Source organism: Nycticebus coucang, chromosome 10 (assembly GCF_027406575.1).
Source record: "Nycticebus coucang isolate mNycCou1 chromosome 10, mNycCou1.pri, whole genome shotgun sequence".
NCBI lineage: Eukaryota > Metazoa > Chordata > Mammalia > Primates > Lorisidae > Nycticebus > Nycticebus coucang.
The window spans coordinates 69,041,640-69,292,506 of NC_069789.1; the positions used below are offsets into that span (position 1 = coordinate 69,041,640).

The window sequence follows — 250,867 nt, forward strand, 5'->3', positions numbered from 1 at the left end:
AAAAGCCCTAACTTCACCACTATACACTTCATCCATGGAACAAACACATCTGTGCCCCCACATCTGTTGAAATGAATTTTAAAAAATGTCTAAGCACTCTCCCTTGATTCCCATCCTCTATAAGTCACTAACCACATTTTCTTTTCCATCAGAATTAAGTAAAAAACATTCTCCTCATTGATGCTGTGCAATTTGAATGGGAAAACTGCCATCTTATTACATACAGGAATAAATTGTATTCGTCTTGAAAGCTTAACGTGCACTAAGACTATTCTTATGATGACTACATTAATGTTTGTGGTAGATTCTTACGGTGGTTGTCACAGATGTGCTTGAGCACAAGAACATGGATGCATGTTGTTGGCAACCGTTTTGATTTCCACCTGACCTACATTAAAGTCTAACAATGATCATCTACTGAGTGAGCACCTTGGCGTTAGGTCTAATATAAATATTAGCAGTCTAGTCCTGTAGATTATAAGGCTGAGGAGTTATAAATATGAATGGAGAATCTACTGTATGCACAGCACTGTAGTAGTTACCATGAAAATACAGAAAAAAATACATATTCAAAGAGCAAAATGTACATTAGAGGATACAAATGACATTTCAGCTAAATAAAGCTGTGAGACCAGTGGCATCTTCTATTGTTAAAGTCTAGTCTGATACCACAATCTCGGGCAATGTGTACAAAGAAAAAGAGAGTAACAAATGGTGAGGTTTATAGCTATGAATGTAAAAAACTGTCAGGGAAAATCTACACAATTCAACCCCAAACACAGATCTCCTTGTTTTATTATCCTATAAGGAAAGGAAAACATACAAGGCCGTTTCTTCATAAACTGTGTTATAATTATTGCAGACTGAGGGATTAACTGATAATAGAATCACAGTCGGGAATGAGATAACACTGGCCTAAGAGAGACATTTGTGTTTATCTGTGCCATCCACCCCTCTCATCTCTTTAATGTGAGTATCTCTTGGTAGACGGCTTATCCTACCACTCAACATGTTGAGCATGCCTGTGGGAATTTCTCAAGTTCAAGAAGTCAGAGATGCCAGACCAGGCTGATCTGGGGGCTCTAAGTATCATCCCTCCTCACCTAGCCTGGCAGCAATATACTTCCATTCTTAGGATTCAGATTAACCCAAATACAACTAGAAATCCAGTAGACACCTAAAAAGTAATTGCCCTTAAAATGGTTCCTGAGGGAAAAAAATCCTAAAAGCCTACTATAGACATTAAAACTTATATAATATTTTATACAGATACACAACTTTTTACTATAGAATGATTCACAGACTATTATATTTTAGGTGGGGATAGGAGGGGCTGCTTACTATTATGTCATGAGTAATTTTTTCTGTATATTATTTCTTTGAGGTATTTAAGTAAATCATCTGTAAGGGAGATTGTGACAAACATTTTCAAAACAATAAAAGTCCTATGTTTCAAATGCTACATAAAAATGTAAGCAACTACATCTATAAAATAAAATCATTCAGCGATAGTCATTATGAAGTAAGTAAATGACAAACTAGAAAAAAAAAGTGTTAAGAAAGTTTGAAACAGCCATTATCTGGAATAGGGGGTAGACAAAATATAACCCACTGGCCAAATACGGCCTATCATCTGTTTTTATAAATGACGTCTTATTCGAACGCAGCCATCTCCTTCCTGTATTATCACTCGATGCTCTCCTGCTACAAGGCAGGGTTGAGTAGATGTAACAGAGACTGGCCATTAAAGCTTTAAAATATTATCTATCTCTTTAAGAAAAAGTATGTCAACCTCTGCTCTAGAATATATAGCTAATTCTCTGGCCTCCCAAGAAACAATCTCTTTAGTAGGTAAAATAATATTTAGTAATTTCCAAAACCAAATCAAATTGAAGGACTTTAGAGTGTAAGCATAATTTTGAGGCTTTTGTAAAAAGACTTCAATAAACTCACCAGTTAGTAATTATAATTGTTATTTGTTGTGTTTCTATGATGTTTTAATTACTCAGGTAGCTGCTATACGGATATATCATTTCTAGTTTTTAAAACAGCCCTTCCACTACCTAATGGACATATTGATTTTACAGCTGAGGAAGTTGAAATCAAGAAAACTAAAAAAGAAAGAAAACTTACTGAATGCTACTATTATGAGTATCCAACCTATGGCCCATGGGCCACATGTGGATTATGTGAGGACTTTTTGCTTATCTGTGGTGGGAGATATCACAAAAATCATATACGGAAATTTATTTTCCTCATAAGCTTTCATTAGTGTTTGCATATTTAATGTAAAACCCAAGACAACTCTTCTTCTGGCCAATGTGGCCCAGAGAAGCCAAAAGGTTGGACACCCCTAGTAGATGTTTGCATCCCCCTGAGATTTATACGTTGAAGTGTCAACCTCCAGTGTGACGGTATTTGGAGACTGGTGATCTGGAAGGTAAACAGGTTTGAATGAAGTCACGAGGGTAGGGTCCCCATGATGAGATGAGTGCCCTTATAAAAGACACCAAGAAAGCTTATTCTGTCTCCCTTTTTTCTCTCTGTCATGTGAGCATATAGCAGAAGACGGCCCTCTGTAAGTCAGGGAGAGAATATACCCTAATCACAGATTTCTAGTTTCCAGAACTATGAGAAATAAAGGTTTGTTGTTCAAGCCAATTCTGCATGGTCTAATCCATACTTAAAACTTTCCAGTGGGTTTTGTATTTTCCTAAATAAAATTTCCATCTTCAAAAGTTCATTCATTTTTTTTAACATATCCATCTCCTTAGTAAATTTTTCATTTATTCCCTGAATTATGTTTTTGGTTACTTTGAGTTGGTTTTCCATTTTCTCTTGGAGCTCATTGAGCTTTCTTACAATCCATATTTGGAATACTTTATCTGTCATTTTAGTATTTTCATTTTAGTTGGGATCCACTGCTAGAAAGCTGGTGTGATCCTTTGATCTGATTTTTCATACTGGCAGAGTTCTTGTACTGATTCCTTCTCATGTAGAGCACGGTTGTTTCTGGATTGGGGATTGTCTTTTGTCTAGATAGTACTCTTTTATCCCTTCCATTGCATCTTTAGCATATGTTGGGGAAGGACTTTCAGCTTTACTTATGGATATTTTGATGAGAATCTAGATTCTGGGTGGATACTGTGGTTACAGATACCTTTAGCATGGTGGTTTATTAGAAACTAGCAAAATAAGTTTCCAAAGTAGTTATACTATAACTGCTGTTCTTTAAATAGTCTACATACAACTTGCTCAATTCTGCCTTCTCGTTCATTCTCCCCTCACCTCCAGGAACACCCTTCCAATGCTTACATGTTTCATTCTACCATCCCTTTGAGCCCGTTTTATTGGCCTTATTGTCCATTGAGGTTTTTTTTTTGTTTGTTTTTTGTAGAGACAGAGTCTCACTGTACCGCCCTGGGGTAGAGTGCCGTGGCGTCACACGGCTCACAGCAACCTCTAACTCTTGGGCTTACGCGATTCTCTTGCCTCAGCCTCCCGAGCAGCTGGGACTACAGGCGCTCGCCACAACGCCCGGCTATTTTTCTGTTGCACTTTGGCCGGGGCTGGGTCCGAACCCGCCACCCTCGGCATATGGGGCCGGCGCCCTACTCACTGAGCCACAGGCGCCGCCCCTGTCCATTGAGTTTTTGTACTCTTAATTCCTGTACTATCAGCCAAAATTCATTTTTTCTACTTTGTTGCATTTTCCTAGGGCCTTTTTCACTTAGCTTTTTTTTTGTTTGTTTGAGACAGAGTCTCACTTATTAACCCTCGGTAGAGTGCCATGGTATGACAGCTCACAGCAACCTCCAAATCCTTGGGCTTAGGCAATTCTCTTGCCTCAGCCTCCCAAGTAGCTGGGATTACAGGCGCCCGCCACAACGTCACTTAGCTTTTTCTATACTGCAAACCATGACATTAAGATTATGCTGTATGGGGTGGCGCCTGTGGCTCAGTGAGTAGGGCGCCAGCCTCATATACCAAGGGTGGCGGGTTCAAACCCAGCCCCGGCCAAACTGCAACCAAAAAATAGCCGGGTGTTGTGGCGGGCGCCTGTAGTCCCAGCTGCTCGGGAGGCTGAGGCAGGAGAATCGCGGAAGCCCAAGAGCTAGAGGTTGCTGTGAGTCCTGTGACATCATGGCATTCTACTGAAGGCGGTAAAGTGAGACTCTGTCTCTACCAAAAAAAAAAAAAGTAAACAAAAAAAGATTATGCTGTAAGCTGTTGCATTTCTCAGACCTAGCTCACAGACAGTGCCAAATATATAGTAAGTAAAATACAGGGAACTGCACACAAACTAAATACAGGGAATTGCACACCCTGTATATAATGTGAAAGTATGGGCAGATCAATGCCCTTCTCCAAATCTTTATTTCAAATCAGAGCTGATTTCTAGTAACATTTTTATAATGTACATATAGGCAAATGTAGTCACAGAAATTCTTAAATATTAATCAAGAGCACTTAAGCATTTGGTTGTTCCAAATGAGAACTTGATATAAAACTTAACTTTTTGAAAAGGCTGTTATATTACAACTCAATTATTTCTTAAAATACAGTTGTATTAACATTCCTAATTTTAAATTGCCAGGCATTGTATTAATGACAGCAATAAAATTAATGTACAATTAAGGGAAATATTCTAGCTTTTCAAAATAAATATTCTTTTCAAGCTAATCTTAGGATCATTTAAACTCATGAAGTGAGTATTTATTTCAAAAATATATTTATTTCAAAAGGAAGAATGAGAACAGGTGCAGTGGCTCACACCTATAATCCTAGCACTTTGGGAGGTCTAGGAGGGTGGATTGCCGAGCTCACAGGTTCGAGATCAGCCTGAGCAAGAGCGAGACCCTGGCTCTAAAAAAAAAAAAAATAAATAACCAGGCATTGTGTCGGGTGCCTGTAATCCCAGCTACTTGGGAGGCTGAAGCAAGAAAATTGTTTGAACCTAAGAGTTTGAAGTTGCTGTGAACTATGACGCCATGGTACTCTACTGAGGGCGACAAAATGAGACTCTGTCTAGAAAAAAAAAAAAAAAGGAAGAAGGAAAAAATGTTCTGAAATGTTGCTTCATCATCTAGGTCAGTGGTTCTCAACCTTCCTAATGCTGTGACCCTTTAATACAGTTCCTCATGTTGTGGTGACCCCCAACCATAAAATTATTTTTGTTGCTGTTGTTTCACAGCATTTGGAAGGTTGAGAACCACTGATCTACAGTATCCACTCACCTTCTGAATTCCAGGGAACACTTCAGAATTCTGCTACACATAAAGCTGTTTATGAGATTTCTTCTGATAGTTTATCTGCTATTCTAATACTTCACTATTATGAGGAATGTCAAAATAAAATGCACTTTATTGTTACTGGTAATTTAAGACAAACTGTGAACATGACATTAAAGCCCAATATTTTATTTACCTAGTCTAGGAGATGAGATTTTTAAGTAGAAAGGCTAGACAGAGAGAAAAATTAAATTTAAAAAAGCAATATATAGCAATTTCTCTTGGTATGAGAAAATATAAAACATAGGTAACTAAACATTTTGGCAATTTTTATAACAAAAATAAAGTCAACAAAATCTGAAAAGAATTTCTCAAAGAAGATTGCAAGGGACAAGTTGTATGCTTAAGCTAATACTTTAAAAAGTATATTTTTATCATTTAAACCAGAGTTCTGAAACTTTTTCTGTAAATGGCTAGTCAAGTATTTTTGCTTTGAAAACCATATGATTTCTGTTATAACTGTTCAACTCTGCCTTCACCACTCAAAGTAGTCACAGACAATAAGCAAACAAGTAGTCATAGCTGGCTTCAGCTTTATTTGTACTTTAAGTGGACTCTTTAACTAAACCAAAAAGTAACATTTTCTCAAGATTGCTTTACCCCATTCAGCCTTTTAAAATTTCCCATTACTGTGCTATTTAACTAAAATGGTTTTACAAGGAAAAAAGTCTTTACATAGTAAATTTTAAAATGTAACAGAGGACTTCCGATCTCAGCCCCAACATTAAAAGAGCCTACAAAGCATCACTTCTGTCATTATAAGAAAAAAAGCTGAATAAACTAAAAATCAATGACTTTTCTTAAATCAATTAAAGAAATGAGGTCACAGGAAAATGCCACACTGAAATCTGAAGTCAGTAAAACAGAGAGAATAACAGACATCGGTTTACCTGGAGCTGAAGCTCTAGCTTACTGGAGCCATAAACTGGTAGGAATACTTGAGTGGTAATTTTGACAAATTGCTGGCAGTGGAGTATGGATTTGCTTTAAGAGTAGCCGGGCGTTGTGGCGGGCGCCTGTAATCCCAGCTGCTCAGGAGGCTGAGGCAAGAGAATCGCTTAAGCCCAAGAGTTAAGAGGTTGCTGTGAGCCGTGTGACGCCACGGCACTCTACCCGAGGGCGGTACAGTGAGACTCTGTCTCTACAAAAAAAAAAAAAAAAAAAAGAGTAGGTTACTGGGCACCCTCCCCCATTCACAGGCAAGGGTCTCAGTATTTTGAATCTGTTTTAACCAGGACTTTTAGAGAAAACTGCAGACTTTTAGATGAGTTTGTGGGCAGGCCTGAAACTATAGCTAGGCCAGTTCAGCAAGCCACAGTCTTCCCACTCCCAATGGCAGGGCCTTGATGTTTCAAATCTGCTCCCCACAAGCCTTCAGGATAAACCACAGCTTTTTGAATGTGCCTGAGGGTGGGGCAAGTACTTGGCCTGGAACAATATGGTCCACTAACCAGGAGGTGCCCTCAGCCTAGGAGCATTTCCTGGAGGTCCTGCCCATATCCCCATCCCACCCAGTTTGGAGAAAGTAAGGCCAGTCCTCAGGGGCCCTCTCAGGCTGCAGCCCCAAGAAAGGGAGCTTTGGGAAGCTGTATGCAGGAAAGACCACAGGTATAAGCCACTGGTCATTTAAACAGACAATGATGAATGGGAGGGACAAGCTCCATATCCTGTGGCATCTGGATCTGATTTCAGCCCGCCAGTTTTGCTTTCCAAATAGGTCTCTTGGGTGTTGCCTATGGGTCCCCAATTAGATTCTCTCTCAATTAAAAATTTAGGGATAATTTAACATTCTACCCTAAAAATACATAAGTATATAAATAAACTGTAAATATACATGGGGAGGAATCAGCAGAAGAAACCTGGCAACATGAAAAATCAGGGTAGTTGCCCCCAAGGGATTACAAGGGAGATGCAGCTGAAAATACCATTCTTGGAGAAATTATTGAAATGACAGAAACAGAAGTCAGAATATGAATGGCAAATAAAATGAATGGAATTGAAGAGAAGATCGGAAAAGAAATCCAGAAAGAAGTCCAAAAGCTGTCTCAAGAAATCAGTGAAATTAAAGACAAAGTCACCAAGGATCTGGACATTGTTAGGAAGGATGTAGCAGAACTTAAATAATTAAAGGAGGCATTCAAGGATATTCAAAACACAGTAGAGAGTGTCAGCAATAGAGTAGAAAATGGAGAATGAAGGATCTCAGAAATTGAAGCAAGACTTTTGAAATAACCCAATCATTCAAAGATGCAAGAAAGGATAATAAAAGCAGACCTTTCTCTGAGAGAGTTATGGAACTACTCCAAAAAATCAAAATTTGAATCATAGGGATTCCTGAAGAAGAAGGAGGAGGCTCTAAAGCACAAAACTCTACTTCAAGGTGTCCTAATGGAAAATTTCCCAAGCATTGTGAGAGACCCAGAAATCCAGATACCAGATAGTTTCAGAACCCCAGCCAACTCACTTCAAACAAAGCACCTCCAAGACACATTTTAATGGACTTAGCCAAAGTCAAAATGAAAGAGAAAATTTTGCAAGCAGTCAGGAGTAAGCAATATCTTACCTGCAAGGGGGAAAGTATCAGGGTGACAGCAGACTTTTAAGTGGAAACTTTTCAGGCAAGAAGAGCATGGTCACCTGTCTTTAACCTTTTTAAACAAAATTATTTTCAGCCCAGGATTCTGAATCCTGCTAAGTAAGTTTCATATGCTATGGTGAAATCAAATATTTTACCAAAATGCAAACACTGAGAAATTTGCACAACAAGACCAGCTCTGTAGGAAGTACTCAGACCCATTCTTCACACTGTCCACCAGGAACAACCAGCAAAGTAAAGACAGTCAAAATTAAAACACAAAGCCTAGCTTCCACAATGGCACAAGGGATAAAAATAAGCAATAGACTTCCACAAACAAGATAAACAGACTCCATCATACTTATAAATTCCCTCATAAACATGAATAGCTTGAATTCCCCACTGAAGGAGCACAGGCTGGTTGACTGGATAAAAAAGCACAAGCTAAATATATACGGTCTTCAGGAACCATATCTAACTTCTAAGGACAAAACAAGACTCAGGGTGAAGGTATGGAAAACAATATTTCAGACAAATGGAGAAATCAGAAGAGAGCAGGGGTTGCAATCTTATTTGAAACTAGATTTAAACCAACAAAAATAAAGACAAAGATGGACATTAATACTGGTCAAGGGAAAAATACAATAAGAAGACATTTAAATCCTAAAACTCTATGTACCAAACTTAAATGTACCCAAATACTTGAAACAAATTCTAACTGATCTGAACAGTATGATATTCTGCAACACTATAATAACTAGGGACTTTAACACTCCTCTAACATAGATGGGCAGATCCTCTAAATGGAAACTCAACAAAGATAAAAGAGACTTAAACGTGACTCTAGAACATCTATGCTTAACAGACATATACAGAACATACCATCTCAAAGCTAAGAAATATATGTTCTTCTCATTGGTCCATGGAACATTCTCCAAAATAGATCATATCCCAGGACACAAATCAAACCTCAACAAAATTGAAATTATACCTCGTATCTTCTCAGACTATAAGGGAATAAAGATAGAACTCAGCCAATATCACAGAAGACTGAAATTGCACCTACAATTCTCACCAGTTACAAAAACCTTCATCCCCGCACAAAGTCATGGAAACTAAACAACATTATGTTGAATGACAGCTAGGTAAGGAGGAGATAAAGAAGGAAATCATTAGATTTCTCAAATAAAATTACAATGAAGCAACAAGCTATTAAAACCTGTGGGAAACTGCAAAGACAATTCAAAGAGGGAAATTCATCACATTTAATGCCCACATTCAAAAAACAGAAAGAGCACAAATCAACAACTTAATGAATCATCTAAAGGAAATGGAAAAGGAAGAGCAATCCAACCCCAAACCTAGCAAAAGAAAAGAAATAAATTGGATCAGAATTAAATGAAACTGAAAATATAAGAACTATTTAGCAAAAGAAAAAGTTAGTTCTTTGAAAAGATTAATAAAATCAATACATCTTTGACCAGATTAACCAGAAACATAAAATAAGATCTCTAATAACCTCAAACAAAAACAAAAAAGGGAAAATAATTATAGATACCACAGAGATACATGAGATCATCAATGACTACTACAAAAAACTCTGGAAATTTGAAAACATGGAGGAAATGGGCCAATATCTGAAATCACATTATCTCCCTAAGCCCAACCAGAAAGAATTAGAAATTTTGAACATTTCAGTATCAAGCACCAAAATTGCAACAACAATAAATCTTTTGGAAAGGAAAACACCTGGACCAGACAGTTTTTGTTGTTGTTATTGTTGTTGCATTTGGCTGGGGCCAGGCTCGAACCCCTCACCCTCAGTATATGGGGCCGGCACCCTACTCACTGAGCCATAGGCACCACCCAAGGACGAGAGAGTTTTACAACAGAATTCTACCAACCTTCAAAGAGGAGCTCATACCTATATTGAAGAACCTATTCCAAAACATAGAGGAAGAAGGAATCCTCCCCAACATGTTTTATGAAGCAAACATCAACCAAATACCAAAACCAGGAAAGGACCTAAGGAAAAAGGAAAATTAAAGACAAATATCATTAGTGAATGTTGATGTAAAAATATTCAATAAAGCTGGGTGCAGTGGCTCATGCCTGTAATCTCAGCACTGTGGGAGGCTGAGGAGGGAGAATTGCTTGAGTTCAGGAGTTCATGACTTGGCTGAGCGAGAGTGAGACCCCGACTCACGAAAAAAAAACATGGAAAATCCTAGCTGAGTGCTGCAGTGAGTGCCCATAATCCCAGCGGCTTCCAGAGGCTGAGGCAGTGGGATGCCCACAGCCTGAGTCTGAGGTTGCAGTGAGCTACCTTGCCACTGCACTCTGCTCAGGGGCATAGGATGGGACTCTGTCTCAACAACAACAACAACAACAAAAGCAAAGAAATAAAAAATAAGCAACAAAATAAAATTTAAAAAACCAAAATAATTCAATAAAAATCCTAGCAAACAGAACACAGCTACATATTTAAAAAATTATACATCATGATCAGGTGGGCCTCATCCCAACTACGTAAAGTTGGTACAACATATGTAAATCTATAAATCTAATTTACCATTTAAATAAAATCAAAAACAAAGACCATATAATCCTCTCAATAGACTTAGAAAAAGCATTTGATAAAATTCAGCACCCCTTTCTGAGAAGAACCTATTTTAAGAAAATAGGCATAGGCTCAATGCCCTTAGCTCAGCAGCTAGGGTGCCAACCACATACACCAGGGCTGGTGGGTTCAAACCTGGCCCAGGCCTGCCAAACAACAATAACAACTACAACTACAAAAAAAAAAAAAAATAGCCAGGCATTGTGGCGGGCACCTGTAGTCCCAGTTGCTTGGGAAGCTGAGGCAAGAGAATCACGTAAGCCCAAGAGTTTGAGGTTGCTGTGAGCTGTGATGCCACAGCACTCTACCGAGGGCGACATACTGAAACTCTGTCCCAAGGGGGAAAAAAAGACATAGATGGGACATTTCTTAAATGACAGAGGCCATTTACAGCAAATCCACAGTATCATACTGACTGGAGTAAAATTGAAAGAATTTCCATTTTGTCCACTATCACTACTGCTATTCAACATAGTTTTAGAAATTCTGGATATTATGACTATTCAGATGGGGACAGAGGAGGTCAACTCTTGCTCTTTTTATACTTAGAAAACCCCAGAAGACTCCTGGAAGTGATTAAAAAATACACAAAAGTATCAGGATACAAAATCAATGTTCACAAATCAGTAACCTTTATGTATACCAATAACGGACAAACTGAGAATCAAATCAAAAACATAATATTCTTCACAATAGCTTAAAGAAAATGAAATACCTGGGAAATATGTAAAAAAGGACATGAAGGATCTCTACAGAGAGAACTATGTAACCCTAAGAAAAGAAATACAGAAGATGTTAACAAATGGAAGACATACTGTGCTTGTGGCTGGGAAAATCAACATTGTTAAAATGGCCATACTACTCAAAGCAATCTACAGATTTAATGCAATTCCTGTCAAAGCACCAATGTCATACTTTGAAGAACTTGAAAAAAATAGTACTTCATTTATATGGAACCAGAAAATACCCTGAATAGCCAATGCAATTCTGTGAAATAAAAACAGATCTGAAGGCATCACATTAGAAGACTGAAACTGGACACACACCTCTCACCACTTCACTGGATAAAAGATTTAAATTTAAGACAGGAAACAAAAATTCTAGAAGATAGTATGGGAAAAACTCTTGACAAACTCAGCCTGGGGAGAGATTTTATGAAAAAGACCCCCTTGGCAAACTGCAGCAACACAAAAATAAATAAATAAATAGAATGTGTTCAAGCTAAAAATCTTCTGCACAGCTAAGGATAACAGAAACTTAAGCAAACAGTGAGCCTTCAGAATGGGAGAAGATATTTCATGCTATGAATCTGACAAAGAACTGATGACTAGAATCTACAGAGAATTCAAACTAATTAACAAGGAAAAAGCAAACAATCCATTTTATAAGTGGACTAGAGACTTAAACAGAACTTCCCTGAATAAGACAGACTAATGGCCAACATATATATGAAAAAAAATGCTCATTGTTTCTAATCATCAGGGAAACCACACTGAGATATCACCTAACTCCAGTGAGAATAGCCCACATTACAAAACCCATCTACAAAAAGCTGCAGATGCTGGCGTGGATGTGGAGAAAAGGGAAAAATTTTATATTGCTAATGGGATTAAAAACAAATACAGTCTCTATGGAAAGAAGTATGGAAAATCCTCAGAGTTGAACCTATAGTCCTATTACTAGGTATCTACCCAGAAAAAAAAAAAAAATCACTTGACCATAAGGAAATCTGCACTAAATATGTATTGCAGCTCAATTTGCAATCATCAAGATGTGGAATCAACCCAAGTATCCATCAATGCATGAATGGATTAATAAAATGTGGTACATGTATACCATGGAATAGTATTCAGCCATAAAAAAGATGAGGACTTCACATGTTTTGTATTTACCCGGATGGAGTTGAAGCACATTCTTTGTAGTAAAGTATCACAAGAATAGAAAAGCAAGTATCCAATGCACTCAATAGTAATATAAACCCAATAGATAAACAACTATATGCCTACAGGAAAGAAAAACACAATTAAAATCAAATGAGGGGAGAGGGAGGAGGGAAAAGAGAGAGGGGAGGGAGAGTAATTGGTAATCTCTCACCTAAGGTGTACAATATAAGGGTATACAACGGAGGAGGAGAAGAAGAAAAGAGGGGGAGGGGGAGGAGGGGAAGGAGGAAGAGGAGAAGGAGAAGAGGAAGAAGAAAGCAGAGGGAGGGGAAAGGTCATAAACCCCAAGCCGTCTCTAATAACAAAATCTTGCTGTTCAAAAGAAATTGCTTTACCAGAGCCTTATCTACCTGGAGCCTACTTTTCCTTCTTCACCTAAGGGAAGAAATAAAAAGGCTGAGAAACACTTCTGGAGGTCACATCCCAGAGACTCAGGCCCACTAAAAGATAATTTAATCATAACATCATAGAACATTCTTTCTCACTCACACTTTCTGACCACATCAATAAGGCACCAGTACAAGAGTGAACTACAACTGACAGAGCTGCAATGCAGTCTCTAGCTGAAGAGGAATTCTTAGGTAAACCCAAGGATAACATGTGAGAAAAAAAAACAAAACAAAACACAAGGGCACTACAGCAAACTGAGTTCTTTAACACCTTATCCACAGCAAACATTAAACACACAACCCAGCTCCTAGCCAGAGTAAAATAAAATCTGTATCATATGTATGTATCATATGTATCATATGTCAGTCTTACTTTTTTAGCATGCCTTGTAATCTTCTGGTGAAGACAGAGGATATATTGGGTGATAGAAATTGAGGTAAATAGCCTTTAAGACCTATTAGAAATAACTTTTTACAGCTGATCATATGATAAGAGAATATTTAGTTTTGTAAGAAACTGCCAAATTGCCTTCCAAAGTGTCTGTATTGTTTCGCATTCCCACCAGCAATGAATGACAGTTCTGTTATTCCACATCCTCACAAACACTGGGTGTTGTCCATGTGCTGATTTCTGGCTGTCCTACCTAGAGTAAGTATGTAGTGGTACCTCATTGCTGATTTCAATTTGTATTTCTCTGACGACATAAAATGTGGAGCATCTTTTCAATATGCTTATTTGCCATCTGTGGATCTTCCTCAGTGAAGAGTTTGTACTATTTTGAATTGGGTTGTTTTCTTGTTGTTTAGTTCCTTGAATATTTTGTATAACAGTCTTTTATATGTCTTCTGCAAATATTTTCTCTGGGTCTTTGGCTTGTCTTCTCCTTCTGTTTACAATGTTTTTCATGTAACAAAATTTTTTAGTTTTAATAAAGTCCAACTAATCAATTATTTATTTTATGTCTGCCTTTGCTAAGTTTTGAGTTTTTCATTTATCTCTAAGATCTATTTCAAGTTAATTTTTGTAAAGGGTATAAGGTCAATAATTAGAACTTTTTTTTTTTTTTGTAGAGACAGTCTCACTTTATCACCCTTGGTACAGTCTGTGGTGTCACACAGCTCACAGCAACCTCCAACTCCCAGGCTCAGGTGATTCTCTTGCCTCAGCCTCCTGAGTAGCTGGGACTACAGGCACCCGCCACAAGGCCCAGCTATCTTTTTGCTGCAGTTTGACCGGGGCCGGGCTTGAACCCACCACCCTTGGTATATGGGGCCAGCATCCTACACACTGAGCCACAGGCACCACCCAAGATTCATTTTTTGTGGGTGGATGTCCAATTGTTCCTGCACCACTTGTTGGAAAGACTGCATTTTTTCATTGACTTGCCTTTGCCCTTTTGTCAGAGATTGCTTTACTAATGAACTCAAAGGCTTTCTTCATTTCCGTTATAGTGCTTTTGATTTCTAGCATTTCCTTTTGATTCTTTCTCAGAATTTTCATCTCATGGCTTATATTACCCATCTGTTCTTGCATGCTTTCTACTTTTTCTATTGGAGCTCTTAGCATATTAATCACAATTGTTTTAAATTCCCAGTCTGATAATTTCCACATCCCCATCATATGAGTCTCATTCTGAACTTTGCTCTGTCTCTTTAAACTGTGCTTTTTGCGTTACACCTATTTGTTGTAAGTGAGACAACACACCAGGTAGCAGGCACAGGGGTAAACAGGACTTTAGTGATGTGGTGGTAAGGAACAGGGAGAAAGAGGTAATATTCTATTGTCCCATGAGTAGGTTTCAGCCATTTCATGTGCCTGTGCCTCTGGACTGTGAACTTCGTAAGTGCTTCTCAGTTTTCCAAGCACTCTTAGGTGGGACTAGAAAGATAGAAGGGGCTAGAGCCTTTCCCTAGATGGTACGCTAGAGCAGACCAGAATTGGGTATTTCCTATTCCCCAGGCTGATTGGGCTCTAATAAAACCCCAATAGATTAGCCTATGGGAAAACATTTTCTCTTGCAGGCAGATTGTTTCATGAAGAACAGAGTGCTCCGGGCATATATTAAATAGGCTACTTTTCTTCTCCATTTAGAGAAAAAGGGGATTTTTCTTTCATCTTTACCTGGTAGAGCTTCTGGAGTTAAAACTCACAAATGTGTACGAGCTCTCCATGACTAGGTTCCCATGACGTTTTTAACATTCAGACTTGTCCACACTGAGCCTCCAGCAATTCATCAATTAGAGTTGGGGTTTCCCTACCCTGGTTTTTGTTCACATGAATGTTTGTGCTACAGTTGAGTTGTGATTCTCAGTATCCACCTGTCTGTCTCTGCAATTTTTGGATCGATGGTTTACCTTGTGACCTCCATTCTCTGACAGATCTAAGAATACTTGTTGAGTTCCAGTTTTCTTGACCTTTTACTTGTGAGGACAGAGTGATGACTTCCAGGTTTCTTACATGCTGGACCAGAAACCAATGTCACAGAAAAACAGTGCTATAAATTTATTAAAGACAGCAGGACAAATTTGATGAAGACAACTGCAGAAGAGAAGAGAGACTCCAGTAAAAACTAAGTTCAATTCCAACTAAGACAAAGGTGACTGAGATTTTTAAAGGGAGAGAAAATAAAAAAGCAGCTAGAGGAAAGCAAAAAGTGGAGAACAGAAAAGGGATTGGAGGGCTAAGGAGAAATGAAAATTACAGAAGGGTAAGTGGAGAATTACTGAAAATGGTTTGTCAAAGTAAGTTGGAGAAATGGACACTTTTGGCAGTATTGTATTTTCTTCAGCAAAACCTCACCGTGGAAACTAGAATCCCCTTTTAGGAACACAAACTAGTACAAATGGACACCAAGCTGATGTTGGGTCAAGTCTCTCAGCACAGTGTGGGGAAAAGTCTCTTGTGCCATAAGGGAATTCATGGTCCACAAAGAAATTCTCTTTATTTGTATGTTTGATCAGCAATTTAAAACTTGTAAGTGTAGGGCAGCAACCATGGCTGAAAGGAGTAGGGCACCAACCCCATATACCAGAGTTAGCAGTAGTGGTAGTGGGTGCAAACCCAGCCCTGGCCAAAACCTGCAAAAAAAAAAAAAAAACTTGTAAGGTGTACAAAGATGTTATACAATCTCAAAGTCCATGATTACTTAGCTTGAACAAACATTTAATCAAATTTTATAGTCCTAAAGACACTTTTAAAGTGTTAAAATGTTGTTTCTGTTGAAAGTAATAATCTTATATGAAATTTAACAACTTCAATTAAGCTATCCTTTCCCAGATAATCATATTTGTATATGCCCATTGCACTTTTTTTTTTTCATTGTTGGGGATTCATTGAGGGTACAATAAGCCAGGTTACACTGATTGCAATTGTTAGTTAAAGTCCCTCTTGCAATCATGTCTTGCCCTCATAAAATGTGACACACACCAAGGCCCCACCCCCCTCCCTCCTTCCCTCTTTCTGTTTGTTATGTTGTGGTTTTTGTCTTTCTGTTGGATTCCTATTTGAGAGTTAAATTAAATGTTGGCATGTAGTAACAAATCTGTAAGTTTCATAAATTTATTTTAATGGGCATCTACATCTTGTGATACCTAGTAAACCAAAGATTTGAAGACCTGTCTCAGCTTCAATTCAACTTTCTTCTTCAGAACAGCTTCACACAATGAAAAAAAGAAAAGTCACTTTTCTTTGAAACAATATTTCAAAACATTTTTAGCACTATTTATCATGACTTTGTTAATATGAATGATTCAAAAAGATTGCATTTTAGCTGCTCCATATAGTTTTAACTCTTGAGAAATAATGTTTCTTCCAAAAGCAACTAGGAATACAAGATGGAAATCATCTGAATTAAAAAGTCTAGGAAAGGGAGACAAGATGGCTGACTGAAGCCAGCTTTCCACAGAGGCTCCCATCCAGAAGGAGAGTTAAAGGACAAATTTAGCAAGTAACCTGGTGGATTAGAGCTGCACCAAGAGAGAAGATTGAAGAACACACATCAATGACCCTGAGGTGAGCTGCGACCCCAAGGATACAAACAAAAGGTACAAAATCCAGCACCAAGCAGATGGGAGTCCCCTACCCCATGAAAATGTGCCCCACAAACAAACGAGCAGAGTGCCCCACAAACAAACGAGCAGAGTTCAAAGGTCCTCCCACTACACTCCACGGGAGAGAACCTCTAAAAACTGGACCTACCTTCCCTACTAGGGTGCCACAGCATTCTCCTGCCAGGAATAAAACTGTATAAAACTGTATATATTCTCTACCTGCAATTCTGAGTTCCCAACACTCCTCTCCACTCTCACTCTGAGGTCTGGAGGCCTGTCCCCCAGGAGTCTAGATTCTTGGGTGATTTCTCAAGGGGTGTGGACAGGGCCTAGACTGCAGCTGGTCAGTGCTGATTCTGGGGCACAGGAGTGAGGAAAGGGCAGTCGGTTGAGAGGGAACTACACCAGAGCAGCAATGCCCAAGGCACAAAGCACCAGCCATTTTTGGCAACAATAGGGCTCACTCCCGGATATTCCGAAGCCACACCCCCTTCTCCCTGGGCAACCAGAGGAGGTCAGGCATCTTCTCAGGTGGCAACCACTGTGGAACAGATCTGGGAAAGAAATGCAGGCCCCATGAGTAAAGCATTTGCCTGAGTGGTACCGGCCTGGGTGGAGAGCAGGGACTAGAAAATGCACGCACAAAGCCGGGAAATTCTCAGGGCAGGGCTGACCCAAAGGACCACTTTACTGAGCCTAAGATGCACCCGGCCCTCAGAGGATCATCAGCCTATAGACAAAGAAAGGTAGGAGGCAAGAACTCACAGCTAACCGAATACAAACCTGCAGGAGCCAAGACAGGGCATGAGGTGCAGGCTCTGGGAACTCAAAACAACTTCTCTTCTGCAGGGGAATTTAGCAGGGACAGAAACAAATTCCCGCAAAGTTGTTCTGTTCTGTTCTCTCAGTAACATCAATCAGGGGCGGGGTTGGAACTGAGTGGACACCACCCAGCCTCCATCAACACCAAAGATTGTCAGGCCTCACCTCCCCCTACTGGATAGAGGCAGAGTGCAGTGGCCTGGCTGAGCAAATATAGATTTCCTTGTGATTCAGGCAGGTACAAAACCGCTGGAGTATCTGTTCACTAGAGACAACTGAGTCACAGACCTACGGGGCCACCAGTAACTGGGTTTGACAGAGGTGCAGGGTGGGGAACGAGGCATCAACCTTCCCAGAAATATCTATTTGTTCAGTGGGTCCTCCTGACTTCACGGAGCACCAGAGCAAGTCATGTCTGAGTTATCACCAGACCCCTGCGATCCAGTTGCCAGAGACCTTTTAAACTCTCCCACCTGAGACAAGTGCTGACTGAGACAATTGATTTCGACCTTTTGAAATAAGCCAATCGCCCGAGGAATATTCAAGTGGTGCCTGGGTGTGTGGTTGTAGGAAGGTTTGATTTTCCTTTTCCAATTATTGCCTGTGAGGGGTGGGGTGACTTAAGTGCTGGTATTTCTCCAAAGCTGAGACTTAAACCCAGAGTAACTGTTACACTAAAGTTGGACAGAGACCAGCTAAAAAAAAAGACAGAAAAACTTAGCCCCACCACATCAAAAAGGTCTCCAGTTTCTCAGGCCAAAGCACTGTACGGGTTCTCAACAAAGCTCCAAGGGAAAAATCAAACGGTGTAAAAGAATCATGGGGCGTAATCAGTGGAACAACTCTAGTAACATGAATAACCAGAATAGATCAACCCCTCTAAAGAAAGATATGGCAGATATAACTGAAGATCCCATTCATAAACAGCTGGCCGGGAAGTCAGAAATCAAATTCAGAATTTGGATTGCTAACAAGATTAATAGAATGGAGGAAACTATGAAATTAGAAATTTAAGGCGGCGCCTGTGGCTCAGTCGGTAAGGCGCTGGCCCCATATACTGAGGGTGGCGGGTTCAAACCCGGCCCTGGCCAAACTGCAACCAAAAAATAGTGGGGCATTGTGGCAGGTGCCTGTAGTCCCAGCTACTCGGGAGGCTGAGGCAAGAGAATCGCTTAAGCCCAGGAGTTGGAGGTTGCTGTGAGCTGCGTGAGGCCACGGCACTCTACCGAGGGACATAAAGTGAGACTCTGTCTCTACAAAAAAAAAAAGAAATTTAAGGAGCAATTCAAAAGTCAGAATTAGAAATTGGAGGAGAAATTCAAAAGTTGTCTCAAGAATTTAACAAATTTATAGACAAAACCACCAAAGATTTTGACTCACTGAAGCAAGAATCTGTAGCCCTCGAAGATCTGAAAAATACAGTAGAATCCCTCAGTAACAGAATGGAGCAAGCAGAAGAAAGGATTTCTGACATTGAAGACAAACCCTTTGAACACTCCCAAACTCTCAAATAGGAAGAGAAATGGAGAGCAAAAATGGATCATTCTCTCAGAGAGCTCTGGGATAATTCGAAGAAGGCTAATATCCACCTCATTGGAATCCCTGAAACAAATAAAGTGGCCTCGCAAGGCACAGAGGCCCTTCTCCATGAAATTATGAAAGAGAATTTTTCAGACATGCCAAGAGATTCTGAAATTCAGATAGCAGACAGTTTCAGAACCCCAGCACGATTCAATCCGATAAGACATCCCCCAGGCATATCATAATTAACTTCAAGAAGTTAATATGAAGGAGAAAACTCTGAAAGCAGCCAGATGTAAGAAATCCATTACCTACAAAGAGAAGAGTATTAGAATGACTGCAGATCTCTCTGCTGAAACTTTTCAAGTCAGAAGATGGTGGTCATCGACTTTTAATCACCTAAAGCAAAATAACTTTCAACCCTGGATCTGTATCCAGCTAAAGTGAGTTTCATTTATGATGGAGAAATTAAATACTTTAATGACATTCATATGTTGAAGAAATTTGCCATAACCAAACCAGTTCTTCAGGATATTCTCAGACCTATCCTCCATAATGCCCAGCCCAATCCTCTACCAAAAAGTAAACTCACTCAGAAACTTTTGATCAAACTCCAACTTCCACAGTGGCAAAAGGATTAAAAATGTCCACTGGACTTTCGAAAAACTCAATACCCAAATTTTACCAGACTTATCAATATTCTCCATTAATGTGAACGGCTTAAACTGTCCTCTAAAGAGGCACAGGTTAGCTGACTGGATGCAAAAACTCAGGCCAGTTATTTGCAAAATATAAGAGTCACATCTTACCTTAAAAGATAAATATAGACTCAGGGTGAAAGGATGGTCATCCATATTTCAGGCAAATGGTAATCAGAAAAAACCAGGTGTTGCAATTCTATTTGCAGACACAATAGGCTTTAAACCAACAAAAGTAAGAAAGGATAAGAATGGTCACTTCACATTTGTTAAGGATAATACTCAATATGATGAGATTTCAATTATTAATATTTATTAACCCAACCTGGTTGCACCACAATTTATAAGAGAAACTCTAACAGACATGAGCAACTTGATTTCCTCTAGCTCCATAATAGTCAGAGATTTCAACACTTTGGCAGTGTTGGATAGATCCTCCAATAAGTAGCTGAGCAAAGAAATTTTAGATTTTAAACCTAACCATCCAACATTTGGATTTAGCAGACATCTACAGAACATTTCATCCCAACAAAATTGAATGCACATACTTCTCATCAGCCCATGGAACATACTCCAAATTCGATCACATCTTAGGTCACAAGTCTAATCTCAGTAAATTTAAAGAACTAGAAATTATTCCTTGCATCATCTCAGAACCACCATGGAATAAAAGTTGAACTCAGTAACAACAGAAATCTGCATACTCATACAAAAACATGGAAGTTAAATAACCTTATGCTGAATGATAGCTGGGTCATAGACGAGATTAAGAAGGAAATCGCCAAATTTTTGAAACACGACGACAATGAAGACACGAATTATCAGAACCACTGGGATACCGCAAAGGCAGTCCTAAGAGGAAAATTTATAGCACTGCAAGCCTTCCTCAAGAGAATGGAAAGAGAGGAAGTTAACAACTTAATGGGACATCTCAAGCAATTGGAAAAGGAAGAACATTCCAAACCCAAACCCAGTAGAAGAAAAGACATAAACAAAATTAGAGCAGAATTACAGGAAATTGAAAACAAAAGAAGTATACAACAGATCAATAAATCAAAAAGATGGTTTTTTGAAAAGGTCAGTAAAATAAATAAACCTTTGGCTAACCTAACCAGGAAAAAAAGAATAAAATCTCTAATCTCATCAATCAGAAACAACAGAGACAAAATAACAACAGACTCCTCAGAAATTCAAAAAATCCTTAATGAATATTACAAGAAACTTTATTCTCAGAAATATGAAAATCTGAAGGAAATTGACCAATACCTGGAAGCACGTCACCTTCCAAGACTTAGCCAGAATCAAGTGGAAATGTTGAACAGGCCAATATCAAGTTCTGAAATAGCATCAACCATACAAAATCTCCCTAAAAACAAAAGGTCGGGACCAGATGGCTTCACATCAGAATTCTACGAAACCTTTAAAGAGGAATTAGTACCTATGTTACTCAACCTGTTCCAAAATGTAGAAAAAGAAGGAAGACTACCCAACACGTTCTACAAAGCAAACATCACCCTGATCCCCAAACCAGGAAAAGACCAAACAAGAAAAGAAAATTATAGACCAATATCACTAATGAATATAGAAGCAAAAATATTCAACAAGATCCTAACAAACAGAATCCAGCAACACATCAAACAAATTATACATCATGACGAAGTCGGTTTTATCCCAGGGTCTCAAGGCTGGTTCAATATGCGTAAATCTATAAGTATAATTCTGCACATAAACAAATTAAAAAACAAAGACCATATGATTCTCACAATTGATGCAGAAAAAGCTTTTGATAATATACAGCATCCCTTCATGATCAGAACACTTAAGAAAATTGGTATAGAAAGGACATTTCTTAAACTGATAGAGGCCTTCTACAGCAAACCCACAGCGAATATCGTATTGAATGGAGTTAAATTGTAATCATTTCCAATCAGATCAGGAACCAGACAAGGCTGCCCATTGTCTCCACTGCTCTTTAACATTATAATGGAAGTTTTAGACATTGCAATTAGGGAAGAAAAGGCGATCAAGGGTATCCATAGAGGGTCAGAAGAGATCAAACTTTCGCTCTTCGCAGATGATATGATTGTATATCTGGAAAACACCTAGGGATTCTACTACAAAACTCTTAGAAGTGATCAAGGAATAAAGCGGCATCTCAGGTTACAAAATCAACATTCATAAATCACTAGCCTTTATATATACCAACAATAGTCAAGATGAAAAAACAATTAAGGACTCTATTCCATTCACAGTAGTGCCAAAGAAGATGAAATATTTGGGAGTTCATCTAACAAAGGACATGAAAGATCTCTATAAAGAGAACTATGAAACTCTAAGAAAAGAAATAGCTGAAAATGTTAATAAATAGAAAAACATACCATGCTCATGGCTGGGAAGAATCAACATTGTTAAAATGTCCATACTACCCAAAGCAATATACAATTTTAATCCCTATTAAAGCTCCACTGTCATACTTTAAAGATCTTGAAAAAATAATACTTCGTTTTATCTGGAATCAGAAAAAAACCTCGAATAGCCAAGACATTACTCAGAAATAAAATCAAAGCAGGAGGAATCATGCTACCAGACCTCAGACTATACTATAAATCGATAGTGATCAAAACAGCATGGTATTGCCAAAAAAACGGAGAAGAAGATATCTGGAACAGAATAGAGAACCAAGAGATGAATCCAGCTACTGACTGTTATTTGATCTTTGACAAGCCAATTAAAAACATTCAGTGGAGAAAAGATTCCCTATTTAACAAATGGTGCTGCGTGAACTGTCTGGCAACCTGTAGAAGAATGAAACTGGACCCACAGCTTTCACCGTTAACTAAGATAGACTCTCCCTGGATTAAAGATTTAAACTTAAGACATGAAACTATAAAAATATTAGAAGAGAGTGCAGGGAAAACCCTTGAAGAAATCGGTCTGGGTGAGTATTTTATGAGGAGGACCCCCCAGGCAATTGAAGCAGCTTCAAAAATACACTACTGGGACCTGATCAAACTAAAAAGCTTCTGCACATCCAAGAACACAGTAAGTAAAGCAAGCAAACAGCCCTCAGAATGGGAGAAGATATTTTCAGGTTATGTTTCCCACAAAGGTTTAATAACCAGAATCCACAGAGAACTGAAACATAAGCAAGAAAAGAACAAGTGATCCCATTGCAGGCTGGGCAAGGGACTTAAAGAGAAACTTCTCTGAAGAAGACAGGCGCACGGCCTACAGACATATGAAAAAATGCTCATCATCTTTAATCATCAGAGAAATGCAAATCAAAACTACTTTGAGATATCATCTAACTCCAGTAAGATTAGCCCATATCACAAAATCCTAAGACCAGAGATGTTGGCGTGGATGTGGATAAAAGGGAACACTTCGACAATGCTGGTGGGAATGCAAATTAATACATTCCTTTTGGAAAGATGTTTGGAGAACACTTAGAGATATAAAAATAGATCTGCCATTCAATCCTATAATTCCTCTAATAGGTATATCCCCAGAAGACCAAAAATCACATCATAACAAAGATATTTGTACCAGAATGTTTATTGCAGCCCAATTCATAATTGCTAAGTCATGGAAAAAGCCCAAGTGCCCATCGATCCACGAATGGACTAATAAAGCGTGGTATATGTACACCATGGAATATTATGCAGCCTTAAAGAAAGATGGAGATTTTGTCTCTTTCATGTTTACATGGATGGAGCTGGAACATATTCTTCTTAGTAAAGTTTCTCAAGAATGGAAGAAAAAGTATCCAATGTACTCAGCCCTACTATGAAACTAATTTATGGCTTTCACATGAAAGCTGTAACCCAGTTATAACCTAAGAATAGGGGGAAGGGGAAGAAGGAGCGGAGGGAGAGGGAAGGATGGTTGAAGGGAGGGTGATAGGTGGGATTACACCTGTGGTGCATCTTCCAAGGGTACATGTGAAACTTAGTAAATGTAGAATATAAATGTCTTAACACAATAACTAAGAAAATGCCAGGAAGACTATGTTAACCAGTGTGATGAAAATGTGTCAAACGGTCTATAAAACCAGTGTATGGTGCCCCATTATTGCATTCATGTACACAGCTATGATTTAATAATAATTATAAAAAAAACGGAAGTCTATAATTCACTCACTTTGCCAATATAGATCCACAATCCTTCTTCACTGCAAAGCCTTAGGGTCAGATGCATTTGGAAATTCAGAATATTTTGGGTTTTAAAAAATATAGCACTAACACTATTTATTATGTAATGCCTGTAACACAGCCCAGAATAGTTTCACAAAATGAAACTTATTAAGATTTTTGTAGGAAAATACATGAATATTCCCACTAAGTGTAAGAAATAAAAATATCTATAACCTTGTGTCTGTTAAGGTCATGTTTTTGCATCCAAATGTATTTTGGTGCTAAACTTATGAAACATTTTACCTTGCTGAGAGAATTTTATATTTCAGAATGGCAGGTAAAGGATCGTGAACCTTTATTTCCATGTGCACTTTTCCTTACTAAACTGAGGTCTTTCAAAATGGGGTAAAATCCATGTCAAATTGGTACAGAAAAAAATGGGATTTAGGCTAAATCCCATTATTTAACTATCCCTAACAATTTGTAACAAGACTTAGAACAACTTCTCCCTTCCAAATTCATTTTAATTACACACACTGTTATATTTGTTTCATTTATTTTATTTCTTTTCATTGGGGCTTCCTTCAAATGAAAGAAATACTTTCTTTTAGCCTCTGTTGTAACATGGCATGTTTGGGCAGGACAATGTCTAGTTCCGATGCTCCTCCCCCGGTTTACAATCCATCAAGGCCCTTCTTGCCTTGCTTCCCTCCTGGGCAATACTTTGGCAAACATGAGGTATCAAACTCCATTCTGTATCTGGTAAAGGAGTTAGAATGACTACAGATTTCTAACTCCTCTGCCCTCCCCAACTTGTCCTTTTCAGAGGCTTTCTATGACAGGCACTTTGAAGAGTATTGTGCTAGAGACGGCTCCCCTCTCAGCCTCTCAAATGCTACTTCGAAATTAATTTGAATCTACTTTCTCTTCAATTTTGTTCCACCAAAAGACTTCCTTCCCAATCAAGCTTTATCCATGCATTTATCATTGACAGAAAAGATGATTGGCAAAATTATCACAAAGAGGAAGATTAAAACTCAATGTTTTAATACTTTTAGAATCATGTTCTATTATTCTTCATGGGAGCTTTAATAAAAACTGTCAATGAAAGCCAGCAGTAAAATTCTGCTTTGGTTCACACTCTAGATTTTCTACTGCATGGATGACCTTGAACAAGCTGTATTGCTGGGTCGTGTCCTAGTGTCTCATACATTTCATCATGAGACACTATTAAATTAGTTAGTATTTTTAAAGTATTCAGAACAAAGCCTGCATGTAGTAAGCACTCAGTAAATATTATTATTAAAATATATCTGGAACTGCCTACAAAGCTCTGTTCTGAACATAAAATATAAAAGGAGAAAAGTATGTAAAATATGCTAATGAAAAGCACATCTTAAAACATATATTTTGTGAGCAGTAACTTCCTGACTCCATTTTTCTCTATAGTGTTACATAAACTCTTACCACATATGTGATTTCAATACCGGTGAAAGTCATCAATTACTTCTCTGTGCACATACCTGATGCTCAGCAATTTCTTATTTCCTGAATCTAAAATAGAACGGTTCAAATGATAATTCTTCCTCTCCTTTGCCTGAAATGGCCTTCCCATTTATAATTTCAAGGTTAATTTTGAGTTACCCTTTAGACTAAAGCTTATATTTCCTCTAAGAAGCCTTCACAGATTCTCTATCCCACTTCTAATACCCTTCTATATTGTTTAATAATTCTGTCTATTTCTGTCTCCTCCACCAGCTGCTCAAGGGCAAGGAAAGCTTTATTTGTCTTTGTCTTTCTATTGATTCTCAGAGTGCTTGGCCCAGGCCAGAGTCTGAGGATACAAAGAAAATTAAGTCTAAGCAACTGGCTTCACAGACTTGAGTGAGTCAATGCAAAAAGTAGACCCAGATTATGCTAAAGCAAAATACCAACAATTTCTCACCAAACTGGCCTCATTTTACATGTGCTGTGTATCTCATTTATAAAATACATGGAATCCAAATCTTGAGTTAAAGAGTATTTGGAACTCAAGTAATTTTGCCTCATTATCAATGAGTTAATCCCAGCTATCTTACTTTGCCTATCTTTATCATCCATTGGCATCTTCCTTTTCACAAACAAGAGCACTTCACAAAACAAATCCGAATAATATTTTCCTTGATGCTTCCACAAGTTGGTATTATTGGGAAACATCACAGCAAATAAAAATTGCAGAAAAGACATTTGGAAATTTCATTAAGAAATTCCAGCTCGGTGCCATAGCTCAGCAGTTAGGGCATCAGGCACATACACAGGGGCTGGTGGGTTCAAACCTGGCCCAGGCCTGCTAAACAATAATAACGACTACAACAACAACAACAAAATAACCAAATGTTGTGGCAGACGCCTATAGTCCCAGCTACTTGGGAGGCTGAGGCAAGAGAATTGCTTAAGCCCATAAGATTGAGGTTGCTGTGAGCTGTGACACCACAGCACTCTACCAAGGATGACATAGTGAGACTCTGTCTCAAAAAAAAAAAGAAAGAAAAAGAAATTCCAAGAAGCCAGAATCACAGGGGTATATGACATCCACCTATGTTGGGCTAAAAACAGACTGACCAATGATGTAATATACCCTTAGCTTAATCTGAGCTATGCACTTTTAGTGATATAACAAACACATAACTGTGGCTGACACCCTATATTCCATTTTAGATCTAATGTCATTGGATTCCTGCTCCCTACACCCCTGTGTGAAGTGCTAAATTCTTCTAGAAGAGTTCTTTGTGACCTTTACTCAAACTTGTGTACAAGTACAAAGATTATCCTATTTTTTTTCCATTCTTGAGACACCTTACTAAGAAGCCTTGGGACCTTAAAAACCAATTGTTGTTTGGACTAACTCACCAGAGACTAAATTTTTTGCAGTTTTTGGCCAGGGCTGGGTTTGAACCCGCCACCTCCGGCATATGGGGCCACAATCCTACTCCTTTGAGCCACAGGAGACTAAGATTTTAATCAGTCTATAGTGAGGCTGATACATCAGGAATTTAAAAACCCTTCAGGTGATTCTAATGCATAGTCAGACCTGAGAACCACTGCCCTAGCCCTATACCTGTATGTATTTTCGCTTGTTTACCTTAATTAAATACCTTATAAGAATCTTGGACATCCCCCTAATTGTACCTTGCATCTCGTAGAATTCTGATCCCAGTATCCATTTTGACAGTTTGGGGTAGGAGAACGTTATTAGGACACTGGTTCTTTACATTTTAATAATGCATTAGTGCCATTTGTACTCTGGTATTGTTAGTCTATCGTTATTAGTTATGTTATGTTGAAATTTTGTACAAGAAACAGATCAATAAATCCAAAAGTTGGTTTTTTGAAAGATCAATAAAATAGATAAACCTTTGGCTAACCTAACCAGGAAAAAAAGAGTAAAATCTCTAATTTCATCAATCAGAAATGGTAAAGACGAAATAACAACAGACCCCTCAGAAATTCAAAAAATCCTTAACAAATACTACAAGAAACTCTACTCTCACAAATATGAAAATCTGAAAGAAATCGACCAATACCTGAAAGCACGCCACCTACCAAGACTTAGCCAGAACGAAGTGGAAATGTTGAACAGGCTTATATCAAGTTCTGAAATAGCATCAACTATACAAAATCTCCCTAAAAAGAAAAGCCCAGGACCAGATGGCTTTACATCAGAATTCTACCAAACCTGTAAAGAGGAACTAGTACCTATATTACTAAACCTCTTCCAAAATATAGAAAAAGAAGGAATATTACCAAACACATTCTACAAAGCAAACATCATCTTGATCCCCAAACCAGGGAAAGACCGAACAAGAAAAGAAAATCATAGACCAATATCACTAATGAATATTGATGCTAAAATACTCAATAAGATCCTAACAAACAGAATCCAACAACACATCAAAAAAATTATACACCACGACCAAGTGGGATTTATCACAGGGTCTCAAGGCTGGTTCAATATATGTAAATCTATAAATGTAATTCAGCACATAAACAAACTAAAAAATAAGGACCATATGATTCTTTCAATTCATGCAAAAAAAGCTTTTGATAATATCCAGCATCCCTTCATGATCAGAACACTTAACAAAATTGGTATCCAAGGGACATTTCTTAAACTAATAGAGGCCATCTACAGCAAACCCACAGCCAATATCATATTGAATGGAGTTAAACTGAAATCATTTCCACTCAAATCAGGAACCAGGCAAGGTTGCCCATTGTCTCCATTGCTCTTTAACATTGTAATGGAAGTTTTAGACATCGCAATTAGGGAAGAAAAGGCGATCAAGGGTATCCACATAGGGTCAGAAGAGATCAAACTATCACTTTTCACAGATGATATGATTGTATATTTGGAAAACATTAGGGATTCTACTACAAAACTTTAAGAAGTGATCAAGGAATACAGCAATGTTTCAGGCTACAAAATCAACACCCATAAATATGTAGCCTTTACATACACCAACAATAACCAAGCCAAAAAAAGTCAGACTCTATTCCTTTCACAGTAGTGCCAAAGAAGATGAAATATTTGGGAGTATACCTAACAAAGGACGTGAAAGATCTCTACAAAGAGAACTAAGAAACTTTAAGAAAAGAAATAGCTGAAAATGCTAACAAATGGAAAAACATACCATGCTCATGGCTGGGAAGAATCAACATTGTTAAAATGTCTATACTACCAAAGCAATATATGACTTTAATGCAATTTCTATTAAAGCTCCATTGTTATATTTTAAAGATCTTGAAAAAATAATACTTTGTTTTATATGGAATCAGAAAAAACCTCCAATAGCCAAAACATTACTCAGCAATAAAAACAAAGCAGGAGGAATCACGCTACCAGACCTGAGACTGTACTATAAATTGATAGTGATTAAAACAGCATGGTATTGGCACAAAAACAGAGAAGTAGATGTCTGGAACAGAATAGAGAACCAAGAGGTGAATCCAGCTACTTACTGTTATTTAATCTTTGACAAGCCAATTAAAAACATTCAGTGGGGAAAAGATTCCCTATTTAACAAATGGTGCTGGGTGAACTGGCTGGCAACCTGTAGAAGACTGAAACTGAACCCACACCTTTCACCATTAACTAGACTCTCATTGGATAAAAGATTTAAACTTAAGACCTGAAACTATAAAAATATTTGAAGAAAGTGCAGGGAAAACTCTTGAAGGAATTGGCCTGGGTGAATATTTTATGAGGAGGACTTCCCAGGCAATTGAAGCAGTATCAAAAATACACTACTGGGACCTGATCAAACTAAAAAGCTTCTCCACAGCCAAGAACATAGTAAGTAAAGGAAGCAGACAGCCCTCAGAATGGGAAAAAATATTTGCAGGTTATATCTCCGATAAAGGTCTAATAACCAGAATCCACAGAGAACTCAAATCTATTAGCAAGAAAAGAACATGTGATCCCATCTCAAGGTGGGCAAAGGACTTGAAGAGAAACTTCTCTAAAGAAGATAGATGCATGATCTACAAACACATGAAGAAAAGCTCATCATCCTTAATCATCAGAGAAACGCAAATCAAAACTACTTTGAGGAGAGATTAAAGATGGCGGCCGAGTAACAGCTTCCCTGCAACTGGGAACAGCGAGTCTGGGGAGACAAGGCTCCAGGCATCTCTGGCCGGTGGGATCTGCCCATAATCATCCCTTTGAGGGTACAGGGAGCCAGCAAGGAACTTCTGGACCCCAAGAGGAGGACAAAAACAGTGGAAAACTGGCAAGTGGTTGCGTGTGTTCGATCCACCTAATCATGCCAGCAACTGTAAGTACAAGCAGCACTGAGACTGCAAACCGGAAAGGCCTTACCTGTGAACTGTTTCGGTGTTCTGGGACTTGGCGCTCAGTTGAACTGCCTTGGGGAGAGCTTGAGCAGCAGAGTGGAGAACTTTAGGCATTGTCTGGGGCCCCAGACTGAGCCACTGAGATGGGCGCAGGAAGCCATTGTGAAATAACTGCCCAGGCAAGCTCCGCCTTCAGGGTCTCAGAGCAAGGATTGGGCGGGTCAAAGTAACCTACTGACTAAGCAGCCTAAAGGCGAGGACTGAGCTGCCTTACAGCCTTAATCCTTAGGGGCAGAGTGAGACGGTTTTGGCACACTGGAGCCTTGGGCTGTTGCCCTGGGTAGAGTGCCATGACGTCACAGCTCATAGCAACCTCAAACTCCTGGGCTTGGCGCTGCCCAGACCTCCATAAGAGCTGTGCAGTGACCCCTGACCAGTGACCCGCACCCACAGGGTCTCCACATTCCCTGACCAGGAACTGTGGGAGCCACGCAACCCTGCATCCTCCCTCCTGTGTCCTCCCAGCTTTCACACTAGCCCGTTCATCTGGACAGGGACTCTGGTAGCTGCATGCCCTTTGGAGCCTTCCCTGTCTCTAAGCAGAGCTCTTCTCCTGGCCAGAGACTGCTGGAGCCTTGGGCTCTCTGTGCCAAAGTCACTGGGTGCCTGGCACTCCCAGAACCGTGCACACCACCCCCAGCCCTGTTGCTGGATCCGGGTGTGTCACAAACCGGAGCTGCTTCCACAAACAGAACTCCCTAGCTAGAGCATCCCCAGAGGAACTACACAGGGTCACTCCCTACAAAGATCCAGCAACAATAGAGTGATCCCGCTGGGGTCCAATCTTGGAGAGACACCTCCCCAACTCTGAGGACAGCCAGAGGCAATGGTGAAAAACAATCATGAGGCGAAATCAACAGAAAAACTCTGGCAATATGAATAATCAGAGTAGATCAACTCCCCCAAGGATCAATGGCGCAGAAACAGCACAAGACCCCATGCACAATCAAATAGCTGAGATGTCAGAAATTGAATTCAGGATCTGGATAGCAAATAAGACCGAATTAGAATTCCAAAAGTTATCTCAAGAATTCAACGGATTCAAAGACCAAATGACCAAAGATTTCGACACATTGAGACAAGAAGTTGCATCCCTCAAAGATCTGAGAAACACAGTAGAATCCCTCAGTAACAGAATGGAGCAAGCAGAAGAAAGGATTTCTGACATTGAAGACAAAGCTTTCGAACGCTCCCAAACCCTCAAAGAAGAAGAGAAATAGAGAGCAAAAACAGACCACTCTTTCAGAGAGCTCTCAGATAATTTGAAGAAAACCAATATTCGTCTTATAGGGATCCCCAAAAGTAACGAAGTGGCTTCACAAGGCACAGAGTCTCTTCTCCATGAGATTATGAAGGACAACTTTCCAGACATTCCAAGAGATTCCAAAATTCAGATAGCAGACAGTTTCAGAACTCCAGCACGACTCAACCCAAATAAGACATCCCCCAGACACATCATAATCAATTTCACTAAAGTTAATGTGAAGGAGAAAATTCTGAAAGCTGCCAGACGAAAGAAAACCATTACCTACAAGGGGAAGAATATCAGAATAATGGCAGATCTCTCTGCTGAAACCTTTCAAGCTAGAAGAGGATGGTCATTGAGTTTTATTCTCCTAAAACAAAATAACTTTCAACCCCGGATCCTGTACCCAGCTAAACTGAGCTTCATTTATGATGGAGAAATTAAATACTACAATGACATTCACATGTTGAAGAAATTTGCCACAACTAAACCAGCTCTCCAGGACATTCTTAGACCTATCCTCCATAAAGACCAGTGTAATTCTCCACCACAAAAGTAAACCCACCCAGAAAATTTTTGATCAAATTCCAACTTCCACAGTTGCAAAAGGATTAAAAATGTCCACCCGTCTCTAAAAAGGCTTATCAATACTCTCAATTAATGTGAATGGTTTAAATTGTCCTCTAAAGAGGCATAGGCTGGTGGACTGGATACAAAAACTCAAGCCAGATATCTGCTGCATCCAGGAATCGCATCTTACATTAAAAGACAGATATAGACTCAAGGTGAAGGGATAGTCATCTATATTCCAGGCAAATGGAAAGCAGAAAAAAAGCAGGCGTTGCAATCCTGTTCGCAGATGCAATAGGCTTTAAACCTACCAAAATAATTAAGGATAAGGATGGACACTTGATATCTGTTAAAGGTAATACTCAATATGATGAGATCTCAATTATTAATATTTATGCACCCAACCACAACGTACCTCAATTTATAAGAGAAACTCTAACAGACATGAGCAACTCGATTTCCTCCACTTCCATAGTAGTTGGAGATTTTAACACCCCTTTAGCAGTGCTGGATAGATCCTCCAAAAAGAAGCTAAGCAAAGAAATTTTAGATTTAAACTCAACCATTCAACATCTGGACTTAGCAGACATCTACAGAACATTTCATCCCAACAAAACTGAATACACATTCTTCTCATCAGCCCACGGAACATACTCCAAAATCGACCACATCCTAGGCCACAAATCTAACCTCAGAAAATTTAAAAAAATAGAAATTATTCCTTGCATCTTCTCAGACCATCATGGAATAAAAGTTGAACTAAATAACAACAGGAACCTGCATACCCATACAAAAACATAGAAGCTAAACAACCTTATGCTGAAGGATACTTGGGTTATAGACGAGATTAAGAAGGAAATCACCATATTTTTGGAACAAAACAACAATCAAGACACAAATTACCAGAACCTCTGGGATACTGCAAAGCCAGTCCTAAGAGGGAAATTTATAGCACTACAGACCTTCCTCAAGAAAATGGAAAGAGTGGAAGTCAAAACTTAATGGAACATCTCAAGCAACAGGAGAAAGAAGAACACTTCAACCCCAAATGCAGCAGAAGAAAAGAAATAACCAAAATCAGAGCAGAATTAAATGAAATTGAACACAAAAAAACTATACAACAGATCAATAAATCCAAAAGCTGGTTTTTTGAAAAGACCAATAAAATAGATAAACCTTTGGCTAACCTAACCAGGAAAAAAAGAGTAAAATCTCTAATTTCATCAATCAGAAATGGTAATGATGAAATAACAACAGACCCCTCAGAAATTCAAAAAATCCTTAACGAATACTACAAGAAACTCTACTCTCACAAATATGAAAATCTGAAAGAAATCGACCAATACCTGGAAGTACGCCACCTACCAAGACTTAGCCAAAACAAAGTGGAAATGTTGAACAGGCCTATATCAAGGTCAGAAATAGCATCAACTATACAAAATCTCCCTAAAAAGAAAAGCCCAGGACCAGATGGCTTTACATCAGAATTCTACCAAACATTTAAAGAAGAACTAGTACCTATACTACTAAAACTCTAACAAAATATAGAAAAAGAAGGAATATTACCCAGCACATTCTACGAAGCAAACATCACCTTGATCCTTAAACCAGGGAAAGACCCAACAAGAAAAGAAAATCATAGACCAATATCACTAATGAATATAGATGCTAAAATACTCAATAAGATCCTAACAAACAGAATCCAACAAAACATCAAAAAATTCATACACCATAACCAAGTCAGATTTATCCCAGGGCCTGAAGGCTGGTTCAATATACGTAAATCTATAAATGTAATTCAACACATAAACAAACTTAAAAATAAAGACCATATGATTCTTTCAGTTGACACAGAAAAAGCTTTTGATAATATCCAGCATCGCTTCATGATCAGAGCACTTAAGAAAATTGGTATAGAAGGGACATTTCTTAAACTAATAGAGGCCATCTACAGCAAACCCACAGCCAATATCGTATTGAATGGAGTTAAATTGAAATCATTTCCACTTAGATCAGGAACCAGGCAAGGTTACCCATCGTCTCCATTGCTCTTTAACATTGTAATGGAAGTTTTAGCCATTGCAATTAGGGAAGAAAAGGCGATCAAGGATATCCACATAGGGTCAGAAGAGATCAAACTTCCACTCTTCGCAGATGATATGATCGTATATCTGGAAAACAATAGGGATTCTACTACAAAACTTTTAGAAGTAATCAAGGAATATAGCAACATCTCAACACCCATAAATCTGTAGCCTTTATATATACCAAGGCGAACAAACAGTCAAGGACTCTATTCCTTTCACAGTAGTGCCAAAGAAGATGAAATATTTGGGAGTATACCTAACAAAGGACGTGAAAGATCTCTACAAAGAGAACTATGAAACTCTAAGAAAAGAAATAGCCAAAGATGTTAACAGATGGAAAAACATACCATGCTCATGTCTGGGAAGAATCAACATTGTTAAAATGTCCATACTGCCCAAAGCAATATATAACTTTAATGCAATTCCTATTAAAGCTCCATTGTCATACTTTAAAGATCTTGAAAAAATAATACTTTGTTTTATATGGAATCAGAAAAAACCTCCAATAGCCAAAACATTACTGAGCAATAAAAACAAAGCAGGAGGAATCACGCTACCAGACCTGAGACTGTACTATAAATCCAGAGTGATCAAAACAGCATGGTACTGGCACAAAAGCAGAGAAGTAGATGTCTGGAACAGAATAGAGAACCAAGAGATGAATCCAGCTACTTACCATTATTTGATCTTTGACAAGCCAATTAAAAACATTCAGTGGGGAAAGATTCCCTATTTAACAAATGGTGCTGGGTGAACTGGCTGGCAACCTGTAGAAGACTGAAACTGGACCCACACCTTTCACCATTAACTAAGATAGACTCTCATTGGATAAAAGATTTAAACTTAAGACCTGAAACTATAAAAATATTTGAAGAAAGTGCAGGGAAAACTCTTGAAGGAATCGGCCTGGGTGAATATTTTATGAGGAGGACTCCCCAGGCAATTGAAGCAGTATCAAAAATACACTACTGGGACCTGATCAAACTAAAAAGCTTCTGCACAGCCAAGAACATAGTGAGTAAAGCAAGCAGACAGCCCTCAGAATGGGAGAAAATATTTGCAGGTTATACCTCCGATAAAGGTCTAATAACCAGAATCCACAGAGAACTCAAACGTATTAACAAGAAAAGAACACATGATCCCATCTCTGGGTGGGAAAGGGACTTGAAGAGAAACTTCTCTAAAGAAGACTAATGCAAGATCTACAAACACATGAAAAAAATCTCATCATCCTTAATCATCAGAGAAATGCAAATCAAAACTACTCTTGAGATTATCACCTAACCCCAGTAAGAGTAGCCCACATAACAAAATCCCAGAAGGGGATTTTGGTACAAAATGGCTTTAAACACCTAACAGTGTGTACCAAATATTACAAAATATTTGGTAACCTGCAAATATTTTCTCCCATTCTGAGGGCTGTCTGCTTGCTTTACTCACTATGTTCTTGGCTGTGCAGAAGCTTTTTAGTTTGATCAGGTCCCAGTAGTGTATTTTTGATACTGCTTCAATTGCCTGGGGAGTCCTCCTTCCCAGGAGGACTTCCCAGAAATGTTGGCGTGGATGTGGAGGAAAGGGCACACTTCTGCACTGCTGGTGGGAATGCACACTAATACGTTCCTTTTGGAAGGATATTTGGAGAATACTTAGAGACCTAAAAATAGACCTGCCATTCGATCCTATAATTCCTTTACTAGGTTTATACCCAGAAGACCAAAAGTCACAATATAACAAAGACATCTGTACCAGAATGTTTATTGCAGCCCAATTCATAATTGCTAAGTCATGGAAGAAGCCCAAGTGCCCAGCGACCCACGAATGGACTAGCAAATTGTGGTACATGTATACCATGGAATAATATGCAGCCTTAAAGAAAGATGGAGACTTTACCTCTTTCATGTTTACATGGATGGAGCTGGAACATAATTCTTCTTAGCAAAGTATCTCAGGAATGGAAGAAAAAGTATCCAATGTACTCAGCCCTACTGTGAAGCTAAATTATAGCTTTCACATGAAGGCTATAACCCAACTATAGCACAAGACTATGGGGAAAGGGCCAAGGAAGGGGAAGGGAGGGGGGAGGTGAAGGTGGAGGGAGGGTAATGGGTGGGGCCACATCTACGGTACATCTGAGAATGGGTACAGGCAAAACTTACTAAAGGCAGAATACAAATGTCTACATACAATAACTAAGAAAATGCCATGAAAACTACGTTGAACAGTTTGATGAGAATATTTCAGATTGTATATGAAACCAGCGCATTGTACCCCTTGATTGCACTAATGTACACAGCTATGATTTAACAATAAAAAAAAAAAGAAAGAAAGAAATTTTGTACAAGAATGACAGCTCTTTGCTCTAGTTCACCCTCATATTTGCCGAAGTGGAGCGATTTGCCCCATATCAACAGATTTCAGATCCACTGTAGACAATGATATTAATGCTTAAATATATTACATGACAAGCAGAACTTGTCTTGTGTTGGTCAAGGTCTTGCCATGGTTCTTAGGTTCCTGCAATAAACTATGAGTCTTAAGAACAGGGCTTTATTCCCTTCTGCGTGAAGCTGAGCACAATTAGACCAGTTAGCAACTAAACTTGCTAAGTCTCAGAACCACCACTCTGTAGCTGGATGACAAAAGCCAGAGACCTTTTGATCTGTACCTTTTCTACTACTTGTATGGACAATGCTTGGGACTCTAAGGGACATGCACCCATCCTGCCCCATTTTTTATCTACTTTTGAAAACTTATCTTCATGTTTTTCTTTCTCAAACTATGCTTGGTTTATTCAATTCTATGTGCAAGGACAAAGATTTTCCAAGGCTCTGTGATGTAAATCTACCTGAATTCTCTCATTTCCATTCTTCTCCATATTCTTATAATGACTAAGAGCTACTTCTACTTTAAAGCAGAGTGGCTTTAAACACCTAACAGTGATGTCTCCAGCCCTGATATTCCTAGTATGTTCTCTCCTCTGAGCTCTGCCTCATATATCCAACTGTCTGCCTGACATCTCCACTTCAGTATCTAATACACCTTGACTCGAGCAAGTCCAAAACTGAATTCATCTCTGCCCCGACTGGCCCAGCCACACAAACTTGCCATAAACCTCCTCCCATAATCATCATAATTTCAATAAAATGTTAGTTACATATCTCAAGTTCTCCAAGCAAAAACCCAGAGACATTCTTGACTTTCATTTTTCTTTCACAACCCACATCCAAACCACCAACAAATTCTCTCAACTTTAACATTAAAACACATCCAGAATCCTACCATTTCTCTTCACCCCCACCAACAGGATTACCTCTCAACATTGTTATAATTGCGTCCTTTAAGACCTCCCTGCTACCTCCTTGTGTGGTGTCAGCAGAACAGTCACAGTCATTTTTTAAAACATGCTTCCCTACTCCATCTCTGATTTTGATACAGGACAGGTGACGCCCCAGCCAGCTCCCCGAACTGAGGGGGGGACCTGTTGCCCCCACCCTGGTGGTGTTTGTGCCACTACAGCCGGCAGAGGAACCAGCAGGTTGAGGGGGGGCAGCAGGAGGCTCCAGTAGCCAGAGGGGTGAGAGAACTGCTGGGGAGACACCAGCGCCTCAGTGTCTCCCTCCTCTTACACTTGTGGTTGAACAGGGAACTCCCCCATTTCCTAGGCCTGGTCCATTTCACGTAAGTTTCCTAGGCCTGGGAATAAAGGGACTGTATTCATTCTTTACTGCACTCATTCATCTTGCCCCAGCAGAAAGAACTGTAGCCATTTATTTGTTACCAAGTCCTGGCCTAATGTAACTATAAAGGACTCAGGTGACTATAAAACCCCTGAGACTATGTATACCCCTAGACAAAGAACAGAGACACAGAGAGAGAGCTTTTTACTCCTGACTTGAGTTTTTTCTCTCTGCCAGAAGCTTTGGTGTTTTGTATTCTTTTCTGTAAAATAAATAGGTCTTACCACCGATCAGTGGTCCGAGGATTCATCCTTGGAATCACCCAGACCAAGAACCTACTGAAGACGAAATTCCGGTATCAAATTCATCTCTTGTACTCTCCCTTTTGCTGGCTCTGACCTAGCCATACTAGCCTTCTTGTACACTGTCAGGCTTTTTAAAGGCATCATTGTTAATTTGGTTCTCTGTTACAAGCATTGAAAACAACAATTTAACTAATACAACTAGTCATTATAAAAAATCAATTCATATGGCTCATTTCAGTTCTTCAAACACTTCTCAGAATTTCATTTGATGTTCACAACAACCACATCAAATCAGTAGAACAGGTATTACTACCCTGGCTTGATTGTGTGTGTGTGTGTGTGTGTGTTTTAATCCCAGCTTTGCATGGAACTATCCTGAAACCGGTAAAAGGATCAGATGGCTAGAAAGTGACACCTTGGAATTAATACTTAGGTCTTCTGCCTCACACTCTAATATTCTTTCCTCTTTGCTGTCCAGTAGGACAGAGTGAAACCATATCACATCCATAACAATAGCATGTTGGACATTTTTTTCAGGCATTTCATAGATGAATACAATATAAATCCTTTCAAAAAACTATTCTGATTTTCTACATTAAGTATATTTAAAGCTGGACAACATGAGGACACAGACCATATCTTCTATAACTCATGTCTTTCTTGGCACCAGCTCTTTGCCCAGTGGGTCATGTTAATGGAATGAAACAGATTGGTACAGAGAGTTTTCAGGGGCAAGAAAGGATCAGAAGTGACACGTCAGAGATGAAAAAGCAAATTACTAGAATCACAACAACATGTGACATGAAATTAAGCCACAACCAGAAGCAGGGTTTAATTTCTTTTTTTTTTTTTTTTGTAGAGACAGAGTCTCACTGTACCGCCCTCGGGTAGAGTGCCGTGGCGTCACACGGCTCACAGCAACCTCTAACTCTTGGGCTTACACGATTCTCTTGCCTCAGCCTCCCGAGCAGCTGGGACTACAGGCGCCGGCCACAACGCCCGGCTATTTTTCTGTTGCAGTTTGGCCGGGGCTGGGTCCGAACCCGCCACCCCCGGCATATGGGGTCAGTGCCCTACTCACTGAGCCACAGGCGCCGCCCCAGAAGCAGGGTTTAAAGATGAGAAAAATTCCATCTCATGTCATTGAAGATTTTTCAAGGACAATGTCATAACGAAGGAATAAGAGACATTGATATCCAAGCAACAGGTGACATTTGGATTTAAATCTAGTTATTTCATTTTTCCATAGAAATTTATTATAATTTTGAAAAAGAAAGGAAAAGAAAAAAAATTAACCATAATCAAATGAGACTGTAGGAATCTTTTGTACTCCATTATTTTTCATTCACCTGAGTTTTAATAAAGGACCAAATGTAGTTGGATGCTATGAAAACAAAATCTTGTTTCCACAGCTGAGGTGGTGGAAGCTTTCTACTTAAGCATCTCAACTTGTATCCAAATCCATGCGCTGAGATAAATCAACAGCTGTTTCTGCTCACTCAGCTTCAGCCCCTGCTTGCTAAGACTGTCAATGAGGTAGCTATTGCAATAGCAATTTGGAGGATGAAGGCATTGGTCTATAAGAAATTGAATTGAGAACAATTCATTTTACACAATATCCAGCCATCAAGTGATATAATTCAATCTCTATCAAGCCATGACAAACACAAAAATGCTTGAATTCTCTTTAGGAATAGAAATGTAGTCCCTATCTATCTACATGTTTTTTATTTGAATATGTTTTAATTGGAATATCACTAAAGAGTACATTTAAAATCAGTTTAGGGAGAATACATAAATATCTGTTCTATAAGCTTGAACTTACAGGAATCAAGTTTTTGTAAAAATTGTGTGCAAATAATTATACCTTGTTTTAGTTGACTTTCTAAAATCATTACTTTTTTAAATTGAAAAGCAATGCAAACTCACAGACTTCCACAAATAGCTTTCAAGTCAGTAAAATCAGAATGCCCAAATGATGAATAAAATACCAATTTCAACACTGGACAAGTCAGAAAACTTAGAGGTTTTATTGATGTTTGCATCTTTCATCCCCTAGAGCTAACCAGTAACTAAATCCCGGCAATTGTCCCAGACAGCCATCAAGAACCATCAATTTGCCATTGTACTGCCAAGGTCTTAGTTCAAGGCACCGTCACCTCAGTACCTGGACAACTACAGCAGATGCCCCCGCTTGTCCACATCTGCTCCTGCTTTCTACTCCATTCATTCACAGATGCTACGATGACCTTTTTAAAACATTTACTACATTCATCAGAAATACATACTTACCCTACGTTCACCAAATGATATATACAAGAGAATTCCCTCTCGCACAAATTCTAATCGTATCAAACTGTGCACTCAAATGTCCGTAACAGTAGAAAGGACATACTGGAATTACACACAGCAAGGAAGGTAGGATGAGCTAGATGAGCTACAACTACCTAACAGCAACACAGATGAATCTCACAAACACAATGTTGTATGAAGTAAATTAAACACAAAGAAATGCAAACGTATAAATCCATACAGATAAAGTTCAAAATTAGGCAATGTCAACGTATGTACTGGAAGTCAAAATAAACTGATAATCCTGGGGGGAGATACTGAGTGACACAGGGAATTCTGGGGTTCTGTAGCTTCTGCTCTTGATCTTGGTACTAGTTACCTACGGGTATTCATTTTGTGAAAATTAATCTAACGGCAAAATTGTGATTTGTGTTTTCTCCACACATATGGTATTATACTCCAATGAAGTGATGCAGAACAGGTGGCGCCACGACCTGTAGCCTTGCTGGAAGGGCCGGACACCTGGGAAGTTGGGGAGACACTGGTGCCTTGCTATCTCCTCACCCTGTACTTCTGGCTGGTCGATTTCATGGATGGCCCTTTGCTGTCTCCTGAGATGAGTTTCCAGGGCCTGAGAGTTCCCACACCTTGCTGCTGATTGGACAACTGGCTGTAACTGGCAAAGACCCGTGCCCTAAAAGTCAACATTGAGTTTGGCAAAACAACCCCCTGCAACAACAATATAAACCCCTGAGCAGAGAGCCGGAGAACAGACCTAGAAGAGGGAGCAGGAGAGCTTGCTCCCCTCCTGGGTTCTCTCTGTCAGGACCTTTGGTTTTTTTCTAAGTTGTAATTTTTGTTTCTGTGAATAAACCCTGTCTTACCACGGAGCCTGTGGGCCGTGGATTCATTATTCCAATTCCCGAGACCAAGAACCTGAAACACCGGTATCAGATTTGGCAAGCCAGCCAGGAGAGAAGACGAAGTTCTGGTATCAGAAGGGTCTACTTGAAAAAAAAAACAGTAGTTTGATAGTGCCATACTTGTATTTAACATTGATCTTGGGACTAAAGCTCAACGCCACTAACGTGGCCTTTAAGGTCCTTTGCAACCTTCAGCTTCATAAGAATTGAAGCTTTCCCATCTGCAAGTTGTCAGGTTCCTCAAATGCCGGATGATCCTTCCTACCTCAGGGCCAGCTCTCTTGCCATTTCCTCTACCTGGAGAGACCTCCAGGTCTCTTTTCCTGCCCTTTCCTGATTAACTGCTACTCACCTTCATATCTCAGCTTAAATTTCTTTTCACAGAGAAGCCTGTCTTTCGTGCATACAATTAGTTCCCCATTTGTGAGAGCCCATACATCAAATTCAACCTGCAGATATGTTTTGTTTGATCCTAACGGCATTTTTTGTTTCTCTAAGATTAATCTTTAAACGTCGGGAGATTTCACATGAAAACCTGGAGTTGCAGGTTCTCTTGAAAATCTGGAAGGTCTTCTAACACTGGGCCCACATTCCAAATGGCAAGGATAGGTTGAAAGTGAGCAACTGCTGCTGTCTTGAGCAAGGCCTGCACCCTCCCGTTTGCCACAGTCCTGCTAGCCCCTGTTGCCTCCCTAACTTGAGGCTGAGTAGCACTGTGGAAGTCCTATTATTGTTCTTTTCAAGAGAAAAGTGAACTATTTCTTTACATGTATTTCTCTCAGATAGGAGGAAATGAAAGACAGAACAAGCATCCTGTATTTTAGGAAAAATACATTCATTTCAGGATGTGAAAATATTCCTATTGTATGTATTTACTATACCAGAAAGTGTGCCTCTATGAAAAGAAGACCCTATAATGACACAATCCTAGAAGCTAAGCAAGAACTGTGCCCCATAAACCTAAAGTGATTAACACTCCAAAGAAATTAACACACTAAAGAAAAATAAAAGGCTACAGTTTCACCCAAACACAACACGGAAAATAACCTCACCTACCTGCAGTTGAAAAAGGGCTGTGTAACTGACCCACAGATGGGCCTGAACCTGCTGCTGCTGCTTAAGGAGAAGCAGGAAGGAAAGCCACCCTCCCAGTCCTGGGGTGGAAGCGCCACTGGGGGGATCGTGGACACTGAGGCCTCCAAGGCCCTCCTCAACTACCGGATGCACCCAAAGCTGTCCAAGCAGGAATACAAAGGAGAGGAAATCCTGACCACAGCTCCAGCCTCCCCAGCTGCTCCATCCACCAGTGGGACACTGACTAAACCATCACCAAGAATCTCAAGACAGTGCAGTGCTGCTCCAGCAGAGCCCAGAGCTCTCTATCACTTGCAACAGAGGCTCCTGCTCCCACAGCTTCTTGGTGGACTGCTCCTCCTCCTGGCCCACTGGACCTCCCAGTGGCTGGCACCAGGGACACGGAGACGCTGTGAGGCAAGAGAGTAAAAGCAGAGCTAAAAATCTGTCCTAGTTACTCTGTACAGGCATTGGCCAGACAGTTTGTAACACTCCTACCTCTACTGCAGCAGATGTCTCTGTTATCTGTAAGCCCTGGTATGTGCTGGACCTAGGTAGTAACCTTGTAACTTCCTTAACCTTCCGTGGCCTTTGAGGACAAGTGGCCCCCTGGTACCAAGGGCACAGGCCAACCTGACCTTCCCTGGAGTCCCAAGACTTTTACGTCTGTCACGTTTCTCACATCCTTCATGACTTTCATGTGCACCCAAGAAATGTACAAAAGAAAGGCAAGAGATTGAGTCCGTGGGCTCGGTTTTTAGGACACTAGTCCATCTAGTCTCCCGGCCAGAGAATAAAGCCGCTTCCTCTTCCAACTGGTGCCTGGAGTCTTCTGTCTGCGTCAGTTTCCTGCTACAGCTGGAGGTGTCCATCGTGGAGGACATGCACGGCAACCCGGCCACACGCTCCCACCGTGGGCGCCATGGACCCGTTAGAGCTGAGCGCTGCCCTGTCACCGAGGCCATCAACAGGGGTCTGAGACCGGATCATGGTGGACGGCACAGCCTCGCCCAGAAGGCCTTCAGTGGCTTGGAGAAAGGTTCCAAGACTGAGGCATTGGCCGCGCAGCCCTGCAGAAGGGTCAGCTGTCCGACTGGGCAGCCGCGCTTCCCAGAGGTGCAGATAGACTGGCGGCCGCGCTCTGACCCACCAGGCCCGCCCCTCCGCACCACGGATGCACGCACCGCCCGCAAGCTTCCTGCCGCCGGAACGTACTCCCACTGACGACCTCAGCCGCCCCAAGACCAGCCTTAGGATCTCCTACGAAGACTTCTTGGACCGCAGCCTGGCGAAGGAAGGCAGGGGGCTTGGGGCTGCTGGAGGTTGCCATCCAGTCCAGCAAGGGCCCTTGCTGCATGGCTGAGTCCGATCCACTGCTGCTTACGCACCGCCCGGCTGGCTTCTGTCATGACAGCTTCGATGCCTCTGGTTCCGGCCTCTCCGTGATTGTCTCCTTTTCCCCTCTCCCCTCCTCCCCCTCACCTCTTCCCCTTCCCCATCCTCCTCCACTTTGCTCCTTCTACCTCCCCTTACTTTGGCTACAGCTGCCTTACCTCTCCAGCACTTGCCCTCCCTGCCCTCCACAAGTCTGCCGTGGCCTGAGCCCTCTGGGAACCCATGTGGCCAGCCTCCCTGCTGAGGCACTGGGGTCTTTCTTTAATGTTTACATGTTTTAATGTGTATTCTTCCCAAGCAGTGTTTAAAGTTTAACTAAAAAGTCCAGACTAACATATTGATACGTATCTGCTGTCCAGACAGCTTGTATCTTGAGGGACAGGTCTGGCCCAACCCCATGGGTCACCTCATCCCACTCACCCCATGGGTCTCCACTCCCTTCCACCTGCCACTCACCACACCCCAGTGCCTTGAAGGATCCAGAGCTCCACAGGAAGAGGTCTGTCTGGTCAAGACCTCCAGCCCAGTAAGGTGGCCCTCTGGACACCCACCTTCCAATTCTAGCTGCGAGGGCAGTCTCATCCCCGGAGGGACCTCAGCCAGCATTCTTCTCCCTAGTGCTTCCAGGACTGGCCTGCTCACTCAATGGGCCTTGTGGAGATCAGCCATCTTTTCTTGCCTGCTTAGAGAAGCCCCTTCCCCTGGGAATACAAGAAGCCAGCCAGTCTCTCCTTTCAGTCCCGTCCCAGCTCCTACAGCACCATCTGAGCTCTGCCTTCTAGCTCACCCTTCACCTCCAGACACTCCTGAAACCTCTAGCCTCTGGCTTCAGCCTTCCAGTCTTAGCTCCCCTGTGAGTGCCTTCTGTGTCTGCCCTCACACCCAGGCCTGTGTGGGAGACCAGCATTCCTTGTGTGCCCTGTGGAGCCTCACCCTCAGACTTGCTTGCCCAGAGAGCCCCAGCCCCACATTGTGTGGCTAAGGGATGCTGCTGGGCGTTTGTGCTAACCTTTCACGCCATCCAGCCCCTGGCCCTGGCAGCCCCCTCCACTGCCTCCTCCCTCTGAGATTTGCATGTTCCACTAACCCAAGCAGGCAGCAGGTGGAGGTGCCAGGCTGCCAGCTGCCTCTGGGAGGGCAGAACACTAACCTGACCATGGGCAGGAGCCCTGTGACCCCAGCCTGCAATAAAAGCCATTCCAGCCTTAAAAAGAAAAAGACTGAAATTTCAACTGTTTTTAATGTGAATAAATTAGAAAATGTGAAGCACATCAAATATTAAATAAGTTAATTGCCCAAGCATCAATAGCTTTTATAAATTATTATTTTCAATGTGCCTGCTGACTTACAGCAGAAATTATGTAGCCTAAACAGAAACAAATTTCTGTAATTTAAGTCCTCCCAGAAACACTATCATTCAACATGCACACTGAAGATAAAGCTGAGAACATAAAAATCTAGTTAGATGAGGTGATGTTTGGCTTCTCAGAATTCAAAACATCAAAAAAGAAGCAGTTGGCAAGCAATGCTCCTCCTCCAACAAGAAAGGCTTTATTGCAGTGGTTCTCAACCTTCCTAATGTCACAACCCTTTAATACAGTTCCTGTGGGTCACGACCCACAGTTTGAGAACCACTGCCTTACTGTATTCTAAACCCAAGGTAACTGTTGTCTATTCATTTTACAGTTTCATAACCAGAAGGCCTCTGAAGTTCTGCTCAATGCTAACCTTTTGTCCCTACCTGGGAGGAGAGGGGCTTCTACTTTTCATAGACTTAAAACAAACAAAACTAAAGACCTATAGTCATCATCGCAATTATAATTAAACGATTATGAAATTAATTCTTTAGGGGCGGCGCCTGTGGCTCAACGGATAGGGCGCCGGTCCCATATGCCGGAGGTGGTGGGTTCAAGCCCAGCCCCGGCCAAAAAAAAAAAAAAAAAAGAAATTAATTCTTTAAGGTGTCTCTTGCCTACCATATTGGGAGTTCTATGGGTCAAAATAACTTCTGTTTGTTCACCTCTAAACAAATCACGAGGGTTCAGTAAATATGCTGGGATGGAATAGGTTTATGAAAGGCTATATAGCTAGAAAGAGGCCAGATAAAAACAAAGGCTTAAATCTAATTATTCCCAATGTTTTCCTACTGCAAGCTGTCCATACCTCCTCAAGATTCTCAAAATTAGGGCTGTCTCCACCAGCTGTCTGCCTGGGCCCCGGGCAGATCACTGTAAATGGGCCAGCCACCAATAGATCAGCTCTTTAAGGCTTGCAGGGGATACCCAGGAACGGACTTCCCCAGATGCCTTAAAAGAGCATCAGTGCTTCCTGCATGAAGCTGACTGGCCTCTGTAGGACACTCAGCCTTTCGGATGGTTGCCAATAAATCTCACCTCCTGATTTACACTTGTGTGTAGTCCCCTCCAGTTTCCCGTATTGGTATGTGTGACCTATGGCAATGTTACTTCTTCTATTAAGTTACAAAAGAAGACTGACTCTCTTTTCCTCTTAGCTCATTCTCTCCAGGGGAAGCAAGCTACCCTGTCATGAGAAGCCTTGTGGCGAGGTTCACATGGAGAGGAATTGAAAACTCTAGGCAACAGCAACAAAAGAAGTAAGGCCTACCACAGTGACAGGAGTGAGCTTACAAGCAGGTTCGCTGGCCCCCGGTTAGCCTGGAGAAGGCTGCAACCACACGAGAAACCCTGAGCCAGAACCACACAGCTAAGCCGCTCCTGGATTTCCAACTTTGGTGAACCATGAGGTAAGCATTGTTGGTTATGCTGTTACATTTCAGGACACATTTTTACACAACAATAGATACCTAATACACTCTGAAAATGACTTTAAAGCATGACCTTCCCAAAGAAGTGGCTCTACTTTCATACCCAAGCCAGTGGTTCTCAGTGGTACTGTCTAACGTTGGCTGTGATTGTCTAACATTCCCTTAAAAGACCTAAGCTTTTGATAGGAATGAACACTGTAGAACTTTTTTGATGCCCTAAAAGATGACAGGGCTAGATGCATGTAAGTCTGCTAGAAATACTTGCTGAATTAATTTTTTAAATAACCTTGTAATAGAGTAGACTATTGCATTTTTATATGCCTTCACGCAGTTATAAAATGATTCTAGGTGCCGTGAACTAAGTTAAAAAGAATAAAAACGAAGTTAAAAAGAAGATACATTTTCCTGAAGAACTGACTACAAATACCATGCACATAATTTGGCGCAAGAGATATGTCCATTAAAATAAAACTTCTGACAGGATCTCTGATCTCTATAACTTTGATTTCTCTTTCTTGTAGCCAAGGTTGACAGGTAAACATATTGGGAGAAGAGGCATCAGAGTGAAATAAAAAGACAAAGATGGAAAATTTCACAATTAATGTAAAATATTGATAAGATGTTGAATTATAGAAATGAAAAAAAAGATATATCTAAGGCAAAGTTTTCAAGAAATCTCAAATACCTTGTTTAAAGTATCCTAAGATGACAAAATAATAAAAAACAAAGTGACAACTTTGCTGTGTTGAGGTACACCAGTACTTATTCCTAGAGAGATTCTATAAGCTTTATTTATTTAATGACACTTCTGTGAAGTTTTTAAAAAATAGGCAATAACCCATTTAAGATAGGCCAAACAGAAACTTTCAACATTTACAAAGCAAGGTTTTATTAAAATACATCAAACTGTTCTGTGATTTATCACTGATTTTTCTGTTAATTGACCTAAGTTTAAAGTAGCAACAATAGATTTCTCAGACAATACACTATATTTGGGTGCTATACACAGGCAGATCTTCAAGAAATTTTATCAGTAGATGATGACATTTCGTGAACAAAATTGTTAGATTTTATATTAGACTTATGACATAGCCGAGTTCAGATTATCAAAGCTAAATCTTTTGAGACTTATAGCAGAAAGTATAATAAGAAAGTGCTCAAAAATGTGATGGAGGAATGTCAGGGATTGTCAGTAGCTTGCAGGGATCCTATAGGCCAAATGTGAGAAAATAATGAATTATAAGTCACTGAAAAAAACAGGAATGTATGAGTCCAAATGGGTAATAAATTAATAAATAAATAGATAAATGGAGAAGGAAAGGTTTTTGCTTACAATAGACTGCTGATTGCCAACTGGCAAAGATAGAGAAAGTGTGTAAGAATCAGAAAATCATAGGCCAGGCACAGTGACTCGTGCTTGTAATCCTAACACTCTGAGAGGCCGAGGCAGATGGATCTGGCACAGGAGTTCGAGACCAGCATGAGCAAGAGTGAGACCCTGTCTCTGAAAAATAGCTGGGAGTTGTGGCATGCGCCTATAGTCCTGAGGCAAGAGGATTGCTTGAGACCAAGAGTTTGAGGTTGCTGTGAGCTATGACTCTGTGGCACTCTACCTAGGGAAACAAGTGAGACTCTGTCTCAAAAAAAAAAAAAAAATCATTATTTTCTAAACATCATTGGAAAGCTTAGTTCAGGCAAGAAATGTCAATGGTTGCTAAATCCAGGAGGAAAATCTGGAGGAGAAGCATGATATTTGCACAGTCTTAAAAAGGATCTCTCTACAAATCACTTACTAAACATAAAAGGAAAATATAGTAAATATATAGGAAAGAAGCTGGACAGCAGCTTGACCCAGCGATCAGAAGCATCATCACCAAGGAGGGGCAAACTGTGTCCATCCAGCTGTGATACCTGGAGAAGGACTCACCAGCACCAATGCAGCATTCCCACCAACAATACTGGCCAAGTCCGGTCATGGGAAAATACTGGGCAAACCCAAAATGAGGAACATTTTATTTGAAAGAAGGTGATTTTATTTTTTTTTCCATTTTATTTTTATTTTCTCTATACATAAACATGTGTTTATTTGGTTTCCACTTTTTGCCTTCATAAAATTAAAAAGGCTTAAAATTTAATAACAATAACCATGTCTAAGATAAGGATTAGAAACAAAAACCTCGTAAAGAACGAACAAAGATAAATACATTCAGAAAAGAAATCAGATGATTGCTGCAACGAAATATTGAGCAATAATAATAATAATGATGCAAAAAAGTAACATTCACATTGTCAGCTAAGAGTATGTCTATCATAGAATGCTTTGACTCTGAGGTTCAGTATGGAGTCATCAGTTAACTTCTTATTTTTTTTTCCAAAGTCTCAAAAAAGGTGATTATATTCTTTCAAAATGTTAGTGTCTTAAGAGACTGAGGAATTTTTCAGATTAAGAAGATGAAAGCATGTGACAAATTAATGTATAATTCCATTTGGATTAGAGGCCAACATGCTCTAATATTAATATTAGGGCAACTGACAAAATTGGAAAATGGACAGTAAAGTATTGCTTCAATATTAAATTCATTTACTTTAATAACTTTATTGTGATTATGTAAGAGAATATCCCTATTCTCACCCAATACTCACTGGAGGACTAGGACAATGTTCTCTGCAACTTACTTTCAAATAGCAGGAAAACTTTTTGAGTGTGTGTGTGTGTTAGAGAAAGGGAAGAAAGAATGAAATAGAGAGCAGGAAGCACAAATGTTAAAGCATTCAAATGTTAATATGTAAAAGTTAACAATGTTAAACTAACACCATGTAAATCTAGATAAGGGACATACAGGTTTTCTTTCTTTTTTATTTATTTATTTATTTATTTTTATTAAATCATAGCTGTGTACATTGATATGTTCATGGGGCATCATACACTCGCTTCATAGACCATTTGACACACCTTCATCACAATGGTCAACATAGCCTTCCTGGCATTATCTCAGTTACTGTGCCAAGACATTTACATTCTACATTTACCAAGTTTCCCAAATACTCCTGTAAGATGCACCGCAGGTGTAATCCCACCAATCCCCCTCCCTTTACCCACGACCCCCTCCCTCCCCTCCCTTTCCCACTTCCCCCTATTCTTGGGTTATAACTGGGTTATAGCTTTCATATGAAAGCCCCAAATTAGTTTCATAGTAGGGCTGAGTACATTGGGTACTTTTTCTTCCATTCTTGAGATGCTTTACTAAGAAGAAGATGTTCCAGCTCCATCCATGTAAACATGAAAGAGGTAAAGTCTCCATCTTTCTTTAAGACTGCATAATATTCCATGGTGTACATATACCACAATTTATTAATCCATTCGTGGATCGATGGGCACTTGGGCTTTTTCTATGACTTAGCAATTATGAATTGGGCTGCAATTAACATTCTGGTACAAATATCTTTGTTATGTTGTGATTTTTGGTCTTCTGGGTATATGCCCAGAGAGGAATTACAGGATTGAATGGCAGATCTATTTTTAGATCTCTGAGTGTTCTCCATATATCTTTCCAAAAGGAATGTATTAATTTGCATTCCCACCAGCAGTGCAGAAGTGTTCCCTTTTCTCCACATCCACGCCAACATCTCTGGTCTTGAGATTTTATGATAATAGGCTAGTCTCACTGGAGTTAGATGATATCTCAAAGTAGTTTTGATTTGCATTTCTCTGATGATTAAAGATGATGAGCATTTTTTCATATGTCTGAAGGTCATGCGCCTGTCTTCTTCAGAGAAGTTTCTCTTCAAATCCCTTGCCCAGCCTGCGATGGGATCCCTTGTTCTATTCTTGCTAATGCGTTTGAGTTCTCTGTGGATTCTGGTTACCAAACCTTTGTCGGAGCTATAACCTGCAAACATCTTCTCCCATTTTGAGGGCTGTTTGCTTGCTTTACTTACTGTGTTCTTGGCTGTGCAGAAGCTTTTTAGTTTGATCAAGTCCCAGTAGTGTATTTTTGAAGCTGCTTCAATTGCCTGGGGGGTCCTCCTCATAAAATACTCGCCCAGACAGATTTCTTCAAGGGTTTTCCCTGCACTCTCCTCTAGTATTTTTATAGTTTCATGTCTTAAGTTTAAAGGACTCTATCCCCTTCACAGTAGTGCCAAAGAAGATGAAATATTTGGGAATTGACCTAACAAAAGACGTGAAAGATCTCTATAAAGAGAACTATGAAACTCTAAGAAAAGAAATAGCTGAAAATGTTAATAAATGGAAAAACATACCATGCTCATGTCTGGGAAGAATCAACATTATTAAAATGTCCATACTACCCAAAGCAATATATAATTTCAATGCACTCCCTATTAAAGCTCCGCTGTCATACTTTAAAGATCTTGAAAAAACAATACTTCATTTTATATGGAATCAGAAAAAACATCGAATAGCCAAGACATTACTCAGAAATAAAAACAAAACAGGAGGAATCACGTTACCAGACCTCAGACTTTACTACAAATCGATAGTGATCAAAACAGCCTGGTATTGGCACAAAAACAGAGAAGTAGATATCTGGAACAGAATAGAGAACCAAGAGATGGATCCAGCTACTTACCATTATTTGATCTTTGACAAGCCAATTAAAAACATTCAGTGGGGAAAAGATTCCCTATTTAACAAATGGTGCTGGGTGAACTGGCTGGCAACCTGCAGAAGACTGAAACTGGACCCACACCTTTCACCATTAACTAAGATAGACTCTCACTGGATCAAAGATTTAAACTTAAGATGTACGGATTTTCTTCTTACTCTTCTTGCACCTTTTCTGTAAATTTGAACTTATTTCTAGAAAAAAAGGTTTAAAAACTATACCATCACTTTAAAAATACAAATATATAGACAAATTATAGTAGCAAAAGTTTAAATATTAAAAACCACACATTTTTAGCAATGTAACCACTTTTCTCAGCACTGTATAGAAGCTGAGTCCTGGATCACACCGTGCAGTGTTCATGCATGACGTTAGCAGCAATAATTTTGACGTGTACAGCCTCTGTTTTATGGTCTCCAGGGTTACTCCAGTACTATGTATGCACATATTTGAGGTTCACAAGCTTCGAAGCTAGCCATGAACTTGAGTATCCTTGGCATTACATGCAAACTTTGATCTATCACGATGATACTTAAAACACAAAGTATCTAAAATTTGCTTCATATGGTACAGAAGCCTGCCTTGGCATTTCTTCTCTGAGTGTTCTTTCACGGTGCAAATTCACACATCCACAAATAAATATGGCCACAACTAACCTTCAAATTATCCCATGAGAAGTTTTTTGCCTGCATGTAGATTAATTAGGTCTGTACACTGAAGTATCTGCAGATCCCCTTGTTTCTTTCCAGTGTTTCTCCCTCCCCATTCAGTCAGGTGCAGCCCTTTCTCACAAATCCTTCCCAAGGATGACACAGTCTTCAACACCAAGTGGCTTCATTCATTCCCTCATTCCCTGCTCCCTCACCATACTCAACTGTTCCATTGGAAACACGTTCCATTATATAAGCCTCTTTCAAGTCTGGCTCAGGTTGTCCATCCCCACAGCTACCATTATCTGAATAAAGAACTTAATCTCATTTAGTTGGCCCAGCCGCAGGTGCAAACCCTTCAGTCCATCCTCCAACTGCACAGTTGCCAGAATGCTTTCTCAAAATGACATGCTGATACTTGCACACCCATGTCCATAGCAGCACTATTCATAATAGCCAAGAGGTAGAAGCAGCAGGAATATCCGATGACAGATGAATGGATAAACAAAATGTATATGCACACGAGGGAATATTATTCAACTATAAGAAGACAGGAAATGTGCTACAACATAGATGAACTTTGAGGATGCTATCTTAAGTGAAATAAGCCAGTCACAAAAAGACAAAAAGATTCTACCTATGTGAGGTATCTAAAACAGTCCAGCTCATAGAACTAGAAAATAGAATGGTAGTTACCAGGGTCTGGAGGCTGGAGGGAAAGGCGAGTTGTTTAATGAGTATAGAGTTTCACATTTGCAAGATGAAAAGGTTCTGGAGATCTTTTCACAATGTCAATGTCCTTAACACTATTGAACTGTACACTTAACAATGGTTAAGATGGTGAATTTTATGCTGTTTTTTGCCGCAAAAGAACATACCACTCTTGTAATTAAAATTGCTCAATAATCATCTCTTACCTTCAGACAAAGCTTAAACCCCTTAACATTTCAAGCAAGGTCTTTCATGGTCTGATCACTATCGGCTTTTCATTCTAATCAGTTCCCATGTCTCTTTACATATAAGTAATTCCTTTTATTCACCATTTTCTCTCATTCCTTCCTTTCTCCCCCTGAAGTACACTTTGCCTGAAACCATCTGCTCAGTTCTCATCTGCCTTCAAGATCAATCCAAGCATCAGCCTCTCTTGTATTCTTTGAGGCCCCTGGACTGAGGTAGGGATTATCCCCATCCTCCATTTCACCCTATATGCAGTTCAACTTAGCTCTCTTCTGCAATGTGATTATAAGGTTCATAGCCTATATCTCCAAATGGTGAGGGTTTTGAGGATAGAAACACACACACACACATTTGCAATTTCTGGATCTGTAGCCCAAGCATAGTGCCTTATATATAGTCGCAGGTTAATACATGCTTATTAAATGAATAACTTCTTTCCTGAAGTTCAATATTAATATGCTTACTCTAAATATACACTTATATTATTTTATTTCCTTAGATTTCCAAAAACAGGAGCAAGAAACTACTTTTTTATTTTCAGAGCTGTGTGCCTCTGTTTGTTGGGGCTTGTATAAATTCACTTGTATAAATACAAAATTGATTTTTGCACACTTAGACTTTATATAGAATCAGCAAGCCAATCAGTAAATTTAATGACTGATATACTCAAGTGGCAGTGGTAGAAATAGCTTTGTTTTCTCAGTCATATGTTGATCATTTTTACAAAAAAAAATAAAAATACAAAAATACCTCATTTATTTGTTTAGTTGCTTATTATTTGCTTTTATCTACTATATGTAAGCTTTGTGAAAGCAAGTTCATTGTTCATTTTGTTTGCTATATTCTCAGTATCTAGAACAGTGTATAGCCTACAGAGAGACTCAATAAATGTTTGTTCAGTGTACTTAAACTCAATGGATATAAAAGGCATACAGTTTTTCAAATGGTAGTTTTAAAGGATACTTGCCAACTATTACAATTTTTTAATTTTCATTTTCTAACTCGACTATAAAACAAAATTTTATTCTTGCCATCCTATAGTATATGGAGAAAAAGAAACAGCTTTGTGGTAGTTATCAATTACTACTAATAGATTATGGGCCCTAAACCCTCCAATCAAGGAGATATGCTAATTAAAAATGAATATAAAGGAGAGCACAGAATAAGTAACTAGATTATATGACTTTATTTATTTATTTAAATAAGGTATAGAGGCAAAAGAGGCACTTTTTTTTTTTTTTTTTTTTTTTTTTAGGCAGGTAGTCTCACTATATTGCCCAGGTTGGTCTTAAACTCCTGGCTTCAAGCAATACTCCCTCCTAGGCTTTCAAAAGTGCTAGGATTATAGGTATGAGTCACCATATTTGCCCAAATATGACTTTATTTAAAAGGCCAAAAAAAAAAAAAAAAAGAAAAAACAACAAAATACAAACATTGAAATTGAGTCTCTTTGCTTTACCAAGAGGTTATTTTGTTTGTTTTCAACAGCAGCCCCATGAAAAAATGGAGAAAATGGGACTAAGACATCTGTGGTAGATACAAAAATGGCAACACATTTTTAGCACACCTCTTAGCAATGTGACTTTGCATTTCCTCCCACTAAGAAATAGGGTGTATGTGTCCATTTTGGGGGTTATAGTTTAGCTGTGGGACTTGTTTTGGCCAAAAGGACATTAGCATCTATGATGGAAGCAGAGTGTGAAAAGTGCTTGTAATCAGGGCTATCACTTTCCTCATGTTTGTCTAGAACTCTGAGACCATTATGTGAAGAGGTCTGTGACCACCTACCAGAAGATGAGTCACCACATAAAACAGAGATAAGGGGTCTCAGCCCACCCACATGCCCCCAACCAGACCAAGATTTCCACCAAGGGCAACCAGACAATGGCCAGTGATGTGAGGGATGCCATTGTAGACTATCCAGCCCACGCCAAGTCAGTCCAACCCAGAAAAACTGTCCAGCCAACCCACAGATTCATGAAAAACAATAAGTGTTCATTATGGTAAACCATTAAGATTTGATGTGGTCTATTACATAGTAAAAGCCACTTTTCTAGTCACTGTTGATAATAAGACAACCAAACATATCATCAATATTGACACACTACTACATCTCCTTGGTTGAAATTAGAAATAAAACTAGGAAGTTACAGTAATAAATTGGAGAGGGTGTTTATAGGAAGAAGACTATTTTAAGTTTAATTTTAAATTCAAGGGCTTCAATTTCTTCAAGGGACTAAACAAAAATCCTTAAAAAAAAAGCTAAATATATTTGTATGAAAAGTTTATTACGCATATAAAAATCCAATATCATCAACAACTTTGCTAAACTGAAGTGTTATTCTCCAAATTTCTCAACTGATAAAAGAGAAAATCTGTTTTCTCAAGTGACCAAAATGATCCTCTTCTTCTCTTGGAAATGGTTCTGAAAGTGGTGTTATTAGGCAAAGAACTAAGTTATTTTCATCACCTTACCTGACAGGCCAAATAATAAATGTAAAGTAATTTTCCAACGTTTCAGTACAGAGTATTAGTGTGACCATGTAGAATGTAAGCTGATATAAACCACTAATAATACCTTCTGGGCTTTTCAGTTAAAAAATAATGCATTTTTTTCCCGCATTTATGCCCAAGAAAAGATTGTATCATATGTGCCTCTTATTGTAGCCCAGAAGACTTCAGATAAGCTGCTATTTTCCACACTGATAACTTTAGAAATTCTGATGACTTTCATCTAAGGAAGATAGATAACAAAGAAATGTAACAAGATGTTAAAATTAAAGTTTTGACTGAGACAGACAACGCAATAGATAGGAAATTCCAAAGCCCCATGACCATTTGCATACTTGACAAAGGCAATATCGAGAAATGACTCCTGAGTTTTGAACTGCCTCCTAGAAAAGTACCTGCAGAGGGAAGTAGAAATATTTTTGATAACCACCTTTCGAGAGAGCTCGCTGCCACGTTGCGACTGAGGGATAAGGGAAGTGGGAGGTGTCAGGGAGGCGCTAGCTCCTTCCCTTCAGGCATGGCAAGCAATGTTTCTTGTGTGACAGTTCTTAAGGAGCTTGTGCTGTCTCACACCTGAGTTAGCTGACAGACAAAGGCCTGAGCCACAGCTGGGCAGACCAGACATGGGCTGCAAGGGGGAGGGAGTTGGTCTAAATTACCTCAGATCTCCTGGAGAAGTGCAGTGATCTTGGAAAATGAGAAGCTGGCAGTAAACACTGTATTCTTAGGAATAAAGGAAAGCATTTCAAGAGGCCATCAGTAATAGTGACAGGTTGTTCCCAGGCCACACGTGGATTACAGAAGAGAGACACCCAACAGGAAACCTCTGGGAGTGAAAAATAAAACCCACAAGAAACCAAGTCCCTTAAAGGTGCACTAGGCTTGAAGAGTTCACAGTCAACTCCCAAAATACCAGTTACACAGGAACTTCCTATTTTCTCACTATCCTTCTCTCCTTGCTCCAGCCTTGGTCAGCACTGGGGGATGGGGAGGGAGAAAGGGAGAAAAAAATGAAGAAATAGAGAAACTAAACAACCCCACAATGTGCTTCAACCAGCAGAAAAGAGTTGAAGCTTATTGATACTAAACCAAATTCAAGAGTTCCAATTACCCACACATTTTAATAGCTGAATTAAGACTATATTATACTTAACTACAGTATGGTTACCTAAGAGGGAACAGAAAAGTGAAGGGGGACTGCTGAAATTTTCACCTGAAAAAAATAAAAGCTTACACAAGAGAAACTGCAAGTCAACATCACCAACAGCAGGATTTGCTTAACCTATTAATTATACCAATAATGTGTGGTTGGCAGATTTCAGGGGTCCTTAAACTTTTTAAACAGGGGGCCACTTCACTGTCCCTCAGACCATTGGAGGACCGGACTATAGTTTAAAAAAAAAAAAAAAACCATGAACAAATTCCTATGCACACTGCACATATCTTATTTTGAAGTAAAAAAAACAAAACGGGAACAAATACAATGTGGCCCCCGGGCCGCAGCTTTCACGTGGCCCATGGGCTGCAGTTTGAGGACCCCTGAGAGAAGGTGATTATCTACACGCCAAGTGGAGAGGATTCAGGAAAAATCAACCCCACGATCTCAGACTTCTAACCTCCGGAAGTTAGAGGTTCTAACTAACTAGTTCTAACTAGCCTCTTTGCTCAACTTCAACTAACTTGTTAGTTAGAACCTCTAACTTCTGGAGGTTAGAGTTAGAACTGGGATAAAAGTAATTTCTGTTGTTTAAGGCACCCAGTCTGTGGTAATTTGATATGACAGCCCTAGCAAACAAATACAGCACTCTACACTAATAGGAAGAGAGGAAGAATTTAGCATTTTTCAGGACACGTGTGTAAATTTGAATTTGCATTTTTGCATTTTACCAGTTGTAACCTCTTTCTCTTTTCCTCTCAAATATAAGATATAGGATCAAGCAAAATAATTCTAGGATTCATCACTGTGGCAGCATGCCTTTGTCTGAGAATGTGTTTAATGTTCTTTGGAGCTTTCATAAACCCTTCAGCACCCTTGATTCTATAGGTAGGAACCATTTATGGATATTTATCAGGTGTAGGGTTTCAATACAGTGTGTGTCCGCTACTAGAGCCAAATCAGAAAGCACCTGGTATCAGAGGAATAAGGTTTGATATCATACAGAGTTGGGATTATATTTTAATTCATAATTTACTTTCTACTTTTTTAAAGTGTTTCAGCAAACAACTCAGAACAGTTGGCAACAAGTTGGACTATGGTAGAAAACCTTATTTCTCTTTACTAATCACATGGTTGGTCGGTGGAGGAAGGGTTTTTAACATGCAGTTGGACTTCTTTTTTTTTTTTTTTTTTATTGTTGGGGATTCATTGAGGGTACAATAAGCCAGTTACACTGATTACAATTGTTAGGTAAAGTCCCTCTTGCAATCATGTCTGCAGTTGGACTTCTTGAATAGCTACTGGTAGAATAGCTCACCCAAACTAAAATCGCTGTATTTTGTAGGCAATTAGCCAACGTTTAGTGGACTGTCTTAAAGAAACTCAACTCATTCACCAGGACAATTAACTCGTTAACTTGGGGATACTTTTTTCAGTTTCAGGAAGTTCTACCAGAAGCTTTGCTAATTTCACAGTATACAAATTGAAGTTCTTGTATAGGTAAGGGGGTTGATTCTAAACACCTTTAAAATAGCATAAACTAGTTTAATTCCATATCTATCATGCAGTTTTACCAAGAACTTACACAAATACTTAAGAAGATAGAGTCATAGCTATAATTTTTTTTAATTTTAGAATATTACGGAGGTATGCTTTTGTGCACTTTGAGTCAAAATTATAAGTGTGCTACAGCTATTCTTGGTGATATCTTTGTTGACATTTCCATACAAAAATGCAAAGCTTATGATACTCAAGTTAAGCTCTTGCATTTTCACAATAGAATGGCAGCGTTTCCAGTCAAATTACTTCTATTTGGAAATGGAGATGAAAAATAATTATTGTTAACAATGTTATAATACTCAGTAGATTTGACAGTAATTATGGATAATATGTACAAAATACAGTGATTCCGGGGCCGTGCCTGTGGCTCAGTGGGTAGGGCACCGGCCCCGTATACAGAGGGTAGTGGGTTTGAACCCGGCCCCAGCCAAACTGCAACAAAAAAATAGCCGGGCATCGTGGCGGGTGCCTATAGTACCAGCTACTCGGGAGTCTGAGGCAAGAGAATTGCTTACGCCCAGGAATTGGAGGTTGCTGTGAGCTGTTATGCTACAGCACTCTATTGAGGGTGATAAAGCAAAACTCTGTCTCTAAAAAAAAAAGAGAGAGAGAAAATATAGTGATTCCTAGCCTTGTGGTGATGGCAAGTTTCTTCTCTGTTCTTTGCTTTATTCCAATATGAGAATAGGACTACTAATCTCACAGGCTTATAAAAATTAAAAATAAATGCTTGTGAGAACATATGAGAACATACTACTATGTGCAAGGCCTTTTTCCAGATAAGATAAAAATATAAACAATAATCTCTAACCTTAGGAAACTCTGCATGCTTGCAGTGGGATGATGGATGATCCATATTAATGGCCTCCCTCTATCCATGCTTTTTATGATATGACTTTGAATCTCCTCCAGTCAAGAAGTGAAATCTATTTCCTCACTCTTTCAGTGCAGGTTGGACTTGTGACTTCCTAAAGTAAAGGCAATACAAAATGGGAAAAGTAAAAGTGTAGCAATTTTAAGCCCTGGCCTCTTCTGTCCCTTGGTTACTGACTCTGCCTTTAGAACATGCCTGCATTATTCCACTGGATAATAAGAGATTTGCAGGCTAGTTAATCACTATTGCGCTAGTTGTCAGTGAACTAACTCCAAACACAGGAATGAGTACATTATAGAGTAACCAGACTTCTGATAGTCTGTCAGCTAACTATAGCCAAGAACAAGCCCAGAAGAGATTTATTGACCTACAGACCCCAAAACAATAAGAAATTACCTAGGCGTGGCATGTTATGCATGAATTGCTAACCAATATAATATCCATTGCCAAATTAGTCTTTACCTTTAACTCAAGAACGTGGTTCTGATTGTAATCCTCCCAAAGCAGGGCCCTTACGTGGTATGTGTACAATCTAAACTATTCTCTAACACTTGTGGAATTGGAATTATGTTTTCTCTAAATGTAACTCCATGCAGAGACTAGAGAACAATGGCTAACATAGCCAAATCCTGTTTCAAAATGTATTTTGTTTGTTTAGAAAACAGTACTTATAAAGTTTTTGGATTGATAACCTTTAGGAAGTACACATACTCCCATGTACTACATTCCCGCCAATTCCTACTATTTTAATCATCCCAAATAACCATTTGCCTGGCCCTGTGAGCATTTGAAGTTTCAAACCCTAGTAAAGATTTTTTTTGAGATCTCATTTCACTTTGTCACCCTTGGTAGAGTGTCATGGCATCATAGCTCACAGCAACCTAAGATTCTGGGGCTCAACCCATACTCTTCCCTCAGCCTCTTGAGTAGCTGGGACTACAGATGCCCGCCACACACCTGGTTATTTTTAGAGGTGGGGTCTTGCTCTTGCTCAGACTGATCTTGAACTCCTGAGCTCAAGCAGTCCACTCACCTTTGCCTCCCAGAGTGCTATGCTTAGAGGCGTGAGCCACCATGCCCAGCCCTAGTATAAATTTTGATTATAAGACTTTTCAGTAAAAATCCAGCACATCTATAATTCAACATAGTAATAGAATTTCCAGCCAGCACAATAATGCAAGAAAAATAAATAAAAAGCACATTAATTAAAAAGGAAAGAATAAAACTGGCCCTGTTTGTAGGTGACATAATGATCTGCATCGAAAATAGCAGGAAATCAACAACCAAAACTTCTGGAACTATTAAATGAATTTAGCAAGGCTTAGCACGTTTAGCAAGGGTACAAACTTAACATACAAAAACCAGTTTGTTTCCATATACTAGCAATAAACATGTGGAGACTGAAATTAAAAACACAATGCCATTTACAATTGCTAAAAAAATTAGTAGACATAAATCTAACAGAACTTAAAAAGAACTTCTAAGCAGAAACTATAAAACGCTGAAGGAATATGACACCAAAGGCACAGTCTATTTTAAAAATCAATACATTTGCCTCTGTCATGATTAAAGCTTTGCTCTGTGCCAAGTCCTCTAAAAGGAATGAAAAGACAAGCTACAAAGTAGGAGAAAATATTTGCAAACCATAAATCCAACAAAGCTCTGTATCTTGAATACACAGGCACTCCTTGGGAACAAAAGCATGGGAACATAAAAAATGACCATGCAGGCAAAAACTTAACAAAGCAGTCTTTAATCAGTGGGAAAAGTTACAATTGTTCCATAGTCTTTAGATATTTTTGTCAAAACTTTCTTCTTGTTGGTAATAAATGTATAGAGAAATTTTTTAAGTAGTAAAACTATTTAGTATGTTATAATTTAAAACATTAGAAACTTTGAGAATTAAAGTGCTGTGTGTCTTTGTAGAAAACATACAAGAATAGGTTGAGCAGCGTCTTCTTGTGATATAACTTACAGACAGAGCATCTTGTCTAAGTCTTGGAGAATTCCCATGGTCCTTCCTACGTTAGGATCATCTGATGTACCTTTAACATCACATGTACCTATGACATCACATTACCTTCTGTGTTTTTCAATGTCATGACATTGTCTCTGGAATTTCTTTAATGTGAAGTTTTTTTTCACTGCCTGTGGGACACGCTAATCCTTTATTTATGTCAGGAGTTCTGTTGTCACTCGGTTCCTCTGGCTGCCCTCATAGAGGTCTTGAGTGGTGGTGGTATCAACATTCGCAGAGTCAACCATTTTGTCTAACACTCTACTATGGTTAATTAGAATTTCTCTTCCAGGATGTAATTTTTTATTTCTGTGCTATACTTTTATCTTTGTTGGGCAAGTCTCTCTTTCAATTACTCATTTTTTGTAATATGTCCTATGGGTTTATTACTGGGTGTCAAGAACCAGTGCAGGGAAGGGGAGAGAACCAGAGTGGAATTGGTGGGGAAAGAGGAAAATACAACACAAGAGAAGACACAGAAACGAAAGATGGGATCGGAAGGTCTGACTGAGCTAATGGCTGCAGCTAGCCCCAAAGCACAAAATCAGCTTTATTTTATAGTATCGGTGCAGGGTTATCCAGCAGGAAGTAGCATAGACAATATGGGGAAACAAAAGATATATTTGGGCAGCGCCTGTGGCTCAAGGAGTAGGCGCTGGTCCCATATGCCGGAGGTGGCAGGTTCAAACCCAGCCCCGGCCAAAAACCACAAAAAAAAAAAAAAGACATATTTTTGGTCTTACAGTAAGACAGGAAGATGCAAATGACTTGAATAAAAACAAATCATCTTGTTAATGGTTTCTACTCAACTTCGTTAACATATGATAAGAAGTACGAAGGGAAAGATCACAAGGATCTCTGCATAGTTAACAAAATGAAGAACTATGTGACTTAGTGATTACTACTCAACTTTAATGGGAAGGAAGGGAACGATCACAAGATCTCTTCATAGTTAACTAGACAAAGAAAGCTATGTGATTTCTGGTAGAGGGAGCATGAAGAAAGGAATATGGTTGTTTTGGGAAAGAAGGAGAAGCAATTGGGGGTTCATTCCCTGAATGTGCCCCAGGCTGGGAGACAAGGAGGCAACACACTACACATCTTGCTTTCTGTCATAATAAGAGATGTGCAGTGGTCATTCACCAATGGAGTTTGAAAGAAGTGATTGGTCACTGATTATGATGCACATCTGTTATTTATGGTGTACTTAGTAGAATGAAAAACTAGTGACAGAGTTAGTACTTAATGCAATTGCTCACGGTTAATATACCATGGTAACTGAAATTTGAGTTTCTTTTAACTAAACCATGATGAAAGTCATGTATATTGGAATTACACAAAGTGAGGGATGCCTATATAAAGAACTCTTAAAACTCAACAGTTAAAAAATACAAAATCCAAGTAAAAATGGTCAAAAAACATGACCTGACATTTCACCAAAAGATAGCAAACTGGTGCCCGGAGATATCATTAACTGTTATGGACAAATTAAAATCATGATACTATATCACTGCATACTTATTAGAATGCCTAAAATTAGAAAAAGTCATGACAATATCAAATACTGGTGAGGATTTGTAGAACTGGATCTCTTGCACATAGTTGGTGAGGAAGTGGAGTAGTGCACTTACTCTGGAAAATAGTTTGGCAGGTTTTTAAAAAACCAAGCATACAGTTACAACTCAGCAATTGCATTCTCTGGCATTCCTCCCAGCAAATTGAAAAACTTATGCCCACACATTCATGTGTACATAAATGCTCACAGAAGCTTTATTTATTATAGCCCCCAACTGGAAACAACCCAAATGTCCATCAGCGGGTGAATGGTCAAACTAACTGTGGTACATTCATATCATGAAACCATATTCAGAAATAAAAAAGAACAACTATCAATATATGCAAACCTTGGATGGATCTCAAGGGAATTATGGTGAGTGAAGAAATGCCATTCTGAAAGGTTACATTCTATACAATTCCAGTTACACAATATTCTCAAGATGACAAAATTACAGACAAAAGGAATAGACTAGCTGGTTGCCAGGAGTTAGGAATGGGGTGGTGATGTAAGGAGAAGTGTGGGTGTGATTATTTAAGGGGTAGCACAAGGGACCTTTGTGCTGATGGAACAAAGTATCTTGATTATGGTGCTGATTACACAAATATACTCATGATGAAACTGCACAGAACTATACTTACACCTCCCCCACACACACACTCATAAATGAGAACATATAAAACAAATGAAATTTGAATACTGTTTGCAGATTGTACCCATGTTCTGGTTTTGATTCTGCACTATGTTGTACTGATTATGTACAATGCTACCATGGGAGAAACCTCAGTGAAAAAACAACAGTGATATGCTCATCCTGTTTTTGTAATTTCAAATGAATCTCTATTTTAAAATAAAAAGTTTAAAAAAAAAGAGACCTCCAACTCAGGGGTGTCATTTTTAGGAATTTAATGAGGTTACATGTATAGAAAGAAGTTCACACATAGATGTTCACTGCAACAATGTTTATAATGGCAAAAGATTGTACTCAACCCACTCTCTTCGTAGTGTTAACACAGTCATAGAATGAAAGCATGTGCAGCCAGTAAAAAGGCAGAAGATATTTACTGTAGGATGAATGTTTGACTCAGTTAAAAAAATTTTTTTTTTATCCTGAACATACCAATAATGAAACAGTGATTAAAAGCAAAACAAAAGAAAACTCTGGACTGGGATGGATTCATGGCCAAATTCTACCAGATCTACAAAGAACTGATACCTATCCTACTGAAACTGTTTCAAAAAATCAAGTAAGGGGGAGGGAGACAAGATGGCGAACTGAAGCCAGCTTTCAACAAAGGCTCCCGTCCAGAAGGAGAGTTAAGGGACAGGAATTTAGTAAGTATCCTGGTGGACTTGAGCCTCACCAAGAGAGAAGGCTGAAGAACGCACATCAACACCGCTGAGGCAAGTTGTGATCACAAGGACGCAAACAAAAGGTACAAAATCCACCACCAAGCGGACGGGAGTCCCCCTCCCCCATGAGACCGGCTCTGGAGCCCCACAATTGAACAAGCGGGCAGAAATTAAAGCCCCTCCCACTACACTCCACGGGAGAGACCTTCTGAAAACTGGACCTACCTCCCCTACTGGGGTGCCGTGGCGTTCTCCTGCCGGACATAGGGCTGAATAAAACTTTGGGAATCCTTTGCCGGCAACCCTGAATCCCCGGCGCTCCCCTCCCGCCCACTGAGGTCTGGAGGCCTGTCCCCCAGGACTTCGGATCCTTGGGTGATTTCTCAAGGGGAGTGGACAGTCCCCGAGTTGCGACTGGTCAGCATTGACTCTAAGGCGCACCGAGTGAGGAGAGGGCACCGGGCTGAGGGGGAGTCACGCCTCGCGGCACTTCCCTGCGGTGCAGTGCAGCAACCCTCCCCGGGCATACGGGGCCCAAGACTGAATCAGACTCTGGCCTCCCCGCTGAGAGCTGAGAACCCCTACTCTCACTCTGGGTCTGAGGGCCTATCCCCCAGGAGTTCGGCTCCTTGGGTGATTTCTCGAGGGGAGTGCACAGTGCCTGAGCTGCGTCAGGTCAGCGCTGACTCTGGGACACGTGAGCGAGGAGAGGGCACTCTGCTGAGGGGAAATCAAGCCTTGGCGGCACTTCCCTGCGGTGCAGTGCAGGAGCCCTCCCCGGACCGTAGTATTGCATGAAACTGAATGAAACTCTAGCTTCCCCCCGCCCCACTCCCAATCGGGGTCTGGGGGCCCATCCCCCAAGAGTTCTGATTCTTGGGGGATCTCTTAAGGGGTGTGGACCCAGCACAAACTGCGGCCGCTCAGTGCTGACTCTGGGGCGCGGGACAGAGGAGAAAAGGGTCGCCTGAGTGCCCACACCAGAGCAACAGTTCCCTGGAGGTAGATCAACAGCCGTTTTTTCTTTAACGGCAGAACGCTCACTTCTGGATATTCTGAGGCCACACCCCCTGTCTCCCTGGGCAACCAGAGGAGGCCACCGGTGACACGGCTCACAAACCCGGAAGCCTCCAGGGCGGGGCCGACCCAGAGAGGTGTTCAGACGCAATTCTCCAGCAGCAAAGACGTTTGAACTCAAAACAGCCCGTCTCCTGTAGGCGACGACAGGAACAGAGACAGAACCTCACAAAGTTGTCTGTTCTGTTCTGTTCTGTTAGCAGCATCCATCAGGGACGGGGCTAAGCCTGAGTGAACACCTCCTTCCCATCACCTGCATCAAACACTCAAAGATGTCAGGCCCCATCTCCTCCTGCTAGATAGCGGCAGTCTGCGGGGGCCTGGCAGACTTCCTCGCGATTCAGGCAGGTGCAAACCCCTGGAGTGTCTGTTCACTGCAGGCAACTGGGTTAGCCATCTGCAGAGATACCAGTGACTGGGTCCGACGGAGGGGCAAAGTGGGGAAGGAGACGTCAACCTTCCCAGACTGCTCTGTTTGCAGGGTGGCTCCTCCTGACTCCATGCTGCACTGGGGTGAGCTGTCTCAGAGGAGTCACCAGGCCCCTGTGATCCAGTTCCCAGAGACCTCTTGAACCCTTCCACCCGAGACAAGTGCCGATTGAGACAGTTGATTCGGACCTTTTGAACTGGGCTAATAGACTGAAGACTTTTCAGGTGGTGCCCTGGGTGTGCGATTGTAGGAAGGTTTGATTCTCCTTTTCCAACTGGGGCCAAAGGTGGGCAGGCGGGGTGACTTAATTGCTGATTTTTCCACACAGCTGAGACTTCAAGCCAGAGTAGAAGTTGCAATAGGATCGAACAGAAACCAGCTGAAAACAAGACAGAACCACTTTGCTCCACCACACCAGACAGGGCCCCAGTTTCTCAGGCCACAACACTGTACGGGCCCTCGATAAAACCCCAGGGGAAAAACCAAAGGGAGTAAACCATGGGGCGGAATCAGCGGAAAAACTCTGGTAACATGAATAACCAGAATAGATCAACCCCCCCAAGAAAAGATACGGCAGATGTGATTGAAGATCCCATTCATAAACAACTGGCTGAGATGTCAGAAGTCGAATTCAGAATTTGGTTTGCAGACAAGATTAATAAAATGGAATTAGGAATTCGAGGAGAAATTCAAAAACTGTCTCAAGAATTTAACGAATTTAAAGACAAAACCACCAAAGACTTAGACACACTGAAACAAGAACTTACAGCCCTCAAAGATATGAAAAATACAGTAGAATCCCTCAGTAACAGAATGGAGCAAGCAGAAGAAAGGATTTCTGACATTGAAGATAAAGTCTTCGAACGCTCCCAATCTCTCAAAGAGGAAGAGAAATGGAGAGCAAAAACGGATCACTCACTCAGAGAGCTCTCAGATAATTCGAAAAAAAACAACATAAGGGTTATAGGAATTTCGGAGAATGATGAAGTGGCTGCCAAGGGCACAGAGGCCCTTCTACATGAAATTATGAAAGAAAATTTTCCAGACATGCCTAGAGAATCTGAAATTCAGATAGCAGACAGCTTCAGAACCCCAGCACGATTCAACCCCAATAAGCCATCTCCCAGACATATCATAATTAGCTTCACTAAAGTTAACATGAAAGAGAAGATTCTCAAAGCAGCCCGGCGAAAGAAAACTATAACGTACAAAGGTAAGAATATTAGAATAACTACAGATCTCTCTGCTGAAACTTTTCAAGCAAGAAGAGGCTGGTCATCAACTTTTAATCTCCTAAAGCAAAAAAACTTTCAACCCAGGATCTTGTATCCAGCTAAACTGAGTTTCATCTATGATGGAGAAATTAAATACTTCAATGACATTCATATGTTGAAAAAATTTGCCATAAGTAAACCAGCTCTTCAGGATGTTCTCAGACCTATCCTCCACAATGACCAACCCAATCCTATACCACAAAAGTAAACTCAATCAGAAACTTCGGATCAAACTCCAACTTCCACACTGGCGAAAGGATTAAAAATGTCCACTGGACCTTTGAAAAACTCGATACCCAAAATTCCACCAGACTTATCCTTACTCTCCATCAATGTGAATGGCTTAAACTGTCCTCTAAAGAGGCATAGGTTAGCTGACTGGATACAAAAACTTAAGCCAGATATTTGTTGCATACAAGAGTCACATCTCAACTTAAAAGACAAATACAGACTCAGGGTGAAAGGATGGTCATCCATATTTCAGGCAAATGGTAATCAGAAAAAAGCAGGTGTTGCAATTTTATTTGCAGATACAGTAGGCTTTAAACCATCAAAAGTAAGGAAGGACAAGAATGGTCACTTCATATTTGTTAAGGGTAATACTCAATATGACGAGATCTCAATTATTAATATCTATGCACCCAACCAGAATGCACCTCAATTTATAAGAGAAACTCTAACAGACATGAGTAACTTGATTTCCTCCAGCTCCATAATCGTTGGAGATTTCAACACTCCCTTGGCAGTGTTGGATCGATCCTCCAGAAAGAAGCTGAGCAAAGAAATCTTAGATTTAAACCTAACCATCCAATATTTAGATTTAGCAGACATCTACAGAACATTTCATCCCAACAAAACTGAATACACATACTTCTCATCAGCCCACGGAACTTACTCCAAAATTGATCACATTTTAGGTCACAAGTCTAACCTCAGTAAATTTAAAGGAATAGAAATTATTCCATGCATCTTCTCGGACCATCATGGAATAAAACTTGAATTGAGTAACAACAGGAATCTGCATACCCATACAAAAACATGGAAGTTAAATAACCTTATGCTGAATGATAGCTGGGTCAGAGATGAGATTAAGAAAGAAATCGCCAATTTTTTGGAACAAAATGACAATGAAGACACAAGCTATCAGAACCTCTGGGACACTGCAAAGGCAGTTCTAAGAGGGAAATTTATAGCACTGCAAGCCTTCCTCAAGAGAACGGAAAGAGAGGAAGTTAACAACTTAATGGGACATCTCACGCAACTGGAAAAGGAAGAACATTCCAACCCCAAACGCAGTAGAAGAAAAGAAATAACCAAAATTAGAGCAGAATTAAATGAAATTGAAAACAAAAGAATAATACAACAGATCAATAAATCAAAAAGCTGGTTTTTTGAAAAGGTCAATAAAATAGATAAACCTCTGGCCAAACTAATCAGGAAAAAAAGAGTAAAATCTCTAATATCATCAATCAGAAACAACAAAGACGAAATAACCACAGACTCATCAGAAATCCAAAAAATCCTTAATGAATATTACAAGAAACTTTATTCTCAGAAATATGAAAATCTGAAGGAAATAGACCGATACTTGGAAGCACGCCACCTTCCAAGACTTAACCAGAATCAAGTGGAAATGTTGAACAGACCCATATCAAGTTCAGAAATAGCATCAACTATACAAAACCTCCCTAAAAAGAAAAGCCCGGGACCAGATGGTTTCACGTCAGAATTCTACCAAACCTTTAAAGAGGAATTACTACCTATATTACTCAACCTGTTCCAAAATGTAGAAAAAGAAGGAAGACTACCCAACACGTTCTATGAAGCAAATATCACCCTGATCCCCAAACCAGGAAAAGACCCAACAAGAAAAGAAAATTATAGACCAATATCACTAATGAATATAGATGCAAAAATATTCAACAAGATCCTAACAAACAGAATCCAGCAACACATCAAACAAATTATACATCATGACCAAGTTGGTTTTATCCCAGGGTCTCAAGGCTGGTTCAATATACGTAAATCTATAAATGTAATTCAGCACATAAACAAATTAAAAAACAAAGACCATATGATTCTCTCAATTGATGCAGAAAAAGCTTTTGATAATATCCAGCATCCCTTCATGATCAGAACACTCAAGAAAATTGGTCTAAAAGGGACTTTTCTTAAACTGATAGAGGCTATCTACAGCAAACCCACAGCCAATATCATATTGAATGGAGTTAAATTGGAATCATTTCCACTCAGATCAGGAACCAGACAAGGCTGCCCATTGTCTCCATTGCTTTTCAACATTGTAATGGAAGTTTTAGCCACCGCAATTAGGGAAGAAAAGGCGATCAAGGGTATCCATATAGGGTCAGAAGAGATCAAACTCTCGCTCTTCGCAGATGATATGATTGTGTATCTGGAAAACACTAGGGACTCTACTACAAAACTCCTAGAAGTGATCAAGGAATACAGCAGCGTCTCAGGTTACAAAATCAACATTCATAAATCGGTAGCCTTTATATACACCAACAACAGTCAAATTGAAAAAGCAGTTAAGGACTCTATCCCATTCACAGTAGTGCCTAAGAAGATGAAATATTTGGGAATTTACCTAACAAAAGACGTGAAAGATCTCTATAAAGAGAACTATGAAACTCTAAGAAAAGAAATAGCTGAAAATGTTAACAAATGGAAAAACATACCATGCTCATGGCTAGGAAGAATCAACATTATCAAAATGTCCATACTACCCAAAGCAATATATAATTTCAACGCACTCCCTATTAAAGCTCCACTGTCATATTTTAAAGATCTTGAAAAAACATTACTTCGTTTTATATGGAATCAGAAAAAACCTCGAATAGCCAAGACATTACTCAGAAATAAAAACAAAACAGGAGGAATCACACTACCAGACCTCAGACTTTACTACAAATCGATAGTGATCAAAACAGCATGGTATTGGCACAAAAACAGAGAAGTAGATATCTGGAATAGAATAGAGAACCAAGAGATGAATCCAGCTACTTACCGCTATTTGATTTTTGACAAGCCAATTAAAAACATCCAGTGGGGAAAAGATTCCCTATTTAACAAATGGTGCTGGGTGAACTGGCTGGCAACCTGCAGAAGACTGAAATTGGACCCACACCTTTCACCATTAACTAAGATAGACTCTCATTGGATTAAAGATTTAAACTTAAGACATGAAACTATAAAAATACTAGAGGAGAATGCAGGGAAAACCCTTGAAGAAATTGGTCTGGGTGAGTATTTCATGAGGAGAACCCCCCGGGCAATTGAAGCAGCTTCAAAAATACACTACTGGGACTTGATCAAACTAAAAAGCTTCTGCACAGCTAAGAACACAGTAAGCAGAGCAAGCAGACAGCCCTCAGAATGGGAGAAGATATTTGCAGGGTATAACTCTGACAAAGGTTTAATAACCAGAATCCACAGAGAACTCAAACGCATCAGCAAGAAAAAAACAAGGGATCCCATCGCAGGCTGGGCAAGGGATTTGAAGAGAAACTTCTCTGAAGAAGACAGGCACACGGCCTTCAGACATATGAAAAAATGCTCATCATCTTTAATCATCAGAGAAATGCAAATCAAAACTACTTTGAGATATCATCTAACTCCAATGAGACTAGCCTATATCACAAAATCTCTAGACCAGAGATGTTGGCGTGGATGCGGAGAAAAGGGAACACTTCTGCACTGCTGGTGGGAATGCAAATTAATACATTCCTTTTGGAAAGATATATGGAGAACACTCAGAGATCTAAAAATAGATCTGCCATTCAATCCTGTAATTCCTCTGCTGGGCATATACCCAGAAGACCAAAAATCACAACATAACAAAGATATTTGTACCAGAATGTTTATTGCAGCCCAATTCATAATTGCTAAGTCATGGAAAAAGCCGAAGTGCCCATCGATCCACGAATGGATTAATAAATTGTGGTATATGTATACCATGGAATACTATGCAGCCTTAAAGAAAGATGGAGACTTTACCTCTTTCATGTTTACATGGATGGAGCTGGAACATATTCTTCTTAGTAAAGTATCCCAAGAATGGAAGAAAAAATACCCAATGTACACAGCCCTACTATGAAACTAATTTGGGACTCTCACATGAAAGCTATAACCCAGCTACAACTTAACAACAGGGGGAAGTGGGAAAGGGGGGGGTGGGTAGAGGGAGGGGAATCGGTGGGATCACACCTGTGGTGCATATTACAGGGGTATTTGCGAAACTTGGTAAATGTAGAATATAAATGTTTTGGCACAGTAACTGAGATAACGCCGGAAAGGCTATGTTAACCACTGTGATAAAAATGTGTCAAATGGTTTATGAAGTGAGTGTATGATGCCCCATAATCATATCATTGTATACAGTTATGATTTAATAAACAAATTAAAAAAAAAATCAAGTAAGAGGGAATCCTCCCTAACTCATTCTATAAATGATTCTATAAAGACAGAATCATCCTCATATCAAAGCCAGGAAAGGATACAAGAAAAAAATAAAACTGCAGACTAATATCCCTCACAAACATAGATGCCAAAATCCTCAGCAAAATATTAGCAAAAGCCAACAGCATATCAAAAAGATAATCCATCATAATCAACTGGGTTTCATCCCAGAGATGAAAGGATGGTTCAACATAGGCAAATCAATAAATGCAATTCACCACATACATACAATTAGAAACCAAAACCATATGACCATCTCAAAAGATGCAGAAAAGCATTTTACAAAATCCAGCATACTTCACGATAAAAACCCTCAACAAACTAGCATAAAAGGAACATACCTCAAAATTATGAAAGACATCTATGACAAACCCACAGATGACATACTGAATAAGAAAAAGTTGAAAGCATCCCCCTAAGAACTAAAACAAGGCAAGAATGCCCACCGGCACCACTTCTATTCGCACAGTGCTGGAAGTCTTAGCCAGAGCGACTAGGTAAGAGAAACCTCCCACTCAGGGGTATCACTTTTAGGAATCTAATGAGGAGACATCTGTAGAAAGAAGTTCACAAATGGATGTTCACTACAACAATGTTTATAATGGAAAAAGATTGTACTCAACTTAGACTCTCTCCATAGTGTTGGCACAGTCATAGAGAAAGAAATAAAGGCTATCCAAATTGGGAAAGAGGAGGTCAAACTATCCCTATTAGCCAATGATATGATCTTAAACCTACAAAACCCCAAAGATTCCACAAAAAGATTCCTAGGACTGATAATTAAGTAAAGTCACAGGTTAAAAATTAATATGTACAAATCAATAGCATTTTTATATTCTAATAAAAGTCAAGCTGAGAGTCAAATCAAGAACTTGATATCATTTACAATAACTCCAAAATACATATACACTTAACCAAGGAGGTAAAAGGTTTTATACAAGGAAACCTTTTACAAAACATTGATGGAAGAAACACTGATGGAAGAAATCACAGATGACACAAATGAATGGAAAAGCATTCCATACTCATGGACTGGAAGAAGCAATATTCCAAAAATGTCCATACTTCCCAAAGTGAATTAAAGATTCAACACAAGTGTCATCAAAGTACCAATTTCATTTTTCACATAAAAAAAAAGCCCAAATAGCCAAAGCAAGGATAAACAAAAAGAACAAATCTGGAGCCATTACTGTATCTGACTTCAAATTATACTGTAAGACAAAAGTAACCAAAATAGCATGATACTGGTATAAAGGTAGAGATATAGACTAATGGAACAGAATAAAGAACCCAGATAAAAAACCATACAGTTACAACCAACCTATTTTTGACAAAGTAGATAAAAATGTACAATGGAGATAGGACCCCCTGCATTCAATAAGTGGTGCTAAAAAAACTAAATAGACACATATGCAAGAATGAAACTCGATCCCTATCTCTCACCATCTACAAAAATTGATTAAATTAAATTCTAGATTGATTAAAGCCTTAAATGTAAAACCCGAAACCATAAAAATTCTAGAAGAAAACATAGGAAAAACTCTTCTGGACACTAGGCAAAGAATTTATGACTAAGATAGCAACAACAAAAATAAATGGGATTTAATTCAACTAAAATGTCTCTATACAGAAAAGGAAATAATCAACAGAGTAAATAGATAACCTACATAACATGAGAAAATATTCAAAAATTATACACTCAACAAAAGGCTAACATCTAGAATCTACAAAGAACTCAAATCATCAAGAAAAAAACCAAACAGCTGTATCAAAAGGTGGGTAAAAAATAGGAACAGATTTTTTTCAAGAGAAGGTATACAAATTGCCAAGATGAAAAAAAATGGTCAGGGTGGCACCTGTGGCTCAGTGGGTAGGGCACGGTTCCCATATACCAAAAGTCGAACTCGGCCCCGACCAAACTGCAACAAAAAATAGCTGGGTGTTGTGGTGGGCGCCTGTAGTCCCAGCTACTTGGGAGGCTGAGGCAAGAGAATCGTCTAAGCCCAGGAGTTGGAGGTTCTGTGAGCTGTGACGCCACAGCACTCTACCGAGGGCAATAAAGGAAGACTCTGTCTTCTAAAAAAAAAAAAGTCAGTATCACTAAAAGTCATCATCAGGAAAATGTTAATTAAGACCACAATAAGATAACACCTTACCACTGGCAGAATGGCCATTATTGAGAGGTCAAAAACTAATAAGTATTGGCACAGAAGCAGTGAAAAGAGAACACTTACACACTGTTGGTGGGAATGGGAATATGAACTCAGACAACCTCCTTAGAAAACAGTATGGAGAGTACTCAAACAACCAAATGTACACCTACCATTTGATCCAGCAATTCTGCCAACGGGTATCTACTCAACATTAAAAAAGTCATTTGTAAAAAAGATATCTGCACGTGAATGTTTATCATACAATTCACAATTTCAAAGATACAGAACCAAACAAAATGCTCATCAACTTATGAGTGGATAAAGAAAATGTAGTATATAAATATATATACCATAGAACACTACTCAGCCACAAATAGGAATGAATTCATTCATGTCTTTTGCCATCAACTCAGAAGGAACTAGAGACTATTGTCCTAAGTGAACTATTTCAGGAATGGGAAAACAAATATCACTCATTTTCACTTCTGAGACCTGAACAAGGGAGATGATGTGGATAGTTACAACGCAGTATAATAGAGTGAGGAAGGGATAAAAACCTACCTATACCTACCCACTGGGTATAATGTGCACTATTCTGGTGATAGAAGCCTTCAGCATCATACGATTCATCCATGTAACAAAAGACACTTGCACTCTCTAAATCTACTGAATTAAAAAAAAAAATTGAGTCTTAAAGAGCAAGATATAAAAAAGCTGAAGGAATGCACAGTGATTTCCAAGATATACTATTAAGTGAACAAAGTAAGGTGCAGCAGGATGCTAATATTTGTGTTTGTATGTGTGTGCACGTGTGCACGCTTGTGTGAGAGAGGAGGCTGTGGCAGCAGGATTTATGTATCAGCTCACTTAGCAATAAAATTGCCCCAGCAGGTTCCTAGGAACCTGGACACAGTAATCACCTCCAGAAAGAGAAATCATGTGCCTTTTGAATTTCGGAGCATGTGAATAAATCAATATTTATTAATCTAAAGATCCCATTGCCATCACCATGGGTTCACACACACGCTAGCCACTAAAACTGTCCAATTGACATCTCTGTCTCTCTCTCTCTCACTCTGGTTTCCACACAATGACTTTGCCAACGTTGTTCCCCTCTTCACTTGCTTCTTTGGACACTGTATATATTCACGTAAACCATACTTCTAACACATGCCCCCTCCTTCTAGGACACAGTTTATTCATCACTCTGAAAGAAATCTCTTTTGAGCTGCATATCTGCATGTCAGTCAGAATCCAATCAGAAATCACACTAGTAATTTCAATAGAGAAAATTAAATATAGAAAATGGTTAGTAAAAGATGATTTGCTAAAGCTGATAAAAGAAGTTTCTAAGGGAGAAAGAAGTCACTTACTCTATGGTTGTGGAAGAGTGAAAAAGAAAAAGATTAAGATATTAAAAGAGTCACTCCCCAGCTTTACTCCTGGTCCTGTATTTGCTTTTAAATTTAGCTTTATTAATACTTATTGATGGACATACAGATGCCTCTGCTTGATCTGTATACAACATTAAGTGAGCAAAGAACAGGATGTAATGGTGAAGTCCTTGTTCCCTGGTCTGGCATACTGTGACAGACAATGGCTCAGAAACACTTCACAAAATGGAAAAGTGACAAAAATGATCTCTAAGAAAGGAAAAAAAACAAAACAAAACAGCTGTAAGATAATAGTAATCATGCAAGCCCATGGGAACAAAAAAAAAGAGTGGAATTGAATCTTTTCCTAAACCTAAACTATCTTTTTATGAAATTACAAGTTTAAAATTATTAAAGCAGATAGCCAGAAGTCTGCTTTAATAAATAAATGTAAATACTTTTTGAAAAAAAAAATTTTATGCTATGAAAAGAGCATTGTGCAATTTTGAATATTATACTTATGTTTTGTGCTTTTGTGGCTGAAAACACAACACCTATCAAAATGTTCATATCTTTAAAACTTGGAAATAATTTTCTGACCTATTTAAAACTCTCTAAAACCTCAACAGAAGTTATTTTTTGTACATTCCAAAGTGTTTCAGCAGGTTGTAAAAAGCTATTTAATAAAAGGATATAATTTCTGATTAGTTGTAAGATTTTTTCACTTTCCATGAAGGCAAACAGTTGTTCTCACCATGGATGAGAAATTTAGAATGCTTTTATTAACTTTATTTTCCTGGCTCAGCCATCACTTCTAAGTTTTGCTGAGACAGATTACTTAATACTGATAATATTCTGTGGTGAGATTTTTCCATGAAGCATGTCTTTGTACTTGACGAATACTTAACACTTAATATTCCCAGTCACTTACACATTACAAATTCTGTCACTCTATCATAGAAGACAGGTCTTTGTTCTAATTGTTGTTTAAGTTCTTGGGGCCATTTTCTCTAGGTGAGGTTACATAGGGCATATAGTCTTTGGATCTTTGCCTATCCTCAAGGTGAATGATCTTACGTGAGATTCTTCTAAGTTTGAAGATGTGATTTTCTATTCTTTTATATGTGTAAATTCTTCTCAAACCCAAAATTCAAAGATTTTAATATCTCCTCCTGCATATCTAACAAGCATCTTAAACTCAACATTCCTATAGTAAACAGATTCCCCCAGCTGCTACCATCCCCAAATCTGATCCTTACATAATCTTTCCCATCACATGAGCAAAAACCTCATCCTTTCAGTTAAGCAGGTAAAAAACAAACAAACAAAAACCAAACAAACTGGTGTTGTTGACTATTATCTCACACACCACCACCTCCTATCCACCTACTTACAAAATATTCCCAGAATCTGAACGCTTGCATTCCACCACTCATACCGCATACCACACTGGTCTGAGCCCATATCATTCCTTGTCTCATTTATTGCAAAATCCAATGTTCTTATCTCCTGACTTGGGCCCTTGCTACCTATAATAGTCAACAAGGTTGAGTCAGAGTGACTCTTTAAAGACATGAATGTCACTCTGCTTAAAATCCCTCAGATGGCCTCTGTATGGAGCAATGAAAAAAGCCAAAGGTCATACGGTCGGCTACCATACTTCAATCTTGTTTCTTGCTGCCTCTCTGCACTCATCCCTTACTGTTCTTACTCCATCACTAGCTAAGAGGATTCCTTCTCAGTCCTTGAAAGTACAGGCAGGATTCTGCCTCAGGGTTTCTAAACTTCCTCTTTCCTGTCTTGCTGTGCTTTCTCCAGATATTTACAAGGCTAGATTCCACTTCCTTCAAATTGCTGCTCAAATGTCACCTCATCGGAGATTTCTCTGATCACTCATATAAAATAGTATACCTACCTACCACCTGATCCCAACATAGTCTAGCCACTCTACTCGGCTTCAGTTTTTTTGTCTCTTAGTACCAGCTGAGTCATATTTGTTTACTTATTATCTAGCTTGTCCCACTCAATGAAGGCACAGCCAAGGTTTTATGTGTCCTGGATCCCCAGCAACTAAAACAGTGCTTGTCCTTGGCAGGAAGTAAACAATGAATATTTGAATGAAAAACCTCCCCTCCACCACCAGAGTGCTACTGACAGTGAGAGAGCTTTCAAACTAATGAAAATTTCCTCTAGTATTTTTTAGGTTATTAACTAAGAAATGTCAGATCTCTTTAATTACTAAGTTTGGCATGTGATATCTCTGCCATTTCACTGTGATAATTTTTTTTTATTTTTAATTGTGAAAGTACATCCTCATTCTTTCAAATGCATATTTTGGCTTGTGACTATTTTCAAATTATTTTTTAGAGCAATTTTTGTGAAACCATGGATAATCAAAATTTGAATATGAGTTCCATTGTGGAACCAATGCAGCACAGACAGCTTGAAATACCAACAAAATGTTTGGAAGGATGTGGCTAATAAATGCATAGCACCTTGATGGTTTGAGTTCTGTTCTGGTGATTTTAGTCTTGAACAACCTGAGACCAAAGTGATAATGATGAGCTGAAAGTTATAGTGGATGTGAATCTGTCTCAACCTATGCATGAAGTAGCAGCAAGGTTGATATTACTATTCCAGTACTGGACCATTTGAAACACACTGGCAAGGTAAAGAAGCTAGCTTAGATGTGTTTTGCATGTAAACAAACATCAGAAGAAAAACTGATTCAGACACCTGAAAAAAGATGGAGGCCAAGTACCAGCTTCTGTGCAACCAGGCACAGTTAGAGTGGCAAGAGAAGACTCCAGGCATCTCTGGCTGGTGGGTTTTGCCCAGAGGCTTCCTTTTGGTGATACAGGAAGCCGGTGAGAGACTTCTGGACCCACAAGGAGGACAGAAGCGGTGGAAAACTGGCAAGTGGTAGGGGCGTCTGTTCGGTCAGAGGCTGCCTGCAGCTGTACCCATAGGAATAGTGAAACTGCAAGCAGGAAAAGCCTTACTTGTGGGCTGTTTGGGTTTTCTTGGACTTGGGCACTTGATTGAACTGCCTTGGGAGATCTTGGCTTGGTGTGTGCAGATGATTTTGGGCGTTTTCTGGGGCCCCAGTCTTTGCTGCTGAGCCGGAAAGGAGCTAATATCGTTCAGCTGTGGGTGAGCTGCCCCTGTGTGTTGCAGCATGGAGATCAGCCGGGAGATCTTGGGCGAGCAATCTAGTGACTGAGCTGCCCTAAGGCGGGGACAGAGACACTGGGGAAGTGCGGAGATCTAGATGTGGCAGATTAACAGCCTTGGCCTTCAGGGGCATAATGGGAGTCTGGACTTGGCACACTGGATAAGCAGGCAGCCACACCAAGAGATCCCAGGGTTAAGTGCTCTCCTTGGAAAGCTTCTGCTTGGCCAAGGTTCATAGTTTGGAGTGTCTTTTAAGTGGGCTGAGGAGACTTTTGGGGTCCCAAGCCTGTGGGGTCTGAGAGATCAGCAGAGGCCTCCAGTCTCCATCTCATACAGCTGTATCAACATTGTGATTAACATCTTATACCTCAGAAGATCACCTGTTGCCCAGACAATATTCAGCAAGATATATGTACTGTTTGGTTCTTTGATTTGGGGGTTTTTTGGTTTTTTAATTTTGTTTTCTTAATTTCAACATTTTTCTTTGGCATTTTTTTTTTTTATTCCTTCTTGTATTTTTTTCTTTCACTATTCTAGTTTAAATACAGTCTTCCATTTTTGCCTTCTTTAATAATTAGAATTTCATTCTTGCCAGTATTTCTGCCCCTTATTATATCCTCCCACCCCCCTGCTGTTATCCCATAAGGGTTCTTGCTTGTTTTGGTTTGATTTATAGTATTTTTGGCTTTCCTCTCTACCTGGTGGAGGTGGGGTACTGTGTCTGATCTGGCTGGCAAAGAGCTGTTGAACTCAAGGGAATCACCCAACCCAGCACCCCCAGAGGTTGGAGGTCTTCAAGGTTGGGTCATAGTACCCTACTATACACCTATATTACTCCTGTTTTTTTCTTTTGGTGCCTTTCTTCTTTTTGTCAATATTTCCTTTTACTCACTCACTCTTCTCTTTTTTCTTTCTTTTTAAAATCTTTTTTCCCTTCTTGCTTTTCAATTTTCTCATCCTTCGGGTCCTGTACCAAAAGAACTCATTAAAACTTTAAAGAGCAATAAGTGAAAGGATAATTACGGTAAGAAAACAGATACAAGAAAGCACTCATGAAGAGAAAAATCCTGGTAACACCAAATACCAGTTCAGAGTAACCCCTTCTAGGGATCATGAGGAAGCTACAGCAGAGGACTCCTCCTATAAAGAAATGTTAGAAATGACAGAAGCGGAATTTAAAATACAGATGATGAAAACAATGAAGGAAATTGCTGAGAAAGTGGAAAACAATCAAAAAACAATGAAGGAAATTGCTGAGAAAGTGGAAAATAACCAAAAGGAAATCCAAAAACAGAATCAAATAATAGATGAACAATATGAAGAATACAGAAAGGATATAGCAGAGGTGAAGGAACTGAAGCAGTCAATTAGGAAAATTAAGAATGCATAGAAAGAATCAACAACAGATTAGACTATGCAGAAGAAAGAATCTCAGAGGTAGAGGATAAAGCTCTCGAGATAACTCAGATAGTAAAAGAGGCAGAAAAGAAGAGAGAGAAAGCAGAACGTTCACTGACAGAATGATGGGACTCTATGAAGCATTCAAACATACGAGTTATAGGTATCTCAGAAGGGGAAGAAGAATGCCCCAGAGGAATGGAAGCCATTCTAGAGAATATTATCAATGAAAATTTCCCAAATATCACCAAAGATTCTGACATACTCCTTTCAGAGGGATATCAGTCCCCTGGTTGCCTCAATTCAAATAGAGCTTCTCCAAGGCACATTTTGATGAATCTATCTAAAATCAAGACAAAAGTAAAGACTTTGCAAGCTGCCAAAGGAGTACGCGCCAACTGATCTACAGGGGCAAATCCATGAGGGTGACTTCAGACTTGTCTAATGAAACTTTTCAAGGCAGAAGACAATGTTCATCTGTCTTTAGTCTACTTAAACAGAACAACTTCCAGCCCAGAATTCTATATCCTGCTAAGCTAAGCTTCAAAATTGACGGAGAAATCAAATCTTTTATTGATACACAAACATTGAGGAAATTTGCCACAAGACCAGTTTTACAGGAAATATTTCAACCTGGTCTACATACTGACCATCACAATGGACCTTCAACAAAGTAAACACTCAGAAATTAAAGGACAGAACCTAGTTTCCATAATGATGCAAAAGACAAAACTAAGCAATGGACTTTCACAAAATAAGTTGAATAGAACGCTACCACACTTATCAATTATTTCAATAAATGTCAATGGCTTGAATTCCCCACTGAAGAGGCATAGATTGGCTGATTGGATTAAAAAACATAAGCCATCTATTTGCTGTCTTCAGGAAACACACCTCACATCAAAAGACAAATTAAAACTCAGAGTTAAAGGTTGGAAGGCAATTTTTCAGGCAAACGGAATTCAGAAGATAAGAGGGGTTGCAATCTTGTTTTCAGATACATATGGATTTAAAGCAACTAAAGTCAAAAAAGACAATGATGGTTGCTTCATATTGGTCAAGGGAAAAATACAACAAGAAGACATTTCAATTCTAAATATTTATGCACCCAATTTAAATGCACCCAGATTCTTAAAAAAGACCTTGCTTAGTTTGAGCAATATGATATCCTATAACACCATAACAACACCCCTCTCTCAGAGCTAAACAGATCCTCTAAACAGAAATTAAATAAAGATGTTAGAGATTTAAATGAAACCCTAGAACAACTGTGCTCAATGGATGTATATAGAACACTACATCCCAAAGATTAAAGAATATTCTTCTCATCGTCCCATGGAACTTTCTCCAAAATTGATCATGTCCCAGGACACAAAACAAACCTCAACAGAATCAAAAGAACTGAAATTCTACCTTGCATCTTCTCAGACCACAAGGCACTAAAAGTGGAACTCAACTCCAACAAAAATGCTCAACCTCACACAAAGGCATGGAAGTTAAACAACCTTATGCTGAATGACAGTTGGGTGTGGGAAGAAATTAAAAATCTATGGGATACAGCAAAAGCAGTCCTCAGAGGAAAATTTATTTCTTTAGAAGCCTACATCCAAAAAAACAGAAAGAGAGCCCATCAACAAACTTACAAGTCATCTGATGGAATTGGAAAAAGAAGAACAATCTAAGCCTAAACCCCGCAGAAGAAAAGAAATAACCAAAATTAAATCAAAGATTAATGAAATTGAAAACAAAAGAATCATTCAGAAAATTAGTAAAACAAGGAGTTGGTTTTTTGAAAAAATAAATAAAATAGATAAACCTTTGGCTAGACTAACTAGAAATAAAAAAGTAAAATCTCTAGTCACCTCAATCAGAAATGACTGAGGGATTGATTCCTGTCAATCGAATAGTGACTAATTCTCACATAAACTGGACTTAATTTTGACCAAAGTACATTATTTAAACATTTTTAATTCAACTTATTAATATGTTGTTTAGAATATTGCATCCTTATTTATAAGTGACATATGTTTGTAATTTCCCCTTTATAATATTTTCTTCAATTTTAATATCAGGTGTATCCATATCAAGTAGAATGATTTTGAAGCATTTCTTCTTTTCCTATTGTCTGTAAGATTTGGCATGATCTGTTTTTTGAAATTGTTACTTTTATTTATAAATATTAGTTGTCTATTTTGAGACTTAAAATAAGATGTTAACTGATGACTCCATACTGAACCTTAGAGTCAAAGTATTTTATAATAGACATACTCTTATTTGACAATGTGAATGTTACTTTCTTTGCATTGTTATTATTGCTTAATATTTTGATGTAGCAATTGTCTGATTCATTTTCTGAATGTATTTATGTTCATTCATTCTTTATGAGGTTTTTGTTTCTAGTCCTTATTTTAAACATTGTTATTGTTATTAAAATTTAAGCCTTTTTAATTTTGTGAAGGCAAAAAAATGGAACCCTAATAAACACATGTATATGTTAAAATTAAAAAAAAAAACTGACTCAAAGCTTACCTTTCTTTGCTGTCACAATATAAAGGTGAACTATTTCGATACCACCTTGTCACATGTGATGAAAATTAATTCTTTCTGACAATCATAAGCATTCAGCACATCAGTTAGATAAAGATGAAGTGCTGAAATACAGTCCAAAACCAAATATTCACCAAAAAAGGTGATGGTGTCTGTTTGGTAGACCAGCACTGATATTAGCCACTGTAGCTTCACAAAACCTAGTCAATTACAGAAATGTCTACTGCAACCAAATGGACAACAACTTGTGATGAAGAAGCCAAGATTGGTCCAGGTTCAGGCCAATTCTCTTGCAAGACTATACTGTTGCACAAGCAATGAGGCTCAAACTACAGAAGCTGAACTTGGGAACTCTTGTTATCCACAATATTCATCAGACTTTTGCACAAACTGGCTTCCAGGCTTTGGAAGGTTCAAGGAAAAATACTCGATTTTCAACAAGCTGTGGAAAATGCCCTATGCAATTTCATCGCTACTCTCTCCAGGCTTCTTTACTCATGGCATACACAAGCTACTGTTAGACAGCCAAACTCTGTCAATAGTTCAGGTGCGTATTTTGATAAATTGTACTGCTTCTTGAGATATACTAAGCTATTGATTTGAAATGTTTCATTTTGAATGAAACATTTGAAACATTTCAAATCTAATGACCTAATAGTAATTGTGGCCTCCTAAATCTGTTTCCTTTTTCATTGTGGTCCTTCACTTATTCACATTAAATATCCTACAATTGTCTTCTATGTTTTCATTTTTTTTTTTTTTTGAGACAGTGTCTCTTTATGTCACCCTCGGTAGAGTGCTGTGGTTTCACATCTCACATCAACCTCAAACTCTTGGGCTTAAGTGATTCTCTTGCCTCAGCCTCCCAAGTAGCTGGGACTACAGGCGCCTACCACAATGCCCGGCTATTTTTTGTTGCAGTTGTCATTGTTGTTTAGCTGGCCCAGGCCGAGTTCGGACCTGCCAGCCTCGGTGTTAACTGATGGGGCTGTGCTATGGGGTGTGAGCCTGTTTTCATTTTTGAAATCTCCAGGTCTTTGGGTTTTGCTTTCCTAGAGATAACTATTTCAATATGATATCAGGCCAGGCCACTGATTTGGTCCCCAATAGTGGCCATCCCTCTTTTCTACTTTTTTTTTTGAGAGAGAGCCTCAAGCTGTCACCCTGGGTAGAGTGCCGAGGCATCACAGCTCACAGCAACATCCAACTCCTGGGCTCAAGCAATTCTCCAGCCTCTGTCTCCCAAGTAGCTGGGAGTACAGGTGCCCATCACAACGCCCGGCTATTTATTGGTTGCGGCCGTCATTGTTGCTTGGCGGGCCAGGGCTGGATTTGAATTTGCTGGCTTAGGTGTATGTGGCTGGCACCTTAGCTGCTTGAGCCACAGAGGCAGAGCCATCTTTTTCTGTTTTAATTGCTAGAAAGCTAATTTAAAAGGCGATTGAATTTTCTCCAGTACTTCTTCAAAATTAAAATTGTCATCTGTCTCCATCAGCAATTCTTTTTCATCACTCATACCTGAGTTTTCTTTCTCTCCTGATGCTATTTTTCTTTAGATTTCTTTAGACTATTTCCCTTGGTTCATTCATTCCCCCTTTAGTGCAAGTGAAACTGTATGATAGTTTGAATGGCAATAAACTCATGAGAAACAGACGCCAGTTATCTTTGCTTTCTGTAGGGCGATGATTTGTTAACCAGCAAGTTGCCAGTCAGCATCACAGATGACAAAGGAGAGTATCTTCTGTCTTGTTTCCCCTACTTGCAAGTACTATCCTCCCCAGCATTCTGGGGAGATGTGCAGCTGAGCCAACCATGCAGGAACCAAGCAAGCACTCTGAAGCTTATCTGCCATGCATGCCAATCACACCACCTTGCCTCTACATCATTGGATCTTTCGAAGCAAGGACCTTTCCATTCAGATCCTTGGTGAAGGTTTCACAGCTGTTGGTATATCTGGATTAGATAGGAAAAAAATAAAAAACAAGCTCTTGCCTCCATATTCGGATAGAATCTGAGGAACTGCATGCACTACTTGCCCAAAGGCCCTGACCCCACAGCAATTGCTCTATTCAATAGGTAGTCAGCAGATGGAATTAAAGAGTTTGGGGGGACACAGTTAAAGAAACATAATCAAGCCATTTCCCTAAAACCAGTTTAAGATGAAAAGATGTACCCAAGTTTAAATGTGGGTGGAAAGGGCTAAATAGTGACAGGGATGATGATGGTACAAAGAACTAGAAACAGTAATAGTGCAAAATATGTGACAGAGCGATAAGAGTGATAAGGAGAAATATATGTGAATGAACAAGTTCCTGATGGGTGATGATGGGATATTGGAATAGGAGAAAAGAAAAAAAAGATACTTATACACATGCAGGTTCTATAGGTTTGGTACTGAGAAACCTATGGCCTCTCTTCCCTCTGTCAAGAAAGGTAAGATCATGTACTTCGAGGTGAAGAAAATGGCTCAGAGCAGGATAATAGCTGAAATCACAACTAAAGAATTAGCAAGGAGGTGAAAGAGGGGGAAAACTCACAATCACCGAACAAGAAAAGGTGCACAAGTTCATGCTGCTAACAAGGAAAGAAAGGGATTCAGGTTAAGATTTAGAAGAAGGCTTGGAATAACATCTAATCCACCACACTGTAGGAAAAGAAAGTTGAGACCCTCCTAAGAATTCTCCCCTAAAACCTAGAAGAGAGCAAACTAAGGAAATAGAAGTAGCCCATACAAAAGCCATAGAAAAATCCTCAAGAATAAAAACTCCTTTCCTACCAGTTATCTGCAGGGATTCCTTTTTTTCAACGCTCCACTGGTTTGGGAACCTATTAGGGTGTTCTCTCTTTTTTGTTTTTTTGTAGAGACAGAGTTTCACTTTATGGCCCTTGGTAGAGTGCCGTGGCCTCACACAGCTCACAGCAACCTCCAACTCCTGGGCTCAAGCGATTCTCTTGCCTCAGCCTCCGGAGAAGCTGGGACTACAGGCGCCCGCCACGACACCCGGCTATTTTTTGGTTGCAGTTCGGCCGGGGCCGGGTTTGAACCGCCACCCTCGGTATATGGGGGTGGCCCCACCGACTGAGCGACAGGCACCGCCCAGGGTGTTCTCTCTTAATAATGAGCTGCGCAACTAGAGAAATGACCCTAATATGGGAACTTAATGAAACCTCAAAAAAGAATAGAGCTTGAGGATTTCCAACAAAGGCTATACCTACCCCCAGTATCATTACACAGGCAAAGAATACAAGAACTACCCTCACATGAGAGCAAACAGTATAGCAAAATCTCTCATAATCTTTCTTGGCCAATGTAACAAGTACACAGATTTTTTTCCAATTTGGATGTTGGAAGGTATTGAAATTACCTCTAGCTTTAACATTTTATTCTCTTAAAACATATAAATGTACATTCATTCACTCCTCTCTTCACACATAAAACCAGGTTTTTGTACTAAATATGGATCCTATAAAGCTCATGCTATCCAGTTACCATCTTCTCCTTATAACCCCTATTTCTTGTCATTCTCAGTTATTTTATCACTCACATTAATAACTGTGGCCTCACAGATCTTTGATTCTTCATCTCAAAGATCACCCCTCTCCTTAGTCACTTCTAATGTCTTGACTTTTCTTGTCAATAGTAAATCACTTCTGAAATCTTGATTTTATGCATCTCAATCACTGATCATCCCCTCTTAAACTTAGTAAATGTGGAATGTAAATTTCTTAACACAATAACTAAGGCTCACTTCATTGAAGCTTTTAGTTCACAGACGAGCTCATTGTCTCACCATCCACCATCTCCTTTCAATCATCGATTCCTTGGACTACTTAGTCCATGTGCCAGTACTACAATTATGACCTGACAAATAACATTCAATTTTGTGACCTGCCTCATCTTCCAGTAAAACAGTTAAATCTGGCCAGGCTTGGTGGCTCATTCCTGTAATCCTAGCACTCTGGAAAGCCAAGGTGGGTGGACTGCCTGAGCTCAAGAGTTTGAGACCAGCCTGAGAAAGAGCAAAACTCCTTCTCTACGAAAAATAAAAAAAACTTGCCAGGTGTGGTGGCTGGCGTCTGTAGTTTCAGCTAGTCGGAGTCTGAGGCAAGAAGATCTCTTGAGCCGAAGACTTGGTGGTTGCTGTGAGCTATGATGCCATCGTACTCTTTCCAGAGCAACAGAGTGAGACTGTGTCTCAAAGATAAAAAAAGTTAGAAATCTAACTAATTCTCTACACCTGCAATCAAGCAGCAAAACACTGCTCTAGAAAATAAATCACACCATGGATTTGTCTCGCTTTGCTTAAATCCATGTGCACAACCCCAAAAGCATGTTATAACTGTCTAAATTCTACTATTATTTTCCCATTGAGTTGGATTTCTCACATTTTCCTCCTAAAATTCCCACATCAAACTGCTTTAGCTTTAAACTATGTTAATGCTCTTCAATTAATTTTATTTCATCATCAGTGACCCTTATACTTCCCTTTTGTACTCAATGGTGCACTATGGAATAAAAATACATTATCTAAAATTACAAATATTTTGAAGCTCTTTTATAGTCAAAACCACCATACACATTAGTGACACTCAGTTGTGCTGAAACAATTAAATGACATACAAAGAAGCTCACTTGATCTTCCCCAACCATTATACACACAGGCTTAAAAAACACTTTCAAATTCTTCCATTAGAATTAAAAATTTTTATCATTTATCAATTTTAAAAAGAGATGCCATTATCACATTTACAGTTTTAACACTGTAACGTTTATGAAGGCAGTTCCGTAAGTATACATTATTACATATTATCACAGTGAATGCTGCATAACCCAGTGTTTCCACTTAGAATTTGTTGGCAAATAAAGCACAAATAAAATATCTAACTGTGTAAAAAGAATCCTCTTTTCACTATGGTCTCAGCACTAATTACGTTAGTTATGTAATATAAATCCGTATTTACTCAATAATGGTGAATTGTAACTATAAATAATCCTGTGTTGAAGGAAGTATAAATATTAGATTCAAAAAGACAGCTTTTTCCAGAACTTTGTTGTTTTCTATGGTTAAGAAAATGAAAAGGAAAAACTCTTCTGACTCACCATAAATGCCGATCATTACATGATTAAATATAAAAGAGAACTGGTTTAGAAAATGAAAGGGGAAAAAATTTATTTGGCAATGTGCTGTTATTTATATAACAGCACCTTTGACACTTAAGAACATTCAACAGCATTTACAACTTATGCTATATCTATTTCAGTTATGTGGATGCTCACCCAAGAGCAGATCATCAAAGGAACAGCAGAATAAAATACATATTTAGTGGGCACTTATGAATTGAATGAAAATTAAGTTTGAATACAGCCCATTAAATTCTTCGTTAAAGAAATGTTGCAGCATCAGATTCACAACTTTTGGTACCAATGGTAAGATGCTCCTGCTTAAAGATTTGACTGTTGTGAGTACACTTTGTTTTGAAACTATAAAATGTTTAAACCAGGATGCTCAAACTGTAAGATAATGTAATTTACCATGACACATTCTTAATTCTAATACAGTAATAACATGGAAAATTTGACCATAATCAAACTAAGTTCAGCAAAGCACGCAAAGCTTGCTGCTCTTTAAGAATGATTCTCCACATTATTTAACTCACTAATAGAGACCATAAATGGATTTAATTCATTAGTTTTCAAAGTGAAAACTTAGATTTCATTTATTTCCAAAACTGAGAAATACTATGCCTGATAAATCTCAAGATTCACTTCATATAAAGATGGCATTCCAGTCCACAATACAGCTTCTGCCTTCTTTGTATAAGTAGCTTTTTGGTTGAGGACAAGGAGATGGTAGAAACGTCCCTAAGATTCTTAATATTAAGTACTATAAAATGTTTTATTTACAATTAAACCTAAGATTTAAAAATCCACCAGAATGGAATCAGAATGAGAACATTTTATCAAGTCACACGCTGTCCAAACCTTAAGCTCTATTCAAGAACCACTTTGCTTGAGAAATAGTACCAGTTGGTAGTTAAATAAGCATTTTTAGTGCCTACACATATATGAACTTCATTATTTATTAAGCACTATAATTAAACTTGGAGGTTAAGCAGCTTTTACTAAATTTGAAGTGGATAAAAATAGAATTCGATGGCAAACAAAATCCTTGGAGAGATGGATAATTTGCTTAAATTTGACATAGTATAATCCCACTTTTAAAATTTGGGCAATAAAACTAGTTTTATTTTATTAGCTATACACATAAAAAAGGCTTACTGCTTTTCAATAAATGGTACATATTTATAACTTTCAAGATATTCTTGTAAACACTACCTAAAATAATACACACAAACCCAAACCTGTTATGTATTTACTAAACATAATTCTTTATACATCTATTATACATTTTCAATTTTTCCTTAGTAATTATTCCAACATATATAGAAAAAATGCGGGGGCGAATACACTTCCAAATGAATATGCCAGAATATATAGGACCTCAACATTCCTAATCTAATTCTTAATTTAAGTCAAATTTAATGATTTTCCCCCTTTTATTTCTATCATCATTAGAATAACTAGGTGACTCTCAAACAAAAGTAAATAAATAGTGGAAATTCAGTCAAGTAATATTAAGGCTAATGTAATTAGTTTTCATGTTGTCTTTTTTTATTTTTTTAAAAAACAGCAGCTGCCAACTTTTCAATTGAGAACAAATTTCTATGGTTCTTATTTTATAAATTACTTCTTCTCAGCATTTTATATGAACTTTAACCAAATAGAACAACAATTCCTTTAAGAATCTTAAAAAAAAAAGTATGAAGGCTTTAATAAACTTCTCTGAAAAAATTAAAAATAAGAATTTAAAAAATATCTACTTTAGTTATTATTTTGCATTAAATAAGCAATATCAAAACACAAAGTTTAGAGTTACTTTCCACACCATTAATTTGGACCAGCTTTTGTAATTGCTGTATTTGTAATATTACAAAGTACACTGCTAGTCTCAAAGAATTTAATAGTATACATTACTTTTAAAAAACATTCTCATACCCTCAAAAACAAAACAAAACAAAAAACAATATCATCACTTTAATTTGTTAGGAGTCACGAAGTTTCTACTCAGGAAAAATATTCCCTTCAATGTTTATTAGATAATGAATCTCATTTAAATGAACAGTTTACTTTTAGTTTTCAGTGTAGATCAATTAAAAAGTATGCCTGTTCATTTTCATAAGCAACTTGTGTTTCTCTCATTCTGCATGGCAGATATGAAATTAATACTTTATTTCTTTCTACCTTAAAACTTAATTATGAGATTTTCCTCAATATGAATTAGTTGTTTCCATATGGATTACTACTGTGTTGCTAAAAACAAAAAGTTAGTAAAGGATATGGACACATGGGGAACAAATCACAAACTATAATACTAGTTAATAATGAAATATATTAAACATTGTTTAAATATTAAACAGCAAAATACTCATTCTATATTAAATAAATAATTAAGATTTGAATTTGTTATATGGGAATATAAGCCAATATCACCAATAATGGGGATGTTCTAGTGCAAAGGGTGGCAAAAAAAAAAAAAAAAAAAAAAAAGACAACCAAACACACATATGCATACAGAAAAGAAGAAAGTAGGAGGAAACAACATTTAATACTGGTATCATTTTCAATAACAAACCAGTGATTCTGAATCCTTTCTGCACATTAAAATTTACTCCAAGAACTGTGAAAAATACTGATGACCAGGTCTCATCCCAGACAAATTAAATCGGAAGCAGAATAAGGATTCAGGCATCGGTATCTTTTAAAACTTCCCAAATGATTCTACATGTAGTCTGGGTTGAGACTGTCTTACTGAAACCTACATGACCTGACTCAGATTAAGTGTCCTATGAATAAAGAATTAGTGCTTTCCTTTCCAGGTGGGGCAAAGAACGGTATCTCCAGTTAATATAATGGTAACTTATGGGTAAGTTATTAATGTATTCTTCATTTCCATCAAATTATCTACTATGCCTCTTTACTCTTTGTAATTCTGTATTTTCAAACTCCAAGACAAAGTATAATCAAATTACATTTTGTAATAAATCAGTTATACTGAAAATACATTATTCATTCATGCATATAAGTATTTCTGAATGCCTACTATGTGCAAGGCACTGTGTTAGGTGTTGCTATAGGACTGAGTCATGGAAGAATAGATAGTGACTGGGTGAAAGTTTTGTTTTCCATTTTTGATTTTTAAGAATTAATGGCTATAAAATTAGTTACATGGACCTAAATAAGGGACTAAAAGTGTCCCCCCAAAAAGTATATAATAAGGGTCAAATTTTAAAATACATGGTATATAGCATGTCTGTACTTTTCCTAATGTTCTGTACAGTACCTCCAGAAGCTGTTGAATATACATAAGGCAAATTCAAAATAGAAAAATAAACCCTGTTCAAAGTAGATGTTCCCAATTTTAACCATACTCTGTATCAAGTAAATTTTATATATAAGTACAAATACCAAAAATCTCAATGGAAAGGTAGTTCATGTTCACTTGTAGTTGTCTTAACAAGTATTCTTACATAAAAATATTACAGATTCTAGTCCTGACTATTTCATCATGGATAAAGTTTACATAATACATAATTTATTTTGAAATCAAATTTATATGCTGAGAAAGTCTAATGTGAACAAATCTGAATTTTCTTTTATCATTAAGGAGAGGGAATGCCAGAAGAAAGGAAAAAATGGGAGCAGAACCTGTTCAAACCTTATAAATATTGTAAAATAGAGTAATTTAAAATGCTGTTTTCTTCTGAAGAACCTTGTGAATTCCATGTGAACAAATTTCTTTTGTATTTACTATTGGTATGGACTTTGGTGGTAACTTAAAAAAATAATTGCCTCTCATTTTTATGACAGCATTAAATTTCAAAAAGAGGTTTAGGTAATGTCAGCTTACCACATAAAAAAGAGCTAGATGTTCACCAAAAATGTTAACCTAAGAGAGAATCACTGAAGGAAAAAACTAGAGAAAAAGGTAATACTAAATGAATAACAAAAATTCTAATGGCAAAAACAATTAAGAAAGAGTAAAGGTTCCTAGTTGTTTTCAAGTAGTGAAAGATGAAATCAAGACTCAAAGAAAATGATCGTTCATTGTATATTGCATGCAATATTCTGTCTAAAGTAGAGAAATAGTAAAATATCTTACTAAGTTAAAATATAGGTTTTATATTTTATACCATATTGAATACACACATAAAAATACCAGTGTTTTCTTCTTGTTTCTGTTCAGACACTTAATTGTGTTCTTTGGTGCCTGGGAGTTTATCAATATTTAGGTTATAATGGAAGATAAGAACTCCAAGATCAGCAAGCCTAGAACCAGAAGACTCAAAATCTCATCCCATATAAAATAAGAATCAAACGTGGACTTATGAGAAAAGATAAGTTAAAGTTACACCTCAATAGGGCTGACACATAATTCCTTTCCCCAAATCATACTATGGCTTCCCCAATAGAAAGTACTACGGCCTACTACATTTTTAATCTGTTTTGAGATTTTTCAAGTGGAAAGATATCACAGATAGAAATATATCATTCTAAGTTTAAAAATCATCAAAGTCAGTGAGGAGAATGTACATTCATTACATGTATTCATTTAGAAGTCTTGAAAAGGCTGAACAGTTCAACCAAAATTTGAAGAATTGTTCTTGATTTTTCATTATTCTTTTTTAAATAAAGGGTAAGTGTAGATATAGTATACATAGAGGTTGTTGACATTTGATTCACTCAAAATAGTCACATCCTTTTGCTTGGTTTTGGATGTCCCAGAGACTAAAATTTAATACCATTCATAACACCATATTTTCAGTAAAAAGAATAGAGCAATGAAAAATCAGAAGAAAGATGGCTCAGAGAGCCATGTATCCTCTAAATATACACACATTTATAACCTGCATTTATTCTCTAAGGAAACAAATTTTAAGTAATGCTAATTTAACCAATGGAGAAAAAACTTCTATCAAAATATACAATTTTCATTACAGACTAGAAGGCTAATATTAAAAAAATAGTTGTAAGCAAAAAAGTTTGCTTATATGGATGACAAGCATCACCCCTTCGAAGCACAAAGCATCAAATAAGGTCTTATAAAAGATCCATCTATGACCTTCTTCATTTATAAGTTCCTAATAAATTCATAAAGCTTGAGTCTCAGTCTTTAGATCAAGGTATATCCATGCTTCTTAATCCAGATTTCCAGAAATGGAGGAGGCAAATAACTCAGAATCTCAAGTGGGATTTATGCTTTACCATGTACCTGAAAAATAATATTATAGTTTTTAATAGTTATTAAAAACATTATTAATAGTTATAATGACTATAGGAATTTTAGAATTAGAATATTACATATAAAAATAAGCTAACATTTCTAAAAACTTAAAAATCAACAATACAACAGGATGTTTTGTGTTACAAAAAACTGGAAATTTAAGACTATGACCTTTGAGATTATAAGGACTTCTGAAATAAACTAGAAAAAAACTCCTTGCTAAATTATGATAACTGTTTTTAATATACTATCAGTCATAATTAGATTGGGCTACCTCAACCACTTATGACTTTGAGGAAACCTATAATATCCAGTGAGAAACTTACACCAAAAAAGTATTTTAAGATTTTAAGGAGCACTTTAAAAAGAACAACAGATTTAGTAACATTCATTGCAATATATTGTTCTTAAAAGCTAATTACAAACTGTTATTAAAGTAAGGCTGTTAAGAACTTTATTTATGATAGCAATTAAAATAAATTTTATTTTATTTTTTTTAATTTTTATTTTTTTATTTTTAATTTCAGTGTGCTTGTTCATGTTTGTTTGAAGTACTCCTTTTTTGTTGATTTTCTTTCTCCTGCAGTGCTGTCTGTTTTTGATGTTGTTGGTAGAGACGGGGTCTTACTCTGGCTGACTGCTGCTCATATGGGTTTTGAACCTCTGAGCTCAGGCAATCCACCCGCCTCGGCCTCCCACAGCGCTGGGACTACAGGCGTGAGCCACCACGCCCGGCCTAAAATAAATTTTAAAACTGAATTTCTTTCACTGAACTGTAACTCAAATCCAGTCTTCCAGCACTTGCAAAAAACTTAGAAAATAAGGCCCAAAAGGGTCCACACAGTTTGTTAGAACCAGATCACAAAACCAAGACCTAAAATCTAGGTCTCTGACTCAGTTTTGTGCTCCTTCCACCAGGATATAAATACTTTATTTCTAAAATAAATTTATCAAAGACATTTGCTAACTCATCAGCATCAAATTAGACAATGTTCAAAGAAAGGAACTGGGAAACAAGGTTTATAACTTAAAGAAACTTAAAATTTAATTGAGACAGAAAAATTACTACAATAAAGCAGATAAGCAAACTTTAGACTCAGAATTACCTGTCTAATGTTTCCCAAAACCGTAAGAAAACTGGTCTGTCCAAATGACGTTTGTGATAGCTGAGTTCTAATACTGTTACATCCCACTTCTGAACATTGGGATCTAGACGAACTTCATCATACTTGAGATGGAAGGCTTTAACTATATGGGGGGGGGCAGAGGGAGATAAGTGGTATTTTTTTAGTCAAGCTAAAATCAAAATAATGAAAACACTTTATAGAAAAAAAACTGAAATCCAGATGTTAACCAGAAACCTAAAAAACAATACCAAAACCACTTTGTTCAGTAGATAAAGCTATATTATAACCAAAGTGGATCTTGGTTAAATAGATGCGGAACACTACAGTATCTTAAAAATATTCAATAAACATTCAGTGATAGTTTATATGATGAATAAAAGATACAATGCATATGATCTGGTAAAGGATAGTAAGAAAAAGACTATTCAAATAGTACAGTATGCTAAGGATAGTAGCCTATCCCAGAAAAACAAGAGTGTAAGCGAACCTCAGAGATTATTGCTGGGTCAGTTCCAGACCACTACATTAAAGTCAGTAACACAATAAAGTAAGACACAAATTTTTTTGGTTTCATGATGCATGTAAAAGTTATGTTTACATTACACAATTATCTGAGCCTTCATGCAAGTAGTAATCAGATTGCTGGCAGTTGAGTCATGCCTCAGTATTAATGGGTGCTTAATGGTTAGGGTGATGCTGAAGGTTGGGTTAGTTGTAGCAATGTCTTAATATAAGGAAACAATGAAGTCTGCCACATTGACTTTTCATTACACAAAAGATTTCTCTGCAGCATGTGATGCTATCTGACAACATTTTATCCGCAGGAGAACTTCTTTCAAAATTGAAGTCAATCCTTCAAATCCTGCTGCGGCTTTACCAACTATGTAAATGTAATATCCTAAAAACTCTTGTCATTTCAACAATATTCACAGCATCTTCATCAGGAATAGATTCTATCTCAAGAAACCACATTCTTTGCTCATCCTTATCAGTTCAAGTTTTATTATAAGATTACATCAATTCAGCCCCATCTCCACATCTATTTCCAGTTTTCTTGCTGTTTCCACATCGCCAGTTACTTCCTCCAATGAAGTTTTGAACTCCTCACAGTCATCCATAGTAAGGGCTGGAATTTTCCTCTAAGTTCCTTAATGTTGATATTTTGACAACCTCACATGAATCATGAGTTCATAATGGCATCTAGAATGGTATATCCTTTCCGAAAGGTTTTCACTTTACCAAGATTCATCAGAGGAATCAATATCTACGGCAGCTGTAGTCTAACGGAATATATTTCTTAAATTAGAAGACTCTGAGAATTAAAATTACTCCTTGATGCATAGGTTGTAGAACAGATGTTGTGTAACTAATAGAAGAAATGAAAACTACATTAATTAATCTCTGTGTACATCTCCACCAGCACTCTTGTGTGGCTAAGAGCATTGTTGATGAGCAGTAATATTTTAAAAGGAATCATTTACTCTGAGCAGTAGACCTCAACAGCAAGCTTAAAATATTCAGTAAATCATGCTTTAAACAAATATACTGTCATCTAGGCTTTGGATTCATTTCTAGAGCACAGGCAAGGTAGATTTAGCATAATTCCTTTCTTTTTTTTGGAGACACGGTCTTCTCCCTCACTCAGTAGCCCAATCATGGCTCACTCATTAAGCAATCCTCCTGCCTTACATACCTGAGTGGCTGAGACTACAGACACACACTGCCATGCCTAATTTTCCTTATTTAGAGACAGGGGTCTTACTGTATTGTCCAGGCTGGTCTCAAACTCCCAGCCTTAAGCAATCCCCCCACCTCAGCCTCCCAAAGTGCTGGGATTACAGGTATGAACCACCACATCTAGACTGATTTGGCCTGATTTTCAGAATGGTAACTGAACGCTGGCTTCAATTTAAAGTCACTGGCTGCATTGGTCCCTAACAAAAGAGTCAGCTTGTCCTTTGAGGCTTTGAAGCCAGGCACTGACTTCTCCTTTTTAGCTATGGAAGTTCTAGAAGATATGTTCTTCTAATAGAAGGCTGTATAATCTACACTGAAAATCTATTGTTCAGCACAGCAAACTTTACAAATGATACTGGCTAGATATTCTGGATTACTAGCTGCTGCTTCTACATCAGCACTTGCTGCTTCAACTTACACTTTTATATTATGGAGCTGGCTTCTTTACTTAAACTTCATCAACCAACCTCTGCTTGTTTCCAACTTTTCTTCTGCAGCTTGCCCACCTCTCTCAGCCTCCACAGGATTTATAGAGTTAGAACCTTGTTCTGGACCAGGCATTCATTGGCTTAAGGGAATGTTGAGGTTGGCTGGATCCTTCTATCTAGACAACTCAAATTTTCTCCCTATCAGTAATAAGGCTAGTATGTTTCCTGGAGTAGCACTTGTATTTCTGTCAAGAACTTTTCCTTTACATTCACAACTTGGCTAAGTATTTGGTTCAAAAGGCCTAGCTTTCGGCCTATCTTGGTTTTTGACAGGACTTTTTCACTAAATAATCATTTGTAGCATTTGATTTCACGTGAAGTTGTGTGACTCTTCTTTTCACTTGAACACTTAAGAGGGTATTGTAGGGTTAGTAATTAGTCTAATTTCAACATTGTTGTGCCTCAGGGAATAGCACACCGAAGGAGAGTGAAGGAGACTAGCAGGGTGGTGGAGCAGTCATATACAACACACATCATTTATTAATTAAATGTGCAGTCTTCTATGGGCATGGTTCATAGTGCCTCAAAGCAACTACAAAAGTAACATCAAAGATCACTAGTCACAGATCACCATAACAGATATAATAATGAAAAAGTTTGAAATATAGTGAGAATTAATAGAGTCTTCGGGGAAGGCCTCTTGAGAAAATTACCTAGAAGTAGATAATTTAAAAAGACTAGACAAGATCTGGGAAAAGGATTTCAGGCAGAAGAAAGAGCTGACACAAAGGTCTGAAGATGTGAGCAAGCTTGGAATGACCTATGAATTAAGCATAATTTTTAGAGACAAAGTCTTGCTGCATTGCCCAACAAAAAGCTCAAAACCAGATGGATTCACAGCTGAATTCTACCAAAATTACAAAAAATAACTAATAAAAAGCCTCCTAAAACTGTTCCCAAAAAATCAGGGAGAGAATTCACCCCAACTCCAATTCATCCTACGAGGCTAGTATCACCCTAATAACAAAGTCATACAAGGACAGAAAAAAAGAAAACTAGACTCTATATCCCTGGTGAACACATAGCAAAACTCCTCAACAAAATGCTAGCCAATCAAATTCAAAAACACATCAAAAAGATAATACATCATAATCAAGTGGTTTTATACTAAGGATACAAGGATGATTCAACATATACTCTTAAATATCACATGAACAGAATTAAGAAAAACTATGTGATCATCTCAATAGAAACAGAAAAAATATTTGATCAAATTCAGTATCCCTTCATGATAAATAAAACTCCTCAACAAACTAGGCATTGAAGAAACATACCTCAAAATATTAAAAGCTGTATACATACACAATAAACCCATAGTGAATCATACTGAATAGGGATAAGCTGAAAACATTCCCTCTAAGAACTGAAACAAGAAAGGATGACCACTTCCACTACTCTTACTCATCATAGTACCAGAAGTCCTTGCAAGAACAATTAGACAAGAGAAAAATACAAAAGGCATCCAAACTGAAAAAGAGGAAGTGATGTGGTCTCTATTCTTTGCTGATATCATCTAATACCTACAAAACCCTAAAGTCTCTAGTCTTAGATTTGATCAATGAATTCAGTAAAGTTATAGGATACAAAAATCAACGTATAGTAATCACTAGCATTTCTATACACTAATAACCAACTCAAGAGGGCTATCTCATTTACAAAGATGTCAAAATACCAAACCAAAACAAAACAAACCTAGGAATGTATTTAAACAAGGAGGTAAAAGATCTCTATAAGGAAAACTACAAAATTCATCAATGAAATTTTGGATGATACAAACAAGTGGAAAAACATCCCATGCTAACAGATTGGAAGAATTAAAACTGTTAAAATGACCACACTGCCTAGAGTACTTTACAAGTTCAATACAATCCCTATCAAAATACTAAGAGCATTTTTCATAGAATTAGGGAAAAAATGCTTCTAAAATGCATATGGAACTAAACAGAGCCCAAACAACCAAAGAAATCTTGAGCAAAAAGAACCAAACTGGAGACATCACTTTGCCTTATTTCAAATTATATTATACTACAAGGCTGTAATAACCAAAACTGCATGGTACTGGAATAAAAATAGACACACAGAGATCAATATAATGCAACAGAGAACCCAGGAACAAAGCTATATGCATATAGCCAACTGATCTCTGATAAAGATGACAAAGACAGGGAGAGAGGAGATGGGGGATTGTCACGGTCTGTAATATAACTTTTGGGGGCAGGACACAATTATAAGAGGGACTTTACCTAATAAATGCAATCAATGTTACCTGGTTCTTTGTACTCTCAATGAATCCCCAATAATTAAAAAGAAAAAAAAAAAAAAGATGACAAAGGCATACACTGGGGAAAGGACACCTGCTTCAAAAAACTGTGCTGGGGAAATTAAATTGCCATATATAGAATGACACTGGACCTCTATCTCACTGTATCCAAAAATCAACTCAAGATGGATTAAAGATGTGAAACTATAACAACACTAGAAGAAACCCTATAGGAAACTCTTCTGGACATTGGTTTAGCAAATAATTCATAGCCAAGACCTAAAAAACAAAAACAAACTGGATTTAAACTATATAGCTTCCCTACAGCAAAAGAAACAATCAAAGAGAGTAAACTATCTGTAGAAAGTGAGAAAATATTTGCAAAGTACGCATTCTACAGGGAACTACAGAATTTACAAGGCACTCAAACTCAGTAAAATCCACAATCCCTTCAAAGTGGGATAATGACATGAATGGACATTTTTCAAAAGAAGACAAATAGCCAGCGAGCATACGAAAAATTGTTCAATATCACTAATCATCAGAGAAACGCAAATTAAAACCATGAAATGTCAACTTATACCAATCCAAATGACTATTGTTAAAAAGACAAAAAATAAATGTTGGTGGCAAAGAAGGGGTGGGGTTTGGGGGGGATAATGGGAGGTTACTTGGTAGGTCCAATGTGTGTTACTTCAGTGATGCATGGAAGAACCTGACTTCATCATAATGTAATGTATCAACATAGGAAAACTGCACTTGATCCCATGAATATATACCAATAAAAGATAGGAAAAAAATCACTGTACACTGTAAGTATGTAAGATTTGTACACTGTAAATATGTAAGATTTTTTACTTGTAAATTATATCACAATAAAGCTGGGAAAAAATAAAAAGTAAAAACCGGAAACACAAATAAATAAGAACTAAAAAAACCCAGCAATTTATCTGAAGCCATAAAAGGTTATAGTTTCTTCAAATAATTTCAACATATTTCATTTTTATCAGTATTTATCTACCTGAATACAAAACTTATTAAATTAAATCAGGGATATTAAGATCCAAAATGTTTAAATCACTAATGAAAAACATGACAAAGTTTCTCTCACCAGGCAAAACATTTTATTTGCATAAAGCAATAGTGCCAAGCAAATATACTAACACATTACCATAAAACATCTTTCTTATTCAGAGAAAGACCTTAAAGTTTTTATTCCCCTATAAGTAAAAATAGAAGAAATTTGTTTCTTCTGTAAGAAACCAGTTACATGATGGCACAATGAATACAAAAGAAAAATATTTCATAAACTCAGAATTGCTTGTTTCAGCCAACTGTATAAATCCTATCAACATGTGGGGAGTGAGCAACAAAGCAAAAGAAATAGAAAAAGTGGTGTGTAACTATTTAGATACACTGATGGCACGAAAAATGATCAAGTGATACCATAGGATAGGCACAGTGGCTCTCTTTAGTAAAGAACCTGTCTCTACTAAAAATAGAAAAACTAGCTGGGCACTGTAGTCCCAGCTACTTGGGAGGCTGAGGCAAGAGAAATCGCTTAAGCCCAAGAGTTTGAGGTTGCTGTGAGCTGTGATGCCATGACACTCTACCAAGGGTGACAGAGACGAAAAGAAAAAAAAAATTGAGAGAGACTTTAAAATGGCTGACTACAGGCATCTGGCACCTACCTCCTCCAAAAAGAACCAAAACAGCACTGAATAATATTCTTAATGAAATTAGGAGAGCATCTATATCTTGAAGACATTCTAATCAATTTTTTTTTGTTATAAAACTATTCAATAAGGCAAGCCAGTAGGTAAAACACAGCATTTGCATTCCGTGACATTTTACTTTTATTCTCATTCTCTCCATTTAACTTTCTGTTTACCAACACTTTATGTATTGCTCAAGTTTCAGAAATAATATAAAAAGTTATCACAATGTCAATAACATTCAAATTCTTTTTTTTTAATGAATGAAGGTAGTCAGAATAAATGATTAAAATTTTCCAGCTTAGGCAGTACCTGTGAAGAATGGTATTACCACTAACAAAAAATGGTGTAGGTAAAAATGCAGGATATTTCACAGTAAAGTACAGTTGACATTCCTTAATAACTAAAGCTGTCCTTTATAATAAAAATATTTATTAGAAGTCATAAGAATGACTTTTTAAAATTAATTTTGCCAATGTTACTAATTTAATTGAATACTCCAATTAAATAATTGTTGGGGTAATCTCTTTCTGCAAAAAAAACAGGCTGGATTAAACTACTTTCATTATATCAACTTATGCCAATATGTTTAATAAATACATAAGCTGCATTAAATAATTCACTCAGCAGATATTTACTAGAAACCTCACAAAGGTGAATAAGGTAGAAAAGGTCCCTTCATTCTGGAACTTGCATTATGGCTAGGGAACACTTACAATAAAGATACCAGTATTAGACAATGTCAAGCAACAATAAGTGCTATCAAGAAAATAAAACAGCTTAGAGCAACTGTAAGAAGGTGATGGCTACTTCAAACAGGATGATTACATAAGGAGTCCCCAAAGAAAGAACACTTGAGCTGAGATCTGAATGAAGAGAAAAAGCCATTCATGCTACAATTACTCTTGATGAAGAGAATAACTGATAAATGTCATTATGGCACTTTAACTTACGGCTATACATTTCTGCTCAGCAAAAATCAACCCATTTAAAACAGGTATCAATTTCAATAACAATGTATGGACATGCAATAATATTAAGGATTTTTAAGTGACCTAAAACATAACTATTAATGCTGTGAGATAGGCAATATTCTTCTTTAGATCTAAATAAACAGAAAGTATTAATGTATAAAAAGGCTTGTAAAAGTATTCCACGGATGCTTAAAAACTAACACTGTATGTTACTTAACAGCAGTCCATTGATATACACATCATATATACACGGCCATATGGCTCTTTCTCTCAAAGTGAGAACATTTTTATATTGGATAAGCAGTAAATAAAAAGAGAATCTTACTTTTAGCAAATATGTCAACTGGTGATCCATCAGGCAAAAGCCATGGCCAACCTTTGAACTGCCACGCTGGACCCTGCACAAAAACTGCCACAACCCGGTCCCTGTAAGTAGAAAAGGGGGAGAGGGGAGAATATCTCAAATTTCAGCTTAAGTTACTATAACTCTGTAAAGAAAAAGTCTCATACTTATTCATGTGATATAACTGCCTACTGATCCTTCTGTAAGACAAAAATTGCAAGTATATTACCAATTTTTTAAGATGATGTTGCCATTACTGCACATTAATAACTGCTATACTTCCTATGCACCTACACTTAAGTCTTTTAAACATGATTACAAAGACAACACTTTTGCATAATCTTTTTAAATTATGTAACTTTTCTACTTGGTTTTAAGCTTAATAACTCAAATTCTTATCTTATTCACTTTATACATTACTCAAAGTATTTGTTGGGTTCCAGGAGAGAATTATAAAAACTTTCTATTCCTTAGTAAATATTTAACATATTAATATTCTCAGTGACTTTGCTTCCTAATGTCTGAGGATTAAGGAGTAAGGAGTACTACACAAAGGAAAATTTCATTTAATGTGCCATATGTTACATTCTCTATATCACAGATATATCTCATACTCTGAATTTTTATTCCATCTTCAATTCATGAATAAATATTCATGCATCTGAATTTACAGGCCCTTTATATAATAAAACAGATTAATATTTTATTGATATAACAGATTAACATTCTGATGCAATAAAAGAGCTTGTCAAGTTATTTTTCTTAAATTATCCCCTTACAATAAAATTACACCTTTGCTTATCATTCCTTACTAGAAAATTCGAATTTTCCAAACCAAAAATCTAAAATATAGACCTTAAAACGTTAGTCTAATTTGTTTCGTATGAAAAGCAAATGCAGAACAAATGATCAAGTAGGAAGAATTTTTGCATGTATGTTTTCCAGAAATTAGAGTGTTTCTTCTCAATACATAAAAGTTCAGCTGCCCAACATTATTTAGATATTAACTTTGTCAATAACCAAATTAGATCTATATACATACATTAACATAGTTTTCAAGGAGAATTTCTAGTCAGAATCCATTATAAAAATTAATAAATGTTTTAAAAATATCTACTATCTTACCAGTCTTGAGGCATAAGTTTAAGGGGCTGGTCTACTACTCTATAAGGTACTGTGACACTAATTGCAGTGCCCCCTGGTTGCATCTGGTCTTTTCTTCTCTGTATTAGAGTTTCATTTTCTCGTTGGCAACCTTGTTTCTTCTTTTCATCTGATGGGACAAATCTTTAAAAAAAAGATGAGAAAAAGTCAAATGCATTCAATGTCATGAAAATGGTAAAATAAATATTTTGAAATAATTTTTAAACATTATTAGTTTTAAACTAAGAATTTAATTTTAAAGAAACCTGCTCTTATATAGACCACGGTGCTTAGAGAACATGGGTCTTTCCCCCTGCATGCCAAACAGAACTCAAGCTAACTTAAACTCTGGGGTATGGGGGTTTGTGTGTTGTGTGTAAACATGCAATTTGATACAATTTATACTCAGTCAACTAACACTTAGCATTCTCCACCCTAATCCTTAATTTCTCCAATGCTATTTGAGGGAAACTTTATGACAAAGGGAAACTATTAAAAATCAAAAGGTCACTTGAAATGCAGATGTTGTTTTGGCTAGCTAGACTTCTTCGCTGGATGACTAAGCCTGTTCAGGAGATTCACAAAACACACTTTTTTGCATTTTATGCTTTAGCAAAATTACAAAATGCCATCAAATTTCAGAGTTTGCTTTTAAAATTTTAAAACAGGAAAATTAAATCAGTGTATGCCAATACTCTTTTAGTAAACACCACTAGTGCTATAAACTAGCAGTACTTATCAACTTCTATCAACTCTACAAATTCGCAAAACAGACAGTCTCAAAAGTAATTTAGCGATCTGGAGAATTACTACCAGTTCTAAAATTTGCCAGTGTTCACAAAGCATTTTAAAACAGTCTCATTTTCTAAATACTGCATATATAATCTTAACAGTCTATTAGCATATTTTATTAGCTATGAGCTAGTCCCTCCACTTAAATGGGGCAATACAATTACTGCACTGAGAGTATCATTGTGTGCCTAAGGTTTAGGAGAGACAAAAGGGTGAAAGGGCAAAGAAGATGCATGAGAGCCTAATGGTACAGAGTCCTGAAGAATTTCAATACCACACACTGGATTCATCAGATAGTGATATTAAGTTTACAATTTTTAAAGTTTTAATGAGGGTGCTAATAGCAAACTTTGTTTTTGAGCTGACTGTTCTGATACCCATTTCACATCTGATAAAAAAAGTTAAGATTTTCATACCATTCTAAAATTTCCCCCAGATTATCATTTGCTCCCTATGGCTTTTGGCTGTTTTATTTATTCAGTAAGCACACTTAGAAAATGTCAAAAACAGTGCTACCACTTTGAATGAAGCACATTATTTTTAAAATTTAACATAATACACATACATCATTGGAAACTGAGTTCTAATAAAAAGCCACAACAAAAATGTTTTAAGTGAACAGTATGTGCAAGCCATTGTGCTATAAATTATATAACATATATAGTTGTACAAAACATAGTCCCTGCCCTCTTGAACTTATGTTCTGTGGGATAGAACAAGGAAATTTCACTGCCGAGAGAAATGCTTTGCTTTATTTCAATCTACATCTAAATGTTCAAATTCTTAAGTATAATGTTCCATCTCCTTTACTGGCTTCTAGAGTTATATTGTGAAAGTACAAATTTACTCATATAAAATTACTTATAAAGTACATAATGATGAATTATAAAATATATACCACAAATGAGTGATCTATTACAAGATGCAACTAATAAAAAGTCTATTGTAACTCAACTTCTATTGCCTATGAGTTCTTTACATATTCTACATATAAATCTTTTGTTACAAATATGCAATGAGAATATTTTCTTCCAATATGTGGTTGGCCTTTTCATTTTCTCAGTGGTATCTTTCAATGAACACAAGTTGTAAATTTTACTGTAAGTCTAATTTATCTTTTTTTCTTTTACAGTTCATCCTTTTAAAAAGCTTTGTCTATCATAAGGTCACAAAGATACTCTCCTATGTTTTCTCCAGAAGCTTTATAGCTTAGTTACATAATTTATCCTAAATTTTGTGTATGGTGTTAGGCAATGGTTGGGAATCATGCCCCACAACATGCTAAATTGCAGCTTATCTGTGTATCTACTTGTTCTAATACCATTTGTTGATAAAACTTTCTGTTTCTCAATTGAACTGTCTATCTAACATCTTTGTCAAAAATACTGTAGGTCTTTGGTCCTGCATGGTGGCTCACACCTGTAATACCAGCACTCTGGAAGGCTGAGGTGAATGGATTGCCTGGGCTCACAAGTTCAAGACCAGCCTGAGATAGAGAGAGACCCCACCTCTAAAAACAGCTGGGCGTTGTGGCAGGCGCCTATAGTCCCAGTTACTTGGGAGGCTGAGGCAAGAGAATCGTTTGAGCCCAAAAGTTTGAGGTTGCTGTAAGCTATGACGTCAAAGCACTCTACTGGGGGCAACAAAGTGAGACTCTGTGTCAAAAAAATAAAAAATAAAATAAAATACAATTGTAGCTCCATTTCCACATTCTCCATATTTTCATTTATCTGCTTGTCTATCTGTACATCACTATCACAATCTGTTGATTACTACAACTTGATAGTAAGTCTTAATATCCGGTAATTTAAGTCCTTCATAATAACTATTTGTTTCAAAGCTAAATTGCAGCTTATCTTTCAGAAGACATTTTAGACTTCACTTGAACTCATATACAGTATCACCTATACATACATCTCAGAGGAACTAATGAAACTAAGAACTGCCATCATTGTATGCATGGCAGATAATAAAAACTAGGCCAGGAGTGCCATCTAGCCACCATCAACTCTAAGATACAACAATTACAGGATATTTCCAATTACAAAGATACTAAATCATGAAAAACAACAAGATACCTTAGAACTGATAAGTATACAATGCCCTAGCTAACTAAAGAGTGTGACTGAAGTCTTCTATATTAGAATACTATGAATTCAGCTACTTTAGGTCAACTGTCAATATATCCTATTCCATCACAACTCTGTTCTCAGCTTAGAAGTATCAGCTAACAGCAGTGGATAAATGGAATACCTTAAAGATTCCAAAGACAAGAGCAAGAAAATTAATCTGACCAATTACTACCCAGACTTGGGTCTCAAAATAACACACAATAGTACCTCAGTCTCTTGCCTCCTCTTACAGAAGAAATTTGATCAAATCAGTTCTGGTCTATCAATATAACTACAGTTGTCTAGTTTATAAGGTGGCAACTGAAGAGACAATGCATTTCACATTCAAATGTGATGAATATGGTAATTTTGGTTTCTTAATATCATATTTAAATGTATTTCTATGAATGTACTCATTTATTTAAATCTAAATTAAGCCATATTTGTTTCACTATGAATGTATCTTCATTATTCAAAGTAGAATTTAATTTTATACAATTTTACAGCAATCTTTGTTTTTTATTATGATTATGTACAATATTTGTCATCTTTCTACTTGACTTCAGTTATTTTGAAGGCAGAGCCAATCATTTAGATATTATGACACTCACACCATTTAGCATGCTCAAATACTGGTTGAACTGAAAAATCAGTCTGAAAGACTTACTTAGATAAAACAATGACATTCTGGATTATTACAATTACATTTCTGAAAAGATTTAAGAGTAATGGCATGATCAATACTAATTATAGCCTTTAAAAACAATGTTCATATCCTTTAAAAACAATGTTCTTTATTCTGTTTCTGTTATGATAATATGTCAGACCCCTAAGTAACTGGAACAATACTTCCAAAGAAAACTAAAAATTTAAAAAAATAAATATTAATATTGTTCAAGCAATCTACAGATTTAATGCAATGCCTTATCAAAATACCAATGACACTCTTCACAGAAATAGAACAAAATATCTTAAAATTTATATGGAATTACATAAACCACAAATAAAGCAATCCTGAGCAAAATGAACAACGCTAGAGGTATCACACTATCTGACTTCAAAATATACTACAAAGCTATAGTAACCAAAATAAGATAGTACCATAAGCCAAAGAACAGAGAACCTAGAAATAAATCCACGCATCTACAATAAACTCATTTTGACAAAGACAACAAGAACATTCAGGAAAGGGCAATCTTTAATAAATGGGGTTGGGAAAGCTAAATAACAAATATTCAGTAAGAATAAAACTAGAGCCCTATCTCATCATAAAAAAAAAAATTAAAGTAAAATGGATTAAATAATTAAATCTATGACCTGAAACTAGGAAACTATTGGAAGAAACATTTGGGTAATGCTCTAGGACAGTGATTTTCGATAGGGGTGTTGAGGCAGTCTTGTGTGTTGTAAGAGGATCCTGGGTATGCCACAAAATTTTTTAAAGATCATTGATTAAACATTTTAACAACATTGATTCTTCCCAGCCATGGGCATGGTATGTTCTTCCATTTGTTAATATCTTCAGCTATTTCTTCACCTCTTTTGTTAGGTTTACTTCATTTTATTTCATTTTCTTTAAAGCTACTGTGAAGGGAACTGTGTCCTTAATTAGCTTCTCATCTTGACTATTATTGGCGTATACAAAGGCCACTGATTTGTGGGCAATGATTTTATATCCTGAGACATTACAGTATTTTTTGATGACTTCAAGGAGTCTTGTGGTTGAGTCTTTGGGGGTTCTCTAAGTATAAAATCATATCATCAGCAAAGAGGGAGAGTTTGACCTCTGCTCCCATTTAGATGCCCTTTATTTCCTTCTCTTGCCTGACCATATTGGCTAGAACTTCCAACACTATGTTGAATAGTAGTGGCAACAGAGGACAACCTTGTCTGATTCCAGTTCTAAGTGGAAAAGCTTTCAAAATATTAGCTGTGGGTTTTGTTGTACATGGCTTCGATCAGTTTAACACAAGTGCCATGGTTCGGTGGCAGTAGCACACTGGTTATGGTGCCAGCCATATACACTGAAGCTGGCAGGTGTGAGCCCGGCCTGGGCCAGCTAACCAACAATGACAACTGCAACCAAAAACATGGCTGGGTGTTGTGGCGGGTGCTTGTAGTCCTAGCTAATGGAAGGCTAAGAGAATCGCTTAAGCCCAAGAGTTTAACATTGCTATGAGCTGTGATGCCACAGCATTCTGCCGAGGGTGACGTAGTGAGACTCTGTCTCAAAAAAAAAAAGAAATGTGCCACCTATGCCTATACTCTTCAGTGTTCTAATTAGAAAAGGATGTTGGATTTTATCAAATGCTTTTTCTGTATCTATTAAGAGGATCATATGGTCTTTGTTTTTGCTACTATTGACATGGTGAGTAATGCCTGTGGACTTGTATATGTTAAACCAGCCTTGCATCCCTAGGATGAAACCTACTTGATCACAATGTATAACTTTTTTGATGAGAAGCTGTAGTCTATTGGCTAGAATTTTGTTGAGAATTTTTACATCTACATTCATTAGTGAAATTGGTCTGAAGTACTCCTTTTATAGTTGGGTCTTTTCCTGGTTTTGAAAACCCAAAGCAATCTGCAGATTCAATGCCATCCCTATTAAAGTATCAACATCATACTTTGAAGACTTGGAAAAAAATAATTCTTAATTTTGTATAAAACAAGAAAAATCTCCATATAGCTAAGGCAGTTCTTAGTAATAAAAACAAAGCCAGGGGCATCAGCCTACCATACTTTAGGCTGTACTACAAGGCCATAGTGATCAAAACAGCATGGTATTGGCACAAAAATAGAGACACAGACATCTGGAATCAAATAGAAAACCAGAAAATGAAACTAACATCTTACAACCATCTAATCTTCAATAAACCAAGAACATACACAGGGAGAAAGACTCCCTATTCAATAAATGCTGTTGGGAGAACTGCATATCCACATGTAAAAGACTGAAACTGGACCCACACCTTTCTCCACTCACAAAAATTGATTCAAGATGGATAAAGGACTTAAATTTAAGGCATGAAACAATAAAAATCCTCAAAGAAAGCATGGGAAAAACATTTGAAGATATCGGCCCAGGGCAAGACTCTATGAAGACGACTTCCATGGCAATTACAACAAGAACAAAAATAAACAAATAGGACTCAATTAAACTGAAAAGCTTCTGTACAGCTAAGGAAACAACAACAAAAGCAAACAGACAATCTACACAATGGGAAAGGATACTTCTGTATTTTGAATGGGAACAAAGCTCGATAATTAGGATCTACAGTAACTCATGAAATCTCATTTATCCGAATGAAAAAAGCCAATAATCCCTTATATCAATGGGCAAGAGAGATGAATAGAACCTTCTCTAAAGAAGACAGATGGCTAACAAACATATGAAAAAATGCTTATTGTCCCTAATTATTAGAGAAATGCAAACCAAACCACCCTGAGATACCATCTAACCCCAGTGAGAATGGCCCACATCACAAAATCTCAAAACTGCAGATACTGGCGTGGATGTGGAGAGAAGGGAACATTTTTACACTGCTGGTGAGACTGCAAGCTAATATAACCCTTTTGGAAAGAAGTATGGAGAACCCTCAAAGAACTCAAACTAAACCTCCTATTTGATCCTACAATCCCATTACTGGGCATCTACCCAGAAGAAAAAAAAAATCCTTCTACCATAAGGACACTTGCACTAGACCAGCGGTTCTCAACCTTCCTATTGCCGTGACCCTTTAGTACAAGTTCCTCATGTTGTGGTGACCCCCAACCATAAAATTATTTTCGTTGCTACTTCATAATTGTAATTTTGCTACTATTATGAATTGTAATGTAAACATCTGACATGCAGGATGGTCTTAGGTGATGCCTGTAAAAGGGTTGTTCGATCCCCAAAGGGGTCGCGACCCACAGGTTGAGAACTGCTGCACTAAACTGTTATTACAGCTCAGTTTACAATCGCCAAAATGTGGAAACAGTCTAAATGCCCACCAACCCAGGAATGGATTAACAAACTATGGTATATGTATACCATGGAATACTATTCAGCCATTAAAAAAGATGGAGACTTCACATCTTTTGTATTAACCTGGATGGAAGACATTATTCTTCGTAAAGCATCACAAGCATGGAGAAACAAGAATCCTATGTACTCAATTCTCATATGAGAACAATTAATGATCTAGTACATGGTAGGAGGGTAAGGGAAGGGGAAGGCTGAGAAAGGGAAGGAGGGAGGACACGGATGGGGGGTCACAGTGTGTAACACACATTTTGGGGACAGGACACAATTATAAGAGGGACTTTTCCGAACAAATACTATCAATGTAACCTTGTTCTTTATACCCTCAATGAATCCCCAACGATTAAAAAAAAATTCTAAAAACCATTAATTGAGAGGAGAGGAAGATGGCAGCTGAGTAACAGCTTCCCTGCAACTAGGCACCGTGAGTCTGGGGAGATAAGACTCCAGGAATCTCTGGCTGGTGGGATCTCCCTATAATCATCCCTTTGAGGACACAGGGAGTCAGCGAGAGACTTCTAGACCTCAAGAGGAGGACAAAAACAGTGGAAAACTGGCAAGTGGTTACATGCGTTCGAATGACCTAATCCTGCCGGTAGCTGTAAGTACAGCAGCAGTGAGACTGCAAACTGGAAAGGCTTTACCTGTGAACTGTTTTGGTGTTTTTGGACTTGGCACTCAGTTGAACTGCCTTGGGGAGAGCTTGGGCAGGAGTGGGGAGAACTTTGAGCATTGTCTAGGGCCCCAGACTGAGCGATTGAGCCAGACGGAGCTAATAGTGTTGGGTTGTGGGCCGCAGGGAGCCATTGTGGGAGAACTGCCCTGACAAGCTCCCCCCTCAGGGTCCCAGAGCAAGGATCAGGCAGAAGCTAGTAATCTAGTGACTGAGCAGCCTAAGGAGGGGACTGAGTCACCTTACAGCCTTAACCTTTAGGGGTAGAGTGAGACCGGTTTTGGCACACTGGGTAAGTGGATAGCAACTTCAGCAGTGATCCCAGTGACAAGCACTTTCCTGGGAAAGCTTCTGTTAGCCAAGTTTAGAAGTTTAAAGTGCCTTTTAACGGGGAAGAAGAGAGATTTAGGGTCTCCACCCTGTGGGGTTTGAGAAATCATAGGAGGCCTCCAGTCCTATCAGCATTGCGATTAACATCTCATACCCCAGAAGACCACCTGTTGTCCAGACAATATTCAACAAGATATATATGTTGCTTTGTTGTTTTGGGTATTTTTTTTTTTAATTTTTTTTTGTGTTGTTATTGTTTTGTTTATTAATTTTAACCTTTTCCATATAGATTTTTTCTTTTTTCATTCTTTCTTTTTTCTCTCCATTTTTCTAGTTTAAATACAATTTCCCATTGCTGCCTTTTTCATTAATTAGAACTTCATTTTTGCTAGTGTTTCTACCCCTATTATTTGGTTTTTTCACCCAATTTTATCCCATAAAGTTTTTGGTTTGCTTGTTTTGGTCTGACTTATAGCATTTTTGTCTTTCCGTTCTACATGGTAGAGGTAGGACACTGTGTCCGATCAGGTTAGCAAAGAACTGCTGACCTCAAGGGAACCACCTAACCAGGCACCCACTGAGGTTAGGGTTTTTTTTAAGGTTGTGTCAAAGTACCTTACTGTACACCTACATTGCTCTGTCTCCCTCTTTCTGTGCCTGTCTTCTTTTTGTCAATATTCCCTTTTACCCACGCCCTCTCCTTTCCCTATTTTCTTTTCTTTCTTTCTTTCATTTTCTTTGTTTTATCCCTTCTTGCTCTTCAACCTTCTCATACTTCTGGTCCTGTACCAAAAGGACTCATCAAAACCCTAGTCCACAGGCACGGGAACTTAAAAAGCAAGAGGAAGTGAAAGGAAAATTAGGGCAAGGAAACATAAAAGAAATCACTCATGAGGAAGAATCAGCAGAAAACTCTTGGCAACATGAAGAACCAGTCCAGAGCAACCCATCCAAGGGACCATGAGGTAGCTACTGCAGAGAATTCCACCTATAAAAAAAAGTTAGGAATGACAGAAAGGGAATTTAGAATATACATGATGAAAACAATGAAGGAAATGATGGAAACAATGAAGGAAATTGCTAATAAAGTGGAAAATAAGCAAATGGACATCCAAAAACAGAATCAAATAAGAGATGAACAATATGAAGAATACAGAAAGGATATAGCAGAGCTGAAGGAACTGAAGCAGTCAATTAAGGAACTTAAAGATGCAATACAAAGTATCAGCAACAGGTTAGACCATGCAGAAGAAAGAATTTCGGAGGTAGAGGACAACATTCTTGACATAATTCAGATAGTTAAAGAGGCAGAAAAGAAGAGAGAATGCAGAACGCTCACTGACAGAATTATGGGACTTTATGAAGCATTCCAACATACAAGTTATAGGAATCCCAGAAGGGGAAGAAGAATGCCCCAGAGGAACAGAAGCCATACTAAAGAATATTATAAATGAAAATTTCCCAAATATCACCAAAGATTCTGACACACTCCTTTCAGAGGGATATTGGACCCCAGGTAGCCTCACTCTAACCGAGCTTCTCCAAGACACATTGTGATGAACCTGTCCAAAGTCAAGACATAAGAAAAGATTCTTCAAGCTGCCAGGAGTAAGCGCCAGTTGACCTACAGGGGCAAATCCATCAAAGTGACCACAGACTTCTCTAATGAAACTTTCCAAGCAAGAAGACAATGGTCATCTAACTTTAATCTACTTAAACAGAACAATTTCCAGCCCAGAATTCTATATCTTGCTAAGCTCAGCTTTAAAAATGATGGAAAAATCAAATCATTTACGGATATACAAACATTGAGGAAATTCGCCACAACAAGACCAGCTCTATAGGAAATACTTCAACCTGTTCTGCACACTGACCACCACAATGGATCAGCAGCAAAGTAAGAACTCAGAAATTAAAGGACAGAACCTAACTTCCACAATGATGCAAAAGATGAAACTAAGCAATAGACTCTCACAAAATAAGATGTATAGAATACGACCACACTTACCAATTATCTCAATAAATGTTAATGGCTTGAATTCCCCCCTGAAGAGGCATAGATTGGCTGACTGGATTAAAAAACACAGCCATCCATTTGCTGTCTGCAAGAAACACACCTGGCTTCAAAAGACAAATTAAAACACCAAGTCAAGGGTGGGAAGACAATTTTTCAGGCAAATGGAATTCAGAAGGAAAGAGAAGTTGCAATCTTATTTTCAGATACATGTGGATTTAAAGCAACTAAAGTCTAAAAAGACAAAAATGGTCACTTTATATTGGTCAAGGGAAAAATACAACAAGAAGACATTTCAATTCTAAATATTTATGCACCCAACTGAAATGCTCCCAGATTCTTGAAACAGACCTTACTCAGTCTGAGCAATATGATATCTGATAATACCATCATAACAGGGGACTTTAACACTCCTCTTACAGAGCTGGACAGATCCTCTGAACAGAAATTAAACAGAGATTTAAGAGATTTAAATGAGACCCTAGAACAACTGTGCTTGATAGATGCTTATAGAACACTCCATCCCAAAGATAAAGAATATACACTCTTCTCATCACCCCATGGAACATTCTCCAAAACTGACCATACCTGGGACACAAAATAAATATCAAAAGAATCAAAAGAACTGAAATTTTACCTTGTATCTTCTCAGACCATAAGGCACTAAAGGTGGAACTAAACTCTAACAAAAACGTTCGACCCCACACAAAGGCATGGAAATTAAACAACCGTCTGTTGAATGACAGATGGGTGAAGTAAGAAATAAAACAGGAAATCATTAACTTCCTTGAGCATAACAACAATGAAGACACAAGCTACCAAAACCTGTGGGATACTGCAAAGCAGTTTTGAGAGGAAAATTTATCACTTTAGATGCCTACTTTTGAAAAACAGAAAGAGAGCGTATCAACAAACTCACAAGTCATCTTAAGCAAATGTTTTCCAAAGAAGAACAATCTAAGCCTAAACCCAGTAGAAGAAAAGAAATATCCAAAATCAAACCAGAGATCAACGAAATAGAAAACAAAAGAATCATTCAGAAAATTAATGAAACAAGGAGTTGGTTTGCTGAAAAAATAAATAAAATAGATAAACCATTGGCCAGACTAATGACAAAAAGAAAAGTAAAATCTCTAGTAACCTCAATCAGAAATGATAAAGGGGAAATAACAACTGATCTCACAGAGATACAAGAGATCATCTCTGAAAACTACCAGAAACTCTATGCCCAGAAATTTGACAATGTGAAAGAAATGGATCAATATTTGGAATCACACCCTCTCCCTAGACTCAGCCAGGAAGAAATAGAGCTCCTGAACAGACCAATTTCAAACACTGAGATTAATGAAACAATAAAAAAGCTTCCAACCAAAAAATGCCCTGGTCCAGATGGCTTCACACCAGAATTCTATCAAACCTTCAAGGAAGAGCTTATTCCTCTACTGCAGAAATTATTCCAAAAAATTGAGGAGAAAAGAATCTTCCCCAACACGTTCTATGAAGCAAACATCACCCTGATACCAAAACCAGGAAAAGACCCAAACAAAAAGGAGAATTTCAGACCAATTTCACTCATGAACATAGATGCAAAAATTCTCAACAAAATCCTAGCCAATAGATTACAGCTTATCATCAAAAAAGTCATAAATTATGATCAAGTAGGTTTCATCCCAGGGATGCAAGGCTGGTTTAACATACCAAGTCCATAAACGTTATCCACTGTATTAACAGAGGCAAAAATAAAGATCATATGATCCTCTCAATAGATGCAGAAAAAGCTTGATAAAATCCAGCATCCTTTTCTAATTAGAACACTGAAGAGAATAGGCATAGGTGGCACATTTCTAAAACTGACTGAAGCTATCTATGACAAACCCACAGCTAATATGTTACTGAATGGAGTAAAACTCAAAGCTTTTCCTCTTAGAACTGGAACCAGACAAGGGTGTCCTCTGTCACCTTTACTATTCAACACAGTGTTGGAAGTTCTAGCCAATACAATTAGACAAGACAAGGAAATAAAGGGAATCCAAATGGGAGCAGAGGAGGTCAAACTCTCCCTCTTTGCTGACGACATGATCATATACTTAGAGAATCCCAATGACTCAACCATAAGACTACTGGAAGTCATCAAAAAATACAGTAATGTCCCAGGATATAAAACCAATGTTCACAAGTCAACAGCCTTTGTATACGCCAGTAACAGTCAAAATGAGAAGCTAATTAAGGACACAACTCCCTTCACCATAGTTTCAAAGAAAATGAAATACCTAGGAATATACCTAACGAAGGAGGTGAAGGACCTCTATAAAGAAAATTATGAAATCCTCAGAAAGGAAATAGCAGAGGATATTAACAAATGGAAGAACATACCATGCTCACGGACGGGAAGAATCAACATTGTTAAAATGTCTATACTTCCCAAAGCAATCTACCTATTCAATGCCATTCCTATCAAAGTACCTACATCGTACTTTCAAGATTTGGAAAAAATGATTCTGCATTTTGTATGGAACCAGAAAAAACCCCGTATAGCTAAGGCAGTTCTTAGTAATAAAAATAAAGCTGGGGGCATCAGCATACCAGATTTTAGGCTGTACTACAAAGCCATAGCGGTCAAGACAGCATTGGTTCTGGCACAAAAGTAGAGACATAGACACTTGGAATTGAATAGAAAACCAGGAAATGAAACTAACATCTTACAACCACCTAATTTTTGATAAACCAAACAAGAACAATCCTTGGGGGAAAGACTCCCTATTCAATAAATGGTGTTGGGAGAACTGAATATTGAAACTGGAGCCATACCTTTCCCCCTCACAAAAATTGATTCAAGATGGATAAAGGACTTAAATTTAAGGCAGGAAACAATAAAAATCCTCAAAGAAAGCGTAGGAAAAACACTGGAAGATATTGGCCTGGGGAAAGACTTCATGAAGAAGAATGCCATGGCAATTGCAACAACAACAAAAATAAACAAATGGGACTTCATTAAACTGAAAAGCTTCTGTACAGCTAAGGAGTCAACAACAAAAGCAAATAGACAACCTATATACAATGGGAAAGGATATTTGCATATTTTCAATCAGACAAAAGCTTGATAACTAGGATCTATAGAGAACTCAAATTAATCCACATGAAAAAAGCCAAAAATCCCATATATCAATGGGCAAGAGATATGAATAGAACTTTCTCTAAAGAAGACAGACGAGGACAGCGCCTGTGGCTCAAGTGAGTAGGGCGCCGGCCCCATATGCCGAGGGTGGCGGTTTCAAACCCAGCCTCGGCCAAACTGCAACAAAAAAATAGCTGGGTGTTGTGGCAGGCGCCTGTAGTCCCAGATGCTTGGGAGGCTGAGGCAAGAGAATCACGTAAGCCCAAGAGTTAGAGGTTGCTATGAGCCATGTGACGTTATGGCACTCTACCCGAGGGCGGTACAGTGAGACTCTGTCTCTACAAAAAAAAAAAAAAAGAAGAAGAAGACAGACGAATAGCTAACAAACATACGAAAAAATGTTCATCATCCCTATCTATTAGAGAAATGCAAATCAAAACAACCCTGAGATACCATCTAACCCCAGCGAGAATGGCCCACATCACAAAATCTCAAAACTGTGGATGCTGACATGGATGTGGAGAGAAAGGAGCACTCAAGCTAGACCTCCCATTTGATCCTGCAATCCCATTACTGGGCATCTACCCAGAAGGAAAAAAAATCCTTTTATCATAAGATGGACACTTGCACCAGACTGCTTATTGCAGCTCAATTTACAATCGCCAAAATGTGGAAACAGACTAAATGCCCATCAACCCAGGAATGGATTAACAAACTGTGGTATATGCACACCATGGAATCTATTCAGTCATTTAAAAAATGGAGACTTTACACCCTTTGTATTAACCTGGATGGAAGTGGAAGACATTATTCTTAGTAAAGCATCGCAAGAATGGAGAAGCATGAATCCTATGTACTCAATTTTGATATGAGGATAATTAAGGTCACGGTGGGGTGGGCGTGGGGGAAGGGGAGAGGAGAAAGGGAAGAAGGGAGGGGGGTCGGGCCTTGGTGTGTGCCACACCTTTTGGGGGCAAGACAGGATTGCAAGAGGGACTTTGCCTAACAAATGCAATCAGTATAACCTGGCTTATTGTACCCTCAATGAATCCCCAACAATAAAAATAAAATAAAATAAAAATAAAAAACCATTAATTAAATTATTTTCAAAAAACTTTCAAAGCACAGAAAATATATTCTTTTTTAAAAACTTTTCTTTGATCAACATAATTTAAGTGTGCTACAGAAGTTTAACTATACAGTAAAGTGTGCTGTGGGATAAAAAAGGTTGAAAAACACTGCTCTAGGACATTGATCTGAGCAAAAACTTTTTGAGTAACACAAAAATAGACCCCAAAAGGCAAAAATAAACAACTGGGATTATATCAAGCTGCAAAACTTACGCAAACAAAGGGAATAATCAACAAAACAATCAACAAAATGAAGAAACAACCTACAGAATGGGAGAAAATACCCATTAACTATCCATCAGATATGGTATTAATAACCAGAAAAAAAATATGTGTGTATATATATTTATACACACACACATATATATGGACTCCAGCAACTCAATAGGAAAAAACAATCTGATTAAAAAATGGGCAAAAGATCTTAACAGACATATCTCAGAAGAAAACATACAAATGGCTAACCAGTACATGGAAAAATGTTCTTGATCACTAATTATAACAGAAAAAGAAAAAATAGGGGGAAAATCTTTTACAAGCAATCTCTGAACTAGCTAGGAAGAAGAATAGTTCAAAGATAGAATAAACAAGGGTACTCAAAGACATAAGTAATAATACCACAGACTGCTATCTGTGGAAGCATATGCCAATTAAACTTGAGCTTTGTTTTTTTTCATTTTCACTGGGGTCCTGGAATACAAAATAAAGTCCAAATTCCGGTCAAAGTAGGAAATCTAGTAAAGAGTTCCTTCCCTCGTAAAGTTGAGTCTCAGGGGTTAAATCTGATATAAGGGTAAACTAGAAATAATCTCACAGACCAACCTATTTCCACCCCTATTTTTAATTCCTCCTCTGGCAACCGCAAGTAAAAATCTAATGTCTCAAAACTGTAAACTGAATCTCATTCGAATTTGCAGCAAAGACAATAGTATTTAGATGTTCAATAGAGAATTTAATTTAAAGGATGCTCCCAGGTGCTTAGCAGACACAAATATTGTCTGGTGTTCTCTCATATTCACTTACGAGTTAAAAGAATTTCCACAGTAAAATATTCCAAGAAAAATGAACAGTAAATGAGTAAGTGAACAAAATTAAAAACAGTAAAATAAACAGTAAAAAAGAAACACACAGGGAAACAAAGTAACAGCAATTAAATATTGAAAAGAAGATAACTGAGGACTGCAAATGTTGCAAATATCAAAGATGAAAGCTTAAAAAAAAGAGAAAAGCTTATAAAACAATCTTGCAAATATGTGCAGACAAAAACTAATTACAATAACAGAGAAAGATTTGAAAAAGAACTAAACAAACATCAAAACTGAAATATAAGATCACTGAAGTTTAAGATACAATGGATAGGCTTAAGATCAGATTAAGGTATGACCAAAGAGGTAACTATAAATTAAATCTAAAGAAATGATCAAAAAATGCAGGTAATAGAAAGACAAAGGGACAGAAAATAGAATCCTTTAAGAAATATGGAAGACAGAATGAGAAGGTCTAAGAACATCTAAGCATGTCATTTAAGTTTCAGAAAGATATGAAGAATGGAGAATAGAAGTAATACAACTTAGTAAATGTAGAATATAATTGTCTTAAGACAGTAACTAAGAAAATGCCAGGAAGGCTATGTTAACCAGTGTGACACATTTTCTGTATGGTGCCCCATGATTACATTAATGTACACTGATATGATTTAATATTAATAAAAAAAAAGAAGTAATACAGAAAAGAGGTAAGGGCCAACACTTTCAAAAGTGACGAAAAACACCAATACATAGATTTAATTCTAACAAATCCCAAGTGGAATACATAAAAAAGAAGTCATACATCATTAACCAGATAAACTCAAAATGATTTAAAGTAACCACACAGAGCACATTTCATTCATAGGACTGATTTATAACACTAATAGCTAACTTATTATCAGCAGCAAAGGAAATCAGAAGACAGTACAGCCATCTTCAATGTGTTAAAAAATAGAAGAAGGAAAGAAAAGAGAAACTACCATATTCTTTTCCCAGGTGGCTATATCATTTTGCATTGTCCCTGACAGCTGAGAACAGGAACTATTCTCAATCTAGTGTAATCTCCAGAAATTTTTCTGTCTTCTTTGCCAGTGGTTGTTTCCCAGAGCTTAAGTAGTTTTCTCACATGAATGTGCTCAACAACATTTGGAGGATGGAAAATATGTGTACGGCTTTTGATCACTCTCTATGCACAATCTTTCTCCTTTTTGGAATTCTGCCTGTGAGGCTGCCATCATGACCAAAATCAAGAAGTTACGTTCAGGCTGGGCATGGCGGCTCATGCCTATAATCCTAGCACTCTGGGAGGCTGAAGTGGATGGATAACTTGAGCTCACAAGTTCGAGAGCAGCCTGAGCAAAAGGTGAGACCCTGTCTCAACTAAGGCAAGAGGATCACTTGAGTCTAAGAGTTGGAGGTTGCTGTGAGCTATGACGCCATAGCACTCTATCCAGGGCAACAGCATAAGATTCTGTCTCAAAAAACAAAAAAGTTACATTTAATCAGTTTATTTTAAATAACTTAATAACTTTACATCTGGGTAAAATGCATACTTACAATGTTGACTCAATCTGTAAAAAAACAAACTATGTAAATAAAATGTGTACCCTAATATTTGGAAACAAATTTTAAAAAGTATTAAAAATATTAAAAATAAATAAATAATCTTAATAATCCTGGTAAATCTCTCATAATCATGTTTATAGACATGTGTATTTGATAACACTTCCATAAATAACCTTAGTTACCTTAATTTTGTTAGGATATTAAAGGAAAAGTTAAGCTGGGTTTTATTTTGGTTTGTTTCATTTACTTATTAAAGGGTTAGAAAACCAAAGAATCCTCAATTTTACATAAAATCAAATAGAATCTATGCCAACTTGAGCTATGGGTTATAGCCAGTACTATTATTGTGTGGAGGAGGTTTCAATTATGCATTAATTACATAGCAAAGCCTCCAGATGACAAACTGTAGGGGAGATGTCAGTTGCAACGAGGTGTTAAACAATGAAGGGAGTATTTAAAACTTGGAAGAAAAATTAGGTATGGTCTATCCTAAGAATGCAGTCTGTTTAATTGTTTGGATTCTCTGTAGTAAACACGGTTAAACATAACAACACTGAAATTTACTTTGTAATTTCTTTGCACTATTTATTATCTTCCATTGTAATGTTTCAGTGTTAGATTTGTAATACATTCAGATGATTACTGCAATGGTTCTGGAGAGTGAAGAATTACAGAGAAAAATTCTTAACATTTCACAAAGCTACTGTGAATTTTTGTAACCAGCCAAACATTTATAAGAAATATAGTTATCAATTATTAAAACTTGTGAGAACCAGATCATACCAAATTCACAAATCATAAAAATGAATCGGAAAGAGCCTTAAAGATCACCCTCCTCAAATATTATAAATGCTAAAAAACCCAATACCAAGTGTAATGAAGCTTCATGGGAAGTAAAATCGAGTCCCAGGAGAAAGACAACCAAACATCAAAAAAGGAATTCCAAGTTGGAACAAATGCATGAAATTCACTGGTTACAAAAAACGCTCAAACAAATTATGTACGAATTTCAGGTACACAAGTCTAGTATTATCTAATTTTTTCAATCTGTTTTCCCCCTTTTTTCCCTCAAACATTTACTTTATATTCATTATTACACACTGTTTTAAACAACGTAGTTACAAAAATCAATAGAATAACAAGCACTTATCAATGAGAAAATCATAATAAAAAGACTGGTGATAATTACAAGACATAGAAACTATTACAAAAATAAAAACAAAAATTTGCACATGTCATTTGAATGTAGTAAAAAAAATGTATAAATATACTTGTATGTGCAAGTCTATTTAGATTTTATAAAGAAAGCTATTTCATGGCTTGGCACCTGTAGCTTAGTTGGGTAGGGCACCAGCCACAAACACCAAAGCTGGTGGGTTCGAGCCCGGCCCCAGCCTGCTAAACGACAATGACAACTACAACCAAAAAAATAGTTGGGCACTGTGGTGGGTGCCTATAGTTCCAGCTACTTGGGAGGCTAAGGCAAGAGACTGGCATAAGCCCAAGAGTTTGAGGTTGCTGTGAGCTGTGATGCTACAGCACTCTACCTAGGGTGAGAGAGTGAGACTGCCTCAAAAAGAAAAAAGAAAGCTATTTCAGTTGGAGGCATTTAAAACTTAATTCTATACTTAATAGAACCTGAAACCAGCAGAACTGCAACTTACTTTGTTTCTCATTTTTAATCAGTCAAAAGCTACTTAAAAGAAGTATGATTTTATTTTTTGATGTGAGATTTTAATTTTCTTTTCTACATAACTGTCATTTTCACTTTGAAAAAAAAAACCAAAGCATTCACATTCTTCTTCCAGATATTAGTTATGTTAATAACAAACATGTTTTCCTAGTTACCAATAAAAATATTTAACAAGAAAATTTCAACAGATTATTCAGATTACGAAATAAAGTATTACAATTATTCTAACACTGAATTTAGGCCTTGAATTTTGTAGAAGAGTTTGTTTTGTTCTTGACTGTTATGACACAACTATCAAAGCCAGAATAAAACCCAGTTCTTAATATGAATTATCTGTTAGGTGTCTTTGCTGTCCAAATGATAAGATTATTAAACTGGTCATCAGGAGACCTGGTTTTACTTCCCGCTCTGCAAATAACTGCAAAGTTAAAAGGCTCCAATAGCCATTGAGGTTCTTTTATCTACTGGTATTTTTACTCAGGAAAAAGAGTGGATCAAGCTACATGTATTATATATCCTTTTTGTGTCTCAAATTGTACAAAATAGTAAATTTCAAGGATATCTTTTTATTATGAAAAATCACTATTATGTACTTTCTTACCAATGCCATGTGATTTGTGAGAGGAACTAGGTAAAGCTTTTAATGGCTGATAACTGATTATGAACTTATCTTCAGGTGGTTCAAAGTGATTCAAGTTTATAAAATACCGAAGGACCATCATATTTTTAACTTTTGAGCAATAAGGCATCAAGCTAGTATAAGGGATCCAGAGATCACATCCAATCCTCTTGTAGTTCTTTGTGTGCTCTTCATCTGGATATACAGACCAAATTGATAGGAAATAAAGAAAAGTCTATAAATTTTCTTGGTTTTACATGTGCACGAGGATCTTTACAAAACAGTGAAGTACGAATAAATGAACAAGGCAAGATGTTTTTATATTTTTTAGACAAAAAGCAAGAAATAAAAGAATAAAGAAAATCTGGTCAGGGCAAGAAAAAGTGAGGGGGTGTAAAGCAGGTAGAAGAATAATTTTATTAACATGTTTATTCATGTCCATTGTGCCTTCAATTCCAAGACACTGGTGACAAGGGCTATTTTCTCACCCCCATGTGAAAAGAGTACCTCTTGCCCTGTGGAATCTGTATTACTAGCTGAATGTAGGAAGAAGCAGGTCAGCTCACTCTTTCTTTTTCTCATTTCTTTTTTTATATTCAAAACATTAAGGAGGTACAAATGTTATTACTACACAGATATCTTTTCTAATGCTTAAGCCAGGGCTTTTAGTGTGCCCATCACCCACAGAGTGTTCACTGTATTTGCTATATAGGCTATTAACCCCTTTTTCCTACCCCATCTTTACTTTCTATGACCTTTACATCTCTTTATGCTCATGTGTGCCCACTGATTAGCTCCAAATTATTAAGAGTACATGTGCTGCAAAAGGTATCATTTCATTCCTTTTACAGCTCAGTAGTACTCCATGCTACATATATGTATACCACACATATTAATATGTATACCACATACATTAATATGTATACCACATATATTAATACATGTATACCACCCTTTCTTAATCCACTCATGAACTGAAGGACACTTAGGAAGAGTCCACATCTTTGCCACTGTGATCTGTGCAGCAGGAGACATTTAAGTACAGGTGTCTTTTTGATAAAATGACTTCTTTCCTTTGGGGTATATATCTAGAAGTGGGACTGGCAGGTCAAATGATAGGTCTACATTTATTTCTTTGAGGAATCTCCATAATACTGTTTGCTATAGAGTTTGTACTAATTTACAGTACCACCAACGGTGTATTAGTATGTCTTTCTCTGTGCATCATGCCAGGATCCATTTTATTTAACTTTTTAATAACGGCCATTGTAAGGTGATATCCCACTGTGGTTTTAATTTGCATTTCCCTGATGATTGGTGATGTTGAGCATGTCTTCATGTTAGTCTGGCCAATCTACCTTTTCTTAAGATTTTTCTGTTCATATCTTTTGCCCATTTTTTTAATGGGGTTGCTTGTTTGTTTTTTTTCCCTAATTTGAGTTCTCTGTAGATTATGAGTACTAGCTCTTTGTCAGATATATAGTTTACCAATATTTTCTCCCATTCTGTAGGCTACTAACTCTATCGATTATTTCCTTTGCTGTGCAGAAGTTTAATCAAGTCCTATTTACTTATTTTTGCTGTTGTTGTATTTGTCTTTGGGGTCTTAGCCATAAATACTTTGCTTAGACTGACATCTAGGAGAGTATTTCCTACATTTTCTTCTAGAATTTTTATGGTATTATGCCTTACATTTAAGTCTCTTATATAAAATGAGAGTAAGTTGCACCCTAGGGATGCAAGGGTGGTATGCAAATCAATAAACAGAATTCACCACATAAACAGAAGCAAAAACAAAGACCATATATAGATGCAGAAAAGGCATTCGATAAAATCCAGCACCCTTTCATGATAAAAACCCTCAACAAATTAGGCAGAAGAACATACCACAAAATTATAAAAACTATACATGACAGACCATAGCCAATACCATACTAAATGGGGAAAAGTGGAAATCACTTCCCTTAAGAACTGGAACAAGAATAGGTGTGCCCACTATCATCACTTCTATTCAACACAGTACTGAAGTCCTAGCCAGAGTAATCAGGAAAGAGAATGAAATAAAGGACATCCAAAATGGAAAAGAAAAGGTCAATCACTTTTCACCGATACGAACTTGCATCTAAAAAATCCCAAAGCCTCTACCAAAAGACTCTTAGAATTGATAAATTCAGCAAACTCTCAGGTTACAAAATATATACACAAATAAGTAGCATTTCTTTTTAATTTCCAATTAATATAGGGTATATATGATAAGGTTCATTGTTTGCATTTGTTAGGAAAAGTCCTACTTGAGCCCTTCACCTAGCAAGTGTGCCACATACCTCTACATTGTGCCTATTAGGTGAGAGCTTATCAACCCCCTCCTAATTCTTGAATTCAACTGTTTTTTGCTCTCGTGTGGACATACAATTGTTCATCTACTAGTTTCATATTAGTATTTAGTATATTAAACAATGTACTTTATTCATTGAGAAAGGAAAAGATATTCAAAATTTCAAAAAGTTAAGTGTCTGGAAATGTTAATGCAAGGCATAGGCTTCACTTGCTGCTGTACAGGTTAGATAATTACGTCCCGCCCACCCTCCCACCCCTCCTAGAGGACACCTCAAATACACAGAGAGAACCTGGGTTTGTTTTTGAAACTCCTCAAGCTCTTCAGGAAAAAAGCAAAACAAAAAAGTTCATTTAAAAGTTAATACAACAATATCCTTTTCATTAGGCCATCAGCCAGTAGTTTTCATAATTTTCCCTATAGCATCTAGATATAAAAGAATATACTCTGTTCTGAAAAACTGTACTTCAGATTATCTGCAAAGCTTATAGCACACTATAGAAAACATTAATTGTGTTTTCTCTAAATAAGGAATACTGACTTAGTTACTATTTTTCCTTGCTGGTATCTCAAAATCCTATGAAAATAGTTTAATAAATTACTTACTTCAGGTCCTGTAGAAGGTCTTTTGCATTAAGCATGGTTATTAAGGAGGTGGTAGCTGCAGGAATTATGATAATAGGTGTTCGTGATCCTATAAAGACAAAATTTTATAGGTAGCAAATATATTATTATTAAAAGAAACTACACTTACTTTCCCCATTAAAAGTTGAAAGTTTATAAATAGTAACTTTTAATTCTTTAGAGCTAAAACGTATTTTAAGCTGCAGTGATGTAATATTAAAAATACTTAAAATTAGCAGTGGTATGGCTTAAGCACTGACTGAATGGACACCACACACACACATTTCATACAGCCGTAAAAACATAATAATAGCTTTTGCATTCCAATTTATCCACATTTACTTCATAAAGGAAGTTTAAAATCACCTCACCTTTCTTCTGATTTGGGGGAGGTCTTGCTTGAGAAACTGTAAAGAGGAGGAAAATCACAATTGTATATTATAAAAATCATATTCTTATTATCAAACTTACCAATAAGGACAAAATTTATTTGTATTACATGACTAGTTATAAAATAGATCATAACTTGAATCATCAATGTTATAATCCCTCTGCTTCACAAAAATATTAAAACACCTAATTATTCAACAACCTGCAGCCACAAACAAAGTGGATATACAATATTTCCCCCCAATCTACAGTTTAAGTTACCTACAGTATGAAGTACTGGCAAAAAAATTGGCACTATGAAAATATTTTGTGGAAAATTCCAGAAACAAACAATTCATTAGATTTAAACTGCATGCCTTTCTGAATAACACGATAAAATCTTACACTAGGATGTGAATCTCCCCCTTGTCCAGCTTAGCGCAGCACTATATGCCAAGAGTCCTTAAGTAGCTTAGTAGACATCTTGGTTATTCAGATCCAGTGTTCAGTACTTCAGTATCTGTGTTCAAGCAGCTTTTATTTTACTTAAGAATGGCTCCAAAGTGCAAGTGTAATGATAATGGCAATTTGGATATGCCACTGCCAAAGACAAGCTATAAAACACTTCCTTTAAGTTAAAAGATGAAAGTTCTCAACAAGAAAAAAAATCATATGCTGAGTTTACTAAGATCTGGGATAACACTGAATTTTCTATCCATGAAATTGTGCAGAAAAAGAAAATTCATGCTAGTTTAGCGTGGCACCTCAAACTGCAAAAGTTACGTCCACAGTGTGGTAAGTACTTAGCTGAAATAGAAAAGACACTACATTTGTAAGTGAAAGATTGTACAGACATGTATTCTGATTGACTGAAGTCATGTTTTGATATGATCCCTAGTTTTAAGTATCCACTAAATCTTGGAATTTATCCCCTATAGATAAGGGCAGACTACTCTATTACATTGCCAGATAGTAGAAATCTATGTTAATGGATATCAAAGTCTAACTAGAAAAGAAAACAAATAATTTCATAGCAAACCAATTACTACTGTAATAAAGATAAAAACAGAGTACTGTAAGAGCAGATAACACAGTGAGGGGGAAATGCATTTAACCATTTTGAAGGAAAGAGAAAGGAGTTAGTAGAACCTAAACCCAGAAAAAAATATTTATTTCCTTCTCTTTTAAAAATTGTTTTCTGGTATCTTCTTGGGAATGAAAGAATATAATAAAGATAAGGAGTCAAGTACATATCATCTGGAAATAACTGTATCATTGATCATGATCATGTTATAAAAAAACAAATATTGGGTCAGGTGCAGTGGCTCACACCTATCTATAACTTTAACACTTTGGGAAGCCAATGCAGGATTACTTGAGGCCAGGAATTTCAGAAGAGCCAGAGCAACACAGCAAGACCCTGTCCTCACAAAAAATAAAAATAAAAAATTAACCATATGCGGTGGCATGTGTCACTGATCCCGGTTACTCAGGAGCTGAGGTCAGAAGATCACTTGAGCCCAGAAGTTTATGATGGCAGTGAGCTATAATGACATCACTGCACTCTAACCTGGGCAACAAAGTGAGACTATTAAAAAAAAAAAAAAAAAATCCCTAAACCCCACAAATATTTGTATCTTATTATTTAGATATACAATGAAATATTTGTTGGTATGATAGTAATTAAAAATGAATACATTTTATATTTCAGCATAACAAGTGCTTCATATTCAATTGTCAGGAATTATCCATACAGTAAAATTTATCAATGACTTTAGATGTGCCACATGCTAGCTGGAGTTTGGGATTTTTAAATAAAAATTTAGAGACTTAAATTCTAATTCAACTCAATTCTCAAAAACAAATACCACCTTTAAAGAGACTCACACAATACAAACATTTTTAAAATACCTTCCATTTAGGAAATGCAAAATACTACATTTTAACTAGTTTTTTGTAATCCTCTATAGAGCTACTTATTGCATTATGATAAAATACTATAGTATTTAGTAGTACTGTGATCTTTCCAGCCACATAAATCAGAGAACTACACACACAATCATAAGCCCCAAGACATACATATTTGTTACAGTTTTTTCATCTTCCTTCTTGCTGTGAAGAAAATTACTAAAACTTTCTCAAATCATTTTTAAGAAGAGCTCATGATGGCTGGGCGCAGTGGCTCATGCCTGTAATCCCAGCATTCTGGGAAGCTGAGGCAGGTGGATTGCCTGAGCTCACAGATTTAAGACCAGCCTGAGCTAGAGCAAGACCCCACCTCTAAAAATAGCTGGGCATTGTGGCAGGCACCTGTAGTCCCAGCTACTTGGGAGGCTGAAGCAAGAGAGTTGCTTGAGCCCAGGATTTTGAGGTTGTTGTGAGCTATGATGCCATGGCACTGTTCCGAGGGCAACAAAGTGAGATGCTGTCACAAAAAAAAAATAAAATAAAAAAAAAAAAAGGAAAAGAAAAAGAGAGCTCATGGATAAATGTGATTAGCTAGATAGTGCTATCTAGAACATAATACAGTCTCAGTATATATTTGTCATTTGTTGGCGAGATAAAGAGATGGCAAAATGGATAGATACATGGATAAACAGAAGACAGGAGGAGCTGCTCTGAAAATAACTAAAGGAAAGGACAGAAAGAAGGGGAAGGGGAAGGGAACACATTTGCAACTCAAATAACCACTTATTTGGTAAGAAAAGTCACAAATAGGATCAGGAACTTATGGAAACACTAAACACTTCAAGGCTGAAGACCCAATATAAGAGTAAGGCAAAATATATAATACTATAATAAAGGCTCGTACATATTAACAATAAAGTTTATAGGTTTACAAATAACTATGAAAGACTATAAACAGATTCCCTAGTATGCAAGACACTGTGGCAAACATGCCAATTACGAGCTTGATTTTTAAATAGGGTGAAGGTTAACAGTGAGATGGATAACAACAGGGAGTTTGGATGACATAGTAATCAATAAATAGCAAGGGTCTGTACTCAGATGATATTTACTTCATATCCCTATTTTGCCACTTCCTAAGCAAGTTGATTAACTTTGCTGGGCCTCAGTTTCCTCAACTCTAAAAGAAAGAGAATAGTTTCAGTATCTTGATATTGTTAAGAGAATTTTTAAAACAATAATGCCAATTAAGTCTTGGCACATATTTACCATTTACTGAACCCTAAACTGCTACTGCTTCTATTACCACTACCAGCGCTAATGCAAATACACTGACTGCCAATTTGCAAGCTAAGAATAAACCATAAGAAATATTATTATTGTTGCTTTGCTTGACTTCAAATGTAATTATAAAGAAATATTTATACAAAGCCTATATACAAGGCACTCTGCTAAGTTATTTATAGATGGGAAAACAAAAGTAATCCCTGTTTTCAGACAGCTTTTAGTAGAGGAGGGGAGCCAGACCATAAACAAAAATACAAACAAATATATATATATTAATAAAAGTTATTAAGAAACAAAAATGCATATACACTGGCAGAAATGTCCTTTAGATAGCATGCTTAGAAAAAGCCTCTCAAACAAAGTGGCATTTAAGATGAAATTTGAAGGATGAAAAGCAGCCAATTTGTAAAGAACAAGTGGGTGAACAAACAGTCTAGTTAAGAGGCAGGAATGTGGCAAATACCTAAGGCAGGAAGAAACTACTACTCTTGTGGAAATGAAACAAGGCTAGTGTGTAGATCAGGGGAAAGAAAGGAAGAATGATAGGAGATGAGGTTAAAAATATAAGCAGGAATCAATTCACGTAGGGCCTTTTACATAATGTTAAGTTTGTATTTAGGTGCCAACAGGAAGTCCAGTAACTTTTAAGTCAGAGGGTGACATGATTTGATTTTCATGCCATACCTGTAAGGGAAAAACAATGAATTTAGATAAAGGATCAAAAGGGGCATAAGTGTGAAAGCAGAAAGCACAGTTAGGAATATTACAATAGTAGTACTGAAACTGTATGATTAAAAATGAGTTTTGGTTTTCATTTTAAATTCCAATCCAGGGCCAAACAAAATATAGTAACAATGAATATCTTACCCTCCAATTTCTACATGTATCTTAATAGGAACCAGAAATAAAAAGGTTGCAGATTGACACTCTGCAAACCACACTTTTAGGATGTGTGTACTGGTCTATAGAAATGATGGTTTCAACTGGAATTATGGTAGTAGAGATAAAGAGAAATAGTAAATCTGGAATACAGAAAAGGTAAATCTGACAGAACCCACTGACAGATGAGGAAAGAAGTAAAGAAATGCAATGAATGAAAAATAAGTCCTTAGCCGGGCGTTGTGGCGGGCGCCTGTAGTCCCAGCTACTCGGGAGGCTGAGGCAAGAGAATCGCTTAAGCCCAGGAGTTGGAGGTTGCTGTGAGCTGTGTGAGGCCACGGCACTCCACCGAGGGCCAGAAAGTGCTCTGTCTCTACAAAAAAAAAAATAATAATAAAATAAAAGAAAAGAAAAATAAGTCCTAAGTTTTTTACATAAGAAACAGAGCTGATGGTGATGCCACTTATTTATAAAGAAGCTGAAGAGTATACAATAAGAGATCTTGGGGAAAACATCAAAGAAAAAAATTTTAATTCATTTTAAAATGCTGATGGTATGTCCAGACATTACATAGTTAATGTAACATTCTATAGATAAGAAGAGATGTCTGAATTGGAGATACAAATTTGGAGATCAACAGCACATAGGTTAAAAACTATGAAATGACACTAGATGTACTTCAACCAGTACTTAGGTTATAAGTTAGATGAATGAATAACATTAGAAATCTGCATCAAATATACAGGAGCTAACCCTTTTAATCTCATACGAGTGATATTAAGCAGTTAAACTAGAGCTGTAGGGCAACTATGTCAGAAGATTTATGAATTAGAAGTAAAGAATTAAAGCTGGATAAGTGAAGTATGGACTGTATATTCATTAGAAAGAGGGGAGAAGGATAGGGATATGTGCAAGAGATTTAATCTGGCTACAAAAAGGAAATGACAGACAAATCCAGGGCTATTACTTATCAAATACTTATATTTCTGAATCAACTGGAAAACAAGTGCTTTTTGTTAGTTATATTACCTAAATGAATTTTTAGAGACTGGACATTTTTAGAGGTTTCAAGGTTTAAAGTGTTGAAATGTAAACACTTTGAAACATTAAAATTTTCCAGAGATATGCCTGGCAGAATGGTACCTAGTAAGAAAAGGGAAATGAAAACTTAAAAATGCTCAAAAATAGAACTCTATCCTTGATTCTCAAGGAAAGAATAGGAGGTTCAGTCCCCCATCTCCAAATGATATAAACTCTAACCAACAAATAACAGTTATAATTCTATAATCTCTCCTCTTACACTGCCAGCTATATTCTGGGTACTTGCATATTTTCAGATTTTAAAGAGATAATATAGGTGAACATGTTACTATTAAATAAACTGGGCTGTACACCCTAAGCAGATACATTTAACATTTCTGCAGCAAAATAAAAATATTCATGCTAACCAGGACAAATCAAGATTTCAAACTGCTACCAAAAACCAGACAGTACTGCCAAATGAGAACTAAAAACCTAATTTCTTTTAGAATGGTGGGTAGAACTGTAGACCAATGAGTGTCAAGCAGTTAAGAGGAGAGTTACATGGATGGATATCAGAAGATCTGACATACTAAGGGGCATTAGTTCATATTATATTTCCATCATTTTAATCCCTAGTACACCTTGGGAGAACAACCGAAAAAGGACAATCGAATATCAAGAGTAGAAAAAGACTCAGAATCCCTGTACATATGATCTTCCACTGGATCACATAAGTACCAATTAAAACCCTGCCCCTTTAACTTCTTTTTATCACAAGGCATATGTGAACAAAATCACTTGTTTAGGTATCAGGGCTTCCCCCAACCCCTTTCACTACTATGCTAACTGATTTTGAAAAAAATGTGAAATGAGACAATTGTAATCACAGAACATTAAACTGGGTTAGAATCCTCTGGTGGCTATTTTTCCCCTTTGATCTAATTTCTGAATTTCTCATGAGATCTTCACACTGACAATCCATAACCTCTCATCCCTCCCTTCCAAAGAAAACAAACAATTCTGGATCTGCCTCCACAACATTCCTATACATCATAGGTAGTATTCTTTGCATCCAACTACATCTGTCAATACCTATTTCTTTCACTTTTTCTTCCTTCCTTTCAACAGCTTCTTTAGCTTCTCCTAGTTTCTGGCAAAGAATCTAGCACATGGAAAGCATTGAAATAATATTTGTTGAATTTAACTGTTCTTCCTTACTATCTAATGATGGCTTTAGATGGATATAGTCATCTACTAGTTAAATTAAATAGAGTCTGCACAATATGTACTCCTCTTCTCTACTCTTCCTCAAATCCAGAAACAACAAAGATTTCAAACAAACCCATTGTCACAAAGAAAATACTAACCATGTCTAAGAGGGATCTGGCTGTCTGGATCCGGGCCACAGTGAATTGCCTATAAAATCCTTCTAATATATGCCCCATACATTCTTAATACGATACTTTTAAAGTGTTTCCAGAAATATTTAGTATTTATAAATGACATAATTTTAGAATTAGCCTGTGTGTAAACATACTGTGAATAAAAAGATATCCAAATCTATTTATTACTGATACCATCAAATTTGTGAAGATCACTCATTTGAATCCTTGCTTGTGCCTTTCCTATTTTTCATTTTCTTCATACTCACTTTCAACAACACTGATAACGTTAAAAAAAGGGGGCGGGGGGTGTATTGCATCACTGAAATTGTGCTAAACATAAAAATAAAACAAACACCAGAAGCCAAAATCGAACTCAAAACAAACCTCAAATACCATGCTGGCTGGGATATACATGCATTTAGAAAGGCCCATCTTTTAGGAACTATGAAGAAAGGAAAATTTTTCTATAATAACTTGATACCACCACTATTTAACACATTTTTAAAAGTGGTACAGGATTGTATGTACACAATAGCAGAGATATATGGAATCTATAAGCATCAAAGGAGTATTATCAGTCTATTAAAATTATAATGCTATGCTTCTTCAGGAAAAAAAAAATCACATCTGTACATATTTTCATGGAACTAGGACAGGGAATCGGTAAGAAAATGAATACACATAAACAGCCCTTTAAGCCATTTCTACAGATCTTAAAATAATAACATTTTCTTAAAAAATTTCTTTCATCCTTCAACTACATCTATTTATTTAAGTAAATTTTTTATGACATAACTTAATTACTCAAAAACAGAGTTTTATAACCTATTTCATCAAGGATCTTTGAATCCAATTAGGGAAATTATTACTATAGTAAAGAATATTACAAAATCCAGTTGACAGGAAAATAAATATCTCAACATGATTTTCTTTTTTTTTTTTTTTTTTGCTTTTTTTTTTTGTAGAGACAGAGTCTCACTTTATGGCCCTCGGTAGAGTGCCGTGGCCTCACACAGCTCACAGCAACCTCCAACTCCTGGGCTTAAGCGATTCTCTTGCCTCAGCCTCCCAAGTAGCTGGGACTACAGGCGCCCGCCACAACGCCCGGCTATTTTTTGGTTGCAGTTTGGCCGGGGCCGGGTTTGAACCCGCCACCCTCGGTATATGGGGCCGGCGCCTTACCGACTGAGCCACAGGCGCCGCCCTCAACATGATTTTCATTTTAACTTCTTCATTTCTTTCTGCTAAGATACAAAGTTTTATTAAGGACACTAATTGAAGTTTAAGAAGTATTTTAATGTACATTCTTATAGTTTTGAAATCTAATGCTTCACCAATATTGACATTCTGAAGAAAGATAACCCTTCAATGTATTTTATAAAAAATTTCAATTTCTTCAAAATATTATACATATCCAAAAAAATGTACTGTTATAATCATTAAAAAATAAATTAAAAACAGGTTTTATATTTTTACCTGGTCTTGGTACGGGCTGGGCTGCAGGGGTCTGAGTCTTACGAGCAGACGCACCCTCCTTTAAAAGAATTAGAATTGATATGTGACATCAAAGTTCCTTTACGTAACAGTCAAACACTATAATTACTGCAAAAAAAAAAATCTCTTTTTCTCACTCTGTGCTTCTCTCACACAATTACTCTGTGCAACGTGCTATGACCATAATTTTTAAGGAAAAAAACCCTCTTATCTTTTGTGCTATTAGTCATGAGAGAGGAATAGAGATCTTTAGCAGAAAATAAATTTAAACAGTCAACATATTGTAGTTACTATAAACACATAATTTTTTAATGATTTGCTTAATTACTGACAATTTTAATATTTTCATAAATGTCGTTACCTGTTTTAAAATAAACTTTTTTTCCTTTAAACCAACTTAAAATGAATAAATGATTTATAATCTCTTGTTAGAAAAATCTAAACAATGTTACTTTGGAGTGCATCACAAAACACAAACATTTCAAATAATCCAGTGCCTTTAAAATATTCAGGAAAAATCACATTTATGAATATGAGATTTATTACATTTGAATTGAGTAGATGAGTGTATCTTAAACTACATAATAAATCTCAACTAATTAATGAGCATGTACTATGTACAGGAAATATGCTAGGTGTTGCAAGCATATCGATTATATATTCAGGAACAAAAGCCTCTGCAATGCTTAAGATACACAAAAATTGATCATTCATACTAATTTTTCTTAACACATTTTTCTTTACAGAAAGCTACAAATGAAAATTCTGTAACTATGAATTCATAAAGTTTACTGTAATTGTACTTAATAGAGGGAAATATGATGAATATCAGGGAGTTACATGAATCCATAATAGTGAAAAACTTGCCGCTGTGCCCTTATGTTGGCAGCACTGTTTAAACAATTCAGTAAAGTTTTATATATATATATCAGTGTCTCACAGTTGTACTTGTTTTAAAGTATGCACATCTTGCTGAGAGGCATTCATTATTGTTGGTGCAAGCTTTTGAATGCCACTGCAAGAATATCAGAGCTCAAATTATAGCAACAAATGAACATTCATAAATTTCTTATTAAACTTGGCAAAAGTGGAAATGAAATAAGGGACATGTTAGTCCAAGTTTATGGGGATAAGGCTATGAAGGAAATGGCAGTATACAACTGGATTAAACATTTTTGTGAGGGGAAAGAAAGCGTCACTGATGAAGAAATGTCAGGGTAGCCATAATGAACAAAACTAATAAAAACATTGTAAAACTTTGTTGAATTGTGTGTCAAAATTGTCAGCTGATTGTGAGAAGCATAGCAGACCAAGTAAACATTAATAGAGAAACAGTTAAAAAAAAATTTAACTAGAAATCTTGCCCAACTCATACCTCAACAATGCACCAACTCACGTGACACTATCTCTGAAAGAGGTTTTTAGCCAGTAAACAAATTACAGCATTGGAACACCCTCCTTACTCCTTCTGGTCTGGCCCCCAATGTCTTTTTTCTTTACCCAAAGATAAAGGCAATTTTTTTTTTTTTTTTTTTTTTTTGGAGACAGAGTCTCAAGCTGTCACCCTGGGTAGAGTGCCATTGTGTCACACCTCACAGCAACTTCAAACTATTGGGCTCAAGCGATTCTCTTGCCTCAGCCTCCCAAGTAGCTGGGACTACAGGCGTCCACCACAATACTCGGCTATTTTTTTTGTTGTTGTTGTTGTCACTGTTGTTTAGCTGGCCCAAGCTAGGATCAAACTCACCAGCCCCGGTGTATGTGGCCAGCACCCTACCCACTGAGCTACGAGCGCCGCCCCAGATAAAGGAAATATTAAAAAAAGGACATTTTTATGACATTCAGGACATCAAGAGTAATGTAACAGCTATGATGGCCATTCCAGAAAGAGTTCCAAAACTGCTTTGAAGGGTGAACTAGGCACTGGCATCAGTGCACAGCTTCTCAAGGAGAAGACTTTAAAGGTGACTGAAGAACAATGAAGTACACAGCACTTTTTTCTAGGATGAATTCACAAACTTAGTTGTCAGGCATCATGATATCATTGAAAGAAACATATCCAAAGAAATGTTGCTAAAAATATTTATTTTAAATAAATATATATTCTCTTTAAAAATTTAAGATTTTATATAGTAAAATGATTTAGAAGGGCAGGTTATCCCACAGTATATTTTTTAAATAAATAGTAAAAAAATTAGTACCAACAGAAAAAGAATGGTATCACTTCAATACAATAGTATTCCAGCATTCAGTTAGAACGTCACAGAAATCATTCTTTACAGCAACAACTAGCAAAAACTCCTTAAAGTTAAAAATAAATGAATAAAAATAAACAAAATACACCTGAAGACAATAAAATATCCTTTTCTAATATTCTCACTAAATAGTTATTTAGCATTTATTGGTACATTTAATCTTGAATCATTTTAGGTGCTCATTTAATGGACGTATTGTTTGTAAAAATCCATGAAGCTTAAAATATGGTCATCTTTCTCCAAACTACCTCAAAGTAAAACTTCACTATCAGAAAAGATGAGTCATAAGAAAAGAAGAGCATATCAAATATTTAACACCTTTATAATGGGAGGAAATTTTATGATTATATTTGTTTCTAGGTTCATACTGGGGTGACATGTAATCTCCAGTGCCCAGAGCACAGTAGGTAACTAACACATGTTGGTTGAACTGAACTAATCTACATTTTTTAAAAATCAAAAGCCAAGAAATAACTATTAAATAGGCAATCTAATTTAAAGAAATGTTAGTGAATATAATTTAAAGAAATGTTAGCTTCTTATCCCAAGCTCCTGCATAAAGATAAATCAACAAGACATTATAATAAGCTAACAGGAGTAAACTTTAACCACATCACTTATATATTCTAATATGTAGATACTGCTTTATGGAGTCAGGTCTAATTACATACACAAAGGGAAGAAAAAGACAAGAACATATATGTTAAATTAAACATATATGCAGGCATCTGTCCATATTTGAATATTAGTCTGGCTGGATTGAATTCAAAGCTCTTATTTGGGAATAAGAGTGGACCTAAGTTCAAAATCACCAGAATACAGCATTGCGTGCATATGAAGAGAACTACATGAACCAAAAGTGATACACTTGACTACTGAAATGTATCTATAATGAACAAAGACTATGGCTTCTGTAACATGGGTCAGGCAAAAGGTGAGATTATAAGTAAGTAATGCAAAACAACAACAAACAAACAAAAAACCACCTTTTCCATTACAAATCATAACCCTTAGGAATTTTTGTCTACTTTTGAGTAAGTCCAAAATTTAATCCCTTCAAATACTAATAATAGGTGTTTCCTGTTCACCAAGTAAGCCATCCTTGCTTGATACCATTATCACTTCTTTCTGGCAAGAAATTCTATCCCCCGGCCATTGTAGAAGGCATACGTTATACAGTAGGTCAATCAAGTGCCCCTCCCTGGCTCAGATATACACCTAGAATTACTGATGATCATGTCCCTTCACTCGTGGAGAAAAGAAGAAACGAATGAAGTGAAACACAAGAAAAGGTGGAATACACCTCCTTATGATGTCTATTATGTAGTTCTAGGGATCTGCCTGGCCCACTTTACCCCAAACCTTCTTAATTATATGAGCCACTAAAATTCCCCATCTCACCACTCCACACATCCCACATACACCTTTTTTGGTCTCAAGTGATTGAGACAAATTTCTGTCAGTTGTCACAGAAAGCATTTTATCTAATTTTACCTTCTTAGATTTACTGAAATTTTGAGTTGTCAAAGTCACTATAGTATAACTTTCCTTAATATTTGAGTTTTATACATAAATAAAGAATTACATAGCTATGACACAAGAGCAGACAATTAACTTCTTGGATGAAAATTGGGAAGATCCTTAATCGTACCATTAGTTTATTGCCTTTTCTAGGACTCTCTAGCCAACACTACCCAAGATGTTACAGCACATTCTACTCTGATTTCCATTATTTTGAAACAATATAGTGTAGAGTGTAGACCTCACTGCATAAGGGACCACAGACACCACATACCACAATCCCACCACCCTCCATTCTAAAGATGAAATAAAAGTAATATACTTTTTCAAAGGCTACACAGCAATATATCTGGCATATATTGAGAAATAGAAATAATAACTTGACAGTAATATAGAATAACCTGACAATTATATTTTTAAGATATCTGGATTGGGGAAAATAATACTACCCAGCCAAGAAAAGAAAAGTATCAGCACAAAAACAATCAAAGAGCTGATAATTTGTGCTAACTGGAAAGGGAAAATTGATTTCTCTTGAAAAGTTAGGAGCATTACAATTTCACCAAGACTTGAAACATTCTGGAAAAGAAATAACTGAATTAAAAGGAAAGGGGAAAACAGTGATAGACTCATATTTGCAAAGCATAACAAGACAAAACAAAGTATGCTGTTTACAAGCAATCCTTGCTTGCTTTACTTTAGCAAATGGGATAATCTAAAATCTTCTGGTACTGGGAGACAAAATACTAGTATCTGTAACTTGAACAAGTAGGAAAAAATATATAATACCATAAAAAATGCAGCGTGTCACTATAAAAAAGAATAATATTTACTTAACTCTGAAAAGTCCTATTTAAATGAAACATGAAATACTGAAAACTCTTAATGAAGAAAACATACGGAATATACATATATACAGACTCCAGGAGTTTATCATCTATTTTCCTTGCTGATGTATTAATAATATAGCAAAAGTCATGTTCTAAAACTTATATAAATATGAACTATACCCTAGCATGCTTTTGCCTTCATAAAAAAGTACTTTATTTCTATAAAATAAGAATTTAATAATTAGAATTCACAAATATGAGAATATTTACACAAACATGTGAATTTCTAAGTAAGTACACTGAATAGGTCTTTTTTCTTCCCTCAAAAGAGTGTTTTGGTGGGTGGTTCCTGTGGCTCAAAGGAGTAGGGCATCGGTCCCATATACCGGAGGTGGTGGGTTCAAACCTGGCCTCGGCCAAAAAAAAAAAAACTGCAAAAAAAAAAAAAAAAAGAAAGAAAGAAAGAAAAAAAGAGTGTTTTGGAAAACCTATCCTAGTAAGCAAAAAAGCAACTATGGGGACAAATTACAATGAGGCTAAAAAACACAAAACTTTTCAGTAGTAAAACATTTCAATAGTAACCACAATTTTTTAGACTTGTTATAAACTGGAGGCTCATGCACAACAATATTTGCTAACACAGAAAACAGTTAACATACTTAGAAAGCATAGTACTTCTTTCTCTTTAAACAGAAAGGGCCCTGGAATTTGAAGGTAAATAATCTTCTCTTTCCTTCCCTTTGCTCAGCAACTGTCTGAATTCAGAGGTGCAACTACTTAAAGGCTGAGTTATCACCTAACCTCAAAAGAATCAGATTAAAGTAGATGTTATATTTATTTTATAGATAAGAAAAATTAAGCTGAAAAATCCAAGTGATGTCCCAGGTCACACGGCTAGGAAATAGCAGAACAAATCTGAGCCATTTTAATTCCAAAACTTATGATTCTATTATTCCTAATTACCTCTAGTTTGAAGACTTCCCTCAGCAAACTTTACTTTCTCTCCTTTTTCATTCCCTCTCTTCCTGTAATTCAAATGTTTCTCCTTTGTGATTTTTCAGCATTCTGTATATACTTCTATCATATCCTTCAATCTTAGTTCATTTTTGCTACTACAACAAATCTGGGTAATATGTAAATAATAGAAATGCATTTCTCATAATTCTGAAGCCTGCCAAGTCCCAAGATCAAGGAGCAAGGAGGTTTGGTGTCTGGTATGAGCAACTCTCTCTGATTGAAGGATGATGCCTGTGGTTGCATCTTCTGCAGGGAACAAACATCTTTTCCTCACATGGCAGAAAGTGTAAGGGCAAAAAAGGGCCTAAGCTAGTTTCTTTCTGCCCTTTTGTAAGGCACTGATTCATTTATGAGGGCTCTGTCCTCAGGACTTAATCATGTGCCACCTCTTAATACCACCACAGTGGGGATTAAGTTTCAAAACATGAATTTTGGGGGACATTCAGATTATAACATCTCATAAGGCTGCATAATTCTTAGCTGCTTTCCCCAACCAGATTGCAAGTACTACAGATCAGAGATTGTCTATTATTCCTCCAAAGCCAAATATAGAGTCAGATGTATCACAGGGGTTTAATAAATATACATTAATAAAAATGAATCCATCTGATTAGAATTGCTGCTTTACCACTATAACATTGAGTAAATTGTTTTTTATATGTATCTGTTAAGTGAAGATTATAAAATTACTATCATACAGGATTATCAAGAGAATTAAACAGCACTCCTTCATTCTACATACATTTAGGGAGAGCATATTATGTGCCAAATAATAAAATGGGACTATAGAAGTATAAACAATAATCAAGAGTATGTGCCCTCATGGGGCCTGAAATTTAATGGAGGAGACTATGTATATACACATGTATAAATAAATGTTAAAATTCTAAATACAATTACATACATACTTAGTTATTTGTAACACACATGTGTATTTGTCTATGTGTTTTCAGTTCAGTACCAAAAACAAAATGGGACCACTAACTGTTAAATCTTCTTCTTTCCATTAAGAAACGCTCTTTGTACAAGAATAAGCCAAGAAATAGTAAACCTAATTCAAAGCACATTAGACAAATTATATACCATGACCGAGTGAGATTTATTCCTGGAATGTTAGGATGATTCAACATATCAAAATCAATCAATGTGATATACCATATTAACAGAATCTCTCATGATCCCTTCAATTGATTTAGGAGAAAAAAAGCATTAGGCAAAATCCAATTGCCTTTCATTTAAGAAACCCTCAAATAAGAATTGAAGGAAACTCAATAACGTCACAGGATATATAAGAAAAGCCTATAGCTAACATTATACTCAATGGTGAAAGACTTAAAGCACTTCTCCTAAGATTAGGAATCTGATGAGGACATGTCCTTGTGTCACTTCTACTCAGCACTGCATTAGAAGTTCTAGCCAGAGAAATGAAGCAAAAGGAAGTGGTAAAATTATCTCTTTTAGCCAGGCATAGTATAACACATCTGTAGTACCAGTGACTCAAGAGGATGAAGTAGGAGGATCACTTGAGCCCAGGAGTTCAAGGCTGGAGTTCAGAACTCCACTACAATCCAGACTGGGTGACAGAGTGAGACCTCAGCTCTCTCTTTTTTTTAATTTAAATTTTAATATTTATACAATATTTATATGTAGAAACCCCTAGAGATGGCAAAGTTGCAGAATACAAAATCAACACACAAAAAATCAGTTGTTTCTGCATACAGTGAACTATCTGAAAAGTCAATTAAGGAAACAATTCTATTTACAATAGCATTAAAAAGAATAAAATATCAAAGAAAAAACTTAACCAAGGAAGCAAAAGATTTGTACACTGAAAACTATGAAACACTGCTGAAAGAAATTAAAGACAAAAAAATGAAAATAACCTATGTTTTAGACTAGAATTAAGTTTCAGCACTCCCTGAAATAACCTAGAGATTCAATGTAATCCCTATTAAAATCCTAACATTTTTGTAGAAATAGAAAAACCCATCCTAAAATTCACATGGAATTTCAAGAGATTCCAAATAGCCAAACATCAAAGTTGGAGCTTTCAAACTTCCAGATTTTAAAATTTAACTACAAAGCTATAGTAACCAAAACAGTGTGGTACTGGTATAAAGACAGGCATTTAAATCAATGGAATAGAATAGAAAGCCTAGAAACAAACTCTTGCATATATGATCAAACAATTTCTGACAAAGTTGCCATTCAATGAGGAAAGGACAGTCTTTTCAACAAATGGGGATTCTGGACATCCACACATAAAAGAACGAACTTGAATGACAGTTGGGTGCAGGAAGAAATACAAAAGGAAATCATTAACTTCCTTGAATATAATAACAATGAAGACACAAGTGACCAAAACCTATGGGATACAGCAAAAGCAGTCCTGAGAGGAAAATTTATCTCTTTAGAAGCCTACATTCGAAAAACAGAAAGAGAGCACATCAACAAATCACAAGCCATCTGATGGAACTGGAAAAAGAACAATCTAAGCCTAAACTCAGCAGAAGAAAAGAAATATCCAAAATTAAATCAGAGATTAATGAAATTGAAAACAAAAGAATCATTCAAAAAATTAATGAAACAAGGAGTTAGTTTTTTGAAAAAATAAATAAAATAGATAAACCTATGGCTAGACTAACTGAAATAAAAAAGTAAAATCTCAAGTAACTTTAATCAGAAATGACTGAGGGATTGACCCCTGTGAATCGAATAGTGACTAATTCTTACATAAATTGGATTTAATTTTGACCAAAGTAGTTATTAAAACATTAATTTTTAATTCAACTTGTTAATAGGTTGCTTAGGATATTGCATCCTCATTTATAAGTGACATATGTTTGTCATTTCCCCTTTACTAGGGGAATATATTTATAATAATATATTTTCTTCAATTTTAATATCAGGTGTACCCAGATAAAGTAGAATGATTTTGAAGCATTTCTTCTTTTTCTATTGTCTATAAGATTTGGCATGATCTGTTTTTCGAAATTATCTGTTATCTTTATTTATAAATATTAGTTGTCTATTTTTTGAGACTGAAAAAAAAAATAAGTTAACTGATGACTCCATACTGAACCTCAAAGTATTTTATAACAGACATACTCTTATTTGACTTATGTTACTTTCTTTACATCATTATTAATATTATTGCTTAATATTTTGATGTAGCAATTGTCTGATTCCTTTTCTGAATGTATTTATGTTCGTTCATTATTTACGAGGTTTATGTTTCTAGTCTTTATTTTAAACATTGTTATTAAAATTCAAGCCTTTTTAATTTTGTGAAGGCAAAAGAATGGAAACCTAATAAACACAGGTATATGTAAAAATAAAAAAAGATTTAAAAAAAAGAACAAACTTGAACCCATTACTTTATACCACATGCAAAAACTAACTCAAAATGGCCTAAATTTAAAAGCTAAAACTATAAAACTTTTAAAAGAAAACAGAGAGGAAAAGCTTCATGACAGATTTAGCATTGATTTCTTGGATATGAAACCAAAAGTACAGGTAACAAAGAAAAAATAAATAGGACTTTATCAAAATTTAAAACTTTTATATAAAAGATACTATCAACACAGGGGAAAAGCAACTCATGGTAGCAAATATTTGCAAATCACATATCTAATAAGAAATTTAATGGCCAGTCTATATAAAAATTTCTAAAATAAACCACCCAATTTAAAAATGGGCAAAAGACTTCAATAGACATTTCTCCACAGAAGATAAACAGACAGCCAATAAGCACATGAAAATATGCTGGAAAAATCACTAATCACTAGTAAAAAAGCAAATCAAAAACCACAAGACATCACTTCAAACTCATTAGGATGGTTATTATTAAAATACAATAACAAAATAGCAACAAAATCTAGAAAATAACAAGTATAGTGAGACTGTAGAAAAATTAGAACTCAGGCCAGGCATGGTAGTTCATGCCTGTAATCCTAGCACTCTGGGAGGCTGAGGTGGGTGGATTGCCTGAGCAAGAATGAGACCCCAACTCTACTAAAAATAGAAAAATTAGCTGGGCATTGAGGCAGGAGCCTGTAGTCCCAGCAACTAGGGAAGTTGAGGATTGCTCAAGCCCAAGAGTTTGAGGCTGCTGTAAGCTAAGAGGGCTACAGAGTGAGACTCTGTTTATTTAACAAAAAAAAAAAAAAAAAAAAAAAAAGGAAAAATCAGAACTCTTGTGCATAGCTGCTAGGAATAGTACCACCACACACTACCTCAAAAAATTTACTGTATGATCCAGCAATTCTGTTTGAGTATATATATAACTGAAAGCAAGGATATGAACAGAAACTTGTACACCCAAGTCCACAGCAGCATTTATTCATGATAGGCAAAAAGCAGAAACAACCCAAATGTCAACACTGACGAATGGATAAGCAAAGTAAGATTTACACATACAATGGAATGTCATTTAACCTTAAAAAGGAATAAAATTCTAATATGTGCTAAAACATGAATGAAGTAAGCTGGATTCCACCAATATGAAGTATCTCAAATAGTCACATTCAGAGACAGAAAGTAGAAGAGTTGTTACCCAAGGGGCTAGAAGTAGGCAGGAATCAGGAGTTCTTGGTTAATGTGTGCATAGTTTCACTTTGTAATGATAAAAAGTTCTGGAGATGAATAGCAGTGATGGTTGTAAAACACTGTGAAGGTAGTCAATGCCACTGAATTGTAAACTTAAAAATGGCTAAAACGGCAAATTTTATATCTTACCAAAATTTTTTAAAAACTCAAAAGAATAAACATGAATTTTATTGAGACAGACTATGTCACCCTCAGAGTATCGTAGCATCACAGCTCACAGTAACCTCAAACTTTTGGGCTTGAGCAATTCTCTTGTCTCAGCCTCCCAGTAGCTGGGACTACAGGCACCCGCCACAACATTCACCTGGTTTTTGTTGTTGTTGTTATTGTTGTTTAGCAGGTCCTAGTCGGGTTCAAACCCACCAGCCCTGGTGCATGTGGCTGGCACCCTAACCACAGAGCTACAGGCACTGAGCCAACACGAAGTATTCTTCAAAGAATGAGTGAAGGTCAAGGCTGCTCTGTTCTTGACCTTGCTACAGCCCAGAGGGTGTGACCTAGAAAGAGAACTGTTGACATTCAGGGATGTCACCATAGAATTTACTCCAGAAGAGTGGGAATACTTGGACCCTGCTCAGCACAATTTGTATGGGGATGCGATGTTAGAGAACTACAGAAACCTGGTCTCTGTGGGGTGTAAAATAGTGAATAGAAAAATAACTTAAGATCAGAAGGAGCAAAATGGCAGCCGAGTAACAGCTTCCTTGCATCTGGGCACCGTGAGTCTGGGGAGATAGGACTCCAGGCATCTCTGGCTGGTGGGATCTGTCTATCATCACCCCTGAGAGGATACAGGGAGTCAGCGAGAGACTTCTGGACCCCAAGAGGAGGACTAAAACAGTGGAAAACCACAAGTGGTTGCGTGTGTTCAACCTGTCTAAACCCGCCCGCAACTGTAAGTTCAATAGCAGCGAGACTGCAAACCAGAAAGGCCTTACCTGTGAACTGTTTTGGTGTCTTTGGACTTGGCACTCAGCTGAACTGCCTTGGGGAGAGCCTGAGCCGGAGTGTGGAGAACTTTGGCCTAGGGCCCCAGTCTGAGCTGCTGAGCCAGACGGAGCTAATAGTGTTTGGCTCTGGGTCACAGGCAGCCATTGTGAGTGATCTGCCCCGGCAAGCTCCACCCTCAGGGTCGCAGAGCTAGAATTGGGTGGGAGCTAGTAACCCAGTGACCAAGTAGCCTAAGGGCGGGGTCTGAGCGGCCTTGCAGCCATAACCCTCGGGGGCAGAGGGAGACCAGTTTTGGCACACAGGGTAAGTGGATAGCCACTTCAGCAGTGATTCCAGCGATAAGAACTTCCCTGGGAAAGCTTCTGCTCAGCAAGTGAACAAGTTCAAAGTGCCTTTTAAGTGGACTGAAGAGAGATTTAGGGTGTCTACCTGCTGGAGTTTGAGAAACTAGCACCCTCCAGTCGTATCAGAACTGTGATTAACATCTCATACCCCAGAAGACCACGTGTTGCCCAGACAATATTCAATAACATATACATACTGCTTTGTTTTTGGTTGTGTTTTTCCTTTTTTTTTTTTTTTTTTGGTTTCGTTGTTTTTTTTTGTTTATTTTGATGTTGTTGATTATTGTTTTGTTTTTTAAGTTCAACCTTTTCCATACAGATCCTTTTTCTTTCTCAATTTTTCTAGTTTAATTATAATTTCCCATTGCTGCCTTTTTCAATAATTAGAACTTCAATTTTGTTAGTGTTTCTACCGCTATTATTTTTGTTCTACCGCTATTGGTTTTTCCAGCCAATTTTATCCCGTAAAGTTTTCTGTTTGCTTGTTTTGGTTTGATTTATAGCATTTTTGTCTTTCCTCTCTACTTGGTGGAGGTGGGGTACTGTGTCTGATCAGGTTAGCAAAGAGCTACTGACCGCAAGAGAACCACCCAACTGGGCACCCCCAGAAGGTGGTTTTTTTTTTTAAGGTTGTATCAAAGTACCCTACTGTACACCTATATTGCTCTGTCTCCCTCTTTCTGTGCCTCTCTTCTTTTTGTCAATATTCCTTTTAACCACCTCCTCTCCTTTCTCTATTTTTCTTCTTATCACTCAGTCCTCCTTTCTTTCATCCCTTTTTTGCTTTTCAACCTTCTCACCCTTCTGGTCCTGTAACCCTTAGTTCACAGGCACGAGAACTTAAAGAGCAAGAGGAAGTGAAAGGAAAATTAGGGCAAGGAAACAGATAAAAGAAATCACTCATGAGGAAGAATTAGCAGAAAACTCCAGGCAACATGAAGAACCAGTAGAGAACAACCCCGCCAAGGGACCATGAGGTAGCTACTGCAGAGGATTCCACCTATACAGAAATGTTAGGAATGACAGAAAGGGAATTTAGAATACACATGTTGAAAACAATGAAAGAAATGATGGAAACAATGAAGGAAACTGCTAATAAAGTGGAAATTAACCAAAAGGAAATTCAAAAACAGAATCAAATAACAGATGAATGATATGAAGAATATAAAAAGGATATAGCAGAGCTGAAGGAACTGAAACAGTCAATTAGGGAACTTAAAGATGCAATGGAAAGTATCAGCAACAGGTTAGACCATGCAGAAGAAAGAATTTCAGAGGTAGAAGACAAAGTTCTTGAGATAACTCAGATAGTAAAAGAGGCAGAAAAGAAGAGAGAGAAAGCAGAACGTTCATTGTCAGAATTATGGGACTTTATGAAGTGTTCCAACATACGAGTTATAGGAATTCCAGAAGGGGAAGAAGAATGCCCCAGAGGAATGGAAGCCATACTAGAGAATATTATAAAAGAAAATTTCCCAAATATCACCAAAGATTCTGACACAATGCTTTCAGAGGGATATCAGACCCAGTTCGCCTCAACTCTAACCGAGCTTCTCCAAGACACATTGTGATGAACCTGTCCAAAGTCAAGACAAAAGAAAAGATTCTGCAAGCTGCCAGGAGTAAGCGCCAGTTGACCTACAGGGGCAAATCCATCAGAGTGACCGCAGACTTCTCTAATGAAACTTTCCAAGCAAGAAGACAATGGTCATCTACCTTTAATCTACTTAAACAGAACAATTTTCAGCCCAGAATTCTGTACCCTGCTAAGCTAAGCTTCGCAAAATTGACGGAGAAATCAAATCATTTACGGATATACAAACATTGAGGAAATTCGCCACAACAAGACCAGCTCTACAGGAAATACTTCAACCTGTTCTGCACACTGACCACCACAATGGATCAGCAGCAAAGTAAGAACACAGAAATTAAAGGACAGAACCTAACCTCCACACTGATGCAAAAGATAAAACTAAGCAATGGACTCTCACAAAATAAGACGAATAGAATACTACCGCACTTATCAATTATCTCAATAAATGTTAATGGCTTGAATTCTCCACTGAAGAGACATAGATTGGTTGACTGGATTAAAAAACACAAGCCATCCATTTGCTGTCTGCAAGAAACACACCTGGCTTCAAAAGACAAATTAAAGCTCCGAGTCAAGGGTTGGAAGACAATTTTTCAGGCAAATGGAATTCAGAAGAAAAGAGGAGTTGCAATCTTATTTTCAGATACATGTGGATTTAAAGCAACTAAAGTCAAAAAAGACAAAGATGGTCACTTTATATTGGTCAAGGGAAAAATACAACAAGAAGACATTTCAATTCTAAATATCTATGCACCCAATTTAAATGCTCTCAGATTCTTGAAACAGACCTTACTCAGTCTGAGCAATATGATATCTGATAATACCATCATAACCGGGGACCTTAACACTCCTCTTACAGAGCTGGACAGATCCTCTAAACAGAAATTAAACAAGGATATAAGAGATTTAAATGAGACCCTAGAACAACTGTGCTTGATAGACGCATATAGAACACTCCATCCCAAAGATAAAGAATATACATTCTTCTCATCACCCCATGGAACATTCTCCAAAATTGATCATATCCTGGGACACAAAACAAATATCAACAGAATCAAAAGAATTGAAATTTTACCTTGTATCTTCTCAGACCATTAGGCACTAAAGGTGGAACTCAACTCTAACAAAAATGCTCGACCCCACCCAAAGGCATGGAAATTAAACAATCTTCTGTTGAATAACAGATGGGTGCAGGAAGAAATAAAACAGGAAATCATTAACTTCCTTGAGCATAACAACAATGAAGACACAAGCTACCAAAACCTGTGGGATACTGCAAAAGCAGTTTTGAGAGGAAAATTCATCGCTTTAGATGCCTACATTCGAAAAACAGAAAGAGAGCACATCAACAATCTCACAAGAGATCTTATGGAATTGGAAAAAGAAGAACAATCTAAGCCTAAACCCAGTAGAAGAAAAGAAATATCCAAAATCAAATCAGAGATCAATGAAATTGAAAACAAAAGAATCATTCAGAAAATTAATGAAACAAGGAGTTGGTTTTTTGAAAAAATAAATAAAATAGATAAACCATTGGCCAGACTAACGAGGAATAGAAAAGTAAAATCTCTAGTAACCTTAATCAGAAATGATAAAGGGTAAATAACAACTGATCCCACAGAGATATAAGAGATCATCTCTGAATACTACCAGAAACTCTATGCCCAGAAATTTGACAATGTGAAAGAAATGGATCAATATTTGGAATCACACCCTCTCCCTAGACTCAGCCAGGAAGAAATAGAGCTCCTGAACAGACCAATTTCAAGCACTGAGATCAAAGAAAGAATAAAAAATCTTCCAACCAAAAAAATGCCCTGGTCCAGATGGCTTCACTCCAGAATTCTATCAAACCTTCAAGGAAGAGCTTATTCCTGTACTGCAGAAATTATTCCAAAAAATTGAGGAAGAAGGAATCTTCCCCAACACATTCTATGAAGCAAACATCACCCTGATACCAAAACCAGGAAAAGACCCAACCAAAAAGGAGAATTTCAGACCAATCTCACTCATGAATATAGACGCAAAAATTCTCAACAAAATCCTAGCCAACAGATTACAGCTTAAAAAAAGCATCAAAAAAGTCATTCATCATGATCGAGCAGGCTTCATCCCAGGGATGCAAGGCTGGTTTAACATACGCAAGTCTATAAACGTTATCCACCATATTAACAGAGGCAAAAATAAAGATCACATGATCCTCTCAATAGATGCAGAAAAACCATTTGATAAAATCCAGCATCCTTTTCTAATTAGAACACTGAAGAGTATAGGCATAGGTGGCACATTTCTAAAACTGACTGAAGCTATCTATGACAAACCCACAGCCAATATTTTACTGAATGGAGTAAAACTCAAAGCTTTTCCTCTTAGAACTGGAACCAGACAAGCTTGTCCTCTGTCACCTTTACTATTCAACGTAGTGCTGGAAGTTCTAGCCAATACAATTAGGCAAGACAAGGAAATAAAGGGAAGCCAAATGGGAGCAGAGGAGGTCAAACTCTCCCTCTTTGCTGACGACATGATCTTATACTTACAGAACCCCAAAGACTCAACCACAAGACTCCTAGAAGTCATCAAAAAATACAGTAATGTTTCAGGATATAAAATCAATGTCCACAAGTCAGTAGCCTTTGTGTACACCAATAACAGTCAAGATGAGAAGCTAATTAAGGACACAACTCCCTTCACCATAGTTTCAAAGAAAATGAAATACCTAGGAGTATACCTAATGAAGGAGGCGAAGGACCTCTATAAAGAAAACTATGAAATCCTCAGAAAGGAAACAGCAGAGGATATTAACAAATGGAAGAACATACCATGCTCATGGATGGGAAGAATCAACATTGTTAAAATGTCTATACTTCCCAAAGCAATCTACCTATTCAATGCCATTCCTATCAAAATACCAACATCGTACTTTCAAGATTTGGAAAAAATGATTCTGCGTTTTGTATGGAACCGGAAAAAACCCCGTATAGCTAAGGCAGTTCTCTGTAACAAAAATAAAGCTGGGGGCATCAGCATACCGGATTTTAGTCTGTACTACAAAGCCATATGCTCAAGATAGCATGGTACTGGCACAAAAACAGAGACATAGACACTTGGAATCGAATTGAAAACCAAGAAATGTAACTAACATTTTACAACCACCTAATCTTTGATAAACCAAACAAGAACATACCTTGGGGGAAAGACTCCCTATTCAATAAATGGTGTTGGGAGAACTGGATGTCTACATGTAAAAGACTGAAACTTGACCCACACCTTTCCCCACTCACAAAAATTGATTCAAGATGGATAAAGGACTTAAATTTAAGGCATGAAACAATAAAAATCCTCCAAGAAAGCATAGGAAAAACACTGGAAGATATTGGCCTGGGGAAAGACTTCATGAAGAAGACTGCCATGGCAATTGCAACAACAACAAAAATAAACAAATGGGACGTCATTAAACTGAAAAGCTTCTGTACAGCTAAGGAGACAATAACCAAAGCAAAGAGACAACCTACACAATGAGAAAGGATATTTGCATATTTTCAATCAGACAAAAGCTTGATAACTAGGATCTATAGAGAACTCAAATTAATCCACATGAAAAAAGCCAACAATCCCATATATCAATGGGCAAGAGATAGAACTTTCTCTAAAGACGACAGATGAATGGCTAACAAACACATGAAAAAATGTTCATCATCTCTATATATTAGAGAAATGCAAATCAAAACAACCCTGAGATATCATCTAACCCCAGTGAGAATGGCCCACATCACAAAATCTCAAAACTGCAGATGCTGGCGTGGATGTGAACACTTTTACACTGCTGGTGGGACTGCAAACTAGTACAACCTTTCTGGAACGAAGTATGGAGAAACCTCAAAGTACTCAAGCTAGACCTCCCATTTGATCCTGCAATCCCATTACTGGGCATCCACCCAGAAGGAAAGAAATCCTTTTATCATAAGGACACTTGTACTAGACTGTTTACTGCAGCTCAATTTACAATCGCCAAAATGTGGAAACAGCCTAAATGCCCACCAACCCAGGAATGGATTAACAAGCTGTGGTATATGTATACCATGGAATAGTATTCAGCCATTAAAAAAAATGGAGACTTTACATCCTTCGTATTAACCTGGATGGACGTGGAAGACATTATTCTTAGTAAAGCATCACAAGAATGGAGAAGCATGAATCCTATGTACTCAGTTTTGATATGAGGACAATTAATGACAATTATGGTTATGGGGCGGGACAGAAAGAGGGAAGGAGGGAGGTGGGTGGGGCCTTGGTGTGTGTCACACTTTATGGGGGCAAGACATGATTGCAAGAGGGACTTTACCTAACAATTGCAATCAGTGTAACCTGGCTTATTGTACCCTCAGTGAATCCCCAACAATAAAAAAAAATTAAAAAATAAAAGAAAGAAAAATAACTTAAAATGATAACTAAAACATAGATAAATTGTTAACATACATAAGTTAGGTAATTAAAAAATTAATAGTCTGAATAAAGAAATGTGTTTAAAAGCTGGCAAATAAAAATTCTGCTCCTGTCTAAAAAAACAAACAAACAAACAAAAAAGAATGAGTGAAGGTCAATTATAAATGGTAGTAGACTCTCTGGGTAATATCTACTCAGAGTATGATTATCTCCTTTTCTCAAGTGCTTGATTCTGTCCACAAGGGACAAATACATGAACTAAGCTGACCCAATCAGATTTACTTTCCCTGGGAGTTTAAAATCCATACTAAGATATGCTGAGCAAACTGAACTACAGTTGCACAGTGGATGCTAGCTAAGAGGATGACAGTGTACACAAGGGCCACAAAGCTTATGTACAGATGCAGAAAAAGTGACAAGTAACCACATGGCACCAGATGGAAACAGAGAAAGCCTGATAGCACTCTGATTTCTGTGTTGTGTTAAAGCCTAATTTATACTACTCAGTTTTGGGTCCTATAAAATATTCCTAAAACCCTATAATGTATTTCTTTTTCTTACTTAAGCAGACTTAAGTGAGTTTCTGCTACCTAAAATACAAAAAGTGTACACTAAAATAAATATTTTAATCTCGATGAAAAGAAAAATTCCACTCATACCCAAATCAAATACACTTTGATCTGGAAATATAATATTCATTTTCTTTACAGTCACAGACAAAATTGGAATATACAGTGCTAACAAACAGCATTACAAACAAGCAAGATATTCATTGATTAAAAACCTAAATTAATAGCACTTTTCCATTCATCATTCCTTAGAACACTTTCTTGACTGAAAATTAAACTGGTACAAAAGTGAATGAATCTCATAAAAAGGGAGACGTATGAATAAATTTCGATAAATACCAGAATTATGGGGATCACAACACCTTATCTCCACAGATTCACTAAACACATTCTAAAATGTTTGGCATTCTAAGATACTTTTCCTATGTGTCACTGAATCAAGTGTGCATTCTTCTAGCTGGCAATAAGATGATCGAAGACAATTATCATGATTAATTTTATATATCAACTTGAGTGGGCCATGGGGTGCCCAGATCTTTGGTTAAACATTCTGGGTGTTTCTGGATGAGACAAACATTTGAATCAGCAGACTGAATAAAGTAGAAAAGTAGATTGCCCTCTCGAATATGGGTAGGCCTTCTCTAATTTACTGCACATTTGAATAAAAGGCAGAATAAGACAGAATATACTCTCAGCTTGCTCTATAACTGTGTAAACCAATTCCTTATAATAAATCACTTTATATATACTATACATACTCTACTAACATACTAATAAATACTAGTAACTAATATGCTAGATCTCTTTAAGTATATACATAGATAAAAAATTTGGAGTATACATAGATCACATAAATTATAAACAAACAGAATCTGTTTCTATAGAAAACCCACACTAATACAGAAAATTAAATTTGAATCATAAGAGAAAAAGAGAGTGAGGAAAGCCACAAAATCTTTAAAAGAAATACGCCTGCATATTGGAAAATGTCCTTTTCCCCCATTTATTTATCTGATTAAAAAATGACATCCATGTGAATGTAATTGAAATTGTTTGGCACAGAACTACAATTAGCAATAATTCTAAGCACGTGCATTGATCTTCTGTTGTATCAAAGTCTATAATGATTTCACCTCTTCTGGCACAAGTGAACAATTCTTGTTGCAGTTTTTGGCCACAGTCGGGTTTGAACCCGTCACCTCTGGTATATGTGCCCTACCCCTTGAGCCACAGGCGCCGCCCACAAGTCTTTTACACGTCTGAGGACTAATAAAAGCACCATCTTTTTTCACTTAAAACTGGCAGAATTGTTTTTATAGTGGCAGAGATGGTGAGTTAGCTAGATGGTCCACAGGATCATCTGTGTACTTATGGGTCCATGAACTAAACATGCTAGACAGGGGCAGTGTCTGGAGATCTAAATTCTAGCTTTGGAGTTGCCATGTTAAGTTGCCATGTTCTCATGTGGAATATTGAGAAAACCACAATCTCCTAGGGCAGTGGTTCTCAATCTGTGGGCTGCGACCCACAGGAACTATATTTAAGGGTTGCGGCATTAGAAAGGTTGAGAACCACTGTCTGAGGGTCTTAGTTAGGAAAATTGATTTTTTAGATGACCTCTCAGGTTCAATTCTGTTCTGCAACTCCATTTTTCTAATGTAAACAATACCTTTTCACTAAGAACAATGCTATGATACAACTTCAACTTCCAATTAACTGATCAAGTTTGAAGACATAATCTACTATAGGTTTCTTCAAAGATGATATAATGCTATATACAGCCATATAAACTTGCTCTTCTTTCGTCCTTTGTTAACAAAAACACATTCCCTGGGCGGTGCCTGTGGCTCAGTAAGCAGGGCGCTGGCCCCATATACCGAGGGTGGCGGGTTCAAACCCAGCCCCGGCCAAACTGCAACAAAAAAATAGCCGGGCGTTGTGGCGGGTGCCTGTAGTCCCAGCTACTCGGGAGGCTGAGGCAAGAGAATCGCCTAAGCCCAGGAGTTGGAGGTTGCTGTGAGCTGTGTGAGGCCACGGCACTCTACCGAGGGCCATAAAGTGAGACTCTGTCTCTACAAAAAAAAAACAAAAAAACAAAAACACATTCCCCTCTCTGCCCAGCTACTTCCATCAAAGGGTATGTGTTTTGAAATCTGGCATAAATCTAAATGTTCGGGAAATCACAGGATAACAGTTACTGGCAATATAGGTAGAAAAAGAAATAGCAATACTACAAGCTTTAAAAGAAAACATTTAATATGATACAATAAATTGGGAAAGGTACACCAAAACAGAGACTTTCTTAACTACATGAATTCTCCATGCGCACGCGTGCGTGCACACACACACGCACAATACACACTCCCAAGCACAAACAGAATGGTCAACTTAAGTGTTTTCTAGAACATTATAAATTCTGGAATTACTAGTAAATATAAATTCTGTGAAAAGTCAAAAAGGAAATGCAGATTTTAAAAGTCAACTCTGAGAAAATTAATGAAAAAGACATGGATAATGTTAATTAGCAAATCAAGGAGATAAATAGAAGATATAAACAGAAAAAAAGATAAAATTTTTCGTTTTACTTTGGCTCACTAAAACTCAGAAATTGTATTTTCTGTGAGATCTCACTTGATTTAAGAAATATTAGAACTTCATAAATAATTAAAAAGATAAAAATGTAATACTAATTTTCTTTGGCAGAAAGACCAAAAGTATCAAAGTCAGTAAAATCAAGTGACACTATCATAAGGAATTTCACAAGAATTTGTACATGAGGAAATAAATTAAATAACTATATAACGTTTATTTCCAGTTACTTTACTATCTTCACGGTGATCTACATATCCATCAATTCCTTGAAAGAAAGGAAATTAAGTTTGAATCTTACATCCTCCTGAAGCCTACATATAAAAATTGCTCCATGTTGGCTCAGCACCCATAGCTCATTGAGTAGGAGCCAGCCACATACACCCAGGTTGGCAGGTTCAAGCCCGGCCCAGCCCGGCCCGGGCCTGGTAAACAAGAATGACAACTGCAATCAAAAAATAGCCACCCCCATGATCATATCAATGTATACAGTTATGATTCAATAAAAAAATAAATTAAAAAAAAAAATAGCCAGGTGTTGTGGCGGGCGCCTGTAGTCCCAGCTACTCGGGAGGCTGAGGCAAGAGAATTGCTTAAGCCCAGAGTTTGAAGTTGCTGTGAGCTGTGATATCATGAGACTCTGGCTAAAAAAAATAAATAAATAAATTTGCTCAATGTAAGTGAACTCCTAACACAACCAAAGAAGTTGTAAGCTCATGGGGGAGGAGAATAAAACATCCCAAATCAAACATTATCTGTCCACTATCCCATAACCTTGTATGCCTTATTTCTGCTTTGCAAAGTTTGTTTATACTGAAGTCGCTATTTCCAATCAGACCATAAACAATCATACTGAAGACAGCTATATGAATTTAGGATCATGTACACTTAATACTCCCTTCTTGCTTCAAAAAAGCCCTCTGGTGTGCTCGCTTCGACAGCATATATATTAAAATTGCAACAATACAGAGAAGATTAGCATGGCCCCTGCTCAAGGATAAGACGCAAATTGGTGGAGTGTCCATATGAAAAAAAAAGTCCTTGGAAAAAAACATTATTTTGCTTTTTTGTAATACTTCTTATCTACTACAGCTATTAAGTTAATAAATATTTTCTGATACTAATAACTTACTTTAGGGTAACTAGTCTTTGTGCAGTTTTAGCAGAGTTTTAACTTTCAATGTTTTACATCTATGTGAATTCACAAATTGTCTGTCACACTTTTAAATAAATTAACAATGTTAAAAATTTCAAATACCAATAATGTGTAGGGTTTATAGGGAGTGAAGAATAAAGTGTGTGAAAATAATTTATTCGAAGATGCTAACCCAGTGGCTATCACAGCCCTTTCAAATTTAATACACCCCCTTAATATAAGGTACTTTACACTGACCCCTCCCACTACTTGAAATTAAATGCAAAGGTAGTATCATCAACTGTGCATCTATTTTTTAAAAAATCGATACAACAGAAAAAAATTTTTAACGAAATTTATGATAAAAATATGCATTTCAGTATGTAAGTCTCAGATATGATTAAAATATAATGAACTAATCATATGCTAATTACTTTATAAATAAAGTCATAGTGAATACAAGCATTACAAATGCACAGACTAGTATATTGTATTGGTAATATGTGAACAACATTTGATTTTTCAAAATGATGAGCTACCAGACAAGTTTAGAACAAAATGAAGTATAAGCTGGGAGTGATGGCTCATGTCTGTAATCCTAGTACTCTGGGAGGCTGAGGCAGGTGGATTGCTTGAGCTCAGGAGTTCAAGAACAGCCTGAGCAAGAGCAAGACCCTGTCTCTAAAAATAGCTGGGCTTTGTGACAGGCATCTATAGTCTACTTGGGAAGATAAAGCCAGAGAATCACTTGAGCCCCAGGAGTTTGAGGTTGCTGTGAGCTGTGATGCTACAGCACTCTACTGGAGGATGACAAAGTGAGACTCTGTCTCAAAAAACTTTTTTAAAGAATAAATAAAGTATAAGTTTCTCTCAATGTATACTGTAGTTAACATTCCTAAAAAGTTTAATGCATGTTAAAACTGTGCAAAATATAAATTATATTCCAATTATCTTTTAGAATCACTTAATTATAAATGTTGTTCACCTACACAGATACCTAATGGGAAAGTCAGAAGTCTTACAAAACATTGAACTAGTCTGTATTGTTTACAAAGACTGCCCACAAACTACAGGACTACCACCTACCCTGGCGCCACTCATTCACTGCTCTGCTATCATTCTGGTAAACAGAAACACCCTCACAGACCTCTAGAATACTTCTGTATTTTTGTTAAGCAGGCCCCAGCCAGGTTCAAACCTGCCACCTCTGGTACAGGGCCAGTACTCTAACCACTGAGGTACAGGTGCCCAGCCTGTAGAATACTTCTTAAAAAGCATGGACAGCGCCCGTAGCTCTGTGGGTAGGGTGCCAGCCACATACACCGAGGCTTGCCAGTTCGAAAAGGCCTGGGCCAGCTAAAACAAAAATGACATCTGCCAACAACAACAAAAAAAATAGTCAGGCACTGTGGTGGGTGCCAGTAGTCCCAGCTAGTTGGGAGGCCGAGGCAAGAGAATCCCTTGAGCCCAAGAGTTTAAGGTTACTATGAGCTGTGACGCGACAGAGTTTGAGGTTGCTGTGAGCTGTGATGCCACAGCACTTTACCAATGGTGACGTAGTGAGATTGTCTCAAAAAGAAAAAAGAAAAAAAGCAGTACTACTGCCAGTGAGATTCATGTCTCTAAGCAAAAATATTCCTAACTAAAATAGTTATGCCAAAGAGAACCCAAAGAATACGCAAGTACGATAAAGTATTTGCCAAATCACTGCTGATTTTAAATACTTATTGTTAACAGTTTGCATGAATTAAAACACCTAAAAGTGTCTATAACTGGATCTGAAAGAGACATTTACATCTAGCTTTGTTTTCAAGTCAAAAGAAATTCTTAAACAACACAAATATCTGCTGCACATCTAGGTAAATACTGGAGGAGAAAAATCAGACAGGCAAACACTGACACTTGTGGTCATTCTGAGATTGCTAATTTGCACTCAGGTTAATGTCTTGCTTTGTTAAGTTCAAAGAAACATTACACTGGTTCACAAATTATGTACTGACTTCAAAGGAAGATCATAAGCTTTTAATAAACACTTTTTTTCAAAAAGGAAAAACTACTATCATTAAATAACCAAAATGAGCCCTCTGTCCAGATCCTTTATGTAATGAAAAGGACTGCATCTGGTTTTAAGTAGAAACTGTTAAGAGATATAAACTCTCTTAGTTTTAGTGACCTCAGTAAAACTAAAAGTGTTCTTTAGTTAACTATGTCAAATGACAGTACATCAGAAATTACACCTAGTCTAAAACATGAAGATTTTTGTTCAGCATTGGAAAAGAGCTAGTTCTTGAAATAAATGCATTCAAGAGATGGTTACTCCTACTAAACTAAAGCACAACAGGAATGGAGACCAAGATGGGCATGGCTATGTCTGTTTCTCTTCTCATATTACTCAAAAGTAATTGTTTATTCCCATTAAATGTAAATCATCCACCCTTAGCCAAGGTGTTCTCCCCCTAACTCTTTTCTCTTGCACTCTTTTTACCAAGGACATATAGTTGAATTTATATACATAGATAAATAGATGATAGAACTCTATGAGTGACTATTAGGTAGTAAGTACTTGAACAGAAAATTCACAATCTGATTCATCATGTAATAATCATTCAAAAACAATTCACTATATGAACAAAGTAGTAATTATTTCTAGACCCAGTAAAAAATTGACAATTAAGAAGCATTACAAATTCTGTCCTTAAATTCTAGCTTCTCGGTGGCTATTACTAACATGCCCAGAAAAAGCCTGAAGAGTAATGACCGACCCTTTTTCCATCGAGATGTGTTATAGATTAAAAATAGACTAAGACAATAACAATTACAAGCCACTGATAACTATTTTAATAAAATAGCTGCCAGTTTGTGGAGTCTGACAAAGAAACCTGTCACAGTTATGGGAGTTAGTTTAACCATAGAATTCAAATGTTAAAAGAAATTAGACTCAAGGAAGAACTTCTACAAGCTTGCCTGTCATAAGATTTTTATAATTTCTCATGACTGCAAACATGTACGTTATTAGAACAAGTTACTAAAGGAACTTTCCTCTCATGTTTGCTGTTTTCCTGTACTTTGATGTAAAGTTCTTAACCAGTTTAACTTAAACTTCAGAAATAGGACGCAATATTCTTAGGCATTTACAGTACAGTTAAGTATACTGGCAGCTTTAGTTAGTAATTTTTACAAGTCTCCTGCTATATAAACACCAGCCCCACAGCAAGCATAGCTGAGAAAAATTCACTGGAAATTCAGAGGTTAACCCAACACTGGAGGAAATCACTAATGAGTAGGTTACTCATAAAGATCTCTTATTAATCAAAATTTATATATAAACCCAGTGGGGTATCAAAAACTACAGTTCAACAAAAGAATTTGCAGAAATAATTACTAACATGGCACTATTGGAGAAATTGAGGAAATTTTTTTGTCCAACACTGGCACAACATACCCAGGAATCATAATAGAATTACAAATCAATGTTTGCATTTTTATTTTATTCATCCTTTTAAACAAATATATACTGGTCAACTACTGTGGCCAAGATTTGCATTTAATCACAGTTTATTAAATGTTAGGGGGGCTACAAAGATGATTTAGACACATCTTCTACTCCTTTATCCAGCAGTTCCATGTAATATGATGCTTAAGAACATGGTGTAAGAACTTATCTTGTTTCAAGTCCCAGCTTAGCCTTATTCTCATCACTATTTCGCTGATGTCTGGGCTAATTATTTAACAATTCTATACACTGGTTCTTCATCTTTTAAGTGGGTATTATAATAATAAAATTATTCTAAGGAAAAAGTCACTCATATTACATAACAACTCAGGTAGGCTTAGTATACAATCTGATTGTGACCACAATAGTTCGTTGCTGCTAGCTTCGTAGTCAAATCACTACATAAGGAACCTACAATAAATAAATACTGATCTACAAAAATGCACTTACACTTTTGGGAAATCAATTATTTGAAGTAGTTTTTTAAGCATTATTCTGTTACCTAGTTTATCTAATAAAAAAAGAGGTTGTAAACTTTGCAAAGAGTATACTTAAGAATTTATGCTAAGAAACCTGAGTTTTAGTACTCTCCTTCAAACTTAACTAGGAAAAGTCAAAGCTCTAGTCCTTAACATTTCCCATTTATAAAATTATCTTTAATATTCATTCTAACATTTCTAAGAAAGTCACAACACTCCTAAAAAACAGAGTTAAGGGGTTCTTAAAACCACAAAACACATTTCGCCAGCAAACCTCAAAAACACAATGACAACATGGCCAGTGGCTACTGAATTAAAAATTAAAAAAGGAAAACTAAGGAATAAAGATTTTTAAAAAAATATTAGACAAAAATACATATACTCACTTGAAACAGCAGATATTACTGGGGGAGATCAATGAGATCAAGAATATATATATATATAAGCATATAGCTTAAGTTCCAAAACTATAAATTTCTAGGAGTTAATTACTTTTCCTAGAATCTCGGAGAAAAACTGATAATTACAGATATTTAAAAATCAAAACAAAACAAAACAACAACAACAAAAAATACTGCCCCAACGCTTTGCAGGAAAAAAAGAAGCAAAGTACTTAAGTGTACAAAAACTAATCATATTAAGAAAGATTTCAGAGTATGTAGGGCTTACACAATCTGCTTGATGGCAAGTTACTAAATCATCTTGAAATATTAGAGTAAATAAAATTAGTAAAATCTTACTACTTACCAAGAAGATCCTATGTGTTTTATATTTATTATATCACTTTGTTGCATCCTATGTTATATGTAATTTTAATTAGGAAAAAGTAAATAAAAAGTAAATGCCAATGATTTAAGCTAAACTTCACTGCTTTCAACAACAGAAACCACATACAAGCAAAAAGGAAATGGGCTGCATAACATGTGAGTAAAGCAATCCATAGCAACCGATTTCATCAAATCCCCCCCAAACAGGGGCAAGTCTAAGTTACAAATATAAGTGGTCTATGAATCTTTTCTAAATATCAGTAAAATCAGAGCAAGTTGAGAGGAAAAAAGAAACTTCAAGAGGAGGAGTGCACTGAAGGGGTTAAATTATACCAGCTTACATATAAAACCTGATATTGCTTACACCCTATAAAAGCATGTAAGAAACATGAAAACCAATACCTAACACAGAAACATTAAGAAAGTCCGTGCTCAAGCACAGAATAAAAAAAGGACATAAGCTGAAAAAAAAATCAAATTGGTTTCATAATTATCCCATTTTCACATTATTCACTCATCGCTGTACTTATATTGAATACATATCATTTAATCACAGGGAAGTAAAATCTCTAAGCTTCTTCCTACCTTAGGTTTTTAGTCAAAATGAATGCAAACAATCACGTGGGATTCAGCCAAGCAGTGACGTTAAATTCTGCTCTGTCAGAGAGAGCATCTGTCAAGCCCACATTTAAACTGCTGCCTGCTTGTGCAGCAGCTGAGGAACCGTGGATTTCATATTCTAGACTAAAACCTCAGTAAAACTGCTCAAAATCTTTCCTGCAGCTGCCAGGCAACGACGACAGAAGAGAGGTAAATCCTATTCTTTTTCAATACAATCGAAGCACTACATTCTAGCTCTGGCTGCTTTACACTGCAGCTCAGGGTTATTACTAGAAATATGGATACTGAGAAGAGAACACAGCACTGCATTGTCCAGCCAGGAAAACAGCAGATGTAAAAAGCTTCAATGCATCAACTGTCGGGAAGAGTCAACAGTGCTCCAAATAGAACGGACAACTACGGCTCTTTTGTTTAATGAAACAGAGAGAAAATGAAAGAAAGGGAAAATTTCAGAAGACTAGGACCCATATGAACAAGGAGGGTAACTCAAAGACAAGCAGACAGATGGACACTTTGGATACTGTGAAAAGCAATCGCAGGAGGCAGACTGTTGGGGGATGTGCGCATGTTCGATAGCATCTTTTTTGCTGAAGTGATGGCGTGCCAAAAGTATTTTCAGTGGGCATAATCCTCTCCACATAAATGGCTTGACCAAGAAAGGTATGTCAATATCTTGTGTATGATATTCATTTAAATGTGTTACCTTTTTATAAAGCCCTGGAGGCACTAATACCTGATATACAAGTACATACAGTTCACTGCCCTTGAAACTATGAAAGGATTTCTTAATATGTAATTTTAAAATTTGTCATTATTCAGAAGACAAGCTTTCACTGCTTTATTCAGCTAAATATGTACCTGGGAGTAATTCTGGATTACAGACATATAAGAGGGAAAAAGCAAATAATAACTAGATGTGCTTAAAGGATTCTCTGAGAAATTAAACTTAAAAAAAAAAAAACAAAACTGTAGCCCTTTACAGAAAAGACAGCAAATCTTTATCAAATTAGGTCATACTGAATTTTTTTCTAGAAAATTAAAGTGCTCTCTTAAAAATGGCTATCAAAAAAGACAATGCAGTCAAATTACATTAAATAGTATCAAGAATAATCTTCATATGAAGAGTTTTTCCCAAAGTCTTTTTAAAACACAATCTTAATGCATAACCAGCTTTTAGTAACAAAAATCTTCCCTCTCTCTCTAAATCAAAGATAATGAAAACAGCCTCAGAAAGTATCAACACATCTTAAGTATTACCAAGTACAAGAAGATACTAAAAGGAAAGCATTAGCATGGGATCATATAAGGTAGAGTGAGTTTATACACAACACCACAATAGAGTCACATGTTATTACAGTGTCCATGAAATACAACTTTAAACAAAGAGATATGAATAGTAGCTAAAAATTCCACTGCCTGAAATACTGAGCTTTTATTTTAGGTAATGGAACTGATTCTAAATGACCATATCTAAGGTGTTCCTGATGATCATTTTAAAAGTAAAATTCAAAAACATAATATGAAAATATTTTAATATAAAAATACTCACAAACAGCAACATAAGATAAAAAAAAAAAATACAAATCTAACTAACGGACTTCCAGGCTATGTTAATATGTAATCTAATTGCTGCTACTATTATGTGTGTACAGGGCAGAGATAAACAAACTATTTTAGCAACAAATATAGTCAGAATAGCAACTCAGGGTTCAAGTAATCAATGACATTTCTAAAATTTTACCCATCAATGATTCGGTTTTTCCTCGTTTCACACCACCATTGAATAGTCTATTATTCAATGATCACAAAAGGCAAACATTTTTAAGACATGTGTAGGCACTGCATTCCAAAGTTAAGACTGAAGAAGTTTACCAGGCCCTATTACATCTCAGTATCAGGTCTCACTCATAACCATGAATATTTATTCTAACCTAAAAACTAAAATCAGACAGTATTCAAAATACTGGTTATACAAATCTCAAATACCTCTTAATACCTTTACCTCTCAATGCCAAAGTCATCAATTTAGCAGTTTTATAAGCTAAACATCTCAAAACTAGAGTAAGTTTCTCTATTAAAGCATCACTTAAATCTAGGACTGTTCCAATAGACTAAAGATAACACTTTCAAAAGCCAAATAATGAAAACTGTGGTTGTATATACCGAACAGCTATTAATAGTGAAAATTTCCCCATGAATTTCAGATGTAAATGTACATTAATAACTTGAAAATATTATCACCAAAAAAGAATTGAGAGACAAAACTATTTCTATTTTGAAAATGTAGAAGTGCAAAACAGTTTTGCATACCAAAATATTTTAACTTTCTTGTCCCATTTTCACTTTTCAAGAATTAAAATACAATAGGCAATAACTAGAGAATAATTTTATCATTTAAGAAGTTATTTCAATTTAATTTTCTTTTTAACAGAAAAAATTGTAACTGAGAAACTTTAAAAACATTTTTTTAAAGGCTAGACACAGACTTCATTTAGTCCCAGCAGCTTAGTATTTACAAACAGGAATATCGTGAAGTTTTACATTAAGATGCTTATCTATCATACACTACTAAGAGCAAAACTATGTATTTATGCTAGATCACAGTATGTGATAATTTGCTATTTTCTGTAACAATGAAATACTTGGGAGACATCACTTCAGATATATTGCTTTCATAAAACTAACATAATTATTATTATTATTTTCCTCAATTCATTTATTCTGTCCTTTATTCAAACATTCATTCAAATACCTAATCTTATATTTATTGCTTTTTAAACCATCAACTTTACATTTTAAAAAATCTAACTGGTTGGACTTCAGCAAGATTCCAACCATTATTGTATCAACAGAAGACTGATACATTTTTTACCTTTATAATACTCAGATCCAGATAATCAAATACATTTAAAAAGCAGCTTCTATTTAAATTTATACACATAACCCTTATATCTACCTGTCTCTTTATGAGCAGAGGGAACGTCATTCCGATTTACTTCATGTACCATTTGGAAACAAAAGCTTAAAAAGAGTTTCCTGGTCAAAACAGAATGCCCAACTATTTATAAGTACAAGAAGGAAAAAACTGAGTGTCTAAATCTGAATGCTCAGCTGCATTATTTTCAGCTTAGCTCACAGCAAAACTATGTTTTATTGATACATTGAATAGCCTTGGTCTTCATTATAGTAAGGTGAGATTAAAATTCATATAATTAATTCTAATAAATAACAAAACTGATAATGTGTTTAAAATCTCAAACTTAAACACAATGTTTGTATTTCTCAAAATCATTAAACAATTTTTTTACATTTGAAAACTATTATAGATTCTAAAAATACTATGTAATCTCAAAACTACAAATTTTCAAACGCTGGTGCCTACATATACTATCACACATTAGAAATTTGTTCAAATTCCCACCCACTTGCTCCTCCTAGTGGATGCTACTAAAATAGTACTTTCATTCATTTATGCCTAACGCTTTCGATCAATATTTTCCAAGTACTTAACATTACAAATGTCATTTATACTCTGTATCTATTCAGTTATATGAAGACTTCCATGTAAAGCCTATTTCCTAAAAATAATTAAATTTCATGTCCAGGTTAAACAAATTTGTTATTAACCATGAACCTCTTAATATCACAAGTTAAATAAACAGATCTATTTACATATATAATTTCAAATAAGTAAATGATCCTGCATTAAAATCATTTAATTAGTTTTCTTTTGTTTAAGGAAATAATTTTCCTGATAAAAAATTGAAAAATGTAAAAATTACACATTCAGTAGTCTCTCTTCCTAAAATGATTTTTCTTTTAATGAAATTCAAACTCACACCTTGGTCCAGAAAAACTGAAGTTAACAAACATATACAAGCTTGTGCAATGCACTGAAAAGATGGTTATAAGATAATATAACCAGTTCTTAATAATTCTTAATTCAGAATCCATGAATCTCCCATATTGACATCTCATAACCTTTTCAAAACTCAGGACACTGACAGCTGTATTATAAGTCCCAAAATTTTAACAAACTCTTAGAATGCAGAATAACTTAAGAATATTTTAAAATATATTTTGTGAAATTTAAAAAGTTAAACAGATATGATATTAACTACTGCCTGTATTTTGTAGGAAACCTGGAGAACTGTCAAAGTAGTTTTAACACAGAGACAAGTGACAGTATTCTGCCAAAGCCATAGATAACGAAAGATAATTACAGAATATATTTTTGAATCAATTTTAAGTCTAAGTAGGGACAATGATCTCCTCGATACTTCATACATGCAGTAGGTTAAAATCAGAAAAGAATACTTGAAAATGCTCATCATTTATTACTGTCTAAAAATCCTGCACTAACGTTACTGGCCCCCGAAAATTAATTTTGACAGGTGCATCTTCTCATTGACTTTCTCAACACAGTAGGGGCCAATGGAAACATGCCAAGCAGTGTACTGTGACTAACAGAACTCTGCCATAATCAACCTTACACCGTCTGTCCCACAACTGATACATGACCATTTTACAAAAAAGGCTGTTGACTGTGTACCATACCACCAATGGTATATCAAATCAATTTTAATTAATGCCAATAAAATTTCCATCTGCTCTTTCGGACTTCTTACATGGTCTTTTCTGGGGCTCTAGAAACATTTTTCTTTTCTGCATGCATACAACTTTTAAATCTTTAACTTGGGTCAAAGTATAAACGACCATAAGTACTGAGGCAATGAAATAAGTAGAAGAAATTTAATCCATCATCTGTCTTTAAAATGACACTTGTGCTACAAAGGTATATTTTTAAGAAATTACTCCTGTTTCCAGTGATGATATTAAGTTGTCAATAGGAAACAAATTATGTCAGTTTTATTCCTGGGTTATCATATTTTCACAGCTTGAGAACGAACTGCCTTAATTTTATTAGCATCCAAAGTCTCTTTCAGGAAGTTTTATAAGATTTGGCATTTTGTAAAATTTTATGCTTCATCTTTATAGAATGACTGCAAAGGATACAACGTGACCAAATTAGAAAATGATTGCCAAAGAACAGTACTGACTGGAAAGAAGATAACATTTTCTGTCACCAATATCTCATATACCACTACTGGGCATTTACAACATGCTTCAGTGCAGGAGAAGACACTGCTGCTTTGCAAAGATGACCTGGAATGCCAAGAGGTCTCTGTTTCGCACTCATCTTATTGGAGTACTTTCTCTAGTGTTTCTTTTTGCTATGTTTTTGTTTTTTAACCATCATGACTGGCTGCCAGGCAGAAATGGATTCAAAGAAAACCCTGTGTCATACACTTTCCGAGGATTTCGTTCTACAAAAAGTGAGACAAACCACAGCTCCCTTCGAAACATTTGGAAAGAAACAGTCCCTCAAACTCTGAAGCCTCAAACTGCAACTAACTCTAATAATACAGACCTGTCACCACAAGGAGTTACAGGCCTGGAGAATACACTTAGTGCCAATGGAAGTATTTACAATGAAAAAGGAATTGGATACCCAAATTCTTACCATTTCAAATATATTATCAATGAGCCTGAAAAATGCCAGGAGAAAAGCCCTTTTTTGATACTGCTAATAGCTGCGGAGCCTGGACAAATAGAAGCTAGAAGAGCTATTCGGCAAACTTGGGGCAATGAAAGTCTAGCACCTGGTATCCAAATCACACGAATTTTCTTGTTGGGCTTAAGTATTAAGCTAAATGGGTACCTTCAACGTGCAATACTGGAAGAAAGCAGACAATATCATGATATAATTCAACAAGAATACTTAGATACATATTATAATTTGACCATTAAAACACTAATGGGTATGAATTGGGTTGCAACATACTGTCCACATATTCCATATGTTATGAAAACTGACAGTGACATGTTTGTCAATACTGAATATTTAATACATAAGTTACTGAAGCCAGATCTGCCTCCTAGACATAACTATTTTACTGGTTACCTAATGCGAGGTTATGCACCTAACCGAAACAAAGATAGCAAGTGGTACATGCCACCAGACCTCTACCCAAGTGAACGATACCCTGTCTTCTGTTCTGGAACTGGCTATGTTTTTTCTGGAGATCTGGCAGAAAAGATTTTTAAAGTTTCCTTAGGTATCCGCCGTTTGCACTTGGAAGATGTGTATGTAGGGATCTGTCTCGCCAAGTTGAGAATTGATCCTGTGCCCCCTCCCAATGAGTTTGTGTTCAATCACTGGCGAGTTTCTTACTCAAGCTGTAAATACAGCCACCTAATTACCTCTCATCAGTTCCAGCCTAGTGAACTGATAAAATACTGGAATCATTTACAACAAAATAAGCACAACGCTTGTGCCAATGCAGCAAAAGAAAAGGCAGGCAGGTATCGCCACCGTAAACTACATTAGAAAAGACAACTTTTTTTCAAATGTGCACTCTGTAAATATTGCTGAAAGCATGTATAGGTAAAAGTGACTACATCATAGGACAAGTTTTAGTTAAAACTCATCACATAAAATAATTCAAAAAGTATTTTTTTATTTCTGGAAAAGGTAATTCTTAAAACTACAACATTATATAACAAAAAGTATCCCAAAAGAATCTATGAAAAACTATATAAGGGGATTCTGTATATTAACATGCAATAACAAGCATGCATAAATCAGTGGTTCAAGTCTTATGTTAGGGGCCAATAAAATGTATTTGCATATATTTTCCAGATAAATTTTAATTTTAAAAAATGAAGAGAGTCAAAAAGACCCTTCATTTTAGATTTAGCTTTTGGTTTTAATACACAATTAAATGTAAATAAAATATTGCTATCAATTTTAAGAAAATTTTGTAATTGAGCAAAGGACAAATTTTCTGACCGGACTACTCTAGGGTTCTAAAAACAATATTCCATGCAATAAGATTTAGTTGAGTTATTCCACAAAGACATTCACAAAGTTCAGATCTTTCATCAATGCAGTTCTCATCAAAGTATTTACTTTTTAAAAGTAACTGAGATATTCATTTCAACTTCTTTATGAATACTTACATATATTGGGGAAAATTATTTTGACATGGATGTGATAAAATGTAAAAAATTAATGTGTCTCAGGCTCAAATTTTTATAAAAAATGTTATTAAATGTTTCAAAATAGACAAATTGTTTCCTCCATGGTATTAAAAGCCAAGCAAGTTTTTCAATGAGTTATTCAATTAGATCAATTATTACACTCTAAAGTGTATCATCATTTAACTTCAAGTAGATCTACAAAATAACTGAAGCAAAAGCAATCACTTAAATGCACCAATAGGTTGTACTGTTGAAAAGAAAAAAAGCGTACAGGTGCAGTTCCATTCAATACATTTTAAAGATGCATGTCTACCAAACTGCAACATACGGGAAGTTTATTTCCTGACAGCAGTACACATGCCAATACTTAATCATTTTATGGCACCTATTTCTCTAGCTGAGTACCAAGTTTACAAACCTGCAGTTTTTAATTTGGTAGATGACAAATATTCTGCATCACCAATTAAAACCCTTTCTGGGAAGGATGGGGGAAAACTACAAATGTTTGATGAACACCTGATTCTAGGATGAACAATGTATACAATGCACTTTTACTGAGTTTTTAATAAAAAAAGATACACAAAAAATACTTTACTGAGTGTTACGATACAAATATTTTCACAGTAATTTTGTTTGGCTCCATCATAAATTTTCAGATCAAGAAATACCAACCCATTAACTCTAAAACAGTGTTTCTATTCTATGCAAGTATGTAAATGCATCCATCACTCTTAGTTTAATAATGTTTATCTTAATTCTACTAATAATCATCTTTATCCCTGATTCTATTATGAAGGGATAAATCACCAGAACAGAACTACAACATCTGTTAAGGTTAAAAAAAATCACAAAAACTATATGTACTTATTTATTTAGTATGCTGAATTCTATTTGTATTCAATTTCTTTCTGACTTTCAAATCAGAAGTCTAAGTGTTCCGTTCTATATATTGATTCTGAAAATGACATATGTAACATCCCCTAGTTCTTGCTTCTAGTCTCTCATTTATTCTATGCAATTACAGAAACATCATAATTATTAAATTAAAGTCACACATGATAGGATAACACCAAGTTATTATAAGTTTGAGGAAAGACAAAAGGAATCCTTCCCTCAAGAGTAATGTTCTCTGATTTATACTGCAGAGAACATAGGGGTGAAAATGTGTATATATACACACAGATACATGTACACAGAAACATAACCCAAGTGCTATTTCTACAAATTATGATTATAGTGTAAAAGATAGTAATTTCCTTCTGGAAGAATTCAAATTTTCAAAAAATGACTTATGAAAAACAGATTTCTTAGCCAACATCTAAGTTCTTCCCATCTCACCTATCAATTTAAAATTATTTCTGTATTTCTGATAATACTATCTTAGAAAATGATGACAACCTGATAACATTCTGAGTCCGCGTCCTCAAAGGGGACTGGATCAAATATAGTTTCTTAATACTGTCGAAAATCCTTATTTTAAAATATTCTGCTATTAATTTAGTTTTGATTTTTCACTCTGAACAACATGCAAGTCAATTTCTTGAGGACAATAAGCTAATGATGTATTTAAACATCTCATTCCTTGCTAATTGTGCCTTCTTCATCCCAGAACTATGCAGTTTCTGTATAAAAATTTAAAATTAGGGTGGCACCCATAGCTTAGTAGGTAGGACGCCAGCCACATACACTGAGGCTGGTAGGTTCGAACCCAGTCCGGGCCAGCTAAAAATCAAGGACTACTGCAACAACAAAGAAACATCCAGGTGTTGTGGTGGGTGCCTGTTGTCCCAGCTACTTGGGAGGCTGAGGCAAGAGAACTGCATAAGCCCAAGAGTCTGAGGCTGCTGTGAGCTGTGACGCCACAGTACTCCACCGAGGGCAACATAGTGAGACTCTGTCTCAAATAAAATAAAATAAATAAATATATAATATATATACAATTAAATGACAGTATTACATTTGGCAAAAGGCAAAATCATAGCAACAACTGTCTTTTTTCTTTTTTGCTCAAAATGTTAATGGACATTTTAGAAGATGAAAACACTAAAAACTTTCAATACATATAACAGTAGTTTATTTCAATCAAGGTTTGGGGTAGTGAAATTCTAATTCAACTAAGTAATTTAGATTTCTCTTCATGCCATTGTATACAGCATAATCACATTATCTCAACTGGAATTTTATTAATGTCTATTTCCAGCATATCCTACAAAAATTGGACCAGAAATAGCAGCAGGAACTATTTACTGTGTATGCAGTGTGCTTGGTAGTGTGCTAAAGCACTTTACATATATGATCTCACATAATCCCCATAAACAACACTAAGCGATAAAAAAGAAAGATTCATGTGAGAGGTTAAATACCTAAGATCATACAGCTAGTAAAGCAGGTTTCCATTTCAAAGATCATGTTTTTAATCACTGTGATGTCCCACTATATGACAGCTACTAAAAAGTCTCATCCCCTAGTTATTTTCTCTTCTTTTCAGTTGTTTATTAAGGGTAACCAGAACCTTTGAAAAGCATGTCCATTACTTATTTCTTGCTTCATTGGGCCCTAAGGTACATCTATAAACAGCAGGCAAGTGGTACTTAGAAATTATAAAAGATGCTTCTTTTAAAGCACAATTAATAATTTTTTAAAAATAAAACTGCAATGCAATTTACTCATCCTACTGTTACCTATTGTTTTGCTGTGAGGTGATAAAGCCTGTATATGGCTCTTGAGGTAATTTTTTTTCCTGCTAAACTAAGAAATTTCACTATTTAAATTAACATAAGTTTAAAAAGCACCCCCCCAAATCCCTACCTACACACATTTCTAAGATACCATAGTGAATGTCAACATATCATTTAGACATTATTCCCAGAAGACAGGTAATGTATGTCAAATGTTAAAATGTGCTAGAAAACCTACTTAACAGCAAATTTTACAGTAATATAAACTGTTCCTAGCTCCCATGATGATTCCATAATGTTCTGTTAAGACCATGCCCTCTGTGTGCCCTGCCACCTGAACAAACCAGGATGCAAAGAGATCCAAAAGACAAGCAGAAGATTCTGTTATCTCTTCATAATCAGTACCCATGCTAAGCCTCAGAAAAGCAAAAAAATCATTGTGCATACAACATAATGGAGCTTAGATGGTATTACAATAAATGCCTTATTACTGAGAATTAGGGAAACAGGGTTTGGGAACCTATGTTGCTAAATCATGTCAGAAATGAAGGTAAGCCAACATATTCCCTGCTAAAGTAACACAAAGTTGACTGACTGGGCCTGATACAATGTAAAATGTTGTTAAGAGCCTAGAAATAAATGACCAAAAAGAACTAGTCCACTTTTTCACATATGCTTAAAATTTTAAAATATAATCTGTGTGTAGCATGACATAGTGGAAAAAAAAAATAGCTACAGCCTTCTTCCTAACAGATTTAAGCAAGAGAAGTAAGAGAATGACTCCTATACACTTAAAAGAGAAAGCTAATAACTGCGCAACAACAAAAAACATATGATAAATATGATTTTTACAAAAATAAAACAAAGTCCTTAATCAAACTTCACAAGTAAAACCCCAAATATAAAGTACAGTTTTCTTTGGTATCTGTTGGAGACTGGTTCCAGGACTCCCTGTGGATACTAAAATCCACAAAACGCTCAAGTCTCTTCTATAAAATGGCATAGTGTTGGCAGATAACACATGCACATCCTCACATATACTTCAAATCATCTCTATCTTGTTTATCATATCTAATATGATGTAAATTCTAATATGATATAAATAGCTGTAATACCATGCTATTTAGGAAAAAAATGACATGCAAAAATTTCTGTACATGTTCAGTACAAATGTTTTTGATTTCTTGTTTTTTAATATTTTTGGTCCACAGTTGGTTAGATTGATATGGTACCCATGGATACAGAAGACAAATTGTATTTGTGTATCTGCACAAATGTCTAAGAATATATACATTTAATATAAATATGTATAATATTTATTTATATAAACCTAATTATCTTCTTTAATCCTCCAATTTAAAACTTTTTCAGCATTCCCTAGCTCAGTGAATGGCAACTCCAGTCAACTGACCACAAAGGAATACCAGTAAACACAAGGACCTAGGTCCCTAACTAGAATCTATCTGCTTTTCTTGAACTTATCACTCTAATATAGCATATCTGTGACTTTTGAAATACTGGAATACCTTTATAACCAATTTCCTTATATCCATATAACCCACTGCCAATATTCTATAATGGATACTTTCCAAACACAAAGCTGGGCAAACACAGTGGCTCATGCCTGTTCTCCCAGCACTTTGGGAAGCCAAAATAGGAGGATCATTTGAGGCCAAGAGACTGAGACCAATCTGAACAACACTGTGAGACTCCCTCTCTACAGGAAAAAAAACAAAACAAAACAAAAACACACATAACACATATACACACAGAAACACACACACACACAGTCAGGCATACACCTGTAGTCCTAGCCACTGGGGAAGCTGAGGCAGGAGGATCACTTAAGCCCAGAACTTCAAGGCTGCAGTGAGCTGTGATCACATCAATGTACAGCAGCCTGGGCTACAGAGCAAGACCTGCTTCAAAAAACAAAAACAAAAATACCACGAAGCTATTCATGTTATCCCACTGTTTCAACAGCTTCTCAATGAACTTAGGATAAATACCAAAATCTCTACAACCCTTAGCCAGCTACAAGGCTCATAAATGATTCTTTTCCTTATTAAGGCTAATCTTTCCACCTAATCTTTTTATCTCATTCCTACCTTCAACCCCATTATAAATTATTATCTCTCTCCCTCAAGATTAATACAAAAAGAAACAAACAAAAAATAATCCTGAGTAAGGAACAGTGAACTGAAACATTTTCATTTTGTTTAAAGGAATCTTTTTAAAGATATCAAATCAAATTTTCTGCATAGTGAGAAAGGATAACAGTGAATATGGAGAGAAGGGATTCCAGAAATGTTAGGAAGTAGGATCTACAGGCTTTAATGATGCCTGGTTACTGTTAAAGATGGGTGGGGGGGAGTAAGTGGCAAGGATGATGCCTAAGATCTTGCTTGAACACTGAAGAGATGACAGTACCACTCACCAAGAGAAAACACTACATAAAAACCTGCTTGTTGGCTTGGTCCCCATAGCACAGTTGTTATGGAGCCAGCCACATGCACCGAGGCTGGCAGGTTAAAACCTGGCCCAAACCAACTAAATAACAATGACAACTGCAACAAGAAAATAGCCAGGCATTGTGGTGGGCACCTGTAGTCCCAGCTACTTGGGAGGCAGAGGCAGGAGAATCGCTTAAGTCCAAGAGTCTGAGGTTGTTGTGAGCTGTGATGCCATGCATTCTGCTGAGGGTGACAACTTGAGACTCTTTTTTAAAAACAAACAAACAAACAAAAAAACCACCTGATTGACCAGGGGCAGCATAATAAAGAACCATCAAGAATCAGACTCAGCACCTGTAGCACAGTGGTTACGGTGCCAGCCACATACACTGAAGGTGGTGGGTTCGAACCTGATTCAGGCCAGCTAACCAACAATGGCAACTGTGACAAAAAATAGCCGGGCATTGTGGTGGGTGCCTATAGTCCCAGCTACTTGGGAGGCTGAGGCAAGAGAATCGCTTGGGCCCAGAAGTTTGAGGTTGCTGTGAGCTTTGACACCATGGCCCTCTACCAAGGGTGACAAAGTGAAACTCTGTTTCAAAAAAAAAAAACAAAAAAAACCTGCCAAGGGGCACTGAGGGCCTATGTATTACAAAGCATCAGTAACAGTAATAATAAACTATAATTACCACTATAAACACATGAAAGAATAGGAAGTAACTAAAAAAATACAATGCACAATATGATCTTAAAATTCAATTGTTCTTTTCAGGTGACACCTACAAAATCAAGAATTCTGTTCTCACCACTAAAAATATAGAGGAAGACAAGAAGGACATGGTTTCTACCTTCAGATTCTTATATCCAAAAAAGAAAACTCATAGAAAACAAGTAAAAAATTATTAGAAGAAAATAAGTCTCTGAAAAAGTGACCATTAAACTGAGATCTGATTATGAGAAGAAAGCAGTCTTATTAAGAGCAAGGGGAAGAATGTTTCAGACAAAAAAAATTGGAAGGATAAAAGCCAGAAGGGGGGAGAATAACTTGACAAAAACGTAGAAAAAGCCAGCAATTGCTATATGTGCTTTTGGGGTCTTAGTCATAAGTTATTTTGCCAAGAGAATTAAATAAATGGGACTTAATTAAATTAAAAAGCTTCTGTACACCAAAGGTAATAACAGAGTTCATAGACAACCTACAGATTAGGAGAAAATATTTGCAAATTGTACATACGACAAAGGACCAATACCCAGAATCCATAAAGAACTCAAACAAATCAGCAAGAAAAAAGCAAACAATCCCATTAAAATGTAGGCAAAAGACATGAACAAGCATTTTTCAAAAGACAAACAGCCAATAAACATATGAAAAAATGTTCAATGTCACTAATCACCAAGAAAATACAAATTAAAACCATAATGAGATACACATTATTAAAAAATAAAAGGACAACTGAAGTTGGCAAAGATGCAGATACTTATATACGGTTGGTAGGAATGTAAACTAGTACAACGTCTATGAAAACAGTATGGGCAACCACAGTGGTTCATGCCTATAATCCTAGTATTCTGGAGACAAAGGCAAGAGGATTGCTTCAGCTCAAGAGCTGGAGACCTGCCTGAGCAAGAGTGAGGCTCTGTCTCTACTAACAGTAGAAACATTAGTCAGGCATCATGATGCATGCTTTTAGTCCTAGCTACTTGGGAGGCTGAGGCAGGAGGATCACTTGAGTCCAGGAGTCTAAGGTTGCTGTGAACTATGAAGATACCACTGCATCCTATCTGTAGGATACGTGAGCCAAGCAGTCTAAGGGTGCTGTGAACTATGATGACACAACTTCATACAATAGACTGATAATCTGTCTCAAAAAATTACAAAAAAAAATTAAAGGCAAAAACAAAGAAAAAACAGTATGGAGAGGCCTCTAAAGAAATAACTTTAGACTTATCATACTCCCACCACTAGTGGTTATCTACCCAAAGGAATAAAGGTCATTTTACCAAAAAAAAAAAAAAAATCTGCACTGCAATGTTTACTGTAGCCCAATGAGCAATGGCAAAAAAAGTGGGATCAACCTAAGTGCCCTTCAATTCATAAGTGGATAAAGAAAATACAGTGTGTATATACCATGGAGTATAACTTAGCAAAAAAGGAATAAAATCATGTCTTTTGCAGCAACTTGGGTAGAACTGGAGACCATTATCCTAAGTGAAGTATCTCAGGAATGGAAAAATTTTCACTAGTAAGTGGGAGCTGATAGATGGGTACACATAGTCACAAAGCAATACAGAGGATATAAGAATATAGGGAGAGTGAAGTAGGTGTGAGATAAAAATTTACCTATTGGCTACAATGAATACTATTCTGATGATGAACCCACCAAAACCCCTAACTTAAGTGTAGCTATCCATGTAACAAAAACACTTGTACCCCCTTAAATACCTTGAAATTTAAAAAAACTAATCAAATATATTTAAAAGGCAGTGAAGCTCTTCCTCCCTGGCTGAACGAGGATCGCCCGCCATCATTAACGACACCGTTACTATCCGGACCAGAAGTTCATGACTAACCAACTACTTCAGAGGAAGCAAATAGTCATTGATGTCCTTCACCCTGGGAAGGCAACAGTACCAAAGACAGAAATCAGAGAAAAACTAGCCAAAATGTACAAGACCACACCTGATGTCATCTTTGCATTTGGATTCAGAACTCACTTTGGTGGTGGGAAGACAACGGGCTTTGGCATGATTTACGATTCTTTGGATTATGCAAAGAAAAATGAACCCAAACATAGACTTGCAAGGCATGGCCTGTATGAGAAGAAAAAGACATCAAGAAAGCAGTGAAAGGAACGCAAGAACAGAAGGAAGAAAGTCAGGGGGACTGCAAAGGCTAATGTTGGTGCTGGCAAAAAGGAGAAGGACTAAAGACTCTACAGTGATGTTATCTGCAGCCATTGTATAGATTTTTCACAAGAGAATTAATAAAGACTTTTCATGTGAAAAAAAATAAATAAATAAAAGGCAGTGAAGCAGAACCACAACCTTTTATTTAGAGCACAGACATACAGATAGAATTCAAAGGATCCCTGAATTTCAGTGGGGGAAAAAAATTATATTTTATTTTCTTCAACCTTTAACTTAAATTAATATTCCCTTCTTTCATGAATGTAGACAAACAAGCCACATGTATATTAGCATGGCTGTAACTTGTCACTAATAGAAATCAGATATCTTTTTTTATAATCTTACAATAGTTACAGATAATCTTGAAATATTATGTATGCTTGTCATACTTTAAAATTCTGGCATCTAGCAAATTTGTCACCAGATCTTGTTATTTAATACATTAGCAAAAATGCACAAATTATATCATAAATGTGTATTTTTTTAGTATATCGATAACTTTACTTCAATGTAAATGGTTTTATCTTATGCATTCTATTTTACCCATTAAAAACGGTACTCAGAAGATTCACAGGATGCAATAGTCTGCCAAACAGGTCCACAATACAAAAAAGATTATGCTCTAGAATAAAAGAAACTTAAAATTCCTAACAACTAAATGAACTTGTGGTACTTGTTTGAGACTTATTTTCAATAAATGGACTACAAAAACAGTTTTCAGAAAAATAGAAGAAACTGGAAAATGAAGTACGCATTTGATGATATAAACTTTTTTTTGTTGTATACAATAATGGCACTATGGCTATGTAAAAAAAGTCTTTATGTTTTAGAGATGCACAGCATGTAGTAACAAAATGACAACGTCTGGATTTTGCTCTACAATATTTCAGGGAAAAAGGAAGTGGTAGAACAGATGAAGAGTGTTTTAAAAATGGTAATTACAGAAATCTGTATAATGGGCAGATTGAAGATCATGTTCTTTCTCTATATTTGAAATTTTTCATAATTAAGGAATTAAAACAAAAAGGAAAAGACATCCTCTTTTGACAGCTGCTTTGCCAAAAGGAGCCCCTTTCTTTAAAAAAAAAAAAAAATTACAAAGATGGACTACAAAGGGTCAATTAGAGAATGACACTCCTTTTTCTAAGCTGATATCTTATGACTGGTTGCCTCACTTGAGTGTGCAAGTTAACTAGGGATTTTCCTCTTTCCAGATCTATTGTACTCAGAGAAGACTGTAAGAATCCTTAAAATCTGCTATGTTATTATTCATATTTTGTAAGCATGCACTATCTAAAGGTACTCATGAATTCATTTCAAAGAAAAAAAACCTCTATTTCCCAATTACATCAGCTGCTTGAGCCTAGAAAACTAAGTCTTTGATCAAATTAGTACATTTAAGCATTAGAAATAGCAATTTAGGAGCAATAATCATATCACCTTGAACTACCAGGTACTTATTTTCGTTGCTACTTCATAACTGTAATTTTGCTACTGTTATGAATCATAATGTAAATATCTGATATGCAGGATGTATTTAAGTGACCCCTGTGAAAGGGTCAATCCAAAGGGGTGGTGACCCACAGGTTGAAAAACGCTGATTTAGAAGAACCTGACAATTCAGAATATGGGAGGATAAAAGCTAGGTAGTTCCAAGTACTAATGATGCAATGCCAGATAACTGCAGTCTTCATGGCAGGTAGAAAGTACAACCCAGGATAGGAGGATGAAGGAATATTGTACACAAGATGGTTTCCACAATGTCCAAAAAATCACTACAAATGAAGAAAGGTGAGCTGTACATCTCTCTGTCTTAACATATTTAAGGTAGGAAGATTAACAAGGCTCTACAATCTGCAGGAAGGTTAAGTTTGCTAATCCTCTCTTCTTCATGCCCACTTCACTGTCCTACTCTTCCAAATTTGCCGTCTAACTCAACAGAGCCTCTCTTATCAACTCCTTGTCTCTGCACCAAAACCCTTTTTCTCATCTTTAGCTGACCAACCAACAAACCAAATACAAAAACATCTTATAACTTTGTTTTCCAAATACTGTACGATGTCACGATCTTAGTAAAAATGTGATTCATTGAGAAAATTTCTTTTAAAAAATACCAGAAATGGGCTTGGCATCCGTAGCAAAGTGGTTACAGCGCCAGCCACATGCACCAAGGCTTTCAGGTTTGAACCCTGCCTGGGCCAGCTAAAACATCAATGACAAATGCAATCCAAAAAAAAATAGCTGGGTGTTGTGGCAGGCGCCTATAGTCCCAGCTACTTGGGAGGCTGAGGCAAGAAAATCTCTTAAGCCCAAGAGTTTGAGGTTGCTGTGAGCTGTGATGCCATGGCCCTCTACCAAGGGCGACATAATGAGACTCTGTCTCAAAAAAAAAAAAAAAAAGGCAAAAAATCCATCCTATATAACTTAAAGCAATCAAACACTTCTGATTATAAAAGATTTATTCATGAAACTTTTATTCCTTCAGAACTAAGAAGTATAACTTATAATACTGTTTCTCACTGCTTTTAATATAAATTAAAACCAAAATCCATCATTAATAATTTTCAATTAATATTCTCATATTGCCTAAAATAAAGTGAACAATAATTTTAACTGTTATAGTCAACAGCCATTATACAACCATCTCCATTCTTATAAATATATTAAATTAGTATTTTTACTTGATACATAATTCATCCATCAATACCTAAAGACAAAAAATTCAACAAGTACTGATCACCTGAATTAGAAAAAACTGCTGCTCCCCATATCCACTGATAAAAACTTAAGAGTTTAGCAAACAACTGCTATAAGCCAGATACAGGCCACTAATTGTTTCTGTATGACCCACAAGCCAAGAATGGTTTTTACATCTCTATTTTTTTTAATCAAGATAATAAAAAATAATTTTGTGACAAGTACAAATTAGGTGACATTCAAATTTCAATATCCATGAAGATTTATTGCAAAGTAAGCACACTCATTTATTTTCCTATTACCTGTGACTACCTCTGCGCTTATAACAGCAGAATTAAATATTTGTCACAGGAACCTTATGCAGTACTCTCAGTTTTAATAATGCTGCTTGGCATACTACGTATCACAAAGATGCAGTTATTATTACTTTACCTTAGTTTACTCATACAAAAATCACATGGCACTAATTAAACTCCTCCTATTTATCACTACATCTCTGTGGTCTACAGCATACGGTGTCCAGCATGCGGTAGGCACTCAAGAAACAGTTGTTGTACACCATGTATTTTGCCACACAGTGACGTTTGAATTTTACTTTTTTACCTACCAGTGCATACCCATCATGTCACAGTTAGTACTATGTTCTTAAGACACAAAGAAATGCAGACTTTGTTAATGAGTAAGATGGCAAAGCACTATTTTACCAGCATAGTCTGGTAAAATATTCCCAACTCACAGGAAAGCAGTGATCAAAAAAAAAAGTAGAAATTTAAAATAAAATATCTCATCACAGAATTTTTTTCACAAAAATAAAAGAAATTAAAATCAGGCTGCAAAGCAAATTTGACGAGTTCATTTCCTAGTAAGTAAGAAAAATAGTTTATCCAATATGTTACATAAATTCTATTTGATTTAATTTAAGCAGAACAAAAAACATATCTAGAGAAAATAAACCTGTTTAAGACTTCATTAGCCTTTCATCAAGAACTATTAAAGAGTTGAGGATAATGGGTGCAATGGCAAATTTCAAATGAGTGGTTTTGCAATTTGCAATTTAAAGTTGCAAATGAGAGGTTTTCTTGGGCTATAGCTGAGTTGTTATCAATACCAATAAGATGTTACCAATACCACTCAGTTGTTTATTTTAGGAGTCAATGTTATGTTTGAAATGACTGAGGAATTAGCCTCTATGTATAGTCTCCATGAAACAATTATAGGCAAGAACAATTTCAAAGTAGTTCAGAAAACACTACTGAAGTACAATCTAAAGTGGAATCTGTTAAGATGTTTTCAACAAATAGTGGTAAACTTGTGAGGAGCAGAAAACATCTTAGAAGGCAAATTAACAAAGCTTGTAAAAATGTAAAAATGTTAGGCATATATATCCTACAGTTATTCATCAGCAGGGAACTTCATTTGCTCCCACAGATTAATCATCATCAGTTCTAATAATTTGTTAGAAATAATATTGATGTGCCCGACCACACATAAGTCCAATGGTTTATCAACAGTAAAGTTTTATTGTGATTTTTCTGAGCTCAGGACCAAGATTAAATTTTTCTGAATAAGAAGATCCAGCCTCACCCACTATTATTAAACACTGAATGGCTTTAAAACAGATTTTGCGGCTGGGCGCCTGTAGCAGTGGTTATAGCACCAGCCAAATACACTGAGGCTGGCAGGTTCGAACCTGGCCCAAGCCTGCTAAACAACAATGACAACTGCAACAACAACAACAAAAATAGCTGGGCATTGTGGAGGGCGCCTGTAGTCCTGGCTACTTGGGAAACTGAGACAAGAGAATTGCTTAAGCCCAAGAGTTTGACGTTGCTATGAGCTGTGATGCCAAGGGCAACATAGTGAGACTCTGTCTCAAAAAAATAAATAAAAATTAGATTTTGTTACAGATCTGATGATTGTTTTTAATGAATTAAACTTAAATTAAAACAGTGGGGCTGGTCACAGTGGCTCATGCCTATAACCCTAGCACTCTAGGAAGCAAAGGCAAGTGGATCACCTGAACTCAGGAGTTTGAGACCAGCCTGAGCAAAGCAAGACCCCATTTCTACTAAAAGTAGAAAAACTAGCTGGGCATTATGGTGGGTGACTGTAGTCCCAGCTACTCAGGAGGCTGAGACAAGAGGACTGCTTGAGCCCAAGAGGAGGTTATTCTGAGCTGTGATGCCATGGTACTTTACCCAGGGTTACTAAGTGAGACTGTCTAAAACAAATAAACAAACAAAAAAACAGTAATTATATATAAGAAATATTATTCTTGTTTTGAGGACAGCTATGGTTGTTTACAAGTAATCTCAAGCTGGTTTACATACTTTCTGTACTGTCAAAAATTAAAACAAGAAATGAGAATTCCATTCTCATACAAATCTAAAGTAGAACCCTGTAGACCGCCCAAGGGGTCATAATAAACTGGTCAACATACAGAGGTGTTCAGGCATAAGGAAATAGGCCTACAGTACTGATAAATACATGTGGCTCATTTCTGGTCTACAAAAATTTAGGTCAATTTAAGGCAGTTGTCAGTATAGGGAGGTAGTCAACTATGGAGGTTCTACTTTATTTTCGAAACTCAAAGCAGAGTTCAGGCTGCATTCTTCAGATCTCAATACAAATGCAAACAACATTTCCCTATTTCAAAATCTGTATAACATCAACTGGAAAACTTCCATGTAACTCTACATTGCCAATGATAAATCTGCAATGTAATGAATGACATGCTAAAAAGGCAAATATCAAGAAAATAGTACAGATCAAAGTCTAGTAGAATTCTAGAAATGCCTTCCAAGTGACAGATACACTAACTATCATATGCTCATGGAATGATAGTATTTAGCTGTTCCTATTTGGATGAAAAGATATTTTTTCAAAGATGAAATACACAAAATCTCATTACATATCAGCACTAATAGATCAATGTTTGCAATCAATTTGGGTAAACAGATAACATTAACTTAGAACCCTAGAAATTCTATTCTTCTCATTAGCAAATGAGTATTACAGATTGTTATATATTACACTTACCATTAAAAAAATGTGGAAATTTGATTTATCTCTTATTACCTAAGTACCTACATAATTTCTTTGATTTTTGTCAACTGGCCTAGGCTAAAATATTTACTATCTGAAGCCTGGCAAAGTAGCTCATCCCCAACAAAAGTAGCTGTATCCCCAACACTTTGAGAAGTTGAGGCAGAAAAATAGGATAAGGACAGGAGTTTGAGAGCACCCTAAACCTAAACCTAACCCTAGGTAAATAAAAGCCCATAAAAAATGGTAGGTTTTCATTGCAGACCAAATACAAATGTCAGTATACTTAGTTTAAATGTACCAGTGGAGACCTCAATCACGTTATCAGTTTTATGCATGTGTGGGAAGAAGAGGAAAGTACATGTAGAGAGAGGGGGAAGAAGCACTGGAGGGGAAAACAGGAAGAGAGAAAGAAACTTTTCCTATTACTGAAAACAGTTTTGCTAATTTCACTAAATGAATTTTATATAAGCATAACCAATTCAGTAAAATGTGAACAAACTTTCCCTATAATCCAATTACTCTTATGAAAAAACCTTTGTACTTTGTAGTTATGGTGTATATTCAGATTTGTCAAATGACTGTCACAGTAGAATTTTTTAATGCTACCACTGTGAGGCCATGTAAAATGCTCATTCCAACACAGAATGATGATATGTCTCTTTATACATAAACTCTTCTACAATTGTACTCATATTAGTACTTCTCTATGTATGCTTTAACTATATTTGGTTTATACCTATTCTGACTGCATTCTAAAAGTACTTTATACAATGCTAAGAAAACACTTAAATTGTGATACTTTGTAGCACTGAAATTACTCTATTGATCAAGAGTAAGATTTAAATAACCTCCTTAATTTGATTATCAACCTCCAGTAAGTGAAAGATCGAAATAAGTGATTTCTATGCCAGGCAAGGTGGTATGTACCTATCAGCTACTCAGCAGGCTGAGGATCACTTGAGTCCGAGAGTTCGAATCCAGCCTAGGCAATACAGTGAGACCTCATCCCAAGAAAGAAAGGGGATGGGAAAGAGGGGCAGAGAAAGAGAGAGAGGAAAAAAAAAAAAAAGAGGGGGAGGGAAAGAAGAAGGGGAGAAATGAAGGAAAGGAAGGAAAGGTGAGAGGAAAGGAGGGAACCGGAAGGAACAGCGAGGAAAGGGAATAAGGAAGATTGACTTCCAGAATCCAGTAGGAAATCCTTGCTCTTCTTGGACTTTCCAAATCAGCAAAACTCTATGGGACTAATTTTAGGCCTAGAGTTCAAACTTGAAGCAATATTATTCTATGACTTCTACCCTCTCCAGTGATGAAGCAAATCCTTTGGATATCTACATTAAGAATTTCAAATTCAGGGCTGCACTCCTAGAGTCGCTACAAAGAAAAGTAGCCCTGCTAACACCTTGATTTCAGCCTACTGAGACTGACCTTCAGAACTACATAATAATAGATTTTTGTTGTATTAAGCCATTATATTTGTGGTAATTAGTTACAGCAGCAATACAAAACTAACCAATAGGCTTTATATCTGATTATGTTATTGTGTTAATATTAAATTTCCTGGGTATGATACCAGTATTGCAGAACCACAGGAAAAAGATCTGGTTCTGAGAAGATACTGAATGAAATGGACTAAAGTCTTGTGATGTCTACAACCTACTTTTAAATGATTAATCAAAAAAAAAAATCACATATGTATATAAATCATTTGAATAGTATGTATATATATGCACAATGCAATGTTGGTAAATAAACACAAAAGATTAAAAAACAAATAATTTCAAATACAAAAGAACTCGCTCCCTCACTTTTTTTTTTTTTTGTAGAGACACAGTCTCACGGTACCGCCCTCGGGTAGAGTGCCGTGGCATCACACGGCTCACAGCAACCTCTAACTCTTGGGCTTACGCGATTCTCTTGCCTCAGCCTCCCGAGCAGCTGGGACTACAGGTGCCCGCCACAACACCCGGCTATTTTTCTGTTGCAGTTTGGCCAGGGCTGGGTCCGAACCCGCCACCCTCGGCATATGGGGCCAGCGCCCTACTCACTGAGCCACAGGTGCCGCCCACTCCCTCACTTTTTAATAAATGAAATAGAATGGAAAGAAATGTTAGTCCTAAAATTCAATCAGCAATCTATGCATGTAAAGAAATAACACATCATGCTCATCTGGAGAAGGTTTAGTAGACACAACAACCAGGAACAGAAGTCATAGCAGCAAATGATGACAAAGCCTATCCATCTAGGCAACCCTAAAGGGAAAGATACCCTGGCCTTGCATCTCTTTAATAAACAGATGGCAAATATGACTACTTTAATAACTTTATACTCTTAAAGGATATAATTTATCACATGCTTACTGTGAAATTGTGACTCCCAATGTAGCTTCTTTACATGGAAGACATGTATGTGCTAGATGGAGGTGAGCATCCAGTGTTCTTAGCAATTATATTTCTCACTGTAAATTAACAAAGCAGCCATTTGATTTCTGATGCTACTCTCATAAGCTTGACTAAAATGATTCAATTTCTCATGCTATACTATTACCAAGATTCTCAGCCTTTCCTTGGGCCATAGCAAATCACTAAAGTATGCCACTCTGGGGCAACTTGGGATCCACCCTGCTTATCTTCCCCAAGCAACAAAACCTTCTGCGCTGCTATTCATCACCAACAATTATTTATCCTCTGATCTGTTACATAACAAAAATGCTAATGAAAATTAGTCAGGTACTTAGAATCAGATTCTCTATGAATTGATCTTTGGTGATCTGCAAGACAATTCCAATATAAAATGTAAGTGGTAGTATGACAAAGTAAAACATTTTTATAAAATCTACTACACCATCTACTACACCTTTACATTGATTTTAAAGCTTTAAATACATACAAACTTTTCAATATACTGATGACTCAGAAAAGTTAGAAATAATTCAAACTTTTGTATATCACAGGACTCCCCAAAACTGACCTTTATCAACCAATTAGAAAGTATTAGATCATTTATTACATTTAATTCAGATAAGGAAAAATGTTTCCTAATATCTATTTATTTTTTATTCTTTTATAGTCGTTGATCTTTGTAAAGTTTTTAAAGTTCATTTTCTCATTATTGTTACAGTAATTTTTGTAGGGAAAAGGTAATACACATACACAAAGTTCTTGATGAATTATAATGGATCTACAATATCCATTACTCTATGTATTTAAAGTTCAATAATTGCTAAGGACACTGTGAAATACTTATAAGCTTTTAAAGATAAATTATTAAAATATTGTATCAGAAGCTGAATTTGGGGGGTTTTATTTTTTATTAAGAAAACTAAAAGTCATCCATAGAACAGAAGTTTCTGAAAGATCAAAGAGATACTTAATTTTAGTTTTCAAATTTGGCATACTGAAATATATTAGGAATTCAATTCTAGGGTATTTATGGCAACATATATAAAATTGAAACGACCAAAAGATACTTCAGGAAGACTGAAGCAGCTATTTAAAAATACCAGATACCAATTACAGGATTGATAGTAACCAGAATTTACTATTTATAGACAATGATAAAAGATTGAATCAATTCTAACTACAATCTGTAAAAAATGTTAAATTGACTTGATTTCCAAATAACTCTATTTGATCTTACATACTGTCGCAAAAATGTAAATGTAAAGAACAAAAGTTTTTTCAATAACACCATAAAATTTGACAAGTTCAACAATGAGACAAGTATCTAAGTTCCATAGTCTGACTTTGTATTTCTTTTTTATGAGGTCTCACTCTGTCATCCCCACTAAAGTACAATGGCTTCATCACAGCTCACCGCCTCAAGTAATCATGCTAACTCAGCCTCCCCTATAGCTGGGAATACAGATGCACACCACCACGGCTGGTTGATCTTTCTAGTTCTTTTTTTTTTTAGAGAGTCTCAGTGTGTCACCCTCGGCAGAATGCTGTAGCATCACAGCTCACAGCAACCTCAACTCTTGGGCTTAAGCAATTTCTCTTGCCTCAGCCTCCCAAGTAGCTGTGACTACAGGCGCCCGCAACAATGTCCGGCCATTTTTTTGTTGTAGTCATCATTGTTGTTTAGCTGGCCTGGGCCAGGTTCAAACCCACCACCCTCAGTGCATGTGGCCAGCACCATAACTACTGTGCTATGGACACCAAGCCTTCTATATTTTTTTTGTAGAGACAGGGTCTCACTCTTGCTCGGGCTAGTCTCAAACTCCTGACCTCAAGCAATCCTCCCACCTTGGTCTCCCGAAGTGCTAAGATTACAAATGTGAGTCACTGCACCAGGTCTTATAACTTTTGTCTTTAGCACATAAATATTATCTTTAAAAGTTTTAATGTCTAAGTATTTCAAATGAATGTCTCAAACTTATTCAGTCTAAAATTTCAAATAAAAGCTTAGTTTCTAAATAGCAAGATTTGTCCAGACCAGTTGCAAATAAGAGTTTAAAAAACAGATATTGAAAATAAACATGGAACAGTCACTCACAGAGGAACATGAGAAGCAGGAAAGACAAGAAGAACAACACTAAAAGAAACATCCATCAAGAAAAAGACCTGGAAAAGAAACCAAAATGTAGAATTAAAGCTCTAAAGAGGTTTGGCAGGATGGGGGGTGGGGGGGAGCAGAGAGGGGATGAACTCACTAGACAATACTATGAATAATACTAAGGCAAAAATACTAAGACAACTAAGAAAATAATATTTGATGCAAGAATTATATTAAAGGTTGAAAAGCCACTGAGATCTAAACCAATTTACAAAGACCTGGAAAGTAACATAGCAAACTGAAGCTCTGCCAACAAAAAGTATTCTTCAAAAACACACCTAAACACTCAAACATACCATGTTATAATACACTCTGCATTCTTCATATCAACAAACTGGTTCAAATCATCTCATGAAATTAAAAGAATTAAAGATTAATCTTTGCTTTTCAAAATAATGAGGAGAAATACTATATAAAATAAAAGCAACTGTGTGTAAAAGAACAGGAGTGGTTAGTCTACAAGTACACTGACAGTTAGAATTTAAAAGACTAAATATCTTTAATACACTAATTTTATTAAAATAGAATAGATTACAGTTGTACTGATGCAGGTGAACAGAAATAGAGATAAAAGGCTCTACTATAAAATGTCCAGAAGAGAGTATTAAACTAAAAAAAACTAAAATCTGTTTTTGTGCAATTCTGAGAGTCATGCAGAATTATAACATTAAACACTGAACTACAATTTAAAAAACATATAAAACCAAACTGAAATTTCATAGTATAAATTTTTATTATGTTGTTAACAAAATACCATCATATTTCCAAACTGGTTTCTATTTTCTCCTTTTTTTTTTTTTTTTTTTTTGAGAAAGGGTCTCACTGTCACCCAGAGTACAGTGCCATGGTATCATCATCACATCACCACAGCAACCTCCAACTCTTGGGCTGGAGCAATCCTCTTGCCTCAGCCTCCCAAGTAGATGGGACTACAGGTGTGCACTACAATGCTCAGCTACTCTCCTATTCTTATAATGATCAATATGGAAACATTTTGAAGCAAAGCAATGTTAAATTTATTAAAAATTAAACAATGGTTTCCAGACTACTCCTGATATATATGCCAAAAATTATGTGTCTGAAGTAAGTCTCAGGTGTTATGTGATAGTGGCAAACTATAATCATTGACAGATTTTTTTAAACTATTTAAAAGGTGCGCTACAGATACTAATGAAATCTCTAAGATGTTTTGAGTAAAACAATAATTACCCTTTAACAAAATGCAAAGCTAAATTACTGGTTTGATTGTATAAGCCTGCACTGAAAGTACCATCCTATAGTATACAGTAGACCGTACAGAGTGCAATAGATTTTCAATAAATCACACTAAGATACATAAACTGAAAAACACACAAAAAACTTTCACTTCACATGTATTAAGATTCTCTGACACCTATCAATATATTCTTTCTGGTTGAAATGAAATAAAAAAAATTCATTTTTGTTTAAGTACATTAGCATCAAAATGCAGATTACTACAAAATATTACACTTGAATCACATTCTAACACCTCTTACCACAAATAAGGTGTAAGTGAAATGAAATTAATACCCACCCATCTAAATAATTATAACTCTAAATACTAGCCAACTATAAATAAAGACTATTTAAGATACATGAAATATTTTAAGATAAAAACATTTCTGCAATAAACAATTACATGCTACAATCAAAAAACACTAAAAGGAACAACGCTAAACAAAATATACATTTAAACCTCAAAAAAAAATTCCTAAGGAAGTTGTACCCTTCTTCAGATGAGAAAACTGATGCTTAAAATGCTACAACAGGCCAATGTATCATAACAGAAAGTTCTCTCTCATATCTCCCTTGTAGAAGACATAGTCCAAATCTACAACCAGAACATTATCCACCCCAAAAAAGAACTGAAAAAATCAAGAAGAAAATTACTATGAAAGAGACAAAAAGGATAAAGAATGTTTTATGAGTACAAAGGAAAAAATTATTATCTAGTGGTGGCTTCCTGGAAAAGTCTATGAAAATGCAGATCTAATATAAAATCAACAGTGCACAAAACATGTTAATACTGACATATTACTTCATGTAACAGGTAGTAAATATATAAAATAAACTTCAAAAGTTAAGAGATGTAATGGATTATTATATATAATATTTTAATTTTTATATTTTGTGAACTATATAGTTAAAAAAATGTTTTGTTTTGTTTAGAGAGTATACCTTTATACCACTTATACTGGCTTAGGATAGAAAACCCTGTTCCCTGAAGTATCAGGACAACCAAAAAGTTTTGAAAATTATTTCAAGCACAATATAATATTCTAACAAGCAGAGTAATATTCCAGTTTAAATGCACAGTGCAGAAAATCACCAATCATAAAAGTAATATTCCTACGTATAATTCTGTGACTACATATTAAAATTCCAAATACTTTATACACAGTATACTATTTAAAGTAAATAATTTAAATCTGAACAAATCACCATTCTTTCTATATATGAGCCGTAACAGATGGAAATGACAAAACCGGTTATCATCCTTTTTACATAACTTCTTTGTAGCTATTTTCTCTCAAAGGCATATAAGATAAACATACAACTATAGTAAAAAAAATCCTAATTACTTGAGAGGAAAAGAATTCTCTTAGTATTTAAACAAGCAAGTCCTCACAACTTTTAATGAAAACTGAATAATATTAAGAGGTAATATTAAACACTTCCATGAAGCTCTAGCTGCCTACACTTATACATATGTTAAACTGAGATTATTTATAAAATCATTAGTTCATAATAAAAGTGCCATTATTTCCCAAGTCCTCTCTGTACTAAGCATATTACATACAGTTGACTCCTTTAATCTCCAACAATACTATGATGTTAAGTTGTAGTATCTTTACCATAAAATTAAAACATTCCTGATAGAAAGGTTAAATAACCTTAACTTCACCAGCAGCAGAATGAGTGGCAAAGCTGAGATTCAATGCCAGGAATGACTTCAAAGCTTTACATTTTTAGTGTCTCCAACTGATTAACTTCTCTTTAACAAGCTGGCACTGCTTTTATTTAGATCAGGAATTTCAAACTGAAAAGCCAATAGTGTCTACGAAGGTAGCATAAATAAACAGGGCCACAACAGGTAAGTGAGGAGTCTGGCAATCTAGAGAAAACAACTTAACTAAAATAGGTATACACTGCTCAGGTAGATGTGGATGTTGCCATGCAAGACTGTGACCCTAATAACTAGTCTATCTGGGGCTGCATTTAGATTGGCACAATGAATGACTCCACAGTATGCTCAAAGAAACACTGTGTCAATTTCATGAGCAAGCAGGCTGCCACCTAACTCTTGGAAGAAAAACCTTCCTACAGTCATCCCTCAAATATACACAATACAGTCTTCTTTCAAATTTTTATACTTTCCATGCTCTTCCCATAACAGGGTTTTTACTCTTACTTTTTTGTTCACTGTTTCTAAAATATGCTTTTCTATCATCTTTACCAACTTAACTCCTATACCAGCAATCTCCAACTTTTTTGGCACCAGAGACCAGTTTCATGGCAAACAATTTTTCCATGGACTGGAAGGGGGATGATTTGGGGATGACTCAAGCACATTATATTTATTGTGTACTTTATTTCTATTATTATACCATAATATATAATGAGATAATTACACAACTCATTACATAATGAGTATCAATGGGAGCCCTGAGCTTGTTTTCCTGCAACCTAGACGGTCCCATGGGGGGGTGGGGGGTGGGATATAGTGACATCCGAAGTGTGTTGCTTATGTCCAGTCTATTCTGTAATCTTGTTATGGTGGTTGTCACTTCAGAAAATCATTCTTCACAAAGATAGGATGTTGGAAATGGAAGCAGGCTTTTCACAGATGTGAAGTTGTCTCAAACACATTTTTGAAGTCATCATCACTGGCAATCCTAAGCAGTTGATCCTCTTCCAGCATGGACAAAGTCTATTCACCTGGCTCATTCATAAATGGGCTACAGATCCATTCCTTCCTAGTTCTGGATCTTTTGGGCATCAGGAACTAATGCTCACACACTCTTTTGAAAGCTGAGACAGGTGACCATGCACCAGCTGGGAAAAAGAAGGCCCTGGCTCAGTCTCTTTCTAAATCTCTGCTACTGTTTGAGACAAGTCAAATACCCCAATATTCACTCGTCACCCCCATAATTCCAGTTTGGCTTTGAATACAGCCACTTTACCTGCCAATTTGAACACAAGTGTCATTCTCCCCTGAAGTGACAGATTGAGTTTGTTAAGCAGGTAGGATACGTCACATAAGCAAGCAAATTTGCAATCCAGAAGTGTCACTGAAATGTGCTGCCCATGATGACTGTTTTTCTCAAAGAAATTTATGGAGCGGTTCTCATAACTAAAAACTCCGGCCAGTAATCTACCTCTAGAAAGCTGTCTCACTTTAATATATAAGAGAAGACGAGTGTGCTCTGTGTCCAACTCCTCACAAAGCAAAGTGAACAAATGGAATTCAGGGCAAGTAGTGAAACCAGAAAGCCATCCAGTCATGGCAGCCCCACTGTCTGTGCATATACAGACATGAAATGACCAATTCGGTTTTACTGATATGTAATCATTCAAAGACTTGAACAGTTCAGCAGCTGTAGTGTTGGTTGCCCAAAAAAAAAGAAAAAAAAAAAAAGTGTGCATAAAATATCCTCTTGCACATCCTCCTGAAAAATACATCACACAAAAACAAGCACTGTTGCTTTGTTGTCAGCATTGGTAGATTGATCAATCTGGAGTGTGCACCACAGTAATACTTATTAATCCTAACAATTGTGCCTCAATATCCTCTGCTATTTCATCAATTAGTCTAGTTACAGTGCTAGCCAAAAGATGAACTTGTGCCACCTTCAAAACTTCAGCCTCTCCCAAAAGTTCCCAGCAACAGGCAAGATCAACTCTTCACCAATAGTAAAGGGCACATAAGCTTTAGCAATGCGGTTAGCCACAAAGAATAATGCTCTCAGGACAGTCACATTTGATGAAGTGGCAGCCTTCAATAATTGCTTCTGTTCTTCTTCATGTTCACTTTTTTTTTTTTTTTAAATCTCCAAATACCTGTTTTTTAATGTAGAGTGTTTGGTTATTTCTCATGAAGCAAAGCACTTTTGAAAGTTTTATGGCTTCATTGGATAGCTGATCCAATGATAGGTGATCAGCTATCATTGGATACATATTATATAAAAGCAGTCTTGAAGAATGTGAATTACCTGTTGCAATGAACCTGTAATTTAAACAGAACTCCTAATATTTACTTTTAAATGCAATTTTAATTTTTGTTGGCAGTCTTTTGAGTCTTCGAATGTCTCCTCATTGGGGTTTTCCCCTTTTCAAAGAAGCTCTCCAGCAATGTTTGGTTTTTACTCATTTGTGCAAGGGTTACCTTAAGGGCATACCAAAACTGTGTCTGAGACAAGTACACAGCACAAAACAGGCACAGACCAAAGTGGTAAATAAAATAACCCAACTATAGCAGAAGACTATGGGGAAAGGGCCAAGGAAGGGGAAGGGAGGCGGGAGGTTTTGGTGGAGGGAGGGTAATGGGTGAGGCCACAACTATGGTGCATCTTAGAATGGGTACAGGCGAAACTTAGTAAATGCAGAATACAAATGCCTACATACAGTAACTAAGAAAATGCCATGAAGGCTACATTGAACAGTCTGATGAGAATATTTCAGATTGTATATGAAACCCGCACATTGTAGCCCTTGATTGCACTAATGTGCACAGCTATGATTTAACAATAAAAATAAATTAAAAAAATAATAATAATGGGCAGGCCACGCATGTATTAAATTAAAGGTTGGCTTCTGACTTAAAACCTGCCACCAGATGCAGCTATACAACTAAAGTACATCAACTCACTTGCCACATTAAAGCCTGCCACCAGATATAGCTTAACTGTCACTTGCCACTCACTGGGAAGAGTTTTCATGTGAGTCTGCAAGCAATTGATTTATTATAGTCTCTATGCAAGTCAAAGATTATCTTTGCTAATGATAATCTATATTTGCGGCCACTCCCTAGTATTAGCATCACTGCCTTGGCTCCACCTCAGATCATTAGGCATTTGGTTTCTCATAAGAATTCTAAAATCTCTCATGCACACAGTTTCCAGTAGGTTTCGCCTTCCTATGAGAATCTAATGCTTCCACTAATCTGACAGGAGGCAGAGTTCAGACAGTACTGGTCTAGGGTTCAGCAGGTAGGAATCACAGTCCTACACAAACTTCAGGTCTGTCTTCAAGTATTACCTCCTCAATGAAGTAGTCTAACGCCAACGAATCCCCCAATTTTAAGCTCTTGTGTCACAACAAGCCTCTACATACTTGACACAGTCCCAATTTTAAATATGAGTGACTGACTAATGTGTAGAAACCAGACCATAAATCAAGTCCTCAAGAACACATCTTTGATGTTCCAGCACCCAGCCCAGTACATGGCACGTAGCACACTACATATACTCAACAAATACTTGCTTAAGGAAGAGAGGGGAAAAAAAAAAATAAAAAAAGATCCCTAAGGAAGAAAGAAGAAAAGTATTTTTTTTTTCTTGTGACAGAGTCTCACTATTCACCCTCGGTGCCATCATAGCTCACAGTGACCTCAAACTCTTGGACTTAAGTGATTCTCCTGCCTCAGCCTCCTGAATAGCTGTGACTACAGGCACCCACCACAACGCCCAGCCATTTTTGGTTGCAGTGTCATTGTTGTTTAGCAGGTGTGGGCTGGGCTCAAACCCACCAGCCTCGGTGTATGTGGCTGGCGCCCCACTCACTGAGCTACGCACCCCAAGCCAGTAAGAAAGTATTAAACAATGATCTCCATCTTCTGCAGGCCTGGGCTCTAAACATAACTCCAGAATGTCACTGCTACTGTAGCACTCCCAAAACACTTCTATCAAAGATGAACAGCAAATTAATCAACAACAAAATGAGAATGTGAAACTTAGTAAATGTAGAATATAATTGTCTTAACACAGTAACTAGGAAAATGCCAGGAAGGCTTTGTCAAACCAGTATGATGAAAATGTGTCAAACTATGTATAAAACCAGTGTATGGTGCCCCATGAGCGCATTAATGTACACAGCTGTGGATTTAATAATTAAAAAAAAAAAATTGGCCAGGGCCAACTTTTGGTCAGGGCCAGGAAAAAAAACAAAACAAACAAACAAACAAAAAAAAACAACAACAACAAAATGAGAATGAAAGGAGCTTTATAAAGGGGACTTATAAAAGCTTTATAAAATGGTAGGGTGGGGAGGTTATTAATGTAGGGGTTCCTACTTTTAAGCATATAACCTGAACTAACCTGGATGGAGGTAGAACACATTATTCTTACTGAAGCATCACAGGAATGTGTACTCAAATTTTGAGATGAAGACAATTAATGACACGGTGGGGTATGGGGGAAAGGGAGAGCAGACAGAGAAGGAGGGAAGGGCTGAGGGAAAGGAAAAGAAGAAAAAAAAAACAAGAAAAGAAAATAGTGACTAATTTTCACATAAATTGGTTTTAATTTTGACCGAAGTATATTACTTAAACATTAATTTTTAACTCTACTTGTTAATATGTTGTCTAGGATAGTGTATCCTCATTTATAAGTGACATGTTTATAATTTCTCCTTTATAATAATATATTTTCTCCAATTTTAATATCAGGTGTACCCAGATCAAGTAGAATGATTTTGAAGCATTTCTTCTTTTTCTATTGTCTATAAGATTTAGCATGATCTGTTTTTTGAAATTATCTTTTACTTTTATTTATAAATATTAGTTGTCTATTTTTTGATACTTAAAAAAAAAAAATAAGTTAACTGACGACTCCATACTGAATCTCAAAGCATTCTGTAACAGACATACTCTTATTTGCAATGTAAATGTTACTTTCTTTGCATTATTATTATTATTATTATTACTTAATATTTCAATGTATCAATTGTCTGATTCCTTTTCTGAATGTATTTATGTTCGTTGGTTCTTTACGAGGTTTTTGTTTCTAGTCCTTATCTTAAACATACTTATTGTCATTAAATTGTAAGCCTTTTTAATTTTATGAAGGCAAAAAAAATGGAAACCTAATTACCACATGTATATGTAAAAATAAAAATTAAAAAAAAAAAAAAGGCACCAAGTCTGCTCAGACTTGAGTAGAAAGGGGAGAAATGGGTGTCTCCAATCTGCTGGGAATGTGACAGGTGTAAATGGCCTTTAAGACAAGCACAGTGAGCAAGGCGCTCACTGGCGGCGAGTGAACTGATAAATAAGGGAAGGGATTTCTAAGCATGAGTTTCTAACTCCAGGGTCACTTGAGTTTATACCCCAAGGAGATGCTTGGGAAGAAGTGTCACTCTTGCACACTTCTACTTTCTCTGAAGGTCAGTCATAACGCCTACCTTTGAAGAGTTCCTAAAAACGCTAACCTAGAATTACCCTGTGACCCAGCATTCTCTCCTCTCACTAAGACCCAGAGGAAAGGAGCTGGGAACCACGTACAGACCTTTGCACTCCTGTGTTCACTGCAGCACTTTCACAACAGCCAAGATATGGAAACAACCTGATTACCAGTAGACAGACGGATGATAAATTGTGGTACATGTGTACATAGACATAGTGAAGTATTATTAGACCTAAAAGAAATGAGGAGACCTTCCCATGAAGGAAACCAAGGGGCATTATGCTAACTGAAAGAAAGAAAAATAGTACATAATCCCTTTTATTCACAGAATCTGTGAATAAATAATGGAATTATTTATGGATAATAAATACATGGAAACTTAGAGTAGCACGGTGGTTACTGGAGGGGGTAGGGTGGGGTGGATTGAACCACGTGAGAAAATGCAGTCAGAGAGCACGAAGCTACAAAGACCTCATCTGCAGCTTGGGAACCACAGTTAACGACATTGTGCGGCACTGAAATTTACTAGGAATGTGTGTGGGCAATTTAGTATTTAGCTACCACTGGGAAAAGGTGGCTCTGCAAAGTGACGGATATGTATGTGTATTTGTCTGAGTGTAGTAATCACTTTACCATGTGTATATATTAACATACAAAACATCATGTTATATACCTTAGCTATAATGTAAATGGATGAATGAAAAAAAAATATATAACCTGACTGAGAGACTGAAATTCTAGAGCCTCCAGAAAGTGAAAGCTAATGGTGATATTATTATACTTCTAACACCTTACCTACATATTGAAAATCTAGCTATGTTTGTTGTCCAGTGCAGTGGCACCATCATAGCTCACTGCAGGCTCTGACTCCTTGGGCTCAAGCAAGCATCCTGCTTCAGCCTTACAAAGTGCTATCACACCCAGCTTCATACAACTTTAATAATACAAAAACAAATCTGATGACATTTTAAAAGAAGTTATCAACAAAATAACTGAAATCCAATTGTAATTTGAAGTGTAAAAACACAAATTCTAACTTTTAAAACCAGATTCTATACTCTTACTTGCTACCTACTTCTGGAAATGTGTAAGCAAAGCATGGCAAATTCCCTGTAAATATAAGGATATATCTTAATTCTGAGAAATCACAGCAAATATATAATGATTCCATGTCATATAAAACTCATAAAGATCTGATAATCTACAAGCGAAGACAAAAGTTCAGTAGCAGTGTTTTAAGTATATACTCTAATTAATACATACACATAGTATTTTTAAAGTATAAGAGGCATAATACTCCAGAATACAAATATGCAAAATAAGGTTAACAAAATTCCTGCACTATATCACCAAGTCCTAATATTGCCTAATGAAAGTGAAAGTGTTAAATGTAACTTGGGCACAGCATCTAGAAATAACCAATTTTAGGCGGTTAAAAAATAAAAAAGTTTGCCAAAAGTGAACCAAAGACTTATGTTCATGGACATCCAGTATTTGATTCTGTCAAGTATATACTTTGTACACCATACATCAAGCACTGTAATCTGCCTTTTTAAAGACCATAAGGTATTACATTTTAAAGAACACAAGATATTATGACAAAGAACTCTCCCAAATAGATCTTGTAACTCGATGGCTTTAAATGATTTAACCAGGTAGCATCATCCTACTTGCAAGTTAATCAAAACAGCTTTTACACATACTCAACTTATTTTGGAAAAAAAATAATAAAAACAAACAGGATACCCATGAATCAAACAATATATCACATGCATCAACTGGCACAATGGGTCATTAAAGATAAAGGTTTGAAATAGGAAATACTAGAAAACAATGGTTTTATTCAACATCTGCTACTCACACAAACTGCCCGGAACAAAAGAACATCTGCAGTCAAAATAACTTACCGTTACAGATTTCAGTGTCATACCATGGTAGGTGCCCATAGTGTCAATTTTGAAGCCCTCCGTTTCTATAAAGAAAAGGGGTTTACTGTTAGATTTTATATATCATATATTTTATGATCTATAACAAATATAAAACAATAATCTACATTATATCTGACAGCTCAACAGTATAACAAACCCTTAAATCTACTACATATAAAGTTGAATTACATACTTGTAATGACAGTAACTTTAAAAAGGATATCAACCTCAAAATATATTCCATATACACCAACAAGCCAATTGTGTGGGAGGTAATTAAGACTACATACACAATTATGTTCCAAAATTAAGACTGAATAAAATACTTTATACCTTCCAAATTACCATTAAAACCCAATGATAATACCACTAAAAGTACCTAATATCATGAGAAGTCCCTAAGTTATAAGCAGTTGTGTTCCAAAGTTATAATAATGAGGCATATGTGACACATTTTATAGAAAGCAATGTTGTAAATAATGATGGGAGCTCTAAGGCAGAGTTCCAATATGCCCTTTAGTAAAGAGTTGTATGGTAAATATTTTTCAAATTGTGGGCAATCAATTATCTGTCACAACTACTGAATTCTGCAGTGTGCAAAAGCAGGACAAACAGTATATGCATTCAATTGGGTGTGGTCCAATTTGGCCCACAGAGGGTCAGATTTGATCTTTAGGCTATTATTTTCCAATCTCCACTTTATATAAATTGATTCCAAAAGAAAAACACTGCAGTAAATAATGCACTGTTTCTTTATGGCATGTATATAACATGTGTCTTTATCTAGTAAATGAAGTCAGCACACAAAATTCACTGCATCAAGGCAACATATCCTTTAAAGAAACATAAATGGAGTTCAGATTATTTAGGGAAAAAAATCATAAATTTTAAACTTCTGGTTGCTTCTATCTCATATTTTCATGAATCAAATCAACATGAATGAAGATCCCAAGAAGTTATACTGATGTTAGACGCCCACTTCACTAATCACCTCACTAGTATGGAAATGGTTCATTATTGCCAGAACATCAGATAGGCTATCAGAAATATATCACTGCTCTAGGTCTATGTTTCCCAAGTTCCCAATGTATACATTGGAATTTAGGGAACATGATTTGATACATAGGATCACCACTCCAAAATAAATTCTTTAGAAACAGTACTACTATTAATAATATCAAACAGCTTATTATAACGACACTACTCTGGAGACTCAATACTTGTTAACTGTTCAATCCCTAACATAACCCTGAGAGACAGATACTATTAGTATTGTAATTATACAAGAGAAAACTGAGATAAATGCAGTTAAACTAACATTAAAATTTGCATTAAAAGTAACTGTGACATAAGCTATCTGAATCTAGAATCCACGCTATTAGCCAAGAATTGGCCATTTTTTCCTGTAAAGCATCAGATAGTATCTTTAGGTTTTGCAAGCTGTAGAGTCTCTAATGAAACAACTCAATACTTCTGTCACAGAGCTAAAGCACCCACAGATAATTCATAGATGAATGAGTGTAGCTGTGTTCCAACAAAACTTTATTTACAATACATGCAGTGGGCCAGATCTGGCCTACAGACATTACATTGCTAACCACTGCTCTTAACTATCAGGACATACTGCCTTTCAATTTGAGCATCAACTCAGTTAAAAGGAAGATAAAAATCAAGCATCTTGCCTTCTTTTCCTTTGAATCTTTCCTGGTCATATCTGTTATAGGCAGCTGGGATAGGCTGTTTGGTACGCAACGTCGGATCCTATAGAAAGATAAGAGTTAAATATTAATTTTTTTAATGATGTTTATTTAATACTCGTAAACATTCATTTTCTGAGCTTATTTTCTTAGTATAGCCAATAAGACAAAAACTTGGAAGTAAACCACTAGTCATTTAATGCTTACTTTTGTGATATTATTTACTGCTAGAAAATTAGCATCTGTATTAGGGACAAAGGCAAAGGATCCTAAGCATATTAACACCAAGGCTAAGGGCAAAACTCTCAGGAAAAATAAAATGGGTATGTTTAATAATTCCAACTGGTTACATAAGGATCTTTATGAAATAACATTCTCCCACTTACGATTTTTTAACCAAAAAAGAAAAAAAGCCTTCTAATTCAAAGTTTATTAAGCTAAAATTTGGGGCTTTTAATTGAATTACCACCAGATTGGGTTTTTTTTTTTGTTTTTTTTAATTTTTATTTATTTTTATTATTTTTTTATTAAATCATAGCTGTGTACATTGATATGATCATGGGGCATCATACACTAGCTTAGATTGTTAACCCTCAAATTAAATAAACATGAAAACTATGAAAATAAACCCATTATAAATGTATAGGGTAAAACAGAATAGGTGTTATGTTTTTAAATATAGTACCCAGAAAAAGTTGTCAATCTAATGATGCATTATTTAATTAAGAAATATTTTACCCAAAACTTACAGTCTGTAATAAACTAAAAGTGCAAATTTGAAGACCATTCCAAAGCTGCTCAGAAAATTCATGAAGAATAAAATACTTTTTTGAGGGGGGGAAGACAGAGTTTTAAGCTGTTGCCCTGAGTAGAATGCCGTGGCGTCACAGCTCACAGCAACCTCTAACTCTTGGGCTTAAGCGATTCTCTTGCCTCATTCTCCCAAGTAGCTAGGACTGCAGGCACCTGCAACAATACCCAGATATTTTTTTTTGTTGTTGCAGTTATCATTGTCATTTTAGCTGACCCGGGCCGGGTTCAAACCTGTCAGCCTCAGTGTATGTGGCCAGCGCCCTACCCACTGAGCTACAAGAGCTGCCCTAGAATGAAATACTTTTCATTTTGTTACAGCAGGATTCCATCTCAAGTATTATTCCAAATAGAAGATACTTATCAAGATGGTCACTGGTACACATCTCTATAATCAAGTGCCAAATATTAAAATTTTCAAGTAATATAATGATTATATAAACACACAAAGTATATTTATAGTCTCAAAGATGATGGCTCAACTGTTTTAAGGTTTGATGTCATTTCCCACCAACTGCTATTCCAAATGTCAACCAATTCAGCACCCTGTGCTTTACCATCATTGTACTTACCCTACTAGCATTTTTTTTAATCATCTAGTAAGTCTAACTTACTAGACTATAAGCTCAAAGAGGACAGAGATGTGAATCTTTCTCACTGTATCTCAAGATCCCTAGCATATCACCTAACAAATGAAGAGTCACTGAAAAGTCAACCAGAAGTATTTATCTAATTATAAGCAAAAATCTATTACCTCTGAAAGTTAAATACCAATGATTTCATGAACAAATAAAACTACTACATCTTCCAAAGATGTATTAACACTCTACAACATTTCAAGATGCTTTTTAAAACTCTACATAAAACAGAAACATGTATTTTTTATTTTCCCCCTTTGTTAACTCATAAGAAAACAGCTTCAAGGATTTTCTACAAAACTGGAAAGTACATTTTCGGAGTGTCTGAAGTGGCATCTCAAAGAGTATCTCAGAGCAGGTAACTGAGGTACAAAGAAAGGGCCACCATGAAAGAGTGGTGATTAAGAGAAATACATTCACCAAGATGTCACAAATAGCAATGACAGCAAAGAGTCCCAAGCTGGAAAGTAACGGGGATTTAAATGTTTTTACAATGGTTAGTGATTCTCCCAAGCAACACTAAGTAGGCCAGCTACAGTTTACTTGCTCAGAGGGCTTTTTCCCTTTCAGACTCTGACTCCAGTTAAGAATTACCATTGAAGTAAGTAATTTTTAATGCTGGGAAGGGTTTTCACATCTTTCAATCACACTGAATCAGTAAAACATTTAGAACCTATTCATTTTATAACATTGTGATATCTTCAAAATTACAACAATGAAATATACATGACACTTTCATTAAAATTACCAGACAGCAGTAAAAGATTCCTTACCACAGGTGCTGCATTTGGGACCGGTCGCTGTTCAGGTGCACGTCCTTCTTCTCTGGCTTTTACAGATTGAAGAATTGCAAATATATTCTTGGAAAAATTCTAAAACATAAATGGTTTTAATTAAGCTCACTTAAAATTAAATACACAAAAATAATAAGTTTACTTAATAAACAATAACTAAGTTTTCTTCCTATAGGTTCTTTCCTACATCATCATGATGTATCATTATACAGACATTAAGTAAAAACCAACTACTACTGAGAAACTGACCCAGAAACTATGATAAAACCAGTATTATTCATTTTATTTCCATTTTAAACTGCGTAATTGTCTACAAATGTATTCATATTCTGTACTTTCGAATACACAAATAGGAAACAAGCTAACAAATAAAATGTAACAGACCTGTCAAACAGGCTTCCTAATTCAGAAAGAAATCAACTACTATTTCATATAGCTTCCTCTGTATAATAAACTCCAGTGCTAGTTTCAGATTGCTAGAAATTACACAAGATATTGAAAGTTTTAGGATACTATTAAAAGTGAGTACTACACTGCAAAAGAATTAGTAATTATTCTGGCTGCCAGCTGCCTCAAAACCCATGGGAACAGCCAGCTAGAGGTTGAGGAGGTGGTCCTAAAAGTAGGAGCTATGGTAGTATGTGGGGATCAGCTGCAGCAGCTACGGGGCTTCTGAAAATGGGGTCTCACTGTGTTGCCCAGGCTGCTGTCAAACTCCTGGTCTCAAATGATCCTTCCACTTGGCCTCCCAAATGGGATTTCAGGCATGAGTCAGCATGCATGGCCATAGAAGAGTTGTTTTTCAATGAAATAATGGAACTACTGAAGTTTCTAAGGAAGTAAACTAGAATTTCCTACGAACATAATGGATAGATAGGAGAAAACCTATGGTAGCTGTGAAGGCCCTGATGCCATGTATATAAAATTGACATTTTCTGATGGTCATGCATTTATTGTTGTAAAAGAACATGTACTAACATCAGAACAAGAAGTCATGCTGAGCAGCCCAGGTCAGTTTGCTGAGAATAAAATAAGTGAAGTCAATTTGACAGAGAGCCCTTCACATGTGCTATAAAAAGTACACATACACGCATTTTAACTTCAAAGTTAGTTATGCTAACACCTCCACTAAGATTCCTAAATTCTCAACTGCACCTGAAATTGCACTGAAACTGCTGATAGCTGCAAACTTCCTAGATTGTTAAATATTAATAAAACAAATCATAATAAAAGAAAAGTCAATGTACACTTTCAAAAATTTCTAAGTTGGAAAGTATAGGTGCTCTTTGACTTAAGATGGACTTGTATTCTGACTAGAGAAAAACTAGACAAATGTTGCGGCAGGCACCTGTAGTCCCAGCTACTCAGAAGGAAGCTGAGGCAAGAGGATCCTTGACCCAAAAGTTTCAGGTTGCTATGAGATAGGCTCATGCCATGGCACTCTACCCAAGGCAACAGAGTAAGACTCTGTCTCAAAAAAAAAAGATTAAAACTGGAAAAAAAGATTAAACTCCTCTAAAAATGAAGAAAAACAAAAGAAAGATTCCATGCAAACATCGTATTTCACAAAAAATATTTCCCAAAATGCCCAAAAAAGTAGTGACAAGAAAGTAGCGCTCTTTTAAACGTCTGCAAATTTCCTTAATGTCTGACTTAAAAGAAAAAAGCGGTATTTTCATATCTGCTTCTACATTCCACATTTGTTGTGCTATCTTGTTTTGTCAAAACTCTATACACAAACAATTGAAAAAAGAAGTAAAATTCTAATAGCTTTAGAGATAATTATGGACAGTCTTCTTTTACATCATACCAAAACATTATAAATGGCAATTTATTAAAGGTTAATGCAATGTGGAAACCATATCCATACACTTTCTATATTGTTACTTTAAAATCCATCAGTTTCTCCTGAACTTTAAATGGATTTTCTACTCACACATGATTTTATAACAGTATTCACTGGCCATCTAAATAGCAATCACTGATTATGCATATCTTCCAAATATTAACACAGTGAAATTACATTTGTTGATATTGTATAAGACTCATCAGGAGACTCTTTAAGTAGTAGAAGCTGTTATGGTCATAGCAGCTAACATTAAGACACTTTTCAAAATTCCAATTTCCCCATGAATGTTCACATTTCTTATCACTGGCAAAAAAATACTGTCAGTTGCTTTTGTTGAAGGAACAGATTTACTTCCCTCATTTTCAAAACATGTCTGCCAAATACCCAATCTGAATAACATAGTAATTCACATAAAAAACTGTTTTCTGTGAAAAAGCCAGTGATTTACCTTGCAGCTCAAACAACGGCACAGATGCTATTCATGGAGATTACCATATTTTGATATGCGTCAAGTGCTTTACACATTCCAATTTCATTATACAAAAAATAAAAAAAGACATATTCAAGCGTCAAGAGGTAAACCCCTTTGTGGGTTCATTAACAAAGATATAACAAAATTAATATATTTTAAAACTTCATCAAGAACATTATTTATGATGGTTTAAAGTTTGGTGATACTACCTTGATTCATGTTATAGTACCAGCTGTTTTATCAACCCTTGATTTTGCAGCATCACCACAAAAGTCAACACAGTGTAAAATAAAATAAAACCTTAGCTTTATTACAAAAGTAATTGAAAAGCAATACTGTTATCAGCTATGGTTGAATTATAGGTGATTATTATCTTCCTATTACTGGTATCATTTTATTATAAAAATTTTAGCAACAAACATAATAATTTATACAAGTTTAGCAGTATGTGTTTTTTGTTTGTTTTTGAGACCGGGCCTAACCATCACCCTAAGGCTGGAGTATAGTGGTGAGATCACAGCTCATGGCAGCCTCAAACTCCTGGATTCTGGCAATCGTCCTGACTTAGTCTCCCAACTAATAGGACTATATGCATGCCACCATGCCTGGATAAATTTTCTATTTTTTTTCTGTTGAGACAGAGTCTTACTATGTTGCCAAGGCTGATGTGGAAATCCTGGCCTCAAGTGATTGTCCCATCAAGGGCTCCTAAAGTGCTAGACATGAGCCAGAACACCCAGCCTGAAAGTATGTGTTTTAAATGTCATAAAATCTGGTTGCTTTGGGGCACTTTGCAATATAATTGCATAAAAGAACAAATTTATATTTCTTATAGAATCTTTTTTTTTGAGACAGTCTCACTCTGTTGCCCTAGACAGAGTGCCATAGCATCATTGCTCATAACAACCTCAAATTCTTGGGCTCAAAGCCAACTCTTGCCTCAGCCTCCTATGTAACCGGAACTACAGGCACTGTCCACTATGCCTGGCCAGTTTTCTCTTTTTGGTAGAGACGGGGGTCTCGCTCTTCCTCAGGCCAGTCTCAAACTTCTGAGCTTCAGCAAACCACCTGCCTAGGCCTCCCAGACCGCTAGGATTACAGGCAAGAGCCACCACACCTGGCCTCTTATAGAATCTTGAAACTATCTTTTATTGCTGAAACTCGAAAATTAAGAAAGACATAATAACTAGTAATACTCAAGATCTGACTAAAACCCATAGAGCTCTAAGTGTCTAAGAGTATTTTTATTTTTAGTATTTAGTGGGGAAAAACAGTACATAAAAGAGACTATCTCAAAATATATTTTTTTTAATCATAGAGGCAAACCTAGTTAACAAACAATTCTTAATTATTAACTTATCTTTAAAAAGATACAACATTAAATTAAATTACAACACTAAGTTTTGAAATAATGGTACAATCCTGCCACCTAGAGCCCAAAGAAAATTATTCATCTCAGTTATTTGAAAATATATATATAAGTACCCACACCTTCAGACAAAAGATAAAACACACTTATAGCCCAGAAAGGAGAGAAGAGGAGGGCGAGGGAAAGGGGGGGGGGAGACACGGGGCGGGAGGGTAATCGGTGGGACCTCACTTATTGTGCATATTAATATATTAATAGTAGAGTATAAATGTCTAAACAACAATTAAATAAGTGAAGTGAATATGTTAACCAGTTTGATGTAAACATTCCAAATTGTACATAAAATCAGCACATTGTACCCCATAAATGCAGTAATATACATGGTTATGATCTAATAAAATAAAAAAAAGAAAATGTAATATTTGATCTGAAAGCAAGGTGAAGTATGTGTATATCACTATTTTACTCCTTTAGTATCAGTTTCAGATTTTTTAGTAATTATAATGAACATTGGTGAATGAACCTAAGTCACAATATCATTCAAGTATTAGGCATATTAGGCAACAAAAATTAGTACCAGGAGATCATTTTATTTTAAATAAAAATAGACGCTTATTCATATCCTCAGATTTCTCTAAGTTCTGGAGAATGATTCAATCTCAACCTCAAGTATTTTGTAGAACAAATCAAAGTACAAAAGAAAAAGAAGTAATTCTTTTGTTTATATGCTCTTTTCTACTAAATCTTTTAGCTTTATTCCTACTAAAACAGCACAATAATTTAAAGATAAAATCCCAAAGACTCTCACATGAAAACTATAACCGAGCTACAACTTAACAATAGGGGGAAGTGGGAAAGGGGGGGGTGGGTAGAGGGAGGGGAATCGGAGGGATCACACCTGTGGTGCATATTACAGGGGTATTTGCGAAACTTGGTAAATGTAGAATGTAAATGTTTTGGCACAGTAACTGAGATAACGCCGGAAAGGCTATGTTAACCACTGTGATAAAAATGTGTCAAATGGCTTATGAAGTGAGTGTATGATGCCCCATAATCATATCATTGTATACAGTTATGATTTAATAAAAATGTTAAAATCCCAAAATTCCACAACTAAAACCTACCTTTCTAGAACAATGTTGAAACAGAATCAAGCATCCTTTCTGGAGATACATTAAAATAATGAGTATCAGCATTTTTTCAAATTTTTATTTTTTTTTTAATTTAAAGTGTACATCTCCTTTGACCACCAATTCATTTCTGAGAATTAATCCTTTGGCAATACACACATATAAATGAACAAAGATATACATAACAACGTTTTTAATGCACTATTTGTAAGAGTGAAAAGGAGAAAAGAAGGAGGAAGGGAGGATGAGAGGAGGAGGGGAAGAAAAGAAGAATGGAAAGAAAGGAAAATCCTATAATACTGGAGCAAAAAGAAAACCAAAAATTATTTGCTACACCCACAGAACAGAATTTACAAAATACACTCAACAAATGTTAACTGGGCTGGGTGGCTCCCACCAATAATCTTAGTACTCTGGGAAGCCGAGGCAGGTGAATTGCTTGCGCTCACAGGTTAAAGACCAGCCTGAGCAAGAGCGAGACCCTGTCTCTACTAAAAACAGAAAAACTGAGGCAAGAGGATGACTTTGAGCCCAAGAGTTGGAAGTTGCTGAGAGCTATGATACCATAGCACATTACCCAGGGCAACAGCTTGAGACTCTGTCTCACAAAAAAAAAAAAAAACAAATAAAACTGATTTCTATAACTTTTCTACTTTATTGAAGAAAAAATTAATAACCAGAGAACTTTATCAATATTTCCTGTTCATTAAGCAAAAATCTGACTCAACAAGAAAATTGGCCCATTCTTTGATATACAAATGATAGGTGAAGAGCTTACATTTTGATTCCAACATTTTCATCATCTTCTTTGATGACCAACGACCATATTTAAGGATGGAATGACAAATATGACTATTTGGAAATCCATTATCTCTGATCTTTAAGACAGATAAAACTTGAAACCTAATAACAAATTTTTAACCATTTCTATAACGAATCACAGATTAAACACACATGCTCTACTGAACGAATAGAAAGTTTTAATTACCTTTCCTGTGCTCTGTAAGATAGTTGTTCGTGTCCTCCATACTCTCTCTCTGCTAACAATATCTCGGGTCACATCTACCTCAGCATCGACAAAACTCCTCTGTTTAAGGGCGGTTATATCATCATCTAGATCAGTCTTGATAGTAGATCTTTTCTTAGCCATAATTTTGGCTTTGATTGCAGCAATTTTTTCCACTGACATAGCTTCAGACAAAGATCTAAAAGCAGTATTTTTTTTAAATTTTTACAGCAAGGATTCATGGAGCACATCATAAACATATTTTGCTACAGTTATAAGTTTCTGGAAAAAACACTTTAATGGCAGTAAGTAAAGTTTTCTTATTTGTATAAATGACTTAGTATCTTGTAACCATGTAAGATTTTTATTAAGAATTCACGTAGAGCTATTACTCTATAAGCAAATCAGTAATTTCTTAGAGGGGTCAATGCCAAAAAATTCTTCACTTTTTTAATCTCTTCCTCTCCAAAAGCAGGACTCATTAACATGGGTGTTTATCTTTACATTTTCTGAAACTTTATTAGCTAACCTACTTCTATCTATGGAAATTACACGTACACATAGAGGCCACCTGGGAATGAGGATGAAAAATTCATCCTATAGGCCAGTGGTTCTCAACCTTCCTAATGTCGCAACCCTTTAATACAGTTCCTGTGGGTCGCAACCCACAGGTTGAGAACCACTGTTATAGACAGTTCAAAGCTTTGGTTTTCTTTGAAATTTATTTCAAGGTGTCAAACCTGTATGTTATAGTGTACCACATGTTTTATAGGTGATGGGCTTTTGCATGCCACAAAACACATACTCCTTTCTAATCTCCGAAAGATGAAACCATATTTGTAACAGTTTTCTTTTTCTCCCTTTTATTTGATTTTCAAATAAATAAAAGAGCAAAAAAGCTATGCTTACAGAACTATAAAAAAAGATATAACACTGAAAGTACAGAAGTCATAAGATGATAGTCTTAAGCAAAGTATCTTTATCATGTAATATGAAAAAAAGAATTTAAAATGTTTGGGTACCTTAATAACAGTAGACAAAAATATTACTTTAGTCACAAGATGAAAATCTTGAAATATGTTAGAGAAAATCTGGAAAAAGGACGAAAATTCCTGCAGGTTTAAATACAGTAGGATTATATAGTATTCTGATTTTATTTAGATTAGGTGTGAAGGTATTTTATAACAGATGCACATGTGCACCCGGTATTTGACTCATTCTGTATAATATTGTGTAACTTTCCCTTAAAACTGAAACATACTGGCATACATTAAACCAAAAAGCCAAATTCAAACCCAGTAGGTTCCCTAGTATGGCTTTCTGCAGTTTCAGTTAACTGCTGTCAACCGTACTCCAAAAATATTAAATGAAAATCCCCAAAGTGAACACTTCGTTAATTTTTTTTTTTTTTTTTGAGACAGAGTAGACTCTCACCCTGGGTAGAGTTGACGTGGCATCATAGCTCACAGCAACCTCCAACTCTTGGGCTCAAGCAATCCTCTTGCCTCAATTTTTTTTCTATTTTTAGTAGAGACGGAGTCTCACTTTTGCTCAGGATGGCCTCAAAACTCAGGAGCTCAAGCAATGGACCCACCTCAGCCTCCCACAGTGCTAGGAATACATGCATGAGCCACTGCGGCATCTTCGTTAATTTTTAAATTGTGCACAGTCTTACCTGGAACATGAATGATCCCTTTAACCAATATATTCACACTGTACATACTACCTGTCCCTTAGTAGCCATCCTATTTATCAGACAGACTCACTTACGGCTATTAGGCAGTGCTTATGTTCAGGTAACCTTCTTTCTTTTTTTCTTTTTAAAATAGAGTCTCATTGTCATCCTCGGTAGAGTGCAATGGCATCACAGCTCACAGCAACCTCAAGCTATTGGGCTTAAGTTTGTCTTGCCTCAGACTCCCAAGTAGCTTGCTCTGGGTCTTGCTCTGGCTCAGGCTGGTCTGAACTAGTGAGCTCAGGCAAACCCACCTCCGCCTCCCAGAGTGCTAGGATTACAGGTGGTAAGCCACTGCGCCAGGCCCTTATTTCTTTTAAAAATGGCTCCAAAGCACAGGGTAGTGGTGTTGACAATTCAGGTATGCAACTGCCAACGAGAAGCCATAAAGTGTTTCCCTTAAATGAAAAGGTGACCCTGCCATTCCTTATAAGGGTTAGGTACTATCCAAGGTTTTCAGGCATCCACCGGGGTCTTACAGCACACCCCCTGAGGATAAAGGGGGACACTATACTTTTCTAAACTGTAATCAAGCCTGCACTGGGCTTTCAATCCTAGGACCTTTACTTCCAGCCAAGATGATTAACTCTCCAGCCTTGAAATGACCAAAGTACATGAAAGAATGATTCACTAGATACTAGATATCAAGCGCTGAAGGACAGTGATTCTGACAAATGAGAAACAAGGTTAGTCCTATGACTACCTCAGCTTAATGTCTTAAGTTTCTAAGACATGACATAAGGAGAAAAACCCAGGAGGAATTAGTATAACCTCTGAATTGAGGAAACAGATCTGAGAACAGCAAGACCAAGGTGGTTGGAATTCAGAGGCCAAAAAATAGCCTGGGACAGGTGCCTGTAGTCCCAGCTACTTGGGAGGCCGAGGCAAGAAAATCACTTAAGCCCAAATCACTTAAAAGTACCTCAGGAGAGAGCTGTATAAAAGATCTCCCTCAAGAATTCCAGCAGAGGCTTGGCACCTGCAGCTCAGCAGCAAGGGTGCCAGCCACATACACCCAAAGCTGGCGGGTTCAAACCCAGGCAGGCCAGCTAAAACAACAATGACAACTACAACCAAAAAATAGCCGGGCGTTGTGGCAGGTGCCTGTAGTCCCAGCTTCTTGGGAGGCTAAGGGAATCCGTTAAGCCCAAGAGTTTGAGGCTGCTGTTAGCTGTGACGTCACAGCACTCTATCGAGGGCGACATAGTAACACTCTGTCTCCAACAAAAAAAAAAGACAGAATTCCAGCAGAGATTAGCACTAATCTAATTCCTAATTCTATTAGGAAATTCTAATAATTTCCTTATTAGAATAAGGAAATTACCTAAGGCTAGGTAAAGAATCACTCAAGGGAATTAAAGGGAATAATATCCAGTGCTCCCTCACACACGGTGAAGAACAATACCTGTTTCCAACAGCCGGAATGAAACCACATATTCAAAGGGCATTAGATACTCAGAATAATCTTGCCTCAGTGGGGTGGGAAGTAATTACCCAAAGTCACCTTTGTTTAAATAATAAATCTTAAAATCAAGACCTGAAAGTAATAAATTATTTCAAAGTGATTTTTAACTGTGTCCCAAAACAAAGCTAAAAAGGATATGAAAAGAAAAAAAACATGTAGAAATACAATAATATCTAGCATTCAACAAAGTAAAACACACAACATCTAGTATGTGATCAAAAGATCACAAACCATGTAAGATAGCAGGAAAACATTAACCAGAACAAGAAGAAATATCAATCAATGGCATTAAATATTGCAAAGACATTAAACTTAGTATAATAACTATATTTCAAAAACATACATTCAATAAATGGAGACATGGAATAGACTTTTTTCAAGAGCAAAACAAATTTCTATAGATGAAAACTAAAATGTAGGAGACTAAAAATATATGACATTATAGAAAAAAATACTAAACTTGAATACACAAAAGAAACTATCCAAAATAAATTTTTAAAAATTCAAAGAATATAGATAGGGAAAAATTTTCAAAAAAAGAAAAGAACATAAATGAGCTGCCAGACAACTTCAAGCAGTATTTGAGTAGCTAGAACACAGAAAGATGGAAATAGGAAAAAAATAATACTGAAGAAATAATGACCCAAATTTTCTAAACCTAACAAAAATCATAAACTTAAAAATTATCCTAAGAAGCTACCGGGCCTCAAGCACAAAAAAATAAAGAAAAGAAAAAAATTCCCCCGATGTCATGACATAATTAAATGGCTTAACTCAGCAAAAGAGAAAAAATTTTAAACAGACGAAAAAGACACATTTCACTAAAAAATAAAGATGATAACACACAAGTGAACTAGGAAGCAGCTCCTTCCCCAGTCAAGTCTACAAAATTATCTGGAAACTTACAACCCTCTAAGACTCAATCAGGAAGAAATAGAACACATGAGCATATCCATAATGAGCAATTAGTTTGAAGCAGCAATAAAAAGATATTCCAACAAAGAAATGCCCTGGATCAAATGGATTCGCAGCCAAATTTTATCAGACCTACAAAGAAGAGCTGATACACATGGACTATTCCCCAACTCATCCTAAGAAGCCAGTATCACCTTGATACAAAAACAGGACACAATAAAAAAAGAAAACTTCAGATCAACAACTCTTAAGGATATAAATGAAAAAATCCTCAATAAAATATTAACTGAATTCAACAGCCTATCAAAAAAAAAATCCACTACAACATATGTTAATCATAAACAGATTCATCACATAAACAGAACCAAAACAAAGATCATCATCTTAATAGAAGTGGAAAAATTATTCAATAAAATTCAGTACCCGTTCATGATTATAAAACTCCCAACAAACAAAGCAGAGAAGGAACATATCTCTAAAAGAGATTCTAAAAGCCATATATGATATGACAAAACCACAGCCAGCATGATCCTGAATGGAGAAAAGTTGAAAGCATTCCCACTAAGACCTGGAACAAGGCACAGATGCCCACTGCCAGCACTTCTTTCTATTCAAAGAATACTACTGCCTTACAGGGCAGTAAGTCCTAGCCAGAGCAATCAGACAAGAGAAAGAAATTAAGAGTATCCAAATGGGGTAAGAAGAGATCTCACTAACACTTTTCACCAACAATATGATCTTAAACCTAGAAAACCCACAAGATTCCACCAAGAGACTCCTGGAACTGATAAATTCAGCCAAGTCTCAGGCTACAAAATTAATGTACACTATTATATAGCATTCTTACACACCAAGAACAGTCAAGCTGCAAGTCACATCAAAGCCACAATACCATGCAGCAATTGCTGCCAAAAAATAAAACATCTAGGAATATACTTAACCAAGGAGGTGAAAGATCTCTACAAAGAGAACTAAGAAACACTGAGGAAAGAAATCACAGATGACATAAACAAGTGGATAAACATATCTGCTCATGGAGCAGTAGTATCAACATTGCTAAAATGTCTACGCTACCCAAAGTGATTTATAGATTAGATTCAATGCAATCCCAATCAAAATACCAGTACCATATTTCACACATCTAGAAAAAAATTCTATGCTTCATGTAGAACCAGAAAAGAGCCTGAATAGCCAAAGCAATCTCACACAAAAGGAATAAATTCGAAGGCAACACATTATCAGACTTCAAACTATACTACAAGGCTATTAGAAGAAAAGAAAAACAAAGCTGTAGCAACTAAATTAGTATGGAACTGGCGCAAAATTAGAGACGCAGACCAATGGAACAGTACAGTAACAAAAAAAGGATATAAACCATCCACACATAGCCACTTGGTCTTTGACAAAGCAAACAATAACACAGACTGGGAAAAAAAAAAATCCCTATTCAATAAGGAGTGCTGGGAAAACTGGATAGCCAAGATCTGTATCTCTTACCACTTAATAATAAAAATTATCTCTGGCTCAGCACCCATACCTCAGTGGTTAGGGTACCAGCAATATACACGGAGGCTGGTGGGTTGGAACCTAGCCAGGGTCTGCTAAACAGCAATGACAACTACAACAACAACAAAAACAGCCAAGCATTGTGATGGGTGCCTATAGTCCCAGCTACTTGGGAGGCTGAGACAAGAAAATCGCTTAAGCCCAAGAATCTGAGGTTGTGAGCTGTGACGCCATGGCACTCTACCGAAGGTGACATAATGAGACTCTGTCCAAAAAGAAAAAAAAAAATTAACTCAAGATGCATAAAGGACTTAAATGTAAGGCATGAAACCATAAGAATTCTCAAAGAAAATGTTGGAAAAACTCTTCTAGGTATCAGCCTAGGCAAAGAGAATATGAAGACAATCCCAATGACAACCATAGCAAGAATAAAAATAAATGAAACTTGATTAAATTAAAAAGCTTATGCACAGTCAAGGGAATAATTAACAGACCAAGTAGACAACCTACAGAATGGGAGAAAATATTCAGAAGCTATACATTTGATAAAGGACTAAAAATGTAAGCAGTTCTTCAGGGAAAAAAAAAAAAAATCAACCACCCCATTAAAAAGTAGGCAAAAAACATGATCATAAGCCTGTCAAAGGCAGACAGACAAATGTTCAACATCACTAATCAGGGAAATGCAAGTTAAAATCACGATGAGTTATCACCTTAACCCTGTCAGAATGGCCTTTAATAAAAAGCCCCAAAACAATGAATGTTGGCATAGATGCCGACAGAAAGAAACACTTATACACTGTTGGTGAGACTGCAAATTAGTACAACCTCTATAGAAAACAATATGGAGATTCCTCAAAGAACTAAAAGTCATCCTACCATTTGATCTAGTAACCCCACTACTGGGTATTTACCAAAAGGAAAAGAAGTTGTTTTATCAAGACAATTGTATTCGAATATTTTTCACAGCACAATTCACAATTGCAAAGACGTGGAATCAACCCAAATGTCCATCGATTCATAAGTGGATTAACAAAATGTGTATATGTATACCATGTAATACTAGTTAGCCATGAAGAAGGAGGACCTAATGCCTTTTGGAAAATTTGGATGGAACTAGAGACCCATTATCTTAAGTATCTAAAGAATGGAAAAACAAACACCACATGTACTCACTATTAAATTGGAACTAACTGATGAGCACACATGTGCACAGAGGGAAATAAAACTCAGTTGGAAATCAAGCAGGAAGGAAGAGGTTAAGAGAGGACAGGCAAAAACCTACCTAACACTATCTGGGTGACAAGCACACTTACAACCATGGCTCAAGCTTTCTAAAAGTGATCCATGTAACCAAAACTTTGACATAAGAAAAAGCCTACATATGAGGCTTAGTTCTTGCCAACATCTTATTGCAGTCTTCCAAGGGACCAAGAAACTCCTAACCCACAGAAACCGTGAGATAATGAATGTGGGCTATTTAAAACACTATGTTTTGGGTTTATCAGTTATACTGAGCAACAAGAGTTTATCCATGGAATACAAACTTTCAAAAAAAAAAATCAATGTAATTCACTATATTCACAAAAATGAAAAACTATACTTATAATGATTTCCAAAGAACCAGAAAAAGCCAATATCCAACATTCATTTCTGATACAAACACACACAGAGGGAAACAAAGACCCTCTCAGCAAATTAGGAATAGAAGGAATTTTCCTCAACCTGATAAAGAGAATATACAAAATTCCTAGGGCACATCATATGCTTTATAGTGAAAAACTTAATGCTTTCTCCCAAGATCAGGAATAAGAAAAGAGTACCTAGTATTTTACTACTTCTGTTCAACACTAAATTAGAAAGCCCAGCCAGTGCAATAATACAAGAAATAAAAGGCTTCCAGTTTAGAAATAAAGAAATATTTATGTATGTTAGTATGTTATTTATGTTTAGAGTAACATGATTGACTATTTAAAAAAATTGATAAAATCTACAAAAAAAGGTTTAAGAACTAATTAATGAGTTTATCATGATTGTAAGATAAAAGAATACATAAAAATTGATTTCCCTATACCAGCAATAAACACAACCAGAAAATGACATTTAAAAAAAAAATTCACTCATTAACATTAAAAATGAGAAATTTCTGAACAAACATGACATATGTGAGCAATACATGTGCACTGAAAATTATAAAACATTGCTGAGAGAAATTAAAGAACCAAACAGCTCTCCATTGATAAATGAAGAAATATAACTTGTTCATATCAAAATGCTCAATACTGTTAAGATATCAATTCTCCCCAAAAGGATCTATTAATTCAATGCTATCCCAATCAAAATCCCAGCAAGCTTATTTTATCAAAGTAAGTCCAAAACTCATAGGAAATGAAAAGAATCTAAATTTGCAAAAATATCCTTCAAACAGAAGAACAAAATTGGACAAAAGCCAATTCTACCTGAATTAAAGACATACTAATAAAGACACAACAATTAAAAATACAATATTTAAAACAGTGTTGTACTGGGAAAAAGACAAACAGCTCAACGGAAGAAATGGGTCCAAAAACAGACCTAAATATTCATGGACAACTCATATCTCACAAAGGTGCAAAGACAATTCAGTGGAGAGTCAATGGTGCTGAAACAACTGGTCATCCACATGAACAAATGGAACTTCAAACCTATATCACAAAAAATAAGTTAATTTTGATCAAAGCCACATACCATATATTTCAAAAAATTAACTGAAAGTGGATCACAGACTTAAATGTCAAACTTAAAACTGTTAAGACCTATTAGAATTACTAACACTGTAAAGCCTGACGGTACCAAATGTTAGCAAGGATGTGGAAAAAACTCTTCTATACTGTTGACAGAAATGTAAAATGGTACTAGCCCTTTGAAAAAGTTTGGCAGTTTCAAATAAAGTTATACCTGTCCTACCATATGACTCCACTATTCTCCTAATTATTTAGCCAAAATAAATAAAAGTATTATGTCTATGCAAAAACTTGTATACACGTGTTCGTAGCAGCTTTTGTTGTTATAGCAAAAACTGGTAACAAGCAAAATGACTATCAATAGGTCATTGGATAAACTGTGGTACATCCATACAATGAAGAGAGTATTCAGTAAAAAAAAAGGATATACTGAAACACCCAACATAATGAATCTCAAAATAATTATGCTAAGAAACCAGTCTAAATTAAAGGCCACATAATGCACAATCCTATGTACAAATAACTCTAGAAAAAACAGAATAATTTATAACAGCAATTGGTTGCTGGGGGAGGGAAGGATACAGAAACAAGGAATTAAAAGGCACATAGAAAATTTAAGGGACTGATGTTATATTCTTTTATTTTGACTTGGATAAAACTTCCATAAAAATTACATTGTACCAAGGAAGTATTAAGAAGTAATTCTAATTATGGTAAAAATCATGGGTCAGCAAACTTAAGGCCATAGGCAAAATCTAAACATTCTCATTCATTCCTGCATTGTCTGGGGCTGCCTTCCTTACCAAAAAAAGAGTAAGTTAATTGCAAAAGAGACCCTATTACCTACAAATCTAAAAATATTTAGTATGTAGCACTTTGCAGGAAAAGCTTGCTGACTTTCACTATATATCGTACAAGAATTTACCTGATGAGTGTTGGATTATAAAGTAATTTTTACAAAGTCAGACTAACATGGTAACAGAATCAATAAAGCCATCCAGAGAGCATGATAAACACAAAAGCTTCCAATCTCCCTCATCATAAAACATGTCCACACATACTCATATGAACTTAGGGCACAGAAACATGTAATGAATAGGAGAGATAAATATAACTATGAATAGCATTTTGACACACACTTTTCCATATACATTTTTATATACCTACATTACCTACTTTTTATTTAAAAAAGCCTTACCTAATCTGTTCAGTCTGTACAATCCCTTCTTTGTGACCCTCCAAACGAGCAGCCAATCTCTCTTTATCAAGGCGCACACACTCTTCATCCTGGAAATAATCACTGGTTAGCATTTAAAATTTCCATTAACTTTTAGAAAGAAAAAAACACTATATATAACTTGAAAAATTCCCACGTACACAAATCCAGGTATCATCACTGCCTTTAGGTTAACTTTAAGACTACTTTAAGATAGTCTAAAAGATAATATAGTAAATAAATGTTTAGATAGTCATAAAGATAAAATAATAAATATGTCTTGAATCATATATAAGACTGAAAGCTTAAAAAAAACTTTCTTAATGACTCTTTTCGTACTATTAAGTCTTCTTCCCATAATACAGCACAGCAACCTTTCTTCAGAAAGACATAATACAAGAAATAAATTCTTTCTCTTCCAGAAAATTTATAACCGAATTTTATGAAAAGCATTCACCAGAGTCAAAAATATCACTGTGGATCTAGATTTTTGTTTTGTCTGTTACCACAAGTCTTGAATCTCTCAGCATAGATCAAAATAATGTAAGTGAAACTTTAATGGCTTTCAAAACATGTTCCTCAGAACATTAGGAGTTTCCTACTAAGTGTTCCATTGGTGCCCCACTGTGTGAAATTTAACCCTGGTAGCTCAGCTTTTATCTAACCTACATGTTAGGATGATAGGTAAAATTTAGTTTGACAAAACATTTGGATGCTTAAAAACAAAATTTAGTAATTCTGATCGGGTTTGATGTTCACATTCAACAAATAAAAAACTGAGGACCAGAATCAGCATTTATAGCGAATGGAATATGAAACCGTACAGAAAGAATCAGCATACTCAATAGATTCAAAAATGTTGAGCCCCAATTCATATCCTATTGTGAATCTAATGTAAAAATATTGACACAGACACATGAGCTAAAATGAATGCAAGAATAATATTACAGGAAATGCATTACATTTTTTCCATTTATAATAACCCATCTTACTGAAGTTACTTAAAAACCGCTGATGTTAAAGATAATTGTAGCATACATTTTAATCAAATCAGAAACTGCTGTCCTCAAAATTTCTCTCTTCTAGCATAGTACCCTAAAGGTCCTCAGGAGACAGAAACTGGACTAAAAAACTGTTTATGTAATACAACTGTCTATTTAACACATTTCAACTCTACAAACAATCTGGGAAGAAATTTATTATGCTATTTCTTGATGATTTTCCAGTTATTGGAACACTAGCAAACTAGCATCTCTACCATGTTGTATTTTTTGAAATAATTAAGACTGTGATGTTCAGATTTTTCCAAGTAAATTGTATTCCTAAATTCTCACTTTGTTCATAGTGGGTCACAAATGCATTTCACACAAGGAGAGTTGGGGAAATTTTCAGTTTTACTGCCACAAAATTTATAGCCAGTATAGTGGAATGGCTAGGAGCCAGACTGTCCAGGTTCTTTAAACATCAGCAAATCACTTACTCTGTCATGCCTGTTTGTTCACAGAGGACATGCATAGTACCACCAACTTCAGGTTATAGTGAGAATTATGAATTATATACTTAAAGAACTTATCACATAGCACATGTAGAGCAGTAACAATGAGTCAGTTATTATTATCATTACTTTAAAAAAAATCAGGTCCAGGTCTCAGAATATGCTTTACGTTAGCATGAAATTTTGTCACTGATTCTGCTATATGTATTTAACCAATTCTGTCCTTCAAGTTACCTTTCTTATCCTTAATTGCACATGCATTGCTGTTTATGTGGCAAAATGTGTATATACTTAACTCTTTCATTTTTACATGAGTCTGAAATGAAAAGACTCATGGTTTTCCTTTATGTAATTGACATATGACCAATTTCATCATTTCTCAGATTTTAAGTGTGCCTGTAGTACATTATTCACCATTTCTGGGAGAATTTATATGTAACAGATATGATGTTTATTTTACATTTATATAAATAATACTCTCATATAATTAAGGTTTAAGGGTCTCATGCAGTATAATAGCTTATCAACAAATTTCCTTTCCAATGGAATGTCATTTCTTTTTTGTTAATTGACAAAAATTGTACCTATGATGTTCTTAATATGCACACACTGTGAAATGGCTCAATCGAGCTAATTAACACATGGGTATCCACACACATTGGTCATTTTTTTATGGTGAGAACATTTAAAATCTACTCCCCAAGCAATTTTCAATAAACAATACAGTTATTAACTATAGTCACCATGTTGTACAATACATCTCTAAAGGTAACTGCATTTCTTTTCTGATTTCCATTTCCCATGAATCATCCTTGTTAATATTAATACTCTACTTACTGTTACCTGTTACAGCAATATTCCAATGAAGTAAATAGTAAGCACTTCATGTTCACAGCTCTATAGAGTAAATAAACTACAACCCAAAGGCCAATACTGGCCTTCTACTAGTTTCAGAAAGTTTTACTTGGACATAGCAATAGCTGTTCATTATGTATCTATCATCTATGACTGCTTTGACATTCCAAGTACAAAAGCTGCAACAGAGACTGCATTGACCCACAACACTAAAACATTCACTATCTGATCTTTCATTTAAAAAAGTATTCTCACCCTTCATCTATTCCAATATTTTTATCCATAAGGATATAAAAGCAAAGAAAATGATTTGTCCACCAAATCATTAGTAGCCTCAGCTACTCAAGAGGCTGGGGCAAGAGGACCACTTGAGCCCAAGAGTTCAAGACCAGCCTGGGAAATATAGCGAAACTCAATGTCTCAAAAAAAAAAAAACAAAAAAACTTTTAGCTGAATGAGATGGCAGGTACCTGTAGTCCCTGCTACTCAAGAGGCTTAGGTGGGGGAAGAGTCTGGACTCAAGAGTCTGAGATCTGCCTGGTCAACACAGAGAAACCCCTTCTCAACAATAAAACACAACAAAATATTCCTGTTACTACACAATTCCAACTTCAGTAACAATATAAAACCACCTTTAAAATAAAGTTCCATTACCTCAATTCGGGGTTTTTTTGCTTCTGCTAAAACTTCATCTGCAGCTCGTTTGACTATAAGAAAAAGAAGTGAATAAATGTATAGTTTCAGATGAGTTTTTTAAAATTGAGTATAAACATGTGACAAGACATACCTTGAGTAGATCGCTGAAGACCTATTTCTAGGGGAGCACTTCTGTCTATACTTGCCGATGTTGCTGTAGATTTAAAAAGACTCGTGAGAATGTTAATATTTGAATACATATATTATATATTATCATAAGTGAAATGCTCAAGGTTTGTTATATTTCTTATTTCTATATGGTGATCTCCCTCAGTAAAATATTAAGTTTTAAAGCAGGTCTGTAAAAGGATTTTATTAAAAAGATTAACCTGCATTAGACATTCTCCAAGAGAACAAACTATTATTTGACATTTTAGCTTACCAATTACTGAGATCATCTGGCTGAAATTAACTGGTCACTTCAAAGAATACACTCCAATATACAACATACACACATAAAAAAGTGTTTCTAAACATAAGTAAATACATAACACGTATATAAATGTGTTAAACTTTCCCACTTTACTGAGGGAAAGTTTTAAGTTAGCATTCACCTTAAACATGCAGTGTTTAATTATTCACAACTAGCAGAAAACTAAATTTTTTTTTCTTGAGACAGAGTCTTGTTATGTATCCTGGAGTATAGTGGTTATCAACTACAACCTCCAACTCCTGTGCTTTAGTGATCCTCCTGCCTCAGTCACCTAAGTAGCTGGGACTTTAAGTGCATGCCACTATGCCCAGCTAATTTTTCTATTTCTTTTGTACAGACTGGACCTTGCTCTTGCTCAGGCTGGTCTCAAACTCCTGGCCTCAAGCAATCTTTCTGCCTCGGTCTCCCAAAGTCCTAGGATTGCAGGTGCAAACCACTGCACCCAGACAAAAATTCTCTGTACATTAAATCACTTAATTTTTGAATGGCTCGAAATAATTAGACTATAAAAAAGGGGTGTGTCTGATCTCATTCACCTAGCTCCCACCACCCTAAGTAATGAGCTAACCTCTTACATATCCTTATAACATCTGTTTCTGCAGATATAAGAAATATGAAATTAGACTTTTATTTTTACCTTTAATACAAAGGTAGCACGCTATAAACACTGTTCTAAACCTTGCTTTTTTTACTTCACAATATAACACTCACATGCGTCCATATCAGTGTGTGATGTATTTCCTTAACTACCCTTTACAGTTACATAGAAGTCTATAAAATAAGAATTATTATAATTCATTTAATTAGGTTCTAATTAATGAACAGTTGAATTTTAAGTCTTACCACTACAAATCATTGGACAATGAATTATCTTATCTATACATGTGGCATTTCATACATTTTTCAAATGTACCTCTAGGATAAAGTCCCAGATGCAGCATTTCTATGTCAAATTTGTAATGATAGATCACTGCCAATTTCAACAGTGAAGAAAGACATTATAACCAGCAATACAGTAGAATATTTGTTTCCTCGTAGCCTCACCAGAGCATATTATCAACTTTATACATTTCTATCTATCAGGTTTTAAAAAAACACTATTTTCATATAGTTCAAATTTGTAAATTTCCTTATTACGAATGAAATTGAGAATTTTTCACACAATTTTATCATCTGTCCTGTGAATTACATGACGTAATCCATCATGTCTTTTATGTTTGTATTTCCAGGACCACTTCATACTTCCGTGAGATTAATCCTTTTTTTTTTTCAGAGACAGAGTCTCATTTTGTCGCCCTCAGTAGAGTGCTATGGCATCACAACTCACAGCAACCTCCAGCTCTAGGGCTTAGGCGATTCTCTTGCCTCAGCCTCCCAAGGAGCTAGGACTACAGGTGCCCACCACAATGCCCGGCTATTTTTTTGTTGCAGTTTGGCCGGGGCAGGGTTTGAACCCGCCACCCTCAGTATAATGGGGCCAGCGCCCAACTCACTCAGTGCCATAGGCACTGCCCAGTGAGATTAATCTTTATCAATAAATGAGTTGATATATAATATCTATTTAATCATCATATAATATCTATTAAATAGATATATGATAGATATCTATAGATAGATAGATATCTATCTATAGATATCTAAGATATAGATTTAATATATAGATATCTATATAAATCTATATAGATTTATATAGATATCTATATAAATAGATATATTTATAAATAAAGATATATATAAAGATATATAGATATATAGATATATCTATATATCTTTATATAGATATCTATATATCTATAAATAAAGATATATAGATATCTATATAAATCTATATAGATTTATATAGATATCTATATAAATAAATCTTTATATATAAAAGATTTATTTATATCTATATAAATCTATAGATTTAATATATAGATATCTATATATATCTATATATTAAATAGATATCATATATCTATAGATAGATATATCTATTTAATATCATATATCTATAGATAGATAGACATATGATATCTATTTAATATCATAAATATTAGTATTACTAATATTTATATTAGTAATTACGAATATTTATGTGACGAGTTGAAGTATCTTTCCCCATTTTTTTTAATAATACATAACAGTTTTACTCTTATCAGTTACTAACTGAATAACACCATCTTCCTCCCATTGATTTTTACATGCCCCTTGCTTCATACATTAAATTTACACATTTATTTCTAATCTAACAGGTAAAAAAACTGTTTTATTAGTAAATCTACTGAGTTGCAGTTTTTAAATTTTAGGGGCTTTATTACATGTTCCAAACTTTCCAATGGCTAGTCTTTTTTTTTCTTAAGACAAGAGTCTCACTATGTCGCCCTCAGTAGAGTGCCACAGCGTCACAGTTCACAGCAATCTCAAACTCTTGAGCTTAAGTGATTCTCTTGCCTCCGCCTCCCAAGCAGCTGGGACTACAGGTGCCCACCATAACACCCAGCTAAGGCTAGTCTTTTTTCATTGCTCCTCTACAAATATTTAGGAAGCTTACTCTTACCAAGGAACTTTAGAATAATCTTGTCTAGTTCTAACCTCTCCTCAAGAAAAACTGTACAGATTTTTACAGAGACCATGTTAAATTTATAAATTAAGAACTAGTATCTTTAAGCTGCTATGTGTTCTTGTCCAGAAACATGGTCACATTATTTGCTTAACTTTCTCATTAAACTATTAAAATTTTTTTTAAACTGAAAAGCAATACACTTGATGACTAAATGCATCTGTCCTACAGAACTGTAGGAAAAGAAATAGATGGATAAATGGCACTTACTTTTGGATTCTAAAAAGAAAAGTCATTGCTCTAAAGCACTCCCCCAAAACTAGACAGTTTCTCAGGCTCACCTCCTAAGATGCTTATTAAGAACAGAGTATCCTAGACCCATACCATGTCTTACTTATGAGGCAAAAAACAAAACAAAACAAAAAAAAACTATTTTTAGTAAGTCTACACATAATTCTCATGATTTAAAAAGTTAGCAAAATGCTGTACCAAAGACTTAAATTAGCTTTAATTAAAAAATCAAAATTTAAAAAAGCCTCCCCCAACTCCATCCTCTTCCAAGAGAACAGAGATTCCTTCCTCAATCCTCCCCTTAGTATCATCTCATCTCCTTTGCATGACAGTATTTTTACATGTTTACAACACAGATTTTCCAATTTGTACACACCTAGCAGAATACTTGGTGAGTAAGGACAGCAGGAGAAAACATGCCTGATAATCTTTCCACTATGCACAAGATTCCCTGTGTAAATCAACCTTAATACTTAACATCAAAGAGCAGAATACATGAGAAGACAGCTGTTGATGATTTTAAGATGGTAAAGCCCGTCCCAGAGAAGGTGAGAAGAAACGTTTCTCTATCAATTTATTTGTACTCTGTAAGACAGCAAATCAATATTTATTCAGTTAAGAACCTACTATGCACCACCATTCTAAATGCTGGATATTTAATAATAAACAAGACAAACAACGTCTACCCCCTTAGAGTTTACCATGTGGTGAAGAAGACAGACAATAGGTGCATAATCAAATATATAATTTCAGGTCACCCTATGGGATCTGATAAAAGATGGTACTACACGGAGATGGAGGGAAGCAATGTTGTTCTATATTTTGGAATAGTCAGAGAAGTACGCTCTGATGGAACAACATCTGGAGCAACATTTAGGCACAGATCTGAAGGAGACAGTAAGGAAGTGAGCCAAGTGACAATAAAGAAAAACAATTTGGGTGGCGCCTGTGGCTCAAAAGAGTAAGGTGCCGGTCCCATATGCCGGAGGTGGTGGGTTCAAACCCAGCCCTGGCCAAAAACTACAAAAAAAAAAAAAAAAAAAAGAAAAACAATTCAAAACATAGAGAAGAGCAAGTGTAAAGACTAAGATTAGAACAGCTAAAAGAACATGGAGACAGACCGAAGAGAGCAAAGGAAAAGTGGTGGAAGATAAGGTCACAGAGATTCAGGCAGAAGCAAGACCATGTAGGCCAGGGTAAGGAAAATGAGCTTTAGTTTAATGTGATGGGAAGTAATAGGACAGCCTTAAAGAGATGAGTAACACAATCAAGTTCATACGCTTTTTCAAAAGAAGGTCATTCTTAACTGCTAGGCAGACACACACTGTAGGAAACAAAGAATGGAGCCCTGTGAGAAAGCTATACAATAATCTAAGGAGGAAGAATGAATAGGGTCAGGATCAGATGGTAAGAGACTGTCATTCTTTTAAAGTTCGAGAAAAGGACTTGCTGATAGAATGGACACGACATGTGAAAGAAATCAAAGATTTCACAAGGATTTTGGCATAAGCAACCCAATGAGTAGGGTGCCATCACTCATTAATACTACGAGAACAATGGAGGAAGAACAAACCTCCTTTTGTTTAATGTGAGGGGAGATGGGAAGGAGGAAATTGTACGTGTTAAGTTTCAGATGCCTATCAAAACATACAAGGAAAGATGTTGAAGTGATTTTTTTTTGTGTGTGTGTAGAGACAGAGTCTCACTTTACTGCCCTCGGTAGAGTGCCATGATGTCACAGGACTCACACCAACCTCTAGCTCTTGGGCTTCCATGATTCTCCTGCCTCAGCCTCCCGAGTAGCTGGGACTACAGGCGCCCAGCTATTTTTTGGTTGCAGTTCAGCCGGGGCTGGGTTTGAACCCGCCACCCTCGGTATATGGGGCTGGCACCCTACTCACTGAGCCACAGGCGCCACCCTGTTGAAGTGATTTTTTAACTCTGGAGCCCAAGAAGAAGTCAGTGTTAGAGATAAGCATTTAGAATTTATCAGCATACACCCAGGGTACTTAAAGCATAAAGCTGAAAGATGTCACCTAGAGATTAAGGATTAAAATAGAGAGAAAAAAAATGAAGTTCTGGAAAACTTCAAGATTTAGAGGTCAGGCAGAGAAGTAAGCAAAATAAACTAAAAGGTGGGCAATGACTAGGAAGAAAACCAGGAGTGTGGAGTCCCAAATGCCAAATGAAGAAAAGTTTTCAAAACAGAAGTGGTCAACAGTATCAAATGTTGGGAGGTCAAGTATGGTAAGAGACCAACGGCTATGGCAATACTTAAGGATGTGTTGACTTTACAAGGAGACATTTCAGTGAGATGGTGAGGATGAAAGTCAGACTGAAGTGGCCTCAAAAAAGAATAACAGGTAAAGAAGAAGCAGTGATATCACACCAACTCTTGTAAAGAATTTTGTAGGAAAACAGAGAAGACAAATGAAGTACATAGTAGGAATGTGAGCTCAAAACTATCTTCTAAAAAGAGGTCTTACTGTATATATTCTAAAAGGGAACGATACAGAAGGAAGGAGAAAACTCATGATGCAAGAGAGAAACAATCTATAAAGATAAATTTTGGAGACTGTGAAGGAAGATGGAACCCACACAAAAGGAAGCGATAACCGGCCACAGGAGTAAAGAGTACATCCACTGTAAAAACAAAGAAAAAGCACATGGACACAGCTAAAGTTAAGTAGGCAAATTTTTTAGTGGTCATATAAACTCTCTCACCACTTCTTTCATAGGGGAAACAATGCCTATTTAAGAGGAGGAACAATTTAAAAAATACTCACATGCTTCACCATTGAGATATCCAAGCAGATCTTTTCGATCAGGTCTTCTAACCACAGGAATATTTTCAGTCTGAAGCCAAAATTTTAAATAAATATCAAATGAGAAACTATATAAAACTTGACAAAAGTAAATATCATGTCTGATTTGTTTTTCATTTAAGAGACAGACTCTTGCTCTGTGGCCCAGGCTGGAATGCAGTGGCACCATTCGTTAAAGGTCATTCTAACCTCAAATTCCTGACTTCAAGCAACCTGGCTCAGTCTCCCTAGTAACTAGGACTACAGGTAAGCACCACTATGCCCATTTTCTTTTAATTTTTTGTAGAGACAGGGTCTCGCTATGTTGCCTGGCCTGTTCTCAACTCTGGGCCTCAAATGATCCTCCTGCCTGAGCCTCCCAAAGTGCTGGGATTACAGGTATGAAGCACCACTCTGGGCCTAATGTATGAATTTTATTCTATCATGTTTTGATAAAATGTATTTAAAATCATATTTGTAAACAATAACTAGGCTAAAAGAAACTAATAAAAATCTGAAAAATTTTACATGTTAATTTTTAGTAATGTGATTTATGAAGTTAGAGGAAGATGAAAGATAATCATAAGAAATGAAACAATGACTCTAGCTATCCTTTTTCAAAATACCAGTTTCAGTCTTTTCTTCCTCTTGCCTTATTCCAAATATTTGTTTCTTAAATTGAACGCATGATGGTATACACATGCAGCTTAATACCTTTTTACTCAGACTGCTTCCTCACTTATTGCAATGTCTCCAAAATGCTTTCTTTTCTCACACAGACAAGACCTCTTCAAAATACTCTACTTAAATTCTTTCAAATTAATGAAACCAGCAATTAAAACTAAATTTTGATAATTAAAATAGGTACATATAGTTTAGGCATGAGAAAAAGTATAGGAGAGTATACAAGAAAACATTAATGGTGGTATGTACACATTATAGCTAACTGAAAAAGAAGTATGTCTACTCATAGTAAAATAGGACCTATGGGTCAAGAATACCTATTTCAGGAATGCTGTGCTCACAAGAAAGAACAAATAACACAATGTAATTAGAAAACAATCACCTCAAATTCATAAAACCCTACAATTTTAGAATGTTGCCCTTTTAATTTGGCAAATATTGAAGAAAATAAGAGTTAAATTATGTGATCAAGGGCCTTAAGGTAATAACAGTAACAATTATAGCTTCAGTTACATGCTACAACCATTACTTAAAAACATAATTTAAAAAGCTAAACCAAGTATATGAATCTTTACTACAAAATGAATGGCTATATCCAACAAAACATTCTAATAACGAAAAGTTTTTTTGTTTTTTTTTTGTAGAGAAAGAGTCTCACTTTATGGCCCTCGGTAGAGTGCCGTGGCCTCACACAGCTCACAGCAACCTCCAATTCCTGGGCTTAAGCGATTCTCTTGCCTCAGCCTCCCGAGTAGCTGGGACTACAGGCGCCCACCACAACGCCCGGCTATTTTTTGGTTGCAATTTGGCTGGGGCCGGGTTTGAACCCGCCACCCTCGGTATATGGGGCCGGCGCCTTACCGACTAAGCTACAGGCGCCACCCAATAACTAAAAGTTTTAAACATCTAATGAGTTAAAATATCTCAGAGAGCTGTCACTATGTTTTCGTCACTATTTCCCAAGTACTTTTGCCCTAATTTTATTTTTTTAATTACGTATTTAACACTAAATATGTACTTCTTGCTCAGAAAAGCCTTATAGTTCAATACATACACTTGCACAGTTCTTTATATGATGGGATATTATTATCAAATGCTTTCAGTAACAAGGTATTGTCTGAAAGACACCTCACATAAGCCAGCAACCTCAACTACTGCTAGTTGGAAGGGGAAAGTTATGGAACTAAATTTTACACAGCTTAATGCAATCTAGCACTGTGTTAGATAACTCAAAAACTGGCTCTAGTAATGACACAAGGATGATGTTTGTGAAAAGTTTGAATAAAATTGTTTTAAGAACTGCAAAAAATGGGGAAAAAGTTGTTATTTATAAATTAATACATTTCATACTTCATTTTAAGTAGGGACTTATAAGTGAAACAACATAGTAAAACCAGACATTTGATTATTTCAATTATGTCTCAAAAAAAAGTATATTCAACTCTACCAAAAATAACCTGAGGGAAGTTCTCATTTAGAGTATTAAATACTGTCTTTAAAAGCATTTAATTTGGGCATTTTTAGTAATTTGCCATGTCATATAGCTATGATACCCAAATAACTCAAAAGACTATCAACATAACAAATGAAGAATCTCATCAACACGAAATCAATTCTCCAGTTGTTCCTAAAGATTTCCTCTGATTTTTTAAAACACTGAGAAAGCAGGCAAAAATGAAGCCAATTTATCAAGTGAGTATGAAAATAGTAGTATTTAGGGTGGCATCTGTGGCTCAGTGAGTAGGGAGCCGGCCCCATATACCAAAGGTGGTGGGTTCAAACCCAGCCCTGGCCAAATTGCAACGAAAAAATAGCCAGGCGTTGTGGCAGGTGCCTGTAGTCCCAACTACTCAGGAAGCTGAGGTAAGAGAATCGCCTAAACCCAGGAGTTGGAGGCTGCGGTGAGCTGTGATGCCATGGCACTTTACCAAGGGTGATAAAGAAAAAGAAAGAAAAAACGAAAATGGTAGTATTTTGATGATGAAAGAATAATTTTAAAAAATGTCTGTTAATTTTGATCCTTCGGCCAAATAAAGAAAAAAGTCTTCTTGATATTAAACCAGAGTTCTGAAATATCAGGGATCTGCCACAGGCTTTTAAATTTTTAAAAACATCCTGATCAATGCCTATAAAACTTATTGTTAAACCATTACCCAAATTTTACATCAAAAAGATAACAGATTTGGCTCAGCACCCCAAAATATCATAAATTTAAAAATCTGTGTAAATCGCACAATAGATTTTGACTCAAGAGAATCATACAAACCTTTCATTCTTTTGGCTCAGCACCTGTAGCACAGTGGTTACGGCGCCAGCCACACAGACTGATGAGTTTGAAACCAGCCGGGCCAGCTAAACAAAATGACAACTGCAACAAAAAAATAGCCAGGCGTTGTGGCGGGTGCCTGTAGTCCCAGCTACTCGGGAGGCTGAGGCAGGAGTATCACTTAAGCCCAAGAGTTTGAGGTTGCTGCGAGCTATAATGCCACAGCATTCTACTGAGGGCGACATAGACTCTGTCTCAAAAAAAAAAAAAAAAGTTCATTCTTTTGCTTTGAAAACAAGGGACTTATATACACGAAATACCTACTATTATGAAGTAAAAAACAAAACAAAATAAATTCCACTTACAGCTGCACGTCGGACATAAACAGGATGAGAAAGGTGTACATTATTAAGTAGAAATAAGATGGAATCCAAGGTGTAGTACTCTCTAGGTTGGCCTTCTTTTCCAGTCCTGAAATAATTAAAGCAATATTTTTTACTCACAATTCTAATTCAACTCTTTGGGCTTAATTACATGTATTCATTAATCTATACAACTTGGCTATTCAACAATGGCTACATACATATAAAGTACAAAATCTAATATATATAATGTCATGAGGGCAAAAGGAACCCCAAAGAAGGGCATGACAAAAACAAAAGAAAAGAAGGAACACAAAATTCATACTCTAAGGTACTAAGCACTTTTTAGAACTAGCTCTAATTATGCTCTGGGTTTTGTCAAGAAACAGACAAATCTAAGTAGTTACAGATTGAAGAGGAGAAAAACTAGGCGAAGCACAACTATCACTGGTGCTATATTTACAAGAAATTTATCTCATGGCTCTCTCAAAATAAGATACTGCTGAACAAAATCCTTAACAATATTCTTATACTAAATACAACACTGAATTTCAGAGGTGTGATTATTTAGACATCCCTCCAATTAGAACAATGATACAAAATCAAATTGTAATTCTACCAGTGATAAAAGAAGTAGTCTAGAGGTGTGAGCTCTCTATTTCAATTACTGTGAATACAAGTCCACTATAATCAGCCCTAAACCTACTTCTCTAGCCTTTATTCCCTTTTTCCTCTGAATCTATGGATTTCAAACCATACACCATTATCAATTATAGTACTATGAAATCCAATAAATGGGTAACAACCATATCTTGGAGAAAGTGCAGCATGCATAAATGTCTTAATTAGTGTTTCTTAAATACACATACATACTTACATCTGCACACACGCACAGAAAATAAAAATAATTTCTTGGTGTAAATCACTGTTGAAATCTTCAACTCTACTATTCTAAGTATTTCTTTTTCATTGGGTTCACTGAATTTCTGTCAACACATTTACTTTCCAGTTCTTATTCCTTTAAACATACAGTTCATTCATCCTGGAAGACTTAATCCACTACTTCACACTGAGAATTTCTTAAAGCTTATTCATTCCCTCATTCATTCAGTCAAGAAAACTTTGCTGAATGCAAGCAGGACAAACACACTTCTATGGAACCATCCCTAACATCCCAACTAGAGTGACTGCTCTCTTCTTACAAGCTAGAAAGCATATCACATCACATAATGAGTTTAAATACCTCTACTCAGATTAAGTTCCTGCCTTTGTGGCAGGAACCCAGGTCTTAAAAATTTTTTTATTTCTCAGAATGAACCGCCCACTACACTCTAGGTACTCTTTAACTGCTTTTTTAAAGAAAAACATCCATTAAAAATCCAATCGAATTTAATTCTATACATGTAAATGCTTTCAAAGTGTAAAACACAGGAAATTTACAAAAAAATCAGTTAATCAACATTTTATTGAATTATAAGACAAAAAAAAATCCCAAACCAATCAACACACAAAATTTCCTCTGCTTTCTCTCCAACTCTTCATAAAGCTTCATTCAAAAGCCCACTCCATTCGATTAAAAAAAAACAAAAAAACAGTAGGGAAGTAGTGGGTCGAGGTATGAATTATCTTAATGAAACACCAATAACAGGTAGATTTTTTTTTTTTCTGAATGACTTAAACTCATAAAATCCCACGTGGTCTAACATTCCAAAACATTTCCCTTTAAACACGTCTCCCCGCAAAAGCAAATAAAAATAACTTCCAAATGACACGCATTATCGATTTCTTACGTTTGTAAAGCTCACTTCACCACTTTCTCCCGAGAAACTCCTGCCTTCACCTCTAACACACATGTTGATGACTCTTCCAAATTCACCAATTTCCTCCCGTCCTAACTTCGCACAGTTCATTCTCTTCTCTTCTTGAAAGACAACCCCCTCCCCACTAACGAGTGGAGAAAAAAAATTGACCAGAAGCTGCAGGTATCAGCGGAGACAGATGCAACATATGGCAGCCTTGAAAAGAGGAAAAATAAAAAGAGACATCTCCGGCAACAGAGGGTGTGCTCCTTTGTGCACCTGTATTCAGGTGTGTTTGTGCACCAGCTCTGCGCATTGCTGGCACTCGGTGCATCATTGCTAAAAATGAACTGGATAACTCAGAAACTCGCATGGTGCCTTTTCCTTTTGACTTCCCAAAGATATAAAGGATGGACCGCTCCAGAAGCCTCCCTCCACCCCGAAATGTGCAACTACTTACTGCTCAAGAGAAACTTTTTCCCAGAGCACCCGTTTTATCCCAGCACCAAGGGAAACGGGGGGAGGGGTTAAAAAAAGAGGTCGCCTGGGGGCGCTCAACACTGCGCTGCCATCCCAGCCACCACACTTATGTCGGGCTTACCCCCAAACTACATAGTTGGTCTTCACATTCTTGGGCCAGGAGAACTCCCCGAAGATCACTTCGTCTCCCTTCACCACAATCTCCTTCTTCTGGATGTTGTACTGTCGCAGGACGCTGAGCACGTCCGCCATCTTCCCCCCCCTTGCCGCCGCCGGTCCCGGGCCCCTCCGCGGACGCTAAGCCTGCCTCCTTCTTCCCCCGTCGCCTCGCCTTCTTCCTCCTCCTCCTTCGCCTCCGCCACGAACCAACAGCAGCAGCAGTAACACCCGTCCTCAAATACGACAGCAGCAGCAGCAGTGGCCACCTAGGCCGCCGAGGACCCCGCGCTATCAAGCAAGGCCCCGCCGCCGGCTGCCCGCGGAGAACGCCTGACTGCGCTCCTCCAGCGCAGCACGGCTGCCGCCAGGGGGAGCCGAGACCGCCTGGAAAAATGCCCCTCCCAGACTCTAACTCGGCACGCAGCCCACTGCCTTCGCGGAACGCAAGAACACCTCACCCACGTAGGGCGCACGTACCGAGAACATTGCCGGGCGCGCGCGCGGAGCACGTACCCTCTCCCGCCCTGCACGCACCCGGGACGACAGGTGCGCGCGCACCTGCACGGCGGGTTCCGTGCTTCCACCCTCCAAGCGCGCGCTGAGCGTATAACTACCTACCTACCTTGTGTGCGGCCAAAGGTTTTGAGATCTTTGTTAGGCCTGGGTGGAGTTTAGCCAAGAATTTTATGAACACTGGGATTATCTTCCCTTCTAGCTCCGACCCAGGGCTAGCCAAAGGCCTCCAGGTCTTAGTGATCTGGATAAGCTATTTGCAAGGGAGTAGGGGTGGGGCTGGATTGGGGGTTTTGTTTGTTTTTCACGTGGAGAAGACCAAGCTTTCCTTTTTGTTGATTTTAAGTGGAGAAGATCTAGTCAGGTGAAGAACAATTCTGGTCACCTCTGTTTGCTATTTTATAGTTGCTGTTTGGCCTTGGTCAAGTTACATACCTTCTCACGCATCAATTGGTTAATAGAGAAAATGGGGTTAATAAGAAAGTAAGATGAAAGCCTCTAATAGAGTCAACTCGATAATTTCTTGGATGATTTTTTTCCTTCTCTGTCTCTTCTCCCCTCCAATCCCCAAAGGGTAGGTACAAATGAATCTGTTGAAGGATGTAAATGGGAAAGTTACTCTAACAGAAACTCCAGATTGTCCACATTAGATCACTTTCTGGTTACCTGGCTTTTTTAGTGGTACTCAGTCCCTGGTGCCCTTGCAGGGAACGCTGAAATGTATTCATGGCCTGTGTATATTAACCAAACCATCCCATGTGTCCCATTTTTAAAATACCTTTAACTATGTCAAAAGGGAAAAAACAAGATAAGTCCCTTATTGATAAAACCAAATTCTTTGACCTGTTTTGGAAAGTCATTTTTGTTATGTGCAGCACAGAGGACTATGGCTATAGAATTATGGCATTCATTTCCTATACTATCTATAGTGATTTTGCAACTGTGAAATATTCTCGTCTATGTGGAATTTTCCTGAACCTCACCCAAGCACAGATTAGAAAGAATTGACTGGTTGGGCGCCTGTAGCTCAGCGGCTAGGGCGCCAGTCACATAGATCGGAGCTTGAGGGTTCCAATCCAGCCTGGGTCTGCCAAACAATAATGACAACTACAACCAAAAACTAGCTGGGCTTGTGGCTGGCACCTGTAGTCCGAGCAAGAGAATCGCTTAAGCCCAAGAGTTTTGAGGTTGCTATGATGCCACGGCACTCTACCTAGAGGGACATATGAGACTCTGTGGACTCAAAAAAGAAAAAGAATTGACCGCTCTTATCTACGCCCCCAACACACACACACACACACACACACACACACACACACTCTCTCTCTCTCTAGTCATTCTAGTATTAGAGCACCCAGATCCATATTACTTGATTTTCCTTATTAGTTTACTTGCCTGCCTCATCCTGAAAAACCAAAGCACTGTAGACCTATATCATCATATCTTACTTTCTAACACTGTATTTTGGTATTAGGGACCTAGTAATACTATTAAATGGATGGCATTAATAAATTGACAGAGGCTTCTGGTAAATACTGAGTTAACAAATGGATGGATGGAGGCTCCTGGTAAATGTTGAAGTAATAAATGGGTGAATGAGGGCAAAGAAGTCAGGTTTCATGATACATGAGGGGAGTCAACTATAGTCCCCTCAAATGATACTTAGTTTTAGTTCATGCCCAAATAATTTTTTTAGATAAATTCTGTTTTTGAAGTCAATGATTGTTAAACTCATTTATAATAAAAGATAATACAGTAGTAGTGGACCCCAAAATTAGAAAATAGATTAAAAGATTAGAAAAATAGTTTTGTTTCTTTGTCACAGGCAAAAGCTATCCACTTCTCCAGTCACCAACTCCTGAAAAATTCCTACCAATCCTCAACTTGAGGTCTCCTGAGAGAATACATGTCTGGAAATCTGAAGAAAGTGGTATGTTGGATCCAAGATCATTGCCTTGGAGCTTAATCACTACCTCAGTTGTTAACAGGACCTGGTAATGTTCTTTCTGTCAGTGCTCAAAGGCAGTTCTATTCTGGTGCCTTTCTAGATGGCCAAATCCCTGGGTTTTAGATTAATTGTAGTTTGTTAGGTAGGGATTTGGGAAATGTACTTGAACCTACCAGTGATAATTCTAGAAGTATTATAAATCTCATGAAGTATTTATTTATTTATATCTGTCTGTAATGGATAGAACCTAGGATTGGAAGTAAATACATGGGTGGGGAGATGCTGTTAATTCATGAAGAGAGAAACTATGGGTAGCAAAAGGGCTAGATGTATTGCCATCAAGACTAACAGCAATATGAAAGGCTGTGAAAGTTCGTGTGGTTTTTGTGTGTGTTTATTTATTTTGGACAGTCTCTCTCACTCTGGATAGAAGAATGTCATGGCATCATAGCTCAGTATCTCACAGCAACCTCAAATTCTTGGGCTCAAATCCTCCTGCCTCAGCCTCCTGGGTAGCTGGGACTGCGAGAGCCCACCACAATACCTGCCTATTTTTTCACTTTTTAGTAGAGAAGTGCTACTGTTTCTCAGGCTGGTCTCAAACTTCTGAGCTCAAGCAATCCACCCGCCTCCCAGAGTGCTAGGATTATAGACACGAGCCACCCTGTCTAGCCTGAAAGTTCACTTTTTTGAGTGCTTTGATAATTTTAGTTTTAGGACTCCTTTAGTTCTCTTTACTTTTTCTGAACTTTTGGAAGATAAAACCATGGGGTTACAGCTCTTCAGCAAGGAAAAGCCTCAGCCCATCTAGAGAATAAGCAAATAATAACTTGGACATTTTCATACATTTCAGAACTGGTATGAAATTTGTTCAGTAAGGCCTCCATGCCTTTGCTACTGTCTATAGCCTACCTTTAGTCTTGCCTGGATTATGTCTTTGGCTAATGGAATGGACATGGCAAGCACTGAGCAATCCCCCTACAATTGTCACACTAATGTTGGTTCTAGATTATTCCCAGTTTATTTCTGCTATCGTGTATAATATCATAAAGCATTTTGATAAAGATCTACATTTATTGTGCCTTCATCCCTACATAAAAAGCATCTACAAATTTTTGTTATCTATTTTTTAGGACTTTATACTATCTCTACAGTTTCACCTCTTCCACAATGTCAGATGGAATCATACAGTATGTAACATTTTCAGATTGGCTTCTTTCACTTGGTAATGTGTATTTAAATTTCTTCTATGACTGTTTCATGGCTTGATAGCACATTGCTATTTAGCACTGAATAATATTCCATTGTCTAGATGTGCCGCAGTTTATATAACCACTCACCTACTGAAGGACATATTGATCACTTCCAAGTTTTGGCAGTCATGAATAAAGCCAGGTTTTTTGTGTGGATATAAGTTTTCAGTTCCTTTGGTAAGTACCAAGGAGCAACACTGCTGGCCCACATGGTGATATAATATTTAGTTTTGTAGGAAACTGCCCAACTGTCTAACAAAGTAGCCTTACCACTTTGCATTCCCACCATCTATGAATGAGAGTTTCTGTTTTCATTCCCTGGGTTGTCACTGTTTTGAATTGTGGCCATTCTTATAGATTTGTAGTGATATGTCATAGTTTTAATTTGCATTTTCCTGATGGCATATGACATGGAGCACCTTTCCATATGCTTATTTGCCATCAGCAAATATTAGTGAGGTGCCTGTTAAAGTCTTTGGTCCATTTTAATGAGGTTGTTTCCTTATCATTGAGTTTTTGGAGTTCTGTGTATAGTTTGGACAACCATTCCTTTGCAAATACTTTCTACCAGTCTGTGGCTTATCTTCTCACTCCCCTGGCAGCATATTTCACAAAGGATAAATTTTTTAAATTTAATCCATTCAGCCATATCATTTCTTTCATGGATCACATCTTTTATTTTACATCTAAGAATCATTAAAAAAAATCCAGGGTCATCAGGACATTCTCCTATGTTATCATCTAGGCGTTTGTAGTTTTACATTTTAGATTTAGGTTTGTGATCTGTTTGGGGTTTGTGAAAGATGTAAGGTCTACATCTAGATTTATCTTTTTGCATGTGTGTTTCCATTTGTTTCCAGCATCATTTGTTGAAATTACCATCTTTTCTATATTGTTGGCTTTAAATCACTTGCCATAGATAAGTTGACTATTATTTGTGTGGTTCTATTTCTGCCTCTTTTTTTCTGTTCCATTGATCTACTTGTTTATTCTTTTGCCAATACCACACTGTCTTGATTACTGTAGCTAGATAGTAGTTCTTTAAGTCATATAGTATCAGTTCTCCAACTTTGTTCTTCTCCATCGATATTGTGTTAACAATTCTAGGTCGTCTGCCTTTCAATATAAATCTACAATCAGTTTGTTGATGTCCACAAAATAACCTTTAGGGATTCGGATTGTGATTGCATTAAGTCTATACATAATGATGGCACTCACTAATACCTTGAAAATACTGATTCTTTCTATCCATGAATAGGGAATAGCTCTCCGTTATGTGGATTTTTAAAATTTCCTTTATTACAGCTTTGTAATTATCCTTATATTGATTTTGTACATATTTTGTTAGATTTATACCAAAGTACCTCATTTTGGGAGCTGTTAATGTAAATAGTATTGTGTTTTTAATTGTTAAATTTCATTGTCCATTGCTGATGTATAGGAAAGCAATTGACTTTTGTATATCAACCCTGTATTCTTTAACCTTTTTATAGTTGCTTATTAGTTTTAGGAGTTTTTTTGTTATGGTTGTTGATTCTTTCAGATTGACCAAATAGGCTATTACGTTTATCTGTGAACAAGACAGTTTCATTTATTCCTTCCCAATCTTGAAGCCTTTTATTTCCTTTTCTTATTGCATTAGCTAAAATGTCCAGTATGATGTTGAAAATTAGTGGTAATAGGGCATATACTTTGCTTTTTCCTGATCTTAGTGGGAAAGAGTAAAATTTCTCACTATTAAGTGTGATGTTACTTACAGGGTTTATGTGTATGTATTCTTAATCAAGTTGAAGAAGTTCCCTAGTTTGCTGAAAGAATTTATTATGAAATATTGTAAAATTTTTGTTATTTTTTTAATCTATTGATAACAATCATGTATGTGGTTTTTCTTCTTTAGCTCATTGATTCACTGCATGGTATCAATTTATTTCCAAACGTTGAACCAGCCTTCATACCTGCGAAAAATTCCACTTGGTAACAGGTGATGCTGACCTCACAGGCTGAGTTATGAACTATATTGACTCTTCGATAACAAGAGGGTTAGAGGTACTGACCCCTCACACTGTCAAAATCCATGTATAACTTATGACTCCCTGAATGCTTAACTACTAATAACCTACTGTTAACAGGAAGCCTTGCTGATAACATAAACAATCAATTAACACATATTTTGTATTGTATATGTTATATACTAATTCTTACAATAAATAAGCTAAGGAAAAGAAAATGTTCTTACAAAAATCATAGAAAAGTATAATTACATTTATTAAGTGGAAGTAGATTATCATAAAGGTCTTCATTATTGTCTCACACTGAGTAGGGTGAAGAGAAAGAAGAAGAGGAGGACTTGTTCTTGCCATGTCATGGGTGTCAGAGGCAGAGAAAATCTGCACATGCGTGGATCCACACGGTTAAAAACTTTCTTGTTCAAGGGTCAACTGTATTCGCCCTGCTTCTTCTATCTTCTGAAAGACACTGTAGAGAACTGATATTATATCTCTATTAAATATTGGGTAAAATTTACCAGTGAATCCATCTAGATATGTTACTTTTTGTTTTAAAAAGTTAGTTATTTAGGGCGGCGCCTGTGGCTCAAGGAGTAGGGCACCGGTCCCATATGCCGGAGGTGGCGGGTTCAAACCTAGCCCCGGCCAAAATTAAAAAAAAATAAATAAAAAAAAAGTTAGTTATTTATTATGGCTGGGCGCCATAATAAATAGGACTCATGCCTGTAATCCTAGTACTCTGGGAGGTCGAGGCAGGTAGATTGCCTGAGCTCAAGGGTTTGAGACCAGCGTGAGACCCCTTCTCTAAAAATAGCTAGACGTTGTGGCAGTCTCCCGTAGTCCCAGCTACTTGGGAGGCTGAAGCAGGAGAGCCCAGGATTTGAGGTTGCTGTGAGCTATGATGCCACGGCCTGTACCAGAGGCAACAAAGTGAGACTCTGTCTCAAAAAAAAAAAAAAAAAAAAAAAGTTATTCAATTTATTTCAACTTATTACTCTATTTTATCTAGATTATCAAACTTGTGGGATATAGTTCACACAAGTGATAATTTTTTTAATGTCTATGGGATCTGTACTACTATCCTCTCTCTCTTTCTCTCTTTTTGATAGTAACAAGGTCTCATTCTGTTGCCAAAGTGAGAGTGCAGTGGCATGATCTTAGTTCACTGCAGCCTCAAATTCCTGAGCTGAAGGGATCCTCCCACCTCAGCCTCCTAAGTAATTAGGACTACAGGTATGCACCATGATGCCTAGAAAATTAAAAACAAAAATTATTTTTATAGAAATGGGGGTCTACCTGTGTTGCCGAGACCCATCTTAAACTCCTGGTCTTAAGCAATCCTCCTCACTTGGCCTCCCAAAGTGCTCAGATTTCAGGCACAGGCCACCATCTCTAACCTATTATTGATATTAGTAATTCATGTTCTCTCTTTTTTAATTACTTAGCCTGGCTTAAGGTCATTGATTTTGTTGATCTGTTCAAAGAACCAGCTTTGGTTTTACTGATTTTCCGTACTGCCTTTTTACTTTCAGCTTCACTGATTTCTGCTCTGATTTTTACTATTCTCTTTTGCTTACTTTGGACTTAATTTGCTTTTTGTTTTGTAGTTTACTAGGGGGAAGTTTGGAATACTGATCTTTGTATTTCCTTTTTCTAATATATACATTCTATGCTATAAATATTCCTCTAAGCATTACTTTTGCTGCATCTGATGTTTTCATTTGCATTCACTTCAAAGAATTTTAAATTTCTCTTGCAATTTCTTCAACACATGTGTTATTCAGAAGTATGTTGTTTAATCTCCATACATTTAGGCTTGTCCAGCCATGTTGATTTCTAGTTTAATTCCTTGTATTCTGAGTGATTTCTATTATCTTAAACATGTTAAGGTGAGTTGTTATGACCCAGTATGTAGTCTGTCTTAGTAACTGTTCCATATGTGTTTGAGAAGAATTTCATTCTGCTGTTGTTGTATGAAGTAGTATACAGATGTTTAATATGTCCAGGTGAGTGTAGATATTATTGAGTTCAACTGTATTCTTATTGATTGTCTGCTGGTTCTGTTCATATCTGATACAGAGGTGTAATGTCTTCAACTAAAATAAAATGTTGATATATTTCTCCTTGCAGGTCTCTCAGTTTTTGTCTCAAAGTTTGACTCTCTATTGTTAGACACACGAACATTGTTATGTCTTCTTAAAGAACTGACCCCTTTGTCATTATGTAATGCTTTTCCTTATTGCTTAATTTTCTTCCTTCCTCTAAAGTCTTCCCTATGTGAAATTAATGTAGTTATTTTTGCTTTCTTTTGATTAGTGTTAGTGTGGCATACTTTTCTCTACCCAGTTACTTTTAATCTATACAGGTCTTTTTTTTTTTGAGACAGAGTCTCACTTTGTCACCCTTGGTAGAGTACCATGGTGTCATAGCTCACAGCAACCTCAAACTCCTGGGCTTAAGCGATTCTCTTGCATCAGCATCCCAAGTAGCTGGGACTACAGGTGCCCACCACAACGCCTGGCTGTTTTTAGAGAGTGGGTCTCACTCCAGATCAGGATGGCCTTGAACCTGTGACATCTGGTAATCCACCAGCCTCAGCCTCCCAAGTGCGGGGATCACAGGCATGAGCCACCATACCCAGCTCTATACAGGTCTTTACATTTAAAGTGCATTGCTTTTTTTTTTGCAGTTTTTTTGGCCAGGGCTGGGTTCAAACCCACCACCTCTGACATATGGGGTTGGGGCCCTATTCCTTTGAGCCACAGACGCCACCCTTAAAGTGCATTTCTCATAGACAACAAATAGTTGTGCCTCAATATTATAATATATTCTGACAATCTCTTGTTATTTATTTATTTATTGAGACAGAGCCTCAAGCTGTCACCCTGGGTAGAGTGCCATGGCGTCACAGCTCACAGTAACCTTCAACTCTTGGGCTTGACCAATTCTCTTGCCTCAGCCTCCCGAGTATCTGGGACAACAGACACCTGCCACTGTTGCACGGCTATTTTTTGGTTGTAGTTGTCATTGTTTTGGCAGGCCCGGGCCAGATTTGAACCCACCAGCTTTGGTGTATGTGGCTGGTGCCCTAGCTGCTTGAGCCACAGGTGCCTGCCAGTCTTTTGTCTTTTAATTGGTATATTTAGACCATTGATGTTCAAAACGATAATTGATATAGTTGGATTAATAACTATCATATTTGTCTTGTATTTTATTTGTTGCTCTTCTCATTTATGTCTGCCATTCTTTTTCTTCCTTTTGTGGTTTCAATTGAGTATTTTCTATGATTCTATTTTCTTTCATGGTACATTAGTTAGACCTCTTTTTTTTACTTCTTTTTTGAGTTTGACCCACAGCTTGCTATGTACATTTACAACTAATCCAACTCCATTTTCAAAAAAACTGTATTGCTTTGCAGGTAGTATGAGTACTTTGTAACAACAAGCTTAATTTCTTCTTCTCATACCTTGTATAATTGCTTTCATTCCTTTCCTTTTATGTAAGCATATGTAAGAACATACATATATATATATGTACACACACACATAAGATATACATAATCAAGTACATTCTTTCATTCATTCTTTATGAAGAACTTGAGTTTCTGACCTGTATTACTTTCATTATCTCTAAAACACTCTGAATATTTCTTGCAAGGCAGATCTGCTGGTAACAAATTCCTTCAATTTTTGTTTAAGAAAGTCATTATTACTCCTTCACTTTTGAGGCCTAATTTTGTAAGGTACAGAATTCTTGGTTGGTTTTTTTATTTGTTTGTTTTTTATTTTTGTTTTTGTTTTGCCCCAGTACTTTAAATATTTCATACCACTCTTTTTAGCTTGCCTGGTGTCTGAGGAAAAGTCAGATAAAATTGTCTTCTTTCTTCATCTATAGGTAAGGTGTTTTCTCCTTTAGCTTTCTCCAGGAATTTTTCTTTATCTTTATTTTTCTGGAGTTTGAAAGCAATGTGCCTTAGTATGGGGGGTTTTGACACTTACTTTGTCTGGTATTCTCTGAGTTTCCTAGATATGTGGTTTGGTATCTGACATTAATTTGGAGAAATTTACAGTCATTATTGTCTCAAATATTCTTTATTTCTCTCTTCTTCTATCCCATTTATATGTATATAACATTTGCTGTAGTTATTCCACAATCCTTGTATATTATGTTATGTTTTTTCAATCTTTCTTCTCTTTGTTCTTCAGTTTTGGAGGTTTCTACCAAGTGATTCTCAAGCTCAGAGATTCTTTCCTCAGCCATGTTCATTCCACTAATAAGCTCATTGAAAGGTATTCTTCATTTCTCTTACAGTGTTTTTTATTGATTTATTGTTTTGTTTTGGTCTTTATTTGTGTTGTGTTTTGTTTGTTTGTTTGTGGGGGTTGAAATAGTTTTGCTCTGTCATCTTCCCTGGGTAGAGTGCCATGTTGTCATCATAGCCCTAACTGCTGTGATCAAGCGTGTGGCCTTGGCCTTCCAGAGTACCCTTTAGTGTTTTTTATTCTTTCTTAGGATTTTCATTCCTCTGCTACATTGTTCATCTGGTGATTGCATGCTGGCATATTACTCATTGTTTTAAAATGTATGGCCTACTAATTCCAAAATCCCTGACGTATCTGGTTCTAATGCTTGTTCTATCTCTTCAAGTCTGTTTTTTGCCATTTAGTACAGCTTGTAATGTTTTTTCTTGATACCTGGACATGATGTACTCAGTGAAAGGAGTTGATGTACATAGGCCTTTATTAATGTGGTGGTAGGATTTGGGGTAAGGGAAATATTCTACAGGGGTGTACCAAAAATCATCCTTAAAGTTGCCATACACAGGCTCAGCGCCTATAGCACAGTGATTACGGTGCCAGCCAAATGCGCCGAAGGTGGCCGGTTCGAACCCGACCCAGACCAGCTAAACAACTGCAACAAAGAATAGCTGGGCATTGTGGTGGGCACCTACAGTCCTACCTACCTGGAAGACTAAGGCGAGAGAATCACTTAAGCCCAAGAGTTTGAGGTTGCTGTGAGCTTTGAGGCCACGGCATTCTACCAAGGGCAATGTAATGAGACTCTGTCTCCAAAAAAAAAAAAAAAAAGTTGCCATACACAGGGAAAATGGAAATTGTAGCTAAATGCACCTTTATGTACAAAATATTCATTACAAAATTTTTCAAAATATTTTTACATGTTGGTCACCTCTTTGTAAAATTTTGTAATGAGTAATTTGTACATAAATATACATTCAGCTATAATTTCCCATTTTCCCTATGGTTGGAGATTTTGTTGATGACTTTTGGGACACTGGGTATAGCCCGGATTAAGTCTCAGTCTTTTAGTGAGCCTGTGCCTCTAGACAGTGGTTCTGAACCTTCTTAATGCCCCAACCCTTTAATACAGTTCCTCATGTTGTAGTGACCCCGAACCATAAAATTATTTTCGTTGCTACTTCATAACTGTACTTTTGCTACTGTGATGAATTGTAATGTAAATATCTGATATGCAGGATGTATTTAGGTGACCCCTATGAAAGGGTCGTTCAACCCCCAAAGGTCTTGTGACCCACAGGTTGAGAACCGCTGCTCTAGACTATGGACTTCACAAATGCTCCTTGTTTTCCTTTCCCTCACCATCTATAGATGGGGACAGGATGACTAGAGCTGGCTAGAGTTGGGTATTTCCCATCCCTTTGCTCATTTAGGCTCTGATAATACCCTAGCAGATTAGTCTCTGGTTACCTAGTTTTTCCTGAGAGCAGGGCTTGTTAAGAAGAACCGAATACTCCAGTATATTTCAAAACAGTTCCTTTTCCCCTCTGCCTGCTTATAATAGAAGAGTGTTTTCTCTCATATGTACTGTGAGAATCTGGTCAAACTCCTGGATGTAAGACTCAAAAAAGTATGAGCCCCACCCCCCGCCAAAGGGTGGGTCTCCCTGGATTTTTAACTCTCAGATTCATCTACAGTGTGACCTTCCAGTAACTCATCTATTATAGTTGAGATTTTCCTACTCTGCCCCTGGTTCCTGTAGCCATTTCCATTCATGAGTTTCTTCTTAGGTAAGCAGTGGCTCCCTGTGTTTGCCATGTATTCTCACTTCTTTCATGGGTCCAAGAAAACTTACTACTTTTTCAATCTGTTTTGCATTTATTTAATGTTCAGACAGAAAAGAAATTCCAAACTCCCTATATGCAGACACTGACATGTCTTTTTTTTTTTTTGGCTGGGGCTGGGTTTGAACCTGCCACCTCCAGTATATGGGGCCGGCACCCTACTCCTTTGAGCCACAGGTGCCGCCCCTTAACATGTCTATTTTTTAACTTAAAAAATTGCTCAAACACTGAAAGATTATTTATTAATTAAGCTAATTATTTAAGCATCTTAAAGATAGTTAAGGATCTGAAATTTAATTTTAGCTGCCACTTTGATTTTCATTTTATTAGCACTGTAAAAATTTAATAAAATTTAACTCTTAAAAAAGATTATCTGTTATTCCCCTCTTATTTCATTGAATACAACCTCATATATTTTACTTATATATGTATATATACACATATACATTCACATATATAAATGTAAACATGTTAGAAAAATAGTGATAAGTTATTCAAACTCATAAAACCAGCATAGGAGACCTAGGGAGTTCAAATTATAAGAAATGTAACCATGGCCCTGTTTGAAATAAAATACTGTATTGACATTTTTTATATGACATTACCATTAAAGAGGTTTCTTTTTTTCCCTTCTTATCTTGGAATTAAGTAAGTCTTTGTCTTCTTCCTTTTAGCTGTAGTAACTAGGTTTATTCAGTAAATACACTTTTCAGAGTTCACTAAATTAATCACAAGAGTTTGAGAACTTTTTTTCCTTTTTAGATATCTAAACTAGATTTTCTTAGAGTGAGCACACAGTTAATTGAATGCTTTGGAGTTTAGTCAGTTAATTTTTTAAAAATTCTGAAAGCACTAAAATGGAGAAAGAGAAACAAAGAGAAAGTCAGCTTCAGACAAATATGAAATGATCACTAAAGGCTAATTATACTTTCTCTGGAAAAGAGAAAGTTTAGATACAGAAATACTCATATTAACCTGTAATAACTCATATTAACACACACTAAAAAGTCAAGTTATAACTGATTTAGAGAATAACTTTGGTCCTTGCCAATTTTATAAAGGCATACAATGAAAAAATGGTACTTACTAATTTTCAAAGTAAGAATACATAAGAGGAATTATCTCCTACCATAAACAAAATGTTCTCTCCCTCAGACAAACAAGAAAACTTCCTCATAAAAGCCCCTTTCCATTTTGTTCTACAACTCCATTTACATGAACGATCTTGTTCTTGGCAAAATAGCTAAAGTGGCTATGGTAATCCGAAATTGTCCTTGATAAATCGTGCTGGTTAGAACAATGAGCATGCAAGTTAACCTGTCAAGTAAAAACACAAGGAAATTAGGTTTGAGGCAAAGAGTAAGCAGGTTTCAATTGAGAAGACCCTGTGAGTACTAAAATGTGCCCTAAAAATGGTACCTGTGCACTTGTCTCTAGAAATTGGCCAAAAGCTAATGGTCATCAAACATGGATTACATCGGGGTAAACTGCAACTTGACTATTGCTCATTCGCCAGGTGAGGAGGACTGCCTAGCTTGATTGCCTATTGCTAGAATATTTGCTACTTGCTCAGAAAGTGTTGGATCTTTGTGCCTGGTTTCTTCTCTTGTAAAGCGACCTAGTGTAAGGATGGTCAGTCTTTATAGTGAAATGACAGAGAAATTATTAATTCATAGTTTTTCAGTAAGTGTTAAAATCAATCTCTCTCTCTGCCTGCTTTCCTTCTCCTTCTCTTGTTAGCAGGGCTCCCCCAACACACACACACACAGACCCAGGGCTTCTCTAACACACACACACCCATACATACACACACACTTCACACATACACACACTTCACACACACACACCACACATACACACACACTTCACACACACACACATTTCACACATACACACACTTCACACACACACACCACACACACACACTTCACACACACACACCACACACACACTTCACACACACACCACACATACACACACACTTCACACACACACACACACTTCACACATAAACACACTTCACACATACACACCACACATATACACACACACACTTCACACACACACACCACACATACACACACACTTCACACATACACACACACACAAACACTTCACACACACACCATACATGCACACACACTTCATACACACAGACACCACACATACATACACTTCACACACACACACACTTCACACATACACACACAACATTCTGTTTTCACAAATTACTAAGGAGCCCAACAGAAAAAGGGAGATGTAAATTCCCTGTATAGTATCAGTTCATTTGACTTCCAAAATTTGTTCTTTAAGCCTCAAGTGGTTCCTGAGTGTCCCTGAGAAACAATGAGGTGAACATCAGGCCTCAGGATTAGGAAGACTTGGAAAAATTTCTGCTTTCAACTTGGCCAGAGGAAAAGGATGGATACAGCAGTCACATCTACAATTCCTTGTGGAGTGGGCTGCAGTCACCTTTTTCATTGTTCCAGTTAAATTCAGCTGCCCACTCAACGCTGTGTGCGGGCGTTCTTTCCCTGAGATTCCACTTCATCTCCCTCCTGTCTCTGTCTTTCTCTTTTTCCCCAGTCTCTTCTCTCACTCCCTCACTCCTTTTAAAAGGTAAAATGAACATACACTTTTATGTCTTAATCTTGGTCTAGACAAGTCCTTTTCTCATGGCACATGCAGCACCTACTGAGCTTTCCACAGTATCACTCACTGTGTATCTTGGTGTATCTCACCTGCCAAGTCTTCTTGTTGCAATTGGGACTCAGGAACCCAGTGCAGATATGCAGACACTTTGGCCACTGCTTCAATTAATAAAAAGTTATTATCTTTGACCCCAAATTCTTGCGTCTTTGACAATATTCATGTAACTGGCCGGGTAGGGTGGCTCATGCCTGTAATCCTAGCACTCTGGGAGGCCGAGGCGGGTGGATTGCCTGAGCTCACAGGTTAGCGACCAGCCTGAGTAAAAGCAAGAACCCATGTCTAAAAATAGCCAGACATTGTGGCAGACACCGATAGTCCCAGCTACTCAAGAGGCTGAGACAAGAGAATTGCTTCAGCCCAGGAGTCTGAGGTTGCTGTGACCTATGATGCCATGGCACTGCACTAAAGGTGATAAAAACCAACACGTCACCTTGCATATAGAATAAAATCTCATACTCTTCACAGATGTTGAACAAGGGGTGGCAAATTTTTTCTATAAAGAGACAAATAGTAAACATTTTAGGGTTCATGATCTCTGTTACATGTCCCTCTTTGTTTTGAAACAACCCTTTACAATGTAAAAGTCATTCTTAGCTTTCAGACCACACAAAAACAGGCCCCGGACAGGACTTGGCCCCATTTTGTTGAACCCTGTTCTTGACAGACATTTCTTAGTCAAAGTTGGGTTATTGACTGTTTGCTATAAGGCGGAGAGTGCATTCTGCATGTCTTGCATAGCGTTTCTGTAAGAGGGTGTTAGACTAGACAGGGGTTGGGGAAACTTCCATTTTGGACAACTGCATTAATTGAGCTATAATCATATAAGGTTATATTTAAGAAATTTACATTAATTACACTTAAAGTATACATTACTTTGTAAAATTCTACTATGTACTTAATAATTTCAAAAAATGAAATGTATTTGTTAATTTTCAAGTTAACTAACCTTTTAATGACTTTGTTGTGTCCACTTTTGGTTGGAAAGCATTTGATTGATTGGTTGCAGCATGGAGCTCCACAGTTTCAGTTGATCCTTTAGGTGAGTATCAGTCATTTAGGGGCATCTTGATTTGGGTTAGGTAGAATAATATAGATTTGCAACAATAAGTAGTCGAAAAGCAAGAAGGCATTGTTTGGGCATGTTCTTGTAGGTGTGGGTATTCTGCATATTTCCATATTTGAGTTGATCTTTCTTAGCACCAATAACTTTTTTTTTTTTTTGAGACAGAGTTTCACTATGTCACTCTCGATAGAGTGCTGTAGCATCACAGCTCACAGCAACCTCAAACTCTTGGGCTTAAGTGATTCTCTTGCCTCAGCCTCCCAAGTAGCTGGACTACAGGCACCTGCCACAATGCCTAGCTATTTTTTTGTTGTTGTTGTTGTTGCAGTTGTCATTGATGTTTACCTGGCCCAGGCTGGGTTGGAACTCGCTAGCCCGGTGCATGTGGCCAACACCCTACCAACTGAGCTATGGGCACCACCCAGAACCAACAACTTTAAAATGTCATATACTGAGAGCTCAATCAATTCCATTTGTAGTTCTTTAGGTGCCATGGAGATACAAATAGATGAGGCTGAAATGCTAATTTGAGTGTAATGTCGTGATTCACAAAGTCAATTAACTTTTCATCATATCCTCCAGTCAAAAGGTCTATAACAGCTGTGTATTCTTCAAATGATTCACATATATGCTAATCATTGACCTTTGCTAAGTAGAGAAAATGAACATCTGAAATTTCCTTTTGAAGAAGAGGTGCTTTGAAAAAACAATAGCTTTTTGTCAAAATGCTTGGATTTTTTTGTCACATAGCATATATAGTCTTAGTTTTACCTTGCAAAGAAAAATTCAAGTCATTTTGATTTGGCATGATATTGCACAGACATGTTTCATTGCTATAGAAATCTTCTTTCAAAAATTCACATTGGTGATTCTTTTCTCAATAAAACTTAACTATGTGTTCTTGCAGAGATGAAATTTTGTTCAATACCTGTCCCTGTAATAGCCAATGCACTTTAGAATGATATGGTAGATCCACACTGAATACATCACTGTTCAACTATAGCATGTTAGGAAACTGAGGATGCAGTCTTGCATTTCAGAAATATAGTTAACAATATATAACCCGTTTCAAAGTATCACTTAAAATAGCATCTTTGTCACTGAGACTTTGCTGATACAAAAGAAATGAGAGCGTCTGAATCTGTTTATACTCTTATCTGTGCAATAAAGTCTTCATGTTTTCCTTCCATGGAAGGTACGCTATCTGTACATACACTCAGTAATTTACCAAATTCAGTTCAACTTCATAATGTTTATCTTGAAAGTTGTTAAAGAGGCCTATTTCCTGTATTCTAATCACAGGAGTTCCCAAAGCAAGTTCAGATCTGAAATAGGTATACAACCTGCACTGAGTCAGCAATATCAGTTGATTCATCCAATGTGATTGAATAATACATATTTTCCTTTTTAAGTATTGCATCAAGTTGTTTTGTTAAGTTGAAGGCTAATTGAAGGTGCCCGTCAATTATGATTCCCCTTCAAAGAGGTAGTTGTGTGTACTTTGAAACATTATCAGAGTCTAAGTATCCTACAATTTCAACAATTCATTCTTTCCCAATTTCTATGACACTGAATGGCTTTCCTTTTTTCCTGAGTGTGTAAAAGTGCTTTATAAGTTGTTTCAGTATGAATCTTTCCAGGTCTTATTGTTGCTTGAAAGAATTGTCTTCATTTTTGCTTTTCATCTTTTAATTTCTGCATTTTGTACCTCTTCCTCTAATTTAAAATACTTGTGGTCCTTATAAAGCATTGACTTTCCTGAATGTGGATATTGCAGCATCAGAAAACAAACAAATCCTCTTATTTTCATCAGAAACAAGATAATATTGCAATTCCTGATTCTCATTTAAAAAGCTGTTTTCTTCTTTTATCGTTCTCTTGCTCATGTTTGACATGACTGATGGGATATTAAGCAGATAGGATTAAAAAATTGTTGAGCAATGCAACAGTTTACAAATTATGCTTCAAACAGAAACCGTGCGGTGTTGTCATAATCTGAAGATAGTGCCTATAGTCCCAGCTACTTGGGAGGCTGAGCCAAGAGAATCACTTAAGCCCAAGAGTTTGAGGTTGCTCTGAACTGTGATACCAGGGCACTCTACTGAGGGTGACATAGTGAGACTCTGTCTCAAAAAAAAAAAAAATGAAGAGAGACTGGTGTTCTCCCCCTCCATAAACTCTTGCCAGCTCGCCTTGTATGGCAGTGGCATACTGCTTGTGGAGGAGGGGAAGTTAGAAGGAAATCATGAGCATAGCAGTGCCAGTTTAGCTCTTACGGCTTTTAATTGTGCCAGTCAACCTGGGAGGTTTATCTCACTGAAATTTATTTTATTCTTTGGTATTTTAGATATGTTCATTTCAAAAATAAAATGAAATATAAATGGTCAAGAAAAATGTATTAATGAAAAGAAAAGGATTTGTTCTGCAAAATTTGGATTTAACCATAAGGCCTGCATTTAAGGACCTAGAAAGCCACAGGTTCCTAACCCCCTGACTAGACTTAAATCAGTTTTGTTTTGTTTTTTTTTTCTGAGACAGAGTCTCACTATGTCACCCTTGGTAGAGTGCTATAGTGTCACAGCTCACAGCAACCTCAAACACCTGGGCTTAAGCGATTCTCTTGCCTCAGCCTCTCAAGTAGCTGGGACTACAGGTGCCCACCACAATGCCCAGCTATTCTTTGTTGCAGTTATCATTGTTGTTTAGCAGGCCCGGGCTGGATTCGAACCCACCAGCTTGGGTGTATGTGGCTGATGCTGTAATCACTGTGCCATAGGCGGTAGCCAAGACTTAAATCAATTTTGCCTTTGTGATAGGTAATTCTGAAGAGCATTCATAGATGTGGGCCTTTGCTTTGAACATAGGTTCCTGTCAAAAAATCAAGGTAATTTTATAATTGGGTATCTTCATTTTCTCTAGAACAGTGATTGGTGAACTTTTTCTGTAAAGAGTGAGATGAAAAATATTTCAGGCTTTGCCAGCTGTTATACACATGGTCTTATTCCCATGTTATTTTTTTTTATTTATTTGTTTGTTCTAAACCTTTAAAAATGTTAAATTTGTTCTTAAGGATTTTGTTGTTCTTGTTACTCAAAGATGGTTAAAAACTTCAGCTTAGAAGTTACTTCCTCTGGTCTTCCTCCTCAAATTTTATCTAAGTTCTCCTCTTATGTATTGTCCTAGATTTTCATAAATGCTAGTATTATTTCTGTAATGTTCACCACAGCGTCTACTGAATACAGGAACAAGAGTTTAACTCTTTGTGGAACCCTATAATTTAATGGTGAGAGACTGAATATACAAATGGATAATGGCCAGACTCTACTTGACAACAGAACTCTGACCATAACTACTGTAGCAAACAAGTCAGAACAGTCAGGACTTGGTTTACAACTTCCCAAACCAATATGTTCCCAAACCTATCATAGAGAATGCTTCTCCGAGCCTGTCTCCAGCTTCCTCAAGCCAATAAACTCCAATCAGGGCATACTCCAATCTTTCTTTTCTTCTCTCCTTTCCATCTCTCTCCCTTTTCTGCCTTTGAGTTGCTGTCAAACTGAAAGTTATGTTGGCGACACTCTTGCTATAGGAAGGTCTGAATCAATCGCCTCTGCTTGGTCTCGTTCGGATAGTCTTCATTTATTTTCAGAGTTGGAAATTACTTTGTGAGTACGGGCTCTTTAGTTTCGAATTATAATTATGTTCTTTTAAAAAATATTGTTTTAGGGTGGTGCCTGTGGCTCAAGGGGTAGGGCACCGGCCCCATATGCCGGAGGTGGTGGGTTCAAACCCAGCCCTGGCCAAAAACTGCAAAAAAAAAAAATATATATATATATATATTGTTTTAAATTTCTTTACTTTAAAATGAAATTATTTGAAAAAAACATAAAAAATATGCTATGAAAAATGAAGAATCCATGCTAAATGAATTCCTCTTATATCAAGGCAAACAAGTAAAAAGGCATAAAATATATGAGATGACAAGAATTATAAGAGGAAGAGAAATGTCACAGTTGGATGTTTTGCTATTATCACTAAAAGAGAATTTGCATTTTGAACTTTTATTCTTAATAGCAGAATTTTAGTTTAAGAAACATGGTTGCTTAACTGTAGGTACTATCTCACATATGCTTAATATCTTTCCACTTGAGTATAGCTTTTTGTTCACACAAAATCATTTCACGTGTTCAAAAACGTCACATTTTCAATCCAACAGTGAGAGTAAGGATGATGTTTAATAAGCAGTGTGTTTGTATGTGTTTTGAAGTACTGTGTGTTCTTAACTTTTTTTTTTTTTGAGACAGAGTTTCACTATGTCACCCTTGGTAGAGTGCTGTGGCATCACAGCTCCCAGCCACCTCCAATTCTTGGGCTTAAGCGATTCTCTTGCCTCAGCCTCCCAAGTAGGTGGGACTACAGGAACCCACCACAATGCCTGGCTATTTTTTTTTTTTTTTTTTTGTAGAGACAGAGTCTCACTTTATGGCCCTCGGGAGTGCCGTGGCCTCACACAGCTCACAGCAACCTCCAACTCCTGGGCTTAAGCGATTCTCTTGCCTCAGCCTCCCAAGTAGCTGGCACTACAGGTGCCCGCCACAACGCCCGGCTATTTTTTGGTTGCAGTTTGGCCGGGGCCGGGTTTGAACCCGCCACCCTCGGTGTATGGGGCCGGCGCCTTACCGACTGAGCCACAGGTGCCGCCCGTGCCTGGCTATTTTTCGGTTGCAGTTGTCATTGTTGTTTTGTTGGCCTGGCCTCGGTGTATGTGGCTGGCAACATAACCACTGTGCTACGGGTGCCAAGCCTTAACTTTTTTTTTTTTTTTTAAACAATTTAAGGGAGATCAGACAGCTGCTAATGGAATTTATCTCACTTTGCATATTTTGAGATGGAGGGAAGCAGAAGAACTACTTTGGACAGTCAAATGAGAAAACTTTTTATTTTCTGAAATGCTGGAGTTAAATACTTCTTTTCCTGTGACTTATGAAATAGAACTGAAAATTTTAGGCTAACAATAGTGATTATATCAGATATTGTAATAAAAATTCTATTATTTTTTCAATAGAGGGCCATGAATTTCTTTCAGATAATTGCTAAAATAAAATAAAATATTATGTTTTAGTCTGGGTACAGTGGCTCATGCCTATAATCTTACACTTAGGGAGGCTGAGGCTGGCAGACTGCTTGAGGCCAGGAATTTGCTGGGCAACATAGTGAGACTCCATCTCTACAAAAAATTGAATATTAACCAGGCATAGTGCTGTGTGCATGTTGTCCTATTATTCAGGAGGCTGAGGCAGGAGGAAGCTGAAGTCCAGGAGGCTGATGTTGCGGTGAGCTCTGGCGATGTCACTATACTCCAGCCTGAGTGACAGAGCAAGACTCTCTCAAAAAACAGAAACAAAAACAAAACAAAAAACCCCACTAACTCTATTCTGTACTGAAATGTAATGAAATAATTCATGTATTTATCAAGTACTTACTGAATGTCTGCAACATGGTATACAAAGTTCTAGGACCTGGGAATCTGTCAGGTAATATACAGAAACAAACATACAATGCAGAGAAGAGATAAACATTCTGGAGGAAAATAAAGCAATAAGACATGTAGGGAATGCAGGACATGTTAGCTATTTTATTATTGTGGATTCAAGAGTTTGATTATCCTCCCAGAGCTTTGCTCTCCTCTCTCTTACATTTGTATTGTAGAAATAAATAGATTTTAACTAATTCAGTGTGAATACAAAGATTATAGTTCCTTTCTTCCTGAAAATTATCAGCCTTCTGTTCTAACAAATGTTATTAAATTTCTAGCTTCTCCTTCCTTCCCTTTTTGAAAGTGTGTTGTTTTGTTGTTCCAGCTAGAGTATAGAGGCATTATCACATCTCACTGTAACCTCAAACTCCTGGGCTCAAGTGATCCTATTGCCTGAGCATCCCAAGTAGAAGGGACTAGAGGCACACACCACTACTCCCAGATAATTTTCCTATTTTTTGTAGAGAGAGGATCTTGCACTTGCTCAGGCCGGTCTTGAACTCCTGACCTCAAGTGATTCCCCACCTTGCCCTCTCAAAGTACTGGGATCATAGGCATGAGCCACCTACTTATTTAAGAGCTCACCGCAACATCAGCCTCCTGGATAA

The 250,867-nt window shown here is 36.7% G+C and overlaps 3 protein-coding genes and 1 non-coding gene across 4 annotated transcripts; 3 read left to right on the forward strand and 1 right to left on the reverse strand.

Moving 5' to 3' along the window:
* Window positions 1–91,010: 91,010 nt before the first annotated feature.
* Window positions 91,011–229,615, reverse strand: CDC73 (cell division cycle 73). The gene is made up of 17 exons (XM_053606034.1): window positions 229,091–229,615; window positions 226,694–226,799; window positions 223,361–223,430; window positions 217,400–217,462; window positions 217,267–217,319; window positions 214,245–214,333; window positions 204,685–204,901; window positions 198,856–198,954; window positions 196,620–196,698; window positions 194,917–194,981; window positions 131,972–132,029; window positions 124,016–124,051; window positions 123,627–123,714; window positions 101,570–101,731; window positions 100,427–100,527; window positions 92,907–93,048; window positions 91,011–91,788 (listed from the first exon to the last, which is right to left on the reverse strand). The coding sequence occupies exons 1-17, from the start codon at window positions 229,219–229,221 to the stop codon at window positions 91,752–91,754; spliced, it is 1,596 nt and encodes a 531-aa protein (XP_053462009.1). The 5' UTR covers window positions 229,222–229,615; the 3' UTR covers window positions 91,011–91,751.
* Window positions 153,636–153,742, forward strand: LOC128597895 (U6 spliceosomal RNA). The gene has a single exon (XR_008383448.1). It is a non-coding gene; the product is annotated as a U6 spliceosomal RNA (small nuclear RNA).
* Window positions 159,275–166,843, forward strand: B3GALT2 (beta-1,3-galactosyltransferase 2). The gene is made up of 2 exons (XM_053606035.1): window positions 159,275–159,865; window positions 164,204–166,843. Exon 2 carries the CDS (start codon window positions 164,328–164,330, stop codon window positions 165,594–165,596), a length of 1,269 nt encoding a protein of 422 aa, XP_053462010.1. The 5' UTR covers window positions 159,275–159,865; window positions 164,204–164,327; the 3' UTR covers window positions 165,597–166,843.
* On the forward strand, window positions 173,867–174,403 carry LOC128596386 (40S ribosomal protein S24-like). Its single transcript, XM_053606036.1, has one exon. The coding sequence runs from the start codon at window positions 173,943–173,945 to the stop codon at window positions 174,225–174,227; it is 285 nt and encodes a 94-aa protein (XP_053462011.1). The 5' UTR covers window positions 173,867–173,942; the 3' UTR covers window positions 174,228–174,403.
* Window positions 229,616–250,867: the final 21,252 nt, after the last annotated feature.

Bases quoted from the DNA above. Each gene is read 5' to 3' on its own strand.
- B3GALT2 (XM_053606035.1), top strand. From the start codon at position 164,328: ATGCTTCAGTGCAGGAGAAGACACTGCTGCTTTGCAAAGATGACCTGG.
- LOC128596386 (XM_053606036.1), top strand. From the start codon at position 173,943: ATGACTAACCAACTACTTCAGAGGAAGCAAATAGTCATTGATGTCCTT.
- CDC73 (XM_053606034.1), bottom strand. From the start codon at position 229,221: ATGGCGGACGTGCTCAGCGTCCTGCGACAGTACAACATCCAGAAGAAG. The intron at 226,800-229,090 runs GTAAGCCCGACA...TAATTATTTCAG, and splicing joins ACCAACTATGTAGTTTGGGG to GACTGGAAAAGAAGGCCAAC. The intron at 204,902-214,244 runs GTAAGGCTTTTT...TACTGCTTTTAG, and splicing joins GTACAGACTGAACAGATTAG to ATCTTTGTCTGAAGCTATGT.